The sequence below is a fragment of the Blastocystis hominis genome, assembly GCF_000151665.1.
Source record: "Blastocystis hominis, Singapore isolate B (sub-type 7) whole genome shotgun sequence assembly, scaffold_19".
Lineage (NCBI taxonomy): Eukaryota > Bigyra > Opalinata > Blastocystidae > Blastocystis > Blastocystis hominis.
Window position 1 is genome coordinate 81,890 of NW_013171826.1, and position 233,968 is coordinate 315,857.

The window sequence follows — 233,968 nt, forward strand, 5'->3', positions numbered from 1 at the left end:
AGCAAGGCCACAGACTGATCGAGATTCGATAATTGATCGTAGTTTATTGTGTACATCTATACTATAAAAACATGCATTTCTATATTACTTGATGTAGATATTGTTAAATTTGAAACATATTTTAGTGCTCCATGCAGTATAACATTATCACAATTTGGAATATCTATGAATTAAAGAGATAAATATATAAAATACTCTTCATAATAACATAACGAGGTGAAAACAACGAATATCCAAGAGATATAATTGATTCTAACTCAGGAAGATCTATTATTATACTTGTTTCAAAAACATTAATACCAGTTATAGATAAACTACAATTATCATTTCCCCATTGACCAAATAATGCAAATGATCCCATATTGATAGATTTCAATTTCGGTAAATCTAAGATAATCAAAAGTATACAATTTAATACTGTCAAATCGAGACAATATGAACAAGTGAAATGAATAAGCACCTAAATATACATATTCCAAATTGGGTAAATCTAGAATATTAACAATTTCAATATATCAATATAATACTTTCGATTTCAAATGATGATGATGAATAGAAATTATAGGAATTAGTCGAATTCGATCCAATTATCAATGATTGTAATTCGGGTAAACCATTCAATTCAAATTGACCTCCATAATCACTGAAACTATATTCTCCGATTTCAATTGATTCTAATTTAGCACAATTCAATATGTGGAATGATTTCGATTTATCAATATCATTGCCATAATTATTAGTATGTTGAGTAAATGAATTTGATCCGATTGATAATGTAGTCAATGATTGGAATCCATTAATTTCAAATATTGATGAATAACCGAAACATTCATTTCCGATTATCAATGATTGTAATGAATTCAAATTGGATAAATGGAATATTGTTGAATTTCCGAATGCTTCATTACCAATTGATAGTATTGATAATTTGGGTAAATCTAGAATATTAACAATTTCAATATATCAATATAATACTCTCGATTTCAAATGATGATGATGAATAGAAATTATAGGAATCAGTCGAATTTGATCCGATTATCAATGATTGTAATTCGGGTAAATTGTTCAATTCAAAGTCACCACCATAATCACTGAAACTATATTCTCCGATTTCAATTGATTCTAATTTAGTACAATTTAATATGTGGAATGATTTCGATTTATCAATATCATTGCCATAATCATTCTTTTTCTGAGTAAATGAATTTGATCCGATTGATAATGTAGTCAATGATTGAAATCCTTCAATCATAAATGTTGAGACTTGATTGAATTTGTTGTTTCCGATATTCAATGATTGTATTGAATTCAAATTGGATAAATGGAATATTGTTGAATTTCCGAATGCTTCATTACCAATTGATAGTATTGATAATTTGGGTAAATCTAGAATATTAACAATTTCAATATATCAATATAATACTTTCGATTTCAAATGATGATGATGAATAGAAATTATAGGAATTAGTCGAATTTGATCCGATTATCAATGATTGTAATTCGGGTAAACCATTCAATTCAAAGTCGCCACCAAAATCACTAAAACTATATTCTCCGATTTCAATTGATTCTAATTTAGCACAATTCAATATGTGGAATGATTTCGATTTATCAATATCATTGCCATAATCATTCTTTTTCTGAGTAAATGAATTTGATCCGATTGATAATGTAGTCAATGATTGTAACCCATTTATACTAAATGTTCTTGCTTTTGTAAAACAGTTATTCTTTATAATTATGGTTTTTAAATATGGTTTATTGTTAAGTTGAAAATGTCTTACTTCATTGTATTTATTTGATTCAACCACAAATGCAGTTTGAAACAGATGTGTATAGGGTGTTATATAGATATTTTGCACTATTGTACCAATTACACGAATTACCATTAATAATCCCAACACACAAATTAGTATTAAATGTATTCCATAAAGAGTCTTTCTATAGGACTGTCTTCTTTCGTTTTTACCCAGTTTATAATTTCCATTACGATGTAATGACCATGTATAAACCATAGCACTTACGAAATCCAAATCATGTCTTTTCCCTTTTGTATTATCACTTCTCTTGTAGTGTATCCATCGGATTACTATCAGTATTACCAATAATATCAGTAATGAAACTCCAATAGCAACATCAACTATATAACCAATAACCATTAGAAGTACATAAATTATTATGAAAGCTTCAATACACCAGAAAACAGGTGATCTTTTACCCAATGTCCACTTTCTTTCCTTAGTTGCCAAACCATTCTGGAATTTAGATCCTCTGCCATGACGTTTATCGAATTTGTAGTTTCCTTGAAAAATCCTTGTTTTTCCATCTTTTCCATATGCTGCTCCCTCTCCATTTCTTGGATATTGTAATTCCAGAGAATCTAAAAATCCGCCTTCATATACTTTGTTACCATTCTTATACTCCGTCATGATATCATCGCTGAATTGCTTCAGCAATTCTATTTCTTTCCCTTCTTTCCACAAACTTACACGACTTATCTTTTCTAAGTTAAATGAATAACAAATTCCATTATACTTTCCGAAATCATCTTTTTGACAAATTCGAATCAGTTTACCATTGTTATCATATTCTTTCCAATATCCCTTTCCGATTTCTTTCGATGGTTCTATATTTAGTTTCTTGCCTTTCGAATAATATCCATCTGATATTAGGTTTCCATTTCTGTCATATTCTTTTCCTCTCCCTTCGCGATAACCATTTTCAAAATTGCCTTTAAACCATTTCTTATTAACCTCATCATATAACTTGAAATAACCATTGTATGTACTTTCACATCCATTCTTCCAGTGACTCAATTGATCCAAATTGCCATTCTTATAAGTATAACAAAACCCATTATACTTTCCGAAATTATCTTTTTGACAAATTCGAATCAATACACCATTGTTATCATATTCTTTCCAATATTCTTTTCCCATTTCTTTCGATGGTTCACTATTCATTTTCTTGCCTTTCGAATAATATCCATCTGATATTAGGTTTCCATTTCTGTCATATTCTTTTCCTCTCCCTTCGCGATAACCATTTTCAAAATAGCCAGAAAAGAACAAATAACCATTATTATAAATAAAACACGGTCCTGTCGCTATTCCATCCACAAATGTTAGTTTCGCCATCAACACATTATCCTTAGAATAGATGCATGATTCTCCTTCCATTTTGGAATTCTTCAGCGTTGTTCTTATTAGACACCCTTCATGTGGTTTGTCCACCTCGATATTAACAGAACCATGCGTTTCATTGGCTGACTTGATAGGAAATTGTTCAGAAACATCATATTCCCACCATGTGTCAGCAATGTGGTTTCCAGAACCTTTCACACGAATCGTGGTTAGTTCAATGCCAGAGGCACAGTCTTCTCCCATTTTTAAGTTACTCATCATTATACTGATAATTTTCTTTGGATATAGAGTAATCATTATTCTATAATCATCAATGATTACTGTACATTGTACATTTCCTCTTTTTTGTTATTCTTTCGCGTCTTCTCGTGTAATAATCATTTTTTTCTGCATGTGTTTTCCAAGAATATTCAAGCGGTCACTCATATTTTTGTTCGATAGATGTAATTGTTCTTTGTTCAAACTATAAAAAGGCCATCTATTTACTGTACATATAGTGATAATATAGATTTGACACTGTTTAACCTTTGGTTTTCATTTGTTCTCTGTTTTCAAGGTTTTTAGTATTTCTTTTTGTAATTTCACTATAGTAGTAAGCATCCATATCGTATGTTGATCGAATTAAGCTGTTTCCTATGTGCTCACAATATTCCTCTTCTATTCTTATTGTCCATGTGTAATAGTGTAAAATCTGTCTATTCTAAGTGGAATTATAGTTTCCATACCTGTAGAACATAATGCAAGCTCCATTTGTTTTTATGTATCTCGAAATGTGTCTAATATATTATTGAATACGCTATGGCAATCGGTTAGAGAAGAATCGTGAATGACCATCATTTCTATTATGTCGTACAGGAATGTATTTTTTGCAATATAATCCACAATAATGAAATGAAACTGATAGAGTAGTGCATGGAACATTATGTCGATAGTCCATCATCGATTTCCTTGTTCTTTTTGAAAATGGAACAGATTCTAAAAGTGTTTATTCAACCTGCGAAATACTGCGTGATAACTCAATGTCCTCCTTATTTTTGCTGTTTTCTGGAAATAACATCCATATTCTTTGTAATTCTATTACTTCACAACATCCCACGCCATAAGAAGTCTATTTCCAAAAGAACTTCACACTCTCTTGGCAACTCAACCTCCAATCTCCTAAAATATTATGATGCTATCACTGCCCTAACCTTCTCCATTCTCATTAACGCAATTCAACATTTGTTTTCCCACAATCAAGTATTTTTACCCTTCTATCATCTATTCCTCTTTCCTTCCAAATCTCCTTTCAATTATGTGTTTGTCACACAATCACATTCTTCTTACTACTCCTATTACATTATCAATTCTTTTTCCTTTGTATGTCGAATCCACTCCAAATATTAAATCAGAGGAGACGAAAACGCGCGTATTGTAAAAGTTCGGTTCCTTGAACCATAGGGAACAATTACGTCTCCAAGAGGAATCCAAAAACCCAAGGAATAATAATCCAAGTTTTATTCACCGAACGAAAGAACCTCTACCAACTGTTGATGAACTCTCTCCAGTAAATACTGTTTGTCGTCTTTTCACACAGATTGATACGGGAATGTGGTCTTCCACCCTTCAGCACACCGAAACCATCAACAGTCCTTAAATTTCACTCTCTTTCATCTAGAATCTCCAGTTACATCGACTCGCATTCCAGTTATTCGGTCTTTCGGAGAAAAAACCATTTACTTCCATTCTTATACCTTTTGAAATACCACGCTCCTTCTCAACCCCAGTAGCTTTCCAGGAATCGAACAAGGCGATATTCTTTATTTCCAAACCTCCAAAAACCAAAAGCCCACGATCTATTTGGAAGTTGGTTCGCTCACTGCTGTTCAAAACAACGTCGCAATCAGTATTCAAGAAAAGCTGGGCCGCTCATTAAACCTCCTTCCTCAACAGGTAGTGCAGGTAGGTTCCTGTAGCCGAGAATCCGTCGCTCTCAGCTCCATCGAGATCATCATCATCGCTGGCTGTCTCCCGCGTCAGGAGATTTGGCAGAAGATTCTAAGCCTCCAGCAGCAGTTTGTGTACGTGCAACAACACTTAAACTCGATGAGTGCGAAATTGAGATCACTCGCTTGACCGCGGGAAATCGCACTGTTTTCGGAGGTGTGATAACCGCGGAAACGAATTGCTTTTTCTATCGAAATAACTGCCGAATGTATGTGGTGGTGCACATAACGAGGGAGGTTTTGTGTATGGATTCGAGCGGGTTTCTTCGAGGCGAAATCGTGGCGGATTCGTGTCTGCGAAAGATCCAAGAAATGTGGAAACAGGGAAACACGCATCATTTGGTAACAGTGATGCTGATGATGCGTTGGGTTTTTGAATGTTTGTTTCTAACGAAAAGATTTGGACATGTTTCATGGGGAGTCGATTATTGAGCAACAATCCAGAAAGCCGTTTGTGAAAGTACAAAAATCGGGGCTATTTTGCTCAGAATAATAGGTGTTGTGTAAAGATCGAACGGACGATTTGGAAGACGTGAAGATCAAGATCCGCAAGTTTATTAGTAATATTGGTTCGGATTTGTTTGTTTTTGTGTGGGAGATTGAGAAATAGCAAAGTCCCCATCGTTTGCAATCAATTCGGAGAGAGTTCTTCGGATAAATGTAACGATTTTGAATCGATGGAACCTAGTTGTTTTGTCTCCTTCGCACTATTCTTCTCCACTCATTGCTTTCAATGTCATTCTTAAGGATATCAAACAAAACAAACGAAATCCATTGTTTGACATGAATGGATCCCACATTATCGTTATCACACCTTCCGTTCCAATTTATATCGATGATCGAGTTTCCTATAACGTATCTTTTCTATCCGAATTCGAACGCAGATGACACAGGACAATCTTCACGAAGCTGCTGTGGGCGTGGATTTGGTTTCGGTTGCTCCCATTTCACCCTTTCAAGCTCCTCTTTTTCGGTTGGTGATTTGCCTGTCTGTAATTTTCAGATTTTCAGTAGAGAAGAGTGATTCGATCGTTCCTGGGTTTATGCAGGCGATTTTCTATCGAACCGAAACCAATGGTAATCAAAATGGTGCCGATTTCTGGAATAGATTTTGTTCAATCCGTGGATGTGAATAAATGCAAAGGCAGTATCGATCAGATTCAAAAGCAGCTTCAAGGTTTCTATAAGCAATGCGCTTTGCTTCGTCCCATCCTCGAAGTTGATTCTGTTTGTTTGCATTCCTTTCTCTCTTGTATTCAGTGCTTCCCAAACTCCCTTCCGCTCTGTCCAGTCGAGTTTACTTCGACGATTTGCCGCTTCAAGGCATTCTTTCGGGTGATGAAAACGATCCTTCCGCCTTTTCTCCCGACTTGGCCAACGTTTCTTGTTCTGAATCTTGAGAAGCGTAGGTTTCACACATTCAACGCTATCAGGATTTGCAGTCCCAAACGAGCGGAACGCCTGGAGCGCAATTCAGTTTGGATAGCAGCTTTGGACTGGATAAGAACGTTCGCGAAAGCGAGGAATCGACTCTGTTCGAATTGGATGCAAAGGAATAAATCGTAGACACGAACCGTTTGGATCGCTGCGAGGTGAATTCGATTCGAATTCGATGAAGAGTAGAAGCTGGAGATACTCATCCGAGTGATTCGCTGCTTCACATGGTGGTGAGCTCGCCGGACTTGACTTTCTTCACCCAGAGTGTGCGAAACCGACCTTATAACGTGTATATCGAGGACTATTCGAAGCAGAGGTAGATCACAAAGGCGTTCTATCATGCGTAGCATTCAGAATAACGACGATATTCTGTTCTGGATCAACCGAGAACACGACAATCAAGTGGGATTTTGCAGAGAAACGAAACGTGTAGTACACAAAGCTCTTCGTTCGATCGCTGGTTCGCCCTTCGATTTTTCCGCTGGTCGTTTCGGAAGAACTGGCGAAGTCCGATTTGGGAGAAGGAGTGAAAGGGAACAACATTATCAGCAGTCATCAGCCACGCGATCGGCTTCTCATCGACTTCATTCGACTCCGTTTGTCGTACAACTTTCAATTCAAAGGCGTTTCTTTTGTTGGGGTGCGTGTTCATTCAGTCGATTCCGTCGTATTTATCCCTCGACGCCGCCACAATGGTGCTATACCACCGAGAGGAACACAAATTATCAGTGGATGGAAACAATAATGTGGTCATCGATCTGCAAGTAAGCGATTTCCGCGGTTCCTAAGGCTCAGTCGCGCGGTCCGCGTGTGGAAGTCGCTTCGCAAGAAATTCTATTCGAACATCCGTCTTCTCCGATCGCGGTTTTTAAGCGAATCGATCTGAGTCAACTGAACATCGACTGGAACAAACTCGATAGCGTACGCCTCCCATTTGCTTCTCCCACGTGCAGTCGCTCGTGATCAGTTCGCTCAGCGTGAAAGCCGTGCAGAGCAGTCGTCATTTCCATCGAGCTCATTTTGTTCTGCTGAATTCGCACTCCAAACACGCTCTTTACGATCTGTTTTATTCCTCTCTTCACCATGCGTTTTGTAACCAACCAGGAGTAACAGCCGTTCTTTGAGTTCTTGATATCCATATATTTGTGATAACATATCCATTATCTCTACTCTTCGAATCACTTATGTGCAATAAAGAAATGATTGGTGACTAACAAGGTCATGAATACATGATTCCGCTTTTGTTATTGAAGTACCTTGCTTTTAACTAAACTGTGTTGTAATATACGTGTTGTAGGGAATGGTTTAGGAATAGAAATCGATCGTTTTTCGCATCCTTTTGTTTCGATTGTTTGGTAACAATAGTTTGGAGGTGAATTCATTTTTAATCGTTGTTGTTTGAAAATTATTTTTCTAGGAAAAGTATATATTCATCGTCTGAAATGTCTATGCTGGTTCTATTTTCTTAATATCTTTGTGAATAGTGTTATCGGCAAGAGTTTCGTTCATCAGTCACTTTGTCTTATCACTCTTTATTGGTGTTTTTTTGGTATATATTCCATATATCACATCCATCCATCTATCATCCTAGCCAAATCATATTCATATAGGAATCATTGGATTGAATAAAACAAAAACAACCATTGTGAATCAAATCGAAATTGGTTGTGTTCCAGTGTTTTTCTTACAGATACCTTTCTTCACAAATTAATAACAAATGATTTCATTTCTCTAAACCAAAGAATACACTTTAAATATACTATTCTATTCTATTCTTTCAACAATCAACTTACAAAACCTTATTATTATTCTGTTCATGTTTCTAAATCATTCCAACACCCTACACACTCTAAATCTACATTTTCCTTCCTTCCTAAACACATTTTCGATTCTCATTCAAATCCTACAACGCTTCAACCATTCCACATCTCTACAATTCCATCCATCCATCCATCCATCCATCTTCCAAACCAAACACCGCAACCATTTCTCTCTCTCAGCAACTGCCAAATCGGTCTGGATCGTGGAAACGTGGAAACATCGCGACCCACGGCGCACCAGGCGTGATCGACGAGGTGGGCGCGGATGAGCGCGCCGGTCACGTCGTAGGCGAAGAGGAAGCGGAGGCGGAGGCGGAGGGGCTGTGTGACGGAGACCACGGTGGCGTTCTGCGCCCAGTTGGACAGGAAGAGATCCAGAGAGCCCGGTCGACTCTGCACACCTTCGTAGGGAGCCACGGACCCCACCCCATCGCCCACCAGATTCCTGCTCACTCACACCCACACCCACACCCAGAGCGAACCGGTGAGCGAGGAGGTTGGCTCGCCGTCCACCACCAACACCCAACGAATTCCGACGTGGCCATCGTGGACACTCCGAATTGCCTGCCCATCCACTCGGCACTGCCCACTTCGCTCGGGACGCACTCCAGCGTGTAGGAAGTCGCGGGGATCCCACCCTCCAACACGTCCCACACATCGCATCCCGCGGGGAACCAGACGGTTCGGCGGAAGGAGGAAGTGGCGGGAGCGCGAAGCTCGCACGTGGCGGTGCAGAGATCATGGAAGGATCCGGTAATCGCCATCGCACAGTCCCACTCAATGCCCTCCGCCTGATTCCACACACACCGCATACAGAACCGCGGGGATCTTCTCTTGGCGGGAGAGATACCCGGTGAACGCGGCCACGCTCAGATAGATGGGCGCGTGCTGCACGCTCTGCACGCTCTGCACGCTCTGCACGCTCTGCACGCTCTGCACGCTCTGCACGCTCTGCACGCTCTGCAGGTCCAGGAAGCAGTTCGTGCTGGCGACCTCGCTCTCGCTCTCGCTCTCGCTCTGGATCACGGCCATCGACGCCATCCACGAGCGTCGCACCACGTAGTACCGAATGCTGGCGCCGCCCAGCTCCGCCGGCTCTGCCCACTGCACGCGCAGCGAGGTCGAGGAGAGCGCGGCCACCTCGAGGTTCTGCACCGCGCCGGGCGCGACGACATACGCGGCGAGGGTGATGGGAGAGGAGGCCTCGGAGAGGATGGAGCACGCGGCGGAGCACAGCGCCACGCGCACCCAGTAGGCCACGCACGCATCGAGAGAGAGAGAGAGAGAGAGAGAGCTCGGGTTGCTGGACGTCGCCCTCTTGGAGGAGCGCGTCGGCGGCGAAGAGCTGGGAGTGGGAGCCAACCAAGGCCTGCACGAAGAGCTCGCACCACCACCAGACCCAGCGCACCTGCGTGGCTTCGAAGGCGGCAGCAGCACGACGGGCGCGGAGGGAGGCAGGCAGGCAGCAGCACGACGGGGCGGTAGACGGAGAAGGACGCGAAGGCGGACCAGGAGGCGCCCTTGCGGACACGCCAGCTGATGGCCATCACGCTGTTCACAATGGCGCCCGCCACCAACACGGAGCGCGTCTCGAAGAACTGGCTCTGCACATTGCTGCCCATCAAGGCCATCCATCGGGGCTTCATCGGAGATGCCACTGCTCCAGGGAACCTCCATCTGCACAGACACGCTGCGCTGCGCTGCGTCTACTCCACTTCCCTCATACCAATCGCGCTCTCCACAATCCGAGCAGGCCACAACCGAACGCCAACCGAACGCCAACCGAACGCCAACCGAACGCCGGCGCGGGTCGAGAAGGTCGCGATGAGGGTTTCCGCGGGGAAGGGGAGGCCGTTTCGGGACACCAACCTGTTGGCATTGATGTAGAGCGTGCGTGCCTTCGCAGAACCGCGGGAAGGAGCCATCGAAGGCGAACCCAATGGTGTAGTCGGAGATGGAGATCGCGGTGGTGGGATAGGAGAACGTGGCCTCGGCCAATTCAAACACGATGTGGATGTTCATGGGCTCGAATGGGTCGTTCATCACCTCGCCCACGCCCACATTGCTCGTGCAGTACATCGTGGATTGCTTCCCATCTCCCATCGTCCACAGCGCCACGTCCCTCGCCCCATCGCCCGCCACGCAGCGCAGCGCAGCGCAGCATCGGCAGGATGGGCTGGCAGGAGCCCGTCCCCTATCGATCGATCGATCGATTCCCACTGCTGATAGGCGTTGCACCCATCCGTGATCATGCCCCACTAGTCCACATCGCACTTCGTATCCAACACTTGCCCCAAGTGCCCTTCCGGGTACCCCGCCGCTTCGTCCGCGGGGCACACCACCGCCACGCACCTCACCTCTCTTCCATTCCACCACTTCCCACACGCCCGCACCACGCACACCTCCACCTTCCCATGCTCCACAGACCCACAAATGCAGAACTGCACCGTCTTGGAACTCGCCTGCTCCCACTGCCCATTCCAGTTCACTCGGCTCCCATCAATCAGAGGCGAGGACCGTACCCACAGCAGTTCGCATACTCCGCCTTCTTGTCCCATTCTCCCAAGTTCCACACACGCTCCGCTTCTACCAACCTACAGGTCTTGCTCCCATAGTTTGCCCTTTCACTCATCGCAAATCCCTTCTCTCTACCACACTCTACCACCTCACAATATGAAAATGAAAATACGAGAAACAGAACAGCTATCCTAGGCAAGAACGTCGTGCCTGTACCAGATACCTCCCACGTTGCAAGTTATCTCCATGTATCCGCGGTCCCACATGCCATGAATGGGTTCGTCACGTTGCACAGTTTGAAGTACAGAAATTCCTCACTCGGAACACACTCCACACAGCAAAAATGGAACCAGGGTCCACCACCATTATGGTATTGAATGCGTTCACGATGCATATCTCACACACACAGTTTAGTCAAAGTAACGATAGCGCACACTACACTAGCTTCTTCAAACACACCAACTTGAGGACAGAACCCATCCCAGCTACAATACTTACACTCCCACAACACAACACACAAAAACACATAGAAGTCCGAAAACAAAACAAAAGACAGGACATACAAGTCCAATTCCAAATTTTGAATACATTCAAACCCAGTAAGACGAAGCTAATAGCTTTGATTGTAAAACAAATGATTTCAAAAATACACAGGAATTGTGCAATTGTGAAAATAGTGTTGAAATTGGGTATGAGTGGAAGAATAGATTTCGAATAGGGAGGGAGTTGTTTTTACTGCGAAGTGGAAGGAGATGAGTGGAAATGGGATATTGTGGAATGAATAGATCGAAGAGTGTTGTTTCCAGTGGAAGCGTTTTGTTTTTCGTTCTATTCATTTGGAATCTACTCTAGATGGTATAGAAAGAAATAGGGTATGTAGAAGATGATGATAGGAATGAAAATGGAAAAGCTAGTGATAATCAGTTTTTGGGTTATCATTTATATAAATAATTTGTGATATGTGTATAGTAGAATCGAATAGTAGAGTTTGTGAGAAAGGTGGGTGTGTCGTTGAAGAACTGAGCAAAATAAGGTAGAATACATAATATATTTTATACGAACAAATAGAGATATATTCATATTCCACTGTTTCTAGGTTTTTCGATAGTTGGTGTGCAGTTTTTGTCGTTTTGATGCACTCTGAACCTATCAGAGTTTGTTATATTGCCAGAGAATACTATCCCTTATAGTAACCCATATAGTATCCCCCACCTGCCAAATAATGCAGAATATCTTCTATTTAAAGGAAGGATCGAATTGTACACCACTTCAATAGGGATACAAAGTGATTCACAATGTTGTTCTATTACGAGCATGAATAACAATAGTATACATAATACTTGCTGTTTGAGTTGGTTGATGAAAGTGAAATGCTTTGGTTCCCAACTCATTAGGATGAATGGAATTACTCACTAATAGTGATATCAGTATTGTTGATGATAAAGCTGAAATCCATAAGAATGGACTCTATGGGAATGAGTAGTTGTCCAATATCAAGCTGTGAGACATATCTGGCTAATTTGTTGGAGGCAACAATCAAATTATTACTTTTCAGATATATGTATGTATATAGAAGACAGACATTGATATCTATCTATCTATCTATCTATCTTCTTGAATACCTTACTGAAGTTGTACTTACAAGATATCGTGAATGAACTGTAGACATTGGAATTCAAGGAGATTGGATTGTCATTTGCGTCTGTCAGTACCCAATCAATGGAATCCAGGTTCGATTGTTCAATCACATCGATCGATAGGTTGTCCCAGGTGATCATGTTGTTCAGTCCCATCGATACATGAATCAGGTTATCGATCAGCGGACTCTTCAGACCGAATGGTTGAGCATTGATACTACTGTAGACTAGGATCACACTCATGCCATTCGTGATGTCGTAGGCTCCTCTGGGTAATAACACCTCGTGTTGGGATGTCTCCTCATCGATTAATATCACTTGATCAGATGGTACGTTGTGCAACACGAAGTCGGTATAGAGTGACACAAATGAGATGTATCACTGATCGAATGACAGAGGATTGTCCAGCTTCACTTCCTTCTTCGTAGTATTACCGAACACTTCCATCATGGAGAACTAGTTCATCGGTAGAATTGAGGAAGGCACTTGATCATACACATCTTCTATTGTCAACTGGAGTTCGAATTCGCCGTTCAATCGCATGATATTACCATCCATATCGCGGAATAAAAACATCAATCCGGCTATCATCGGAATGCAGATGTTTTCCATGGTGCGGAGATAATTAACCTCGGGATCGTCAATGATCATTGTGGTGAGCAGGTTGTTGTTCTGGTTGGCAATCTTCAGATCGGAGGAACGCACGAGAGACGAGTACACTTGGATCACTTGACGATTTCGCATGATATCAATCACGTTCGATCCATAGAACGAAGCGGGTAGAATGACCATATACCCTTCCAAACCGAGGATTTCTCGAATATCCGGAGCATTGGTGAAATCGATGCTGTGTGTGGACTGGATATAAATACACCCATAACTCGAAGCCTTCGTAGATATCGAGAACGTAGTATCGGTCATGGTGTTGAGGATGGCAATGATTTGACCGATCGTGTAGTATCCAGGAGGAATCGTTAGCTCCTCGTCATTCGTGTTCGTGACCACATTCGTAGAATCCACGTTGTTGAACATGACTTGATTGGGTGTGAACAGGACAGTCATGGAAGTGATGTAGGGATTCCGATACTTGTAAGGGTTGATCCATTCGAACTTGCCTTGACTAGGTGAGCCTTAAATGAGCACGGAGTAGTGTATGGTTTGTCTCTCTTTACCATAGTAGTTGGTAATTGGCGTGGTTTTGCGCGAAAATTTGATCCTTGCCGACGTGTGGTGTCATGATTAGCCCGGATTCCATGGAAAAGAATGGCAGAAAAGCATATTAATACTGCCGACAAATGGCCTATAGTTTTATGGTAATTTTGGCGCGAAAAAGGCGGTCATGTTTTTTCGCGTAATACGCTCCAATTATTTAAGTAGTAGGGAAAAGACGGGAAACACGCGGAAATCCATTTTCTACCAAATAACCGCGGCAACCCATTTTCTGCCATTTTCGACCATTTTCTGCCATGGTCTTCCTGGTCACCTCGATGACCATGACGGGAAACACGCGGAAATCCATTTTCTACCAAATAACCGCGGCAACCCATTTTCGACCATTTTGACCATTGTCTACAGGACCACCTCGATGACCATGACGGGAAACACGCGGAAATCCATTTTCCACCATTTTCTGCCATTACCTGCCTGGCCACCTCGATGACCACGACGTGAAACGCGCGGAAACCCATGGCTGCCAATTTCGGCCATTGGGGGAGCAAAGCTCCCCCGGGGAAGCGAAGCTTCCCCCAATTCCTGCAATGTTAACCTGACTTCCATTGTTGGCCATGGTATGCATGGATGTCCAAAGTGAAAGATTGCTTCCTTTACTTCAGTCTATAATGCCCGAATGCAAGTGTGTGTATGTTGTCGTCCAAGATCCAACGTTTGTTATCTGTGCAAGTCATGAGGGTCTTGGTTTGCTCCTTCGTGCTGATATTGAAGGCCTGGTTGTTGATGCGCTTGAAGCTGCCTTCGATCACTGCATCTTCCTTCTTCTCGGCCTCAAGTACACGCTTGTACAAATCGATGTTCTTCACGCTCATTCTCTCACCATCGATCACCACGTTGCGAGGAACTCCCTTTGCTGCGTTGTGTATCACATGCTTCTCATCAACCAAACAGTACATCTTCGGTCTAAGTCCCACGAACTCCGTGATGCGATGTCCGTTGTGCTCGTCCTTGAAGATAGGACCAGGCAACTTCTTGTTGAAATTGAGGAACGAGTCCAATGAAGGGAACTTTCTCTTGTCCACTTCATGCTCGTAATACTTCACGAGTTCTCCATAGAAGTAGCTCGTATTATCCAACTCAGAAAAGTCGAATGATTTGTACATATCGCACATCTTGTGAACGATGTTAGCGCGATCGTGCAGTTGCACGATGAGCGAGTCCGTGTCCTGTCCCAACAGCTCCACGTTATCGAATGTGTTCTTGAGCACGTTGTAGTAGAAATCGTAGATGATGTGTTTGGACATGTCGAGAATGGCGAACCCGATGAAGAATGGCTTCTCCACCCTGCGCACCGGTGTGTTCAATTTGATGCCAATCAGATTTTCGGAGTACATGGTGGTTCCTGCGATCATGTCATATCCATGCTTCTGGATGATGGCCTCACGTTCATTCCATGTGCTAGCGAACTTCACCTTCATTCGTTTCAGTCCAGTCTCCACGAATTTTCCATAGGTGGAGTTTGCTAATAATTTGTACAGGTTCTTTTCTACGGTGGTCTTTGATTTGGCTCGTTTCTCACTGAGCATATTGACGTATTCGAAGATGAAGGGTGCTTGTTTGAAACGGATGATGCGGTGGATGTGCGTGACGTGATAACCCTGTTGAAGACCCAATTGCAACAGAGAGTAGTGCACGAGATACTTTTGACGAGGCACAAGATCGCAGATGAGTTTCGGTGTATTCACCTCTTTCACCTTGTCCACAATATCGTTCTTCGCTGCGTACTTCTTGATTCCGTCTGAGTACATACCTACCTTCTGTACGGGGAAGAATGGCAAGTCATTGAATTTATCGTGTAGTTCCACTGGTGCCTCGATGTCACATTCGATGAAGAATCCGTACTTGCCGAACGTCTTCAGTGATTGCACCCACCCATTCGGATCACGATTGATCCTTTCCATTATTTCTCGTCGCTCGGGTACACCCACCAATTCGTAAGGCATCATTCTGTGCATGGCTCCTCCATACAGGTTGTTGGCGTCGAGGTAGTAGATGGATGATTGTTCTCCGTTGTTGTCAATGTTATCAAGGTCGACTTTGGCGTGCCTTTTCACGATCTGTGTGATGCCTCCTCGAAGGTTCTTGAGTAGACGCATGAAGTCATCTATCTCATTTGTCTCCATCAATCGAATGCCCTTGCTCTCATAGAACTCGCCCATGCGATTCAAGAACACATTTACGAGTTGTTTCTCCTCAAGTCCCTCATTCGCGTTGATTCGCATGATGTACTGAGCCCATTTCCTTGCGAGGGTCATGAGGCTACTCTCGCTATGATCGCCCTCCATTGTCACCTTCAAGAAGAGCGAATAGGCCATTTGTGGTGCTGTGATATAGTGCATCGGATCAACACCGAATGCGTTCAGTGTGGTAATGCGGAAGTGTTCGAATGCATCAGCCATGAGAGTTACATCGAGTACATTGTACAATTCGTAGTATTCACCCCATGTCTTGATGTCGAAGGTCTTCCACAGCTTCACCATGTGATCATATTCGTCTTGGGGCATCATTTCTCCCTTCATATCATCAATGCATTGTTTGCGAGAAGGAATGGTGGTATTGTTCAATGACTCGTATGATTTGATGAGGCTGTAGAACATGGGTTCTTTCCGTGTCAACAGATCGATGTACTCGTCCTTCCATTGCTTACCTCGTGATTCACAGTATTTGCGTAGTTGTTGTTTGGTGTGCACATACAAATCAAGGTTCCCTCCGAGTGTCTGTGCCACAATGGAACGCAGTGGACTGCTGATGAGCTTCAACGAGTCCTTGAATTGTATGCCATTGTACTCAATCTGCATCTCCTTGTCTTCAGTGGTTGGAATGACTTCCAAGGAGTCACTAGTGGTTGAATGAGCTGCGATGAGTTTCATGATGAACGTGAAGTCGTAGTGTGACCCATTGTGGAAGTATACGGGTAGACGATAGTTCTTCTTGTTGAACGAGAGTTGGAGATTGCACTTGGTACAACAGGTGCAAATGTACTGCCCGGCTTCGAAGCTGCATATCCCTCCCTTTCCTGTTGTGTATTCACCTGTCACATGTGCGTGATGTCGTACTTTGTCGTTCTCCAGTTTCTTGCGACAGAAGGGACACACGGTTGTTGCACGAAAGTCCTTCTCGATGCTAGGAGAGTTCTCGAGGGGTAATTCATCGAATAGATATGTTTTCACACTCCCTTGCAATTGCACGAGATAGTCCATGAAAGGACGAAGCTCTTCTTCGCTCTCGTGTGGTGCATGGAAGACTCTCAGTTGAGTCTGGATGGCAGGGATACGAGACACGGCTAGACAGGATAACATGATTGGCTTGTGTCTGTTCTTGTCATCAATGGCTGACTCGAAGTCAGCGTACACGACAACCGGTGCTGGCATTTCATATCGCTGGTTGGTGAATCGCAACCGAGTCTCATTGGTTGACAAGTCGTACTGCTCGCTTTCATCAACGAGTTCTCGATGTACCTGTACTTCGTGAGCATGAACGTCTTTGCGAGACCCGAAGAAGTCGTCGCAGAATCTGCATTTCACATTTCTCGAAAGGTTTTTATTCTTCGCATCACTTCGTCGTGTCATACGATGCTTGAAATCATTCACATCCTTGATGTACAAGAAGTGTTTGGGCGTTCCCTCAGGTAGATTCAAGTCGTTCAAGATGCAGAGGGAGAGAGGGGAACGTGATTTCTCCTTACCTTTGTACACGACATCGCACGTGAATAAATCGAATTGTTCCTTCGACTTATCGATGTACCCAGGCAAGAGTGTGACCTCGAATACATTGAGCGATACTTTCAACAATGCCTCCAATGCGGCGAATTTCTCTTCACTTGCGTCGAATGGGACGTTGTCACGAATGCCCATCGCCTCCTCTACCTCGTGAATGGTCACTCCGAACACTTTGTACTTGTCGGGTTGTTTCCACCACTTGTTGTACACGGTTGCATCGCCAATCTTACAATTCGCGACGATCTTATGCCCGCCTTCACTGGCCAGAATGAGGCACCGTTGTAGGCACCGGTTGTCATCGAAATCCGGGTTGAGCGCTGTGCGTCCGATGACGTACGGTGTGTGCTGCTTGTAGCCAACGAATGTCCGTAGTGGGAACATCTCGATATGGAACCCGATCCAACCAGCGTACCTAAAACCGCTTCCCTCTGTCTCCTGTTCCTCTACGGCATTTTTGTACCACTTCCGATACTCCTCGATCCACTCATCGATACGTTCTCGACGAACGATGCGGAGGTGTCCCAATCGATCATCGGTGAGGTTGAGGATCTTGGAGTCTCCATCATGTGTCCACATGAGGTTGTATGCCATGATGGTGATGAAACATTGATTGTATTCACGCATACCATTGATGATGAACTTTTTCAAGACTTCATTGAATTCATTTGTCTCATCGAATATGAGATTGATCGGTTCCACTTCCTCATCGCTCTTCTCACCCGGTAGTCGAACCCACAGTCTGTTGTCAAAATCGTTGTTGAGACGGAAGTCCTTCTTGGTGCGCTTCTCCTTCACCCACTCCTTGTACATGTCTCCTTGCACGGTGTGATAGTACGTGAGTGCATATCCAAGTGACGAGTCGATCACATCACTCAATCGTCCCTGTGAGACCTTGCGATCGAAGCGTTCGTATGCCTTATTGCGTCTCATTTCACGTCTCTTCTCCACGGTGTTCAGGTAACCGGGTAAGTGACGTTGTCGCTTGTCACCGAATTCATGTCCATTCCACTCATACTCGAGGTACCGCTCGTTCCATGCCTTGCTTCCCACGACGAGATACTTGCGCTCGCCTTTGGGATCACTCACGCGTCTATGTGTCACTCGTCTTTTGGGTGTTACTTGTTTCACTCCGAGTACCTTGTTCGACAAATAGGCTCTCGTGTCAGGCATGGTCTGATCGGTGAACGTATCGCCGACCCTGTAGTACTTGGCGGCCAATCGCTTCCAGGTTGGCCCATCGATCTTGATTTGTTTTCCTGTTTCAGGGTTGATAGTATATCCTTCGCGTTGTGAACTCATTTATATAAGGGTCACAAAATCTTTAAGTGGTGATACACGTGTGACCAAAGTGAAATAGTTAGGAGCTTGGCTTACTCCTAGAAGAGGGGCAACGTACGTTGCCCCGGGATGCCTTCGGCATCCCTAGAATGGGAAGATAGCATGGCCATCCGCATCGTACTCGAATTCATCGATGTCGTAGAACTCGGATTCCGATGAATCAGAATCACTAGAATTGGGGTCAGCGAATGCAATGCTAATGTCTGGATCATTATCGTATGCCTCAGCTTCTTCTTTGGTCATTTTCACCCATTGTCCTTTTACGCGTCTATAGTTGTCATGGAGTAACTCGTAGTATGCTGTGCCACCAATAATCATGGAGCGATTGCTGGGAGAAAGTATTCTCGACTTGGGAACATATTTCGTCGTATCTGGTGGTAATGGTTTGTCGTACAAGCGATTCAATTTCTCGTCGTACTTGTATCCACGCTTGAGAAGATTCCAGAAGCGAACTCCGTTGATTTGGATTTCTCGGCCAGTATTGGGATTCAAAGTGTGAGTAGGTCTATTCATTTATATATTTATATATTTATATATTTATATTTTCTCTTTTAACCCTAGATGCTTCCCTAAATGAAGTACAAGAAAACAGAGAACAACACATGGTCTTCCCTGGTACGCACTTGTGAGGACGAGAATATCGAACTCGCCGACATCATCATTCACACCAAGTATCCGATCAATTCCGAGCGTCTATTCGGTTTCAGTGTTTGCACTCCGCAAGCAAATGTGAACTGTGGTTTGATCTTGCACGACTATGATTGCATGGAGATGACGTTGGACGAAACTCGCCCACCTTTGTTTACCGAGGATGAATGGGAGTATCTATTGCCTCAATTGAAATCCAACGGTCTGCTCGGTGTGCCTTTGAACGTTTTCTGTAGGACGTATGACGCTCAGCCCTATGTGGTGCCTGTGGTAACTGAGAATCGTGCTGTTTACTTCTTCTCCAACTACTATGTACGCGTGGTCTTCAAGGTGGTGGATGATGAAGTGCCGCCCGAGTTGTCCGATCTGTTCATCGATGATGGTGCGTGTCTGAAGGGTGTGTACGTTCGTGCATATCAACGAAATCATCCAAAGTAAAAAGTAAATGTCGTACATTTTCAGCAGCAATGGAAACAACTACACGTTCAAGAAGCTCGACAACATGCTCATCAATATGCCCGAGAAGGACGGTCATCATGTGCTAATTCGAGAGACAGTGGATGGCGTTCCTCAATACTCGTGGGGGAGTGCGGCTTGTATCGTGAAAGCGAATGAAGCATTTGTCTTCGAGTACACACCAGAAATTACCGAATCATTCAATGGCGAGTGGGGTGGTGATGGTATGCCGCCTATGCCGTCCGGATCATACCTGATAACCACGACTGTCATAACGTACCTTCCTGACGACATGTTCAACGATTGCACGTCAATCGAATCGGTGGTTGAAAAGGGTTATCGAGTGCTAGTCACGTTTGACAATACGCCTATCCTAGACAGACCATACATTGATACATTGAATAGTCTTGTATCTCATACTGGTTATGCTGTTGTTAATGTTGGGGACAACTCTCCTGTCCTTCGTACGTTTTCGAATCTCCCTCTCATGCTTCTAGGTGGTGTGAAGAGCATCACGATCGTTTTCGAACACCTTTCTTCTGACTCCTCGTAATGGGTCGATGTGACCTTGCTGCCTCTCGCAATGCATTCGGTTCCTTTCGACTCTTGGATCGCGTGACTGGTGGTGGTGGTTGTGGTTTACATTTGCTGGCCAGGAGTTCCCAATGATAGCACTTCTGCTTGCTACCGCTTTCCATATTCTTCACTTCGTACATCAATGGCATGAATCGATCGTCAATGTCAACAACTTCATACAAGTCCTGAGACCATTTGCTCGTCAATGATCGCTTTTCCAGAACGCGAGGTCTTCGTGTCACTCGAACATAATCACCTACATCGAATTGAGGTGTTGTGTCCTTCGCTGTCATGTTGGATGGTTCTGTCTTCTCCGTGTACAAGATGTTGTTGTTCCAAATGTCATTGGGTGTATATCCGGTGTCTCTGTTCTTCCTTGCATTGTGTCTACGAACCGCACCATCGATCAAGTCGAACCACACACCTTTCGATTGATTGAATGGAACCATGATGTCTTCCTTGATATCTCGAATTGCTCGTTCGGCTAGTACTGCCTTATTCGCTGAATCCATGTGATACATGGTGATGTCATACTTGTCCAAGATGTTGGTACGAAAGATGGCATTGGTGAACTCGGTGCCTCGATCAGAGCAAATATGCTTTGGTGCACCGTATGTTTGAATGATGTCCTTCATCGCATGCGTGACTTCTGTGGCACTCTTGCTTTTCAGTCGCCGAGCCATCAGGTATTTCGAATATCCATCAATACATACAAGGACATACTTGTATCCACGATTCTTGTGGAATCCTGTGGACTTCTGTGACCCCAACACTTCCTGAATCCATTTGTCTTGTTTGGAAGAGAAATCGATGAGATCGATGAAGTATATGTTTCTCTTGAATGAACTGATGATTACTCGAGTTGCACCTTTTCGCTTGGCTGGTTTCCTTAATTCCTTGATCTCGTTCATAAATGAACCGCTTTATTCAATGGCTGAAAAGTGTATGGAAATGGATGAGTGGAAGGAAGAACCACAAACTGGTGGTTGATTCGAAATGCAAGGACAGATGTCACTGCTTGTGCGTGTACAACGAGAAGAACGAGAGTAGTGATGATAGTGGGAGTGATATATCTGTACACTCGCCTACATTGGGTGAGACGGATATCAAGGTAAGGTAAAAAACATTTAAATAATGTAAACATAAATAGAAATAGAAATGAACTGTTGGATGAATGATGAACGTCTTGATATCACACGTAAATATGTGCATGATATGATTAATTCATTTGTTGAGGACCCTAAAGGTACAAATTATCATAATGAGTATAATCCTCCATATATGATGATAAATTCACCTGATCTTCAACATCTTCTTGTGAAATCATGTAATGATGATAAATACATAGTGAAGTATGGGGGAAGTTCGGAAGGCTTCCCACAAAGTCCCGCCGGGGAAGCGAAGCTTCCCCGAAACATTGCTGAACTCCGTGCTTTCAATGAGAATATCTATGATATCGAAGGTCATCGTGTGATGACATTAGGTGGTGATACAATTACCATTGATATCGATGGTGTTGCATTTGATCAACTCGAATGTGTATCGGGTAAACGATTACCGCCAAAGTAAAAGACTGGAAGCTATGGTTTCCAAGTCGCCCTTATTTCACTTTGGAGAGACCATCGGTCTCCCGGGAGAGAAATATAGTTTCGCCCCTCTTTGGCTTCCCTAAATTTCTACAATCGTGACTTGGAAGTTCGAGTATAAGTGCGAGATGGTTGTATCACCACTGCGTGACACAACGAGCTCTAATCCACCATCTTTTATCGGTGAAAATATAGATGTGCCAGAGACGTTCATTGTTGGGGTCGGGTTGTCAAGTGTTGTCTTCAGCAATGTTGCTCGAGTCGTAGTGATTACCAAGGTCGGCGTGCTTTTAAAGCCTACGAGTGCCTCTTCGTAGTTACCACACTTGAGACTCAAATCGATCGTGACCAGGTACTTGCTGTTCGAAGATAACGTGAGATCTTCCGTCAAGTTCGAATTGGCTGATCCGAGTGTCTCGGGTACGAGGCTATGACCACTACCAGACCAAGAGTACGTGAACGTCTTGGAGAACTTGGTAGGCGATGACGAAAAGGATACTCCACTGCTAGATACGTTCAACAAATAGGTTCCTGGATTTGATGGAATGGTCAATTTGCTCACACCTGTTTTATCATTAATGACGATACATTGTTCTTCACTCGTACATCCAAGAATATCTTTATAGATTACATCGGAGTCAAGGATGCTCGTCGTGGGTACTTCAGTATTCGCTTCGTTCTTGAAGACGAAGTAGCCAGAAGAAACACCCATCGCAGGTACGGTTACACCATATGCACTATTGCCCTTGTAAGCAATGAGACACAGGTTCGTCGACTGCACACCAAGAGCGCCGTTGAAGAGTGTTGAGGCGTTCAATGTGTCGAACGTGTACTGAATTCCGAAAGCACCAGCCTCCGTTCCTTTCAAGATGTACGTCCCGGACTGATCAGGTAGGATCAGATCTTTACGAGTGCTCGTTGTCGAATTCCAGTTGGCAATCGCGTACTTGTTCGACGTGTTGCCGAGACCTAATGCTGTGTTGATTGTGGTCGCATCGATTGTCGAGAATGAAGGCTCACCATCTTCCTCTATGTTCAGCAAGTACTTGCCGCTACCTGGCAGATCGAGCCCACCGAATGTGCTATTGTTGACAAAGTACGGAATCGTTCCTCTGGTGGCAATGGTGATTGCCTGGCTGTTGCTGTCTTTGAAGTACGAGTTATCGAGCGTGGTGAACTCTTCAGGCTGCTCAGGTAATACGACACCCGCATCAACCCAGGTGAAGTCGTTGTTGTAATTGCTGAGCACGAAGGTGCCATTCCCACTTGGTAGTGGGAAGGTCTTGAATGCTCCATTGTGGTAGTACTGGAGACCAGTCGCCATCTCCTTGCGTTTGAATACTCCATTTTGGAGATATACAAGTTTCTCTGATGAGGTTGACATTTATAGTAGGGTGTGGAGAAATTATTTTCTCCCCTATAGCAAGGGGAAGTCGAAGACTTCCCCGGGGAGAAAAACAAAGTTTTTCTCCCTATAGTAAATGGCAACTACAATTCCTCCTGTGCATAACTACGAATCGCAGATTGTGTTCAGCAATCAGACCAATAACATCAAGTCGACCGATGTGATCAATTGGACGATCGCACCATCCGGTGATGACGTGTACTTCAATCTGTACAAGTCTCGAATGACGTTCAAGCTCAAGATCACCGGGTTGGCAAATAATGCAGGCAGTTCGTCGAAGGATATCTATGTTCCGGTGAAGAAGAACATGTCGGGCATTGTGAACAACACGAAGGTCACGTACACCTATTGGAACGGTGAGAACTTGGCGTCCTTGCCTCTGAGTGCAGACAATGAGAACATCGGTCAGATCCGGTCACTCTTGAATGCACTCACGGACAACAAGCACAACAATGTGGTGAACGAAGGACTGAAGGAACTGTCCTACATCTACTACGATGACCGTGACTACGATACAACCGATAAAACCGCGAGAACTGCGGCCATCCTGGGTCGACCTTATGGCGGGAAGTTATTCTACAACATGCTCAAGTTCGTACAGCCACCTGGATCGACCACGGCGTACACGACGATCAATGTGAACTTTGCGGATATCTTCGAAGGTTGTTCTCAGGAACGATTCATCAATCTCACGCAGATGGATGCTCAGATCTATCCCACGAACGACGATGCATACTTCTACATCGATGCTGGCAAAATCAATACCGCTACAAGTCCGGACGCTGTTCCATCAGCCACGGCTTTCACCGGTGTATACTTCGATACATGCACGCTTTGGTATCACAGTTACAAGACGAGCGATGATTCGACCTTCGATCCTGAAGACACTCAGTTGGTGAAGAACCAGATCATGACCAAGACGTTCCGCATTCCAAGTGGACAGGGATTCATCGATGATCGTGTGCTGGTCAACTTCCCCGTCAAGATGATGTTCATGATGTTCACGGACGACAATGGCGATTTCTCGACTCTCAAGGACATTCGATTCAAGCGTATCTCATTGAACATCGCTGGTGAACAGAAGCGTATCATCAATGTGGACAACACGAACACACCTGATGGAATTGATCACACGTTCTTTGAATGGATGGACTATCTTTGCAATAGTCGTTCCGACGAGTACGACACGCTGTTGACGTACAAGACCTGGTTGAATCAGTTCCGCATCTTCGCCTTCCCGTTGGCCGAGTGGTTCCCGATGCGAGCATCGAATCAGATCCAGTTCGAAATCGAGTTGGAAGAGGATGTTGCAGCGACGATCCAGATGCACCTCATCATGATCCGTGCCAACACGGTGGGAGCGTAGGGGAGCCGCAGGTTTGTATGGTAACTAATATCACTTAAAGATTTCAATAAATAAATATAAATAGATATGAGCAACAAGATTCAGGTTTTCGATCTTTCCAATGCTTCCAATGTGTCTCTCACCTCGACTGGATTCAAGAAAGAAGGCGAATCGGCGAAGTATGTTTGCAAGATCACCGATGCTACCATTGTTTTCGTGGGTGACAACTCGAAGTTCGAAACAGACAAGAAGAAACTGTTCAACACTTTCTCCATCACACTGCCCAAGGAGCAATCGGAAGAGTTCAAAAGAATCCTCGATGAGACGAAGAGAGAGAATCAGCCGTACAGTGAATACGAAGGTGAGATCCAGTTCAAAGTGAAATTGAGTCCGAGCACGAAGATCGTGAATAACGACAAGAAACCGATCAAGATCGATCTACGAAATGTACCCTGTACTGATCTTCGTGAATACAAGGACGCAACGATCGATATCGTAGTAACTGGTACGAGCAATGAATTCGAGGGTAAGGATGGTAAGAAGTACTCGTACATATCTCTCACAGCAACTCAAATCAAGATCAAGAGTATGAATAGTGTCTTCGATTGCGATTTCTTGTAAGAGGTATGTGTGATAGATTCCTTTTTCACTTTGGGCATCGCGGATGTCGTGATAACCAAAGTAAATAGGGGCAACGAAGTTCCTCCCTAATAAATGGAAGATAGTCCATACATCCCCAACATAGACACTACACTACTCTCGATCAAGAATCGAATAAGACGATTTAACCATCGATGTCCATATAATAACAAACGATTGACGAGAAGAACAGAAAATACGCTCAATCAAGCCGAAATAATGCAGGATACCATCAAACAACGGATGGAGAATGAGACCGATGAAGAAAAGAGCAAGCAATATGCCAAAATACTGAGAGAACTAGCCGACTATATCCAGCCAGAGCAAACCATTGACGAGCAATTGCAGGATCTTCGACAAAACAAGGAAAGCATGGGCATTATGAAGTTCGACTGGGAACTTGATTGTCAGGACACATTCCTCAATCAATTCACGCTCATTATCGCTCCTTCCAAGTCGGGTAAGTCGTTCCTCATCAATCAGTTGTGCTACGAGATACCTCACTCGTTCGACAAGATCTGCTTCTTCATGGGAAAGGTGAGCTATGAAAACAAGTGTCCACAAGTGCTCAAACATGTCGCCAACAAAGCAGGCATCAAGACGCAATGGATCAACACGGACAACGAGGTACGTCCTGAATTCACGGATAGCGAGGACGTCGCGTACAAACAATTGAATGACGATGGATCAAGTGTGGCCATCTACAATGACACCACATACCCCTCCATCTACATCTTCGACGACTTGTACACGAAGCCGAACGATCACTGGGTGGTGAACTTCATGGACACCATGGCATGCATGAGTCGACATCGGAAGACCAGTTGCTTCATTGCCTTCCAAGGATTCTCTCGATTGAGCAACAAGATCATCGATAATGCCACTCGAATCTTCTTGTACTACGACATCCTTGGACGAGAGGATTTGTGGCGCAAAATGAAAATACCACCACCGAGTAATCTATCCGAGGTACTTCGTGATATCCAGATGGGCATGCACACACGATGGTACTACCTGGATGACGATTCGCTGGTCGAGTACGTCCCATACGAGCTGAGTAGCAAACAACAGGCGATCAACAAGATGCGATCGAAGTTACCGAAGGCATTGAGTGATGAACGAAAACGCAAAGAAGTGGAAGAGAAGCAACGACAAGTACAGCAACTCGAAGAAGAACTAGGACGCAGGGGGAGCGAAGCTCCCCGGGGAAGCTACGCTTCCCCATGCACGAAGCAGACCACGCAAACCAAAGTGAATAAGAGTCGCACGTACAATCTCTTGGACATCAAAGAAGCCGTTGAAATCAAACCACAGGACTACAGCAAAGCCATCAACACCAAGGAATTCCAGTTCGTACAGAAACCGAGAGATGGAACGCAGAACTGGGAGGTAGGGGGAGGCAAAGCATCCTCCCACTACACGAGCGAAGTGACCAAGCCGTCGAAGAAAGGCAAAGGACTACGATCGAGGTATGGACTGGCGTAAACAATGATGGCCAAAGTGAAAATAGGGACGATCATGTTTACTTTGTCTTTCCTTCATCCAAGTCACTTCTCCAACCAAGGTTAATACGCAGATGATTCAACTGATCTTGAATAGAATCCATTATTTGATCCTTTTTAGTATTCCAGATTAAAAGTGGAAACGTGTAATAATTCTTACGCTGTTTTGATCCGGTATACTTCTCGCAAATTGATTCAAGAACTTCGTGTGCATCATCACGAAATGTGTAACCGTTCGGTATATATTTGATGTTAAATAGAACCATGAGCTTTTCTTTTAATAATTCCCTCATTAAATCATTCTCAAACTTCATCGAACGAAATTTCGAAAAGATTTCTACGTCACTACTATTTTCATTGATCCTGTATGCAAGTACGTACATCCATTGCTGACTGTCTTCATCTGGAACGTGCCGATTCTGCAATTCCTTACACTTTGATTTCAAGGTTTCATTCTCTTCCTTGATAACCTTGATTACATCAGCAGCAAAAGCAGGATCTGCCCACATGAGGCAAGCATGGAGAAGTTCCTCGCAGACGATGTAGCCTTTGTTTGCACCATTGAAATTAGGGGTTGTGATGTATTGAATCACTCGAGGAATGTTCCACTTTCCGTTTTGTCCTTTTTGAAGCCTATCACCCCATTTTCGAAATAGATCTTTTGTTTGCTTGTTTCGTAGGTAATTCTTGAATAGTTTGTTTGTACCGTGCTTCTCGTTGTACTGTCTTAGCAGATCGGAGACCAGGTACATCTTAGTACCATCCATGGTTGTTATGCGAATCTTGTAGTAATCGCAGAAGTCAATATGGAAAAGAGTAGGAACGGAATTCATTTCTATTTGTATTTGTATTTGTGTATTAATGGCTTTTAATAAGTTATGATATTGGTATGGACAAAGTAAAAAAGATTAACCATACTCACTCATTACATACCCTTCGAAAATGAGAGAAAATGAAGCACCTTCCAGGTGAAGTCAGGATCGAGCCACATGAGGAACATATGAAGTAACTCCTCACAAATAATGAAACCCGTTTTTGTACTACCCGAATCAGAGAATGAAATATATTGAATCACATTAGAAATGTCATCTTGATTACCATCTTCTCTTTTTAGCAGGTGTTTGATCACTTCTTGGGTTTCTTCACTCTGTAGGTATTCACCAAATCGCTTGTTTGTACCGTGCTTCTCGTTGTACTGCCGAAGCAGATCAGAGACAAGGTACATTCGAATACCATTATCAAGGCACATACGAATCTTGTAGTCGTAGAAGTCAATCTCTTCGAATTTCATTTCTATTTGTATTTATGTATTGAACTCTTTTAAGTAGTTATCTCCTCACAACCTCTGGATCGCCGGGTCAACAGCGTCGTGCGTGTACAAGTGAAGGAGTGCCAGGTAGCCACAGTTGTTGGCAAAGATCGACTGGTATTTCACTTTGTTCACACGAAATACACGGTTCGTACCTGTCAATGGGAAGTCATTCATCTCGCCAAAGCTGTCCTGGTAGTTCAGCGTGCCATCGTCTTCACGGAAGCAAGAAACAAAGTGACCAAGTTTCCCTCCGTCTTCAAAGGGTATCCAGATGATGCAATTCGCTGGTTCTTTGTACTTCTTTGCCAAGGACTTGTACTTGTCCAATTCCATCACATCGAAGTCGGGTATCTCGAGTTGCTTGGCCAGTTTTCGAACTTCATCGAAAGTCATTGGTTCAGCATCCACATTCATGTAGCCGTGCTTATATAACCTCTTCAGTACACTCTCCTTCGAATCACTGACTCGTGCATCTTGTTCTCGTTCTGTGGAAGGGCTGTGAGGATGCGATTCTTTTTTTTCGTCGGGACTTCAATTGCTTGTGTCTCGTTGTCCAGGTCAGAAATATCGTAACCAGCACCAGATGCCTTCGCATCTTTGCCCTGAATCTGGTTTGCCACATCGCTTACCGTGTCTTTGGCCATGTCGCCTATCACATTCGCGATCTGTTTCACAGTGTCCGATCCGGTCTTCTGGGACACATAGTTCACACCCTTGTTGATCGCGTTATTCGCAGCATTCGTGCCAGCATTCACCAGGATATCGGTGATGGGTTTCAACTTCTCGGCATTGTTGTCGTACCAACCTTTGATCTTGTTCCAAGCATTCTTGAAGAACGTGCCAACACGACTTGAACCGGCGTACAAGGCACCACCTCGGACTTCGATGTTTTTACTTTGTCGTTCGATGGCTTTCATGGTCTTCAACACGTCGTCATAATCGCCAGGGTTGATTCCATTGAGGAACACAGCAGAAGCTCCTCCGAATTTCAGTGCACCTCCCTCCTTACCACTAATCAAACTCTTGAGACTCGAGATGATCTGTGGAGCCATCTGAATGAGCGCTGGGATGACCGTGGCAGCGAGAGTACCAAGTGCTCCGCCCTTCTTAAGTCCGGTCAGCTCGTTCATCAATTGCGCTTCATTGAATGCCAGTGCGCCACCTGTGTCCGAAGAGAAGCCAATGGCACCACCAGAAGCATTAGATTTACAACCTCCTCCTGAGTTAATGTCCTTGGTCGCCCCATTGAAAGCAATGGCTCCACCGGTGTCCTTGGTCGCCCCATTGAAAGCAATAGCACCAGCTGTTTTCGTCTTACTAGCTCGTTTTGGTGTTCGCTTTCGTGATCGCTTTGATTGCACTGGTGCTTCGAGTTCCTTGTGTAGATTCAATGTCTTGCGTCGATCCACAATCGTTCCACTATCCTGTTCTCGGAAATCGGGTTCGCCATAGAAAGCAGATATATCAACAGTGAATGGAATTGCCATTTATGAGATCAAAGTGAAAAGAAGATCAAAGATATATTCATTAGCCATTGAAACCTTGTGTAATGAACATATCCTTGATCGTGTTGTACGTATTTTGCAGATATTGCTCGAATTGTTGATCTACATTGACAGCAAACCGTTTGATCTTGTTTTTCATGTAGTCCAAATAATCAGGAGTTAGATCCTTACTATTAGCTACTCGTATGAAGAAACTCATCAGTTCGGTATCTTCATTTCGTTCACGATAAGCCCTGAAGAGACGTGAGAATCCAAGGTCATTTGCAAATTGAGCGAAAACAGAATTGTTGAAATTGCGAGCAAGCAAACTTGAGAAAGCAATGAAATCTTCGCGAGTATCATCGCTTTCCCAACTTTCCTTGGTGGAATTAGAATCTGTACTTTCATACGCGTCAATCAAGGCTGCAGCTCGATTCACTTGATCGATTGCTTGAGGTGTGAAACTAGCATTTACACTTTCAGATTGACGACCGTCCAGTACAATCACAGGTTGAATTTGTGGCTGATTCCGGAAATATTCATATGATTGCCAAATGGCATCCATTAAGTTCTGGATTCCTCTCATATTCTGCTGATACAATTGTTGATATAATTGTTCCCGGGACAGCTGAGTATCAGCAAAATGATTACTCATTGTAGTAATCAGCTGACCAGTTTGAGCATGTCCATCAACAACTGCATTACCAACATTTGTCAACAGGCTGTTAGTTTGAGTCTGATTGTCAGTGAGTTGATCAACAATTGCACCCGTAGAATCTTTGATTAACTTGGTTGTTTGAGCTTGTCCTTGTTCATATTGGTTGCCCAGAGCATTCGTACCATCCAATAGTTGTTTCCTAGTTGCCTTTCCCTCTTCTGCAACCGCATTACCAAGAGCTATCAGATTCTGATTCGTAGTCTGCAATTCATTGGACACGTTTTGAATCAGAGGTGTGAATGTATTGAATGATTCAACCAACCGTTTGTTGATTTCATCATATGCTTTTGCCAACTCACCAGATACAAATTGCTGAATGAAGCTGTTTCGCTCTAGCCACTGTTTCAAGAAATCATTGTACTGCGCCTTCATGAACTCTGTCAATCCATCAATTCGCATTTCACTTTGGGTTGGAATCAATGCTTGGATATCAGCAATTGCAGGAGGATCAGGTTTGTTTTCAATTCCTTGGAGACGAGCTTCGACTCCTTGCAGATATCTATTACTCTCCTCAATCACAGCCTTCTGTTGATTTACCAAGTCACCAATTTTCTGGATCAAATTGTCATCTCCTGTTGCAATGCTTGTTGCCACTTCAGCATACTTATCACTCAACGACTTGATTCCATCGTTCGTATTTGTCAATTTTGTTTGTACACCTTCCCAACAATTCTAACATCTTAGGATAACCCTTGTCCTTATCTTCCAGGAAATTGATTCGTTGTGCTACATAAGCTATTGCATTATAAATATTGCCAAGGTTCACCTGGATATCGAAGCTGTTCATCACAGTAATCACTTCATCCAACTTGTTGATAATGGACGACACATCCATCTGTTGTACGATTTCATTCGTCACATTCACAGGTTGTACTTCGGGTTTGACCATCCATCGACCACGTTCAACACGGCCTGCAGATACCAAATCCTCGTATGCCTGAGTATCTCGTTTCACTTTCTTTGTCACACCACGAACATATACCGTAGTATTATCATCATTCCACAACAGGAATGTTCGCTCTGGATCACCTTGTGCTGTCACATTATCTCGCAAGCCAGCAAAATCATTGATAATCGCTGCATTCTGTTGAGTAACTGTGTTGATACTATCTCCCATCTGTTGAGCTGCAACCGTTATGGCATCAGCAGCATTCTTCATTTCGTTGATGCTAGTTCCAAGATCACCAGTTATATTCACGATTTGTGCATCGCCAACCTGTGATCTCTGGTAGCGGATACGATAGGGTGATACTGGCTCATATCCAAATGGATTATCAAAGATAGCTCGTTTCTCCATGTCAGACAACTTGTGATTCACAGACTGGACAATGATCTTGTTGAATTGTTTGTCAATTTTAGCATTGTAGACCACGTTGTCCTCGAATGAGTACAACAGTACGTTCTCATCGTCAATTCGCTGCATTTGATATCCACGCATGTCAGAGACGGATACACGGCGACGTTCAGCGGGTGAGAGATTCATGTACGAATCAAACAAGGTTCGCTTCTGTCGCCATTGTTCGCTCCTCATGCGTTGTTGATTGAATTCACTTTCAACCACTTTATCGAAATATCGATTCAACATCTTGTCCATCATGTTTCTCGATTTCACTTTGTGTGGTTTGTATCGAATGATCGGAATTGTAGCAACGTATTCATCCATTTACTATGGGAGGAACAATGTGGGGCGACTTTGCCGTCTCCCCTTCTTTACTTTGTCTCTTTCGAATAACACGAAATCGTGAATGAGATGTACACATTCGAATTTAATGAGATCGGGCGGTCATTCGCGTCTGTCAATACCCAATCAATGTAGTCCAGGTTCGATTGTTCAATCACATCGATCGATAGGTTGTCCCAGGTGATCATGTTGTTCAGTCCCATCGATACATGAATCAGGTTATCGATCAGCGGACTCTTCAGACCAAATGTTTGAGCATTGATACTACTGTAGACTCGGATCACACTCATGCCATTCGTGATATCGTAGGGTTCAGTCGCTACCATACCTGCCTCTACAACACCTTCCAACTTGAGAATACTCGTGTAATCAGGTGCACCACTAAGGTCAACAGCGGTCGCCACATCACTGTTCAAGTATGCTCGGTTAACATCGTCTACCTGGATGGAATCGGCTATCGCACGGCATAACTCGGTAATCGAGTAGTAGCCAGGACCGACGTTGTAGACCATTTCATACCCTGACAGCATTTGAACCTTCACCACATTCATTGCACGAATGTTCCAGAGAGATGTCGTATCGATCTTGCACGTAATCGAAGTGATCTTGTACACAAGGTCACGAGGCATGATCACGGTGTTGAACGTTTCATGGTATCGTTCGTTGTTCTTCGGAATTACTGTATTGTGGTTAATCACACTCACCGGTAGTGCACGATTATGACTCATTTATTGTGTAGAACATGAAAGTGAATGCACACTGTAATCGGCATTGGCAGGGCAATCGTTGCACCGGTCTTATCGGTCAACGAGAATGACCATTTGCGACTTTTGGGTACCACGACGTTCATGTGTGCATTCTCCGTAAACTCCTCGTTCAATACAACCAACGGAGACTGTCGTCGTTCTTGCATGTTGTTCACTCGATCAAGGACAAGGCAGGTGCCAGGCGATTCTCCTTTCATAGTCACTCTGTCGATCACCATGTCGCTTTTGATGAGATTGTTACTTGTGAATTCATGTTCGTATGTTCGAGCAATGTTGAACACTAGATTCATTTATTATTTCCTCCTGAAACAGTGAAGCCGATCAGCAGGTACACGTTCCCAATGAACGATAGCGGGTCACCATTTTCGTCCTTCAATTCGTACACGATGCGATCAAGCAATTCAGAACATGGTACCAACATGCGTTTCTTGTAGAAGTAATTCTTGTACAAGCCGTCCATCGGGACATTCGCAAGCAGTGGTATCGTCTTGCTTTTCACGATGTTGCAATACAGTTGTATGTTCGATAGACCGTTCGTGATATCGACAGGATACTCGGCAACCAATGGACCATAGTTGGCATAGTACACACCATCGTCGAAAGGGATACGCCATGTATGCGATTGCGATCCTGAAGCGGGAATGATCGTGCCAAGGTTGCCACTCAACGAGAACACGTGGTCCGCGTGAATGTAGTACCCATCTGACTCAGCTTTCCATCGTATGTTCAGTGCAGCCGAGTCAAAACATTGGTTCATGTGCCATATCATGTCAGCCTGTGTCAATCGTGATGGTATGGTCCACTTGTGGTTCACCGTGTCATCCGTGTACGTAATGACTGTCTCAGCAGCACTATCGTCCAGTGTCATCATTCCGTACGGGAAGCGAATCGTCGTGTTAGCCGTGTACGACTCAGATTGTTCCCAGTCAACGAAGGTAGCCAATGATGGAACAACAACTTCATCATTCCTCACATACGTAACACGTGTTGGTTGTATGAATTCGATCGACACAGCACGATCGGAATACGTACTACCTTTGATCATATTCGTCACATTCAGACCATCGATGTTCGCCATCGCAAACTCGTAAGGTGATGTCAACTCGGGCATCCTGATGTAGTAATTGCGATGAAAGGTGAAATCGATTCCACGAGTCAATCCTGGTTTCAATGGCAAGTATGGGTTGTCATTGGATATGACTAGCATCGAAGGATGATCATTACTTCGAGGACCTAGGTATACCAGACCACCATTCACCACTCGTTCAAATATCCGATATCCATCGATTGCATTGAAACCATTAGCCACCATCTGCGCGATCTTCAAAGCACTGTATGATCCTCGTGCGATTGTTACATCCACTGTCTTGTCGTAACCTTCGAGTCCAAGGACGAAATGTGTGGTATCAACCCAGACACTATCGTTGTACACAGTGTCCTTGGAGTACAATGGTCCGAATGACCCACCTCGCTTATCCTCGTTAATCGTTATGGGCACATTCATGTTCTCAGCTGTCATGTCAAACTCGAGATCAGGCGCGTAAGCTTTCGCAGTCCATGTTACTCTATCGTCTGCTTTGCCACCAGTCCATGCAATGGCTTCCTGGTGCGATGATGTGATATCACGTGCCTGTTGATACTTCGCATTCAACTGTGATAAGCACGAGTTCCTGAGTGTTTCCAATGACATCAGTGTTTCCGTGTCTTCCGTTAAGTAGAATGTGCCAGAATCGAACAATGAACCGTCAGTATTCGTCATCGTGTACGTCACTTGTGGCTTCAGTATGAAGAAGGATGTATTCGTGCGCAATTGCCAGTCATACTCGACATAGCATGGATCGAGGTATGCATGACCACCAATACCTTGATCATTCGTCATATCAGGTGGTAAATCGCTTTCAGGGTTGAACGAAGTTTCCACAGGTCGTTCGATGCACAGGTTCTGCACAGATGGAGACAGTTTGAACCATGGAGTCCAACCAAAACCATTGATCGTCGTGTCAACACTGGATCGATCGAAATACCATCCGTCTGCTTGGACATTGAAGCGAACATGATCATCCTCGATCGTCATGGATATGAGTGGAATCACTTTCACCATTTCAGCACCGACAGCCTCGATGAACTCGCTGAACGTGTAGTAACCGACAGGCAATGTCAACATGTGCGAGACAGTGCCATCAGTAACAACCACTTGATTACACGAGGAAGACAGGTAGTAGCGCTTCGGGTTGTCCACTCCTTTCACCAAGATATCCGATTCGAATCCAAGGATCGACCTGATCTCTGATGCATTCGTGAAATCAATCATGTAGAAGTGATCTACCGTGATGTGGAACGCATTCTCACCGCTATACACCAATTCGAACAGGGCATCACTTGCATTCAGCTTTGCAATGATCGTTTCGATGTCGTATGCGCCGCGTGATATCGCGATCTCTTGAATCGTAGCGCCAGCATTGATTAGCACCACTTGATCAGTCGGCACGTTGTGCAACACGAAATCCGTATACAACGACACAGACGAGATGTAGCACTGGTCGAACGAGAGAGGATTGTCCAGCTTCACGTTCACTTCTTCGTAGTATTACCGAACACTTCGATCATTGAGAATTGATTAGCGGAAGTGACTCTATTTTCACTTTGATCATACACGTCATCAATCGTCAACTGGAGTTCGAATTCGCCGTTCAGTCGCATCATCTTGCCATCCATATCGCGGAAGACGAACATCAATTGATCAAACCGAGTGATCATTGGTATGCGCACGTCTTCCACAGTTCGCACGTAGTCAGCCGTTGGATCGTCAATGATCATCGTGGTGAGCAGATTGTTGTTCTGGTTGGCAATCTTCAGGTCCGATGATCGCACGATCGTCGAGTAGACTTGGATCACTTGGCGATTTCGCGTGATATCAATCACGTTCGATCCACTGAACGAAGCAGGTAGAATGACCGTTCGTCCATCGAAGCCAAGGATCTCACAAATGTCAGGTGCATCCGTGAAGTCAATGGTGTGTGGGGACTGAATCCAGATACAACCGAACGACGAGGCGTTAGTAGATATGGAGAATGTGGTATCGGTCATGGTATTGAGCAAGGCAATGATCTCACTGATCGTGTAATAACCAGCAGGGATTGTTACCTTCTCGTCATTGCTGTTAGTAATTACATTCGTCGTGTCCACATTGTTGAACATAGCCTGGGCATCCTTGGGTCGAAACAGGACAGTCATGGAAGTGATGTAAGGATTCTTGTACTTGTAGGGGTTGATCCAGGTAAATGAACCGTTGGTAGGTGAGCCTTGAATAAGCATGGAGTAGTGCATGGTCTTTCTCTCTTTACCATAGTCAACAAGACAATGGGGAGGAATCGAAGATTCCTCCCGGGGCAACGTAGTTGCCCCATCACATCCATGCATACCATGGCCAACAATGGAAGTCAGGTTAACATTGCAGGAATTGGGGGAAGCTTCGCTTCCCCGGGGGAGCTTTGCTCCCCCAATGGCCGAAATTGGCAGCCATGGGTTTCCGCGCGTTTCACGTCGTGGTCATCGAGGTGGCCAGGCAGGTAATGGCAGAAAATGGTGGAAAATGGATTTCCGCGTGTTTCCCGTCATGGTCATCGAGGTGGTCCTGTAGACAATGGTCAAAATGGTCGAAAATGGGTTGCCGCGGTTATTTGGTAGAAAATGGATTTCCGCGTGTTTCCCGTCATGGTCATCGAGGTGACCAGGAAGACCATGGCAGAAAATGGTCGAAAATGGCAGAAAATGGGTTGCCGCGGTTATTTGGTAGAAAATGGATTTCCGCGTGTTTCCCGTCTTTTCCCTACTACTTATTTACTACTTTATTATTACTATAGATGCTTGCCTCTCAAAGTAATAGAACCTATAGCATTCAAATAGTAGGCATAGAGATGAAACATGAACACTCTTTTAGTTTACCAGTTATAAGCGTAGTGATTGTGACAGCAATAAGCTCATTTACTGAACTGCAACAGCCATTTTCTATTTTTATACTGTGTTTTCTTGATCTTACAAAATACAGATATCATTTCTGATCATTGAGGAATAGACAAGGTAAATTACGACCATTTATACTATCTACACCACGATTCTATTAAACTTATACATACTCTAAAGATCGTAGTATCATTGCAATAAGTTATGATTGCCATTCTGTTTTTCTTTCATGATTGCTTTGTTCTGATTTGCTCAACCTTTAATTCAGTTGATGATTTGAATTCTTAAGAGTTCTATTCATAATAGATATTTTGGGAAAGCAAAAATGAAATCGTGAATTCAAAGCTATCAAAGAATCATTTCCATCAGAGTAAACAAAGATTGATTGCATCCGCTAATGATTTGCAGTTGAATTACCTTTTGATTACTACGAGACACTAAAGGTTTTGATCACTTTCAGTGGAGTTAGACCATGTACTGGTGATATCAGTAGTAATGCTATTTCACCATTATATCTCCTTATTGTTGTGTGGTATATTTGAGCAATAGTTCCTTATTCTATGAAGTAGATATTGGCAAGTATGGACTCATCATATATGACCAAATAAGTATTTGTCAATACATAATTAGTAACCAACAGTAAATATCTACACTGGACACTACTTAATGCACATTTCCACTGTAATAATACTACACTCATTTCAGCATTTTTCAAGTCCAAACCTTCCATTTCATACCACGAATAGATAGCACATTCTAGCTATATGTCTAGTCTCTGTTCACATATCATCACCCATTATTGGAGTATTCACTATTTCGTTCACAATTCCACTTGATATCGCTCATTAGGGTAATTCAATGCATTCACTGTTTTTTTCATCAATAATACTTGTGAATTATAAGTTGCAGGGAGAATGACCTCAACTTCTAAAAAGAAATACTACATAAGAATGAAATTGTTTCATTTAGATCTCATCACGACATTAAAAACAACAGAAAACGAACTATTCACTCCATTTTTCTTCAGCTACAAAGTATCCGATTCTGTGTTGCTAATCTATTCTACTATTCATTCTATTTTCGGTTTTCAACATAGTGATTCAAAAACTGTTCGATTGGTGTATATTCACAATCTTTGAGAAAAGAAGGGAGTTTCATTCATTTGTTCCCAACCTTTTCTTTGTTCAAAAATGAGCTATCTTTCTACATTAATATTCATTAATTATTTATTTATTTGTTTATCTATATTTACTCAAGTTAAGAAATGCCCGTCACGATTCGTCAAACTGCTCCCAACTTTTGTTTGAATGGAGCTCAAGGAACTGAAACCATTTCTAATATTTCGCTTGATAACTACAAGGGAAAGTGGGTAATTCTGTTGTTCTACCCCATGGATTGGACTTTCGTTTGTCCCACCGAAATATTCGCTTATAATGATGCTGCGGACAAGTTGGCTGCAGTGAACACTGTGGTGCTTGGAATTTCTGGAGATTCTCCTTATACTCATTTGAGTTGGTTGAAGGCATCCCGTTCTGAGGGTGGACTGGGTGGTCTTATCAATATTCCGTTGCTTTCGGATGTGACTCGTGAGACGATGAAGAACTATGGAGTATACAATGAAGATAAATCGGGTTTGGATTATGCTCAAGCTTTCCGAGGATTGTTCTTGATTGATCCGAATCAGAAAATCCGTCATATTTATATAAATGATAATGGAGTTGGTCGTAGTGTGGATGAAACGATCCGTGTGATCAAGGGACTTCAGTTCAGTGATGTACACGGAGAAGTCTGTCCTGCGAACTGGCACGAAGGTGATAAAACTTTCGTTCCTAACAATGCAGGAATCTCGAAGTTCTTGGTGAACTTGAAGAAGTAAAAATACTAAATGTGTATGTGTAGAATGTTTGCATTTTTGTTTGTTTGAAAACACAACATTGGCATTATTTGTTCTAGACTGCAGTTGGTGAAGAATCCGAAATGTAACTCTAAAAATGTGAGTGAATGAATGATGGTAAGAATGTGATGTTTAAATAGGTTAGTGAATAATAATAAAATGAGAACGGCCATATCTGATGGAAAGCGCCCTAACCCGTCCGATCTAGGAAGCTAAGTCATCACGAGTCGAGTTAGTACCAGTGTGGGTGACTCGCTGAGAAGTCTCGATGCTGTTCTTTTATTCCACTATTACATTCTATTCTACTCCTCTCCACTCACTCACTCATCCAGTATTTATATTAAACAAACCCATCCAATCTATTTTCTTACTCATTATTAATCCATTTCATTATTTGTTGTCAATCATGTTATTCTAATGTACGAATTACACTGCTTTGATGTTATTTAACATTTTCCTTTGCCTAAAATACAAAGTAAACAATGATATAACTATAATTCCATTTTCGCTTTTTAGTATTTGAACTTCATAAATGAAGGCAATGAGCTTTAGTCATTATGATGATACTGTGGATTTATTTCATTTTTCTCTTAAAATGTATCTTATCGACTGTTGATTTGTAATATCCTCAGCAGTTCATTCTATGATCACGGTCAAACTATCTATGCTTATTTCCTTCATTCCCTGCAACCAAATGATTTATAAAAATACAAAGAGAAAATAGATAAAATTGTCGGATTGTCGAGGAATCAAGCATCGCATTATCACATATTACACTTCTTCTGTTTGAACAATCTAACTTTATTTCTTAAAACATTATCGTAATCAATCACATTCCTGTACTATTCACACATATATACTTTCTCTTATATTATTAGTCATCTGCGTTCTGTCCCTATTGATTGTAAATCATTAAAGCAAGCTATTATTTCAAATTCATTTTGACCATTTCAAAAAGCATCATGCCAATTCAATGAGTTGTACTTGGGTAGTTGCTTTTTGTTGAACAAGTCACAAACAGAAGGTAGTTAAGTGAAAGAATGCTGAATATGATCATTTGTCTTGTATTCAGCACATCATTTTTTTGAGTTGTTATGGATGATGTTAAGCGATGTGTTTTTGCTATCAACTTTATGTACATTTGGTTGATAGTACATCACTCTTGAGAAAAATAATTGTATTGTAATAAATGCATTTATGTTCTTCTATTGACCTGCTGTATTCCAAGGAATCTACCGAAAAAGTTATTTAGTTAGATATGTTGCAATTGTATAATGTGTCTGAGTACTGATTTTATGCTTTATTTATCCCTAAAAGCAAAATAACAGATGCTGCCATGTGTTGACCTTTACTGGTGTTATACACTTATCATCGAATCGACAGTTGAAAAAGTGAACATTATTCTAAATGATCTATTCAATATTATCTCAGTAGAAATATACACATATTTTGTTTCTAATATCCCACCGTTCAATGATTTGTGATTATTCATGTATCAACGTGCTCAAGCTGTTCTTGTATTAATAGACGACTAATTACCCTATTGTGTGTCTGTACTATCGATTGATGAGATATGTGCTGGGAAAGGAATACCAAAAAAGCTAATACTGTATAGATTTGCCATACAATAAGGGTTATATATATATATCAGCCATTGATATACATCTTACAGCCAGTTTATCATCCTCTGTATTGTCTTCAGAAACAACCAAAATGTTCATCAGTCCCTTCTTCATAAGTAGCTCATCATTCTCTTCTATATAGGTCTATGATCTAGCATGTTTTCATTCCTTGCTCACCAAAATAAACCATCATGGAACTATACTGTTTTTTTCGATTCACCATTCTAGACTCCTGAAATAATAAATGCCTTTGGAAACATCATGCATAGAACACATACTTCGCCCTTCCTCTCCACTGCATTCCCAACGCTACCGAGCTTGAATAAAGAAACGAACCTTCATAATCTCTTTCATCATTCACCAAAAACGCGATCTCTAATATCGATAATTAATCACTTGGGCTATGAAACGATGGTAACACTGCCGAAATAATTCTCATTGATTATCGAAAAGCAGTACGTCAAAGACAATTCCATTTCCAGCTTCTTCATTATCCGATTGTGCCTGAATAACAGTCAATGCTTACTGGGATGAAGAATTTAATTGTATTCTGTTTGATGGGTTTAATGGCAACCAATGCACTTACTATCACATTGAAGAATGGAGTTGAACAGTGTATTTGGGAAGTGGGGAAAGCTGGAGATCAGCTATACGCTTCGTATGAAGTAACCAAGGGAGATGAGAAAAATATAATTGTTTCTGTACTTTTCTGAGAGTGTGCTAATGTTGCAGATTACTGATAAAAACAAAGCAAAAGTGTACCAGTCTGAGGGAAAGCCAAGCGATGATTTTAGTTACAACTTTGAAGGCGAGAATCGAATAACAATGTGCTTTTCCACTCGCCGTTCGGAGGAAACAAGTATTTCCTTCCGGTATCAAGTAGGAAATGAGCTCAAGCCGATCAACAAATCTCCTCGAACTGAATACGTGACTTCCAGTAGTCGTTATCATTCTCTTTACCTTGCAGATGATGTAAATAACCTGGCTGATAAACTGCAGTATGTCGCCACTGAGATTTACGCTATGCAGGACGAGCAGCGTTACACGCGTGAGAAACAGCATAACTATAAGCAAGGTATGATGAGGTGCTTTGTGGACGACATTTAGATCTGATAAAGCTGAAGAGAAAGGTGATAATCTCTTCTCTTTTCGAGGCTGTTGTGATGTTGGTGTGTGTGCTACTGCAGTTCTTCCAATACCGTAGTATGATTCGAGTGTGATTGTGAGGATTGTTTGTGACAATAAACTTGTATATGAAAATATCAAAGGAAAGACAGGTCTTCCATAGCTCAGTTGGTTAGAGCGTGCGGCTGTTAACCGCAAGGTCGACGGTTCAAGCCCGTCTGGGAGAGTTTCTATTTGCTTTTTGCTTTTTTGTTTTTTTGTTTTATTCACACTTCACTCATATTTCCTCTGTTTACGATTCTTCAATAGAATGGAGGTGGAGGGAGATCCACCAAAGTCTGTCCTATCTCCTACGTTGGAATCTTTTGAAGCATTTATCGGCGCTTATGTGAAATACATCCCAGAAAAAATCCAAGTGGAAAAGAGAATCAGAGAAATACAGGAGTATAGCAAAAATAAGCGCGTGAGAAAGGATATTCCCAAATCACCTGAAAAGGTATTACTTTTCGAAATGAAATAACTCTGCTTAGACACACTGGGATTACATGTTGGCAGAAATGAAATGGCTGGCAAACGACTTTCTGGAAGAGCGAAAACGCTTTATAAAGAAGAGGAAAGAAGTGTGCAAAGAAGTACTTGCCGTAGCTAAGCTAAAGAAGGAGGCAAAGGAGAGAAAGAGACAGGCACGCAAGTGTAAAGGCTATTTGATTTGTAGGAGATGGCAAAAGAACAGAGAGTAGTAGCGAAGCATATCAGTAAGCATATCACAATGTATTGGAACAAAATTGACAAGATTGTCGTCTACAAACACAAGGGGTTTGCAATCTGAGCGTTTCTCACATCCAGCCAACTCTACGAACGGCGCAGCGAGCTGATGGACCGTCATCTGCAGTTTATGCTGAAGCAGACGGAAGATTACACAGAACGCCTTTCCAGTCGCATCATTGATGGTACAGACCCGAACTGTATAACCTGTCCGCCCATTTTATTCTAGCCAAATCGAAAATCCGCCCTCCCTACCTGCTGAATCCCAAATACAAGCTTCGTCCCTATCAAGAAAAAGGTCTGGAATGGCTCGTTTCGCTCTATGAGCAGGGACTAAGCGGGATCTTAGCCGACGAAATGGGACTTGGGAAGACCCTGCAGACCATCTCTCTCTTAGCCTATCTAGCCGCAGTAAAGGGCATCTGGGGTCCTCATCTGATCGTTGTGCCGACGAGCACTATGTTGAATTGGGAGTGCGAGTTCAAGCGATTCTGTCCCGCCTTGAAGGTCTTGACGTACTACGGAACCGCCAAAGAGCGCCAAGTAATCGCGAACCGATTGTTCTTTTGTAGGAAAAGCGAAAAGGCTGGTCGCAAGGCGGCGGGTTTCAGGTGTGCATCACCTCGTATCAGCTCGCTGTGCGCGACGTGTCGGTGTTTCGTCGCAAGAAGTGGGTGTACATGGTGTTGGACGAGGCGCACAACATCAAGAATTTCCAGTCCGAACGCTGGCAAATCCTCCTTCATTTCAACACAAAGCGGCGGCTTCTGCTCACCGGAACGCCTCTGCAGAACAGTCTGATGGAGCTGTGGTCGCTGATGCATTTCCTGATGCCCGCGCTCTTCCGAAGCCGCGGGGAATTCGCGTTCTGGTTCAGCAACCCAATGAATCAGATGGTGGAAGGCGAGCGGAGCGTGAACGCGCGGCTGGTGCACCGTCTGCACGAGGTGTTGCGTCCGTTTATTCTCCGCCGACTGAAGAGCGAAGTGGAGAAGGAAGTGCGGCGTAGCGCGAGGCTTGAAGTCTAGATGCCCAAGAAATACTTCCACATCGTGACCTGTCCGCTGAGCAAGCGCCAGCGGTTCCTCTACGAGGACTACATCGGGCGGCGCAACACGCGCGAGCAGCTGGCTAGCGGGTCGTTTCTCTCGATGATGGGCGTGCTGATGCAGCTCCGAAAGGTCTGCAATCATCCCGACCTCTTCGAGACCCGCCCCATCCGCACGCCTTTCATTTGTGAGTGTATTGAGTTCCCAATTCCCCGGCTTGTGGAGCGAATGGCGCGAACCGAGCGCGGCGTGGTGTTTTCGCACACGCTGAATCGATGTATGTGGGAGCAGGACGCTCTGGAGAGATCCTCGTTGCAACAGAACGCTCTGGAGAGATCCTCGTTGCAGCAGGACGCGCTGACCGACGCCGCGTTGGACGCTGCGGACTGGCGACGCTCGCTGCGGATATTCCCTTCGTTCTGCCGCCGCGTTGCGCTGGTGAACGATTTCCGGCTGGTGGATCGCGAGACGGACAGCATGGGCGCTGCGCTGCTTCGCCGATCGCTCCAGCCGAATTCGAATGCGTTCCTCGACGAGATCGTGGAGCTCCAGGCCACGTTCAATCCCAATTCTGCGCTCATCCAGGAAGTCCACGCCGCCGCTTTTAGCTCCACCTTCTTCCCCGCTCCCTCCAGTCCCCTTTCCCTCCTCCCTCCATTCTAGAAGCCTGGTCCGCTTCCACAGTTTCCACGTTCCGCGGGATCCAGCAGCAGACCGTCGAGGAGACGCTGATTCGGCAGCGAATCCGCGCCGTTCGGCTCGCCGAACACAACCAGCGCGCGCTGCAGCGCGTTCCGCTGTGGGGGTCCGATCTTCGCGCGTTGGTTTCCGTCTATCGACGCCCCACCGCCGACGTGCGGGCGAATTCCCGCGGGTGGGAGGACTTCACGCGCGCGCTGAGCGCCCTGGTTCCCGATTTCCCCGCGGTGTGCGAGAGGGAAAAGGCGAACGTGGAGAACTACACGGTTCTGGTGGCGCGAACGCGTCCCATGCATCCAATCCGCTCGACGCTCGGCGATCTGGAGGCGAATTTCCGCGGGTGGGACGCAGAAAGTCGCGCGGCGGCGGTTTCCTTCCGTCGAGACTACGGCAAACTGTACGGTTCCCGCGGGGATGCGACGTAGACCGGCGATCCACGCGTGGGAAATGCTGCACAGCGTACAATTCCCCGAGAAGCGACTGCTGCAGTACGACTGCGGGAAGCTGGAGGTGCTGAGCGCCATGCTTCCGCGTCTGCGGCAGGAAGGCCATCGCTGCCTGCTGTTTACGCAGATGTCGCGCATGCTGGACATCTTCGAGACGTTTCTGAACATGCACCACTTCACGTACCTGCGGATGGACGGGTCCACGCCGCTGCCGCAGCGCCAGAAGATGATGGAGAAGTTCAACAACGACAACCAGGTGTTCGTGTTCATCCTCAGCACGCGCTCGGGCGGGCTGGGAATCAATCTGGTGGGCGCCGACACGGTGATTTTCTACGACTCGGACTGGAACCCGGCGATGGACGCGCAGGCGCAGGACCGCGCGCACCGCATCGGGCAGACGCGCGACGTGCACATCTACCGCCTGGTGAGCGAGAGCACCGTGGAGGAGAACATCCTCAAGAAGGCCAATCAGAAGCGGCATCTCTCTCAGCTCTCCCTCGAGGAGGGTCGCTTCACCACGCAGTCCTTCATCCAGGAGATGACCGTCCGCGACATTCTCGGCGCGCAGCCCGCGGAGAACCAGGCAGGTCGGCGAGGGGCGCAGCGATGAGGAGTAGAGGTCCTGAACGGCGCGTCGTTTCGCGGGCTGTCCGACGCGGAAGTGGCCAAGGCGCTGAGCGCCGTCGAGGATTCCAACGACGCGCTCGCGGCGCAGCGCGCGACCGCCGAAGCCTCCGCGCTGGAGACCGAGCTGGAGCGGATCGACGAGCCCGAAGGAGGGCAGGGAGCCGGTTCGGGAGCCGGTCTGGGTCCTGGAGATGCGTCGAACGCGGAGAAACAAGCGGCGGAGTTCGAGAAATCGATCCAGAAGGCGGACCAAGAGGCGAAAACGGAGCTGAAAGCGTGGGCAGGAAAGAACTCGGAGCATCTGATCGCGCTGGAGAAGGCGCTGCCGGCGATCCAGAGACGGTCGATTCGGTTCAAGGAGGTGTGCGAACCCATCCCGGAGGTTACGCCGGAGGCGCTGCGAGCCGAGTTGGAGGGATTGGAGGAGGAAGAGAAGGAATGGGAGGAAGAGCAGGTGGAAGCGATGAAGGAAGCGGAGGAAGAGATCAAACAGAAGGACCAGGATCCGACGCCGCTGGAAGCGACCGGGGTGGGGACGATTGCGGAGATGGCGAAGGTGTATGCGGGTTATCGGAAGGATATTAAGTTGAAAATCGAGAGAGCGATGCGGACCGGTAAAATTGTAATTTAAAAGGGTGTTTGTTATGAGAAAACAGGGTTTTTGTTTGCTGGGATATTTTTTACTATTTGTTCAGAGTAATGATATCAACTTGTAACTGGACTGTCGTAGGGAAGATCGCTGTGGATTCAGTGGTGTTCTATAACACGGAGAGGGAAATTAGGTATGGGTTTCTGTTTTTTCATCATCAGCGGAGATGTAACTAAATATATTGTCGCAAACAAAGGCAAATCACAAGATTCTTTTGAGCTCAAGAGTTGTGTTGTTGATTCTCTATTATCCTAGTTTCGTTTCTTTCTGCAATTAAAATTAATGACATCAAATGGGTAACTTCGGCGCGCATATGCGAGATTTACGTGATGGAGCATGGCAAAACAAATCCTACATATCTTGGAACCAAACGATACTCTGCAGTTGGTGAAACAGTTGAGATTGAAGGAACTCCCATCCAGTTGTACGCCGGGGAATACACACTTACTTCAAATGATATCGTGGATTCGATCATCATTCGCTGTCTGTCTATCAAAGAGAGAGTGCGGATTGTCCTGCACTCCATCATGTTCACAGGTGAAAGCACAGATCTTTCCGTTCCGCAGCCTTCTAAGGAATCGCGAGAAGAGCCGCCCGTTTCCGAGGCTCCGAAGCAATCGCAGCTCACGGGACTGATGGAAACGACTTTCGCCCAGCAGCTTCTCTTCGACAGCAAAATCAAAAGCGTGGAAGAACGACTTGGATTGACGGTGGAGCGGCTCTTCACCTCGCTGACCACGAATTTCAAGACGAAAACGGACGAGCTGCAAGAGCGAATCAACGTAGAAGCCGTAAGGAGGGATTGAATGATAGACGCTGGAGGATATCAACATCGTGCTGGTGGAGAAAGTGAAGGAATTGGAAAAGGAAGTTGCCGAGTTGCGTAAAACAAACAAGGAATGAATTGTTTTCTTTTCTTTTTTTCTCTTTTGTTTTGTGGTTTGTTTCTTTACGTTTGCATTCAATCACTCGAACTCGTAGCTTCTCTCTAGTCCCTCGCTTCTTCTTTGGTCTCTCCATTCGGAAGAGTCGACGCTTTCGCATTCTAGACTCGAATTCAATTCACTCCACGCACCAGAAGATCGACAATTTCTTCATTCTCGCAAATCGTCGCGTAGTCCATCGCCGTCATTCCTTCATGATCGCGGACCGATGTGTCTGCGCAGCGGTTCAGAAGCTCGGTAGCGATCGCAAGATCCCCACGATCGCACGCCCAATGCAGCATTCTATCGTTCAGTCCATCGCTTGATCGCACGTTCGGCCTTCCGCGTCTGTGTCGTTGATTTGGTCGGGATGCTGCTTGATAAACTCGATCACAAAGTCGGTTTCGCCGTCTGCGATTTTGCCAAAGATGTCGTCTGATGTATTCTCTTCTTCTTCATCCCCTCTATTTCATAACACCCTCTTCTATGTTTTCTACACAACTCTCATTGTGCTCACTTTTAATCCGAAGCTGCCTCCAGAAGCGTTTGATTCAGACTCTGCGCCTTCTTCATTCGTACTTGTTTGTTCACACCACTGAGGGGCCAATTTTGTCAAGAAATCTACATATTTCGCTTTTGCATCTCTACAAAGTACAAATCCCTCTTGACATACTCTTTTGATAATCCTTCGTAAGATTTCCACGAGCTCCACTTAGCCGACCCCACGAAATCAAGGGCTCCAGGATTATCAATATTAACATCACCAATCGTTGCTTGTTTGAAAAGTCCATAAAGGGCAAGCTTCTGAATGGTAAATAATATAAAAATTACAATTACGGAAGCATCTTGGAGGCGGAATTTTCCACATCGTACAAACTTCACAGCCCGTCCAAAATCAGAGTCATCCTCGACTCCCAAATCCTCACTGCTGTGCGGTTTTGATGCTACATTGTTCAAAACAGTCCAAACCCTACATTTGCGGGAAAGCAGGTGCTTTGTAATGAGGTAATACGCAAACAGAACAGCTAAGACCAATGCAAATAGATCCCCAATCATTGTTCAACAAACAAACTAATCTGAATGCAAATCCTTATCCGCCTCCACCGGCAAGTTCCATCTTCTCAACGTACTGTCGTCAATCTGTTTGTACCACGACGGCTGTGCCTTCGGCGGTAGCCGATAGTCCAAAAACAACTCCTCATCTTCGATTTCGGCTATGCTGATGATTCCCATCGTCTACCGCTCAGCCCTTCCTCCTTCTCTCACCCGCATAAACGAGTTCGGCAGCACATGATTATTCGCTACTTTATACATGAACTTCTCGGGAGCAACGTAATGATTCGGGATCAATGCGGCGTACTTCTGTCCCTGCGTCCGCGAGAATTCATACGGCACCACCATCACATTCGGCTTCAAATCAGGCCTCTCCGGGTCCGAGGGATGGTTGATCAGATGTCCCAACGCGAGCGGCGTGGAAGGTTCTAAAGAACATTCTGCGAATTTTGTTTACCGAAACCCGTGCTGTCGATAATGATCCCATCGTAGTTCCAGTACTTCGAATCCGACTTCACGCGTGTTAGCGGCACGAAATACTGCGGCTGGGGGTCAATCGGTGCGTCCAATCAAACGTCGACGATGTGCTGACGCAGGTAGACGGTGCCAGGGATGACGGTCTACTCAAAGGCAAGGAAGGACGGCCTACGAGGAGAGTACCGGGACGGATGCGACCTTTGAGAAAAACTCCCTGAATGGAAAGAAAAAAGAATTGAAAAATGTACTTGACCTGCAGAGGCGATGGAGGATGGCTGGACGGATAGGCCCCACTTCATGGATTGGAAGAGCTTTTCTGTGAAACGGTTCGGTGAAATCGAAGTGGAAGCGGAGGCTGCAAGCTCTACTGCATCTGCATCTGCAGAAGTCTTGGTGATTTCTTCCAGATAACGGTCCATCTACGCTGAATGTGATTTCGCCGTTGCAAACCTGAGACTCCAAGTAGTCTTGGATTGTGTGTTCCATTTGACCAACAGGCATGGAGACAACACTGTCGGCAAGGGCGTCGAATTCTTCCTTCTTTCTATTTATTACAGAGGGCAACCAACACTACCGATCTTCCCTGTAGAGATTGTCTCCTAGCGCTTTTACCAGCATCGTTGCCTTGATGAGGTCAAGTCGTTCCTATCACATAAAAACAAAAACGATCGAACACCTGTAATTGTGCTCCTGTGAGCTCACTAATCTTTCTGCCTGCTCTGCTGATCTTGCTGAGTACAGAGCGAAACATGGGAAATGAAACAAGGAAATGACCAGCAGATTAGTGTAAAGCATGGAAATCGGGTTGCTACGATGGAGTGTATGAAACAATTTCCGCCCATTTCTGTGTCTAACAAACATGCAACTGCAGCTGTAAACGGTCATTCCATAGGAATACAGAAAAGAGGTATAGTGTACAGGAAAACGAGTTCTAATAATGCCTTTGCTCATACATCATGATGGCATTGTCACGGCATGTCTCAGAACAGAATTTGTTATCAAGGAACCTATCACTTGAAACAAGAAGAACGAAACTACATGTACACATTACTATCCTCGCGAATAGGATTCTTGCAGTACTTGCACCTCAAAATATATTCATATTGCTCGTTTTCTCTACGAAGTTAGGCGAAGTCAGTACAAAAACAGGAACTCATTATTCCTAGGAGAGATTGCAGTGTTATCATTTGCTCCCCTGACATACATATAATGCTGCTGTGAATTCATGTTGATAAAGTTATTTGGTGGTGAGGGACATTACGAACCAGTTGTGGCCCATGCACAATTGGGCCATAAATCGAAAAAATATTTTCAAGAGTCGCTAAGCACTGCTATCGATTCACAAGATGAGCCTAGAGCTCAACATAACGTGTATGAACGGGAAGGTGAGCGTAACTTGCGTGTGTAATTCGCAGGAGATCAAAGATAATGAACCTGTTGAAATTATTCATAACCTTTATCTGGGATCAAAATACGCATCCTATAATAGTGAATTTTTGAACCGTTATCATGTGAAGTATATTGTGAATTGTAGCCGTCAGGATTGTATTTTCCGAGATGTACTCGTACTTGTTTTGCTATGATTCTGTAGGACTTCACCTACCTTAATGTGTATATTAAAGATAGTGAGGATTGTGAAATTCTCTCCAGTTTTTATTATTCCCTCGATTTTATTAGCGAAGGGCTCTCAAACGGATCTGTACTTGTGTATTGGTGTGTTTTTCCATGTTTTTTGAACCTTAGTACATGCGGAAGGTGCCGTTCTGCAGCAACAGTAGCGGGATTTCTAATGTCTCGCAAGCACTTCTCTTTTGAAGACACCATTAGTTTACTCAAGGAGAAGCGCCCTCAGATAACAATCAATAACGGTAAGATTGTCCGCTCTCTCTGACGCCCAGCATTTTTTGAGCAACTTCGTTGCTTCTACGAATGTAATTGCAACATTCGTCTCGCTTTTCAGTTGTATTTAGCCAACTTCTTCTCCGGCTTCCAAGCCATTCTCTCCACCAAACCTCATTCTCTAAGTCGAGCCCTCTCTCCCCTCTCATCTAGAAGTTCTGCCTCTCTACCAGTCCCCGATTCCTGCATCAATTCAGCTTTGCCGGCCTCGTAGGGAACGCTGCGTTTTGCCGCTTCCTCGTTTCTTCGCCACGCCCTTTCTCTGCAGGAACTGCCGTTCGCTCCTCTTCTTCTCTCGCAAGTTCCCTCTCGCCTCTTTCTCTCTCTCTAGCGTGCTCGATCACCGCCGCTTCGTCCCTTCCGATCTTTTCTCCCCCGCGCGGCCGCGACTCCTTCAATCCTCCTCCATTCACCCTCATCCCGACGATTTCTTCGCCTCGGGCGCGCGTTCTTTCGACCAGTTCCCGGACCCCCTGCCCGTTCACACCAAACGAGTTTCCACGGTTTCCACGGTTTCGAGGATGGGTCCGACCGGAGCGAAGGAAGCTTCCGCGCTCTCCGTGGGCGTTTCGCCAACCCCGCAGAACCCCTGTTTCCACGATTCGGATGTGGCAGTCCCGCGGGAATCCATCGGTCTGGATTTCCTCTCCCGCGGGGAATCATCAAGCGTGAACCAATCCGCTTGTGTCGATGAACTGAAAGGGACGAACGGAATCCGAGAAAAGAATTGGGACATCGGGGACATCGGGGACATTCGGGACATTCGGGACATTCGGGACATTCGGGACATCGAGGTCAGCGATGCCTTCCGGGACGTGGAGGCGGCGCAAAGCGACCAGATCGTCGGTGTGGCGGGGCAAACGTGGGGAAACGACGGATTGCGGCGAGGCAGCAGGGCAGGGAGGCGCAAAAAAGGGTCTATTTTTGACAATCCGGAGGAGAATGAGGAGGATCTGCAGGGAGAATTGTTCTTGTAGGCGTGAGGGAGGGCTGTGAGGATCAGCGCGGACCGGCTGGTCTCCGAATTCAGCGGAATGGGCACTCGGTCGCTGGGGAATTGCTCATCGCTAGTCAAGGATGATGATCTTTCCCCCGCGGGACGAGAAGGTGGGCTGCGCGCACCGCAGAAAGCCACGCGGAGAGAGCGAGCTCCAAGACCGAACTGCTCCGTGTATTTTATTGAGCCGCTTGCTTGGGTGATCCAGCAAGTAGTGGAAAGTCGGAGTGAGCAGTGGGAGTGGGGAGAGGCGGTGAGGCGTAGAGGAATTCTCCGATGTTGGAACCCGCTTTGCGGAGTGAAGATTGGGACATTCGGATTAAAGTCCACGTATCAATGTAGTTGTGGCTTTTTAACCTCCACGTACTTCGCCGTGGAGATAAAGCGATTATTTAGATGACTCTCCTTTATGGCGACATACACCACTGTTTGTTGGAAAAAACAACGGCAGACGATAAAAGAGGATTAGACAAGGCGTTGCGTTTGCACGAGGAGGGATGTTCTACGAAGGAGCTCTTCCTCCTCCTCCTCTTCAAGAGAGTGCATCATATCCTGGAAATCAATCAGAATTTCTCCCGCATTAGTGATAAGAAGGGAGAGAGCACAGAGCTGAATCTTTTGTAACTACACAGTCACATTCCCTTTACGATAGAATACTTGCAAACAGGCAAGACGTCTGGAATTTGTAGACAGCTTGCTCAACTGAGTCAACTTCAGATTCTTGGCGGCTAACTCAGGGAATAACGCGTTCATTGGACGGCTATTCACACGCATTTTCATAAACATGGGGTTTAGCCCTCTTCTGCAAAATCACCGTACAAAGCAAAGACGTACGTAGTACATTGACGAATTGACTGGAGGCGACTAACACCTCGAGCAAAAGAACTAAACGCAACGCGCGACATTCCCCTTTTGATTATTTGAAAAGTCAAAATTTATCATATTTCGTATAAGTTGCAATTCTGCAACAATATCAAAGCATTATTAGCATAATTCCAAAAGCATCACTTCAAAGATAAGCATGAATTCTTGTCTGATTCCATCTGTTCTATCAATTTTGTTGTGTTCATATTATCGTAGTTGGGTATTATCATAAATAATCAGTGATCATCGAATAAAGGGCTTGATCGTTCTCCCTGTATTTCGATCCAGTATAATTCTATTTGGATGGTACCCCCTTCCTCGTTTTTCTCGCCATTCTGGAAAGGTCACAAACTATCTCCACAGAAGTAGGTTCATTATCCTTTTGTTGCTTTTGTCCTTGTTGACTAATACAGCCAATGGGAGTTATATTCTCTGAACAATTCTAATTAGTCGTATAGAGATAAGAATGTCGAAGGCCGTACCTGTATTCTTCCATGTGAAGTCTCCTGTTGCTTCCGTCCCTAAGCCCTGCAAGCTGCGTGAGTCCATTAAGCAGGGAACTGTTCTGATTCTCCTGAGCGGACGCTACGCTGGTAAGCGCGTTGTGTTCTTGAAGCAGCTCGCTTCGGGACTTCTTCTGGTGTCTGGTTTGAGTTTGTTCGAAATGTTGAGTTTCTAGGACCTAAGAGCGTGAACAGAGTTCCTCTGATTCGTGTGCCCCAGTCCAGAGTGATTGCCACCAGCACCAAGCTGGACATCAGCTCTCTGGATCTCTCCATCAACGATACCTTCTTCTCTTCGAAGAACACTGAGAACAAGGAAGCGACCCAGAAGACTGTAGATGACAAGCTGGAGGCCTGCATCGAGAAAACTCCTCTGATGAAGGAATACCTGCACGCCAGATTTGTTATCGGAAAGGGAAGCCGCCCTCATGACATGAAGTTCTAAGTTGGAGGCTTTCTAGTGTTGTGGATGGTTTTCTATATTCTTTGGTGTTTGTTTCCATATGGACGTTTCTGTATCGTTTCGAGCCACTCCGAATATTGCCCTTGTAAAGTACTGGGGAAAGCGCAACAAGCAAGTGAATCTTCCTGTGAACTCCTCTCTGAGCGTTACTCTGCGGGATGTATGGAGGTGACGTCGTATTTGATTCTAGTATGGAATTAACACGACAACAACAGTTCGAGTCTCAGACAAGCTCCATTCAGATATTCTTATTTTCAACGGAGTGTAAAACTACACTAGATGGGAATGACGATATAGGCAACATGATTTAACGGATGATAAGAAGATTGCTAAAGTGGTGACTCAATTTCGAGAAATTGTGAGAAGCAGAGGGTATAAAACAGGAAATTATATGAGATTGTAGGAATACTCAACTTGCAGATTGCCCCATTTGCGTCACAACACAGAATTCCTTTCCTACGGCGGCAGGGATGGCTTCTTCTGCCTCGGGCCTCGCTTGTCTAACAAAATGTCTCTCTGCTGTCTACGGAGTCTTGACCTCTCCCGAAGAGGAAACGATCTTGAATTCGATAACTCGCCAAGCAAGTGGAAGTGCGTGTCGTAGTCTCTATGGTGGTCTCGTGAAGTGGGACAAGGGATCGCGTGAAGATGGACTGGACTCGATCGCTCACCAAGTTGATTGTTTTGTGCTGTTTTCATGATCACAGGTTTTACCGAGCGATTCTTGGCCTGAATTCCGAATTGCGGTGTGCATCGTATCGGAATCAAGGAAAAGCGTGGGCAGCACAGAAGGAATGAATCGATGTGTGGAGACTAGTCCGTTAATGCGCGTATGTGTGAATTTTCGATGCGATTGCAGGTTCGATACACAGATTTGGTGGAGAATCGAATCGCGGAAGCGATCAAAGCGTTCTCGATGCACGATTTCGGAGCGTTAGGCGAGATTATCATGCAAGAAAGCGATGATTTGCATGCGATTTGCGCGGCTGCTGAGCCTTCCATTGTTTACTTGTCGAATCAAAGCCAGTTTATAATCAAACTCGTTCGCGCGATCAATTCCTTCATGAATCAAACGATTGTCGAGTCAGCGAAGCATCTGTAAAGCGTAGATCGCCTATTCGTTTGATGCTGGATCGAACGCTTTTTTGTTCTTTGAAGAGAAGCATTCATCGTTCATTGCTTCTATTGTGCGAAGTCTTCTATCTCCAATTCATTTTGTTTCTTCTACAAAAGAGATTGAATCTTCTGCGCTGAGTGAAGCGTTTTTGAATCAGTGGAATGAGGGATCGATTTCCATCGCTTCTTTCCTCGTCACAGAGATCGGAATGGGTCCGGAACGACTCCAATCGCTTGTTTTTTCGAACAAACACGATAAGAAAACCATGAAAAGAGTTTGGGAGCACTGAAATTCTTGATCAGAGCCTCATTTTCTTCGGGACTATTCTCGTATTCCTTCCAAATCCACCTACTTCAGCTTCAAAAGCTCCGATACCGCAGGAAGAATCATCTGTCTCTCCGAAACTGAACTGTTACAAAGGAATTTTACAAGGGTGTGCCGCATAAACTTGAAACTCTCCGTGCTCTGCGCATTCCCCATCGACTTCAAATCGCCTTCCAGCTCTTCGATCACTTGGTCTTTCTTGCTGTTCTCGATCTGGAGAATGGAGAGCGTTCTACGCGTCATTCCCGATCGTTCAAAGCGACTTTTCCATGCTGGCCAAGTTCGATCGAAGTTCGATCACTTCGTTTCGAAGTTCTTTGATTTGTTTGTGTGGCATGGTGAACAAGCCTCTGCCGATTAGTCCCATTCCGATCGATTCTACAGCGATTCCTCCGAGGTGTCGCGCAGAACGTTCAGCAAAACGTTGTTCCCGATTTGGGAATCCACCCGGTTTTCTGGAATTCCAGTTTCCGGTCCTTCCACAGGCGTCGCTGCAGTCCCTGGAGTCGCTGGAGTTGCTGTTTCTTCGGGTTGATTCGCTTCATTCAATGACTGCTCGACGGGAGTTTCATCGACTGGCGTTTCACTCATAGGAGTTTCACTCATAGGAGTTTCGCTGACGGGAGTTTCAGTCACAGGAGTTTCAGCCACAGGAGTTTCAGTCTTTCGCGATTCGGCGAGTTGCTGCGTCAGCTGCTGAATCGTTTTTCTGGATTCTTCGACTTGGTCCCTCAGCGATTTCCTCTCGCTATCCGCGGTTTTCATCTGTTCCCTCAATTCCAAAATTTCCCCTTCGATCTGCTCCTTCTCCCTCCGCAATTCCCGCGCGTCTTCTTCGTTTTGTTCTGCGTCTCAGCCCCTCCGATCGCCTACCCGCCGCTTTCTTCGCCTTCTCCATCGACTCCACCTGCGATCGCAGCGCGTCATTGCAGCGCCGCAGCTCCTCCGTCTCGCCCTCCAGCGTCTTGACCTGCTCGCGCAGCGCGGCTTCCGCCTGCTGGTTCTTTCCCTGCGTCGCGATCTGCTGCAGCTTGAGCGTCGCCGCGCGGGTTTTCCGCTTGTACGTCTCGAAATCGGCGCGGAGCTGGTCGAGCTGCGTGGTGGTGGCGGTGAGCTGCGCGCTGAGTGATCGGGTTTCGGTGTAGATCATGTCGTGGAGTTCGATGGGGAGCTGGACGTTGGGGAAGTTCATGCGGACGGTGTCGAGAAGAAGCCATTTAAACATGGTGGTTTCTGTGGGTGAGGAGAGAAAGAAGGGGAGGAACCGAAGGATCCGACGGATTTGACTTGGAGTTGGCAGTAGCACATTTGTTGGTTGTTGAGAATGACGAAGGCGAGGACTTTGATGGCTGCATGGAATCGAGCGAGAGAAAGAATACACTTGACGGCCGTGGAGACGAAGGACATCGAGCACTCCAATTTGATCGCAGCGATCTGCTTCTCCAGCTCGGAGTTCTTCGAAGAAAGCGACATGTTCAGATCTAAAAGCTTGGTTTCGTTGCGACGTCTACATGAAATAAATGAAATGGTTTTACTTCAGCATGACTTCATCGCTTTTGGCTTGAAGAAGCTGCTCTTGCGTTTTCTGGAGGTAAAAAGCGAATGAATGAGTGAGAGTACTTGATAGCTTTCAAGCTGATCGATTCGCGTCTGGAGTGCGATCTATGGATGAGTTCCGAACTGTTTTCGTACCAATTGCGAATGCTGGTTTTCTAACGAAAGCGAATTTTGGTTCTATTCAACACCACCCTGAATCAACAAGTACGATATAGTCCGTTTTCTCTTTGAGTTCTTGCTGCATGTCGACCATTTCGCGCTCAGCTTTCTTTGCGTTCTCCGTAGCTGTGATCTAGATGGTTGCTTCATCCAATCAAATCGTACGACGGTGGATTTCAGTGTTGCCAGTTCGGATAAATAATCGTTCTATTCGTTACAAAACACAAAAACACAAACTCGCTCTTTCTCCAATTCGACGACTTTCTGCATCATTTCATTCTATGGAAATCAGACGCTAATAAAACAACTTACATCCGCGTTATGCTCCGCTACAGACTGATTGATAATCGCACGCAGTTCGCTTTCGCTATCTCGCAAAATCTGCTTTTCCTTTTCCAACATAGCCATGGACGATTCAGCGGTCTGCAATTGCTTCTGTACTGCAGCGAGTTCGTTTGATTTTGCATCGAGTTGCTGGTGAATGTCGAGCAATTCTTTCTGCTTCTTTTCCTAAATATTAGAGATGGAATACAAACGAACATTGTCCGATTGGAGGGATTCAATAATTGCGTTGAGTCTCGTCTAATGATGAGAATGGGAAAGAATTGTTACTTGGATATCTTCAGTTACTTGAAGTTGATAGGCACTGGCTTCTTCTTTGTCTTTTTGAATGTTTTGAAGTTGTGAAGTGAGATCAGATACTGATTGAGAAAGCGCTTCCTTTTCCTGAGCTGAAGTTTCAATAGCTGCTTCCAATTCTTTTTTCGTATTTTCTAATTCGTTCTTTTCGTTCTTCAATGATTCTATCGATTCATTCATTTCATTCAATTTAGATTCCATTTCATTCTTCTCATTTTCTAATGTTGTCTTCTCGTTCTCTAATTCGGAAATGCGATCATTCAGTTCAGCACTACGATCTGATGATTTCATTGATTCAATTTTATTCAGTAATTCATTCTTCTCGTTCTTCAATGATTCAATTGATTCATTCATTTCATTCAGTTTCGATTCCATTTCATTCTTCTCATTTTCTAATGCTTTCTTCTCATTCTCTAATTCGGAAATGCGATCATTCAGTTCAGCACTACGATCCGATGATTTCATTGATTCAATTCTGTTCAATAATTCATTCTTCTCGTTCTTCAATGATTCAATTGATTCATTCATTTCGTTCAGTTTAGATTCTAATGCTTTCTTCTCATTCTCTAATTCGGAAATGCGATCATTCAGTTCAGCACTACGATCCGATGATTTCATTGATTCAATTCTGTTCAATAATTCGTTCTTTTCATTCTTCAATGATTCAATTGATTCATTCATTTCGTTCAGCTTCGATTCCAATCCTGTCTTCTCATTCTCTAATTCGGAAATACGATCATTCAGTTCAGCACTACGATCCGATGATTTCATTGATTCAATTCTATTCAATAATTCATTCTTCTCGTTCTTCAATGATTCTATTGATTCATTCATTTCGTTCAATTTAGATTCCAATCCTGTCTTCTCATTCTCTAATTCGGAAATGCGATCATTCAGTTCAGCACTACGATCCGATGATTTCATTGATTCAATTCTATTCAATAATTCATTCTTCTCGTTCTTCAATGATTCTATCGATTCATTCATTTCATTCAGCTTCGATTCCATTTCATTCTTCTCATTTTCTAATGTTGTCTTCTCGTTCTCTAATTCGGAAATACGATCATTCAGTTCAGCACTACGATCCGATGATTTCATTGATTCAATTCTATTCAGTAATTCATTCTTCTCGTTCTTCAATGATTCAATTGATTCATTCATTTCATTCAGCTTCGATTCCATTTCATTCTTCTCATTTTCTAATGCTTTCTTCTCATTCTCTAATTCGGAAATGCGATCATTCAGTTCAGCACTACGATCTGATGATTTCATTGATTCAATTCTGTTCAATAATTCATTCTTCTCGTTCTTCAATGATTCTATCGATTCATTCATTTCGTTCAATTTAGATTCTAATGTTGTCTTCTCATTCTCTAATTCGGAAATGCGATCATTCAGTTCAGCACTACGATCCGATGATTTCATTGATTCAATTCTGTTCAATAATTCGTTCTTTTCATTCTTCAATGATTCAATTGATTCATTCATTTCATTCAGTTTCGATTTCACTTCGTTCTTCTCATTTTCTAATGTTGTCTTCTCGTTCTCTAATTCGGAAATACGATCATTCAGTTCAGCACTACGATCCGATGATTTCATTGATTCAATTCTGTTCAATAATTCGTTCTTTTCGTTCTTCAATGATTCAATTGATTCATTCATTTCGTTCAATTTAGATTCTAATGCTTTCTTCTCATTCTCTAATTTGGAAATGCGATCATTCAGTTCAGCACTACGATCTGATGATTTCATTGATTCAATTCTGTTCAATAATTCGTTCTTCTCGTTCTTCAATGATTCAATTGATTCATTCATTAATCTCTTCTCATTTTCCAATCCTTCCCGTTCCTTTTCTATTTCATCTCCTCTTTGTTTCAGTTCTTCAATTTCTTTCTCCATTTCACTTATTCTTTCCTCCAGTTCCTTCTTTTCTTCTACCACATTCATCATTTCTTCCACATTTCCCTCCTTTTCCTTCAAAGCTGCGATTTCTTCTTCTAATGCAGCTCGTACTCGCTTCAGTTCATCCATCGATTCATTCATCGCCTTTTTCTCTTCCGTCAAAACATTCACGGCATTCCTTTCATTCTCAATCTCTTGATGAAGCTTCGAAACTTTCTGTCCCAAAAACAAGATTCCCTGCGACACAGTTTCCAAATCAGATACATCGCTTTCCTCCACAGCAATCGCGTCGTTCGGAACCCATTCATGAATCAAACGAGTCTGCTGATCGACGATCGAGTCGATCGATGCGAGCCGAATATTCGCGGTTTCCACTGTCGATTGAAGAGAAATCTGAGATTCATTCGAGTTGAGTTTCGTTTTACCATTGCTTCCTTCTGTTTCCCAACGATTTCGGTGAGCTTCGCGTTTTTCTCTCGCTAGAATTAAGAAAAAGAACGGAAACGAACTTCGTCTTTGACCATTTTGTCCATTCGAGTGATCAGAATTTTCATTTTCCCACTTTGCTCCTTTCTATTCATCAGTGGAAAATGGTCAAATAACGCACAGCTGAGCGAGTTCGGATTCGTAGGAACTGAGCTTCTTCGTTTTTTCTTCCTATGAATAACCAAAATGCAGTAAAACTACCAAATCCGATTTGAGTTGATCACGCTCCATCCTAGCTTGTTCCTAGAAGGATCACATGGATAATATGTGAATACCAGCTCGCCAGCTGCTTGGCTACTTCCCTCTGAAGGTTGAGCCTACTCTATGAGGAGATGCACAAGACAAAACCAATTGCTTCAATTCCTAAAAATTAATTTTAAAATTTAAAATAGTACGTCGCGTTCTTTCGTAACACTATCCAGATTTGCCTGTAACGCTTCCTAAATATGAAGATCGATTTGTAAACATACAATTCGCTTATTCAATGCACTAACATCCTATATATCAGCGTATCAAATAAATAAAATACAATATTCTCGGTAGAACTACCTCCTTCCTGAGTATTAGTGGAAGGAGCATTCTGACCATTCCCTTCTTTCAGTGACTTGAGTTCTGCTTCAGCAACATCCTAGAATCTATTAACCCTTGGTTGATGGACATACCAACTTCTCTCTCAATTTCTTTGCTACCGCATGCAAATTCTTGAATTCTGCTTTTGTTTTTTTCTATTGTTTCAGGTTTCCCTATCAACCACATACAAGCTCTGTAGTTCGCTTTATGAGCTCTTCTTTTAGCGATTCCAGAGTAATTGTTCCAGACCCCTTGGCTTGTTCCATATGTGATCTGCCTTGAATCGTTTTCTGCGGTTTTTTATTTTGTTGCATCGATCTAATGCAGGCTCTTCTTGATTCATTTTCATTTCTTATCAATTATACAGCAGGTGATGTATTCTCAACAAACAATCATCTAACGAATAATTTATGTTTTCCCCCTTGTTCGTCCTGACTTTTTGGTCTGCTTTGTCTTTTTTGACACGACCTGCTTCTTTTCCCTACATCATCACTCTTCCCTCCTTCCCCCACTTTTTCTCCTCTTTTTCATCTTCTGAATCGATCAGGGATACGGCCAGCTTCGATCCAGACTTCTTCTCCTCATCCGAGAAATTCAGATTGATTCGCCTCCCCACATTGCTCAACCCCTTCGATAAAAACGACGTTCCCCACAGCTTGCTCGTCTCCGTCTGCAGCAACCCATCCAGTAGCTTCTTTCCGTCCGACGGCGGCCTGGTATCGATTTTGGGCGTCAAAATCTGCTGCGAAGCTTCCTGGATTTCCTTCTCTACGAGCATCGGATCCGCCACATACTGCGAAGTGCCCGCAGTGTCCTGCTTGAAGATCTCGTTGAAATTGGTGTACAGCACCTCCTTCTCCTTCTCCTTCTCTCCAAACAGCGAGTTCGACGTGTCTTCCTTCTCTTCGCTCGCCAGCGAGTTGCTTCGGCAGTCCACGACGAACATTCGCTCCGATCCCGACCGCAACGCCGGCTTGGTGGATGGGCCCCGACCCTCCGCAGGAGCTTCGATTGGAGCTTCGATTGGAGCTTCGATTGGAGCTTCGATTGGAGCTTCGATTGGAGCTTCGATTGGAGCTTCGATTGGAGCTTCGTTGAGTTGTAGTTTGACGGTCGGTGAGAGCTGCAGCTTGTTTTCGATCGAATTCGATGGAGCCTCGACGAAGTAGCCTTCAAACGGCGTCAGTTCCTTCTAGACATAAGTGGAAACGGGGAAACCCACATGGACGATGAGCCAATCGAGCCAGGTTCGCTTGACAATCGGCACGCCCAGCGTCTTCGCCTCCTGAATCTTCACGTTCGTCTTCACCAAGTCCTGGCAGATCAGCGCGTAGCTCTCCTTCTGCACGCGCGTTTCGATCATTCCTCCCAACGCCCTACGATCAGACGCCCTTCTTCCACCGGTACTCCACGTAGTCGGCCATGGTGAGCTGGTCTTCCCTGCGAAACCCGGTGAGACAGAGCGTTTTCCCTCCCAGCAATCGTGGAAACGGGCGGTAGAGAACCTTCTCGTTGCGAGGCACCAGCCGATTGGCTTTGGTGCAGGAGCGAAGCCACTTGGCGGAGACCGCGCGATCGTCCTTGTAGATGTCCGAATCGACGGTTTTGGCGCAGACGACGTACACGGCGTCGTCGAGAGTGGCGGCGACGCGGCCGTCGTTCGACTCGATGCACTGTTTGACCTTGTCATAATCGCGTTTGAACTCGTAGATGAAGAAGGAGAGGTTGGAGAAGATGCCTTTGCGCCAGCGATACGCGTCGTACTCCATGAGCTGGTACTTTCCGTGCGTGTCCAGCACCCAATCGACGTTTAAAACGGGGATGAGCGAGAGCTCGTTCGACTGGGGAGAGCTGTGGATCCACTGCATCGCGGTTTGGTAGTCGGTTTGGGTTTCGGCGATGATGAGATTCGTGGAAGAGAGAATCGTATCGATGCTACGCTTCAGAGAAAAAAGGTTCGTCGACCAGAACGCGCCATGACTGAGCAGAATCGAGAGAACTCGCTTCTTCGTGGAGGGATTGCTGATTGCGAGGTAGAAGATAAACCCGTCCAAAAGCAAATCCACTTCTATGCCTCATCCAACCCATTCGGTTCCACCTCGTGTATGCGCGATCGTTTTATTCGGCGTTAAATACTCTGCGGGTGAGCAGCCAATCCGTTGGTTCTACCGCTTTCCAGCGGCTGGACGAGCGATAAACAAGAGTCGGTGAAGGACGTGGGGGTTTGCTTATCCAGCTGCGATCGAACGTGCGGGTTCGATTGATTGGCCGCTTTGTCTTGAGCTTTTTCGAGGGTTTGCGTGAAGTTTTGGTAGTGGATCGGATTTTGAAGCTCTGATTGTGAGAAGGCGAAAGAAAGGAAGTAGAGTACTGTTGCAACGAACGCTGTCTTGAAACCAGTATTCGTTCACTAAGATGATGGTACCCCACTCGAGCGCGATTCGGTACTTTTCACTGTATATATTACGCACGATCAGATAATCTGTGTGGTCGTAGAGCATGTTTCCTTCAAACACACCACCATGCCGCTCCAGCTCCGCCTGCATCACATATCGTTCGTCTGATGAGCAGAAAAAGAATAAAAATACCGTTGTTGAAACCTGTCGTAGACACGACCATTCCTTCAAACAGACGAAGAGGGTATTCTGCAGGATCTTTGAGTTCTTTATCTTGAATAGAATCGTACACCCATGCAAGAGGCACGATTGGGATGTTCATTTGTTGAGCTTTCTACTCATGGAACGCAAAATTCAGCAGTACATAATAGTTGTACGATCCAACCTTTCGCACAATCAGATAGGACGTGTCGTCCTCCAAAATATCTCGATAACTCCCTCCCTCCTTTTCTATTGCTCTTCTTAATTTCTTCTAGTGCATCATTCAAATGGAAATGAAATTACGTTCTCTTCATCACCCAGTTTGTCAATACAAAAGTGAATGTCTCGAAACACTCCCATCCTTTTGCATACGACACGGGACGGGCGATTTGATATAGCTAGCTGTAGATGGCTTGTGTAGTGTAAGAATTTGAAATGTCTGTATAATCGCGGGACTTCTTCGGTTTTGTTTTTCTCAATAATAACCCTATGAATTGCTTGCTGACGAAGTCTCTGTGTCTACGAGGACTGCTTCCACGTACAATCAATGTATCAAGGAGGCTATTTTCTGTACCAAGTGTACAAGTTGCTAGTAACGAGATGCCCTTGGAGATTCGGAAAGTTGTAAAGGAGGCAGAAAAAGAAGCAATCTCATATAAGAAAATGAAGACCCAAAAGAGCACCTTTTCCCAAAGAATATCTCCATTCCTGTGGGGATTCATCCTGGCTTCATTCGCCGGCATGTACTTCCTAATCCAAGATCTGAACAAGTCCAATCTGCAGTTGCATGAAGCTATTGCCGCATTGAAGAACGATGTGAATAAAGATATAGAAGTTTTAGATGAGCATGTTGAAAAGCTGAGAGAAAAGCAATTTCCTGTTTGATAAAATAGCAATTCGTAAGACTCGAACTTTCGACCTCATACGATTCACACAGGATCCTTGCCATTAGACTACATAGGCAAAATAACGTGCATTCTCTATTTTTGTTGACCCAATTCCAAATCCAATAGGAAAGGGATCTGAACTTTTTCTATACATCATTCTTCGCTCCATGGGTCGAAATGGAAGATAGAGCAATAAATAGAATATGCTCCCAAACAAATTAATATAGGACAATTGTGCACTTTTCTCTTGTTTGAACAGAATATAAAATGAGAAGAGAATTCAAACATGTACGCAACTTCATCAGTAATATAATTAACATTATACTACTCTGGATTTTGCAGTATGTTTGGACCTTGCCTGGATTTGTTGTTATTCTGAGTTATTTATATTCAAACAATACATTTCGCGCTGTACGTTCTTTTCTGCTTCTCACTGAGTGATAGACAGCCGACTCTGTCATCAAGTGGTTTAATAAAAAACTGGAGCACTATGTCTATGTAAACGGTAACGAACGACGCACAGCGCTTGTCATGGGAGCGGATAATGCTGTGGGCTTTAACCTCGTTAGAAAGCTTGTGCGTAAGCATTACCATGTTGTTATTGGAGTTAAATCGACGAACGTGGGGATTAAGTGGGAGAGTAGCTCGGTTTCTGACGTCTTAGAATGAAAAGGAAAATCTTGAGAACTTTTCCATATGGGCGTATTACAGTACTTTCCGTGGATATGGATAATCCAATAAATGTGTTCCATTTTGCAAAGCGGATACGGCACATCTTGAAACGCCTTGACGTACTATATTTGAATAACAGTGTTGTAAACATTGAATCAATGGATTGGAACGTAATGTACGAGACATTGCGAGCTGGTAGCATCGGATACTTTTTCACCACTGGAAAGTCGCTTTCTCTGCATTCGATTCACCTTTAGAGCTCGTCCAGGAGGGAAGTACATGATCACCCCAGCCAATTTGGGCGTGGGCGACAATGGTTTTGGCATCGAGTTCTGTCAGCAGATTCTCTCCCCCTTCATTTTAGTATTTCTCCTTTTCTCTCACATCTAACTTCTAGATCGAAGAGCTCAAGCTACTGCTCACCAACGCGAATCTTCCAGGCCGCGTGGTGTGGTCGGGCTCATCCACCTGCAGTCGCGAAGCTTTCAGTTGGAACGATCCGCAGCACCTGAACGGACACAACTCGTTCTACTCGCACAAATGGTTCGTCCATCTGCTGCAGCCCGCCATCAACGAGCATCTTCAGTGTCTGGGCGTGCAGAGCTTCGAGGCCTGTCCGGGACTCATCATCACGGGAACTTCGCCCAAGTTCTTCCGAAACATGTCCGGGTTGATCTATCTTCTTGGGTAGGCGCGAGGGAACGCATGAAGTGTAGGTTCTTCTATCCGACGATCCAGCTGCATCCGCGCGTGGGAGCTCGCACGCTGCTGCATATCGGCACGCACCGCAGAGAATACAAGGATCTGGACCCGAACAATCTGTATTACATGCAGTGGAGATTCCAGGGATTGGTGAAAAGCCCGTTTGTGGAGGATGTGGGTCTGGGAGAGAGCCGAGCGGCCTTCGATTGGCTGTTCTCGCTGTATAAGAAACTGCGGAATGCCAGTATGGTGATTGGCGAGACGACAGAGATCGTGAGGGGAGAGGAAATGAATCAGATCGCCAGGAATCGAAGCCAGAGTCTCTGATTGTTTTGTAAAATGCTACTACTACTTCTACTACTTCGTCGGTGTTTGTGCAACAAACAAACAAATAAGCGAAGGGCCGCTGAGGGAGGCAGAGTCGATAGAATTCGCTCGCTTTGAACACTTCTTTGAGCGTCTTCCAGCTGCAGCCAAATCCGAAATACCCCTCCAATCTCTGCTTCTCGGATAGAATCGATTTGACTTCGTCCTTGCCCGTGTAATGCGGATCCTACGATCAGATTGCAACCATCGAAGAAGTACCAGAATGAGCAGCTTTGCGTCCTGCGTTTTCGGATGGATCGAAATGCCGATGCAAGTGAACGCCAACACGCCGCCTCCAATCATAACGGGCGTCGCTTGGTTCATAAAATGGTCGCGAAGTTGATTCATGTACTTCTTCGCCTCGCTTCCCTTCTCGATAATAATGTATTTACAATCAATATCCAAGAGAGATCCCAGCACATATCCCACTTCCTGACTCCCAATCCATTCGCGAGAGTTCACAAAGGAAGCAGGTTTGTCTCCGATATCCACCAGCACCTGCTGAATCTATTCTCGCACTCTCCATTCGATTAGTACTTCAGGAATCGAAGGAACGCGCATATCCACGTAATGGTTCAACGAAAAGAACGAGAGAAGGCATTGCAGAGAGCGATACGCGCAGCCCCAGCCTTTATCATTCAGTCCCTGATGTCCATAGTGGAAATAGAGAATGTTTCCACTGATTAGCCAGCTGGGTTCGACGATAGGCATGGCTTTGTGTGGATTGCAGAGAACGCTAGGAATGAAGAGAAGCGAATGAATCGACGAGGCGTCGCCTGCGATGTTTTGCGTGGGAGAAAACAGAGAATTGGAGTCTCGGAAATAGGGACAATTGGGTCGAAGTCCGAAGCGATGATTCCACGATTTTCGCCAATCCAATTCGGGATCGGATTTCCAGGCTTCGCGTTGAGAAGCGAGTTTTGTTAGGTCTGAAATGAATGGATGGGGTGTTAAAGAATGGAAGAATGTGATCGGCAGATAAGGCGAAACGCAGAAATGGACGGATTTTCCTTGGATTGATGAGAATGGATCAAGAATACCTGAGTGAAACAAGAAAGGAACTTGCTGCTTCAACTCTGGAATTCATTGAAAACAAATCAAACAAACTTTGTTTGAGTGCTGGAATCACCGAAGCGATGGAATCCGATCGGTGGAAGAGCAGCAAAACGTCAAACGGCAGGCTGAAAACTACGTTCAAGCAAGCAAACAAAACAAGAAACATCGATTTCGGTCATGCAAAGTGAGAATGGAAGGAGAATAGCTGCTCTCTAAACTATCCGCGGATTCCAATTCGATCACAGAATTCATCCAATTCGGGCAATTCTGATAATGTTTTGGAGAAACCGAGGAAACTGCATCCTCAATCGTTCCAGTAGAGGAAGAGTCGACAAGGATGTCTCCCACTAGAATAAATGTGTCTTTATCGATTGAGCTGATGAATGAATCAAGAATTTCTTGGTCTGGACAAACAAGTGGAGCAATTGCATAACAGATACAATTTGCTCTCATCAACGCATATTTTTCAAGCACCACCTCCATCGAATCGCACTTTTCCTCAATAACCTCCGATCCATCAGAGAGATGTATGCTGAAATCATATAGATACTCATCGAATGTAACCACAGCAATAGGTTTATCGAATAGAGACAAGTCTTCTTTTTCTAAACGATAGCCATCACGAGTTTGAGAATACGAGCATTAATTACGCCAACAACAATATATCCATAAGGTAACATAGCGTTTATCTCGATGAGTGTGTCTTGCCTAACTAATCACACATCCAAAACAATGTACATCGATTTTTCCACCAATACGCTGCCAAGAAAGTAGTACCGTGAATTATCAACAAATCCAAGTAGCAGATATTCATCTACAGTCAAAGGCACAGTTCTCTCCCACTCTTCGAATTTTCAAATATTTGGGATTTCAAACTATTATTGTCAAAACACCAAGAACAAACAAAAGTCATCTTTAAAGTGAATTTGCTTTTTTGAATGTCTGCAGCAGGGACGGACGAGTTAAAAGCGAAGCTGCAGTCACTCCTTGAGTTTTCAAAGGTACTGAGTGCATAGTTGTATTTATTCAGAGTTGCGAGAACAAGGTGCTCCTCATATTGAAAGAAGCAAAACTAACAGAGGAAGACTTGAATATTCCTGATGAGGATGAGTATATGGTTTGCCCTCTGGATAAAACACATCGCGTATATAAAAACACATATAGAGAACATATGGCATATTATTCTCTATTTTTGTTATGTCTAGTGGCATGTTCACAAATACAAAATTGATCAAGATTTAAACGAAGATATTGGGTTTTTCTACGAATCTGCACCCCACTTGAGGCGAATTCATCTTGATCCTGAGTCCGAGCTGCAATCTTCGAGTACATTCCACTAATTTCGTTGCTACTTTAGCTCACAATGAGGAGAAGAAGGCAGAGGAAGTGATCGATTATGAAAAACTTCCTATCATGAATCAACTGGTAGCTCTTTTTCAATCTTTATAAAGAGATGGTTGTTCCCCTCGAGTCTCTTTCCCGCATGGATCCATCGGATATGGAAGTATATGTGAATTCCTTGAAACAACTCCCTCCAACTTTCCTAAATGTACAGTTACCCTTGATAAGCATATCTCGTCTGGATGTCCAGATTTCCACGCTATTTGCAAGGCTCAGCATTCTGCAAGACCAGGATCTGGTGAATCTGGTCATCAGCTTGCTTTTGAACACAAGTACTTCCCATCCTGACATTTTGGTCTCGGAGCTGTACCAGTTTTTCGGATCAAAAACGCGCGTATTTTCTCAAGTTTCTATGTGATTTGCAGTCATTTGTGTTGAGTTTGTGGAAGTTTTTGGCCAAAACAGAAATTCGGCGGATTCGAAGCGAGCTGATCCGGATGGGCGATCCGTTTGTGGTGACAAAGCGAGTGCCAACGGCATCCGAGACCGCTCCTCTCTCGAAATGGGAAATTGAGCAAAGGGAAGCCACAACATCAAAGGGTATGGACTGATTCCTCTGCTTTTTTGTCTAGAAGCGTCGAACAAGCCCGCTGCGCTGCCTGAAGGCGATTATAAACGTCGTCGGCAGAGTTATCGAGCGAAGATGACCCATCTGACAAAGCGCACGACAATCCAGGAGCACCGCGATTTTATCAATATGAGGATGCAAATGCTTGCGGAGGAAGAGGGCTATCGACTGATCGGAACAGTGGATCGAGTTACGACAAAGACCACTCCGCAAGAAATCGAGAGAGAAATGCGAAGGAAGAGGTTTGAGAGGGAGAAATGGTTCATTGTAGAGTGACGCCCAAAGAATTGCAGTTCAGGAATCCTCTGGATGCTCGGAATGATATGCGTCGAAAGCTGCGGGAACGAAGACGAAAGTGAAATGTTTGTTGGAAAAGCGGAACGAAGACGACAGTGAAATGTTTGTTGGAGAAGCATCTTAAAAATAACCGCGGGATTTATCAAACCATACAAAATCAAAAAAGAGTTCGTCAAACTGTAACTTTATTAACAGTAGGTAGTCAGTGAGATGCTGTGATGCCTCCTATGAGAAATTAATGTTTGTGTTGAAGAGTAGATCTCTAACGAAGTCTAGACCATGCTGATTCCCCCAACCTTCCTTGAAATCGAAGGGATGCGGTTCCTTATCACCGGAGTATGATCTACCTGCTGAGATGTTAAGTAGATGCCCCGTGACTTTGAGTTGACTGAGTTTGAGAAGCTGTACAAGAGCTATAACGTCACAGACGTCGTTCGAACTTGTGAAGAATGTCATTACTCCGATGACTGGTTAAAGAGTCAAGGAATTCAGAGTCATGTACTCTCTTCAAATTTCCTAACATTCTCAGCAATTTGTGTTTGCAGATGGTTCCATTCCACCTGAAGATGTGGTGACACGATTTATTGGACTGTGCGAGTCGCGATTTGGGCCGGAATCAAAGAACCCGAAAGCCACGATATCCGTGTGAGTCGTTCTGGTGTCTCATGGGTAGATTCATTGCAAGGCTGGTCTTGGGCGGGCTCCTACCCTCGTGACCATTGCGTTAATCGAGAGTGGAATGAAGAATCTGGAGGCTATCCAAACTGTAAAGAACTATCGTAATGAGGCCTTCAATCAGAAGCAGTTGCTTGCATTGACCCGTTATAAGCCGTTGCGCAAGAACCGATCCAAACCTTGTAACTGTTGTATAGTCTTATGTATTGTTTAAAACAAACATACCCCAATCATCATCGTTGTGCAACAAAGGAAACGAACGAACGCTTACAGACGACCTCCCGATCCAGCCATGGGAGCAACAGTCTCCTCCACCTTCACGCCCTCTTCCTCCTTCTTCACGACATCGGCGTGCTGCTCCATCAGCTTCACCGTATCGATCTTGGGCGACTTGATCATCTTCACCTTGCGGATCAGCGTGTTCTCCAGAGGATAGATCTTGTTGCACTCCTTCTGAATGCGAGCACCGATCGACTCCATGCACAGCTTCGGAACCAGCGTCGCAAGATCGCACTTCGACACCTCGTCCGTGATGATCTCCACCATCTTCGCACGAATGCGGTGGATCTGAGAGGCCTGCGCGTAGCAAGTCTTCTTGTTCTGGTTGTCCTGCTTGCGGGTGAACGCGATGCAGAACAGACGCAGCTTGTAACCGTCGGTGGTAGACACCTCCACGTTGCACTCGATCAGAGTCTTCCACTTCTTGATCAGAGAACCCAGCTTGTCGCGGGTGATGTCCATTCCGTAGAAGAGGGTGATGCACTTATCTCCCTGCACGTCCTCCACTCGCAGCTTGATCTTGCGGTAACCCTGCTCCTCGTTCTTGCTCAGATCACCCAGATTGGCCTCGAAAATACGTCCCTTCAGACCCTCCGAAGCAATCTTCAATCCCGAAGTACGAGACACCAGCGTCTTGCACACATCACGCACCAGGAACTGGTTCGGGGCACGCACATCGTACCACTCCTTCTTAGCCATGGTATCAATCACCTTCTTTCCCTTTCCTTTCTTACTGACTTTCTTCTGAGATTTGCCTAGAAATCGGTAAGAACGTTGCTCATCACAGAAAACAGGTTATTCACGAAAGTATATGGTCCAACAGCACAAATACATACCAATAGCCATCTTGTTACACAACAATAATAAACTCCATTATACCAATGACTTAATCGGGTCAATTACCGAACGAAGCACCCTTATTCAATATGGAGTTAATACTGTTATAGGTACAATTATTAATATTACGAATTGATCGCACAAACAGACAAAATCTCTCTAAAACGAACAGAATATACTATAATGCGACTGTACATGTCATATGCACAGTTGAACTGAAGCATTATTGACTTGGTAGTTACCTGGCCTATATCCAGTATCTATTGATAACTAGACTGCTAGCACATTCCACCTGCTCACTGTTGACATCATCTAGATAATACACATCACCCAACGGCACAAGTTTGCCATCGTCGGAACCTAAATAGACTTGCACTTCCTATAATTTAGCTCCAGTACGCATAGTTACATCTCCAGCAAATCCCCCTTGAAACGTAATTCCAATTTGGTTAAATGATTCGGCATTATCAAATGTAAATGTCAATGTCTGAGGAAGCACCTAAAATAGAAAGGCAGGATTGGAAACACTTTATCACTGTACCAATACGCTAATTCATCGTCATTTAACACGTTCGACGCTTTTCTGAGACTTCCCGAGTGCATGCATTCAGCCGAAGCTCTAAAAGGTACAAGGGACATAAAGCACAAACACTACACTCTTTGGTATAATTGACCGCATTATTCTCGCTTGCTTCTCTTTTCCAAATTGTTTTGTCTCTTACCTCGCCTGATTTATTTTTCTTGGGAGGTAATGCGATGGTGCTAAAATTCATTAGTGTGTTATTGATATGCGCAGTTTGTGTGGTACGATCGTTTACTGAAACTGAATGTTAGTCTGTGAATTATTTTTTGATGAAATCGCATTTTAAAGATAATTTATTCGAGATTTTTCCCAGAGAGAGGGATGAAGTCGATATTATCTCCAAAACTGAAATTGGAAATGTAAAGTTGCTTGGTGTGGAGAGAAAAGGCGAAATGGAAGTTGAATTACCAGAAGAACAGATTGTTAATAAGAAAGGTATTTTTGTTATTCTTTTGGCATGGTAGGCGATATACCAGCGATCGTTAATGGTCCTGGTGTTGTTAGTTTGAGACCTACGCAATCACCAAGCAATAAGCTGACTATTGAAAGAAGTATTGAAGACAATGATGAAAAGAACGAAGAAGATGATTCTGCGATAAGTAATCAGGCAGAAGGAGTGGTAGAAACCAGTGAAGAGAGGGTAGAAAGGGAAAATAGTGAGAGTGGAGAGAGTGATGAAAATAGGGACGGTGCGGAGAATAAAGAGGGTGTGGAAAGCAATGAGAATAAGGAAGATGCTGAGAACAATGAAGATAAAGAAACAAAGAATGCAGGAAAAGAGGAACAACAAGAACAACAAGAACAACAAGAAGAAGAAGAAGAAAAGAAGCCTGAGACCGAAATAGAAACGAGCGAAAATGTCCAAACAGGTGGCGTCTCTGTGAAGAAGAAGAGAAAGAATGTGTATTTTGCTAGTGTCATAAACAATCATCGGAGAAGACGTAGGAGATCCGGGTCGAGCAATGAGTCGAAATCCACTTCTGAATCATCTGCCGACTCTGCTGACTCTAACGAAATTGAAAATGACAACTCCACGTCTTCTGCAAACTCCTTCTTCAAAATCCCAAAGAAAAACATGGGATTGAGGAAACTCTCGCGGTATCTGCATCTGTTAGAGCCAAACGAATACGTCTCATCCAATCATACTTACGACCTTGTTTTGTTCACCACTGCGGACTCGCAGGTAGAACATCATTCAGCGATAAACTAACCGATAGAAACTGAGAAAAACGTATGCCATTACCCAACATTTGGAAATGCTCAGTTTCTTCCAACGCAACTTTCGATTCAAGGGTATTATTTTCACTTCCTCCCCGTCGCTAATCAGTTTGGCTCAGTCCAAAAACGTGTTTTCGGCTCGTGGAATCAAGTAGCTCGTTCAATCGTTCTTGATTGGTAGGAAGAACCGATATGGCCTTCCGCTGATTCGGAGCATGTTTGTGCAGGCAAAACAACAGTTTGACAGTGCGTATTACGGATACATCAACAGCGACATCCTGCTTCCTGTTACCGTGTTCAATATCCTATCGATCCTCAATTACAACCGCATGATCGGCACTCTCTCTTCCAACGTACAGGTTTCGATCTGGTTCGACGTAGTTCGAAATTGCGGGTCGCGTTTCGCAGGTGAGTAAGCAGTTCAATCTGAACACGACTTCGATCGATGGATACATGCAGGTCTATCGGAAGTACACAAGCCGCGGAGGTCTGCGGAACTACAACTCAGCCGTGCGCGTCTGGCTCTCTCGTGAGGCATAGGACTACTTCATCTTCCCGCACGATTTCCCGTTTGAGAAGATGGCGGATGCGGTGATCGGTCGCTACAAAATCGACAACTATCTTATGTCTCTCCCGCATTTGCATCCGGACTACATAAAACAATACCCCAAGCAGCTGCGAGGCGGGTTGCTGGATGCAACGTTTGCTTGTTTGGTCGTTGTGGGCGTGTGAGAAATAGTGCATGGAATCCATCTGGGCGCTTCCGGATACAAGCAGACCGCTCGCAACTTCCACATCTCGGCAGACGATTTCAATTGGAACCTCAAATACATTCCGGTGGTGAACGAGATCGGCGCGTCGCTGGTCTACGCAGATTACTCCTTTTGTAGATTCTTTGTTGTCTTGCTTACCTCCAGCTAAATACATGTTTTGACCTTTTTCTCGTTTTTGTTCAACAAACAAACTCGCTATCCACACAAATAGCGCTGGATCGGGAGCACTCGGCCCTCCCGAATGCAATCCAGCACCCACGCAAACCGCACGCCCTTCTCCTTCCTCCCTTCCTCCCATTCTTTCTCCGTCAGCACGACCTCGAACCCTTCTCCCACCACCAAAATCCCCACACACCGCGCGATTCGCTCGCATTCCTCCTTCCGATCCGATTCGATCGTCGCTCGCACGCCCCGCAGCTCGCGCAGCCCGCACAGAGGAAGCGGCTCGTAAATAATTTCGAGCGAATCGCGCAGCGATCCGTCCACAGAATCGAAAACCCAGTCGGGAGAACGGAGCTCCAAGCGAGGCGCCAGCGCGTGGAGCTGCGAGACGAAGGCAGATCGCTCGGCTGTGATGAGGACGGAGCGTTTGGATGTGTGCTGGAGGAGGTGGAGAGCAGATGTGGCGAGAGAAAGAACGATTGTGTGGACTTCGCCGCCGTGCGTGGAGAGGACAGAGGAAAGCAGACGTTGCTCGTAGCTAGGAGTGAGGAAGGGAGGGCGAAGCGCTGCTACGGATGGGGGAGATAAAGGAGAAAAAGAAAGCCGGCGAAAAGCGGAGAGGGAGCAACAGGGCGATAGAGAACGGAGGGAATATGAAGAGGATGGCTTCGGTGTGGTTTGGAGGAAGGAAGGGGAGTGAGGTTGGAAATACAGCGCCATATCTCGTTTTCAGAGAGAACTTGAACGTGGGAAGATGTCTGAGAAAGTGTTGGGAACGGCAGCTCTTGTTCCTTCGTGGACAGGATTATATGTGTTATGCAGTCATTGAACGTAAAATAAACAGTCCCTCCGTAATGTTGCACGGTAGAGGATAGGTCTGAAAAGTTGCTTTCATCGGAGGCTAGGATATAAAAATAACACTCTGAAAATATGAAAAAGGGATCAGCACTGAAGCAATCCTACATCGAAAAGGGAGGGAAGCGAACTTACATATGGGAAAAGACAACGACGGGATATACATTCAAATACCCAATTCGGAGACACAACAGGTATGTCCGAACGGTAACGCGGACTTTCCACGACTTTTGAATATTCCTCTCTCGTTGCAATAATAAGAGTAACAAAATTATTTAGGAACGAATGGATAATTCCCTCTTCCTGACGAATTAGTGAACACAGAGTCTTTCCATTCTCCTCGCTCGTCAATTTGCTAGCCTCGTCCGTCACATAAAATTCTAATCTGGAAAACAGACATTTCAATTCCATCAAAAAGTGAATGAGATCGAAGTCAGTGATTTTGAGCATGCCAGTATGACCTTTGAGTACACTGATGCATTCTATTTTCAGATCAAGCAGAATTGCAAACAAACAGGAACATCTAATCTCTTCCTAAGTCTTCAGTGGAATGGATATTTCGTGTTAGTTGACAAGGTTTCATACTCCACCTCTTCATTTCTTGTCTCTTGGGTTGTTCTTGGGGAATTGCTTCTCTCTTTCGACTGGAAGCGTTCAGAGGGAGAGGAAAGGGTGACGAGCTCGCACCAAACATTGACGAACCCGAACTTTGGACTGTGTCTGATTCTGACAAATTAAACGATGGTAAAATGATTTTCTCTAGATTGTATTTCCGTTACCATAACTCCATACTCTTTTCAGTAGATTTGGAATCTGTACAAACAGCTGAATCCTTCATCTCACCTCCTCTCTCCTCCTGATTGCTAATAGAATCAAATATGCACGAATGGAACATACTTCTCTTCCGAACTTATGGATTGACTTTCTTCCTCACTCATGTCATCAGCATAGGAAAATAAATTGAGGGACATTACTATTTCCGATTGTCTTCCAATGAGGTTGGTATGATCAATATGAAGTCGATTATGATAGCAGCAACGTTGAAATCAGTGCAATCGAAGTGCACCCTAGTTGTAAGATGTTTCAAAAAAAGTGTATGCTCATAACAAATGTTTTATTCTTTCTGTTTTTCATGGATGTATACGCTTTAGAAGTCATTTTCCCTGTAAATGAGACACTAATTCACAGAAATATGGAATTCGGTCCGTACTACGGTAATAGCTGTAATTGATCGTTGATTTTTTTAATACTAGCTATTGTAGGACCTTTAGTTGTATCGGATCCACAAGTCGTTTGTGAGGATGTTAAGAAGAACTATTCTGAGCAGATCGTTTTGACAATGAAAAGTGATGACGATATTGGCTGTCCTTTTGAGTATCAAGTGTGGCTTGTACGGGAATGTGTTTCTGTCAATTTTAGTTGGAGAACGCGGGTGCCAAAGCAGTTGTCATTATGGATAATATCGCTCGAGATTATTATCTGGACACCTTACCAACAAACGATACCATTGCCTCTCTTGTAGCGAATGGATATGCTTTCCTAACTGTCTAGATCAATATTTCTTCAGTGTATATATCCATGAAAGACGGGGAGACCCTTATGAGCCTCGTTCAATCGAATGTAACAATTGTGTCTATTAGTGAAATTGGTGAATGTGATTTCTCTGATTTTTCGTTGATGCTTAGATAATATAATCACAGCAGATGGTGGCCGTGTGGTTTTAGCCATTTACATAGCTCTGATCATTATCTTGTATATCTGTTCCAAGTGTTATTTTTCCGACAGCAACATTGTCAAGCGAGTCATCAGCAGGCGTCGAACTCTCTACAACAGCATCAAAACGATGACCATCTCTCGCAAGTGCGTTTCGGTGTGCTGATTGAGCAGTAGAGGATCATCGATCCGGAGAGATATGTGTCACATCATCGGGTTTCATCAGAAAGAGAACGGCGTTCTGGATCTCGAGAAGGTCATCGAGTGCAATTCCACTTGCTCCATTTGTCTCTGCGAGTTCCAAGTGAAGGACCGCGTCAAGCGCCTCCCTTGCGGCCATTTGTTCCACAAAGCGTGTTTGGATCCCTGGTTTTTGGACGTCACAAGCTCCTGTCCGGTGTGCAAACAACACATCACGCGGCAAGGAATGGTTCCGAAGGAGGAAGACCGCACGGACTACGAGCTTATGAAAGCACTGCGTAGCGCTGAAGAGGAGGGCTGACGTGTAGAAACGCGTAAGAAGGTCTCCAAGTTTTGGTGCTGGTTTATCGGGATTAATCTGCTCATCATCATCCCTTGCTTATAGCGATTTTGTTTCGCCATATGTTTTGCCTTTTGTTCTCTGTTTGTTTATAAATGGGTCGACTGGTCTTTTGATAGATTTGTGTGGGAACCTTGTGGTATTCGTAGTGTTTTTCTTTGCGTGTGTTGATTGCTTCACCTTTTTGTTTCACCTTCTGTTTCGTCCTGTGTGTATTTCACAATCCTCTCACCGTTTGTCTCATGCTTTGATCCACCTTATTCGAACAAACACTCTACACGAGCAATCGCTTGACCGTCTCATACACGGTCCAACTCAGCGCGGCCGCGGGCGCCTGCTGCATAATTCGCGTCGATACGCCCATAAATAACGATCGAACGCCCTCCTCCTTCACCAGCAGCTTCAACGTCTGCCAAAACCCGGTGTATCGCCGGAGAACGCCATCCGCTCCCGTCGTCTGCGTCTGAATTCGCGTTTTAATCACATCTAAAGGACAAGTTACGAAGCCTGACAGCGAGCCAGCCACAAGCCCGCTTACCAAAAAGGCACTGAAGTTCTGCGTTTGAGAGAGCGCGGAACGCTTACCTGCTTGCCGGAGGGGTTCAAAATGCTCTTCATCCAGTCGTTCGTCACCACCAGCACCGCCGCGTTCGGAACGTTCATTAAAATCGTGGTGAAATAGGAGGAGTACAGCGCCCGGAAGCCCTCGTAGCGGATGATCGAGCGCAGAGCTGTCATGGGACTGGAGTAAAGACCCAGCTGCATGCGCTGTTTGACCACGTCCAAGGGAGTCATCACTGCGTCGTGGGCCACAGAAGCAAGAGCTCCACCGATTGCAGAGGCGTTGGCATGCAGTGAAGTAAAGGAAAAACTGTTTGAGAAAGAAGCGAAAAGGATATGTTTGTTGTCATTTCCGCCAAGCTTTCGCTTTGTATATTCATAAATTGAGAAATAGAGTGCGTGAGCAGGAATGCAAGCCGTAATGGTCATCGACATCCCTCTCCATAGCACTCGGAGCCCCTCACTCCGGATAGAGTGCTTTACCACACGGAATTTTTGGAGTTGGATGTAATGATGCTGGAAAATAAAAGCAGACCATTAAAGTTACTCTTTTAAAAACATGCGAATGATAATTCCCAAATTTATGAACATCTGTCATACTAGGATTACTCACTGCTTGTAGATTGGTCTACGACATGATCGAAAGTGGGTATCGCACATACTCTAACTGTATCTATGGGGAAGAAAACAATATGTTCAGAAACTCCGGCTACACACCCAGCTAACACATGCTGACGAAAAGTCGTTGCCGACTCATTCCATTCTTCCCAGTCATAATTATCACTCATCTGTGTATTCACACCCAAGTATTGAAACCAAAATTGAAAAAAAATGAGACTTCACATTCCTTTTGCCTCATTGTATGATAACAATGAAATCGATGAACAACTGTAAACCATTTTGAGGTCTTCCATGATTCCCCATTTCTTCATATCTATTCATTATTATGCCAAACAGATTCTTCCCTATCCAGCCCTGCTATCTTTTGATATCACAAACAAATCAATAGTTTTACAATTCAACCTCGTTTTGTTCATTCTCCCCTCGTCTCTTTCACCGCTTCTGTCTCCATTCCCTTCTCCTTCTCTGTAGTAATCCAATCAGCAGCGGCGGCAGCAGCATTAGCACCAGCATCAGTAGCGGCAGTAGCGGCAGCACCAGCGGCGGCCTTTTCCTTCTCTTCTCGTTCCTTTCTCTTCTCCTCCCAATAAATCTTCTCCGCAGCCATTCGCTGCTCATCCATCTTCCGCTCCTCCGCCAGCTCCTTCTCGCGATCCTCCTTCTCCAGCTGGTCCTTCATGCTCCACCACGTATGGATATTGCGAGGCATTCGCGGGTGTTTCTACGTTCCACACTCGCTTCGATCCTTACCACGATGATGTTGTCCCACATTCCAGCGGCTGCTTTCTTCATGCTCAGAACGATTCGGCCAACCGCAGCTTCATTCCAAGAGCAGTACTAGTGGAATAAGAGAGAGAGAGAAAAAGAAAGTACATCGGGATTGATTTGCTTCATCAGTTTCAGGTTCAGTACGTACTTCTTTTTCGTAGAAGGGCTTAGAAATGACATTCTCACAATCGATTATACCACTTGGCCTCAAAGTACACATTGCTAGGCTCAAACTTCACAGACTCCACGGTACAACCCAGGGTAGCTGGACTATCCCACTTGTGAGTCAGCTTGATGTTCATCTTCAACTAGACGTCTCAACCACTCCATGAAAAGTACATCACTCTGACCCTGAGCCCACTGGAAGGAAGGCGAGATGATATTGTAGTCCTCCTTGTTCTTGTTGATGATATTCTGCAATTTCTGGATGTTAGTTCTACGCGTTATCAAAAGCTTTTCACAGGAGTACCGTTGCTTGGATACTGCAGCAGAAAAGTCAGACGAGATATCAAATCCATACTGGAACGCAAGTAAGATCGTCTTTTCTCCCGCTTTCCACCAAGATAACTCAATGCACTACTCTTTACCTTTCCAATCTGCATTGTACCTTCCCAATTAGCGTGGGATCGAACTTCTCTTTCTCCTGCTCCACATTTGCCAAGTATGACAGAGCTTCTTCCTCTGTCTTCAAATCGGACACTGCACACTGGACAGTGAGTAATACAAGCGCGAATGCGATAATAAACTTGTTCATGTAGCAAAAATGAATTGAATAATGTGAGTGAAACTCCCCTGTAAAACTGCCATTTCGTGGAATGAGCGTTATTTCGCTAACTCAATTTCGAAGCAGTGCACAGAGAAAAATATGCCGTTCCCAAACTAGTTCAAAGCGAAAAATGGGCGAGGAGTCGATGGGTGCTGGGAAAGCGCAAGGAAATCATATTTCGAGCACATCTTGATGTATTTACATTTATCTAAAAAGCGGATTAATATTGTATTGTTTGTATAGTGATTATTCATAATAGTTTGAAATGCTCACCGTACGGAATTGCTCACAATAGGGTTGAGTTATTTAGAGACTAGACCATACCCACATAAATTTTTAAAAGTAATCTGCTGGGTAGGGATATGAGTTGCTTTTAATTGAGTAGTACAATGAGTGATATTGAGGAATTCTCTGACGTTGATGCTGGAGCTTCCAATACTGAGGCTCTTAAGGCCGGAAAGATCCGCAAGGGTGATTTCATTGTCATTAGCGGAAAGCCCTGCAAGGTCGCTGAGGTTTCTACCTCTAAGACTGGAAAGCATGGACATGCTAAGGCCACCATTGTGGGTATTGATATTTTCACTGGCAGAAAGTACGAAACTATTTGCCCCACCTCTCACTCTGTGGAGGCCCCTGTCATCAAGAGAGAGGAATGGCAGGTCACTGATATGGACGCTGAGGGTTTCTTGACTCTGATGAACGATGCTTGCGAGGAGAAGGTCGATTGCAAGGTTACCGATGAGGCCATGAAGGCTGGAATCCAGGAGGCTCTGGATAAGGGTACTGAGACCGTTCTGGTGACTGTTGTGTCTGCTATGGATACCGAAATGGTCATGGATTGGAAGACCATCAAGGAATAAGTTAAGGGGAGTTCTCAATATGGTTTGTTTGTTTCAGAAAACCGCTCTCTAAACAGATGATTAGATTAACAGCTTCTCGATCTCGATCTTCATATGGTTGATCGCATCCTTCAACTGAGAGTTCTCGTCGGAAATAATGGAGCAGGCAACCACGGGACGGGTGACTCCACAGGCGCGGCCCAGAGCAATCTTCGACGGGACAAACACATAAGGAACATTCTTGTCCTCGCAAAGCAGAGGAATGTGAAGAATGATCTCCAGAGGCTGAGCGTCCGCAGCCATCACAATGAAGGACGACTTTCCACGATTTAAAGTCTTGGTCGCTAGCAGTCACATGAATCACCAATCAATTTACCCTCGTTGGCTCCCTTCTTCAGCTGACGATAGTTCGAAGCCTGCTGGACTAAATCAAGAATAGAAGTAGTCAACTCGCTAGGAGCCAACGGATATGCCTTAGATGTATCGTTCTCCTACACGTAACCCAATCCAATACACCCATACGCTCATTCTCTTTGATTTTTAGTGGTTTATTGAATCTAATCAAGAACCGCGGTATTCTCCTCGAGGGTCAAAGCGAACGATATTTGTTTAATGGGGAGCGACTTTTGCTTGGATCCGCTGATTACTGTTATGTGCAGCATAAATTTTGGGTTGGTGAAGAGATAGGGTTTTCAAATGGGAACCGCTGCCAATCAGGTTATTGTCAAAGTGCTGGGGTCTCCGCACACTACGCTGAGTAAGATAGGATGTATCTGTTCAAATCCAAATAGGGTACCATATATAGAATAACGTACCAATTAATTCCTACACATAATACCCATACATTTAAAAGAGAATCGTAGTGGTTATTCAATGTTCACCTCCGTTTTATTCGACGATATCAACAAGGACGCGTTCGGTAGGGCAAATGGTTCTTCGCCAATGCGTAGATGTGTTGAAGGATGGTTACTGCTTTGACCAGAAGGCTACCTTGAAGTATTCTCGCTGCGGATGCGTCAGTCATTTTGTGCATATTACGATATGTAGAATATGTCTCTTGAGGGAAAGAACCTGACCTCTGCCCTGACTGGCAAGATCTCGGTCGATTTCAAGCCCCACAAGTACCTGAATATAAAGAAGATGTCTTTGGAGAACGATGGAAATGCTGTTTGTGATGTGGACATGCCCAACCTGGTTAAGGGCACGACCTTGATGCTCCGGTAGTTTCGTGCCGGTTTCGTGAAGTTTAGAACGCAGGCGGACGCCAGCACCTACGCATTGAAGAAGATGACTTGCGGCATGAAGTACCTGTCGAACAGCTTCGCGATGGACTTCAACTACGATCTTCTTGCGAAGAAGATGTCGACGAGCGGCGTGTTCGCGGTACATATTTATCATTCCGTGTAATGTCCAGCGAAGCAGCATGATGGCTGGAGCGAAGCTGACTCGCACCAAGGAGGGAGAGAACAATATAGATCTGGCGGCTGCCTGCATGTGCCGCAAGGTGGTGCTGTCGGTGGCGTCGTACAGCAACTTCAGTGGTGTGAACATGGCGCTGTACACGAAGTGCCGCAAGAACGTGAAGCTGGGAGCCACCTGCAAGCTGCCGCTCGACGTGATGAAGCCGCAGCTGGCGTTCGGAGTGTGGATCCAGCCCTCGGCGACGAGCGAGTTCCGCACGAAGGTGGATGCGGAGGGAAGACTGGCGGTGTTCTACAAGACGCAGCTGGCCAAGAACGTGGCCGTCTCCGCGACGGGATCTACGGACTTCCATGATATGGTCAAGGGAAACCACAAAGTCGGCATTGCGATGGAGGTTCGTCTGTAACGGTTTTTGGAGTGTTTGTTGGAAACGAGAGAGAGAAAGAGAGAGGGAGAGTGAATGAATGGAATGAGTGAGTGAATGAATGAATGAATGAATGAATGAATGAATGAATGAATGAATGGAATGAGTGAATGAATGAATGAATGAATGAATGAATGGAATGAGTGAATGAGTGAATGAATGAATGAATGAATGAATGGGAGTGAGGTAAAGGCTTGCGGATCGTTGAGGGAAGTGATTGTGATGGGATTCTAGTCCGAGTTCGCCTTTTTGGCACAAACAAGCGACAAGCTAGCATTATTACATTCAACGCGAGCAACGCAATCGATCGCTCAGCAAGCACTCCACGTTCCACTCCTCCATCCTTCTGTCCATCGTTAATTGGTGGGCAGAATCTTCCCTTCCTCGTCTGCAGAGATCGTCGGGATGAAGATCGGCCGATTTCCGTGAGTCGGCACCTGTGTTCCCACAGTTCCCACGGACCCCACGGTTCCCACAGTTCCCACGGACCCCATCGACCCTATGGTCCCCATCGTTCCGATCGTTCCGATGGTCCCCATGGTCCCCATGGTCCCCATGGTTCCCATTGCACCCATCGACCCCACAGTTCCGACGGTTCCGACGGTTCCGACGGTTCCCATCGCTCCCATGGCTCCTACAGTCCCCATGGCGCCCACGGCGCCCATCGCTCCGTTCTGCGTCGCAGCAGCGGCCGCCGCCGCGGTGGTCGTCGTTGCTGCTGCTGCGGCGGCGGCTTGCATGTTCTGCGGGACCACGCCCGCCTTGGCGACCTTCGTCGGCGCGCCCTGCACCGCCAGCTTCCCGTCGTTCTGCAGCGCCACCACGGGGCCCACGAACCCCGCGGGAGTCTGGTACAGCGCCGCGGGGAACTCCACGGCCTTCCCGTTCACCGGCTGCGAGAAATACCCGGGCACCAGCGAGACTTGCCGGCCCGGGAACAGCGGCGGCGGCACGCCGTAGGCGGAGCCCACCAAGGAGGGCAAGGCCGGTCCGCCGCGCGCCAGCTGCACGGGCGACGCGTACTCGAACCCCGGCTGGATGGGCACGTAGCTGGGGCACACGGAGGCCTCGCTCACGCCGGCGAAGGGCCGCTTCGCGCTCTGCGGCTTCAGCGGATACACCAGCGACTCCCCCGCGCCCAGCAGCGTGTTCGGCAGCAGCGGCTGCTGCGCCAGCGGCGGGAGCAGCGACGGGTTGTACACCACGTTCTGCACCACGCCCCGCGGGGCCGGGCCGCTCTTCGCAGACGCCTTCACCGCGGGTTTCGCGGGCTTCGACGCGGGGTACATCGCGGGGACGCGCACTTTCTTCGCCGGCGGCGCGGCCGGCAGCGGCTTGGGCGGGAGCTTGGGCGCGGCGGCGGGCGAGGCGGCGGGCTTGGGCGGCGCGCGCGCGATGGGGAGCTTGGGCGCGGCAGAATCCGGGCGAGGGAGGAAGGGGAGGTCGGAGGGCGCGAGAGAGAGCGGAGGAATGAGGTAGGCCATGTTGGGGAGCGGACGCGAGGACGCGGACTTGGGAGGCGCGTCGGAGAGCGGCTTGGGAGGGTCGCCCGAGGACGGACAGTTGGCCAGCAAGGGCTCCGCGCTGGGAATTTCCGGGAAGGGACGCGGGCTGGAGGGGGGCGACTTCTTGGGGGCGGGCTGGAGGGGAGGCGGGGCTGTGGGGGGCTTGGCGGGCTGGAGCTTGGCGGAGTTCTGCGGTTGAGGTAGGAGAAAAGGAGAAAAAATACTTTGAGGGAGTAGAGGAGAAGGGCGTCGAAATCTTCCTGCTTGGTTTTGGACCGCGACGCGGGGTTTGCGTTGTTTCCTTCTTGCTTTTTCGTTTTGGAGCGGGTTCGAATGCCCTCAGTACTGTCGACAGATTCCTGTACAAAGTTTTGAGACGAGCTTCGGGTAGTGGGTCGGTGGTACACTTCCTCCTTGGCCTCCGACCCTGAACTGTCCTTCTCGTCCAGCATTTCGAAATCGCTGTCTGACTTTTGGGAATCAATTATTTCTTCACTATCGCTCTCTGTTACTTCATATTCATCGGTATCCGATTCTTCTTGAGAAAACATCGAGTCAACAACCTCCATGAAATAGTCTCTTGTGTCGATCATATATTTATGCTGAACAAGGGAGATTGCATAGTCTATACGCAGCTATCGCTCAAACTCTCCAGGTAGTACTACTTTCTCAATCTCTTGTTCTAATTTTCTAATCTCTGCATTCAAATCTGCTTCACTACAAATACCATCTCACACAGAGAACCTACGTCAGTGAGCTGTCTTCTCCTTCTAGTTGTTTTCTTTCTTCATCCATGGCAAACGTATGTTATAAAACAGATCAGAAAAGACAATACTGCCCTGAAGAGAATAAACAAACAATCACTAGATTAATCTTATTTTGAAGATTGCACGATTATTAATGTGTGTAAGAAAATGGGTTTATAGTCATTTTTTGACATAACGTAAAAATGATCAGTGCTTCACGCTGAGTCCATCGATGGGATTACTTTTGGTCTCCTCCATAGATTTAACATTAGACAAAATACGGTCAATTTGGGCCCTATTATCATAACTAATTTTCTTTATTCATACCCCGCAATTACTAACTTTTATGCAAATATACACTATGGCGAGCTGACTATTTTTAAAAAATTATTTTCACACATATTTTTTACATCCCATTTTTGTCATCCCATTTCCCTGATTTTGATACACAGAACTCTATAGAATGCAGGAGAGTGGTAGAGATATCGATTATTGCTTCACGTTCCTAGAACAACTTCCTATGGAAGAACTAGCCTGCTGTGCTGTCTGCAATGACGGAGAGTGGATTGAAGGCGTAGCCGTTTTGCGGAAGGGCTTCATTCTAGGATCCTATCGTTTTTTGTGACGGTTGCGATATTGGAGTGCACACGTCCTGCTATGGAAATCCTCTGAGTAACTCTTTTCATTCTGCCTTCATTTGCAGTTAATCATATTCCGGAGGGAGATTGGTACTGTGAGAAATGCAAAGCGGGTGCAAAGGATGCTGTATGCTTTTCCCTTTCACTCGATTGATAGACTTGTATTTTGTGTGGAAAGAAGGGCGGTGCCATGAAGCGAACTACCGATTTCCAGTGGGCCCATATCAACTGCGCCCTCTGGATCCCCGAAGTGTTCTTTCATGATGCGGATGGGCGCGATTTTATCGACTATTACAGAATTCCGATAGAGCGATGGCACAAGGAGTGCTCCTATTGCAAGTCGACCGATGGCTGCTGCATGAGGTGCAGTAGCAATAAGTGTGAAACCACCTTTCACGTTAGTTGCGGCGTAGAGCATAACGTGACTGAGCGTGCGTAAAGTGATGTGTAGATGCTGCTAGAATACCGAGTTTCGACCACTCCAGACCAACCCGACTTAATCTGCGGATATTGCGAAGCGCACACAAAACTGTTCAATAAAAAGAGCCACTGGAGAGGAAAGATCGTCCGAAAGTGGGATTGTTTGTGGAGCAAACACGTTCGACACATGTTACATATTTTCAGAAACAAAGATTCTTCGTGATCGAATCTTTTGATAGTCTAGCACCTCGACCGAGTCGTCGTTCTTCAAACTCTTCTGCAGACACATCGCGGTAAAATCTTCAAAGAGTCTGCTTATCATCCTGAAGCACTTCGTGAAGCCATCAGAGATCGACAGGCACAGATGAAAAAAAAAGAGGCCAACCGAATTCATCGGAATAAGTCAATCTTCCGCCCAAGGGGGCATATGTGCAAAAGGGTCCCAACAAACAAAGTACAATTACAAACCAATACGGCGGGGAGTCCGGATCTGCCCTCCCCTCTGCAGCGTTCTCCCAGGCGTCGCGATGGCAATGCGCTTGCCCGTCGAGGGGGTCCTCACTTCCTCCTTAATCTCCTTCTTCCTTCGCTCCTCTTCCTCCATTTCCTGCCTCATCTCCTCGCGGTGCTGCTTCTCCAGCTTTTTCGACTTCAGTTGTGCCAGATGACTATCCTTGATCTGGAAAAACATCGGCGCCAGCTCCGCGAGCCACTCCGCATCCACGGCCGTCACGCAGTGCATATACTCCTTGGTCGTCATGACCAGCTCATGGTACACGACGTAATCGGGCGTGTAGCCGAGACTGTAGAGCGCGCTGGACGGATGGAGCTGGCAAGGCGTGCCGGTGAGCATGTTCACATAGGATCCGATGCCCTTGATCCTCGCCGCGTTGAAGAAATAGGCGGAGCAGATGCACTTCCGAACAATGTCCCAATTGTTGCCGCAGGACACGTGCTCCACCTTCTGCTGCTTCATCAGCTCCAGCAGCTGGTTGCGCACGCTGCGCACGCGCATCATGGACTTGCCGTGGATGTAGTTGCGCTCGCACCAAGCCATGCTGTACTTGGCGCGCTTCCACTGCAAGAAAACGTTGAGGTAGGTGAGATGGTCGCTCTCCGGGACCGCGAAGTTGGCGTGGATGTTGTCGGCTTCTTCCTCGTGCTCGGTGGGCCGATCGAAGATCTAGCGGTTAGTGTTTGTGCGTGGAAAGCTACGTTCGGAACCGACAGCATGGCGACGATCACGACGATCTCCGCAGTGCACCCCATTTTCTCGGCCATGACCATCATTTTCTGCAGGTAGGGGTCCAGCGGGTAGTTCACCATCTTGTCTCCCAGCTCGCTCAGCCCGCCCGTGTTGGTCAGCGCGCCCAGCACCCACAGCTGATACATGGAGTTGGTGATGTTGTCCTCGGGGGGCGGATCCATGAAGTCGAAGTCATACAGATTCTCCACGCCCAGCTTCTTCAGCAGCAGCACCACGTTCCCCAGATTGGTTCGCTGGATCTCGGGCACCTGGTTCCGCAGCGTCTCGTGCACGTACATGTACTCGGTGTACATTCGGAAGCACACGCCGGGACCCGTTCGGCCCGCTCGGCCCGCGCGCTGGTCCGCGTTGGCCTGGGAAACGGGGGTGACTTGCAGCGAATCCATTCCGATCGACGGGTTGAACACTTTCAGCTTGCAGAAGCCCGAGTCCACGACGTACTTGATGCCGTCGACGGTCAGCGAGGTCTCGGCGATGTTCGTGCACACCACGCACTTGCGGAACCCCTTGGGCGTTTCTTTGAACACCAAGGCCTGCTTGGATGCAGACTGCAGCGAGTACATGGGAAGCACGAGCAGAGGGTCCGCTTTCTTCTCCAGCTTGCTCAGCTTTTCGTTTACCAACTACACATTACTGCTCTTCTGCAAAATCGGTACGTCGCAGACACAATCAATATCGGCCTGGCCGGTCATGAACACCAAGATATCGCCCTCGTCGAAGGTCAGATGGATCGTGAGGATCTGGTTCACCACAGCCGTCACATAGTCGTCCGGCGGCGATTTCTGGTAGAAGGTCTGGACGGGGAACGTGCGGCCGGGAATCGTAAACACGGGAACGGAGCCGAAGAAGTCGCTGAATCGCTCCGAGTTCATGGTAGCGGACGTGACGATAAGTTTCAAATCGGTTCGTCGCTGCATGACCTTCTTCATGATTCCGAACAGCACATCGGTGTTCAAGGATCGCTCGTGCGCTTCATCCATGATGATCACGGAGTACTGCTCCAAGGCGGGATCGCTGATGCTTTCTCGCAGCAGAATACCATCCGTCATGTATTTGATTTTCGTGGCAGGCGACGTGCAGTCTTCGAATCGAATCGCGTAGCCCACCAAGTCTCCCACCTTCCCGCCTTTCTCGTTCGCCACTCGCTTCGCGACGCTGGACGCCGCGACACGACGCGGCTGCGTGCATCCGATCAGCCCGTCGTTCGCATAGCCCTCCTCGTACAAATACTGCGTGAGCTGCGTCGTTTTTCCCGAGCCGGTCTCTCCCACAATCACGACCACTTGGTTCTCGCGAATCACGTTGAGCAGTTCCTCGCGCACCGAGAAAATCGGAAGGAACTCGCGCTGCTCTTGGATCGTCTTCGTTCGCGAGAACTCGCTGCTCCCCTGCCCGCTGTCCTCCATGTTCTGTGCATAGCTGTTGTCCTTTCTACACGCCATCCACGCCTCCCTTCGCCCTCCTACTTCATCTCCTCATCGGTCTGCATATCCCCCGCCGCTGCGCGGTCCTTCACTTGACGCAGCCCGATCGCCTTGCCCATCTTCGATGAGTTCAGATCCCAGAACCGGTCCTTATTTCGAATTCGCTCGCGTTCTTTCTACGCCTCACTCCGCTCCACTGGCCCCACATCCGCCGTGACGGCTTTCAGCGTCGCGCTGCCCAGACGAGCGAGCTTGGCGAAGTCGTTGGTGGGGTCCTTCACGATGCTGACCATTTCCTTCTGCCGCGTGAACTGGATCGTTCCCGACAGGAACGGCGGCCGCGTGTTCAGCACGATCAGCATGACGCGCTGCTCGTCCTCCTCGTCCTCCTACATGACACGTCCTTCCCGATTCCACGATTTCTGGCAGCGGGCTTTGCACGCCGCTCGATCGGATCTGCAGGTTTTCCCACTTCTCCTGGTCCGCTTGCAGCGCGCTCTGCCGTGCAGACATGTGAGGCACTTTCCGCTCACCCATCTGCCGCTTGTAGCGCCGCTCCTTCGACTCGAACTGCGCGCGATCTCCCAAAAACACGTTGTCGCCCTCGGCCGCTTGGCCGTCGTCCTGCGATTCACATTAAAAAAATAGCAGCAGCAAACCTTCTCGTAGAACTCGTCTTCCGAGCTGTCGCTATCGCCAAGGGGCTGCATGAATTTGTCTTCCTCGAGGAGGAGACTGCGCGGCTTGTATTGCTGTGGAGTGTCTTCTGTGAGCTCGCCATGGAACTAGGATGAAGTCTGGTAACAAACCATACGCTCGGAGATCTCATGTCGCGAGATGGAGTGGCTCGACCCAACGTCTCTCCGCGATTTGGAGTGTCCGAAGAACGAGATGGCGTATTTTCTAAATAAGCACGCATTTCTAAAACCTACGAACAGATTGAAGGGGAGTGGCCGCTTCAAACTCATCTTCCAATCCGTCCAGGCTTGAAACGTCTTCCCAATCTCTTTTGTGATGTCTTTCCGAATTTTCGTGACTCCGGTGATAGCTGGAGTCATCCGAATGATATGAACTATGGTGATGGTGTCTTGAACTGTCCGAATGACGAGAGTAGTCGCTATTCAAATAACAACCATTTTATTCTCTTACTGGGTCGATTTCATCGTGATTCCGCTTCTTTCCTTGCGACGTTCTTCCCGGTGACGACGATCTTGCTCCTCCCAGTCTCGATTCACTCCAGGCGTTCTCGATGGAGTTTCGACATCTTTTCCTCGATACCGTCTTCCTTTCGATGGCGGAGGAAACATCCTTTTCCAAAAATCGCAAAATCGTCACAACTTTTGGACTTTGATTGTTGTGAAAGGTACAGTAATTTAATTTGAGGGTTGAGCCTTTATAATAAAATATATATATATCATTGCTTAGGTAATAACATGAAATAAACCATTCGTTCGACAAACAAAACAAAGCATTCCAAATTCTACAAGATGGGGGATTTCAACGGCAAGCCAGGGACCAAGCTACACTCAATCAACAATCGTTAACACTACACCAAGTGCCATTGCGTGTGCAATTCCATAGGTTGGGGCGTGCTTTGCCCAAAGTGGATTAAAGTGAATATCACAACAAATCTTTCCGCCACGATACATTTTCGGTGTCTTTCCATCAAGTTCTGGTAACTTTATCTCTGGTGGACTCATCGGGTATGTTGCAGGCAGCTACATAGCTATTCATTCCAAATAAAAACCTCAAATTCGACTTTAAACTCGTATCGAGCACGCTTATAGTAAAACCAGCAAATTCCACTCCATCTACATGTTACAGGTGTACTCCAAGCAACTACTTCGTTCCCGTCTTGTCACAAGACAATTTGAACCAATCAGAGTCATTTTGCTTATTCAGTTTCACATACTACAGTTAACAATGCAGTACTACACGATACAGTAATCAATGAGCGGAGTTCTTCCTTCAACCTCTCTTGAAACGCAACTCCGTCCACTGGAGTCGCTTTGGAGCTACACAGAGGAATTTGCTCAACTTCGGAATTCATCCAACTGGCAAAAAAGGTTTGACATTTTCCCTAGAGTTGCTTCTACCGGGATTTCATTGTCTGCCTTTCTATAGTCTCGCTAGGTTTGTTGTTGCCACCGGTTTTATGAATGCATCTCAATCTGCTGCGGAGAAAGAGGAACATGAGCGAAATTCGCTTATTCTTCCCCTCTCCTTAGAGGTTCCTAGCAATGGTTCGTTATGAGTGAGCGTTTCTGAGTGTGTAGAAGTCGAACCCTATAAACCGTCTTCAAATCAATATTCTCGTAATCTACTATTGGTCGCACTAACGCTAAGGTCTTTTACTGCCCACTGAACGAGGTCTTTCGAGTTCGACCAAGAGAAAGTCAAGAATCTGGAGAGGAGCGAAACGAAATGTTTCTCAGCAAACAAAAAAATGGGTCCGATTTGCCCAGGATGTTTTAGAGTCTCTTTCTTCTCTAGACGGCCGTTTGTCACTGACAGAATTGTAGGATTCTATTTCCTTCATCACAACCACTAGAGAGAGTGACGTTTTTGCCCCAACAGAAAAGGATGTCTCTTCTGTTTTGGAATCTGCCTATATCGTTTTGCACATTCAGGGTTTACTCCCTAGAAATCCCGCTCTCACTTCCACCCTCCGCCAATCACAAAGTCGACCACGACAAGTGACGAGCCTCCTTTATGTACATTACCCTTGTCCGAAGACGTGATTCTTCGCATTCTTTCTGGAGATCTCTCCCTCTCCTTCCCCCCTGAATCCGCAGACCAGGCAACGCAGCTTAAAGACGTCGTCGACAACTTCATCGTGAATCGCTTGCCCAAAGAATTCTGGCGAAGCCAGTTCTACCTCCCTTCCAGCTCTGTGCTCGATTCAGAAGGGAGTGTGGCGAAGGAGGAAGTGGAGCGAAGCGTGGCGAAGGGAATGGAGTTGATCGACCAACTCACATCCATTGCCAATCAGAAGAACGTCAATCTGCTCGCCTACTTCAATCAGCGGTTTAGTCAGAAGCGGACAGAACGATTTCTGGATAGTGTGCAGTCGGAAGCGAAGCGAATCGTTGACGAGTCGTAAGCTTGCCGATGATGATGTGTTGTAGAGTATTGGAAGCAGCTCGGAAGCGTGTAGATGAGTTTTTGATAGACCTGTGCAAGAAGCCGCCCCATCGATGTCGCTCTGTAGTTCATTGCCTTGTTTGTTTAAACAATATCGTTTTGGGATCTCTCGATCGAATTGGTCGGACCGATATGCTATCTTTGCTTGTCCTTCTAATAATAATCGTATTGTCGAATGCGGAAGATCTCACTGTCGGAGATCATCTGCATGTTTCTCTTCAATTTCTTCACCAAGATGTATTGTCTGAGCGTTTGGCTGAATGCTAGACACGAACCAAGTGGATATCGTTTCCTGCAAACCAATTACCTCTGTTTATGAAGCGAAGCACTTCCGTAATTCCAGTATCCCTTTCAGAGATGAAGATCAACACATTAAAACCCTTGAAAGTGTACTGATATCTCACGACCTTACATCAAGCTGCTTTGAGCTTACCGACATGCACATACAAACGTCTTGGATCACGGTGTATGATGGTCGCGGAGTGTTTGCGGAGAATGTGAATTTGCTTATTCTCGTTCGAGACAAAAACGTTGTGTGGGTAGACGTTGAAGTAGAATGTAGTAGATGGGGTGGCTGCGTAATGTTTCTAGACTACAAGTCCATTTTCCACACGGGCGACCCGCTCCCTGGGATGATCAATGTAAACTTTAAGTGGAACGTGGAGTACTCTTACAACAGTGATCGGGGATTTGTGGTGGTGATGTGGTGTTCTATGGTTATAACGACACTGACCGTGCTGGGCGTTATCTACGTCTCCGAGAAGCAATACGTAAACGAGATCCGAAAACAGCAATTTAGGCAGCCAATAAAAACGACAAAGTCAGATTAGTACGTGTTTGTTTTAATCCCACTATAATCTGGCACGAGCTACGGTCCATTTGGGTGGAAACACCTGCAAATGATTGATTGGGGGACTGAAGCAAAAATAACCGCGATTCAGGAAGCTCCCACACCACCAAGCAATGATCATTATTTTCCATATTTTTTCTTCGATATGTCCACCGGCAAAGAGAACACATCTGGTAATCCTTTCCTATGGTGGTGTTAAGTGTTAGTCTCATATAGAGTAATGAAGGGTGCGAAGCCTTTTATTTGCGGAGGATGCTCTGCTTGTTTTGCTTCTTTCTGCGTATGTTGTTGTGGGAGTGATTGAGGTTGTAGGTGCAACCTATCGATTTGATCAAGACCCGTATTCAGGTCGTGGGTAAGGCTCAGAACATTGGTGCCGTCACCATTGCCAAGAACCTCATTAAGAACGAGGGAGTGATGAAGCTCTATGCCGGTCTGTCTGCTTCTCTGATGAGACAGGCTATTTACGGAACGGCTCGTCTGGGTCTCCACCGTGTTTTCTCGAACTATCTGAAGGAGCGCAACAATGGCACTCTCACTTTCTGGATGTCCACTACCTCCTCTCTGACCTCTGGAGCTCTGGCTGGTATCATTGGTAACCCCTTCGATCTTTCGATGGTGCGTATGCAGGCTGATGGTCTTCTCCCTGTGGAGCAGAGACGTGGTTACAGCAACTGCTTCACTGCCCTGTACCGTATCACCAAGGAGGAGGGACTGATGACCCTGTGGCGTGGAAGTCTGCCCATGATCATGCGTGCCATGGCTATGAACTTCGGAATGTTGGCTTCGTACGATCTGTCCAGACAGTTCATCGTGAAACACAACGGCGAGGGTATGGTCACGAACCTGCTGGCTTCCGCCGTGTCTGGTTTCTGCTGTGCGTTCACTTCCCTGCCGTTCGATCTGATGAAGACCCGTCTGATGAACATGCGTCCCGATCCGGTGACCAACGAGATGCCTTACAAGAACCTGCTCGACTGCTTCGTGAAGGTGCTGAAGAACGAGGGCTTGTTCGCGTTCTGGAGAGGTTTCTTCACTTACTACTTCCGTTGTGCTCCGCATGCGATGATTATCCTGCTCGTCAACGAGGCCATTAATCCCGCCTACGATAAGCTTTTCCTCAAGGGAGGCAAGTAAACGTAAACGTTCTTTTCGTAGTTTTGTTTTAACCGTGGCGTGTTTGAGGAACAAACAAGGCAGTGGCACAAAAAACTAGAGGCGAGCGAGAGCAGCTTGCGAATGGAAAACAGAAACACTAGACGGTCACAAGTCGAACAAAAAAAGTTCTCTTACCCTGGGTTATGCGAGCACCTGCAGGGAACGATTCCAGTACGAAGAGAGCCAACATCGCCATCTACGTTGCAATTACATTTCGATTCTACTTGGAAGATAGAACACACCACCGTCCACACATAACTCTTCCATATCACTGCTGAGCAAATCGATAAAACTATATGTTGTCAAAGCGAAATCGTGAAATTTACGCAACGAAATAAGGTACAAGGACGACTGGACGACACGATTAGGTGCCAGGATCGATTTGATAAACGCAGTGAAACCCTTTAAACGAGCTAAGGCACCCAATGTCATAATACTGCCCATCGTGAAGCTGATGGTGAACTTTGCAGGTCTGAATAGGAGCTACCATTCAGGTTCAATCTTATGCATACTGTCGGCAGGCCCACAAAATAAGCAATCACAAAAAAGATAACAGCCACACCAAACAACATCAGCACTTCTTTCATCGTCTCTGATCTATATTTCATTTATACTCCACGAATAGCAACACTTCCGAAACTTTCGTTCCAACATTTCTTGCGCGCGAGAGAAGACTCGCCGATTCAAGATCTCCTCCGTTTTCCTCGGATCCCAAGAATGAACTCATCCACGAATTTCGGATCGACTGTGTGGTCTGTCATCGCTCAACCAAACTCAATCCTCCTACGGGTTCTTTCTTTCGGTCTTGATACCATTGTCCAAAACTCTTTGATTGCATTTTCTAAGATAGTTTGGTGATTTACACTAACCGGTTAATGCTTCAGAAACTAGGTGAATCGATACGTCTAACTGATTATTAGTGCTTATCGTGTGTGGTATTGGAAGACAAAGAGAGAGACTATGGCTGCTTCTTCGCATAATTGTTTTCGCATTTCTAATCACTCTAACCAGTGCTCTAGCTTGTACTGATTCATCCAAATCATCCTCCATTCGATCGCTTCTTTTCATTCGCTACGCACCACTATTTGGTGCGTCCAATAGTTTGAGGTGGCGATGAATGGAAATAATAAGCAATACAAATAGTATAAGCCGTAATTTGTTGTGGATGAGCTCTAATATATAGGAGGAAATGCATATTTTCGTCGAAACTTTGAATGGTACCTCTTTCTGCAGTTTGGCGATTATGGTTAGGAACAACTTCTTTCTCTCTGGAGCCTTCTTGCTCTGTTGAAGACCTGAAGGAAATGATTGAAACTGAGGAGAGTGTTTCTGTGGATGCTCAGCGTCTCATCTTTGCTGGAAAGCAACTGGAGAATGATCACACCCTGGCTGAGTACAACATTCAGGAGGAGTCTGTCCTCTCTATGACTCTGCGTCTGATTGGTGGAGGTAAGGTGCACGGTTCTCTGACCCGTGCCGGAAAGGTGAAGAACCAGACTCCCAAGGTGGACAAGCAGGAGAAGGCCAAGTCCCATGTGGGTCGTGCCAAGGTAAGGGAATGGTGGAAATGTGGGTGATGTGCAGAAGCGAGAGCAGTACAACCGCAGATACGTCAATGTTGTGCTCGCTCCTGGTGCTAAGAGAGTGGGTCCCAACAACTTCGCCGCTCGCCAGGCTCGTGCCGAGGCTGCTGCCAAGAAAGAATAGACGGGGTATACAGGGCTTATACTGTGCTTTGTTTGTTTTTAAACTTTTTTTGGAATGTCATCGTTAGCTGCTGTCCAGGCTGATGGCTACTACTATCCTCCCAATTGGAGCCCTTCCAAGGGAAACAAGGACAAGTTTCATCATGTACGCTCTCTCTTCTCTTTCTTAATTTTAGTCTCATCCTCTTGGGAATAGGGCGCGAAAACTCCACTTGGGAATCGTGATTGTCCGTTTTGAGATGCCCGTGAATGTTTGGTGCGACGGTTGCGGGGAGCATATTGCTCGCGGAGTTCGTTACAACGCGGAGAAGAAGAAATGCGGAACGTATTTCACTTCCGATGTGTTCGAGTTCCAAATGAACTGCCATCTCTGCGGACAGCGATTTATCATCAAGACGGACCCAGAGAATCGAGACTACGAGTTTGTAAGCGGTCTTCATCGAAAAGTGGAGACATTCGACGTCAAAGAGATCGGAACGCGCGAGTTCGACGACAAAGAGCAGGCGCTGATGCGGGCCGATGCGATCCGCTCCCTAGAAAACAAAGAGGAGGACAGCATGAAGTTCGAGAAAGCTGTTCCCACATTGGATCGATTGAAAGATCTCGAAGAAAAGCTGCACACGAACGAGGACTCGCTAAACCAGCGTGTTCGCAGCAAGCTCCGCGAGATCCGGAAGGCAGAGGAGCGTCGAGAAGCGCGCGCGAACGCCGCCGGGCTGTCGATTCGCCTGCTTCCGACGAGTCGAAGCGACATTCGAAAGAGTCGAAGCGTTGCGTTCCAACGGAAGTCGAAAGCGGAAGTGGCGGCGAAGCTGGAGGATGTGAAGGCGCGGTCGGGCGATATATTTGGGAGAGAAGACGCGCGGATGGAACACACGCTGAAGCGAGTCATCGCGAACGGAGTGGATTTGAAGGTGTTTAAAAAGACGGAAACAAAGGAGAGCGAGCCCATGATCAAAGTCATCGCGAAGCCAAAGAGCAAAGCCAAGCCAAAGAATGAAATGAAAGCGGGAATGGAACTCAAAGCTGAGGCCAAAGTAGAGGTGAAAACGGAGTCTGAAAAGGAGATAAAACCCCGATCAAAACCCATATCGGGGGTGAAAACGGAGTCTGAAAAGGAGATAAAACCCCGATCAGAACCCCAATCCGAAGCGAATTCCGAGACCGTGGCAAAACCATGCAAGGGAAAAGTAAAGAACACGTTGGGTTTGGTTCCGTTGACATATGGCGAAGAGGATGAATAGCGAGATGATTAGTTGCGTGTACAATGAATTGTTTGAACAAACAAACCAGCCAAAAGCGAGACGTTTGCGACCACGCGCTCGCACCTTCTTGAACGAACTCACATTCTGCTCTTTGCGAACCACGAGAGACTCATAACCACGCATCACCTCGTCAAACTACATCAAAACCCTACAGGATCACTACCAATTCCGCGGCATGATCATGAAGTGATAGGAAAGCTCGCTCCAGTACATACAGATCCACGCCCATGTCTTCAGCGCTCGAACTCACCGTCGTCAAGCCGAAATCGAGCAACACCAAATCACCTGTTCCCTCTTCGATCATGAAGTTGGAAGTTGTTAGATCACCGTGAATATAGTTGTGATTGTGAAGCTTGGCCACCACTTCGCCGATCTTGAAGCAGTAGGAATAAAGTTCGTCTTCTACAAAATTGAATGGGACCAGGAGGAAGTACGCGATTTGTACAACGACTTGTTTATGTAATCACGCACTGTATTGCCATTTATGTAGTCCATTATGATACAATAACGATTCACATCCACATAACGAATAATCGGTGTCTTGATACCGGCCTTGAGACATCGCTCCATACTTCGTGCTTCCTACACATTTACACACAGAAGAGCATAAATTACAAGAACCAGTCGCTTGTTACGAATAGAAGCATCCAACACAGGATGCCGATACGACTTTTTCACTCGTTCCTTTACCATCACCTCCTTTCCTAAAAAGGTTCCATGGTATAACTTCTACAAGTCATGTACAAGTCGAAAATCGTACTCCCTCTGCACCCTGTGCAACCAACTCGAACTTTGAAGAATCGAATTGGTATTTTGTGGGTAACTCTTCAGGAGTTAATTTCTCTTCTTCCATAAAAGAAAACCGCAAGCGAACAAATGATTTTTAAAAGTTTTCAAAAAAAACAAGTCATAGATCACACAATAAAAACGACTCCGTTCCCACCAACACGAGTTGTTTCCCCGACGAGCTCCACTCAATTCTTTGAAACGCCGCCAATCCTACACTTCACTCCTCCTCTCCCAGCCTCCACGATTTGGAATGATGGACCACGTTATTTCTCCGGGCTCCCACAGATACAACGTCAAATTCGACGTCACGATCGCCAGCCGACTTTGCTGCGGACTCCACGCAAACGCCAGAATGGGCGATTTAAAAACCACGTTGACCGCCAGACAATCGCGTTTGACGTCCCACACCCAGAGAATCGAAGCGCGGCTATTCTCCTTCAGCGCCACAAATCGATCGTCCTGCGAAAACTCCACGGAGTGAATCCCCAAGTCCTTCACACTCGATCTACCCGTCAGCCAGCGCAACGACACGCACAATCGAGCCATGGTCGGCGTGGGAATGGCGGCTGTGGGGATCCCCGTTTCCGTTTCGAAAAAATAGTTTCCTTCGGTGGAGTTCTTTGGTGAAAACAAAACAAATCGATCACGATCAGCTGCTCGAACGCATCGGGAAGATCGTTCGGCTGGCGCGCGTGTGTTTTCTGGTAGCGAGAGCGAACGTCCAGCTTCGGAAGTTCGGTGCAGATGAGCTTTTGTTATGGCTATAACAAGATTCGATACTGTTTCCTTCCCGCCCATGTCAGAGAATACGCAGAGTTCTCGCAGAATGACGAGCGATTCCGTGTCGAAGAGTTTGAAATTCCCCTCGAAACCGCCGAATGCTAAAAGGGGGAGACTGTGGGCGGTCTGTTGGACCACACTGCCGAGAGAAGGTGTGTTCTATTGAATAGGCGCAGAAAGGGGTACGGGGGCATATTTAAAACATTCTGTCCCGTCCAGCGAGTAGAGACAATACTGATTGTAAACGGGGTGATCTAAAATCGATAGGTAGTGATCTTGATTCGTCCATGATATCTACGATGAACGGAATGTATCGCGGTTACGTTTATCGCCTGAGTGGTGGAAATCGGAAAGGTGTTCACGCATTCCCAATTGACCGCACTGACGATGCTTACTGCATCTTGCTGATGCGTACCATTTGTGGAAAGTCGATGCAAAAACGCTAACCACTTACCATCTTGAGAAAACGAACAATAGCGCCGCAAATCGCGAAATCCAGGGAGCGTTATCAATCTCTTCGAGCGAATCGACCAAATGGATGTTTGGAGCGCACATTCATTTAAAACCAAAATATGCTCATTATCCGGAGCCCAACGAACACTCAGAATGGAAGAATCATCATTACGAAAAGCCACGTTCCAAGACAAGTTTTGCAGGGAAAACACCTAGAATCGATTTCAAATCAAATTCCCACCTCGACTGATCCATTTCGTCGGACCAAACACAAAATATGTGAAGAATCGGGGGACCATTCGGCATAGTCAACACGATCCGAGCAATACAATGTGAAACGAATCACTTGGTCTGTGACCGTCAAAATTTCGACCTCCTTTCCGTTCGAAAACAAAAGGTACTGACCATCTGGAGAATAGCAGCAAGACTTCCCTGAATATGTATACTCGGGAGAATAGATCACAATAGAGTGACGTGCTCCACTCTCTTCCTCTTCCATTCAACTTTATTGAGTATCAAACAAACAGACACATTAAATCAAAAACACGGTCATAATACAAATTATCTACTTTGGGTATTAACGAGAGAGTAGCCACTCATGAAATGTTTGTTTCTGTACAATAGGATCAAGATTGTGCTGGCAATCGCTAGTGCATAAAACACCGCCTATGGTTCATGAAAGATCGTTCCTAGTACAATAAAACTCATCAGAGAAGTTCCGTTTCCATGACTCTGAATCGGTTTTTTACATGCCACCGTCTATTGATTACATAACAAATATTCAAAAACGTAAAGAATGTCCGAATTATCGGTATCGTTTCGACTGCTACAATGTGATCCATATAGAATAATTAGGATACAAGTTTATACACGAGTATTGCATTATGTAGCCAGTATTCTTACATTCCTCCATTGTCTAAGAGATTCATAGCAAAACCTATTATCTACATTATTCACGGGACACTCATGACATGGAAGTGTGATATCACAATTCTTGTAAGAGAAAAACCAGTTCCCACGATTATCAGGAATGATTTGCTCATGTGCATTGCCTATTGTAAATAGGCACAACAGGATCAAGAACTGAAAGACGAGCATTCCAATCACACTTTTTTTATCGCGTTGTATTCATGAGCGGTTTACCCAATATATCAGATAAGGATGAACGAATGATTAATTTGGGTAAAAGCAATGTTTTAAGCTCTATAACCAATAACAACGTAAAGTTCTTATTGTTCTCTCAGTTTCAGCCCTTTTCTGATTCAGAAATAAATCAAAGAAATATTTTGGTGCTAGTTTGGGAGTTCGGTCATGTGTAGGCAAGCCAGACAGATTCAGGAATAAAATCGTGCGATAATGGAAGAGATAAGGCATTTGGAATCGAATATGCTTTAACCTTTTGCGATTACAGCGCCCAAGTCCTTGATGTCGTGTCCTCCATCTCGCTTTCCAGTTTCCTTCTTTTGATTCCCTTAGCTATAGACAAGTTAATCGGAGATATCGGTCTCCAGCTCATTTGTCAGTACTTATCCACCAATCGCTATCCTAATCTCTCTGAAATCAATTTCCAGGATAATCTCCTTACCGATTCTTCCCTCAACACGCTTTCTTCTCTCGTCGCAAGCAACAAATGTTACAAACTACGCCTCCTCAACCTCACTTGCAACTACATCAATCTTTCTGTGGGACAGCTTTTCGTGGAATTCTGTTCCCAGCACCACATTACCGTCCAACTGGGCGGTTGTCCCAATTTCCAACTCGCCACCGCGGTTTCTGCTTCATTTCCTCCCACTCTTTTCTATCGAGTTGTGGTGCAGAGCGATACAACTAGCTCTTCGAGCGATTCACTCCTTTATTCGAACTTCTGTAAGGCAGAGGAATGGTGTTCGATGGGGCAAAAGCCGATCGTGGGAGTTCAGCTGTTTTATTACGGTGTGGGAAGGATAGCGACGCAGGTCGTTGATATACAGGGAAATCGGACGTTTGGAAATGGAGAATGTGGGAATGTAGTGATTTCGGCTGGGATGGGGCCAATTGTTTCGGTTGAGTTCGGATGTAAGGACACCCCGTTCAGGATAATGAGCTATGGAAGAGCAGATAAGGAAATAATGGTTAGTCTGAAGTTAAGTTTAGTGGCAAACTCGTATGTTTGTTTGTTCAAAGATTGTTTTCACTTTTCTCGATTTTTATGTTCGGTGGGATTTACGAACAGCCGAGCATTCGGTCATTTTCAGATGAGTTTCGTCCAGTGTATATATAGCGTTTTTGTGTTCATGTTCAGAGAACATCCTAGAATCGAGGTTTCTGTACATGAGATCGATGGGACTCCCTATTTTCAGATTAGTGAGTATATAATAGGGATGTCCGATTTACGGAAGTATCGTAAGGCATGTGTAGCAAACTCTAAATTTATCTACTATGCAGAATTTGTTCTATTCCATATTGTTGTTGTTAATTTTTAGGGATGTGCGCTCCTTCAGTGTATATTGAGTTTTTTCGCCCAGTCAACCTTTATTGTCATCTGCAGTATAATGGCATTGCTTTCCAGTATCTTGTTGATTCTTTCTTTACGAAGTGTCTCAAAATGGTATAACATACTTGTAAGAACACTGGAAATCATTTATTTTAGGCTGGATCAGGCATTGTCTTAGGCATTTGTGCCTCCTCTGCAGTAATCTATAATTTCTTTGTTCCGAGCAACGTTTCCGTAATTATTCTCCTAATTGTGACTATTACATCTCTTCTTTATTTCTTTTTGCTTGTAAGGATTCTCTTTGTGTACAAGCTAGTTCTCTCTTACCTATTATGCGCAAAGAATGCAAACAATTCTGCATGTCGTTCCCGAAAAATGTGTAACTGGAGTGTTTCCATCATGCTTTAGATCGACAAGACTTACTATAATGTCTGTGTGTTATTTTCCCCTCGTCTTGCTAGTATGTTTTGGACGAGTTTGTTTTCTTTCCTGTGTTGTTTGTTTTCAAACTATTTATTAGTTTTATTTCTGTCTTCAACAATTTGATGAGCTTTCAGAGCGGTAATCAGATAGGATCCAATAGAAATCAATGGGGCAATAACAGTAACACTGGAGGTTTTGGTGGTAATTCGGGCGGAGGATTTGGAAACAATAACTCTGGTGGAGGCTTTGGATTTGGAAATAACAATTTTGGCTCTGGAAATAACAATAGTGGCTTTGGTGGCAATAATAACAGCGGCTTCGGAAATAATAATAATAGTGGTTTTGGAACAAATAACTTTATTTCGAAAGGCAATACCGGAGGATTTGGAAGCAACACTGGAGGATTTGGAAATAATGCCACTGGTGGCTTCGGAGCTAACAAGGGTGGCTTCGGAGGTAATTCAGGTGGCTTTGGTGGTAATTCGGGAGGTTTTGGTGGTAATTCGGGTGGTTTTGGTGGTAATTCGGGTGGTTTTGGTGGTAATTCGGGTGGCTTCGGAAGTGGTAATTCAGGTGGGTTTGGAGGTAACAAAGGAGGATTCGGGAGTAATTCGGGTGGCTTCGGAAGTGGTAACACAGGGGGCTTTGGAATGAACAATAACGGTGGCTTTGGAGGTAATAATTCAGGGGGCTTTGGGGCTAACAAAGGAGGATTTGGAGGTAATAGTTCTGGTGGCTTTGGAATGAACAATACAGGAGGATTTGGAGGTAATAATTCAGGTGGCTTTGGGATGAACAATAACGGTGGCTTTGGAGGTAATAATTCAGGTGGCTTTGGAGCTAACAAAGGAGGATTTGGCGGTAATAATGCAGGTGGATTTGGCGGTAATAATTCTGGTGGTTTTGGAGGTAATACTGGCGGCTTTGGAACAAACAACAGTGGAGGCTTTGGAGCCAATAAAGGTGGATTTGGAAATAGCAACACTGGTGGATTTGGAGCAAACAACACTGGTGGATTTGGAAGTAATAACACTGGTGGCTTCGGAAATAACAGCACTGGTGGATTTGGAACAAACAACACTGGTGGCTTCGGAAATAATAATACCGGTGGCTTTGGAAGTAATAACACTGGTGGCTTTGGAACAAACAAAGGAGGTTTTGGATTTAACACTGATGGCTTTGGAAGTAATAACACTGGTGGCTTTGGAACGAACAACACTGGTGGTTTTGGAACGAACAACACTGGTGGCTTTGGAAGTAATAATACTGGTGGCTTTGGAAGTAATAATACTGGTGGCTTTGGAAGTAATAATACTGGTGGCTTTGGAGCCAATAACACTGGTGGTTTTGGAACAAACAACACTGGTGGCTTTGGAACAAACAATACCGGTGGCTTTGGAGCAAACAAAGGAGGTTTTGGATTTAATACTGGAGGCTTCGGAGCCAACAATACTGGTGGATTCGGAGCCAATAATACAGGTGGCTTTGGTACAGGTACTGCCCCAGCAGCTCCAGCACACAATCCTGAAGAGGTCAAGAAACAGATTATCAGCACCCCCTATTCCACAGTGAACACACTCCTGGACAAGATCAACCAGTTCGATAAAAACGTCACGCAGCAAACGCCCTCCGCTATTCTCCCCAAGCAGGTCACCGAGTCTCTCCACACGTCTCCATCGACTGCCGCCTTCTTCAGCATCCCTTCGTTCATGCTCGGCAAGCCCGCCTCCGTTGTGAGCTATGCAGAGAAGGAAGTATTAAAGAACCAGGAGATCGAAGAGCAGATCCAGAAGGAGCTCGCAGCCACCTCCGAAACCGAGAAGAGCGATGAAGTCTCTGAGGAAGAGTCCGAGTCCGTTCCTTTCGAGAAGCCAGAACTCGAGATCCCGATCGAAGACGTAGAATTAAGGAGCGTGCTTGACTGTAGAAAATGGTGAAATTCGATATCGATGCCACAGTGGGCGACTTGAAAGAAAAGATCCGACGCATGGTAGGCTTCTCTCTCTCTCCCTTTACTCTCCTCTAGAAACCCACTCTCACGCATTTCATCGTCGTGAACGGCGGCCAAGTTCTTCTCGACGATTCTCGCAAGCTCTCTTCCATCCAGCCTCTCCACATTCTCCAAATCATCGAGAGCCAAACGCCTCTCTCCGCCCCTCCCCCCACTCTCCACACTCCCAACTCCCCTTCGCCTCCTCCTCTCCCTCCTTCTCTCCCCAGCACCGTTCTCGACCCCACCCGAATGCTTTCTCTCCCCGGCCCTTCTTCTTCTTCTTCCAAAGCCGGGCTCACGCCTCGATTAACCAAGCCCGGCTATATCTGCTCGCCCTCCATCGAGCAGCTCGCGCAGCTCCTCGACGAAGAGCTCCGCAGTGTGACGTTCTCCGTGAAAGTCCGCGGCGTGGCGAAGATTCGATGGCTGGAGCCCGTCGATCTGCGAGGCCTCGATTTGGATGCGATTTTGGAGATCGGAAAGGAGAACGACATTCCCTACGTGGAAGTGTGCTGCGATCATGGCTTGGGTGGAGTGATGGAGCCCAATACGGGGCTGAATAAGAAGGCGCAGATCACGTTTTATAAGGTTTTGAACAAGAACGAACCCACAGAAGACATGACGGAGTTTATCAGAGAACGCACGGAACAGATGGGAGCTGAGTTTGTTTCGTATGATCCAAAGAGTGGAAAGTGGGTTATCCGTGTGAGTCACTTTTAATTTACTTTGTTTGTGGTTGTACACTTTCTTGGAAGTACTTTTGGGAAACGTTTGTAAGGTATGATTCTCACCTTTCAAATGCACTTTCCCGCTGTGGAGGACACAAAGCACTACATTTCTGTTACGATTCCAAATAACGCCAAAGTGCGTGATGTAGCCTCTATGAAACGAATTGACTTTAGCTATATAAAGCGGCGTATGCAGAAACAGGTGTTTCCACCAAGTCACCGCTTTTCATTCGAGTAAATGGTGTTTTATTGTGTCCAGAAGATACTAGGACGTTGAACGATGTTGGAATTGTTGGATACGAAGTCGTTGAGATCGTGATCCAAACGAAAGCGGAAATCCAGCAAATACAAGCTTGTCATTCTGACCAAGCAAATGCAGATAAAATGGACGAAGTCGAAGCGCCCCCCACTGCTGTGCAACAACCTACACCACCTATAAAACAAGCTGAACCGAAAAAGCTCTCTTCACTAATCAATAAAATCGAACTCTTGTGTAGTGATTCCCATAAGCGGTACCTACCAGCCTGTTGCGAAGCCTATCTCAAACATAACAAATCCACTCACACGGATGAGTAACGTATTGCAAATCAATTGTTTCCACAAACACACCAGGTAAAGAGATCACGAATACGATCCCTCTGGACATAATCTTCAAGAGTTACATCAGGAAGCCCTTCAAGAATCACATCATAAAGCCTCAAAAACTGCTTCAGCGCTTCTATCACCTTCTCATCATTCTGTGCTGCTGCTGTTACTTCTTCTGTTTCTGCAACGATCGCATCTGGCAATGCGGAGGGCAATGAAGGTGATAATGATGAAAAAGGCGGAATAACTCGCATTCTCTGAAACAATCCATTTATTCCAGCTACGAGCAAGTCTTCCTCCAGCTCAAAATAGCTTTGCGCATCCTCTTTGATTGCGTTGAAATAGGCATCAAGCAAAGGACGAAGCTCCGGAGAAATTTCTTGAGGCGATAAATGAAACTTGTATGTGTGGAAGCGCGAATTGAAACCCCAAAAGTGGCGACAATCCACTTTTTCGAGCGCTTTCCACGTCTCTCTCAGCGCGCTTTCCACCGATTTTTGTAGTTTCAGTTGCGTTCTACGATCGAAAAGAGAGCAAAAACGCACTTCACGCACAGTCGAAAGAGCTGAGACAAGCCTCGATAGCTCGGTAGAACAGCGAATGCGTCATCACGACTCATCTCGTGGATACGCAGAAATCGAAAAGAAAACGTTGGAGGCACTGAATGTTGCTGCGACTCCTCTGCGCGAGGAAAAACAGAGGGATCGCCCGATTCTGTGGACTCTGTGGACTCTGTGGACCCTGTGGACCCTGTAGATGAAAGGGAAGCGAGAGAAGAGGGAGGGCAGAAGGTTACCTTTTGATAACCATTTTCAAGGATGATGGATTCAAAAATAGGTTCGATGCAGTGCAGAAAAACGATTGTTTCCCTTGTGACATTGCTATCTAAAAGCTGAAGTAGAGATGGGAGTGTTGTTGGTTCGGTAAAGTGGAACGGAAATGTCCCGTCTAGAGAAAACGCGTTCCACACGATATAGGAAGTGCAGAGGGTAGGCTCCGTAGAGAGGTGTGCTGAAACAGAGACGGTAGGTAGAAAAAAGAAGGAGTCAATGCAAAAAATGGATGATGGAGGGTAATCGTCAAAAAGAGGTAATATAGAGCTAAGATTACTGGAGAGTTTACTTGCTTTTAGAGCAGAACTCACTTGATTAGCAAGAAGCTTAATAGTATGATGGATTGGGTAAATTGTGACATCGCTTTCAGAATTCCCGGACACTTGGAAGATCCACTTTTGAATCTGGTACAACTCGGATTCACTGATAGCATATCGGTTTTCTTGACACACATGACAAACCAACTTCAGAGTAGATAGCAGTTCCTCAGGAACAGTAGTATCGTTAGAGTACCCACGAATTTTCCCATTTTCACGCCACTGCTTCACAAGATCGCCAATCCCGCGTTTACTGATATGGATTCCCCAGATTTTGCTGTATTTTTCTGCAATCCACGCATACGACAAATGAGTCCGCTTCCACTCCTTTATGAGCGTAATTTTCTGTTCTTTCGTTAATTTGTTGTATTTGGATGGTGTTGACCTCTTCCGTTTGCCAGGAACTTCCGTTTCACCTTCCTTCTCCATCTCAAAGACTTACAAACTTTTGTTTGTCTTTTAAAGTTTTGTATGCGCCCTATTGTAATAGTATGTGTGCTGTTCCTATCCCTATTAACACATGCTACAAAAGGTGTTTTGACAACCGTTTTGTTTGTTGAGGTCTTTTAAATAATAGTTATCGAAAAATGACGATGGGGACTATTCTTATTCAACACAAATGTGTGCACTGTCTACCGATGTTCGTGCTTACAACATGTTCAACTTTAGATGCTGAAGATGGCAATTTCTTTCCTTGTGTTGAAATTTCGCAGTACATGCCAGAAAGAACCGCGCGTTATGTTGTCCCTTGCGGAAATCCTTTATATGAGTATTCCTGCAATCCTAATCGCGATTGCTGATATCATTTTCTATTATCTCCAAACGACTTTACGAAATGAGCTGGTGATTCAAGCCTTTGGATCTTTGGAGATTGTAGTGATCGGTATTGCGTCCTTCATTCTTCTTGGGAGATCACTGAATGGAATTCAATGGGCATCGATCATGTTGCTTTGTACGTCCGTGATGTCGATCGAAATAGGCTCTTATGACAGCAGCAGCAGCCTCCTTGACCTTCCTATCTTCCCTTCCCTCTTAGCCTTGCTTTGTTCAGGTCTGGAAGGCACTGCAGGTGTGCTTTACGAGAAGATTTTGAAGAAACACAACGAAATGAATTTCTTTCACCAAACTATGTGGATTACTTTGTATGGGTGGTGAGAAAATCTGACGAGTAGTTGGGGATCGATCGTTCACCTCGTTTTTCTGCTGTTTCGCGGCTGGAATACGTTCGTTCAGAGCGTAACCTACTCGAATTTCAACATCTACGCGTTTTTATTCATTCTCTCGTTGCTATTCGTGAGTTTATTGATTGTAGAGAATCGCTGCGTGGAATTGTGATCATTTTTATCTTCAAATACACGGACTCCTTGACCGAATCCTTGGTGTCCTGTGCTTCTCTCATTCTTGCGTCGTTCGTATCCTCTGCCATTCTTCATCGGGTTCTTCCTATTTCTTTTTACATTTCTATTCTGAATTTGTCGATCGCAACGTATTTATACGAATCAGCTCCGGAAACACCAAATGTTCTCAAAAAGGCGGAGTCTGCTCCTGCTGAATCGATCGAGATTGAGAAGGAGTAGACAGAGAGAAAGAGAGCGGGGTTGTTCATTTTGGAATTGGATTGTTTGTTTGTTGAAACAAGGATCCTAGCGCTACACATAAACTAAAGATGGTTATCGTTGGGCGGGTAAGACGTATAATAATAGGGCAAATATGGATAAACATAAACAGGCTGAAACTTGGTTTCTTGGGTTTCTGTTGAAGTAAGAATAGGCTGTGAATTTTGGTTCGCAACTGGATGTGTCAGAAGCTTTGCTTGTGAAGAAGCAATTTCGCACAAAAGATCGAATGATGAAGAAACCTAAAGTGTTAAACCGAAAGTAAAAGTTCCACTTTTTGAGAAGTATGGCTCGTCTTCTTCTCATGTTGTTTTCCACTTGAAGGGACACTCTTCTTTCCTTCTTTACCCCTAGAGTCAAATTAAGAGAAAAAGACAACTTCCCCTCATTGCGTTTGGCAGCTTCTTCGCGTAATTTTACTTTCTCGCAAGAATTACAAACTAACCTTCGTTTATAGCTACATGGCATCAAAACTTCTTAGCACATCGTACCGATGTCGTGAACAGGGTTCACCGTTCTTGTGATCACATTTTGCATATCCGGGACATTGGCAGTGGTTGCATTGTACTTCATTACACCATATACAGCGGTTAGGCTTTGGTCCAGGCTTGCTAGATCTCGAAACTTGGACGCGCTGATAGTCCCTTTCCCGAGAATACATCGAACCTGGGACTATTGGATAACTCTGAAGAAGTGAGTAATTAGTGTTTTTCCGAAGACAATCCATATAAAACGAACTATTGACTTGATTCCTAATACCTACACTGGTATCCATATACTAAATAATCTAGATTGAAAAAAGCAGCTAGATATCACCTGAAACACAAAAAAAGTGGAAACGTAGAATAGGGTAATAAATATCAAAATAATGGAATAGAGTTATAGTGTTACTATTATGCTAATTATTGTTAACCCCTTTGACATCATCACGAAGAAGTCATTGTTTCTACTAATATTCCTTCTTTTTAATCAATTCTTAAGATCTTCTATTGATTTATTTTTTTATATCTTGCCTATATCAGTGTCTCTCTTTCTTTTTCATTTTAAGTATATACAATTTTACAACTCCCGCAATTCATATTTTAAATGTAGTCCTATTGATAGAGAAATGATTCAAACAAATTCCAAAATGAGACACACATGATACCTCATTATGGCGAGACGACATACTCCCACATTAATACTTTTATTGAAACCCAACAATGGCAGCCAATCAGACGAAATTGAATCTTATTATGAGTTATATTGCTGTCTTTATGGACGTTTTGGGTTATGCTTTGATAACTCCCATCCTTCCATTTCTTTGCAGTCAGATGAATGCGTCTGATATTGAAGAAGGGTTGATATTCTCTGGATACTCCGTAACTCAGGCTATGAGTACTTTCTGAGCAATGGTCTTAAGTTAGGTCTTGCTATTATGGGAATTGGGAGCGATTATTATGGACGGAAGGTATTTTTCATTTTGTCCTTGCTCGGTTCTTTCTTGGGTATCATTATGCTATTTTGATGAGCATAGGTGCCATCTTTCAAGGCATGTCAAAGCGTGTTTGGGATTTAATTTTGTGGAGGTGTATTACCGGTTTGTTTGCTGGAAGTCCTATTGTGACTCAAGCGTAAGATCCTCTAACCTTTTCATATATATATATAGATTGATCGCTGACTGTAGCTCGACTGAAAATCGGAATAAGTATCTCACCATTTTGGAAGCTGTGATTTCTGCCGCTTCAGTGCTGGGTCCTGCGCTGGGTGGTATTTTGGGCCAATATAGCTACTCCCTTCCTCTGTACTTTGCTGGTTGTGTTGCTGGAGTAGCAATGCTCTTTTCATTTTTCTTCTTGCAAGAGACAAACAAGGACGTGAGGGACATCAAAGTTCTGAAAAAGCGAATGAAGCATCAGAGCGAGGGTACTTGAGCGTATCTCTTCTTATCCGCAGAAGAAAAAGCCAAGACGCAAGTTACGATCCAGGAAAAGATCGACGAGATCAGCCAGCGTCGCAAAAGCATCCACGTTCGTCCGACCAAACTCATGATTCTCTGCTTCCTCGTCGAGTTCTGCAATCGCTGGGCGCTCAACGCGATCAATACTCGCTACGGAACGTATCTGCTTGACACTTTCCAAGTCAGCTCGACAACGTTCTCGTACATTCTGTGTGCTCAAAGTGCTTGGGTGTGCGTCCAACAAGCCTTCATTTATGGCCTGGTGGTTCGCACGATCGGTCTTCCCATTCCGGTTGTGGCTCTCGGCGGAATCTTGATCGAGATCGTCGGGTATTTGGTGATGGTGGGCGCCTCCACGCTGGTGTGGAGCGTGGTGGGTTCGACGTTGCTATGGATCGGCTATGCGTTCACAGCCCCCACTTCCACATCGATCATCAGCGTATTTGTAAAGCAGTTGTGTGATCTAGACGACGAATCGTCCCGAAGTGCAAGGGAAAGTGCTCTCTTGGAACAATCTCAGCTCCCAAGCGGCGTTCATTCTCTGCCCGCTCGTGCTTTCCTGGCTCTACTCCTTCTCTCACAAAGGAAGTTACTATTTCTGCCTCGTGTTCGCAGTGGTCGCGGTGGTTTCGCTGTGTCTGATCCTGCGGATGCCGAACGCGATGATGTTCGGAAAGGCCGGGGTGAAGGAATTGCCGGTGGTGAGCGAGGGAGTGACGAAGGGAAATAATCTGGATGAGGAGAAGGAGGAGAAGGGAAATGACGAGTCGTCGAAGGTTTCTCCGCAGTGTACCGAAGGAACCTCGAAGGATTCGTTGAAGGGGAGTGGCGTGGAGGCGCCGAAGGCACCGAAGGCACCGAAGGCGGAGGAAATGGTGGATGGAGTGGATGGAGTGGGTGCGGTGAGTGTGGAAATGGGAAAGGTGGAAAGCCACGATGAAGTGAAAGTCGCTTCTGAGAAAGCGTAAATGGAATCGTGCGGATTGTTTGTTTTAGACGATATGTGTGTGTAGGGGAATGAGGAGGGAAGGTTGGAATCAGAGTGGAAGTGATTTTGGATTGAATGATAGGATTATTATTCACTCATTCAATGATTCAATGATTGATTCAACGATCGCTTGACTCATTGCTTGACTCACTCAATGATTCACTTCCCTTTATTCCAACAAACACAAGAATAGAAACTGTCAAACGTACTATTCCGATCAAGCATGATCATCTCATTTTCTCCCTTCTCCGACGGCACCGGATCCACCGACTCTCTCGACGTCATCAAATCCTCATTGTCCGATTCATGCTGTCCCCACTGCATATTAATGCTCGACCGTCTCTGAATGCCTCGCAGCTGGCTCTTCAAATCCTTCAGTCGCTGCTTCTTCGCCAGCTCGTCCAGATTGTACGTCTGCGCCAGCCCCGCCCTCGACGTTTCGCGCAGCGTATCCTCGATGTCTTCGCCGGTCAAAATCATCGTCATCACCACCTCATCGAACGAGATGATGTGGAACACGTTCGTCATCAGCGCGTACTGCGCGCACTCCAGCGCTCGCGCCGCCGCCATCGCGTTCCGCTCGATGCACGGCACCTGCACCAGTCCCTTCACCGGATCGCACGTCAATCCCAGCATGTGCTCGATCGCCATCGTCGCCGCGTATTCGATCTGCTCCGTCGATCCGCCCAGCAAAAAGCACGCTGCTCCCGCGGCCATCGCGCACGCCACGCCCACCTCGGCCTGACAGCCCGCTTCGGCTCCCGAAATGGACGCGTTGACCTTGGCGATGTTGCCGATGACGCCAGCGACGGCGAGAGCGTCGATGCAGTCCTCGTCGGTGATGTTCTCGTGGTGTGTGTGGAGATAATAGAGCAGTCCAGGGACGATGCCGCACGCGCCGCACGTCGGAGCGGTGACGACGATCTCTCCGCCCGCGTTGTTCTCCGACACGGCGAGCGTGTACGCGAAGAGATACGCGTGTTCCTACAGAGAGAGGGAGCCAGGGACCGTACGCTCAGACTCGAATTGCTTCGCTGCGCCGCGCGGTACATGTCACGCGACTTGCGGGGCAGATTGAGCCCGCCGGGGAGCACGCCCTTGCCCTGCAGACCGATCTCCACGCAGCGCTTCATGGTGTCCCAGATCATTTTCAGGAAGTCGTGAATGCCCTCGCCTTCGCTCTGGTAGACGAAATCGTTCATTTTGAGACCAGTCTTGCGGCACCAGCGAATCAGAGCGTTCATCGTGGAGTAGTTGTACACTTTGTCGAACGTTTTCTTGTACGGGCCTTCGATCATGGACAGTTCCGAGTCCACGACGATCGCGCCGCCTCCAACGCTGTAGTACGTCTCTTGGGCACATTCCTCCTCACCCTTGCAGGCCTTGATCGTCATGCCGTTGACGTGGAACATTAAGGTTTCGTTCGCTTTCCAGATGAAGGTAACCTTCTTTGGCTTCAACTCGTTCTCGATCGCGACATCGGTCATATGGCCTTTTCCGGTTGCAGCGAGAGAGCCATAGAGAATAACCACGTAGTTGTCGATTCCGGCGTCGTATAAAGCGCGGAATCTTTTAGCTGCATTGGCAGGACCCATCGTATGTGAGCTAGAAGGTCCATGGCCAACTCTACGCTAGAGACTCTTTCCGATTACTACCTAAACAATTCTCGAAGAGAAGGCATTCCATCAGTTTCAGTTACAGACGAATAATATATATGAGAGTTTCCCTGCCCGTTAGTACTCGCTGAACAAAACGTACCTTCTTTGAAATAATGCGAATATGCGAGGCAGAGCGCTTCTACAGCAAATCAGTGGATCGTCGTCGAATCCTACCATTCCGGAGGCGTTCTGAGTGTCCTCCTCTTCTACAATAGCCGCGTCGTCAAGATCCATTTTCCTAAACCAACAATGTAAATTCTACATTTCCACTTTTTAACAAACAGAGCAGTATGAAACAGCAGTTTACTTCATTCCTTCCTGCTTCAACTTTCTCACTGCATCTCCGATTCTATGCTACCCATCAAAAAACGCACGAAATCCTACCTGAGCCGCATTTGCCATCGCGATCGTCGGATCAATCATCAGCACGTTACGAATATCCTCCAGAGCGGATCGGTAACGCTCCAAGTTCTCAAAAGCGAGTCCTCTTCGCAGAAGCGCCTTAATGTTTTTGGGCTGTCTGTCAACTCCCTCTCACACACCTACATCGTGCTCCAGAACCCACGTCGAGTCCTCCACCACAGCCTCGTAGTTACCGAGCTGCTGGTAGCAGGCAGCACGGTTGTTGTAACAAGCCAGAAGCACATCGCTCATGGGAGGATTTTCACCAACGCTCTCGATAGCCTTTGTGTACTACAGGTTAGATATAGAACGGAGACACACAGATTGAATGGCCTGAGTGAAACGAGAGGCCTTGAAGTGCTCATTACCCTCCGCCTTGTAACGATCGAGAGGGGGCATTCCACCGATCTTCTCCTTGCGCAACTCCTCAGCCTTGGGCTCGGCAATACGGAGCAACACCAAAAGATTCTTGTCGTCCGGGAATACTTTCAGACCGCGTTGCAGGAGTTCCTCGGCCTCAATGAACTCGTTCTACGGTCAAACCAAGCACCCTCTCCTACCAAGTTGATCATGGCAGTAGCCGCTCTGTGGTAACCCTTGACAAAGTCAGGCTTCATCTGGACACACTTTAAACCATCCTCCTTAGCCTTGGCCCACTCCTTCAGACCACAGTATGCCATGGCACGGTTCGAGTAAAGAATGTGGTTAGAAGGATCTAAATCAATGGCCTATTCCGAATAGTTGACAACAAATTCGGGTACGTCAGAATAGCATTTCGCGGCCTCTCTGTACATTTGCTTAGCATAAAAGGCATTTCCCTCGTTCTTTTTGGCAGCAGCAGCACCCGCTTGAGACATGGATAGAAATAGAGATTTTTTTTCTTGTAAACTGCAACCTATTTATTCTAGAAAGTTCTTTTCCTTATTTTAGTTTATCGGCTCCCATTCGATGTAAAATGAACGGTAGAACGCGGTTTGCGTGCGAAAACCTACATTCTCCAAATGTTGTCTCAACTGCCAAAATGGAGCAAAGTGTCAAGAGTGTTGCGCTCTATCCATTTTCGAAGCAAGGATGTGAAACCTGGAAAAGTGTTTCTCTGTAGCAAAGATATGGAGATTTTGACAAAATCACATTGATTCTGTATCCCTTTCAAACGAATGAACGCCAAGCAATCCCCATAAACAATAGAAGTCACATGATTAGGGTAGTTCACAACTTTAATTTCTCCTATTTGTTAACATGTTCCCAGCCTAATTAACATGGAATTTCGATCCAAACATGACCATTTTAGTAAATAACGTACCAGCGGATTTGATGCACAAATTGACACTCAGGTTGTCATTATCGTTGTGCATCAAATCCGCTGGTACGTTGTAGTTAATGAATCTTTCCATATTTCTTTTATTCATTTCGTTTAGTTGAATTAAACATGGCTCAGTGCGAAGAGGTCGCCAGATCTGAAGAATACAAGAGAATTCTTGACGATCATGATCTAACTAGCTGGTAGTTTTTATGCGATTTGTTGACATCTAGGATTGTTTGTGACATTGAGGGTTTCAGCAAGTTAGTTGTTAACTCTGCCGGTGAGGGTGGTTACGATGAGTGTATCAAGCACTTAGACCCTGCCAAGGTAAGGCTCGCATGCTGAATCGTGATTTGTAGTGCCAGTTTGCTCTTATTGAGGTGATTGGACTTGAGAACAAGTCTGCCGTTACGAGCAGACGTCCCAAGTTCGTGTTCATTGCCTGGATCGGTAGCGAGACTCCCATCATTGAGCGTGCGCGTGTGAGTACCATCAACTCCCAGGTCCGTGAGTTCTTCTGCGTATGTGCCTTTCCCCTCGGTCTTATTGCTAGAGAGCCCATATTGGTCTCCAGGTGAACACTCTGGAGGAGATGACGAAGGACATCATCATCCGTGAGCTGGACCGTGCTTCCGGCTGCCACGCCCCCGACGAATACATTTTCGACATCACCGCGGAGGATATCGACTTCACTGGCCACGAGGACGACGTGAAGCAGAGCGATGTGACGTTCGAGGACGTGTGGGAGGAGTTCAAGAAACAGGAGTCGAATGTGAACTGGATCCTGTTCCAGCTCGCCAAGGACGAGACCCTGCAGGTGTTCGGCTATGGCAACGACGGTCTGCAAGGACTGATGGACAAGCTGGACGACAGCGAGGTGCTGTACGGAATTTTCAAGGTGAACGCCTTCAACAAGGCCGGAACCTGCACGTCGGTGCGAGAGCGCTTCGTGTTCCTGATCTGGGTGCCCGAGAACGCTCCCGTGTTCACTCGCGCGCGTGTGGCCACGCACAAGCAGGTGCTGCTGAAGCGTCTGCAGACCTACCATGCGGAGATTCGCGCCGAAAGCATCGAGGATATCACGCGAGAGGATATCGTGAAGATTTTGGACAAGTCGTGCGGATCGCACAAGCCCCAGAAGTACATCTTCGGACCTGGAGACGAGGTGGTGTGCCAGGAGGAGGAATAAGAAAACAGCCGTTCGTTCGTTCATTCTTTCTTTCTTTCTGTTGTGATAGCATGTTCTATATCCTACTCTTTGTTTTACACACCCTCTCCAACGTGCTCTAGCGCGAGCAGTCGCACTATGAAGGATAATAACATTCGAATCATTGTGGTTGGCGATGGTCTGAGCCTTTGCATCGCGCTAATGTGTAGCTGCTGTAGGGAAAACGTCCATCATTTCGACCTTCGTGTCGGATCGATTTGCCGAAAATGTAGACCCCGTTCTGTGCGAAGTTGTGATTCCAGGTGAATGCACAACCAATCACTGTTCCTTAACGATAGTCGATTCTTCATGTTGGAATTTCGCAGATGGACTGATTGTATAGCAATTGAAGAAGATCATGATATTACTTGTGAACAAATTCGTCTGGTATTGATCACTGCTGCCTCTAAATGCTAGGCAGATGTTGTTATGATCGTCTATTCGCTGGACAAGCCCCATTCGTTAGAAAGTGTCACTACGAAGTGGATTCCCCTCGTGATCGATATTGGCGGTCCCCAGAAGCCTATCGTCGTTGTAGGAAACAAAATCGATTTGGAGAAGAATCCGTCCTCTATGAACTCCAACACGCATCTTCGAGAACACTCCGAATCGATTCTCTCCCAATATCCCGTATCTTCCCAGCATTTTTGAAGCCTATTCCCTAGAACGTGGATTGCTGTATGGAATGCAGTGCCAAGAGTCGTCAGAACCTCACTCAGGTGTTCTACGCGGCTCAACGCACCGTGGCCTTCCCGATCTCCCCCCTCTTCGACCGTTCCTCGCAATCCCTGACCCCCGCGTTCGTCCGCGTTCTCCGCCGCGTTTTCCGCTTCTTCGACCGCGACCAGGACGGTCTCTGGAGCTTCGCCGAGCTGAACCTCTTCCAGAAGACCGTCTACCTCACCGAGCTTTCTCGCCAGGAAGTGGTTCTCCTCCACTCCGTGCTTCGCGAGCAAGACCCCGCCAGCATCCGCGCCGACGGGCTCACCGAGGACGGCTTCTGCCTGCTTCTCCGGCTCTTTCTGCAGCGCGATCGCACCGAGGCCGCTTGGCTGCTGCTCCGCTCCCTCCGCTTCGATGCGCAGCTTCGCCCGCCGCCCGCGCCCGCGCCCGCGCAGCCCGGACCCGCTCCCGCGGTGCCCGAGTGGAGTTTCCCCGTTTCGCTGTTTCTGACGAGGGTAGGGCCGGGTTCCACGTTTCCACTAGACTGCGGAGCTGTTCGATTCGGACGGAGACGGGTCGCTGGACCCCGCGGATTTGGTGCGCCTGTTCGCCCCGCTGCCCCGCGGAATGGCGCCCTGGAAATTGGAGGAAGCGGGGGAGAGAGCGGAGAATGTGGAAAGAGAGGAGCCTTTAAATGAATCGAAGTTAATGAATGAAACGAATGTATCGGTGAATGAATCGAATTTGATGAATGAATCAAACGCATTGAATGAATCAAACGCATTGAATGAATCAAATCCATCAGTGAACTCATCCATAAACGCATTGAATGAATCGAACTCAATGCATGAATCCATGAATCCATCTATAAACCCATCAATGCATGAATCAATGAACCCATCAATGAATCCATCCATGAGCCCATTCACTTCATCCACTTCGCTCACCCACGCGGAGTTTTTGGCTTTGTGGGACGCGCTGCTCTGCGTCGATCCCGCGCTCGCCGTCCGAGCCGTTCTCCAGCTCGGATACTTCGCCGATCCCCGCGGGATGGTCGAGTGGAAACGCCCCGCCCAGAAGGAGCGACGCATCGCCTGGTGCCGCGGGGAAGGCCCGCTTTTCGCCGCGCTGGCGCAGCGAATTCGCACGCGAACCCTCGTGGAACCCGCGCGAGTGGCCATCGCCCTGCTCCCGCGGGGAGACCGCAGACGCACTCTCTGCTTCACCGACAGCGATGAATTCCCGCGGGACTTGGAAAGTGGGGAAACGGGGAAACCTGAAAGGTAGTCGGGACGTTCGACGTCGCCGACCTCTCGTCGTTTACCGCGTGCACCGAGTCGATTCCCGCGGGGATCCCTGTCATATTGGTGGGAATGCGCAGTGAAACGCCCGATAAAGTGGGGAAACGTGGAATTGTGGAACGTAGACGGGAGATGAAGCGAGTGTGAGAGAGGAAGTGCGTCGGTATTGCGAGAAATATTCGCTGATGGAACCGAAAATCGTGGGCGAAATGGCAGACGAAGAGGTGGAGGCGATGCGGGAGATGTTGTTCGAATGCGCGCTGAACCCGTAGGTGTGGCGGAATGAAATGAAAATAGAGCGATGTGCACTCCGGAGACGCAGGAGCAGAGGAAGAAGAGGATCATGCGGACGGTTGTGGGTGTTGGCTTGTTGGGCGCTGGTATGGAAGGGAAGAGGGGAGACTAACATGTAGTAGCTGCGTCGGCGGTGATTCTGTTCCGTGATCGGTTTAAATGGAAATAGTTTTGTTTGTTTCAAATGCGTTTGTACAAACGAGAATTCTGCCAATCCATCTTGAAGCGGTACATTGAGTACTATGGAATGAATCGCTCCATTTGTGGTAGGGAATTAACATCATGTCAGAAACCAATAGATTGCTGTCATACAAGTGATCGCACGATCTATTCATGCGAGGGGTGCTGCCATCGCTGTTGTTTTAACTGTTTTAAGAAGAAGGTTGTTCCTCTGTGAAATCTGCTTTATGGATAGTCCTCTGTGTGCCCGGTATGTAATAAAGAACGAGGGAATCTGATAAATGATGAAGTATTCGCTCCTTTCGTGCTTCCATTTAGAATATGAATACTATTCTTAGTGTTCTAGTGACTTCAAGACCTATTGTATTTCTTGAAAGCAGGAATCATGCATAGGACGTGATCATCAACAACAGCAACAAGTATTGCTTCCTATCGGATGTAATCTTTTTATGGCAGAACCCCAATGTATAGGTGATGCGCTACTTCATCATCCTAATGAACGCTGTAAATAATTGTTCCATTCGCGACTGTCTCTTGCTCTATTTCATCATTGACAAGATCGATTCGAGCGTACACCTCATCATCCGCCGTTTTTCTCTAGCTCTTTTCGAAATGCATCTGGCGAGTTCCCCAGAAAATCATTAACTCCAAGTACCGATTTCACGACATTATCGAAGTCCTCCGACCGGGAATCTCCATCGAGGAGGGCAACTCCTCGTTCGGTAAAGCGTTCTACAACGAACTCTATCAGCTCCCGGGTGTTTCCCTGCCTCACCAAGAGATCGAGCCGATCATCGACCTGTCGATGCTAGATACTCCCTCGAACGCGGATATAGATTCCTCACTGATCAGCGACTCCAATTCCTTCTCCTCTGCACAATCTCACAGTGATGACCAAAATCAGGACATCGACTCTGCTCCATCCAGTCCCATCGACCCAGCGCAAGCTCGCTTTCTCTTCACGCGAGGCACGCTCTTTTCTCGCTACGGCGCCCTGCGTGACGAGCGTGTGGTGATCTTTTCGAAGAGAACGGACCCATCAAGCGGTCAAATGCAGCTGTTTTCGATCGTTCGCGACGATCATTATTGCTATTTTGGATGGTTTGTGGACATCAAGGCGATCACAGGGATCGGGTATTTGTTCAATGGAGACGGCTCGTATTATCGCGGGGAGTTTGTGGGGGGAGAGAAGAATGGATACGGAGAGTTTTATTATGAAAATGGAAGTCATTATAATGGGTTTTGGAGGCGAAATATCAAGCAAGGAAATGGTCGGTTTTACTTTAATAAGGAGTTGTATTATATTGGGAAGTGGGATAACAATAAAATGATTGAATGTGAATTGCAATTCTTGTTGCAAATCAGCGATTCCGCGCATGTGTATCAATATATGAGGAGCAACAATGATCATATTTTCTTCAAACAATCACAATTCAGTACTCATCGATTTTATTGAATCATTGAAAGACATCAACAATTTGAATATGAACGAACTGCAAGCCATTCTCGATTCCCCCGCGGGAGAACTCTTCTCAAATCCGTATTTCAACGTGATTGAGGAGATGAACATCAATTCCGTGTTCGAACCGCGGGAAGATATCGATGGCGTGCTTGGGAGTTACCTTGATATATTCCCGCGGTTCCCAAACCTTCGCTATGTGTCGCTTTCGAGTAGGTTTGGAGGGAAAACGTAACAAGATTTGCAGATTCAGTCGCTGAAAATCAAGGAAGGCTCGCTGAACAATCTGCTGATCTTTTTCATCGTGGATTGTCCGCTCCTAAAAACCATCGAAATCGGTCGCGGATCGTTGACTCGATTGGACACACTTCGCATTGCATCTCTTCCGAAACTCACCACTCTTTTATTCGGCGATTATGCCTTTAATGATCATTCAGAAAGTACGAATCCCGATCCGAAAGAGAGCAGCGAGGAGCGGCTCGCGACGAGATATCTGGACTGCCAGTATAAAAACAAATCGCTGATTCTGAGCAGTTGTTGAATGAATCATCGAATCAATCGCAGAACTGCCCTGTTTGCTTTCCATTCGATTTGGAAAACACTCCTGTACATCCATTTACTCGTTTGTTCTCAGCGGTCTTTCGTCGCTTTCCGTTTTGTTCTTCGCAGATTCCGCTTTTGCAGAGTCGCGATGTCTCCAACTCGACAGTACCTCCGTTTCCCCTTTGATTGAATCAGATTTGCCCTCTCTGATTATGCTCGAATTCAAAAATGGATGTTTTGAAAACGGAGATTTGCACTGGAAAGGTACCCCGTTTCCCCTTTTTTTCTCTCTTGCAGATCTTCCAAAGCTCTCCACGTTCAAGTGCGGAGACAACTGCTTCAAAAAACGCCAATTGCTCATTCTCAAACGTACTCGCTTCTCATTTCGTTGAGTCAAAGCGTTCCAGTCGCTCGTCGATTTCTCCTGCGGACTCCAAAGCTTTGCGTTTTCCAATCTCCAAGCCGTGGCTAGTAAACCGCTGCTTCCATCGAATGAATGGCAGATTTGTCGAAGTTGGAATCGATTCGGTTCGGCGATGCCGCGTTTTACCACGCGCCTCAGCTTTATCTGGGCAATTTGATGAATCTGCGCAGTGTTTCGTTTGGAGATCGTGCGTTTTTCGAAGTCGTGACGATGCATTTTATAAGTCGAGACAGAGGAGAGATGGCATGTAGATTTGCCCAAGCTGGAGACGGTCAATTTCCAGCAGAATAGCGCGTATAGGGTAAAGACGTTTATTTTTACAAGTGGAGAAGGGAGAAGGCGTTACCTGTAGACTTGCCGAGTCTTCGTTTCATACGGGTTTATCCGCATAACGAGAATGAATCTCCGTTTAAAGCGTTGAGGAATATTATTGCACAAGGTTTGAATGGAGATGGTTGTGAATGAAAGATATCGATACCAATGTTCTGAGTATTTTTCGATGCTGTCACTGCAATATTTGTATTATCAGATCGATTGTTTGTTAAAATGTCTAATCTCTATTCTACAAAAGAGGGAGGAGACGCGGAAAAGTCTTCTACGCAGTCCTATAGTCGATACATCTATTTTTATTTGATTGTGCTCTTCATTGCGAAATGTCTGTATCTTTTCGTGATTACGCTCTAACACGATAGCAAACTCGCCGGGCTCAAAAGCTGGATATTGGCATACATTTTTTCGTACTGTACTTTGAAGTATGTCTTTTCTATTATTCGCCAAGTGGATAAACACTTCCACACCGACATAACAAAGGTTGTTGAAGACAGTCCCTTGTTTTACGAGGGTTCTTTCATATCTGATTTGAAAACGTTTTCTTTGGATCGGCTCATTACCCGTTAGAATGCAAAATATATTAACTTCGTTATTGTTACCTCATTTTCGCAGTATTGCTGGACTGTCCGTTTCTCAACTCTTATACGGATTCCTGCAAGCCGCACAGAATCAAGTACACATTGACAATGCTTTGTTCACTCTAGAAACCGATTCAATACAATGGGGAGTTGATTGACCTCGACTCCAAGATTGTTCACGAAATTGAACATTATAGCCGAATGGCTGTAGCCTCCTACGGTCGGAAAGTCACCATGAAATCCAACCTTTCCACTTTCAATCCAGAGAGTTTTCTCCCAACTGACGATTCTCCCTTTTATACCAACGACATCACTTCCATGCTCGAAATCCAACTAGGCGACGACGCCTATCTCGAGTTTCTCTTAGATCATTGCGGGTTGCAGGTCGAAGACTTGCTATATTACTGCTTCGAAGGCGCTTCGCTGAACACGTCGAACGGAACGGAGTTTCACTCCCCTCCCGTGTTTATCCTGCGCGATACGATGAGCCGAAGCATCGTCGTGCTCGTTCGCGGCACCCACGACTTCAACGACATCTTGATCGATATCTATGGGAAGGAAATGAAATGGGAAGAAGGCTTCGTCCACGAAGTGCTCATTCATATTTCTCATCACTCGCAGGGAATCGGAATGATCGCCAAGTCCATCGCCACCGACCCCCAGATTCTCTCCATCCTCGAGGAAGCTCTCACCCAACACACCGATTACACACTCAAAGTCGTGGGACACTCGCTCGGCGCCAGCATTGCAGCGCTCACCGCGATTTATTGGCACACGCATCACACGTTTCGCTCTTTTGAAAACAGGGGTGAAAATGAGTTGTTTTTGCGGTGCTTCGCGTTCGCGCCGCCGCCCGCCATTTCGAAGGAAGTGAAGGAAAAAGGCGTCGGTTTTGTGTATTCGGTGGTGAATGAGGATGATATCGTGCCTCGACTGAATACGGTTTGTATTTATGGCATGCTACGGGAGGTGTTCCCTTATTTGTTCTGTTAGAAATAGATTCGGCAGTATGTCGATCCCTCCATTGTAAATTCCTGTGCGGATAAAGATTCTGAGGATCGGGAAGAGCTTAGGAGGTCGTTTCGACAGATTTCACACCACTCGATAAGCGAGGAGAAGGAAGTCTATCCCATTTTGTCGAAATCGATATTCTCGAGTTCTTATGCGCCGGTTATGCCGAACGTTGGAAGTAGTGGGAATCTAGATGAAATTGATGCGTCGATCTATGGAAGTTATGTTCTTCCAGGTTCTATTTATCTGTTTCATCCTGCAATTGCCGATGGAAAGAAGTATTTGGAATATGAGGAGGAGAAGAACATGTATGTCAAAGTATTGTGTGCAATGTCCTGTCTTAAGGTTAGTCAATAAAGTCGCTCATATCGCTTTTCGTGGCGAGACAAGCTCCCAAAGCTCCGGGCGTGATGTATTTCTCTTCAGAGCAGCAATTTCCTCAGGTTGTCCGTCTTTCTCTGTACTTTACAATTCACCACAACTTTGCAATGTATGAGAACGCAATAAGAGAAATAGTGAATGGAAACACTCAAAAGTAATGGATGCGTGTTTGTTAATAAATATCACGATTGGATATTTCATTATTTACTTGATATTTTCTTCCTATTCACATGTTTCCCCCTTCTTCTTTTCGGGTGATCGGAGTAGTTGGCACCTATTGGATTATTTCATGGTCCGCAATATTCATAAATAAGTATGTACTGATGTGTGTTTTTTCCTTAGATTTGTCTATAGCCACTTAAATTCGACCTTCTCGGCTCCCTACTTTTTGACGCTGATCCAGTTTATCGCGCCCTCGCTTGTACTCTATGCATTCTTCCGACTCAATTCTTGGCTAAAGTTAGTAAAATCATTTCCAGACATATCGTATCTTGTAAATGCATGAATAAACATGAGATTTTCCTTCAGTACAGCAAAGAAGGTGTTTCCGTTATCTGCTCTATTTTGCCTAACGGTAACGATGAGCAATCTATGCCTGAAATATGTTGAAGTGTCATTTTATCAGATTTCGCGCTCTCTTGGCATTCCCATGATTCCTTTTATCAAGTAATGCTTTTCAAAGAGTGTGATATCCAGTTATATCCTATTCGGAGAGCACACAACCGTCCAGACCCTCCTCTCCTGCTTCACCATCGTTTTTGGGTAGGGTACTCGAAGTGAGCGTTAATCGCTAGCTACATTGCAGGAGTCGAAGGAGAAATCAATTTCTCTCTGAAGGGCACTCTGTTTGGCGTGGGTGCAAGTCTGGTCGGTGCGTTCTATACCATTTTCCTTCAACGTTACCTCAAAGATGTGATCAAGAACAGCTGGGAGCTCACCTTCTACAACAACCTCAATAGTTGCGCGATTCTCCCGCTTCTCTGCCTTGCGATGGGAGAAGTGGAGGTTGTCTGGGCGCACCGGGCTGAGCTCTCGCTCTCCTTTTTTGTTTGGACAGCCTTTGCGGGCATTGTCGGACTGTTTGTGGGTATTGCGACCCAAATGCAGATTAAATACACGAGTAGCCTGTCCCACAACATTTCTGGAGTGATGAAGAACTGCATTCAGTCGTTCATTGGAGCTGCAATCTACCAAACACCACTCACACTGAAGGGTATATGTGGCGTGTTGCTGGTGGTGGGAGGCTCGTTTTCCTATGCGTTTGAGAGGATTCAGCTCAGTACTCTTCCAAAACAAGAAGAGCAAACGCGATTAATCCAGAGAGATGTGGAGAAAGGCAGTACTTATAGAAGTAATAGTTGCTAAGCATTTCTTCTTCTTCTTGCTGTTTGTTTGTTTGTTTCAACAAACATACTGAGTGAGAAGTGAGTAGAAACAGCTCCCAGTCGAAACTGGTGGTAACTCCATTCCTTAGAAGTAGATCTGCTGGACAGGTCCCATGGTGGACTTGATGTACACCACCTTAATGTTCTGCCACTTCTTCTTCAGCAGAGACACCAGGAAGTTGATGGAGAGCACGATGTTGCTCTTCAGCTGGTCCTTGGTGAGCTCCACATGGCCCACAGGCACGGACAGGCACAGCACCTTCTTCATCTGGAACTTCACAGTGTGAAGGATGCCCTTCACCTTCTCAGCGGGATCCTCGCTGTTGGTGATCACAGAGGGGAACTTTCCAGCTCTGTTCAGACCAGGTCCTATCAGTCTGGGAAGCTTCTTGATCAGAGTATCCGAAGCGAGGAAGGCGTCGTACTTCTTGCAGAGCTTGCGGATCACCTTCTTGTTCTTGTTGATGGCGGTGATCTCATCCACGTTCATGCAGGGGATGTTCTCCTTCTTGCACAGCTGCTCGTGCTTATCGTTCACGAACACGCACACGTTGATCTTGGCACGAGTGGGGTTCGGGAGCTGGAAGGAACCAGCGAAACGCTTGTCCTTGGCAGGGTCAATCTGCTTCAGAGTGACCTGAAGCTCCACGGTCTCCACGAAACCTCTCTTCTTTCCCTTCAGAGTCTCACCGTCCATCTCAATCTCCTTTCCGGCAGAGTAGTCCAGAATGTTATCAAGAGCCTTGCTCAAAGTTTCGCTGTTAACCTTACTAGAAGAAGGTAAGGAAATGCATATACACAGACATTAGAAAACCTACCTCATCACAAAAAAAAATCACTGAAAATAAACCACAAAAAAGTTGTTCAACAGGTAATTATATTACTGGACGCACTATAAAGTCCAGCGGTTTCCCTGTATTTTATTCCTATATAACTTCCAAAACCGGTTTTCTGTAATTTCGATCGATTTGCTTTTATAAACGACGAAAGAGTGATAATATAGTATATAATTGATCAAAAATCACATTACGGTGTATGGCAACATCATCCGCATTCTTATCCATTTTGTGACATTATGTGATATAAACAGATTGCAATGTCATTGTCAGAATCAAACTCAGAATTGTTTGGCAGTGCGCCTTTTTCACTCTCTATCGAATAGCACTGCACTGTTCACATTGTTCAATGGAAAAGAAATAGAGCTACGATCCAGTCGAATCTGTTCCTCAGATGGCAGAAATCGGGACTATTTCCCAAATGCGTTTCCACGTTTCCTACATCATATTCGCATTGTATTGTTCTCTAAACCTCATACGTACCATGTTTGGACGTTCCTTCTCTGGAATTCGTAGTGTAGGGGTTTGGTGACGTTTTGTGAGAGTCTAGGTTTCTAAACTTGCCAGAAGTTTTGCGACTGAAGGTAGGCAATTTTGAGGTGGAGTGAGTGCGTAGGCGAGCTTCCGTTCAAGAAGATCCTGGTAGCTAACCGTGGAGAGATTGCTTGCCGTGTGTTCAAGACCGCTAAGCGCATGGGTATCAAGACGGTGGCTGTGTACTCGGACGCTGATCGCAACGCCAAGCACGTGAAGATGGCTGATGAGGCTGTTTACATTGGTCCTTCTCCGTCTGCCCAGAGTTACTTGGTGGCCGATAAGATCGTTGAGGCTTGCCGTAAGACTGGAGCTGACGCTGTGCACCCTGGTTATGGTTTCCTTTCTGAGAACTGGCGTTTCGCGGAGACTCTGGAGAAGGAGGGAATTATCTGGTGCGGTCCTGGCAAATATGCGATTGAGGCGATGGGAGATAAGATCGGTTCGAAGATCCTGGCCGTGAAGGCGAAGGTGAACACGATTCCTGGTTTCAACGGCGAAATCAACTCGGACGAGGAGGTTCTGCGCATTGCGAACGACATTGGTTACCCTGTGATGATCAAGGCGTCGGCTGGAGGCGGTGGCAAGGGAATGCGTATCGCTTGGAACGACAAGGAGGCGCTGTCTGGATTCCACCTGTCGAAGCAGGAGGCGAAGTCTGCGTTCGGCGATGACCGCATGTTCATCGAGAAGTACATCGAGGAGCCGCGCCACATCGAGATCCAGGTGCTGGGCGACAAGTTCGGTAACTACTGCGCGTTCCCCGAGCGCGAGTGCTCGATCCAGCGTCGCAACCAGAAGGTGATCGAGGAGTCTCCGTCGGTGCTGCTGGACGAGGAGACGCGCACGGCGATGGGCAAGCAGGCGTGCATGATGGCGAAGGCGGTGAACTACTGCTCCGCGGGAACGGTGGAGTTCCTGTGCGACAAGCACAAGAACTTCTACTTCCTGGAGATGAACACGCGTCTGCAGGTGGAGCACCCGATCACGGAGATGGTGACGCGCGAGGATATCGTGGAGCAGATGTTCTGGATCGCCGCGGGCCGCAAGCTGCCGGACCGTCTGATCAACTGGCCGCTGAAGCGGTACGCGCACGCGATCGAGGCGCGCGTGTACGCGGAGGACCCGCGCCGGAACTTCCTGCCGTCGCTGGGTCTGCTGACGAAGTACATCGAGCCGCGCGGCGAGTTCGTGCGATGCGATTCGGGCATCCTGGACGGATCGCAGATCTCGATGTACTACGACCCGATGATCTGCAAGCTGGTGACGTGGGGCGACGACCGCGCGATGGCGATCAAGCGCATGGACGAGGCGCTGAACACGTACATCATCCGCGGCCTGAACCACAACTCTGCGTTCCTGCAGGACGTGATCCGGTCGAAGCGCTTCGGCTCGGGGAAGATCACGACGAACTTCATCAAGGAGGAGTACCCCGACGGCTGGACGGGCTCGCACCTGACGGAGACGGAGGCGGAGCAGCTGATCGCGGCGACGATCGCGGTGCACCAGGAGCGTCTGGCGAAGGAGGCGACGAACGACCAGCAGATGGAGTCGTACGAGCCGGTGTGTGAGAAGGACCTGGTGGCGACGGTGGGCGAGAAGGAGTACAAGGTGCACATGGAGTTCGAGGGCGAGGCGATGACGCTGGAGATCGACGGAAAGAAGGTGAAGGTGGAGGACGCGGGTCTGGAGAGCGACCGTCCGATCGTGAGCGCGAAGGTGGACGGCGTGGACGTGAAGGTGCAGTACTTCGAGCCCACCACCGAGGGATACAGCATGCAGTACTGCGGAGGAAACTTCGACGTGGTGCTCCGCAGCGCGCGCGCCCAGGAGCTGAGCAAGTTCATGATCCCCAAGGTGCAGCCCGACACCAGCAAGTTCCTCGCCTCCCCCATGGCCGGATCCCTCGTCAAGGTCCACGTCAAGGAGGGCGATCGCGTCGAGGCCGGACAGCCTCTCGCCGTCGTCGAGGCCATGAAGATGCAGAACGAGCTCTACGCGCAGAAGGCCTGCGTCGTCAAGAAGGTCTACTTCAAGCCCGGACAGAACCTCGCGCTCGACGATGTCATCATGGACTTTGATGTGTCCGCTTAAGCGAACGAGCGAAGGAACAGGGAAGGAGGAATAAAGAAGGAAGGAAGGTGTAGTCGTAGTAATAATCATCGTATAACAACAATATGAATACTGAAGTGTTTGTTGGAAAGAAAACACACAGGAAATGAAAGGAAACGAAAGGTGTGTGTCGGAATGAGTTTAGTGTTAGAGAATTCTTGTTGATGGATGTATTGTGGTTAAATGTGATGATGGTATCGGTCACCAACAACCGTCATTACCCTTCTGACAATGTGGATAGAGGCTTTTCTTATCATGGGAGGACGTTGTAATCGATTCTAAGAGGAATTCAGCTGTTTTGCAGCTGTACAACAAAACGAAGAATATCAGTAGTAAGTAAATCAAACCAAACAGAGCAGAAAACAACACAAAATCAATGAAAGAATCGTTTTGAAGGAATAACCGACAAATCTACTGTGTTCCTTTTCCAAATAGATCTATTAATTCTGAAGATACATCTTATCATAAGGTGATAATGTAGAAATGATACTCGATACTATTTTCGATTGGACTCCCTGAAACGAACAAGGCAGTCTGACAGTACGAAGACTAGGAATATCTGATCCAATGAACGCTGACATTTCAACATACTTTCTAAAGTCAGTTGCTTCAGATTTTGCAAGCTATTCCCTTGTGACGTGAAGAATGCTAGGCTGGGAAGATCTGCGATCACTCATCTCATTTCACCTCAGTCATACTTCGCATTATCAAGGAACTGGAAGTATCCTTCTGCTGTCCGGAAAGTGCAGACTGGCCCAACTCGATTGATTGCAACGAAGGGAGATCTAACCAAATCATGCAAACGATTATGATGGATACTTTCAATGATTGCTGACAAGCTACTAAACGATTGATCACCTAAGGAAATTGATTTTAGTTTGGGAAGATCTATACACTCAAGAAAGCAAAGAAAAACAAACCTTGTACTATAAATGTCGAGTAATAAAAGTTTGCTGACTCGCTTCCCATAATACCAATCATGAGAGACTGTAATGAATCCAAATTCTTCAATTCGAAGTCTCCTCCATAATCACTGAAACTGAACTCGCCAATTTGTATTAATTCTAATGACTCACAATTCAATACATGGAATGATTTCGATTCATCATTCCCGTAGTCATTCGTCTTTTGAGTAAATGAGTTCTTGCCGATTTTGAAACTTTTCAGTTTCTTCAACCCATCGATTTTCACGTCTCTTACCGAACTGAAAGCATGATCTCCAATATCAATCGTCCGAACAGTACTGTCGGAGGCTGGAGTAAAATGAAGAATAGCAGCATCATTACATCTATTACTATAAACAGAAAAGTTCTGAACATCCTTTGCAATTGAGCATGACTCTTTATTCGCCGCTTTCTTTCTTACAGATAGAATAATAGCTAAGATTATGATCACGATAATTAAAATCGTTAAAAGAACAAGTGATATTATACAGCATTTGCGACGATATCCACACATATAGGAGGTTTCTCTTCCTCGTCTTCCTGGTTCATAAAAGGTTCCTGACCCATGTCGTTTTCCTTTTTTGTACAATCCATCATAAATGATAGTCTTTCCATCATTTTCGTATTCCGTCCCTCTTCCATTTCTGGGGAAATTTCTTTTTAAGTCATTTAAATATCCCCCTTCATACACTTTCTTTCCATCTTGGTATTCAGTCATCATATTTCTCTCAAACTTTTTCAACTGTTCAATCCAGACACCAGCTTTGTATACCCCGATTTCGCTGATCGTGTTGTTTTGATAAACATAGCAAATCCCATCATACTCCCCTTTTTTGTTTTTTCTACAGTACCGAATTATGTTGTGACTCGCGTCTCGTTCCTCCCAGTAATGTTTCAGCAGCCTACATCGTGTAATATTATATTGCTTATTCCCTTTATAATAAAATCCATCAAAGATAAGTTTCCCTTCCTGATTATATTCCTTCACTCTACCTTGGAGATACCCCTTCGTGAAATTTCCTTTGTATATCAAATTACCATCACTGTCACGTAATTCACAAGGCCCATTCGCTTCCATGTCGATCATTGTTAACAATGCTATGATTACCTTCTTTTCGGTTAGTACCTTTGCCGCACACTCTTCACCCTTCGACTTTGCCTCAACTTCGATTGTATAGCCAGCATGAGGGGCTTTCACGGTGTAAATTTCTTTATTCTCTTCTCGGACAATAGAATCAATAGGAAACTCCTCCGAAAATTTCTTAGTCCAACAAGTACCATCTTCACTATGTTCTTTCCTTGCAGAATCGCTATTCGGAATCAGTGCGATACCGCCTTTTCCGCTTTCTACCATACTGCTCACTTCTTACAAAATAGTTGTTTTTTACAATGTTAAATCGCTCAGTTTAATTTCAATTCTTGATGTACCACAAATCATTTGAGAATAGTAGAGTAAATGCGCATGTGTATCGAAAATGGGGATTGTCAAGGCGAATTGTATATGCAGGTTGCTTCTAAATGATTCCATTTTATTTTGTATATACAAATTGATCTCAAAAGAATTCTTGTAATGAAAAGTCATTTGAGAGGCATTAGTGTTACTAGAGCGTAGTGATATCAATTTTGCTTAATTTGTTACTCTTAGATACAGGAAATCTAAATTGCTTTGCTATCGGAAGGGGAGTGTGACAATGATCCATTTCATTCGACTTTTTATAGTCCAAAAGCACAATTGGAAATAATAGAGAGTAAATGGTAAAATTTGGATACTCAGAACACTGATATTTTTTGTGTTTGACACAGCAGTAATAATGAAGGCATTCAATGCATTCGTTTTATTTGTAAGTTCACTAGATTCCATTGTTAGTCTTTACAGCGTTATTTGAGATTCCTCTGAAGAGTATTATGGTTAAGTATGTTGTAGCTTCCTTCCATTCAAATCGTAATGCCGATTATTCAGCGAGTTGTACAAATAATCGTTACAATGAATCTTTCTGCCTGATTTTGAGTTTAGAATTGAATGTAGAGGATCTATTCAGCTAGACTTGTTTGAAACAAACATTCCATTTTCGTACATGCCTATCCATCCAACACATAGATATTTAAGATGTAAAAGATCTGGATAATTCTGAAGAAACATCTAGATAATAATATACTCAATCAAACTATACTTGAAATGGATCTTTGGGGGTTTCCGTAACAACTATGACAATACAGACAAACAGAATGAGCATTTGGAATATCTAAGTACTATTAACAATCTATTATCCTATTTACTCTCTAATGTCACTAAAGTTAGTTCTTGGAAATTATAACCTCCAGAATTGATGGTTGTTAGATTTGGAAGATCTGTATTCAATCATTATATAAAATGTCATTCATACTTCGCATTATCAATGAAGATGAATAATATCCTTTAAGGGCATATTCACCTAGTGTAATGGATTGTAATGATGGAAGATCTACATCAATCATTTCATTCGAATTCATTCAATACTTTCAATTATTGTTTTTAAGGATTCAGCGAATACATAATCACCTAATGTGATGGATTGTAGATTTGGAAGATCTATGCATTACCCAAATATTCAATATCATATCGATACCTCGAATCACAAAGGAACTATGATGAAAATTATGTGAATATCCTTTATATGTATCAATGGGACCAATTGTACCAATTTGAATGGATTGTAATTGTGGTAGATTCTTCAATTCAAATTCTCCAGCAAAATCACTGAAACTCATTTTTCCAATTTCAATGGATTCTAATGATTCACAATTCAATATATGGAATGATTTCGATTCATCTTTGCCATAACTCTCTACTCTATTGGTAAATGAATTTTTGCCAATTTTGATAGTTTTCAATCGATTCAATCCCTCTATTTTGAATGTCTTCACTGATTCAAAACAATTATCGTCTATTGAAATAGATTGTAGCAACTGAAAAGAAAACACATTTAACATCAATACATCATTACAGCAGTTCGATGAGATCACTAAATCTGTTACATCCAAATCCATTTCATTCAGTTCATTTCTATTATGTATATTAACTCTTTTAGCAGGTGCAATTACGACTGGCTGAGTATTCATCTCGTTCTTCAACACACTTCGAATACTTTTACCCATATCTTTCACATACCAACCATCATACAGATCCATTCCCCCTTCCTTTTCTATGCCATTTTCCCATTCACTTTCGCGAACTGCCATTCCACTTCCTTGATCAATCACATATCCCTTTCCATTTCGTACATATTTACCATTTTGTATACAGTATCCTCCTATATACAAGGGAATTCGATTCTTAATATCCACATTATCCTTTGCTGCATATTCGATCATCTCGTTTTTATCAGCATCAAATTCACGAATGATTTGACTCAATTTGTCCTTTACCCAGTATCCTTCAATTTTCTCTTTCCCATTTTCTGTATCATATTCGATTCCGTAACCATGCCGGTTCCTTTCTTCATCAAATCCACCTCGATAAATAACCCTGTCACCACCATTCTCTTCCCTTTCACATCGATGTTGAATAATCATTATTAATCCTTCTTTACAATTTTCGATGATTCTTCGATCATTAGTTCCGAGGATTGAATTCCAGCTTTCCTTTTGGGATGCTTTGCCGTTCTCATATTTTGTTATATCGCCTATTCGTTTCCCATTTTTCATCACCCATGCAAGACTTAAAATTCCTCGATTGAATAATTGACAATGACCTTCAACTTTACCATCTTTCATTTCACATAACAAATACTCCTTTGAATGATCTCCTTGATACATTGTTAATTCGTACTCCTTATTCTCAACAAATATCCTTTTCTTCTCCCGAGTAATGTACTCATTGAGTAAATACCTCGATTCAATAGTATTTTCCACTGAATCTTATTATTACACCAAATAATATTCACTCCTACTATTAAGGTTCCACACCATTCAATGATACTAAAAAAAATGACTATCATGTGCTCCATTATTCACTGGACTTGAGTAATCTCAGTGTTGATTATTTCACACAAATCAATTATGTATATAGCGGATATTGTGATAACGTTATCATGCAAACAAAATAGTATACCATTATTAATCGCACCCTAACGACTATAATCAACATCCATTATTCTTTCTCTCTGTATTTCATTTCTGCATCCCTCTATTAACAATTGTTTTATCCTTTTGTTGTTGTTATTCCTATATAGAATACTTATATATATTTTCTTTTGACATGAATCAGTCCGAGCTTAGCTCAGTTGGTAGAGCGTTAGACTGTAGTGGCTGCTTCGCAGCAATCTAAGGGTCGCTGGTTCGATTCCGGCAGCTCGGATATTTTTCTTATTCTTTTCTTGGAATGCTTATTAATGTTATCCTATTTGAAGAACCTATAAGCAATCCCATATTTATCTACTCTGCCTGTAACTTAATATTCATTTGTCTCCCTGAAACAAAAGAAAAATGCTCAATTTGGCTTCCCTTTCCTTTTCTCCATTGCTTCTTTTCAGAATGCTTCCTCTTTTCTTCAACCCAGCGCTTTTTCACTTCATCACTGACTTCTCTCCTCAACTTTCTCTCCTTCGGTGCTATACTGGCTTGATCGATTTTTTCTTGGATTTTACGAAATATGATATCTCTATTTTTGTTTTGTGAACGTTCTTCGCTGCAAGTAATTACGAGCTCTCCCTTTGTATTTATTAAGTTTTTCTCTTGGCTTAATAATCGGTTTTTCACATCTCTACGCTATTACCATACGGATTTGTATCTTGTACTCTGGCAACCAAGTAGCTGCTTGTACATTGAAGCGAGCTTCCACCTTTGTATTCACTTTGTTAACATTCTGCCCACCTAAGACTCATTTTGTTTTCTGCAGTGCTACCTGGACCTGGAGAACGCACAAATGATAGTTGAATGCATTCTGGTGGTACTTGAATGCGTTTGGAATACAACCGCATAAGTTGAACTGTAGTTCCCATATTCCTCGAGATGCGGGTTAGAAATGATGTTGACAGCATCTGTTGTTCACTTCAGGATCACTGTTAGTGAATCGTTCAAACGTTTTTTCCCATTGTTTTTGTGTGTTGTAAATATCTATTCCTTTTCATGCTTTTTGTTTTCACTTCTTGTAGACGTTGTTTCTGCCCGCTTCAATTACGTAATCCCAGAACCACACACAGCTGAGTTGAGTGAACAAATAGTTGCAAAAAGCAAAAAGAACATACTAATACTAATTCGATTCCTTCTCCTTTGGAGTTAACAAGAATTCCTTATCATCCGCATCCATAGTGAAGGATTTCGTGGCAATTGCATAATTATCTTCACCAGGCAACAAAACAATAAACTCATCCATTTCATCCACCGGGTCTCCCTTCTTCAACCGCTTTGTCAGTATCACCGAAACGAGAAGGACGAAATCGGAGTCATCCAAATCGGATGACAAAAAGAGCGTCGATTCAAGTCTGGGTCGATACGTAGAATTAAGAAACAACTACTCATTCACGAATCAAGCACTCATGCAAAGGATATAAAATCAAAAGCGGAATCAGAACGCCAAAGTCGGAAATGAACGTCAAAATCCCCATCACAAATCGATTGTTTCCAAGCATAAAAAGAGGCAACACGACATGTCGGAGGATCATGAACAAGCATTTCATCATCAAAATAAAATCGACAGCGCAGAACGTCCGGTATTTGTTGAATCTGCATTGAAAATCCCTTCTAAGCTTACGTGGGGTGAACGTAGGGGTTGAGTCCATCTCGATACATTCGCTCCATTTTGATCTTGGTTTTAAAGAGCGCGTCTATTCGATCATTTTCGATTCAGAAAGAATCAACAGCTCGACGAGAGGAACATTTCATACATCAAAATCGCAAAAACAATCAAACAGAGAAGGTGAAAGAAGAAGCCGTTCGTCTTTTCGATGTTGAACACCTGCATGGAACGCATCGACATTGCCGTACGATCAGAAGTCCTTCAAAACAGTAGAACATGATCGCTAGAATGTAGTAGCGAACCCATTCCGTGGTCAGAAGGGAGCTGAACAAAACACACCATCCTTTGCTCAGCAGCATCAGTCTGCTTATCAAACGATCCACAACTCGGAGCATACACAAAGTAGAACAGCGTGTCGTAGAGCAGCTGCAGGCAGAGAACAATGACCGTCTCGGTTCCGCTCGCAATGCCCATCGATTGCACGACGTGGTAGAACGAAATGCAGGTAGCCAAGTCCGAAGTCTAGTGGTTGGTGAGAAGGGAGTACAGTGTACGAGCTTTAGAAAGATGAGGACGGTGATGAAGAGATGAAGATTGGTGCTTTGCACTCGGTACTTCCAATAGCGATACACCCACCAAATGGTAAATCCCGCACTCAAAATGAATGATAGGATGTAAGTGTAGATCGCATATGTGTCTGTAGGGCTGAATGTCAGCTTAATCTCATCCTTGTGTTCAAAAGGAAAGCGGAATGAGGCCTACTTTCGTGGAAAGACGAAAGCAGTCATATTCGTTGAATCGGAAACCCGAGCAGTCCAAGTTGGGAAAGGGGCCACACTGGTTCTGCAGAGCTAAACAATCCAATTGACACACAGTCCAGTATGACGCATCTTTGTGTTATGAAGCAAGATCCAATTACAGGGAGAGACAAACACACACCTTGGATGCACTTCTGCGCACACAAACTCGGTTAGGAGTATTTGGCACGACTTTGATAATTCCACACCTTCCGAATAGAAGCTCAGCAGCTCCTTTGAGTCAGATTTTAAAACAAATGCTCTACTTCGACTCGATCATTCAAATAGCTGAAGGGGAGGAGTGCGGGTTCAAAGCTATCTTCATCCGTAAGATTTCTGTCTATTAAATTGGCAGATACCCAAGAAACAGAAAAGCATCGTTTCGTCTTCTGTGAGATGACTTCGGCCTCACTGCATGTATATTCGTTGCTTACCCCTGCATGAATAAGAAAACACAGCAGGAATAAACTAGTTCCTATCTTACCAAACATGTACTGATAGAAACAACAATTATGTTATCGAAGTGTCGAACCGTTTCTATTGTATTTTTTGTGTTTTATTCTGTTCTCCTTATATTTTTGTACGTTTGATACAATCCAACTCCCTCAAATGGGATGTACACAATCTAACATGATATCCTACGCGGAAATTACCGATGAGGATCGAAAGTTGATTCCCACTTTGTTTCGGGAAATCAGCTCAGCGCATCACTCTCGAGGAGTTTCATATTGGCTTGCATCCAGTTTTGTCAAAGAAGGTACTGTACCTTTTAAGATTGGAGTAAGTTACTTTTGTACGGATCAATGATAGGACGAGACGTACACTGCAGAATACGTGTGCGTTACAAAGAAAGGATACGATCCTGAAGAATTGGATAAACCCTGTCAGGATTCGTATCTTTTCAGTGAATCAACATTTATTATCAACGGAAAGGAAGAGAGGGGATTGTTCGCTGGTGTTTTTGATGGTCATGGTGCCTTTGGTAAGGAATGTTCCATCCTCTGTCGCGACTATGTATTCACTGAGTGATAAACTGCTGATATTTCAGATTGAAAAGTGTATTACGTCCCATTCTTCTGTCTCTTCCGTCGAGTCTTTCATTTCTGATAGCTTGAAAAAGTGCAACGACAACATGCACGAACAGCGTTTTTCTTGCGGTCCCGACGACGTACATTGTCCCCCTTTTCCTCTCCTCTAGACCTACAGCGGGACGACCGCAGTGTGCATCTCCCTTGTGAACGGCGTTCTCTCCTGCATCAACATCGGAGATAGTCGCTGCGTCGCGGGGTTCGTCGCTCCCGACGACCAAGTAATTCCCATCCCGCTTTCCCGTGACCAAACCCCCTCTCGTCCCGTTCTTTTTTCTTTCTGTTTTCTCACCCACAGGACGAGAAAGAGCGCCTCGAGCGCTGCGGCGCGGAGATTTCGACGCTGCGACAGCGCCGCAACTCGAACGACCAGCTGGTGCAAAGCGGCGAAGTGGACGCTTCGCTCTCCGATCCGCCGCGCATTTACATCCCGCACAAATCCTTCCCTGGAGCTGCATTCTCACGGTCCATCGGAGACTACATGGCGGGTAGGGTCTGGAGGGGCGTTTCATCGTAGAAACGGTGGGAGTGATCGCCGAGTCGGAAATCGAATCGAAGAAAGCCGTTTCGGGGCTGAATCACGTGATTCTGGGGAGTGATGGTCTGTGGAGCTACTATACACAAGAGGAAGTGGCGTGTGCGGTGAAGTACTCGACGGATCTGGGGAAGACGGCTGTGAGTATTGTGATGAACGGGTAAACATGGATGGATGGAATGAGGGAAGGTTTCTGCGGTGGATGAATAGCTGCGGAGGATCGGATGATATCACGATGGTTGTGATAAGATTCCCTTCGCTGCCGAAGGATGAGGCTGGCGAAGCGGACTGGAAGCCTAGTGAACATCTGAAGAAGAATACGATGGTTTTTACGAATAAGTGATTTGTTGTTTTTGTTGGAAACGTTGTCAGTACATTCTAATTCGTTTCGGAAGGAGAGGAAATGCATGTCATTTCCGCCTTTTTTAACTCGGTAGTCACCGACTGCGGAGATTGACTCTAGTTTTCGAAGGCGTATAACATCAGTATGCAGATTCTCCTGATCAATGCACCCACGTGGGTCCAATTCCTGTTTCGGAGTATGGTTGGTCTTGAACTAATTTGTACAGTGCTTAGTTGGTGTTTTTGAAAATGGTGACTGATAGTTGACATATTTATGATGCAAATCAATCTGCACGCCATATCGATAAAGATCCTTCAAGTGTCCATTCTCCTGAAGATCGTCTTCATGTTTTTGACTGTGAGACATTGTCCGGGCTATCTTCCTATGAATACAGAAAGCGAGGAGAATAAGAAATTAATCGACGAGGGGTCGCAACAACAACTTGCAGGCGTTGTTTGTAAGGAATGCTGTAGTCGGCGTCCTTTGCGCACATTCCACTGCTCTGCATGCTACCGATGTATTTTCCGTTACGATCACCACTCCTATCTCTTGAACACCTGCATTGGCTATGGGAACCAAGTCTATTACTTTGGCTATCTGCTTTCCTCTCTGCTGATGGACTATTTGTGCTTCTACATCTTCATCCGTCACGTCACCAGTCTCTTTGCGCTCTCATTCTGGCAATGGTTTTGCGTTGCTTGTGTTGTATTTTTGTTTGTCTCTCTGTAAGTCGGAGGTTTTGAACACTCTTTTCACGATTTCCCTCGCAAAACCTTTCAGCGATAACGTGTTTCAGAACCTTACCGCGTACGAAGCCGATCATTACCATCGCATCGGCTATTTGAAGTTTCTTGTTTAGAACAAACATTCCGAATAGAGACGAGTCATTCCGATTTCGTAATCCGTTTTATATCTCGCCTTTCCGCAATCTACTCGAGTTCCTTCACTTATCGGGCACGCGATGGAACGAAACGGATTTATTCTCGCTGGTGTATGTAAATAAACAGACAGAGAAAGGAGTGGAACCAAAGTCGGCATCGAATGTGGTGGTTGATACGATTCGATTGGTTTCGGGTCTCCCGACATCGCGACTGAATGACATTATGGAGGAGAGCATGGAGGAGACTCCGGTGGCGGATTTGGAAGTGGAAGAGCCGTTGTATCAATAGGTGTTTGAATTTGAAAGTGAATGGGAGTGGATGTGTGATGTATTGGTTTCACGTTGCTGGCGTTGTAGTAGTAGTAGTAGTAGTAGTTCTATTGTTCCTTCTTTTTTGTTACTTGTTTGTTACTTGTTTGTTTGTTGGAACTACGAGGAAAAGTGATTGCGATTTTCGCACCTCAATTCTGCTTAGTAATCAAGTATATGGAGTATAGAGTGGCGAATAAGCAATGAATTATCCCAAAACAATAGCTCTATAACAGGAACAGAGTGTAAAAACACTTATTGATTTGTTTGTACGGATGTTTTACTCCTTTTCTGTGAGCCACTCCAACAGATACATGGATTGTGATACAATGGTGTGAATAGAATGAAGAGTAAACACTTCTCATCGATTAACAATAATATACCTATCCATACTATTCGTACCATTCTTTTTGCTATCCCATCTACTTATTCATTCATTTCACGACTCGCCTTGCCTTTTGAGTCCTTTTCCTTGTTCAACTCTCTTTGCTTATTCACCAGTGTTTTCAACAATTTCCCACTCTGTAGTCGACTCCCAGTCTCTGTTGCTACAAATATTCCTGTTCAAAACACTCATCACAGATAAAAATGTCTTCAATCGTGATGGTTCAATGTGGAGAAGCAGCAAACGCTGTTGGAAGTCATTTTTGGAACGCACAGGTGATTTTAGTAACGAGTCATTATTTTATAGTTTGAGCATTTGTCTTGGTCTCAAAAGGCCGAAAATGATGCTCAGCTCGATCACTCGACCTTTCTCTCTGAAACAAGGCATGGATCGTTTTTCCCTCGCTGTGTAGTATGTGACAATACTGGTAAAGGCATCCTATTCATTTTTAAGACTAGCCGGCTTTGGCAAGATCAATCCCCAAACCGGATCGATTTCTCGGTCTCAAATTGTGTCTCCCCGCGAAGATGAAAGCAAAGTTCAAGTGATACGACAAGACCCTTATGTTGATGAAGTGCTGCTCGATCGATCTATTTGATTGTGTAGCATCATTGGTCTTCTTCCTATCTGTACAATTTCAATCCCCGATCGATCTTCGAAGTGCCATCGACCCATGCTGTTGTGAACCCTATTTCAAACATCGTCGGCTGTATCTCCGCCTTCAACGTATCCCACTCCTCCCCTACTTCCCACTAGCAACCCTCCGTGACCGAGCTCTTCCAAGAGAAGCTCCGTATCCAGCTGGAGCTCTGCGATGTGGTGAGCGGCGTTCTCCTCCTCGAGGACGTCTCCCTCGGCTGGGAGCTGGCCTCGCTCCTCCGCGCCTATCTTCAAGAGGAAGGCGTGAAAACGCTCTTCACAGTGGGTCTTCGGTCTTCATCTTCGCCATTCGACCAGGCACTTTCTACAATGGCAGCTCTCCGCTCCAGCAGTTTATTTACATCGAGTAGCACGTGCAGTTCCCTCACGGCGTGCTGCATCGATTCGGCGACCGCGATGTAACGCTTCAGATTGCTTGTAATGCAGATGTCGCTGCTATGGAGAGCAGAAAGCCTCGCTGAGCGATCTGGTCAGCCAGTTTTCATTAGGAGAAAGTCGATCCATTTTGCACTGCTCGTATGCTACGGAAATGCGAGAGGAGAAAGCGGTGGATGAGCGAGTGGGGAGAACAAGGAATTTGGAGCCGTCATTCGTTTGGAGGGATTTGGAAAGCGCGAAAACCGCGGTTATCCCAACAAACGAAAAGGAAGAGGAGTTGAAGAGCCGCAGCATTGTAAATCTGCAGTTCAGATATATTGATTCTAGAGTATTGTGTCACGAGAGCGCGATGCAAAGGTCAATGAAGAAGTGTTGCGCTGCAACTCCACTTTCTATTCAAACGCGTTCTATAAAAACGCAGTCATAGCGGATCCCTTGTTTTTACCGAGAAAATCGGTGATGGACTTGCGAGTGCACGAGCCCTCGATTTACTCCAAGATCGAGTGGTTTAGCCCCAAGACGAACCAATTCAGCAAGGTAGAAGCCAAAGATACGGTAACAATATCACACGTGTGTTAGCGATAGGACGTAGCGCGAGTGAATTTCTATCTCCGCTGCGCTAACGAGCGGAGCAGTTTAAACGTGATCGGGGACTCGTTGGATGTGCTGAATCATCAGGAAAGTGCGCTTCGCAGCTGGCTGAAGAGCAAGTGCAACGAAAACAACCGCGCGGACGAAGCGGACTTGATGGACTTGGTGGATGATTGCTTCGAGGCGGCAATGCTCGTTTCTCGTGATTATTTATCGATTTAGAGTTTTGTTTGTACTACTGGCGAGCGCCGTTTTCTCTTCGGTGCAAGTGCGCGGCTCTTTCTATGTACTTCGCTAGTTCGTGCAAGATATGACATAAGAAAAATGCTGTTTGTTTCGAGAATCAATTTTAATTGCCTGTTGATAATCATAGGATAACTGAACAACTGGACGGTTGTTTTCCAGTAAATGATATCAGTTTTGTCATATAATCTTTATTCAAAATGACCGATACAACTATGTGTAAGTGGATTTGGGGATTTGAATCTGATTCCTAGCCGAAGAAGCTCCATGGATTGAGATGCAGAAGAAGACGTTCACAAAGTGGGTAAACCAGCAGCTGGTCCCCGTGGGTAGCAACATTTCTGATATTTATTCGGATTTCACCAACGGAGTGAATCTGGTCACTCTGCTTCAAGTCCTTTTCAAGGATCCGATTGTGGAGTGGGTGTCTGGGAGCGCGGCTGATGCTGTAGGCGTGTGAATAAGAACGCGAAGTTCGCTTTTCAGGCTACAGAGAACTTGAAGCCGTGCTTTGACTATCTGCAGTTTAAGAAGAAGATGAAGTTGGTGAATATCGGTCCTATTGATATTTTCAACGGCAATCACAAGCTGACCTTGGGTTTGATTTTCCAGATCATTCTCTTCGTGCAGATCGACAACATTGAAGTGGACGGCCTGAAGGGAATGCACGGTTTGCTCCTGTGGGTGAACCGCCAGATCGAGCCCTACGGTCAGAAGGTGAGCGATTTCACCGACAGCTGGAGAGATGGAAAGGCTTTTGCTGCTCTGGCCGCTGCCTTGTGTGAGAACTATGACTTCGGAAAGGCGGAGGAGATGGGGCAGGACGATCGTCACCGCAGCGCTTACGACAAGATGGAGGACGATCTGAATGTAGTGCGCCTTTTGGACCCCGAGGACTTCCACAACGAGGAGATCGATGACAAGTCGGTGCTGACGTACGTGTCTTCGATCTTCAACGCGGTGGCGAACGACGACGAGTCGCGCCGCCATGTGCAGGCGATCGACCGCGTCGCGCGTCTGGCGATGAAGACGGGTTCGATGATTCTGAAGTACGAGAAGGAGGCTCGCGCGTACAACAAGCTCCTGGACGACAAGATCGAATACTTCCACGAGACGGAGCCGCGTGATTCGAAGGACTGCCGTCGTCTGAAGGAGGAGTTCGCCAACTACCAGAAGACGGAGAAGGAGGACATCAAGAACCGCAAGGTGGAGCTGGAGAGCATGCTGAGCGACATCCACGAGAGCGAGCGCGCGGAGAGCCGTCCGCTGTACATCCCGCCCGAGGGCCTGGGCCCGAACGAGATCTCGCAGAAGTACCGCGACTTCGAGGAGGCGGAGAACGAGTACGAGCAGCGCCTGCTGGAGAAGTTCAAGTACTTCCTGACCATCGAGCGCCTGATGAACCAGCTGGACCTGAAGTGCCAGCGCCTGAGCGACCGCCTGAAGGACAACATCAAGAAGACCGATCTGAACGACCTGGGCGACTCGGTGGCGGAGTGCAACCACAAGCTGGCGGAGCTGGACGACCTGGTGGAGGAGGACGACGACACGGAGAAGGAGATGAAGGAGCTGCACGACCTGCTGGACTCGTTCCCGAAGGACTGCTCGGAGTACTCCGAGGCGATGGACAAGGTGGAGGCCGTGGAGGACCTGCAGGACGAGTGGGAGGACCACAAGAAGGAGTACCGCGACCGTCTGGAGGAGAATCTGGAGCGCCAGCAGGAGCTGGAGCGTCTGGAGCGCGACATGGTGAAGGAAGCGGACAAGATCGAGGAGAATCTGGACCACGTGGAGATGCTGCTGAACACCTCCAACGGCGCGGACTCGTTCGAGACCGCGGAGGCGAACGCCAGCGCGGAGGAGGCGCACCGCGAGCTGGACCAGGTGAAGGACAGCGTGGAGGACCTGCGCGAGAAGCAGAAGCAGCTGCTGGACAACGGGAAGGAGGACGAGGTGCAGCGCCACCCGCTGAAGCCGATCGAAGACCGGATCCGGAACCTGGAGCGCGAGCTGAAGCAGAAGGAGGACACGCTGGACGAGATCAACCGCCACACGGAGCAGTGCAACCAGGCGCTGCAGGAGTACGACGAGCTGGCGAACGCGGTGCAGCAGTACGTGGAGGACAACTCGAACGACCTGCGCGCGAAGAAGAACGCGACGCCGGAGGAGCAGATGGAGCTGATCCGCCAGAAGAAGGAGGACTACAACCGCCCGCCGGAGTGCTACCGCGTGATGAAGGAGAAGGAGAAGGAGTGCCGCGACATCGGCACGAACACGGCGTCGTTCGGCCCGATCAACAGCGTGTGGACGGAGTACGGCAAGCACCTGGACCGCAAGGAGGCGAAGCTGAAGGACGACGAGGACCGCAAGAAGATGGAGTCGCTCTCGCCCGACGAGGAGAAGCTCTTGGAGCAGGTGTACAACGCGCTCAACACCGACGGAAAGGGACTCACCGCCGACCAGCTGCGCGAGGCCTTGCAGGCGATGGGAATCAACATGAGTCTCAATGACGTGATCGCCAAGCTGACGGCGATGGGCTACAAGGTGGGTCCGAACATGCGTCTGGGCCTGCCCGATCTGAAGCAGTTCCTCCTGGAGCTGAAGGCCACCAAGAACAACAAGGAGGACATCCAGCACTCGTGGAGATACCTGGCGAAGAACAAGGACAAGATTGCGGACACAGACGTGGATAAATACTTCAAGGATTACGAGAGCTATCCGTATCTGAAGGAGAGCATGCCTGCCGATGAAAATGGACTGTGTGACTATCAGGAGTGGACTGAAGCTGCTTTCAAGCATTAGTGGTAGTATGTATCTTGTTCTATAGTGTGCGATTTGTTTTTTGAAAATCACGATTCGAAGAACGTTCTTTAACGGGTTTCCATGATCGTCATGGAACCACTTTCCATTTTCATGTCAATCGAAGGTTGTCAGAAACCTTTCATTGTGAGATGTGGGCAGATAATTTTTGAAGCGCTTATTTCTAGATGAAGCTTACTGCTTTCCTCCTTATCTGTGCACTTGTTTTTGCCGAGTTTACTGAAAACGACGGCGTTCTTGTGTTGAACGACGATAACTTTGATCAGGCAATCGCGGAGCATGAGTCTCTGCTGGTTAAGTTCTATGCGCCCGTACTTTTTTTTGTGTGTGTGTGCGTTACGTTGTAGTGGTGCGGTCACTGCAAGAAGCTCGCTCCCGATTACAGTGCTGCTGCCCGTGAGCTCCGTGAGCTGGACCCTCCTCTCTATCTTGCTGAGGTCGATGCGACCGCTGCTCCGAAGCTCTCTCAGAGATTCGCCATCCGTGGCTACCCCACTCTGAAGTTCTTCAAGAACGGCAACGCTGTCGATTATGACTCGGGTCGTTCCAAGGCCGATATTGTGAACTACATGAAGCGCAAGGCTGGTCCCGTGGCTGTGACCTACACCACGCTGGACGACCTGAAGACCGCCATCGAGAGCGCGGACGTGTCCGTGGTGGGCTACTTCGCGAACACGGAGTGCAAGGAGTACAAGGACTGGTACGGCGTCATGGCGAACGTGGACGACGTCACCGCGATCTACATCACCGATGCTGCCATCATGGAGGCCATGGAGGTGTCCGCGCCCGCTGTGGCGATGTACAAGAAGAGCACGACCGGCGCGCTGGTGTACGAGGGCGACATGGAGGGTCTGAAGCGATGGATCATCCTGCACCAGCTGCCGCTGGTGGTTCCGTTCTCGCAGCAGTACTCGCGCAAGCTGTTCGCTCCGGAGCACGGCATCAAGGTGCAGCTGATGTTCTTCGCACCCGAGAAGAACCCCGGCGAGGCGAAGCCTGTGCTGGAGGAGGTGGCGCGCGCCTTCCAGGGCCGTCTGTTCATCGTGCACATCCCCTCGGAGAACGCGCGGCTGCTGGACTACTTCGGCCTCACGGCGGAGCAGATCCCCGCGCTGGCGATGGCGGACTTCTCCGGCGAGGGCATGGACAAGTACCTGTTCGAGGGCGAGATGACCGTGGCCGCCATCTCCGAGTTCATCGAGAAGTTCTTCGCGAAGAAGCTGACGCCGTTCCTGAAGTCGGAGGACGTGCCCGCGGAGCAGCCGGGCCCCGTGTACAAGGTGGTGGGCAAGTCCTTCGAGGAGGTCGTGCTCGATCCCAAGAAGAACGTCTTCGTCAAGTTCTACGCTCCCTGGTGCGGACACTGCAAGGCTCTCGCACCCACCTATGAGAAGCTCGCCGAGGCCTACAAGGACGACGCCGATGTGGTGATCGCGGAGATGGACGCGACGGCGAACGAGGTGGCGGGACTGAACATCCGCGGATTCCCCACGCTCAAGTTCTACAAGGCCGGCGAGCCCACCGCCCCCGTGGACTACGAGGGAGAGAGAACGCTCGAGGCTCTCACGGACTTCGTCGAGAAGAACCGTGTTGCGGTTAAGCACGAGGAGGAGGAGTTGTAATTACGGGATGGATCAACTGTTGTTGGGGTGTTTGTTTGAAACGGGAGAGCGGCTCGGGAAAGGGGTCTGGAAGAGAAGGGAGGGCGAGAGAGCCCGCGCGGGATGGCTTCGGCCGGTTAAACCGTTTTTGTTCCAGTGACGAAATCAACAATCTGATTGGCTCAATCACTTTTCGAAAAACTGCAAAAAAAGATATCAAAATGAGTGGAAATGATTCGTTGCCTATTAAGATGACGTCTGGAAGACGTCTTATCATTCAGCAAGTGACTGACACTGCATCCTTTTCGGCTCGTCGTTTGAGTTTTAACGCGAAAGAATTGAAGGTGGGCAGCGAGTGGGGAGTCTTAGCGATAGTTTATCAGCGACGAGCTAGCGAAGTGGTTGAGTGAGATGTACGGCGAGGAGGTGGATGCCGATCTGCCGGAGTCTCTGATCAGCGGCGTCGTCCTTTTGACCATCGTGGAAAAGCACCTTCCCTTCTTGCTTGTGGACAAGCGATGGCACAAAGAAGCTAGTAGTTCATTTTTCTTCCCCTTTACTCTGCAGAGCCCATGAGCTTCCAAGCCCGTGACAACATTACCCTATTTGCAGACTGCTGCGTAGCCCTGGGCATGCGCCGCTCTGATGTGTGTAACTATAGCAACTTTGAGCGTGGGGATCTGAAGCAGATCACGGCCACGCTCTGCGCCTTTGCCAAGTTGGGCATCCCGAAGGGTCTGCACCAGGTGTCGAAGGAGCTGGAGACCTACGTGGAGAAGGCGTACAGCCCCGCCGTGGCGCAGATGGACCTGGTGAACGAGGAGGAGGAGATCCAGCTGACCGCGGAGGAGCTGGAGGCGCTGGAGCGCGAGCGGCAGGCGGAGGAGGAGCGCCAGCAGCGCATCGCGGAGAGTTTGAAGGGGTTTGCGGAGCTGCGCGAGGCGTGCGAGGCGGCGTTCAACCGCGCGGTGGAGGGACTGTGCGCGGACGTGCTGAGCGGAATCGACATGAACGACCTGGAGCTCTCGGACAGCTCGGATAGCTCCAAGAGTTCGAAGAGCTCCAAGAGTTCGAAGAGTTCGAAGAGCTCCAAGAAGGCGAAGAAGTCGGAGGGCGCGCGGGAGCTGAGCGTGGAGGAGCTGCGAGCGAAGATCGAGAAGGCGGAGGAGGAGTGCGCGCTGGCGAAGCGGATGCTGGAGGAGATGAGGAAGAAGCGCGCGGAGCTGGAGGCGGAGGGCGCGGACACGAGCGAGGTGGACGCGGCGATCGCCGAGATGGAGCGGAAGATCGGGGAGCTGGAGGGAATGATCGCGAAGGAGCGCGAGGAACTGCAGAGAAAGGAGGAGGAGGAGAGAAGGCGGAAGGAGGAGGAGGAAGAGCGGAAGCGAAGAGAGGCCGAGGAGGAGGCGGAGCGACTGCGAAGGGAGGAGGAAGAACGGATCATGAGGGAAGAGGCGGAACGATTGCTGCGCGAAGAGGAGGAAGAGAAAAAGAGAAGGGAAGCGGAGGAGGCGGAAGCGGAAGCGGAGAGACTGCGAAAGGAGGAAGAGGAGAGACTGCGAAAGGAGGAAGAGGAGAGAAAGCAGAGAGAAGAGGAGGAGCGAAGACAGAAAGAGGAGGAGGAGCGAAAGCGAAAGGAGGAGGAGGAAAAGGAGCGATTGCGCAAGGAAGAAGAGGAACGCAAACGCAAAGAGGAGGAGGAAAAGGAGCGGAAGCGCAAAGAGGAGGAGGAGCGGAAGCAGAAGGAGGAGGCGGAGCGCGTGCAGCGCGAATTGGAGGAACAGCAGCGCGCGGAAGAGGAACGAGCCAGACTCGAGGAGGAGGAGCAGGCGAAGAAGTGCCGCGGATGCCGCAGCAAACGACCAAAACAAACCGAGGAAGGTGACGCCTAGACCATGGAAGAAGAAGAAGAAGGATACTAGTTGTTATGTAAATTATCATTGTGATTTTGTTTCCTTGAACAAATCGTTCGAAGTGGCATGAACCGAACTCATAACAAGAGTTTGCTGGTAAAAGCCGAACTGAGATACATCCTTCCTGAATTGTATCTCAGTTGGCAATCAGCTTCCCTTCCATCAGTACTCTATTTTTTCCAAGGTATCAGAGTAGAATAACGATGAAAATCTTTCAAACTGGTTACACAATCTGGAAACTCTGTTTTATGGGCTTTCCGAGAACGAAGATGGTAGAGAGAAGTTCGTCTTATTTTTGTGCAGATATCTCAATCGAAACATTGTCGAATCTCTTCGAAATCTACACCCATTTACTCACTCTTCCTGATATTTCTGCGCACGTCTTGTGCATCCTTTTAGATTCGATTTCGAGTCTCCTCGACTTGAAGTTGGCGGATAGTGATTTTGAACACATCACTCCTCTCTTGAGCGATTTTTTAGAGTGCCTCTTTTCTGTTCAGTGCAAGCGCTATCATCATTATGACGAAGAATCAGCATTGGCGAGTACTCTAACCTTCTATAATTCGCTCTCTGCCTCGCCGTGTTGGTCTCGTTTATCGAACGATCTCATTTGGTCGGTTCTCTATTCGCTGTACTCGATCTACTCTCAAGTGTTCCGTTGTGTTCCATGTTGACTCTAGGAGAAATACTCGGAGATGCTGCGAAAAGAAGCCAGCAAAACGCTGGAAAGCCTGCTTCTGCGTCTGATGGCGATCGTGGCGGAGTCGAGTCCGGTCGAGAGCGAGGACAGCGCGGAGGAGTCGAGCGATGGCTCTGTGGAGCGCGAGGCAGCGATGGAGGTGAGCACGGAGAAGTACTCGCCGTTCCACGAAGTGGAGGAAACGCAGAACGCGACGGTGCGGAAGTACATTCACTCCGAGGAGGAAAAGGAGGAGGAGCCCAGCGAAGTCGATGAAGTGGACCAGCCCAGCCGGGCCAACGAGGCCAACGAGGCCAACGAGGTTAACGAGGCTAACGAGGCCAACGAGGTTAAAGAGCCCATCGAGGCGAAAGAGCAAGCAAAATCTCCTGAGTCCACCGAATCTCCTGAGCCCCCTGAGCCCAGACCTCGCACGGACCCAGACCAACCCGCAGCGCCCTCCACTTCCACTTCCAATTCCAATTCCAATTCCAATTCCAATTCCAATCCCAATGCCCGCATCCCTTCTCCCGAGGCCTCGGTTCCTCTCTCCGCGTCGCTTCCGCAGTCCCCTCGCTCCCCCCTTCCCCTCTCCGCCTCGCTTCCTCGCCCCTCCGATTCCCGCGGGGACGCCTCTCCCTCCCCGTTCCTCCTCCAGCGCGCCCCCGCCTCGCCGAGCCCCGCCGCCTCGCCGGACCCCGCCGCGCGCTGGCTCCCCGTCGCGCTGTGCAGCGTGGAGCTGCTCTCCGGCGCCATCAGCGTAGCCCCGCTTCTCTCCTCTCTCTCAGCTCCCCATCTTCGAAGCCGCCACCGCCGAGGACCAGCGACGCATCCTCTTCAGCCTCCGGCCTCTCCGCAAGATCATCACCGCCTTCAGCGCGCTGTTCCGCGGCCGCAGCGCGCTGGCGCGCGTTCTCTCGCGCTCCACGCTGGCGGCGCTGGTGATGCTGCTGTACCACCAGCAGGCGGACGTGGCGATCTTCTCGGAGGCCATGACGATCTTCTCGTGCGTGGCGTCGAAGCTGTGGCGGTTCTACAAGAAGGAGCTGGAGCTCGTGTTCGAGAAGGTGGTGTTCCACATGCTGGGCAATATCGGCATGTACAAGCGGATGGATCGCTTCCTGATGGAGCGGACGCTGCTCGAAACGCTGCTCGGCATCCTGGAGAAGCCCAACGCCCTCGAGAACCTCTTTCGGAACTACGACTGCGACGTCTACTCCCTCAACATCACCTCCATCCTCTTCTCCATCGTCGGTTCCCCGTTTCCCCGTCACGGCTAGATCAGCGAGAAGATCAAGTTCTATTTCTCCGACATGCTTCCGCACTACCGTCATCTCCTCGCGCAGCAGCAGCAGCAGCAGCAGCAGCGCTCCCAGGCCCCCTCGACGCCCCTAAACAACACCGACCTGCTCTGCAAGATCCTTCTGCTGGTCGTGGACAGTCCGCTCAGCGACGTGACGGACTGCGGCCGCGGCAGCTCGGGGCTGGTGCTGCGCAGCCACCAGTTCCTGAAGGCCGTGGCGAAGTTCAACAGCAGCGACAAGACGGTGTTCTCCTTCCTCAGCAACTGCGGTAGGCGAGGGACGCCGAGGTAACGCGCAGGGCTGCTGTCGAAGGAGCCGACGCCGAGCGAAGTGGCGCGGTTTCTGCGGTCGTCGAGCCTGCTGGACAAGAAGCAGATCGGCGAGTTCCTGGGAAAGAACAAGGAGTTCAACAGAGCGGTGCTGGACGAGTACGTGGGGTCGTTCAACTTCTACGGCATCGATCTGCTGTCGTCGCTGCGCATGTTCCTGGAGAGCTTCCGCCTCCCCGGCGAGTCCCAGCAGATCGACCGCATCATGGAGGTGAGCGTGGCGAGGCGGCTCCATCGCAGGCGTTCTCGAAGCACGTGTACGTGCAGTGCGCGGAGCACGCGGAGCTGCACAGCGCGGACGTGACGTACTGCCTGTGCTTCTCGATCATCATGCTGAACACCGACCTGCACAACCAGAACATGAAGGACGAGGCGCGCATGACGCTCGACGACTACATCAAGTTCAACACCACCTACGGAGAGATGAACCGCGACTGCCCGCTCCCCGCCGCCCTCCTCACCTCCATCTACCGCAGCATTCTCGCCGAGCAGCTCCTCATCGTCGACGACGTGCGTTTCTTTTTCCCCGTTTCCACTCCAGCCGCAGAACGAAAACATCATCACGCCCCTCAAATGGGCCGATTTCGTCGCCCTCAACCGCGACTTCTTCCCGCGCAACGCCCACTACCACGTCCTCTCCCTCTCCGAGCTCCCTCTGTACCCCCGTTTCCCCGTTTCCACGATAGCATGCACGCGGAGCTGCTGAAAGCCACGTCGCCGCTCCTCCTGCAGACGCTCCAGACGCTTCTCCAGCGCTCCGCCAGCGCGCTCTGGGTCTCCACCGCGCTGCGCATGGCGCGCTCCCTCCTCCGCGCCGCCGCCCACGCGCAGAACAACCTCCTCGTGGACTCCGTCGTGCAGCTGCTCGTCGACCGCACCCGCCTCCCCGTCCGCCCCGCCCGCTTCCACGCGCTCATAACCGCGGAACCGGCCAGGCCCGTCGGAGACCTCTGCTTCGTGCGCGCGGAGGGAGCCGAGACCCGCGGGGGAGCGGGGAAACGCGTGGTGTGGCTGGAGTACTCGCCACTGCGGAATGTGCGTGAGTTCGGTCGTGGAGCGAGCGAGGACGCGGAGAAGGGCGGTGTATGCGTGGGAGTGGAGTGCTATAGAACGCTGCTGGAGATGATTCGGGAGAATGGAGGGTCGATTCAGAAGGGGTACAGCGATGTGGTAATGATGAGTGATCGGGGTTTGATTTTAGTTCTCGATGGTGTCGGCGGTGTATTTTATGGGAATGGTGAGCGCGGAGAAGGAGATCTTGGCTCGTTTCGTGGGGCGCGAGAACGAAATCTGGACGTCGCCCAACGAAATGAAAGCGATGTTCAACGCGCCCGACGCCGCGCCCGTGCTCCGCCAGGTCGTTCTGGCCGAGGCGAAGAGTCACGTCAATGTGGGGATGCAGACGAGATGCGAGGTAGATTCGGCCCGTCTGTCATGACCACTTGATGACCGCCATTAACGACATCACCGAGGAGAAGGCCTCCACGAGCTTCAGACGGTCCAGACCCGATCCTCGTGTCGATCCTGCCGCTGCGCAGCGCGATATGGAGAGAATATCCACAGGATGATGATTTGAAATTGCGTGATGATGATGACGAAAGGAAGAAGGTGATCTTAACGAGGCATGCGGTCCGAGCGATCGCAGAGAACGATTTCTTGCGCGCTGTCAACTCGGAAACCGTGTCCACGACGACCGTCGAGATTATGGTGTCTTCGTTGCTCCGCTTGATCAAACAACCTCTATGTAGGGAGAAGGCATCGTGTTTTGTGGTAATCGCATAGATTTGGAAGAAGACGGGGATGTGGCGGAATTCGATGGAGTGGCTGCATTCAGCGGATTTAAAAGTAGAGTTTGGAGCAGAGCGCGCAGATGCAGCGAATCATCCTCTTCGGGATCTTGGTGGAGATCGTGACATGGAACGAGGATCGTCTGCGTTTGTTGCTGCCCCAATTGTCCCTATTCTTTAAGAATTGGGCCACATCCGTTCCAATCCCTTCCTGCGAGTTCTCCGCGCTGCTATGGAGTGTGGGGTGTGTCGTGGAGAACGCGTTTGAGTTCGACTACAAATCGCTGCAGCTGCTAGAAAGCTTCGTCAATCTTCCCTCCACGAGCTTAGTGTCCGGCGAAATCTCCTCCGTGCTTCTAAACGTGGTGACGAACATCGCAGACTCGCTGGACGAGCGTCCTGAAGTGTGGTACATCCTCGAGAACATCATCAACTGCCTCATCATCTCCGGCGATCACAAAAACATCGATATTTTACAAACAATCGATTTTATCTTCAACAACCAGGAGATTAACAAGTTCATCCCGAACGACTTTACTTCGACGCTCTGCCTGCTTATTAACAATCTCTACCTCCATAACGAAGAGAATCGCGCGGCAGGGAAGCAAGGTACGAGTGCATGTCGCTCTGCATGGTAGAGCTCGAGAGCGCCGTGTTCAACTGCTATATTTCGATTATCAACTACTGCTACGTGATCAACAACAACATCTGGAAGAGCTACGAGCGTCGCATGGCCGATGATGATTTCGGTTCCCTATTTTATAAAATAAAAATTGACGCTGTAGACTTCGATCCAGCGGAGTTGCAATCCTTACTCCGCGTCGCTTCCCTCATCTGCAAAGATCGCTACGAGCCACCGATCCGCGAAGGTCTCACGTGTCTTCGCGTAAATCTCGTTAGATCTTGTTATAAAATAGACGCTTTTTGGGGACTCCAGAATGCAATGGATCGATCCCGCCGAGTGGGCCTCCCTCCTCCAGTTCCAGCTTTTCCCCGCGGTAAAGGACGCTCTCCACTCGCTCATGAGCACACAGTCCAAAAATTCCCCCGATTTCTGACATGCAGACATGTCGTCACGCTCCCGCGGGGACGCAAGTTTTCGCATTCGCCAATCATTCAGCAGATCATCGAGGTCGGTTTCCACGTTTCCACCAACCCATAGCTTCTAAAAGAAGTTCTGCTCTCCAGAATTCGGGACTTTTTTTCGGACTCCGTTTTCCCGCCCTTGTGGCTGGCGGTACCCGCGGTTATTTTACGCTTATGGCTAGTACTGCGGCGTGACCGAATTCATCCACACGATAACCGCGGTTAATTCGGAATTGCGTGAATTGAACCGATTGACGGTGCAGAGCGTGGTGCGTTCGCTGAACGCGCTGCAGTGTTTTTCCGTGGGAATGGTGCCGCGATTTGATTGGCAGGTTGAATACCGCGGGAAAAAGCTTCGCGATGCGACGGTGGAGATGATGCCGACGTTCGAGCAGGACGAGCGGATGAGCGCGTGGTTCGCGGAGGGCGACGAAATCGTGGTGGAGGACGACGCGGAGGAGCGAAGCGAAGCAGCGCGGGGAAATCATCAGATCTTCTTGGATCGGATGGGCGTCGGAAAGGAGGAATCGGAGGAAAAGAAGGCGGAATTGGGAGGAAAATTGCCGTTTTTGGTGGATCCGGAGCGGGCACACGGGATCATGTCGCCGCATGCGGACACGTTGGGGATCGGAGATTTGGAGGATATCGAGTCCGTGGCGAGTGAGCAAAGCACTTAAGTTTGTTTAGATTGAATCAGAATAAGAATAATAATAATTATTAATTAGTTTTGTTTGTTTGTTGTGGTTTAACATTGTCATACTTTTTTTATTATGAGCAATAATAGCATTGTGGCGATTGATCTGGGAACCTCCGAGACGAGAGTCATATACTCCACGTATAACGGTGGGCCCTACCCACAACTAAATAACCTGAATGGCAGAGCGTTCATTCGATCGATGCCGTAGTGGCTAGACAGGTGTATCTGACGCGTAGAACTGTTATGTCAGTCAGAAAAAACGAGCCCATGTACGGCTCTCAGGTTGGAGTGCGACTTCAATTTCGCTTTGAATTTTAGACAAATTGCTTCCTGAAGAACACATTATACTATATCAAAACTCTTTTGGGTGCTGATGAGATCAAACCGGAGTGGAGTTCGATTCCTGGTATGCAGTACATTATGGAAATGGGAGAAAACGCCGGTGAAGGAATTAAAATCAAAATTTCAGTGGATAACGGGAGACTGATATCTTTCTCCCCTGAGTATATCATCAGCCAAATCCTCGGCTATTTGAAAACGGAAATCAGCACATCCGTCGTCAACCCTGCTCGCGTTGTGGTCAATGTTTGTTTTTTCAGTTTTGTTAGCTTTACAGAATGTAGGTCCCCTCGGTCTGGACACAAAAACAAGTGGATGCTTTGCTCACTGCCGTCAAAATTGCCGACTTGAAGGACGTGCTCTACTTGCCTGATCATGTCGCCATCGTTTACGATTATATCTTCTCCAATTTTCACGACTTCGAGAATGCAGTCGGCGAATATCGCGTCTGCTTCCTCAACGTCGGTTATTCCTACTCCTCCTGCATCATCGCGCGATTCTCGAAGGTTCGCTTTTCTTCTTGTTTCAAAATGATCCACTAGTCCGAAGCCGTCATCGAAGATGTCCGCGCGCTCACCACTCTGGGCGGTCGCGAATTCGACGCGCGGTTCTACGATTACTTCATGGATGAGCTGGAAAAAGCAGAAGAAGGCGTCAAAAAGCGCGCCCAGACCGATAACCGGCTGCTCTACGCGCTGATCGCCTTCATGAAGAAAACAAAGCACAATCTGTGCGGCGATATCCACGATTTGCTCGTCGAGGTGGACAAACTCCCCGGCCTGGAGTGCGATCCCATCACGCTCGACTACCGCGAGTACGCCAAGAGAACCACCGATTTGGTCGCTCATCTCCGCGATTTGCTCTTCAAAACCGCGGGGAATCGCCCCATCACGAAGTTCTGCTTCTGCGGGTCGTCGAGCCGCGTGCCGGCAGTGCTGCGGATGTACAAAGAATTCGCGCAGAACCGCGGTCGGTTCTCGGAAGTGGTGCAGGCGGACGAAACGGTGGCGCGCGGGCTGTGCTACTGGGGATTCCTGCGAACGACGGAGAACCCGGGCGTGAAGGCGATCCCGGTGATGCGGAATCGATGGGTGGAGGTGGACGGCGTGGAGATGGCGGCGTGGGACACGTTCGATATGAGCGGAGAGGCGGAGAAGTTGAGAAAAGAGGGAGACAAGGAGTGGGTGGAGGTGAACGAGGAGACGGAGAAGCGGAAGGGACTGACGAGTTCGTATCAGGAGAGCGTGAAGCAGTGCAAGGAGTGGCTGGAGGAGTAGGAGAGAGGAGGAGTGTGGAGCGTAGAATGAAGAGGGAGGGCGAGGCCGACGCGGACTGGCTGGAGAGCATCAATCAGACGAACATTCGGTACGACGCGGTGTGGTCGATGGGGTCGAACAAGATCTTCAAGGACTCCGATTATTACAGCGCCTATTTGGCCGTGTTGGGGCAGAAAGGAACCGACTGTCCTACCGAGCGCTTTCAACCCGCCGGCCTGCCTAATATGGATCCTGCGAGAACGGAGGCGCCGCAGAGCGATCCCGATGCGTGGATACAGAGATCGGAGCTGCATCCGACGTATGCTTCCAGGAATTCAGCGGAGACAACGGGAGCAAAGAAGCCTCTTTCGCCTCCCACTTCGCCCCGCAAAGGCAGCACGTTGGCCAAGCCGACGAGCCCACGATTCGCTTCGATGGATTCCACGACGGTAACGTCGCCCCCTCCAAAGACGATCGGAGAGACTTACTTGGACATGCTGGAAGTCGCCAGGGATCTCCATTTCAAGCCTCCCGTGTATATGAGAATCCCCAAATTCAATTATTAATCGCTTCATTCATTCATCCATCCATTCATTCATTCATTCATTCAATCATTAGGTCACCATATCATCATTGGACGTGTTTGTTACAAACAGTGCATCTGAGTGCAGGTTATCACAAAGACTTTTATTCCTCAGCCTCCGCCTTATCGTTCTTGTGGTGCTTTCTGGCCACACGTCCCTACACATTAGCAATTCGCCCTCACACAAAGCTTCTTACAGGACGACCGCCTCCATAAGGAGAGTTCTCAGCGAACTGGATGTGCTTCTCCGAATCCACATGAACCATGAACGAAGGAGCGTTCACCACCTGCTGGCCAACACGGATGTGGCGCTGCTTGATCAGCACACGAGCGTGGTGGATCGACTTGGCAAGGCCCAGCTTGAACACACGGGTCTGCAGTCTGCGGTCCATCAGCTTGGAAGTCGACAGCTCCAGAATCATATCGAGCTTCATCTCCTCCTCAGAGACGAGTCCCAGACGAGCCATGCGGCGAATGATGGCAGCTCCCTGGAAGATTCTGCGAGGATCATCCTCAGGAAGAGTCAGCAATTCACGAGCAGCCTTCGCATTAGAAATATGCACGAAATAATACCTTGCGGATCTTGGCGAGCACCAGCTGCACACGCCAGATCTCACGCTTGCAGCGCAGACCGAACTCTCCGCAAATACGGAGCTCCTGGTCCAAACGCTCGCGCTCGAAGGGGCGACGAGGAGTGCTGAAAGTAAGACGGTCTAGAAATAGATTAGAATGGAATAATTCAAAAGCAACAAGACAGATTTTAGCCAAACATCCGCTCAGCTTAAAAACATTCAATACCGGTGATACTACATACAGTTTCTGTGATGTGCACAAGTAACCATTGTATAGACTCAGAATTGAAAACAAAACCAAAATACACCCCAGAATCGGAAATGAACAACAAACCTAGAATTTAAACCTGATCGATTCTATCGTGGATGAACGTAATTTGGAATTCCATATTTCGACAGCCTTGTTGTATTCTACAGGAATTTGATTCTGGCTTGTGTATTTTGTACGAAATGCTTCTTATTTCATAGATCACGACATTTGTAGAGATGGCAACAAACATCGATTTTCAGATAGAGAAAAGCCAAGATGAGACTATGCAATGGAAGTCACTACCATGCTCAGAGAAATTGGAGCGATTTCAGCACAGCAGTTGTCGAAGTGCTATTTTAGGGATTGCTTTTGATTGATAGTACCGGGTACAAACTATATTGCGATTTTTGGGGGCTATGGAACGATGCCAGATTCAAAGATGGCTTCCCGTTTGAACTCCTTATATTTATTGGATGCCTTGACGAATAATCTCGAGTTAGTCGCTTCTACGCAAGAAAACGGACCCTCGAGCCGAATTGCCTCTTCTGTATGCTGGATCGATAATGGAATCCTTCTTTTTGGAGGTCGAACGAACCCATCGACACCCTTAGGTGATTTGTGGTATTTTGATCTTGATAGTCGTACTTGGTACGATCTGACATCCAAAGCAGACAAATCTCTGTCTGCATGGCCGTCTCCTCGCTGGAGCACTAGCTTTCAAAGCATGGGCGACCGTGTAGCGGTTCTCTTTGGGGGTCGTGATTCCTCTTCGGAGTTTGGCGATTGCTGGAGCCTTCACTTCGCGAAAGAAACGCGCACCGCCACATGGTTTTGTCTCTACGACAACACGAATAGCATCTACAACGCAGAGCCCTCCCCAGGCCCCTTGTTCCGCGCCTGTTTGCTTCCGCTCTGTCCCCCAACTTCGCTCCCCCACTCCACCCACGATTCTTTTCTCGTTTTGGGCGGGACCTCTTCCCTCCCGCCCACCTCCTCTCTCTTTCATTTCAAACTCTCGAAACGGCAGTGGAGCACCGTCCCCTCCGTCCGCTTCGCCTTGCAAAACTGCCGCGTACTTTGCGCCTCTCCTTGCTCCCTAGAGCGAAAAACTCGCAGCCAATCAATTCCTTCTCCTCGGAATGGAGCCAGCTCGCCTCCAACCAGCATGGAAATTAATCGAAGTCGACCAACCCAACGAGCTCAGCGCAGGCTCCGGCCTGCAGGTCCGAATCACAGACATCACGTCTTGCTTCCCGCCCACTCCGTCCGTTCTCGCGGGATACACAATCCACGTCGTAGCCGAGCGAGTTGTGCTCATTGGAGGCGGCGGCGTGTTCTATTGGATGCCCCATTTCAACGCGTCCTGCTCCTGCAGAGCGCCGGCCTGCTTAGCATTCCCGCCCAGTGCGTGTATTCTTCGAAAGGGAGTTTCACACCCGCACCGGGAGTTACAGATGAAGAGAGAAACTCCGCAGGAGGCGAGTCAGTGGATGCTCCACGTGACGGATTCGAAACTGGTTTGCGTTGTGGGCGTTTTGTCAATCGAAGGTCAAACAGGTCAAAACGTTCTTGGAGGAGAAGCAACTCTACGACAAGACGCGAAGAATCACGCGCTTCGAAGATCAGTCCTTCGGCGTGCCCGTCAAAAATACCCCCGATTTCCGGCAACTGACAGAAAACGCCCCCGAATCGATCCAGCCCATTTTGTCCTCCGGTCCCGCGATTATTTCTTCCGTGAAGCCGTCGAATTCTCTGCCGGACCGAATTCGGGTTCTGATCGAATCGTTCTGTAAAAATCGTGGCGAAAATTGGAATTCCAAAAGCGTGGCGTATCGCCGCAGTGAAATCGTTGGAAACATTTTGGTGTTCAGCAGAGTCTCGTTTTCGGGCGAAAAATCGGCCGATTTTTGGAATGAATTGACGGAAATGCCCAGTGTGTTGTCGAAACGCCCGCTCTCTTCGGAGTGGAGTTCCTTCTTTCATCAATTACTTGAAATAACGAAGTGTGGTCGAGTTGGAATCCATCATGAAATTGATTGCGGTCCCAAGCGGCAGAGCCACTCTCGCATTATCTATAGCGAAGTGGAGGCGGAGGACGGTTGGGTAACGCTTCGCCAGGTGGGCATCATCATCATGATCATCATCATGTCTAGAACGGAATTCTGTATTCCTGGCCATTCGAGAAAGTGATGTTTGCTAGCGGGAACAACACGGAACGAAAGCGAATGGGGGAAATCCGTGGAAACGACGAATTTGTTGTTGATCTTTACGCCGTTTGCGTTGATTTTTTGCTTTTGATGTCCAGGGAATCGGGTACTTCACGATCCCGATCGCTGTGCGATCAGGAGCAAAGCACGTTCTTTGTTTTGAAATCAATTCGGACAGCGTGGAAGCATTGAAACGGAATATTGATCAGAACGGAGTTGCGGATCGATGTGAAGTAGGATTGCCTGTGTGCTGGTTGATTTGTAGGTTATATTGGGAGATAACAGAATAACAACGAGACAATACAAGGATTTAGCTGATCGAGTGTTGCTTGGGTTATTACCCTCTTCAAGAGAGGGATGGCCTCTTGCTATGCAGATTCTAAAGCCAACGGTATAATTGATGTTATTTATTGAGGAATAGGGAGGCATGTTGCATGTTCATGAAAATGTGCACGATAATGAGTTTGATTCTTTTGTTTCGAATCTAACTAAAGAATTGGAAATTATAGCACAGCAGAAAGGAAAGAATTTGCACTGCTCTGTTGCTCATGTTGAGAAGGTGAAATCCTATGCTCCCAAAGTCTTCCATTATGTATTCGATGTTCTGTGTTCAATATAGTCATTTATTAGTTGTTTGTTTGTTTGAAAATCCTATTTTTAGAATCTTTGAGAAAAGAAGGGAGTTTCATTCATTTGTTCCCAACCTTTTCTTTGAGCAAAAATGAGCTCACTTTCTACATTAATATTCATTATTTATTTATTTGTTTATCTATATTTACTTAAGTTAAGAAATGCCCGTCACGATTCGTCAAACTGCTCCCAACTTTTGTTTGAATGGAGCTCAAGGAACTGAAACAATTTCCAATATTTCGCTTGATAACTACAAGGGAAAGTGGGTAATTCTGTTGTTCTACCCCATGGATTGGACTTTCGTTTGTCCCACCGAAATATTCGCTTATAATGATGCTGCGGACAAGTTGGCTGCAGTGAACACTGTGGTGCTTGGAATTTCTGGAGATTCTCCTTATACTCATTTGAGTTGGTTGAAGGCATCCCGTTCTGAGGGTGGACTGGGTGGTCTTATCAATATTCCGTTGCTTTCGGATGTGACTCGTGAGACGATGAAGAACTATGGAGTATACAATGAAGATAAATCGGGTTTGGATTATGCTCAAGCTTTCCGAGGATTGTTCTTGATCGATCCGAATCAGAAAATCCGTCATATTTATATAAATGATAATGGAGTTGGTCGTAGTGTGGATGAAACGATCCGTGTGATCAAGGGACTTCAGTTCAGTGATGTACACGGAGAAGTCTGTCCTGCGAACTGGCACGAAGGTGATAAAACTTTCGTTCCTAACAATGCAGGAATCTCGAAGTTCTTGGTGAATTTGAAGAAGTAAATACTAAATGTGTAATATGATAGCATTTTTGTTTGTTTGAAAATTATTATCTTGTAACCCCACCCAACTTTTATACAAATAGATGTTTATCCAAAATGTTTCTCCCTTCCTGCTATTCATCGCAAGCATTAACAATCAATCAATCCATAAAGAAACAAACAAACTGCTATGGTAACAATTTCCACATTTGCAGGGTCTTGTCTCCCTCAATGAAAGAAAACAGCTTCAAACAAAAGGCATCCGTTTCAATTCGTAACCTCAGTAACCTTTTGTGTATTTGATAATTGGTAGGCTCCGTTTTCTACACGTTATCGCTGGGTCTCACAACGCAGTACGCAATTCTCCTCTTTTATAAGTCGTAACTCATTCAAAAGACATTCGCATATTGACTCAATCAATTCACACGTTTTCTGCAAGGGAAGGCGATCCACCAAAACAGAAGAGTGCGGATCGATCCTGCGAATCGTTTTTTCTAAAAGCAGCATCGTGTCAAAATCTGTGGAAACATGCGCACATTTCATCGAGGAAGTAACGAAGGAAAAGCGAACGCCCGGGATTTGCTTGAGGTAATGAATGACTTTTGAGCTTTCAAGATGTTCCTTATAAATCAAAGCGTAATCGGACGAATCTTGCGGCTTCAATGCAAAGCTATACTCGCCTAGGAAGCGATTCACCCCATCCCAGTTGACAAACAAATAAAAGGACGGGTCCTTTGATAGCAGTTTGACCCCTTCGACGAAGAAAACAGCGCGGAACCTTCCGTTTGCGATTTGATTTCTCTTTGAACGAATCGAGCAATTCTGACACAAAGCATAACACCAAAAAAACGCTTTGCAAGTCGATTCCTTCCAAACTCCTTCGAGTTCGACTCTGATCGATTTCCCGATTTTCCAGCTTTGAATTCGTTCCACGCCAATCGGAATCGCAGCCATCTCCATTGCCTTCGATCGAATCGCTGTTCTCCCCTCCACAAATCGGTTCCAACGCACATTCTGCTTCTCACGTCGCTCGATGGACACCAAAACCTCTTCCTGGATGCGAATCTTTTTCAGCTCTTTCTCCAAAACCTGCATCCGATTGCGAAGCCCAAAGAAAAACAAAGAACGCCCAGTTTCGTTTAGTTTTGACTGCCCTTCGCGTGGCTGAAGCGACGTCTGCGGCTCCATCCGACATTTGTCTCGCTTTTGGGAGTGAATGCGAAGAAACGAACGCACCAACACAGCGTGATCGGCCATCAGCAACGAATACTCCGTTGTTTTCTCGTTCTCCAGGCAGAAATAAGCCGGAAATCCGGAATTGCAGAAATCGTCCACAAAGACTTGCTCGCCTCGAAACCGCGATTCAATCCTTCCATTGCGCAGAATCACTGCTGAGGAGTTGAGCTGAACGATGACGGCTTGATTTCCAAAATATCGGACTTTTTCGATGGATCGGAACTCGGCTGTTTCGTTGAGGAGCGAAACGAAGAGAGACTCGACGAACACACCGATGAGGACCGTGGAGGGAGAGTGAAGAACGCAGTAGAAAAAGTTATCAGATGTGCTGACGATTTCTGTGGAAAACGGGGGAGAGAGAGGGCAGGAAGAAAGTGGAATGGAAAATGTATTGTTTGCATATACAACGGATAGAGTCGAATTGGAGGAACCACTGAAACATCAACATTCAAAAAATAAAAGAATGTACGAAGGGGAAGTGACAATAACTGCCGTAGGCTCCGATTGGACCATCTGTCTTTCACTAAACGCAGGATCGATCTGTAGAATAGAGATATCGCCGTCTTCAGAAGCAATTTGAGGACCATCAACAAGGAACAGCTCTAATCCATAGAATCCATTTATGTTCCTATACTTTCAACTGATCCGTTGAATGTGAATGAGAGCATAAACATAAACTTGCTTGTTTCAAACTCTAATTGATAGAGTTCATAGCGAGAAAGAGAATCAACATGGATAAGACAGAAAATGCACGTTCTATACAATCATTATAATAAAAAACGTCGATACTCTCCAAAAGGCTTCACTTCTAATTCTTTTATCGAAACGATAGAATATTCTGCTTCTATTCATAACGTGAAACACAGAATCAAATACGAAGTGGAGAAAAGCGTAGCTCATATCGTTTTTTGAAACGTTGCTTTCCTTTATTATATCGATATAGAAATAAGTTGGATTCACACGAGGCATGCGTCTGGTCACATTCAATAATGGAATTGTGAGTGTGAAAAAACATTTTGACAGAATAAGCAAATTACTACACCAACAGAGATGCTATCTCAACACAAAGGGAAAGCGATTAATCAAAGGAGTTAACGGTGGGGTCTAAGTACTTGGGACGAATTACCATTCCAAGGGAACCTGAGGACGGGACTCGCCCCCTACTCTTCAACCTACCCCATCTATCCCTACGTTCCACCGTCCGACATAGAGAATGCTCTTCGCAATTCATGATCTTCCTTCTTCTCCATTCGGATCTTCTCTCTCGTTTCCAAAATCGCAATTAAACATTGCAATAACTACATCACACCCCTACCAATTCGCCCCACTCTATACTCCACAAACTTCAAACCCAGCAAAAACAAAATCAAAACCACGGTTCTCCCAACAAAAGGCGTCCACGCCACGAAGAAAAGCATGGACAAAACCGCGGGAACCGACATCCACTGCAAGAACAGCGACAAACACGCTGCTTTGTAAAAGTTCGTGATCGAAGTGACAAAAGTGATGAGCGGAGCTAAAATAATCGAAAAGGGGAACCTAGACGTGAGTCAAACGGAGAAACGGAGAAACAGGAGCATCGAGACGACGACTGCGATGGGGGAACACGTGGATGTTCTTTGGAAATCGGTGCAGTACATGTTGATATCGAGCGTGAGAACGCCTGGAGTTGAGTGGATCGAAAAGTGGAAACAGAGAAGATCGATGATGGAGACGAGGATGAGGATGAATTTGATGTAAAGACGAGTGGTCATTCGGCGAGGAGCGATAGGCCGTCGCATGAAGAATCGATACGCGATGTTGGTGAAAGACTTGGCGATTTGGTATTGGTTTTCCGCGAACGGCTGGGTGATGTAAATCGCTCGGCACGGATTGGTGGTGTCGTAGAGTTGGCTGGACGCTCGCTTGGAGGACGTAGCCGAGAAGGACGACTCGAGAGCCTTGTCCGAATCGAATTTGGAGAGCGCTTCTTCGCGAATGGAGCTTTTCTCGGATATGGGTAGCGAGAACGTGCTGTCCGACGAGCTGTAAACCTCCTTGTTCATCGATTCTGCGCGTTACTCGCTCCTTTCGGATGCACCTTTTCGGTACGACGCGTAGAGCGCGCGCTCGCGAATGCCCTGCGCTGGCTGCTTCTTCAGAGAGAGATTGCGACGTCTCGAAACGACGACGGGCGAAGTCGAGTTGGCGGAGACCATCAGAGCGAACCTTCCGGGCACTGCCGACTGGCTGGACGCGAAGGAAGGCTGGTTGGGCCAGGCGATGGCGAGGTCGAGCTAGCAAAGAGAGAAGGAACAGAGGGATACTTTGACGCCAGCGGAGAGAAGGGACTGATAGCGATGATTGTTGGCGTGGAAGAGATTCATGATCTCTTTGTTCTGCTCCTACGACTCACGTTCACGTTTCATTCCCACTCGCACAGCGATCACGTCTTCTCGCTGCGACGCTTGGATCGGATCCACAGCGCGCAGCAGTCGATTCAGGTCGAGCAAGAACAGCTTAAACTCGCGATCGATAAACTTCTGGAGATCTTTGCAGTTCGGAATCGAGATCACCAGCACATCGCTCAGATCGATCGTGTACGGATTCAGCACCGTTCCGTCCCCGCTCAGCAGCAGCATCAGCGGTAAATGCGGTGATCCTGCCCGTCACCCGACTCTTCCTCTCTCTCCCTACCCACAGTCAGTCCTTCAGGAGGCGACGTCGTTTCCAGATAGAGCAGATCGATGTACGCGACCGAGTATTTATCGTCGTACCCGCATTTCACCGATTCCAGAAGCGCCTGCGCGCGAGGACCGCGCAGGAAGGAGTGATTGCCGCAGGCGATGTAGTTCTCGAAGGCCAACGCGCGGCTGCGGCGAAGCCGATAATGCACATAGAAAGCGATGGGAGGGAACACGAGGCAGACCAGAACGAGGCTAGACGGTCAGAGAGGAAGCGAAATCGAACAGAATCCAATTCCAGAACGCGTGGTATGCCAGTTGCTTGTTGACTTCATCGCGGAAGCTTTCGTATTCAGGGAGGAAAATGAGCGGGAAGAGCGAGTCTGGCGGCCGTTCCGGAAGTCTCCACGGACTGGAGAAGGTGTTTTTCCCGTCCAAATAGAGCCGCCCCACGTGCTCCGACAGCGTGCTCATCGTGAGATAATGCGAGTTCAGCTTTTCCTTCTGCCGAATTCGGTTGATGTCCTGCGAATACCACGCGGAAGGCACCGTCTGCTCGAGCTGCTTATACTGCCGCACCTGGATTTCTACCTGGCAGTTCCCGGCCGCTCCTACTGTTATACTGCACGATCACGAGCGTGATAATCGCCACCACCACCACCACCAGCAAGAACGCCACGATCAGCACCACCGGACCGCCCAGCTGCCGCAGAAACTCCTCGAACGGCGTCAGGCAGTCCTTCCCGCGGAAGCCCTCATTGCATTCGTAGGGGCAGTTCGCATCGACGTACCCGCGCTGCGTGTAGTTCGCGTGCTCCGGCGCGTTCTCGCACGGCACGCACAGCGACACGTCCGTCGTGTTCTTGTAGCTGCCCTGCGGACACTCCGTGCAGAACACCGAGCCCCAGCCCGGCCTGCACGGCGCCAGCGACGTCCAGACGGTTCCGTCCGCGCCGTCGTGCGTTCGGTTGTGCGCGCCGTCCATCTGCCCGCCTTGCTTCCCTCCCAGCGCGTGGTAGCGCCCGTCGAAGCGCTCCTGCGAGGTCGTGTGCGTCGACGCGTTGAATTGGAACATGATCCGCCCGCCGCCGCCTCCGCCGCCGCCCATTTCGCCGCCCTGCCCCTCAATCTCCCGCCCGTCGCCCACCTGCCCGCCGTCCGCGTGGACTTCCCCGTGGAAATCCATCTCGTCGCTGATGAAGAACACGCTGCCCCCCGAGCCGCCGCCACTGGTCTCCGCGGACGCCGTGCTGCCATCCGCCGACACCACTACGTCCCAGCCGCCCTCCAATCGCACCTCCTTCGTACAGAATCCGCGTCACGCCCGAGTAAATCACGATCACGCCACCGCCCGTCCCGCCGCTCTGGCTCATGCTCCCGCCTCCGCTCCCCATCAGCAGCGGGAAGCTCCGGTTCCCGTACGTCCCGCCGCCTTCGCCGCCCGTCTCGTCGAGTCCGCCCGAGCCGCCGCGGCCTCCGTAGCCCCCGCCGCCCGCGCAGCCGTGAGGAGACTTGGAGGCGTGGCCCGGAGAGAGCCCGCGGCCGCTGGGACAGCCCTGTGCGTGAGGAAGGGAGGAGGAGAAGCGAACGCTGCCGTTGGCGTCGATGCGGCCGTTGATGAGCGTGGAGCGACCGGCGAGGAAGACGCTGCCGCCCTCGATGGAGGCCTTGCTTTCGATGCCGAGAAGAGGAGCGATGCTGGAGATGAGGAGGAGAGGAGGAGGAGATACAGGAAGATGTAGTGTTGCTGGAGACGGGATTGGATGAGAGGCCAGTTCTGCGTGATGTAGTCGTACTGACGATCAAAACCCGATCAATCGCTGCGTACCGATTCGTAGAAGACTTCGTCGGCGATGCAGTCGATCCGCTGCGATTTCAAGCTCCCCACGACGTTGATCGACACGTTGGATCGCAGATGGATAAACTGCGAATTCACGCTTCCGATAATCGTGATTTCCTTGGCCGCCTGGATCGCCACGTGCGAGCTACCGTCCACACACCCGTCATTCTCTACTCCGAAGACGTGTATTCCTCCGCGATCGTCCCGTCCAGATTCACCATGCCGCTGCAGTTCAGCACCAAGTTCCCTCCGAACTTGATCGTCGACTGGCTCATTTTGAACTCGTTTGTGTCGAACGCCACCTTCGTCTTCGAGCTCAGCACCGAATTCTGAAGAATGCTGATGTCCGACGCGTGGATTTCGATCCCATTCCCGCTGTCAAACGGCTCCAGGTGGCTGTTTCGCAGCGTAAAACCGCGGTTCAGCACGCCGCCTCCCTCGTCGTCCCGGATGCTGATCGTTTTCGAGAACAAAACCGCGGTTCGCTGCACCGTCAGACCCGAAATCGTGTGCGGCGGCAAGTTCAGCGGCGTTCCCGCGGTCGACTTCAAATCCTGGTTATCCACGGTGATGAAAATGCTCTGCGATTCCCGCGGGGAATCGTCGCTCATTGTGGTGTTCTCCGTGTGCAGAAAATGCGTGATCGTCCCGCCTCCGCCGATCATTCCGCGCCGAAACCCGCTCGACGGACCGCCTCGGCTTCGCATTACCCCGTTTCCACGTTTCTACGCGACGATCACGTCGAGGTTTCCACATTCCAAAACGGAGTAACGGAGAAAAATCCGCCCGCCGCCGCCGCCGCCGAACTTCCAGCTGTTCTTGCCGAGCAAAACCGGGTTCCCCATGCCGCCGTTCGCCCAGATGGCTGCGTTTTCTGAGAGTAAGCAAACGGGAGAGAGAGAGAGGTACGATCAATGACGATCATGGGGGCGCGGAGAACGATCGTGCCGCCGCTTCCGCCGGCTCCGTAGGTGTTTCCGTCTTCGCCGTTCGCTTTGAGAGAGCCCATGACTTCGATCTTCTTTGACTCGAGCCAGATTCGGCCGCCTCCACGGCGACCGGTTCCGGAACCGAGAAGATAGCTATCCATTCTAAAGGAAGGAGGAAATGAAGATCCCATACTCATTGAGAGGATTACCGACGATTTGAGCAACGTCGTATGCGTAGGTGAAATAGTCATCCACGTCTCGACCGCCTGAACCTCCATAGCTAGCACCATTGATGTCACTTCCCTTTCCAGGACCGGAATCGCTTCCAGCATTGGACACATCAATCGAAGCGTGTTCCCGGATGGATATCTGGTATGCGAATATGTTGACAGTCGATGCCTACTTCAAACAGGTCCCAAATGTGTACATAGATTGTGGCATCATTTGCTATTACAAAGGAACCGTTCATTCGAAAAGCAAAGCTGCATTCAACACTCTTACACACCAACGATCCGCAACCCTTCTCGTTACATCCTATCATAATGCCTCCTTTCCCAGAAAACACAAAAGTATTATTCGCATGCTTCTACACGTCATTATCCTTTCCTAAAGATACTGTAAAATCATGGATTGTATATATTTCGCATGTTGTGTCTAAATTACCAACATCGCATAATTCTTCGGCTCGTGTATAACAGATGACAAGAAGAGTTGCCACATCTAGGTAAAAGTGCATCATAACGCATACAGAATAAAAGCATCCTCCTTCTTGAGATATAGCTCGTAAATACACCAAAAACTACACACACTCATTATTCCAAATTTCCTCCATTTTTCCTATCTCAATTGTTTTCCCTGTAAACTCCACTTACTATTTTCCAATTCAATGGCCGAGCAAACTCCCGAGCAGAGCGTTTATGGAATTCCCGATTTTGCTTTTAATTCGAATGGTTGGGGTCCATGTTCCATTCCGGAGCAATTTCAGGACTTGCCCCTTGAGTCTTTTAGTCGAGATGATAAGTTGGGAATGATTATCGATATTAATATGCTTTCCGGTATGCAGAGACTGCAAAGTAGTACTTGTGCTTTTTTGTGGCATGCTCACACATAGATGTGGAACAGAACGATGGCGACTTCGTCAAAGTGGACAAAATGCACACGCCCGTGTCTCACAAGAGCAAATGTGGGATTCTTGGTCTCTCTCTGAGGAATAGTGCTGCACACAAAGACAAAGGCCAGCTACAATGCGAACAACGCAAACCAGGCGGCGTCTGGAGGCAAGGGTCGCAGTTCGCAGAAGAAGGGCGCTTCGCAGTACCAGCGTCGTAACTATGACTTCCTGCATCTGCCCTCGATCACGGTAGCTGCATTTCGCGGTTGTAATCTAGATCAAAAGTACATGGCCGAGCCTGTTCCAAGTGGATTTCCGCGATCTCGCGCAACTCACTCTCAAAACCCTCCCCGCCGTCTCCGAATTGTTTCCCTACCCCTTCTCTCCCATCTAGTGCTTCGTGCGGTAGCTACAACACCTACAACCCGCTCTATGACTCGGTCAACCTCAAGAAAACCGCGGCTCTGGAGGACCACGCAGCGAGCGGCGATCTGAAGGTCACTTCCGTGATGAAGGACCCGTTCATCGCGCAGCTGGTGAACTCCAAGGCCGCGCAGATCTACACCACCGACGTGGCGCTGTCCCAGCTGATGGTGGCGATCCGCTCGCAGCTGAGCTGGTAGGGAACCGTGGAAACCGCGTAACGGGAAGGGATCTGGAGGTGATCAAGAACGAAAACGGCCTGTTCATCTCGCACCGCGACGGCGTGTTCGACCAGTACTCGGTGAACGAGACGTCCGCGGATCTGCCGACGGAGGAGGAGAACAAGAACAACTGCTTGTGGTAGGCGTGGAAGGGAGGGGTGATCGGCAGGAAGGAGGTGACCGACATCAACCGCGACTTCGCCAAGCAGATCATGACGTCCGAGGTGACGGCCTGCGAGTTCCCGTCGCCGTTCCCCGACGATGTTCGCTCGAATTCTGCGGGTGAGGCGTAGAACCCCGAGAAGATCAACCGCATGTATCGGTACCGGAAGTTCACGCTGTCGGACGGGCAGGTGCTGCTGGTGCGCACGGAGGTCCACGGCGTGCAGACGAACCGCGAGAAGCCGCAGCTGCTGAACGCGTACGCGGTGAACGAGTGGTGTAATCGGACGCCGCTGACGAATCGCTGGCGAAGCAAGCTGGCGGCGAGCGTAGGGATGAGCGAGGGGGTCGAGAGTAGCCGGGCTACGCGCTGACGGAGGACATGAAGAACAATAACTATCGGCTGTCGAAGTGGGGCGTGCAGGCGGTGCTGGCCGGCGTGGATTTGGTGAAGATCGGGTATGTGAGTCGTCGGAAGATGGACGATATGTAAGGGAGAGAGGGAGGGCGATGAGCGGTAGAAACAGCGGACATGTGATTCTGGGCGTGCAGAACTTCTCGCTGGAGACGTTTAAGAAGCAAATCATGCTGAACGAGCAGAACATGTGGGCCGTCGTGGAGTATTTCGTGAAGCTGCTGAGCAAGGAGGAGAACGGACACTACATTCTGATGAAGGATCCGCTGAAGGGATTCATTCGAGTGTATCGCGTGCCGGAGAGCGAAGTGGAGGCGATGGAGACGCAGACGCTGAGCAAGGAGGAATCGGAGTCGGAATCGGAATCGGAATCGGAGTATTCGGAGTATTCGGAGTATTCGGATTATTCGGGCTATTCGTATTCGGATGAAGAGTAGTAATGATGATGATGATGATGGGAGTGATGATTGGATTTTGGAGTGTTTGTGGAAAACAAGGAACTAAACAAACGAACAAACGAACGAACGAACGAATGAACCTGAAGAATTGGAAGAACTGAATTGCTGACTTAACCCCAAATACGTCTTGGAACACTACGAGGATCCGTGATACGCGTTGTAGGCATCGGCTTCTCTGTAATGTCGATTGTCTAGTGTCAGAACACCACTCACACACCCAACCTGCTTCTTGTTGAAAGGATTCCAAGTGAAATGCACATACCCCTCCGTCAGCGCATACAAAGTGTGATCACGACCCATGCCAACACCTTGCCCTACAAATAAGGCAAAAAGTCTGCGAAACTCACCAGGATGGAATTTGGTTCCCCGCTGACGCATAATAATGTTTCCCGGAATGACTTTCTCTCTAACTCATTATCGACACTCAAAAATACGCGTACCCTCCGAATTTCTTCAAACCCAGATATTTTGGATTGGAATCACGCCCGTTCAACGTCTTTCCTCCCGACTGATTATGCGCAAATCGACAAAACACTAGAAGGTCATGCGAAGGTCATTACAACTTGCCTTGGGGTACAACAGAACACGGAGCCGTGAAGCATCTCCCAACACGCAGTAGAAGCGACATTTTGCGAATTTGGAAAAAGCACAAGTAGCAGAATAGGGGATCCCACAGAATCGTATTCTTACAAATGTACGTCCCTCGCTGAAATGATCATTCAATGCACTACAAACACGCTGCCATAGCGATTTGTAAGATCAAGAAGAGTTTTCAGCTTTAAACCCATCACGAACTTAACAAAACCTGGCTTGGGTGAGGTACTACTTCGCAATATTTAAAAAGCGGACGTCCGCCAAAAGATACGCCCCTTCCAAACGTGAATTCCAAAAATCATTGTTTCACGGGAATCAAGACTTTCATATTTCTTGAGAATTACGAGCGCTTACTCTAGTCTAGTTGTAAAAGCGGACGATGGGAAATTCTCAAGGGAAGGAAATCAGTACATCCAAGTTGACTGTTCGTATCAAGGACATTCTCTATGAAGGTGAGATCGTTGACTGCATTTGTTTAATTGGATAGATAGCTACTGGAAAATCTATCTAGCTCATGATATTGAAACAAACCAAGTTTATGATGTGCGAGTAGCGACTTTTGATCAAGGAGATATGAAGAGCCTAAACCGGCTAAAACAAGAAATCTTTCAATGGGTTGAAATCCAGAGGCGTTGCTTACTTTGTAGAAACACATGCCAATCCATGGAAATCTTGTTCGCTACTACGACTCCGAGATATATAATGAAGAAAATTTGGTCCGAGGCGTCATAATCACGGAGCATTGTGATGGTGGTCTTCTCTCGGATGTCGTAACACAGACCTATCCGCAGACGTTTTCTGAAAAGATGCTACTCGCCATTTTGCGTGACGTAGCCTGCGCTCTGTTTGTTCTCCACACGGAAGACCCTCCCGTCAGCTATCGCAACGTCAATGTACGCGATCCACCCAATCGTTTTGACGACCTAGCCCAATTACATTTATGTCCATGCGAGTGGTCGTTGCAAACTGGAAGCTGCGCGTTCTATGACATCCAACATGATCGTATTTGCGTTTCCGACTCTGAATGTGCAGACTCCCCACACCATGGAAGAATCTCGCATCGTGGAGCAACAGCTCGAGTTGGTGGCGGATCCCGCCTATTTTCCCCCCGAATTTTGCGATCTGTATCGTAGCTTTATCTCCCGTAACGTGCAGCACCTCGAACTCGAAGCACCGCAAGATTTCGGAGAAGGTGGACGTGTGGGAACTGGGCATTCTCATGTACTATCTGGCCTTCTTCTCGACACCCTTCGAATCCGTCGACGGAAAGATCGATACGCGATCGCTCATCGCGGGCCGCTTCACCTTCCCCGCCAACGAGGCCAAGAAATACTCCGCGGAGTTTCTCGAGATCATCCGTCGCCTGCTCACCGCCGACGTGAACAAGTGAGTCTCCTCGCTTCGCCTCACTCGCAGACGGCCGTCGATTGTCGACGTGGTGGTGAAGGCCTCGGGGTTCACGCGCTGGCGGATGACGCAGGAGGCCTCGGCCGTGCTGGACTACGCGCAGCAGCAGCGTCGAAAGCCTGTGCAGCCGAAGCCTCAAAGCAAGAAAGCGACGCTGACGAGGCCGAAATCGACGTCGGTTCCGCGCGAGCGATCGAACAAACTGCAAGTCACGAAGCCGGCGCAGCGCGGCAGCTCCGGAAAGAGCACGTCTTCTGGGAAATACTCGACGTCGCTGGAGCTGAGCGACTCGGATCTGTCGTCGAGCAGCGACGTGGATGATTTGGTGCAGCAGAAGCGCGAGGCAGGCGAGATGACGGACCGGATCCGCACGTCGATGCTGCAGTACTTCGGAGGGAAGAAGAACCACACGCGGTGGGTGCTGAAGTGCACGTCGCGCGTTCCCGAGCCGCCGCCGCGCCGATCGATGAAGAAGATCGCGATCGCCGCGTACGAGAACCACTCGATCGACTTCTATTTCTCGCTCTTGTCGAAGTGGGCGCGCAGAGAGAGGGCTGACGGATAGACGGCCGCTGTTCGCGAGCGAAATCGTCGCCGTGAAGGCGCTGACCACGACGCTGTGCGTGTTCCAGCTGAGCACGCAGGAGGTCGTGTACCAATCGTTCAAGCACGTGTCGCTGCTCAAAGAGATCTCGACGCGCTGGAAAATCGTGGAAGTGGGGAAACGGCGAGGGCGCGAGGCGTAGGAGAGCGAGGACAAGCGGAAAGACATGAACTGGGCGCCGTTTATCTCGCGCTTCGCGAACATTCTGACGAACAAGGTGTACTTCCTGAACAAATACACGGAGTTCGGAATGAACTACGCGCTCGTCGAGGGCGCCGAGCTCGACGTCGAGGACCAAGTCAACGTCCCCGCGCGCCTCTCCACGCTCCTCGCCAATCTCAACCTGGCGCTGCGCTGGGCGCTCGCCAACACGGACCCGGTGATTAATGGAGCGATCCGCCCGATGATCGAAGAGGCTCACTCGATCTATCTCTCGCTCACCGTGGTGATGGCCGATCTGCTCAGCAAGAACGACGAGCCCGACATCGTGCAGTCCACGCTGGCGCGCTACGAGGAAGAGCGGCTGGCGCTCCGCGAGATCATCATGCGCGCGAAGAACATCCAGGAACTCAATCTCTTCGACGACGTGCGCGCGTGATCGGGGTTTGACGCGTAGATTCCGAGCATTCCCGCGAAGAGCCCGCTGGAGAAGCATCCGCGGCGCGCGCGTGCAGCGGCGCGGAAGATCCTGGACAGCTTTATGTCGGTGGGGGACAACGACATGCTGGAAGAAGCGGATCTGGACGATGAAGACAGCGGGTCGTCGGACAACGAGGAGAACGTGCACCTTCTGGGCTCGCTGTACAAGGTCACCGCGAAGGGAGCGATCGTCCCGCTCATCGGCACGGTGGGAACGCAGCGCGCGGAGGAGAACACGCGGCAGGCGATGAAGAAGGTGCTGATCCGGAAAGAGAACAAGGTGTGCGTGGAGTGCGGCCGCGCGCCGGTCAAGTATTTCTCGGTGAATCTGGGCGTGTTTCTCTGCGCGATCTGCCAGAAGATCCATCAGCAGCTGGGCGTAGGAGCGGTCGGGGCGCGTTCCGCGTAGGAAAGCATCAGCGAGGTGCACAGCACGACGGCGAAAGTGCTTCGGCCGGAGTGGGTGGCGGCGGCTGCGGAGATTGGGAACAAGAAAGCGAAGGCGTTCTGGGAGAATCGGCTGCCGGAGGAGAAGCGACCGGCGCTGGACGCGTCGCCGAGCGGTAGGGACGCGGGAGCGATGTGATGCGCAGCGTGGGCGTCGTTTTTGAAGCAGAAATACATCCAGCGACTGTGGATTCCGGTGGTGGTGAAGTAGGAGCGGGAGCAGGGATTGCGAGCGTAGGTCGAAGTCGAAGCAGGAGGAAGCCAAGCCCTCCGACGTGGAGGAGGATCTGCTGGATTTGGACTATTCGGGACTCGGTCCGGCGGCGGTGCAGCAGGATGTGGGGTGGAGCATGCGGCCGAGTCTGAATCATAACGAAGGGAACTATGTGTTCGATAAGCGAGGACCCATGCTGGCTCCGGTGCGTTTGAATCAGTCCATTACGCCGATCCCCGGAGGATTCGCCTCGCCTCCCCAGCCGCAGCAACCACTAATGCCGATGCAGGGAAGGCAGCCAACCATGCAGCCAACCATGCAGCCAACCATGCAGCCAACCATGCAGCCAACCATGCAGCCAACCATGCAGGCGTTGCAGCCAGTTTCATCAATTCACTCTCTTCAGAATGCTCCCCAACCCTTGCAGCCAGTTTCATCACTTCATCAAATCCAGCCCATGCAACCCATTCAAAACATGCAGCCCATGCAACCTCTTCAACCCATGCAACCAATGCAGCCAATCCAACCAATGCAGCCTCTCCAACTCATTCAACCCATGCAACCCATGCAGGCGCTTCAAGGCCAGTCCTCGCCTCCCTTCCATTCTCCGCAGCCTTCCCAACCCCTGCAACCCTTACAGCCCTCGCAGCCCTCCCAATCCTCCCAATTCAACGCGGGCTTCGCTTCCCCCGCTCCCGAAGCAGTGAGTCTCTTCAACGGTCCCTCCTACCGCGCGATGAATCCTGCCCGTCCCTCCTCCACCTTCTCCGTCGACTACATGTTCTCCCCCAACCCCCAAGAGCCCTTCTCTCCTCCCCAGCCTTCCGCTCAGCCCTTCGCACAGCCCTTTGCCCAGCCGACCGTTCCTCCTCCCGCGCCTTCTCTGCTGCCTTCCCGCCCCGCCCAGCTGCCCAGCCTCCTCGGAAAGCCCGCTGAAGCCTCGAAGACGACCATCGTTCCGCTGATGAATCCGGCGCGCGAGCCTCCAGCGCCAGCATGCGAGCCGCCGACGCCGACGCCGACGCCGACGCATCGTCGCGGCTTGTCGTCGGTGGTGCGGAACGCAGGCCTGGTGGAGGACGATTCGAGCGAAGACGAAGTGGACTACGAGTCGCGAATCGAGAAATCGGAGAGCCAGGCGGACGAAGCGCTGAAGCGGAAAGTGATGACGGCGCTGCAGTCGGCGTTGAGCGATTTGCAGCTGACGGGGATCCAGATTCGATGGTCGGAGATCGAAGTGGACGAGCGAATCGGCGTGGGAGGCTTCGCGATCGTGTACCATGGAATGTATCGCGGGTGCGAAGTGGCCGTGAAGAAGCTGCGCGTTAGCAGAATGTCTGCGAAGGCGATCCGCGATTTCCACTCGGAAGTGGTGCTGATGCGCGCGCTGCGGCACCCGAACATCGTGATTTTTATGGGGCTGGTGATGGATCCGGTGTGTTTGGTCACCGAATACTGCCACAACGGCAATCTGTTCGATCTGCTGCACGACACGGTCGACGAGAACGAGGAGCACTACGCGGTGCAGATTCCCTGGCAGCGTCGTGTTCGGATCGCGCTGGACGTGGCGCGCGGAATGAACTTCCTTCACACCTCCACGCCGATCATCATTCATCGCGATTTGAAATCGCTCAACATCCTCGTGGATGAGAAATGGACCGCGAAGGTCAGCGATTTCGGCCTTTCTCGCTTCAAGGTACTCGATGTTTTGCTCTTTTCATTCTTTTTAGTCGGCTGCAGCCCACGGAATGATGACTGGGCAGTGCGGAACGTATCAATGGATGGCTCCGGAAGTGATCGGCGGACACATTTACACAGAAAAGGCCGATGTGTACTCGTACGGAATCAATCTGTGGGAGTTGCTCACTCGGAAAATCCCGTACGATGGCATGCAGCCGATGCAGGTAAAGCAATCGAAAGAGGATGAAGGATAGGTCGCGATGATGGTGCATACACATAAGAAGCGATTGCCAATTCCAGATACGTGTCCTGAGTGGTATGCGACGCTCATTCGGGATTGTTGGGATCAGGATCCGGATGCAAGACCTTCGTTTGCAGAGATCATTAAGAGATTGAAGAGAGGAGGACCCGCTCCGACTGTACTGAATTGAATTGAATTGAATTGAATTGAATTGAATACGTTGCATTTTTATGAAGAGTTTTTCCATGTCTTGTTGTTTGTTGTATCAAGGAAGTTGAGAAATGGATTGGTTTGTGTGGGTGAATCAAAAGAGAAGGAAGCATTTTCTTTCAAGGAATGAAACAAACAAGCAAGAACATCGATAGCAACACAAAGCAGAGCAATTGGACCCTGACGGAACGATGTAAGGTTAATGTTTGTCCACAAGACGGACAAGTTGGGCAGTAATATCTACAAAATAACAAGCAACAGTAGCAATGAACTGTGCACGTTTCTAAGTCTGACTCTATTGAACGAATCTGGCAACATAATGTTCTCAAGTCTTGGAATATCTAAATCATCATCAATAACCAGAAAGAACGAACTTTCAAGATGCACATCACAAGCAAAATAGAAACTGCCCCAAACAGCGGTTATTGAAATTAGATTCCAGAGATCTACATTCAATCACTTCACACCATTTCTCCCATACTTCGCATTATCAACGAACAGGATTCATCCCTTTGTCCGCAAAGCGCCCATTTACCAAGTGCAATGAATCGCAATTTGGGAAGATCTATTTCAATTATCTCATCCCTTTCGATTCGATACTTTCTATGACCGTTGACAAAGATTCACGGAATGTTTGACCGCCTAGTTCAATCGATTCGAGATTTGGAAGATCTGCAGAGTCATCATTTCAACCCCTAAGCAAACCTCGGACAATAAAGGTGCTACCGTAGAAACAGTAAGAAAATGCATTTGCAAAGCCTATTTTAATGGATTGCAGCGACAAAAGACAACTCAACTGGAAATCCCCAGCAAAATCACTAAAACTGTTATCACCAATCTCTAGTGATTTTAGTTGTTTACAATTCAGAATGTGGAATGATTTCCATCTATTTTTCTGATTCCCATCTCGGCTTTGAGTGAACGAGTTACTGCCGATTTTGATCGTTTTCAATCGATTCAATCCATCGATCTTGAATCTTTGCACTGAACTACAACAATTGTTTCCAATGATAATAGTGGTCAGCGAGCCAAATCGATTCAAATCGAGTATGTCATTATTATTATACGTATTTGAAGAAATGGATAATGCAGTAATATTGTCTTGCAGTCTATCTAGTTGGCTCAGATCGGAGACAATGGCTTGTCGTGCAACAGAGAACAAATCAGTGAGAGTTCGAGAGACATCTATTTATAATACTGGAAACAAAACTACTGGAAATAGTCTGTGATTGAACATTCCAAAACGGATCATTATCATATGTATCTTTAGGAAGAGAAACCGATTCAAGACTTGGTATATCTAAGCTATATTACGATTTATGTATTGAGTACTTTCTAGGACTACTTTTTTGTAATGTATGAAACTACCTCCAAAAGAGAAAAGGCGAGTTAATTTGGGAAGATCTAATATCAATCTCTCTGTTCACTAATATCTACTTCGCATTGTCAGAGAGCAGTCTGGATCTCCAGATCTACCATTAAGAGCATGAACATAGAGTTCAATAGACTGTAGAGAAGGAAGATCTATTCCAATCATCGCATCGAGTTAATTCCATACTTTCGAATACATCTGACTTTGATGTACTAAACGAATTACGGCCTAAAACGATAGATACAAGGCTAGGAAGATCTGCATATTGAGCTTTAAAAGTACTATGTACCTCGGAGTACAAGGGAGCTATAAGCAAAATTCTTCGAATTGTTCTGCTTGCTACCAATCTGAATGGATTGCAGTTGTGGTAGATTCTTCAATTCAAAGTCTCCAGCAAAATCACTGAAACTATATTCACCAATTTGAATGGATTCCAATGATTCACAATTCAATAGGTGGAATGATTTCGATTCATCATTTCCATTTCCATTCCTTTTCTGAGTAAATGAATTCTTGCCGATTTTGATCGTTTTCAATCGATTCAGTCCATCGATTTTGAATCTTTGCACGGATTCAAAACAGTCATTGCCGATTTCGATCGATCGTAACCACGCGAATCGATTCAAATTTAGTTCATTCAGATCGTTACAGCAATGCGGTGAGATCTTCAAATCGGTCACTTGAATACTCAGATTCCTCAAATCCTCTGTTTCCTTGATTGTTATCGTATTATCAGGAACATAAAATAGCTCCTGCATTTCCTGCTGGCTATACCATCCACCGTACAGATTCACGCCACTCACTTCTTCTCCATCTTTCCATTCACATTCTCGAGTAGCGATTCCAGTCTCTTCATCAATCAGACATCCTTTCCCTTCACGAACAAATCGTTCATTGTCTTCATCATAACGAAAGCCACCCATATAGATCGGAATTCGTTTGGTTGGATCTAAACTGTCTGCTCCGTTTCGCTTCAATTCTGTCATCGTGTCTCCCTTAAAGAGTCGAATTACTTCTTTCAACAATCCTTTGCTCCAAATACCTTCTACGACCATGCTACCTTCATTTTCGTTATACTCTATGCCCCAACCTTCTCTTTGGAACTTATTATTGCATTCTCCGTGATACATCAAATGTCCTGTTGTGGCTGACCAGATTTCCATTCGAAGTCCTTTCCTGTGGTTAACAATCTTATAAAAGTTGGTTTGCTCGGTGATATCTCGAAATCGTTGACGGAACTCAACTCGTCCATTCTTATAAGCAATGAACTCATCCAATTTTACTCCTTGTTTAGTTTCTTTCCATTGTTGTTTCAATACGTTATTTTCATACAAATTAACAGAGCCTGTAACAGAACGCAAAAGATATTCATTTTTGTGTTCTCCCTGGAATCGCTGAACACTGTATTGTATTCCCCTCTTTACCAAGGTTTCTGGATCGCCAAGCGTAGTATATCTATCAAGTAAATACTCAGCTCCGTTAATTTCGGTCAACGTTGCTATTCATTAGCACGGGATCAAGATAGTACATTCTCCAACCATTATATTTGACCTAAAATAAAAAAATTATCTGAATAATAAGGATTCCCCTTATTGTGCTGTTTGTTGACAAATCCGTTGAGAATCGTATAAGATGTGGATGGGGAAGCGTTGCCAAGAAGTGTAGATGTGCCTGCGAGGCTTGAGCGTTCAGAAAAGAGAGCATGATTCTGAAAGGTAGATATGGATGATATTTTATCACAACCACTTGCAATTATCTGAAGGCACAATTCAATACCCTCTACGTGGTATTTCAGGCACTATACAAATCTAACTGAGACAAGGTTTTAATTTATGATTCAAGTATGAGTATCGATAGCTATATCGATTGTGTGTAGGAATTAGTGCGAATATCCATCAAAAGAGGAAATGCACTTTGTCATGCTCATAAGTAATTCTTGTTTATTTACACTATAAGCAATGGAATATCGTATTGTGGATAAGAGTAGAGTGTTTGGAAGTCAATCATAGACACCTTTATCTAAAAGCAGATTCAAAATGTTGTGGAATGCGATAATTCACAATAAAAATACATTTTTTCACGAATTGATAGTGAGAATAGATGCTTTTGGAGAAATCAGTCAGAAATACTCGAAAGGTCATTCATTTGTATGAGAATTTGAGAATATTCACATAGAGTTTTCATTTCACTCCTCAGTCTGTCAATTCAAGGATTGATATGAAAACCAAAAATACGGACAGAATAAATAATACATTGGCATGTATTTCATAGAAGAATCCCAAATACTGGAGATCGAAGGGACGATAATCACATGCTTTAATCAATGCTAAGATAATCTTGATAGGCTTGTAATCGATGTTAGTGGATAGTACTGTAATCATGAATATCATATGACTCTTGGTGGATTGAAGATAAATACAGTTTTCAAAGGTAGAATGAGAGTATACGATAGGATCCTACGAATATCGATATTAGAGGTAGAATGTGATTGTTCAAGGTAAATAATCAAGGATCATAGGAAAGGGAATGAGAACACTTCTACAAACAAATCATTCATTAGATATTGGCTATTATGGTAATGGACTATTTTCTAGAAAAATAGGGCAACTATTCCATTTATTAATTAACTTGCTGTGTGCGCAGTTTAGCAAGTATAGTATATGGTTTTCTGTGTTTTTTTGCGACTAAGTAACAGGATGATGACATTTTACTCTGTCAGCCATAGTAGTATTCACCCATATATCTGTTTTCGTAACACAATAGGTCACGTAATAAAGAAGCGTCACAGAGTATTCTATTGTAAAACACTAGGAAGACTGAATTGTGAATCACAAAAAAACCTTAATACTTTTTACAGAAATGGGTATGCATAGAAATAGATTCATAGTTATATAGATTGTAAGTATTATAGTTGTGTGTCAAAAGGGCAGAAATCAAGGATATTTGTGTAAAAAAGCAAATGATGATGAAAGGAATCAACTAATGGTGAGAATAACTGAAGGTATCATAATTTGTCAACATCTTTAAAATGCACTTAGATAAAGAATCATGAGGGATTTTTTGAACAAACCAATTGAAATCTGTTGAAGAAACCCTTCTGCTGTTATTTGGGGCAAGGGCACTGAAACGAACATGGAAATGACCATAATACTTTTCGACCATAAAATAAAACTAGTAAATACACATATATTCGGAGAACAATCAACTAGGCATTAAAGAAGATACTTAGCATTTGCTGATTGGTAGTCATAGGAAGTAAAAACTATGCCATAACGACACCACACTGTGTTGACAAATTGGCAGAATCCACATATCATTTCTCTAGAAATCAAATTGATTTGAAATTTGGACTTGCATACTTTGGAACAACAAACAATCATGAATCAGTTATTAAATAGAATATTCATTTGTTAAACAATTCATTTCACAACGATAGCCAGTACTTGAAGTGATATTGACAAATAAGAATCGATATTTGGTCATTATAGCGAAATACCAACCTTTTAATCGAGATAGTATGATAAAAGAGTGATAATGAATGCATTTTGAAATCAATGAACTGAGTTAATGTAAACAAATCTATGTTAGTAATAGAAAACTGATATCCTTGTGTGGATTTCTAAAAGGTGCAGGATAAAACGTTGAACAAAACATACTTTCACTTTGGCTGCGCTAATCATAGAGTACTTTGGTTAAGGTATTGCCTTGAATTATAAGAAGAGAAAAACACAAAATCGATGCTCATTCAAATCATTTGCTTCAGTATTTCACTGAAATACTCTACTCTTTGATTAATTTTTATTTCCATGTTACAACCCCATTCACTCATCTTCTTGATATCGAATCATCATTTATCATTATCGTATATCAAACATCATTGCAATACATTTTGAATGAGGATTTTCAGTTTGGTTCAGAGAAATGAACAATCAATTAAAAATACAAACTATTGCAGGAATTCTCAAATGACTTGTTATAAAGTATTGTTTTAGAGAACCAAAATATGAAATGGACTTTAATATCCAAAAATAAATAGATATAACAATGTCGATTACTACTTCATCATCATCATCATTAACTGTTATACGTTGAGTAATTCACACAATTATGTAAAAAATGATACTTATGATCATATTAACAACTACAGCACCAAGGCATCTGTGTGATGTATTTGATATTTGGAGTCGATTAAACTGTAATACAATTTCAAAACAAGAAACAACTTCTAACCTAGTCTTTTATTCAAATATCTATAAATTACACTCTTTTAAAAACATCTCTATCACAACATAGATTCAAAGATTACTGGGTATGTCATTTATTATCTATTATCTTTTTTGACTTGATAATCATTTACTGGATTAGAATGTCAGAGTTAGTAACACTGACAGAATGATATTAATAAACGATATTTATGTTTGAATTGTAGTCATCTTTTTTGTACCATTCCACAGCACAAAACAGCACAAATCTCTGTTCAATATTCCTATTTAGACGTATTTGATATATCAACAATCTATTATCATGATTTCTATTTTTCATATAAATGATTAATACACAGAATGATGTGTATATTAATTATTATTGTGTATGATAATTCAAGTCAGTGCTTGCTTAAGCATTTTCCTTGATAACGGACTACGTCACTACTGGATGCATAGGGTCCAATGTATATTATTCTTGAGTGGGATATAGAATAAACTACAGAACCGCATCACTATTTCTATGAAACACCCGATCTCTCCACTTTCACACAAAACATAAATACCTCGTTTCAGTCTATATCTGGGCAATGCATCCTAATGGAAGTGATTTCTACTCTTCTCTGTTTCTCGATAATCGGGGTGTTCACTGAGCTAGCCAATCCCCTTCAATACAAGCTTCAACAGCTGAGCTTTTCTATTGGATGCACTATTCAATACAAACAATTCACAATATAAAAATGACCCAGTTGCTTGTTGCTCTTTGTACATTATTTTGAATCTCTTCTACGAATAGGTTTATTTGTGGCGTCTCTTTCTTGCGATGCTGGCCACCTCTACTTAAAGGTGATAAAACAGAGTGAATATGCAGCATCCGATGAATCCTTTCAAATTATGATGGGAAGTGAGGTAGTTTACGATAGTCCCCCTTTTGTCAACTACGAACTTCGTGAGCTTGACATTTGCATTCCTGAATCGTCAACACGTCAATACTGGCTGCAATTGCGAGATACGTATGGTTGCTGATGATCTCTCAGGTAGGGAGGGAACAAGTTGGACCAGTGGATCCTGGATTGAGATTCAGGGCCAGTATAATAATACGATCTTCAAAGGTACAATGATCGCCAAAACAATGGAGCGTTATCCTCTTTCCTGTATGATTTTCTTTTTCATAATCACTAGTACTAATGCCAATTGAAAAAGGGTCGTCATGGAAGATTACCTTGAATTCTGTTTCTTCTGATTGGAAATCTATTCTTTATGATGACGATACTTGGGAGGAAATGTCTTCTGGTATGGTTAGTACCGGTACCCAATACTTCCGAAAGCATTTTGCTGGCATGTCCTCGTTAGCCGCCTATGAGCTTCGTGTTAACTACCAATACGGTGTTATCTTCTACATTAATGGCTTGGAAATCTACAGGGATAACATGCTACCGGGAGAAGTCAGCTTCATTACTCCCGCCTCTGCAAGCTACGAATCGCTTTCTTATCGCGGTGTCATTCGCAGTGCCTCCGAAATCGCATCCGTAGTCAACGTCTTGGCCATCGAAATACACCTTCCTTCAACCGTTTCGCAAGCAAATGTGACTTTTGACGCCTGGCTCGCGATCTACGCGTCTACCGTCCTGAGCTCCGGCGATTCGTGCTACGCAGTGTCGTTGGAGCCGCAGTCACTGGAGATTTCGACAGGAACGCATGGAGAATACGTGCTGGATTACAATAAAGGATCGTATTGGGGCGTCAGCGCATTAACGAGCCCGGAATGGCTGCGAATGAGTTACAGCAATGTGTAGAAGGCGGGAGAGGGGATTGAGAGAGTAGAGAAATCGCGTTCAACGGCGTGGAGCTGTTCCCCTCGGTGAATCCGTCGAAGTCGGCGAAGAGCTTCCAGCTGGAGGCCTGCCAGAGTGACTGGGAGGAGTGCACTTCGCTGTTGTTCGGAGAGAACGTGGAATACGGTTACGAAACCTACCTTGTGGCCTCGACTCCCTTCTCCAATACTGGCTACAAGGCCATTCGGTTCACTGCGAACGGTAGCAAAGCAGTTGATGTGTGAGTTATAGAAGCGGTCGCTGGGCAGTTGTGGGTGTACGAGCTCCATCCCTTGGTCTGCTCCATCGCCGTCCCCTCGCTCATGACCTTGTCCGCTACCGAAGTGACCGTCATTGCTACGGTGGATTCCGTATCGATCGCTCCGGTGGTCAATGGGTTCTCTGGATGCTCGGTGAGTCCCAGCTTGCCTGAAGGCCTCGAGCTGCACGCAGACACCTGCCAAATCACGGGAGTTATCACAGCTCCACAGTCGCGAACGGAGTACTCGCTGCACTCGACTTCGGGGGAAGGTTACTCGTCCGTCTTCGCGATCACCGCGTTGGCTTGCTCTGGAAATGTGATCGAAGTTACCCGGACATATAAAACGAGCGCGAGCGAAGAGGCGTGGAGCATTGTGGACGATGCCACGGGATTCGCTGAATACACGGAAGCGTTGGAGTCGACGCAGGTGGTCGGAATGGATGTGAGTCGACGTCTCTGTCTGCCATCGAGCCGCTACCGCTTGATGCTGTTCTCTTCCAACGCGTACTGGACGAAGGAGTCCTTCATCTACATCCGAACGATCACTGGAAGCCTCAAGGAAACCATTCTGCGCGCTCGAATGGACGACAAAATGGGCGCGGAGTCTGTGATCGTTTTCAATACGCATTACACAATTCCTGCCGAGTCAACGTGGTACTACAAGATGGGTTCGGTGCCCGAGAATTGGAACAGTGGCATGGTCCAGGGATGGGAATCGGCGTCGATGGGGTCCTTCCCTGATTCCACCAATCAGATTCAGCTGTACAAATCCACATTCACTATCGATTCGCTCGATGGCGTGGGTGGAATTTCTCTGAATATCCGCTATCAGTACGGCTGCATCCTCTATTTCAATTCATTTGAATCTTTCCGGAACGGAGTCGATGGCGCTCTTTCCACGGAGTCGACGAGCTCTCACACCTATTCGGAAGTGAAATACCGCGGAATTACGCTCCCAATTCGTTCCCTCACTCAAACTCCCCACGATTTCGTGTCGAAGGGATTGAATACGATCGCTGTTGCTTTGGTAGCCGCCAATGCAAACCAGAAATCGTCTGTCTTTGATCTCACTCTGCGTATGATCGACTCGACCTCCTCGGCGCGTGTGTTCGACTACACCGTCGAAGGAAGTGGGTTTAGCGGGACTGCCGACTCTGTATTTTTGGACTACTATGGAGCGTCGATCTACAAATCGACCTGCGTCGCGAACTACGTCCAGATCCAATTCAACGACGATCGCCGCGAGTCCATCACCTCCGTCGTATTCAATACCTACTACTACAATATGAATTATCTGCCCGGAGGCGTTACGATTATGGCCAAGAACGACGGGGACTGGGAGACGCTGTCTGTGCAGGAGGGATGGAAGTGGTGGCAGGCGCCGCAGGCGAAGACGGTGCGTTTGTCGGCCGAGAAGCCGTACAACATGTTCCGGTTTGTGAACTTTACCACGGGAAATCCTGACGATTGCTACTGGAAACTCAATCGAATCGGGCTCTATCTCGACAAGACGGACGTCCAGGTCCCTGATCTGACGTACCCCAACACGACCGTGTACCGCAACATCGAAATGGCGGAGCTCTATCCGTCGAGCAATCTCTACAAGGACTTCTCCTGCAGTATTCTTCCGGAAGGATTATACATGGATTCGGCGACTGGAGTAATTCTCGGAACGCCTACGCAGCCGTTCTCTTGGCAGATGATCACAGTCTCTGCGAAAACCATGTGGAATCTGGCCGTGCAGACCACGTTCTTCATGGAGGTCATCGTTTGCCACGATGGAAAGAGCCTCATCACCGCTAATATCCGCACGGATACCGTTCCCGCACAGATCAACACGCGTCTTTACCCGGGAAGCTCGACTGCGTATACGCCTCTCTACGAATTCGAGTCATTCCCGTCGAATACAATGGTCTACCAGGACTTCTGCCTGACCCACGGCTTGTACACCTTCGTAGCCATCGATTTGGCGGTGAACGGCTGGTATTTCCCTGCCGGATACCATCTCTCCGTGGATGTCGGAACGCTTCCGTTCGAGTTCTCGCATGTCCCCGCGGGAGAAGAGATGCCCATTCAGGTGAGCACGACGTTCTCGAGCTTGCTGCCGTTCCAGATCGAGTATGACTATTGGAAGTTGTGGAGACGCGCGGAGAGCGTCCCTGCGGATTGGAAATTGGCTTCGTATAATGACTCGGAATGGGAGAACTTGGTGAGTTCGAACATCACTGACTCGCAGTCGATCACGTTCTACACGCGAAGAACCGTAACGATCCCCGATCTGAGTGTGTATCACGTGCTGAATGTCCATACGCACTACTCTGGAGGTCTGATCGCTTATTTCAATGGCCGCATGGTGGCTCGATTTAATCTCCCCGATGCGTTCGATTCCGAAACGTACGCTCTGGAGCATCACGACGGCTCTCTCTTCTCTAAATTCCACGTCATCTTGCCGGTAGTGGGCGCCCAGAGCGGCAGCAACAACGTCATCGCGTTCGAGATCCATCGACACATCGACGACGCTTCCAGCGACGTCGCCTTCGACGCGACCGGCGTATTCGGCGTGATGGACTGTTCCGAAGTCGTGGATTCAGTGATCGACGTGGAAGCCACCGACGTGTCGAGCGGCGCGGAGGGGCTTTTCGACCTGGATCCGTCGTCTTTCGTCACGCTCTCGAAGCAGAAAGACGCTGTGGTTCGCTGGACCGTCGAGAATCGCATGGGAAGCGCGTTCAACGCTTGGGGATTCGTCGTGGGCGTCGCTGTCAACTCGATCAGCTGGGAGTTGGAGGGCCGTTCGGAGGGTCTGGACGACTTCGTGTCGATTGCCAGACGTGTGGAGTACAACCAAGTCGATCGTGTCAAGGACATGGTCGCCACGCCCGTGGGAATCGCGAGCTTCCGCGAGTTCCGCTGGACTTCGCTGGCCGATCTGCGATCAGCCCCGAAAGTCTCCGCGATCTTATTGCAGTACTGCGTGGCGCAGGGCGATATCTGCGAAGGCGTGGACGATTACCCGCCCGTTCAGGAAGGCCAGATCTCGCCGTCGCGCTGCCCTGAAGGCTACTCTGGCTTCACCTATCGCGAATGCCACGACGGAAAGCTCGGCGAAGTCCACACCGAGAACTGCACGATGAAACTCCCCGGACTCTTTCACTACTCCAAGTCGCTTTTTTCGCTCGCAATCGGACTGAAGAGCGAGATCCCCGCTCCGACGTACCAGAATATCGTGACTTCCTTCCTGATCGACAATCCGGAAACGATCCCCAATGGCCTGCAGTTTAACAACCAGACGGGAGAATTCTTCGGCGTGGCTTTGAACTACACAGAGCCTCGCAATGTTACGGTTTATGCGCTGAACGAGCGCGGAGCGGCGAGCATAACGATCCAAATCGAGGTTCGGGATGCGAGATGCGAAGCGGACGGCTATTTCCCGATGACTCCTGCTGGAGAGGAGTTCGTGTTTGTGTGTGAGACGCGAGGAAATTACATGGGGTCGCTTAAACGGAAGTGCATTGTGGGAGAGATGGACGGCGTGTGGGGAAAGACGCGGGGAGTTTGCATGGCTACACCACTGGCCATTGTGTTGATCGTGGTGGCGGTTGTGGTGGTGTTGGTGATTATTGGTTTAATAGTGAAGGTGGCGGTGAAGAGATACCAACGGAGTGTAAGATCTCGACCTCCACAAAAGAAAACAGTTTCTCTTTTATTGTCTGTTTGTTGTGATACATGCCTTATTTGAGCTGTCGTCTGTAGGGATATGGGAAATGATACTGATCGACTGTTTTCAGAGTGTTATTCAATGGTTTTTGTATGGGTTTGGGAGCACACAATTTTGAATTTGTTTTTGAAGGGACAGTCACTAGAATTATATTAAATAGTATTATCGCATAAAGTCACTATGGAAGAGTCAAGATTGAATGCCTATATTGATTCAATTCAGCAGCTTGGAGCCCATAATGGTGTGGTGAGTGGACTGAATAAATGGTTTATTGTAGGGAGGCCTCGGACTTGGTGATATTGGCGATTATGAAGTGGTAGAAGATGAGGAAAAGAAGAAAGATCCCAAATATGGTGGGTAAAGGTGGTTTATTTTATTATCAGAGTTGTATAAGCACTTTGTAAAGCCTGGTTATCAGCGAATTAGTAAGAATCTGACAATCTTTTCTGATGACGATGGAAAAGAGGGTAAATTGAATAGTGGTTTTGCTATTTTAGATAAGAAAGGTAAGAAGAGTGAGGACAAGAAGGAAAAGAAGGGCAAGAAGGAAAAAAAGGATAAAAAGAAAGAAAAGAAGGATAAAAAGAAGGATAAGAAGGACAAGAAGGATAAGAAGGATAAGAAAGAAAAGAAGGATAAGAAAGAAAAGAAGGACAAGAAGGACAAGAAGGACAAGAAGGACAAGAAAGAAAAGAAGGACAAGAAACACTCCAAGCATTAGTTATACCGTCTTTTATTCTATTATTTGTATAACCACACTCAATCCTGTAGCAAAATAAACCACCCAGTATTTCTTCAAACAAACACTTGAATGATGAGCTCGGTGATGCTTGACGTAGGATGATCGGAATGTATTCCGCATCGGACGCGGCTGAGCAATATTCACCGTCTGGCTCTACACTCAATCAAACGAACAACAACGCACCTTTTTCTTGAAAATTCCCACCACGACAGAGATAATCACAATGACCACAATCACAGCAACCACAATGCAAGCAATGAAAAAGATCCGCTTCCAGTCAATTCCTGAACACTTCCCGTTCATACACGATCCGCTTTCACAGTCTTCTTTCACAGAACACATCTGCGAAGACGGACATCTCGCTACGCATTCGGTACCTCCGCAATCCACATCCGTCTCTTTTCCACTGATCGTTCCATCATAGCATGTATATGGCTCCGATGAACTCTGAACCATCATCTTCGTTAGAGAAACATCCGTGACTCCCAATCCAAGCGATTTAAACAACGTCGTAAAAGCAGAACTCGAGAAGAACGTCTCGATGCGATCCATGATGGTTTGCGCTTCATCTTTTGGAATCACAGTCGTCATCTATGATGCATGTTAAACACAATACAGAACATGAATGCGCAGATTCGTGCTTTCTTCTGCCCAAATATAAGGCAGAATTCCAGGATGGCCTCGCCGGCGCTTTTCCAATCCTCGAATCATCTTGTTTTCCACTTCCACATCCACATCCTCTTCCTCTGTTTCTTTCATTTCCCATACGCGGATAGCCAGGCTGGAAGAGGACACATCTGCAGCAGCGGAAGCAGCCAACCGAATCGATGTTTTCAGATAGGCAATCAACTCATCATCGCTGTTTTCTCCCCAATCGACATACATGGTTAGTGTTGTGTGGAGAATGTGGTGTGTTGTATTTGCAGCAATCGAACTGTCGACCGCTAGGTCCTGGCAACTTTCGCCAGTGTAAGGAGAGTAGCAAATACACCCACTATCCAAGCACATTCCTTGATCGCTGCACTGCGCGTACAGCAACAATCCATCAGAGAGGTTCCATCCCTTCGGACATTGCTTTCCTTCAGAAGGTTTGTCTCCGTCCTTCACAGTAGTGAACGCAATTCGAGTATCCGCAACAGAGTTAGCGATCAGCGGACCGAAAGGTTCCCGACCTGCGATGTATGCAACGTAATCAGTGGTTGGAGTCAAATTGGTGATGTTTAAGGTGTACGAAGTCTCCGAAAGTGCCTGCATTTTCTGTCCCGTTGTAATAACGAGGGAAGATTCGGGCGTGAGAGCGACCGAACGCGAGTAATGAACCACGTAGAGCTCCACTTGCTTTGTCGTAGTCACAGAGAGAATCGCATAGCGAGAATAAGCCAAAATTGAGGGCGATGATATAGAAACTCCCTTGTAGACGATTGTGAGTGTTGGAGCATCCACGAGCTCGACTCCCGAGGACGAAAGCACCGAAGAAACCGTGACCGTCACATCTCCCGGAGCTTCTGGAGTCACAGACAGCTCCACCTCGGTGGTGGAGGATTGGGAAAAGGACGACACTTGTCCGTTTTCCACCTATCATAGAGAGGATTGAGAGCTAGTACAATCACGTTGCTTTGCGCAATACTCTGAACAGGCTGAGAAAAAGTTATGGTGACTGGTATTGGGAACTCCGTTGTGGACCCCTTGACATCAGATTCGATGACTGCGTTGAAGTCGTTCTCTATTTCTGAGATCGATGTCCGGACTCGCTACTCGACACAGTCGATAGATTCGTTCGTGTACTGCTAATAGTACTACTCATGGGGGTCGGAGGGGTAGACGATGTTTCAGCGAAGCAATAAACTGTATAGTCCGTATCAGAGATTACATTGGTCAAAATCACATCATTCACTCCCTTTTCGAGTTGATACTGAGCCATATTCTTGATGAGAGTCTCGTCCGGCTCCGGAGCACCGTAGGGCAATGGAATACACCAAATATAAGAACTTTCGGTGGGGTCGACGTAAATATGAATCAACGTACTTTCAGCGCGAGACCCGACGATTTGAATATCAAATGTTTGGACTGTAAAAAGCAAAGATAAAACAAAAAGAAGCGTTTGTATCTACCCATTACCTAGAAGGTCAAGTGGTACGTTTCTGCGTGTCATTCTGCACTTTGATATAATGATAACATCCACGGTTTGGGATTTGGATTCAGGGAAGGCGAAGATTTGGGGATATGCTTTCCAGAATGATAGGCTAGACAGCTACTTCCTTGATTCACCCGATAGGAAAGTATCATCTCAATTCCAGTGAAGAATCTGAACAGAATATCCGCACATATCTTTTTTCAAGAAAATGGAAAGTGAAGACTCCTTTGAAATGATGAAGCGACTGATGCTCGAAAGAAGAAGCGTCAGGAAATATCTCAACAAGGAAATCCCTATTGAGGAATTGAAGGAAGTGATCTCCCTGGCGCAGGTATCAGATGAGAGATGGCGAGCTATCCACTAGAGAGCCCCTTCCTCCATGAATACCCAACCCTTTAAGGTTATTGTCGTGCATACACCCGAAGACAAGGCAAAACTCGGAAAACTGTCTCTCCTGAATAACGAGCGTATTATTAACGCTGCTTCCGCTACTTTAATTGTGTGCTGTGATTTAGGTTTGGGAAGCTCCTCTCTTTAAGACTAGATCCCGCCCATAGTGCCCATGAGCTGACTGAGCTTTCCCTTGCCCATGGAGTGCCCAAAGAAGAAGCCGAGATGGCCGAGCGAATTCGTACCATTTTCTCTTTATTTGCAACTAGTTCCCGTCTTCCTGAAGAAGGAAACCTTTTTTACCCGCATGAAGGAAGCTTTCACTGGAACTGGCTACAAGGGTGAGCCGAACTCCATCGAGGGCTGGGCTTACAAGAACTCTGCGTTCTTTATGCAGCAGTTCGTGATGCTGGCTCAGAGCAAGGGTTGGGGTAGGATTAATCATGGGCGGTGAGAATAAGGAACGCTGTACATGGGCGGATTCGACGCTCCCAGCATAATGAAGGCCTTCGGAATCCCGAAAACTTACGACGTGTGCTGCCTGATTTCTGTAGGGTATCCGGACAATTCCGAGAAGTACCATGAGCATGCCCGCTATCCTCCTCGTAAGATTGAGAGCGCGTTGTGACGAGTAGAGCAAGTGATCTTTGAAAACGAATTTGGAAAGCCCATGGAGACGCCGATTCACCAAGTGGTTCCGGATCATTTTTGGATGAGCGCTTATGATTGTTTGTTGGACAGACTCTATGGGGTTGTATATTGCAGAAGAATTGGGTGGAGTGGAGTATTTGGCGGGTGAAGCATTGTTGTTTCTAACTCGGATACATTTTTGTAGTAATATCCTTTTGGGGTAGTCTTTTGTATGGAATATATAAATGACCTATCTGTTTGGTTTCGTTCGTTCGATTGACTTGCAGGTGGATGAAGACGTATTAACGGAAATTGAAAAGCAAGCAGCGGAGGAGAGGTGCAAGATCCCAAATCACTCATCCACGAATTCGAGTAGTCAAGTGAATTCAAAAGGAACGACAAATTGGCCGATTATCGGAAGTGGAGCGAAGAAGCCACTCTATTCTGGTCAAAAAGACACATGGGAATGTCCAAACTGTAAATGGTCAAATCGTGTGTCATCCTTACATTGTGAACTCTGCTCATTTGCTCGTCCTACCATTCCAGAAGCTGCTCCTGTGGCGAGTCCTGAAAAAACAGCGCGCGTGCCCCAACCAAATCGTAATTACAGTACACACCTCTCCTCGCGTAACTCTCCAGATTGGAAAGAAAGCCTGCAGCAACACAGCATGTCTAGCAACATCGCTCCCGCCTCCCTAATCTCCACTCCTTCCAAACCCTCCAGAACCATCCTCTCTTCCGATCCAATCATTTCCGCTTCTTTTTCTTTTTCTTCTGCTTCTGCTGCTCCTTCTCCTTCCACTCCCAGCACGCGACGTCGCAGCAGCATCTTCGCCTCCTCCCAAAACCTCATCTCCTCCTCCGGCTTTCCTCTTCTCGACCCCGAAACAATGAAGACCTACATGTTTCCACGTTTCCACGCACCCCTGATCGATAGCTATCCCACCAATTATCCCATTCGAGAGTATCAATACGCCATTGTGTCCACCGCTCTGCTTCGAAACACGCTCGTTTCGCTTCCCACCGGTCTGGGCAAGACGTTCATCGCTGCTGTCGTCATGTATAACTTCTATCGATGGTTCCCCGCGGGAAAGGTCGTGTTTATGGCGCCAACAAAGCCGCTGGTGACGCAGCAGATCGGTGCGTGCTATGATATCGTCGGCATTCCTCACGTTTGCGTTGCCAAAGAGCGGAATAAGCGATAGTCCGAATCGGCCGAGCTGCTTGGGAACCGTCCTGCGGAGGATCGTCGTCGTTTGTGGTCGACGAAACGCGTTTTCTACTGCACTCCGCAGATTTTGCAGAACGATTTGGCGAACGGCGTGGTGGATCCGAAGCTGATAACGTGTTTGGTCGTGGACGAATGCCACAAAGCGCAGAAACAGTACGCGTATGTGGTGGTGGTGCAGCGATTAATGCAGATTCATCATCATTTCCGAGTGTTGGGGTTGAGTGCGACGCCCGGGCAGGACATCGAATCGATCCAGAGCGTGATTAATAATCTGGACATCAACACGATTTGTCTGCGAACGCGCGAAGACCCTGACGTTCGGAAATACTTGAAGGAAGTGCTCGAAGAGGAGATTGTGGTCAAGCTCAACGCGCGTTATCAGAAAATGATCGATGAATGGATGGGGTTCGTGCTGAATCCGCTCATGCGATTGAATAATTTGGGGTTGTTGCCCGAACGAAACCCGCGAAAGGTCAACAAGATGATGCTTCTCGATCTCCAGAGCCGGATTATCAGCGGAAAAGTGTCCGGAGTGAGCGGGCCGCGCCGAATGGAAGCTCTCAACGACATCAAATTGCTGATGAGCATGACGCAGGCATCTGCGGTGCTGTCGACGTACGGAGTCGGCGCGTTCGTGGAGGTTTGGATTGCTCAAACACATCATTTCCAGACGCTAGGCGTGATGTTTCAAGAAACCGCCGTCGAGAAACCGAATCCTGCGAAGGTGCAGTTGGTCACGTCCTCCAAATTCAAAGAGTACTACAACCGAATCTTCCAGGGCGTGCAGAAAATGGAGTACGTCCACCCGAAGCTCGAGCGTCTTCGCGAGTTTCTGATCGATCATTTTCGACGAAACGCGGCGGCGGGACGCGAAACGCGCGTGATTGTGTTTGCTCAGTATCGCAGCTCGGTGCAGGAGATCCTCAACTTTCTGCGAGGCGAGAAGATGATTCGAGCCACTGCGTTTGTGGGACAGCAGAAGCGGAACACGGACGTGGCGATGGTGGGTGAAGACGGCGAGCCGACCGCAGAACACTTGTATCCCGACGAAATCGTTCCGAATACCGCGCATCGAACGATCTCGTCGTATTTTGGGGGTCGCGAGTCGCTGCCTGCGGTCACTTCGGTGCCGTTTATTCAAGTGAACGGACAGTCGCAGAAGCAGCAACAGGAGATTCTGCGTGACTTTAAAGCGGGGAAGTTTAACGTGCTGGTCGCGACGTGCATCGCGGAGGAAGGACTGGATATCGGAGAAGTGGATTTGTTGGTGTGTTATGAGGGAATTTCCTCCTCGACGCGCCTGCTGCAGCGGAAGGGAAGAACGGGAAGAAAGCGATCTGGACGCGTAGTGATGCTTCTCACGGAAGGAGCGGAGTATCAGAAGCATCGGCGAAGTCTCCAGAAGTACACGGCGATCACGAAAACGCTGAAGACGCGCGGAGATTTGCTTCGGTTCTGTCCTCACATGGACACGCTGTTTACGAGTGGGTTTCATCCGGAATGCGTGAAGGAATCGCTGCACATCTCAGAGTTTCATTACAGTCAGATCGGCGGACACACGCCGAAGAAGCGAAGCCGGACGGTGAATCATTACGTGATGAGTGATGAGAGAAAGCGAAGAGAGAATTCGTGGTGGGAGTCGGCGCAGGGAAAGGAGCTGACGTCGCTGTTATTGCGAGGAACGATCGATGTGTCGTTGGCGATGCGGAAAGCGGAGGGGAGCGGAGAAGAGAAGGAGAATCGATGGGGCGTGTGGCTTCGAATGAAATCGTTTATTGAAGGCGAGAAGTGGAAAGAGGCGTATCCGGAATCGCTGACCGGAACGTGGCTTTTGGATGAGAAATCGATTCATCGGAGCGTTTGGGTTGGTGAGTGGGTTCATGGAATAGTTGCCGAGTTATTCCGGAAATGCGGAGAATCGGCAGAGCCGCCGAACGATGGAATCGCTGCTGAATGAGATCATGAACACGTCGATTTCTTCGGGGAGCGATGACTTCGAATCGATGGACGAAAAGTGGGTTTCATTGTGGAGTGAATGAGGGGTAGAATGCCTCCGATCGAAAGTGTGTTGGATAGTGTGAAACGCAGAGCGGACGAAGCGTTGATGAATCGAAAGAATGGAGTGGAGGAAGAATCGAGACCCAGTGGGATGGAGGAGAAACGACGCAAAGTGGAGGAAAGGAAAGGAGAGGAAGTGAGTGAGATTATTGACATTTCGGAGGATGATGAATCGGCAGAGTTGAGTAGTTGTTCTGAAAATGTGAATCCATTGGTGAATGAAAATGGAAAAGAAAATGGAAATGAGACGAAATTGAATCATCAAAATGAAATGAGTGAAATAAGTGAAATGAGTGAAATGAGTGAAATAAGTGAGATTGAAAATGATTCCAGTGAATCAGAGAATGATTTTCTGGTGAGGGCAAAACCGATCGCAAATCAACTGAATCAACAGAATGAATCAGAGAATGAAATGAATGCGCCGAATTCATCAAGCGATTCAGACGATAAACCGCTCATTGAATTGAAGCCCTCCTCCATTCAATCCCATCCAATCCATCAACAAGCCAATCATGTATCGGATTCGGAATCCAGTGAATCGGATAACGAGCCGTTAGTGAAGCCGCCATCCACAACTCTCCAATCCAATCGTCCCCTCCAATCGAACAAAAACGATTCAAAGAACGAGCTTTTGCCCTCGAAACCCATTTCATCTCACCCAACACCCAGCGAAAGCGACAGTTCCGAAGACGAACCCATTCTAGCGCTCTCCTCTTCCATTCTTCCTCTTTCCTCTTCTGTCCCCTCCACTTCTCCTCCCCAACTCATTCCTCCTCCTCAACCCACAACCAAAAACCCGCTTCCAAATGAGCCAATCGTTCTCGGCGATGACAAGTCAACCTCCTCCGATTCCGATGATTTCCCGATCGTTCCTCCTTCAGCCAATCCTCCCAAAACGTCAATCAACCCAAGAGAAGCTTCTGCGAATCTTCCCAAGCCTTCCTTGCCTCCTTTGGAGAATTCCACGGTTTCCCCTTTGACCGTTTCGGCGGTTTCAGCGGTTTCAGCGGCTCCGAAGCCGGTTTGTCGAGATGGAACGAATACTTCAAGTTCGAATTCTTCGCTTCTGATTCCCGTGTTTCGCTCGACGTTGGAATCGCAGCAGCATCCACTGCCCGATCTCGCTGGAGAATTCGATTATCCCGCGGTGAAACCGCCTCCATTGAGTCGAGAAGTGATCAATGAGTTGTTTCCACGAAGCAAAATGGAGAAACAAGGCGTGGAGAATGCGGTTTCGAAGGTTGTGGAGAGGAGTAGCGTGGTGTGTCCGCTTTGTTTGGCGCTCTGCGAAGACGCGGAGAGTCTGCGAAGACATATTAACACGGCGTGTGCGATGTTACCAGCTCCGATTCAAACCATGGCAGTGAATTCAAAACTCAACGAATCGACTCGATTCGACTTCCACAGAAACCAAACGCCCATTCAATCGCCATTGCGAAATAGAAATCAAACGCCTATTCAATCTCCTTTGAGAAACAAGCAAATACCCGTTCAATCGCCATTCAAAGGCAATCAGACGCCGATTCAATCGCCTCTTCGCGCGGCCTTGGCGCCCATTCGATGTCCGCCATCCTCAGGAAACCATGCGATGCTTTCTCCTCGTGCAGAGCAAGCTCCCATCGTTCCCAATGCTGTTTCGACTTCGACTAAAGCAGCGAGTTCCAATTCCAATTCTAATTCTAATTTTAATTCCAATTCTAATTCTAATTCTAATTCCAATTCCAATTCTAATGCCGCCACAATTTCAGCTTCGGTTACTCCGATCAACGCCGTTTCGACTGTTCCTCCTCCTGCACAACCGACATTGACTTCGATTCCGCACTCTGCAGACGCGATCAAGCAAGAAGTGAAGGAATGCTCTTCGATCTCGCTGGTCACAAACTCCACGATCAACGGCAGCGATCTAGGCATCAACCTCGAGGACTTAGACCTCTTCGAAAAGGAACTCGCGGCGAACGCAGAGCCCTCCCCACCAGTCTGCTCGATCTGCAGAGATGCATCACAGGACGAAAACAACCCGCTTCTCTGCTGCCAGTCCTGCAAAGTCCTCGTTCACGCCAGCTGCTACGGTCTCTCGGTTCCTCCTTCGTCTGCCTGGAAGTGCGACGTAGCTTTCCTCTCTCTGAATCATCGTTAGAACTGCGCTGCCGGACTTCCTTCTGTGGTTTGTGGCTTGTGCGGGCGAGAAGGAGGCGGAATGAAGCTGAGCGTGGACGGAATCTGGGTGCACATCGCCTGTGTGACGTGGAATCCGAGCCTCCTCTTTCAGAACATCGACACCATGCAGCCCTGCGAGATTCGTCCCGTTCTGAACGCGAAGGGGAAGCAGAGCTGTGCGGTGTGCGGGAAGACGGTCGGCGTTCCGGTGAAGTGCTGCGAGCCTGCGTGCTCGAAGTATTATCACATAACGTGCGCGCAGGACGCCGGGTGTCTGCTGGACGCGATGGCGACGAACGAAGGCGTGGTTTTCACGCTTTCCTGCAAGACGCATGCGAGCGAAAAGGCGGAGGAAGGGACGGGGAAGGAAGCGATCGCGGAGCGAGAAATGGAGGAGCTGGAGGAAGAACTGAAGGATATTGATTGGGACGAAGTGCAGGCGTTCGGGGAGGAGTTTGACGCGAGTGCAACGAAGCGGAATGGGGAGAGGAACGAAAGTCCAGCGAAGCGAGTGAATCAAATGGGGAATCCACACTCCCGTGTTTGTTTGAATCCCTCGATGGCGCTTTGTCCGATTCACGATGCGTGTTTCTGATTCAACAAACAATCGAGTACGCAATTTATTCGTCATCCTCATCATATTCCTCTTCCTCCTCCTCGTCGTCATCCTCTTCCTCCTCTTCCTCGTCATCATCCTCATCGTCGTCATCGTCGTCATCGTCGTCATCATCGTCATCGTCATCGTCATCATCGTCATCATCATCATCGTCGTCGTCTTCATCCTCATCGTCATCGTCCTCCTCTCTATTCTCGTGGATCTCCGCCTTGCGTACGAACTGATCCGGGTTCTTCTGATAGATGACTGCCAGCGTGGACAGATTGGCAATCAGCAGATCCAGCAGCGACGACTCCACGCCCTCCGCCGTATCGCTGATCACCGGGTGCTCCGCCAGCACGATCTCCGCGGCCGTCTCCGGGTCCTGCGACAGCAATCGCCAGTAGATGTAGCCGCGATCGCGGAGATCGGGATCATCGCAGTTCTGCGTGACGGTGTTGAGGATGTCCTTGACGAGGTCCTTGGACTCGTTGGGCTTCTGCAGGAACAGCTTCACCGTGGCGGTGAGCAGCGAGAGCTGCACGTTGATCGGCTCGTCGTCGAAGCCGTCCAGGAAGGTCTCCAGCAGCTCTTCGGAGTTGTCGATGCGGTCCGCGTACTCTCCGATGATCCAGATCATCGCGGACTTGGCCTCGGGCTCGTCGAGCGTGTCCAGATTCTGGCAGAGCGTGCCGATGATCGACTCGTACTTGTTCGGATAGCGACGGAAGATATCGCGGATCACGATGATCGCCTCCTGCACCACGTAGTTCGTCTTCTCCTGGATCAGGCTCAGCAGCGCCTTCACGCAGCGCTCCGACACCTTCTCCAAGCGGATGGCCAGACGGCCGATCGAGCGCACCGCCTTGCGGATCACCTCCACATCGACTTCCTGGGCGTAGCCCTTGAACTCGGTGAGCACCTGCTCGATGTTCCGCTCGGTGGCCAGCTTCACCATGATGTCCATCTTCTCCTTCTTCACGTAGATCGGGTCGTTGTACTTGCAGAAGAACACGCGGATCTCCGTCTGCAGCACGTCCGGACGCTTCTGCACCACCAGGTTGATGTTGCGCAGCGACACGAACTGGATCTCGGGGTGCTCGCTGGACAGCAGAGTCACCAGTGGCGGGCCCATCTTGCGGACCAGCGATCGGATGCTGTCCTGTCTCGTGATGTGCTCCATGTACACCATGATCACTTTGATTGCGCTCAGCACCACCGCCGTGTTGCTGTGGTTCAGACGGGCCTGGATTCGCTCGATGATCGCCTCCGCCTCGCGCTCGTCGCGCGGCTCGTAGCGCGCCAAGCAGTCCAGAATGTACACCTGGCCCCACTCCGTGCATTCCGTCAGCGCCACCATCAGCTTCTGCAGCATCGACGTCGAGATCTTCAGCACCTCGCGCGGAGAGTTGTCCTGGATCTCGCACAGCGCGGCGATCGCGTTCGCAACCACAGCGGAGTTCTCATCGGAGATCATGTCGTGCAGAGACTCGATGAAGCCCTGCTCCTCCACCAGCGTGGGGCTCACATCGTACAGCTTGCAGATACACATGGCAGCGGTCTTGCGCACGTACGGATCCTACGCATTAGCAACCACACCCAAAACGAAAAACGTACAGGATCGGTGATGCTGGTACGCAGAGGCTCCGTCAGGTATTCAGAAATACGCTCGACGTGGATGCAACCCATGGTACGCACAGCCAGAGCACGAATCAAAGGATTCTGATCAGCAGCATCCTAAAAGTGAACTGGAACGACGAGACGTACACGAATGAAGGACTGCACGGCCAGAAGAGCCAGATCGGGCTGCTCATCGGCGTAGTTGATGAGGTACAGGTAGCAAAGCTTTCTCATCTCGATATCTCCCTGCTGCATACAGTTGATGACATCAATGAAAAGATCAGAGACGTTCTTATCGATAGTCATCAAGGCAATGACCTTCTTCAAAGCGTCCTTTTTCTCATCGACGCTGTTGGAGGCAAGCTGCTGCTTCAGCTCATTTACTTCTTCTACAAATTAGGCGACCCAAAAGGAATCGAACCTTTCTTGTTATCTCCAAAGAATTTGCTGGTAGTCTGAGTGACCTTCTTGATAATATCCATGATTTATATATAGAAGACCTCTTGATCCAAGAATAATGAACAGAATCCAGAAATGAAGTACGACATACAAATGATTATAGATATAACCCTGTGTTAGGGGGACGACACGCAAACGCAAAATGAATCTAATCCCTCCTAGACTCTTAGGGAGTATGGAGATATTGAATCGTGTACCCACTACACCCACAGCATTTTTCAACAATCATTTTACACTGTCTACCAATAGTGTCGTCAAATATCTGCCCTCCGTAGAGGACATTCTGGAGCACATTTTGGCTCGTAGATTTGGATAATGAGCGTGATGAAAAGATTCGGAAAATACGTTGAAAGATATTAGTCTAGTGATAGACAATGGATTGCTGCAACGAGCGGGAGTGATTATCGATAATAGGCAAATTCGGAAAGTCTTGACCTTTCCGGGGAATAAAGTGTTCTATGAGTTTACTGTAGTAGGAGTAGGAGTAGGAGTAGGAGTAGTTTTATCTTCATGTGATTGCTTAGAGGAAGGAGAGAGGCGAAGAAGTGCACTATTGTCTCCGACATCACTGTACGTGTCCTGAATTCAAGGCGAATCTAACGAAGAATAATTCAATACAAATGGTGAGGGATGGGAGTGGTATTTTGAAAGTTAGTGCGAGCATTTACTGGCAATTGCCCTGTGTGAAAATATGAATATCAGTATTCCGGAAAGAAAGGTTCATTTGGTGGATGTTGTTAACTCGTTCTGAAATGCATTTTCAGTGTTTACTCTATTTGTTTTTTAAAAATGGATGGGAATAGGAATCTTGTGCATGTCTAAATAACAATTCAAAATAGCAGAGCATGTTGTATTTTGATTATTCCTCTTACTAGTATTCTTTGGTGGGAACTGGAACATTGGCCAGGCATTCAGAGAAGTAAGACAACATGGATATCGATACATTAATGGTAACTCTGTCTCATTTACCACCTGTACTCATGGGTCGTGATTTCTGAGCAAATAGTCAATTAAGGATAAAATACCAAATCTAACAGACTTTACACGCGCAGTAGATAACGCAGTTTGTCTTTTGGAAGCTCGCGCCACCAAGCAATCCGCCAACACGAATCTGAGGACGTCCGAGTCGTTTTGCATCTGAATCGGTTATTTTTAGAGGCAATTTGTCGTCAAGCGGTCTTTCTTCCCCTGGACATTGCGCCAATGAACTATCCAAGGTAATTCGAAGTATTCGTCGGCTCTACCTGTGCTTTTGTGACCTATTCGATATGTTGGAGAACTGTGTGGACACGATCGATATTTCAAAGAAGAAGGCGATCTACCTCCAAATAGAACCATCCGTTGTTTTGATAAAGGCACTCTTTTTCAAAGTCGTCTAATGCGTAGAATTCTCTTGCAGACATAGAAAAGAACCACTCCGACCGCCTCTCCCAAGAAGGAATCCGCTTTGCCTACGACGAAGTCTACGCCGCTCTCGATGCGTTCGTCTCCTCGGTGAACAACGAGCGCCTTCTGCTCGAAGAGAAGAAAGCCCTTCCCCACCACCCCAACATCCTCCTCATCCTGACCTCGGGCCTCTCCAACAAGGAGGTCGAGGCCTCCATTCGCCGCTACATTCCATGCAGCGACATTTTCCCTTGCGACGACCATCCCCTTGTTATCCCCTCCTTCCCTGAGTCCGACCTCAGCGGCAGCTACATCCGACCCTCCTCTCCCGGCCTTCTCGACTGGGAGACCGACTCCCTCAACGGAGAAACCGTGGAACCGAGCTCTCCGGACCGCTCCAACCGCTCCAACCGCTCCGCGAGTCCGTCCATCGGGCAGCCGGTCCAGTTCCCGAACCTGGCGCACTTCGCTCGCTCCTCCACGATCTTCCACCACCACTACACCGCAGCCGGCGGCGAGTGTCCAGGCCGCGCCACGCTGCTCACGGGGCAGCTCCCGCCGATCCACGGCGTGCGGACGTCGCTGGAGAAGCAGGGAATCCGCGGCGAGCTGAAGATCGACGAGGTCCCGACGCTGGGCCACTACCTGAACGCAGTGGGGTACGACGTGGTGTACAAGGGGGAGTGGGGCCTCAGCGAGGTGCAGGCCATGCAGGAGCACCCGCTCTTGGAGCTGCTGGGCGTGGATCGGAGCGATGAGGACCTGCAGCCGTACGGGTTCACGGAGTGGGAGTCGCACGACGACGCGAGCTGGTACGAGCGATGCATCAAGATCACGACGGACGCGGTGGAGTGCATTCGCCGCCGCGAGAGCGTGATGAGCTCGGAGAGCATGCGGGGGAGCTGCCCGCCGCCGTGGGCGCTGGTGGTGAGCTATCCGGACATCATGCCGCGCGTGGAGAACGAGGGAAACTGGCAGATGGTGGTGCGAGAGAACGATTTATCTCCGATCCACGGGTCCTGGGCCGATTTCTCGATTCTGCAGAAGGAAAATCGGTCGTTGGGACTCACGGGGTCGCTCTCCTGCTCGAATTTGCATCGATTGGGCGCGGAGAATGACGACTCGTGCGCCTCGCCGCTCTATTCGTCTTCGCCTACATCCTTCAAGCCGTCCTTCGCATCGACCTCGTCTTCCGATCAAGACACGCCACGCGTGCAGAAACACTATCGCGATTATTGTTCCCAAGTGGCTTCTCCCGATTCCTCCTTCAGCAAAAACTACCACTCCCAAGTCGCCAAACTGGACAATCTTCTGGGCGAATTGCTCCAAGAAGTTCTGCGGAGCGATGCGTCCAACACGCTCATTCTCTTCACCTCCACCACCGGCAATCTCGTCGGCGACCACGGGCTCTGGGGCAGTTGCTACTGCGGCTACGAAGGCGCTATCCAGGTTCCCTTCATCCTCCACTTGCCTCAGCGATTCAACAGTCAGCGCGCGATGCTTCGCGACGAGCTCGCGCGGATGACGTCCTCGATCGACGTGCTTCCGACGCTCTTGTCCCTCGCGGGCGTGGATGTGATCGAGACGCAGAAACGGCTTCGGATCACACATAAGAAGGTCCTGCCGCTGCCTGGCCGGAATCTGTTCCACGACGACACGGCTGTCTCGATTTATTACCAGTCCGAAGACGTGGCGATGCCCATTCATCCTTCCTCGCCTTCGCCGCATTGCGTCCTCCCCATCTTCGAAGGACCCACAAACCACGTCGTGCTGCAGAGCCGATCGATCGCTGTTCTCATCGCGCAGCTTCATCGCCAAGGCCAGAAAGACGCGAATCGACGAATGAAGCTCTGCTATTACTCGAGTGATCCGCGCTCTGCGAGCAATTGCCGAGCTCTTACAGAGGAGAGAGAGAAGGAATGGGAGTGGGAGCTGTTCGATTTGGATCAGGACGAGGACGAGGTAGAAATGAGGGGGCCGTGCGATGTAGGCGTGTAATTTGATCAATGTGAAGGACGAACGCGAAACAGTGAAGGAAATGAAGAGGCTGCTCGCCGATCGGTACAATGAGCTGTGTGTGATGGTTTGGATGGGTCGGAGGAGTGAGGTGTAGAAGGAGGAGCTGGAGGGAGATGAGAAAACGAAGCGATTGTCGTTGTTTTCGTTCAAGTTTAAAAAGAACTCGCAGGAAGTGAAGTGGAAGCAGTTCTACTTCCTCGTTATTACGCTGGTTATTAGCATTATATCTATTCTTGTTCGCTATATTCTATCTTCTTAGTTTGCAGTGTTTGTTTGAAAGGCTCTTTCTTTCCCCGATGGACGCAAACGAAATTGATCTGGATGATCTGGACAAATCCGATATCAGTAGTGACTGGGATAGTTCGGTGGATGAAGCGCCTGTGATGGAAGTCGTCGAATCCCGTGGGGAACAAGAGGTTCAGGAAGAGCGGATGATTGCTGAAGAGCAGCTGAGAGAAATGCAGAGTGATGAGGAACCCGACAGTATTCCTCGTAGATTTTCACGATCTTGTGTAATAAACAGGCACAAAGCACGAGATTGGACAGGAAGAATTGAAAGTGGATGAGATTACAGAGGTATTGGATACAAGCGCGGTTCTGATCCACGCCGGATATGTTTCACACGTGCTGGAAGGCAGCTATGTCATCGATGCAGGCCTTAATGCAAAGTATCTCTCGTTTGGAAAGTGTCAATCCTAGGGCTGTTGAAGAGAATACAGTATTGTACAAGAAGACGCTAGAGCCCATTGGTCGTATCATGGAAGTGTTTGGTCAAGTGGAACATCCCTTTTACATTTTGCGCTGGCCAGAGAACATGGAAGATCCTCATTTGCAAGAAAACGACGAAGTTTACATGAACAACACAACGATCCAGTACATTTTGCCCGCTCAACTCAACCACATCGGAACTGATGCTTCCAATGTGTATGACGAGGAGCCCAACGAAAAAGAGATCGTTTCGATCGAGTGTACGGAGGATCTACGAGGCGGAGAAGTGGTCGACGAGTCCGAGATCGTTGACTACCAGCGAGATTATGTTATACCTTCGCTGCCAAACTCTAAGTCACGTCAAAACCCAATGCAGACAGTGATGGCGAATCCAATGCAGACAGCGATGCCGAATCCAATGCAATATCCTATGCAAACAGCGACATTCAACCCTTTCATGTCTGCAGTTGCTCCACAGCCAGCGCAGTCGGCGCAGTCCGCACAGCCAGCGAATGAATACACAGGATTGGATATTCTTAGGGACTCATATTTCTACATTGTTTGTAACAAACACTTCGACTGCAATCGGTCATCCATTGTTTACCAGTCGTCGTCGTCATCACCGAACAGACCGCCTCCGCTCATATCAATGTCTTCCTCTTCCTCCTCTTCCTCTTCCTTCGCCTCCTCCTTCTTCTCCTCAGCAGCAGGGGCAGCAGCTCCAGCAGCGGGGGCAGCAGCACCTCCGGTGGGAATGGACACCAGCTTGTCCAGACCCGAGGCGATCAGCTCCTCCACGTTCTTTCCCTCGAGGTCAGCAAGGAGCTTCTCGATCTTCTCGTCGTCGCTCTCAGCACCAACGGCCTCCAGCACGGACTTGATGTTCTCAGCCTAGGTATAATAAAATAGCAGCGGTAAAGCACGTACGGTGGGCTTCTCGTTTCCACCGAGGACCAGCATAAGGTAAGCAGCAAGATGTCTCATCTACACAAATATAAGCTTTCCAATTCCATGAATGCCGTCTCCATTGACGCAGCAATCAACTCGCACACTACGTACATTAAGCAGTCAAACAACAACGTTTCTTAGTCTGGAAGAAAAATGGAACAAAATAACGGTTATTTCTGGAAATGAAAAAGGAGATCAATATGCTCCGCTTTGTATTGTATTATGTTGCACAACGTACATACACACGAATACTCGATCATTAACCACATCTTTTCGAAAAAACAATGACTCAAGACCATTTCCTTTCTATTCCTCATTCGATGGATGATGTGAATCTAGTGAATCCTATTTCACGGTCGAATACGTTTAATAAGTTTCGAATCAAGGAGATTGAAAAATGTGTAGGGGGTAAATTGAAGAGTAGGTATAAAAACAGAATCAAGGGGTACCAATCGATTGACTACGCAATTGTATAAAGAATTGAATCTCCAAAATGGTAAGTTGAATTACTGTGAATAAGTACGGTCGTACTACCCATACGATGACCGATTTTGTGGAGAGCACGGTTTCTCACCGCAATCGTAGACTCGCGGTCCTAAGAAGCATTTGAAGCGTTTGAATGCACCCAAGCACTGGATGCTTAACAAGATGGGAGGAGTGTGGGCTCCTAAGCCTAGCTGTGGTCCCCACAAGCAGAGAGAGTGCCTTCCTCTGCTGTTGATCATCCGCAACCGTCTGAAGTACGCTCTGACCAATCACGAGGTCAAGATGATCTGCATGCAGCGTCTGGTCAAGGTGGACGGCAAGATCCGCACGGACTCTACCTTCCCCGCCGGTTTCATGGGTAATTAGCAAAGAATCGAATCTTAGTTTCAGATGTGGTGACTCTGGAGGGTTCTTCCGACCGTTTCCGTCTGTTGTACGACGTGAAGGGCCGCTTCGTCCTTCACCGCATCGACGAGAACGAGGCTCAGTACAAGCTGTGCAAGGTTGTGAAGCGCCAGCTGTCGAGCAAGAAGATCCCGTTCATCGTGACTCACGATGCTCGCACGATCCGCTTCCCTGACCCCACCGTGAAGGTGAACGACACCGTGAAGGTGGATCTGAAGACGAACAAGGTGATCGGCCATGTGAAGTTCGAGGTGGGCAACCTGTGCTTCATCACGAAGGGACACAACATTGGTCGTGTGGGAGTGATCGTCCATCGTGACAGACACTTCGGATCCTTCGATATTGTGCACGTTCGCGATGCGGCGGGTCACGAGTTCGCCACCCGTCTGAGCAACGTGTTCATCATCGGCGAGGGCAACCAGCCCATGGTGTCTCTGCCTAAGGGCAACGGAGTGAAGCTCAGCATCATCGAGGAGAAGGAGATGAGAGAGAAGAAGAACTAATCGCTGGGTTGTAGCGAGAATTTGGAGTGGGATGTTTGTTGACAGAATTTTGTTGGAACATGGAAGTAGAGAACAAGGAGGAGCAGACGGGGCGATTTAAGATCAAGGATTGGAACGCCGTCGTGATGTGGTCGTGGAATATGGATGTTGACACGTGTGCTATTTGTCGAAGCAAACTGATGACGTTGTGCATCGACTGCCAGGCCAAGGTGAATTCAGGAGAGAAGGGTGACTGTAAAGTAGGTTTGTTCAATTCGCGTAATCTTCAGGTTGCATGGGGTGTGTGTAACCACGCATTCCACGCCCATTGTATTGATCGCTGGTTGAAGACGAAGAAAGAGTGTCCGCTCGACATGAAGCCTTGGGAGCTGAAGAAGACCGATTCGCTGTAATTTATGACTCTACACCCTGTTTCCTATATCCATTTTCGTTTGTAAAGCAAACATCAGCACATAAAGGCACAGTTACATAATAATCATCTTCTGCTTCAAATAGCTTCGAATCGACCGGACCTGCACAATCGCCACGACCACCATCACCAACGCCTCCAACATACTCCACACAAAAATCATTCGGTTATCGCTATCGTCTTCGTCTCGCATTTCTTTTTCCTTCGCCTTTCGTTCAAATTCAATCAAAAAAGCTCACATTCTGATACTTCAGCTCCTGCGTCATCTCCTTCAGCACCGTGACCAGCGAGTTGATCGTTTTATCCACCTCGTTGATGTCTTCCACTTTCGCGAGTTTCGTCGTGTTCACTTGCTGGATGCCATGTTCCACGGTGAAGTAGAATCTCTGACAATGAATGGGCGCTTATTCGACTACCAGAGGGTTGCCATATTCCCAGAACTCGTCTGGAAGCTTGCGAGATAGCTCCACACAGATCTTGTACATTCCACTTTCGTAAGGGGTAAAAACAAGCTTTCCCTAACGGTGAGAAAGAGGAAGAGACCAAAAAACAGAGTCCTTGGCGTTCGTTTCCATGAACCTGGCTCCGAGGGGAGTCACGACATACATTTTGGCATTCTAGAATAATCACCAAGGACTTCCTGTGTTACCAAATCGTCACCGTCATCGAAGTCCGGCTTATACAAGAAGAGGTCGTAATTACGATATTTGAAGACAATAGGCTGGGCATCTACCTGCTTTTCAATGATACAAAAAGGTTGTTGCTAGTCGATCAAAACAAAAGACAAGAAGCAAACATATTCCAAGTTGATGTAATACGCTTGGGAGAAAGCTGTGAATGATTCCGAACAACGCACACCCTACCGACGAGAAATAGGAAAACAGCGAAAGCGCTCTTCATGCTGAAAATATGCACTTTCTCAGCAAATCGGAATTCCGCGGTTTTTCAACAAACAGAACAACAAAGCTGACTTTCCAAATACTCGAAGAAATCCACGCGCTCCAGCTCCTCCATTGTCGCAGTCACATACTCAAACGTCTTTTCCTTCAACTCCTTGAGGTTCGGGAATGATCCAGTTCGGTTAAAGAACGACAAAATCGAGTGAATATCGCGCCTGAGCATCTGCTCTGCCTGTTCGTCGTCCTTTTCCACCGCCTTCGCCAATCCGGTGAGATAGATCGTTCCGCCCCACATGCTACGGTTCAATCGATTCCGTGTCCAAACAGCAATTTTTTCTCGCTAATATTCCCGTGAACCAGTCCGGCTCGCATGTACAGATCGCGCAGCAGGCGCACGCACTGCACCAGCGTGTCTTCCCAGATCTCAGGGAACGCGCTGAGCGCTTCTTTGAGGGTGGGAGCAGGTCCATCGCCATCGCCGATCATCTCCATCAAAACCAGACAGTCTTTCTGATCGATCGGCTCCGGACAAGCGATTCCCAGCCTTGCCAATCGCTTCAAGTGTTCGAATTCGAGCTGCGCGAGACGGAATTCGCGCGGCAAGTCGGGATCGAGAGGCGGCAATTCGTCGGCGGCTTTGGAGGCGTAGGGCTTTCGGAACTTCTTCACGCACATCCATTTGTCGTTCACTCCGTCGTACTGCGAGGAATCAAGCGGAAAATGAGAAAAGTACGGTGGAGATGATGTCGGATTCATGTCCGTTCTGAATGATGTCCACGTAATTCCCGAAATAGCCCTTTACGATCCACTACGCGAAATCAACAACAAAAAAAGTGGATTGAAACCTGGTGGAGGCAAACCAGTTGCGCGTCGTTGAACACAAAGTCCACCCAATCCGGGTCTTTTTTCTCGTGGATTTCGCGGCTTCGCCGATGATTCACGTAGTTCCGCATTTTCACTAAGCTTTTGTCGTCGATGGAGAATTGTTCCAAGTTCCCTGCGTTGGTGATGACATGTTGGAGACGAGCACTCTGGGGTTAAGTGGCTAGGATTGTGGGAATGGATATGTTCACCTTGCCTACAAAGTATTTATCGTGTTTGGTGGTTTTCTAGGTGGCATGCAATCGGAATGGCTACTGTGGGGAGAACAACGTTCTTGTCGTTGGTTTTTCCGCCGTAGTGGCTGTTCACACCTACGTAGTGTCTTGTATCCTCGTCATCGAAATGGAGGGAGGGAGAAAGATCACTTAAGGGGATTACACCGTAGGTTTTTGGACTTTCGGTTTTGTCTTTGATGAATTGTCTTCTATAAAACTCACATCTTGAGCCGCTTCTATCCTTTGCATGGTCAATCTGGTATTGTCGTTCTTCTTCAAACTGTAATTGCATGGCGAGCGCGTAGTCTTCAGAGGTGTCCTCTAGATCAGCTGAAAAGCCTAAAACTACCTGGCTCTTGTTCCTTTGGAGTTTCCCTGAGTCGGTCGTGCTCTTCTTGAAGACTGAGAGCGGCTGCTAAACTTTCATCTAGTTACGACCCATCCTAAACTGCTACCCGCTTCATACTTTAAATACTCTTCTGCGCATAATATTAAGCTCTATCTCTTACGAGTTTTACGTTCCGCTTCTTTGTGCGCTTCCTCTTCTTTCATGATTTCAGCAAAAGAGATCGTGGGCTTTGGGACAGCTACCTTTGCCCAAGGACATGCTTTCTTAGGTTTCGTTTCAGAGTTTTCCATTTTCGAAAAAAAGTAACAAACGTTTCAAAAGATTCTTTGAAACTCTTAACGAATTCTTTCACTATTCTCCCGAGGATAATAGGAAATGGTGATTGCAGACGAGGGGGAGCTATGTCACGAATAGTAATGTATTATGTAAACAGCACGTTGCTTTGAACTTTGATGCAACTTTTTATAGGCTCTTTGAAAGTGTCCACTATTTGATTCGTTACGATTTCAACCATGTTTGCACAATCCCATAATTTCACTGTCGTGTAGCAAGCCAGTACCAAGTTGAGAAAGACCACTCAAACGCGCAATTCACAAATCTTTTCGAAATGATTTCTTTATTCGTTCAAAGAACGGAGGAGGAGGCAAATAGGGCGCTTGCTAAAAATCCCACCTCTTTGGACGTTCCTCGTGAGATTTACAAGAAAGCTTTGGAGGCAAAGATTCTTGACACAAAGCGCTGCAGTTCTGTGAGAGAACGAACTGGCTATGAAGAAGAGATACGCGAATTGTACATTTCCAGGGCGGCTATGGAAATCCAGATGGGGCAGAAGAAGCAAGCCAATTTGGTGTTTGAGGAAGCGATGAAGCTCGACTTTTGCCGTCGTGACCCTGTTTTCTGGAAAGCCTACATAAACTTCTTCATTCGCATAGGAAAATATGAAAGGGCTCGCAAGCTCTTCAAAAAGTCGTTAGAGCATGTGGATGTATGCTTTCGAACTGCAGAATAACGGTTAGCACAACTTGGAGCAACAAATCTGGGACTACTGGGTAAAGTTCGAGCGAAGCATGGGGAGAAACAGCCTAACCGTGGAAGAGCTGAAGCGAGAGGTGAAACACACCACTCCTCCCAGTAACGGGAATTCGTCGGTGTCAAACATTTTCCAAATCTTAACGTGTAACGGAACTGTAGATGTGAATGCAATGAGTGGTACTCGCTTGCTTTGTGAATTCACGACTAGAGGTGAGTGAGCGAGACATTAATCGTGAACATCGCCAGATGGCGTTGTTTCAAGAACCGCCTCCCGATATCCACAAAATTGACGCTCGAGAAGAGGCTCCCGAGATCGACAATCGCATTTTGTATTACTTAGCCGTGGTTCTCACCGATCCCCAAGTGATCGAAATGGTTGATTTAATGAGAGTATCGTTCGCTTTGTTTTGTTAAGAAAAGGACATGCAATACTCACTGATGGAGGAACTAGATCTTTCACAACAGCGTTGTTTCGGTGAGAGTGCGATCGATTTGTGATCGATAGACGAGCTTTATCGAAAGTACAAGCTTTACGATTTGAGCAAAGAGGAAATGATGGCGAAGTGCGAGCAGAAGATGCAAGGGCAGTATTCCAATGAAGAGCAGCGAATGAAAAAGGTGTGTGAGAGAGAGAAAGGTGTTGATGGGTAGCTGATTGAAGACTTCCAGGACTGGCTGCACGATGCCGGCGTTCCTGGATTTGCGAAAACGCAGGCGCGAGCCGAACTGAAGGCGCAGCGGCATTTGATTGTGTTGATGCAGATGATTAGTCAGTTCTACAAGGAGGAAAAGGAAAAGGGCACGTTGTAGATTGGTGTATCATGTGTTTTGTTTGTTGGAATGAGGTGTATTGCAATGGGGTGAATAGGTCTTTTTGTGGGTTCTGGGTTCTTTGACTCCTAGGTTCTGGATTCCTCGACTTTTAGGTTCTGGATTCCTCGACTCCTAGGTTCTGGGTTCCTCGACCCTTAGGTTCTGGATTCCTCGACTCCTAGGTTCTGGGTTCCTCGACCCTTAGGTTCTGGATTCCTCGACTCCTAGGTTCTGGGTTTGCAACAAACAATCGAATCGCTCTTTGTATTCGAAATAATGGGAATGATTAACAGAGAAATAATGATGACGATAATAATGACGATGAGCGCATAGAGCTTCCAACTTTCGAAGAGTGTGTGACGTTTGAGATGGGCTGCATCTCTTCGGAACAACTATCGTTGAGTGTGATTTCTAAGTAGCAGCTACTGTGGCAGCATCCGCGAGATCATTCGTCTTATCAATGACTAATTCTAGTTTTTCTCCACGCTGAAGAATCTTGTCGATATTACTGATCATCACGTCTTTGATGTCATCCATTTGGCTGAGTACCCGCTTTGAGTGATCAGATTCTATGTTGTTGTAACGGTTCTGGGAGTAAGAATTGCATTTTTCGTACCATCATCACGTTGAGGGAACTAGCAAACGCCGTAAAACAGAACGGCTGCGCAGTATAGGCCGCTTCTCCGTAGATCGAAATGAATTCGGTTGCAATGTCCTTCAGGAATCCCTACTATCAGAAAAGGCAAAATCACCTACAAAAACAGTCCGAATCGGCACTTGGCGGTGGGTAAGCGCAATGTAGGTAAGTTGCTCCCTGTGATAGACAGACACATCAAACTCCCTAAAGGTTGACTTGTAATGCACTTGCATACCTGTCATAGTGATAGTTGTAGTTACCTCCACGTGGTAATTTCGTCAAGAGAATATGAATGACTTGAACAAAGTTACCAGAGTGAGTAATTTGCGGCGATCTGTTGACTTGCTCTACCAAAACGACATTATTGCGAGCAACCACTGCGTAGATGATACCTTTGTTGTTCTTCATGAAAAATATGGTTGACTTGATAGGCGAAGATGATGGATAAGGATATAGTTGAACATACTTGAGCAACCATGAATGAAATGAAAGTTGTCGATAGTGGAATAGAAAACAAGTTAGTAAACAACTTGATAAAAGTAATAATAATAATAATAATAATAATATAATACTTTATTAATATTACACCTTTAATAATAATAAAACTGCAAAATTCGGGACCAAAAGATTTCACAACTTTTCATATCTTTTTTATTTGAACCGATTCATAATGTTTGTAAACCCTCCAGATGATATGAAGATGCAGTACGGAACTTGAGAAAGTTATCCCTTGTAGTTGGCCAGAATTGCAGGGAAAGGATGTGGAAGAAGCACGCAAAGTGATTCAGGAAGAATGCCCTGACGTTCATATCCAGGTTTTGGGCGCAGTTTGTTTTTTTGTTGCTTTCTGAAGTAGACCTCTCCTGCTACGATGGATTACCGCCTCGACCGCGTCCGTATTATAAAGGATGAGAACAACAAAGTAATGATGGCAAATCGTGGCTTTCCTGTTTGTTCTATACCACTCTCGAATTTTAATCTCTTAGTATGCAGTACGGTGACCACCGTCTCTATCTGTCTGATCCTCCCATCAAAAACATGAAGAACTCTAAACCCAGAACGGTAGAACTTGCCGTATATGTCATCATGATCACTGCCCTGCTCCTGGGTGCTTGGCGTTTGAATTCTGTCTACAACCGGTTTAAAGTATGCGATACCCGATATAGGTGATCCTTTTGTAGAAGATCGATTACAAAAAGCAGTTCCGTAAACTCGAAAGTACGCCCAAGCCCGAGGTTACGTATTACGAAGGTCCTGGACAATTAAAGAAAACTACATGTATGAATCATCTTAAAATGGCTTGTAATAACGTAGTATCGAGAGACCACAATATCTTCCTCGGCGATTTGGAGTTTGAAGGTGTGGATCCTTTGAGTCTATCTGAGTTTGAAAATGGTGAGTGGGATCATAGCCGTGTTTCGGGAGAGAAGGAATACTACAAAAACGGGAAGAAGCTCGAATCTTCCATTCCAACCGACATTGTGAACTATCTGGACAGCAACTACGATTACCTCGAGGCTGAAAAGCAATTCCGTGATTTGATAGCCGATGTGAGCAAACCCCTCGAATACAAGGATGACAAGAGCAAGGGTGGAAGCAACAAAAAGAAGAGCTTCTGGGGAAAGCGAAAGCGCAAGGAAGAGCCCAAGGGACCCAAGTCGATCGACACGGGAGCATCCACTCCCGATCCGAACGCTCCGCCTCCAGTGGTGACTCCTCCTCCTCTCAACGCCAAAAAAGCCGCCGACCTCCACACGCTTTCGGTCTCTCAGGCCGCCCAGGGAGCCGAGAACCGCGCGCGATCCAAGTTCGTTTCCCACACGCCGATTCAAAACGTCGGCATCGAAGCGCCGGTTCCGCAAGGCGACTGGATCGCCGCCGATAAGATCAAGCTCTACGTCGTGCCGGTCGGCGTTCATTACGAGGGGCAGTACGAAGTGGGAGTGAGCGAGGGGAGTGAGAAGCAGGCCACTTCGCAGCTGTTGGATTCGCTGATTTCGCTGTTGCAGCAGGACACGCAGCACATTTTCTCGTAGTTTCTTCCTCGCCTTTGCTATCCAGATGGAGCGAAGTCGCCTACTTCCGACGCTGGTACGCCAACAAGCCCCTCGAAACCCGCGCCTCGATCAAAGGCCTCGTGCAGGCCGGCCGTCTGGAGTTCGTTCTGGGCGGCTGGAGCGCGATCGCGCCGGAAATGTCCCACTTCGAAGATCTGCTCACGACGTTCGAGCAGTCGCAGCGCTGGCTCCTCGAAGAGTTTGGTTATCGCTGCGTGGTCGCGTACGTCGCGCCGCAGACCTTCATGTCGAAGCAGATGGCGTCGATGCTGCGAAGCGGAGGCGTGGAAATGCTGGTGATCGACGGAGCGTCGCCAGCGTGGTTCGAAGCGCTGCGGAAAAGCAACGCGGGGGAGTTTTTGTGGGAGACGGACCCGTATTTTGGCGAGGAGTCGCGAATCTTCACGCATTTGTGTAAGGAACGAAGCGGATTGTGGGGCGTGGTAAAGCGAATTTTAACGAAGTACGGGTCGGGGATGGAGTCAACCGAAGCGATATGGAGGGAGCCATGCCTGAACTGCGAGCCATCCTCGCTTCCGAGGTGGATCAAGTGAACGATAATCGCTATTTGCTTCTCTGGCCGCTGCTCGGCGCGAATCCAATGAGCCAAATCGACCTGTTTCTCACCACAATCGCGCCCGTGGCGGCGTCGCAGAACATCGTTCTCAGTCTCTCGTCGTTCTATCGCTATCTCCTCGACGTGAACGGAGCCAACAAAGAGCGATTGTGGCCCGTGTTCAACTGGGAGCGAATCCAAGTGCAAAGCGTCGCGGCGAACGGCCTGTACTCCGCGCAGCCGCTGCTTCACCGTCGCCACCAGTCGCTTTTCTCTGTGTGTTTTCGATTGTAGTTTGGGCTCGCGCTTTTTGAACATTTTCGACAAGTACTACGCGTATTGCTCGATTATGCAGACCTGCTCGCTGGTTCCGCCCTCCACTCCGGACACCGCCTTCTACTCCGGCTCGGTGTATTACCCGGTCGGAAAGCCCGAGGATCTGACGTTCTACTGGCTGAACCGAATGCGCCAGGAGCAAAGCGCGGCGCAGCGCGCGGACTTCTTGATCAATCTGCACGACGCGAACGGGAAAGTGGCGAGCACGACGTACCGAATCTATCACGACGCGGTGCTGAACAGCGAGAAACAGGCGGGTCGGATGTTTACGTCGCTGATTGGGATCGAGGAGCGCGTGTCTCCGAACGAAATCGACGAGGACAGCATCTTCTCGATCTATCATCGCACGGTGGAGTGGACGCGGAAGAAAGAGCTCGGCGTGATCGTGTACAACTCGTACCCCGTTTCCGTGAAAGAAATCATTAAGCTCTACGTGGCCACGCCGGATCTCTGCATTTACAACTACGCCAAAATGATTCAGCGACAGCAGCTGACGCAGATTAAAGACAAACTCTGGGAGCTGGTTCTCCCCACCAAGCTCAAAGCGAACAGCTACGCCACGTTCATCATCCACTACTGCGAAGGCCAGGAGAAAGAGGGCAGCGACACGCACTCCGTTAAGGGCAAATGGCTCGACGGCGACATTTATCGAATCGAATTCGACGAGACCGGGCGGTTCACGAACATCACAAGCAAGCAGGACAACGTGCTGTACACCTTCGAAGCCGACCTCGCAGTGCTCACGCCCTCGCCCTCCAACCCGCACCTCCACATCCCGCACGGCCTTCCGCCCAGCGATCCTTCCTATCTCTCTCCCGTCCCGCTCTCTCGTCTTCGCTGACCTGTAGTACCTCAAACGATTGGTTCCTCGCACTACCCCCATCGCGTATTCCGCCGTGCGAGGCTCCGTGGCGAACGTGATGGTGCAGTACTATCCGAACGACATCACCGTGGTCACTCGCATTCCGAAGTCCATCGGCACCAACAACCGCCTGGCTTCTTTCGGCCATCTGCTCGACATCACGTTCTTCATCCAGGGCAAGAGCGTCGAGGGCGATTTAGTCGCCGTGTACAGCCTGCCCGACATTGTAAACCAGAACGTTCTGCACTACAATCTCAACGGACTGGGCTCCAACGCGCAGGCGGTCGAGCCGATCCCCGCCGATCCCAGCCAGGACGGCACGTATCTGCTGCGCAACACGTTCCCCGCGGGATCCTACGCGTACATCCAGGACGAAGACGTGGATCGGACCAAGGCGGACATCGCGCGCGCCTCCTTCTTCTTCGAATATCCGCACGGAATCAGTCTGTACGCTCCTGGCAGCGTGATGATCCCGCTAACGGTGAGCGGAATTAAGGAGAATGCGCAGGCTGAGCAGGCTGAGCAGGGCGCGGAGGGGTCGAGCGAGGAGGGCAAGCATTACGACTTGGACCGAACGACGCAGAACATCGGAATCTACTTGGAGCGATCGGAGAACGGACTGTTCGCCGTGAATAACAAGATGTGAGTGTGGGGGAATCGACTAAAGCGCAGGCTGTCGCACATGCTGACTCGACCGCACCACATTTTCTATTTCAACAACACGAAGGAGAACAAGGGGAACACGAACTTGAAGTTGGTGGTGAATCTGATCGAGACCAAGCTGCCCACTCCGCTCACTCTGCTCTCGATCGAGCGCGTGGAGTCGCTCACAGCGCGGTACGTCGTCCGAATTCAGAACCAGGCCGAGTACGACGACGCGTACGCGATGAACGACAACGTGGTGGTGCACGACATGACCTCAATCGCCCGATTCTTACGGCTGAGCGTAGGCGATGTCCTTCTCTCTCCTGATTTCTCTGTAGAAGGTCGAGGAGCTCAATCTGTTCGGCGTGAACACGAAGGATTCCATCGAGTCCACGCGAATGATTTGGAAGGGAGCGGACGGCAAGGTCACTGGCGGCTTCCTTCACCCCATCACCAATCTGAAAGCGGTCGAATACGCTCCCTTGCAGATCCGAACATTCTTACTCACCAGTGCCTAATTCACTAACTAATTCACTAATACCAACCAACCGTGTGTATGTTCAATCAACCAACCAACGTGAATCCCTTTTGTTTCCGTGTGTTTCTTCCAACAAACACGCCATACAATTGAAGGACCACCCCTTCCTGCCACTTAGACCTTGTAACCCATGCTCGCACGGCGACCACGAGCTCTCTCGAACTTGCGACCAGTCGAACGCACGTAGGGGCGCGCCTTGCTTCCAGGAGTACCCGGAGTTCCGAAGTGTCTCACGGCCTCGCGAGCACTGCGGTGGCCCTGCAGCAGCACCGTGTTGGCTCCGGTGGGAGCACGCAGAGCCAGCTGGTCCAGAGTGATGCACTCGCCTCCAGCCTTCAGGATGCGGGCACGAGCGGTCTCAGTGAAGCGGAGAGCGCACACCTTCAGGGCAGGCACTTCGATCACGCGAATATCGTCAGTGACGGTTCCCACGATCACGGCGATCTTGTCCTCCTTTCCCTGCATGTGCTTCATCAGTCTGCTCAGACTCATGGGAGGGCGGTTGATGCGGCTCATGTAGAGACGCTTCAGGACCACCTCGGGGAATCTAGCGTTGGTGCGGCGAGCCAGGAAGCGGTACAGCTACGAGATCACCCATTTCTCCAGAAAGCGCTCACATTGACCAGCAGGGCCAAGTACACGTTCTCACTCTTGGGAGCTTGTCGTTTCTTATGTCCACAGTTACGTCCTCCAGCAACAAGATCAATACCCTACAAAGTGGTTACGAAAGGTCCTCCCGCTCAAATAGTCAACACAAGTGAACTAGAAACATACCATATTTATAGAGCTGTTCCTTCAAAAGAAATGTAGTCACAAAACAAAGGACAGAAAAATTGATCCCCAAAAGAGGCGGAATTATACTGGCTCAGAATACAGGCAATTTCACCCAGGGGTCCATTATTGTAGGAATATCACGTATTATTTGATAATAAGGTATGTTCGAAAACTGAATTGGCTCGGTCGGTTCTAGACCCCTGCAAAATGCATTCGCACATTTCTTACCTTTTGTGTGTAGATGAGACATCTTGCTGCTTACCTTATGCTGGTCCTCGGTGGAAACGAGAAGCCCACCGTACGTGCTTTACCGCTGCTATTTTATTATACCTAGGCTGAGAACATCAAGTCCGTGCTGGAGGCCGTTGGTGCTGAGAGCGACGACGAGAAGATCGAGAAGCTCCTTGCTGACCTCGAGGGAAAGAACGTGGAGGAGCTGATCGCCTCGGGTCTGGACAAGCTGGTGTCCATTCCCACCGGAGGTGCTGCTGCCCCCGCTGCTGGAGCTGCTGCCCCTGCTGCTGAGGAGAAGAAGGAGGAGGCGAAGGAAGAGGAAGAGGAGGAAGAGGAAGACATTGATATGAGCGGAGGCGGTCTGTTCGGTGATGACGACGACGACTGGTAAACTGCGAACTGAGATTTGTTTTCATCGTTATCAATTAATTGGTTGTTTGTTGTGAAAACAGGTTGTGAGAGTGTGCATTGTAAGAACAGGCTGTGAGAGTGTGCATTGTAAGAACGGGCTGTGAGATTATGCATTGTGAACAGGGATATGACGAGTTCGTAGCAAACAGCGATGCAGACGGAAAGAGAAATCCACAAGTCTCCTTGGCTCTACCCATCTTGCGTGTAACAACAAACAAACCATCAATCTAATGTCACTTTATATAGTATCTATTCTTTAAAATTCAATGAACTGCCGGTCATCTTCGTAAAACTCCGCCTGGCTTTGATTGCGCAGCAACACTCCGCGTTTCAGCGTCGACACTACGCGCTCCTTCACCTCTCCCGAAAGCGAGGACAACAGATCGAGCACTCCTTCCGCCACGGTGTACGGGTTTTCCTTTCCAAGTCGCACGATGTCCTCCTTCACTCGGTTCCGCTTCAGATTGTTGAGTCGCAGGAAGATCGAGTCCGCCTGCTCGCGCTCCATCCAGTGGAACGCCACCTCGTCGTTCTCCCACTGGCTTTCCTGGTTGAATCGGTGCTGGTTGCTCTGCTGGAACCACTCGCCCAACAGCGCCTTCGCCTCCTCCATCGGCTTCTTGGTCGACTTCGCGATCTCCTTGCAGATCTTCAGCTCGATCATCCGGCGGCGCAGTCTCCAATAGAAGAACTTGCGCGCCGATTCCAGCGGAACCACCTTGCGAATCACGTCCACCGCCTGCATTCGCTCGGCGCGATCGTGCAGGTCCGCGAACGTCTCGGCCACCTGCTGGTACGCGGTTTCCAACTCGCCCTCGCGCGCAGCTTGCTGTCTGAGCAGCTCGCTCTTCCGCTCCTTCTCCAGCGAGAGATCCGACAGCTCCATCTGGATCTGCTGCAGCTTGGCGTCCGTGCGGATCATCGCTTCCTTCTTGTCGTTTCCGCGGAACTTGATCGTCACCACGCCGGCGGGCTCCAACACGCCGGCTCGCGCTTCCGGCGCGGCGTACATCTCCATCACCTCGGGGTTGATGTGGCTGTCCACCACGACGAACGCGCCGCCGCGCATTTCGGCCATCGGCGGGATGTACACGAAGACAGGCTGCTTGAACGCCACGAGCTGGTCCACGATGTACGAGCCGAACTTGAGGATTTCCTGGAACATGTCGCGCGCTCCGCCGGAGAAGCCTCGCCAGTTCGCGATGATGAACAGCGGAAGGCCTTCCTGGTTGATGTCCTCGATCGCCTGCGCCGTCTTGTAGGCGGAATCGGGGTACCACACGCCGCCCGCTTGCTGCAGCACGCTCTCTTCGGATTGGGGCGCTGCGGGGTCCGCGGGGATCACCGCCTCCACCGTGCGGTTCTCCGTGGCCACGACGCCCACCGGAATGCCTCCCAGTCGCGCACGGCCGACCACCACGGTCTTTGCCCAGTCCGTGAGGACCTCCATGAAGGAGTTCTTGTCGAAGAGGCCGCTGACCCACTCGCCCTGCGCGTCGGTGGTTCCCGCGATCAGGTTGCGCACGTCGTACGCGGTCTTGGTCGGCTTGAAGGCCACAGGGCGATCCACGACATCCAGAGCGGCAGACAGCGGCTGAGGAAGCAGATCGGAGTGGTTGGTGCGGGGAATGTACGACAGCCACTGCAGCATCGCGTTCACTCCCTCGATGTCGTTCGCCACGCGGATGTGCGTCACTCCGTTGGGACACATGATTCCAGGTCCGCCCAGCTGGTCGTTCGAGGCGTAGACCGGCTTTCCCATCAGCTGGTTTAATGCCTCGTACCCGGTGAGAATGATGGGCGCTTCCGCTGCTTTCTGGATCGTTCGCTGTCCCAGACGCACCAAATACGCACCAATTCCAACCGATCGCCCGGTGACCACCGTGAGAGTGACGATATCCTTGTAGGCACGCGACGTTTCACCGGCAATCAAGCCAGATCCAGCGAGGTTCTCCACGCCCAGATCGGGCTCGGATCCGATAATCGCATCGATCGCGTAGACCATGCTTCCGTTATACATCACAGGATGCGCCACCACGCTTTTGCTGAGCGTCATGTAGTCCTGGGCGGTCAGGTAGAGATACTCCACGCCCGAATCGGGATCTCCGTCTCGCACCCACTTCACCTGGAAGGCTTGCTTGACTTCTTCGGCCAGTCCAATGCGGGCTCCGCTGTTTGCCGCGAAGAAAACGCGCGGAATGCCCTGAGAGCGCGCAGACTGCGACACGAGGTTGAAGAAGGCGTCTTCCTTCGTTCCGAAGGATCCCGCCTTGAACGTGATATCGTTCGCAATCACTATCACGTCTCTGCCCTCCTTCGGGTACGTCGGAGTGTACAGTGTGAGCTGCCACGCCACCATTCCGATCTTGTTCTTGCCCGGTCCGCGAACCACCTCCTTCAGTTTGTAGTTTCCTGGCGTGCCGGTGAGTTCCAGCTCGCGAGCCTTCATGATGGTGTTGGGCATGACCACAGAGGAAGCTTCGCTGGTGCGCAGGAACGACTTCCAGCGCTGTAGCATCACGCGCTGAATCAACTCCAGGAAGTCGTAGCAGTAGAGCGTGTTGCTCGACTTCTGGGCATACGCACGTTCGCGTTCTAAGAATTCGAGCACAGGGTACGGCAGACTCACGGAGTGTCCGTCCCATTCTCCAGCAGCATCGCTGATCGACTGGTTGATGCTCGTGAAGATCACGGAGCCCGTGAAATTGTCCTTTGTCTCCACGTACGTGTCGATTCGGAGCGCCATTCCCGTCGGATCGGCGCCTACCATGCGGACCGGAATGGGCTGCGCGCCGTGCGTCAGAATCGGCAGCAAGCGCATCTCCACTTGGGTCACATGGAGAGCCATCAATCGCCGCACATAGCGGAGATAGAGGTTCTTCATGATCTGCTCGATCAGATTCGGATCCAGTTCGGCAGGAGGCAGAATGTTCAAAAAGATGTGGTTGCCTGCAAACAGTTTGTCGTCGCCTCGCAAACGAGCTTCGCCCAGACCGACATCCAACGCATTCAACGCCTCGACCAATGTTTTCTCGGCGGAGGGATAGGTATCGGTGATGGTGTCCGTATCGAGAGGATCGAGCGTTGTGCAAACCGCGCGAACGAAGAACCGCTTGCGAATGGGAAGCTTGGACCCGCGAACCACGGCAGCCTCCTTCGGAGTGGCTTCGTACAAGTGGATGTTGCGGTTCGGGATGGGAACCAGTCGAATGGTAAAGTTTCGCAGACGATGCAGCTCCAAATGATACGCCAATGGCGGCTCGATGTGGCGCACCAGAGGATCCTCCTTGAATCCCAGTCGGTTTCGGAACGTAAAGGAAGTCGGGAGCTCCCATCGGTTTTCCATCGTCGAGCTGCACGGAGACTGCGTGATCGTCACGCGCGAAACTCCAGCTGTGATCAGCTCCGATCTGTACTGCTCGAGAATCTCCTCGAAGACTTTGATCTTGTCGTCTCGCTCCATACAGTCCGGAACGCGGCTCAGAACGATGTGGATCGCGTTGGTGGACGACTCGCCTCCCGAGATGATTCCAAACATTCGCAGCGCGCGAGGGAGAATCGAGCGGATGTGCTGCGTATCCTTCGCATGGAGAATGATTCCGTGGGCAAACGAGGACTTCGGGGAATCCGACATTGGGCTCTTGGGCGACATGAGCGGAGAGTTGTCGAGCGACGAGAAGGAGGCCGAGGGACGCAGACCGGTGGGGAGCTCGGGGGACTCGGAAGTGAAGTCGAAGCCGAACGCGGTGGCCACATCCTGAAGGCAAGGCTTCACGTTCGCCAGGATGTAGGGTCGGTAAATCTTTCGCAGATAGCACTCCAGAGCGGCGGAAGCAAGACTCGCGTTATCCGTGTCGTGCAGAACCTCCATGAGCGGCTGGCGGACATCATTGCTCTGATCCACGAGCTTCTGCAATTCACTCTCGCGCTCCTCCGCGGTTTTGCACGCCTCCAAGTTGAGCAGAGCGTTGCGCACAACCTCCAATTCCTCCTGGCGCGAAGGAAGCTTTCGCTGAAGCAGCAATTGGCGCGCCTCGAGCGAAATCGAGGTGGAAGAGTGGTCCGAATAGGACGAAATCTCCTGCAGCACCTTATTGAGGTGATTGCTCTCTTCGTGCATCGAGGGAATCAGAGAGCTGAGCAAGTTCATCACCCGGATGATGAGATCGCCCTTCTGCTTCATCTGGATGTGGCTGAACATGCAGCGCCAAACCTGCTCGCAATACGCCATATCCGTATTCTTGCGAGAGAAGTCCATCGTGTCTCCAGGCTTGCCCAGCGTCTCGTAGGACCGCTCATTCACGATGTACACGTCCAACAGATGGAACAGAATGGAGATCGCATATCCCTCAAGTCCGCTGCCATATTTGCCAACCACCTCGTACAGAGGACCCACGATTTGCTGCAGTTCTGCTCGATTCTTTGCAAGCATCACATGCTTGTTCAGAACCTGGCGAATCTGCTTCGCAGGGAACTCTTCTCGGAACGACTGCGTCACCTGTCTTTCTTCTTCCTGGCTGGTGCTGCGCGGAGAAGAGTCGGGAAGCGTCTGCTGGAAGAGCACGGCGTTGAGTTCTTCCTTCAGAGAGTCAGGGAGACACGCCTCCATCGTGGAAAGCACATCCAGATACTCATAGAACGGAAGGCTGGGATCGTGCACAGCCTCCAGGAAGGAATCCAAGCTGTTGTCGATCTGGTTGAGAGGAACCCAGTACCCGTTAATGAACGCCTCCATCAGACTGATCGCAATCTTGATCAAGTGGTGAGGTCGCTTCACCTGCACCGAGGAAGAAACCTCGAAGGTGGGCAGCTTGGCGGTGAACACTTGGGCGCGACGCACCTTGCTGGGGTCGTCCAGCTTCACATAGCCAAGAATATCTCCCGACTGGACAACCGAGCCCGCGGACTTCACCAAGGAAGTGATTGTGCAGCTTTCCTGCGCTGTCAGAGGCAGGTACATCTTCATCACCTCCATCTCGGCGAACGCCTGGCCCTGATCCAAGTGATCGCCGCAGCGCACGAGGAAGCGAGCCAGCTTTCCAGAATTGGGACATCGAAGAATGGTGGGATCGTATTCCTGAGAGAAAATGCAGGTGATTCCGTCCACGTTCAGGCGCAGTCCGGACGACGTTTCCATGACATAGGCGACGTGGGACTGGCCATTCGTGTTGAGCAAGAATCCTCCGTCCGCCAACTCTCGAATCTGCATTTGGACAAACGAGTTGTTCGCGGACAGAGTCAACAGCGAATCTGCGCTCAGATGGACATCGATCGCATACTTCATGTTGTCATAAATCAGATCTTCGTGGCAGCACGTGCTCAGCAACTCCGAGGGAGGAATCTGCCCTCGACGAACGAAGCTGAGATACTCGTTCTTTCGCTGCTTGAACTGAATGAAACTGCGGCAAGCAGCCGCAACCAGCACCACAAAGCAAGCATCGGGCTTGGTGGTTTGGAGGTTGCTTCGAATCAGGGTATCCAACCAATTCGTATCGATCTGATTCTTCACATAGCTCTCATTCTGCATGAGCTGGAGCAAATACTCGATCGTGGTTCGGATCTCTCCTCGAATACTGAACTCACGAAGCGCCTGGACCATGTTCTTTCGGGCAATGTTTCGGGTCGTGCCCCAGGAGAACAAATGGCCAAACTGCGAATCCGCGTATTCATGCACACGCCCAGAACCATCCACGGAGAAATAGCCCCACACGTTCGCGGTACTACGGAAATTCAGCTCGCGAATGGCGCCCGAAGTGGGCTGGAATCCCGCATCCGGATTCTCGGCCGTGATTCTGCAGGCAATCACATGGCCGCGAGGCTCGATGGGCGGCTCCGTATCGAAGTCGATGGGAGTCACGTCGTTCTCGTTCAGTCCGTACAGTCGGCGAATGTCGGGAATGCAGTACAGTGGAATTCCCATCGCAACCTGCAGCTGGGAGGCGGGGAGATTCACGTTTGTGATCATTTCAGTGACCGGGTGCTCCACTTGCAATCTACGATATTAGAACCATCCGGAACGCAGCGTACCTCGGGTTCAGCTCCAAGAAGGAATAAGTGTTGTCTTCCATGTACAGATACTCCACAGTACCTGCATTTGTGTACCCAACGAGTTTGGCCAGACGCACAGCCGCCAGCTGCATGTCCTGCCACACATCGGGAGAAGGACTCGTGGGAGGTCCCTCTTCGATGATCTTCTGGTGACGACGCTGCACAGAGCAGTCACGTCCCGACAGGGAAATCACGTTTCCGTACTCATCGGCAATCAGCTGCACTTCCAAGTGTCGGCAATGCTCAGCAAGACGCATGATGAAGATGGGTGAACCAGGAACTTCGCTCTGAACAGCACGGAAAGCCGATTCCAGCTGATCCATCGAGGTCAAGGTACGAATACCCTTGCCACCACCTCCCTCGCTGGCCTTAATCATGAGAGGGAAGCCGACAGATCGGCACGCTTCCTCTGCTTCCTCTAGATTGTGGATGTTGACTTGCTCATAGATCTCGTCGGGGATTGTCACGTAGCCTTGCTTGTTCAGCAGGGATTCAACGTCCACTTTCACATGGCTGCCGTTCCAGGGAAGAGTCGGCACGCGAGCGGACTGGGCAATGATGGTTGAGTCGATTTTATCTCCCAGTGACTTCATTGCTCCACTGTGAGGTCCCAAAAATAAGACGCCCATCTTGCTCAGACGCTCCGGGAGAGAGGGGTTCTCGGAGGCATGTCCCCATCCAGCCCACACGGCGTCTACTCCGGCAGTTTCAACAATCTCTAGAATTCTAGTTACATTTGCATAATTGTTGTTATTGGCACCTCCAGGCACCTCGAAATATTGGTCCGCCATGCGGATATACTCTGCATTGGCAGCGAGATCCTCTGGAGTAGCCATTACGACGATCGTAATGATTCGGTCTTTCTCGAATGTCTCGTACGACCATTTTCGAATGGATCGGATCGCTTTGACGGCGGCAATTCCATTGTTAGCAATTAACAATTTGCGAATTGCTTTCTTTCCACTAAATATTAGATTCTATTCATGGTGTTCACTGTTTTGCTTTAACATATTCTTCCATTGTCGAAAAGCTACTGCTAAATGTTTTTTCATCTGCTTCAGACATTGGAATTAATATATATTTCTTTAAAAGAGTATAAATATATTTTGATAGGAGTACGAAGAGATGATGTAAGATAGCACTGTAGTCACGTCATAGCGAATCGCTTGATGAGTGGGCGCACTATTCCTATCAAAGTAGGGCATCCTATCAAAATTGGAGTTTCATTTTCAGATCATCATCTTCTCTGATTACGTATTGTTTCTCCATTTTCTTTGAAATGTTAATTTGACAGACGCAATTGCAAGTCTTCAAACAAACAGCAACAAAAAATATGAAAAGATAAAAGTTACAAAAGGAAATCTTGATCATCTACAGAACCAAGAGATTCGTCTGCACAAAAATGCTGACACTCTCCAAATGTCATCGAATTCCGTCCCTGCTCGCGCCTGTTCGCCTCTTCCAAATCCGCATCAAACCCTTGCAGAGAACACACATGCACTCTCTTTGGCTGACTCTGACTCTCTTCGACCGCCTCGCTCAGGGATTCGTCTGAAGCAGATAGCACGCCATCACTCCTCTCCCCCTCGCTCTGTTCGTTCTCAATCGCATTCAGCATCGCTTCCTTCTCCGTTACCAGCGGAGACACCAAGATCGAGATCTCCGACTCGTTCTCCCACTCCCGGAATACTCGATTCACTCCCAGAACGGTCCTTCGTTCCTGCGCTCGCTGCTTCAACACGCCCGCAATGCGCTCCATGTCATCCAGAAACCGCTCGTAATCGCCTCGCCGCTTCACGACGACCGATGTCTCGTGTGTGTTCGCGATCTCCGCCGCATAATCGATCGGATTCATTCCGAATTTCCCCGACATGCCGATCCGCAGCAGCCGAGCGAGCATCGCTTCGTCCATCTCCGCAATATCGCGCACAGTGAGCTCCTCTTCCGCTAGCAGCTGCAGACAGGGAAAGGGAACGCGATCCTCTTCGTGCAGAAAGCACGCGAACGATTTGGGGATTCGCGACTTGAACCATCCGCGAAGCGAGTGCAGAAGTCGCTTCAGAACGGTCCAGTTGAGCGCCTCGCACATGGACGTGACGAGCTGGAGGTACATCTCCGAGGACTCCCAGAAGCGCTGCAGCTCGCCTCGATCAACTTTGTAGATGGCTTGGATGCGCGCCAGCATGGCTTCGTCGCCGCCCGCCATGCCGATATCGCGAAGCAGAAGCGCGCCGTAGAACCGGCAATGGGTGATGAATCGAAACTCTTCGGAGGAGGGATGGGAATGGGGGTGGGGGTAGAACGGCGCGGGAGGGAACTGAACGCAGTAGGAGATGAAGCTCTCTTCGATGTGGAGCCGCGCTGCGACTTCTTTGTCGGTGGAGGAGAGCGACTGGAAGAGCTGCGCGCTGAGAGAAAGAGAGCGAGAGGAGTACTTTCTCGAAGATGCTCCAGCGAGGATAGGGAACGACGAAGGTGGGAGTGATGAAGTAGACGAGAAAGAGGTGCGTGTTGAGCATGATGTGGGTCTGGTGGAGAAATAGATCGCGATAGAGGAGGATGGATTCCTCGATGGGCAGCAGCGACGAGCTGATCGCGCGGCCCAATCGCGAGGGGCGAAGCAGCACGCCGGAAGGCGAGGAAAACCCGTGGATGATCTGGAATTCCTGCAGATAGCCGACCGATTCGATCACGATGCGACGCAGTTCGGCTTCGCTCACGCACAAACTCAGCATGGAGATGTGCAGATAGCGCATCATGTCATCCAGCGTCGATACCACGCCCAGCGTGATGGCCTCCAGCAGCACGCGGTCGATGCCGCGCTGATCGCCGGTGAGAGCAGACTTCACAGGCGGGATCGTCGCGTTCATAAGCGAAATCGCGAACTGGAATCGGTCTTGCGATTCGATCACGAACACTTCGCCGGCACTTCGCCGGCCCGCTCGCCCCGCCATTTGCTTGTATTCGCTCGGAGAGAGGTCGCTCATGCCACTTTTCAGCCCATTCAGAATCACCACTTCCACAGGGAAATCCACGCCGACGGCCAGCGTGGTGGTGGCGATGATGACGCGCACAACGCCGCTCCGCACGGCGCTGTCGAGCACTTGGCGCTCATCGATGGTGAGTCCCGCGTGGTGGTAGCAAATCCCGCGGAGCAAGGACTGGCAGAGCAAGGACTCGGTCGAGTGAAGCTCCTGCATTTTCTAGACTCGACGGGCCGGGAGAGATGTACGTGAATGACCTCTCTTCGCTCGTTCATAACCTTCTCTGGAACCGACTCGCTGAGAATTCCCGGCTGCTCGGGAAACGACGAATCGATGTAGTGGATGAGATCGTCGACGGCTTTGCGACAACTCGATTTGGTCGGCATGAAAATGATGACCTGCTTGTTCTGGTTGGCCTGGCGATTGCAGAGGTCCAGGACGACGTTGCGATAAGGCAGCGAGGCTGGAGCAGGGGGCAAGAAGAAATCGATGGAAGTGAACGTGGAGTAGGAAGAGAGCAGCTTCCCACTTCGATCGAATAGTTTATTTCGACACTATGATTAACGGGCGAAACGGAGATGACAATGATGTATTCGGCTAAATGATTCGGACGATGTGTGCCCACAAACTTCACACTATTCGTATACCTCACAAAATCATCAATGTTCGGAAGGGTCGCCGAAATGGCGATGAGCTGCAGATCGATGTGCGCTGTACACTGCATGAACAGCAGCTTATTCATGAGGATTTCGAGCATATAGCCTCGTTTTGGGTCGCTCATCATGTGAACTTCATCAATGATGACAGTTCGGTAGTTCTCGAGCGACTTTGTTTTGATTAGATGGTTTATGATGTTGTTCGCCTTCTCAATGGTACATACAACGATGTGCTCTCGACGGTGATTCCCATTCTAGAGAGCAAAACAACCCTGTTTCTACTCGATTTCCATAATAACAACCGATTTTTATCTTCTCCCCAAAGATCACCTTGCCACGAAGGAAACCGCGCAGCTGGTCGTACTTTTCGACCACAAGACTGACGTAGGGGAGAACGATGATCGCACGGTTGCGTCGAGGATTGTGAAACACGCGACGACACATTAAGATCTCGGCTACAAGAGACTTGCCGCCCGACGTTGGTGCGGTGTAGGTGAGGTTCCTCCCCTCTAGCACTCCCTCAGAGAGTAGGCAGCGTCCCTGCCATTCATAGAGAGTTGTTATTCCTTTTTGCGCATAATAGTCCAACATGTATTTTGGCAGTTGGAAATAAGAGAGAGGTACAGAGCGTTGGGGAAAAGACTCGATTTTTCGCAGAGGAGGTAATGGTTGAGCTGCCTCCGACGCCTTGAACGTGGGGAACATCGTTAAACGATTGCAGTGGAACAAACGGTCATCTGCACTCAGAATTTGAGCAACCCAGACCTCATTTTTCTGAAGCTTTCGTTTCGGCTTCAAAAATTGAGTCTACCATATTACAATCACGTAGTAAATTAAACTTACATGCGAATCATCTTCATCCGAGAGAGAGCTCCTTTCCCGCGTAATCAAGGCAGTCTCACTCCCTAGAATGGATCATGCACGCGACTCTCTACCTCCCTCGGGCATTCAACTATTGTATGAATTTTGCAAACAAACAATCTATCAAACGGCTTAGCAAACATTCTCAAAATCAATATTAACCATTCCATTTGCACAAATGTTCTCCAGCACGGTCACATGCGACTCACGGAGAGGGAGCGTGTATCCGCACTTCGACATCAATGACAACAGAACGTCCTTCATGCAATCCTGGTTAGAGGAAGCGGGATGATTCTTCGTGGCAGCGTCAGCGAGCTTGTCGTCCTTGAAGTACTCACGAGCAGCACGCATCACCATGATCTCCTTGCGAGCCTCCTCTCGCACGACCTTCTCCAGCTCCGCCATGGCATCGCTGCGAGTATTGGGCTCAGCACGAATGGCCTTCCACATCGCAAGGTGCTTGGGCACATCCTCGTACTTGACCATCGACTTGGGCTCCACCGAAACCTTCTTCTTGGGGACGTAGTCGCCAATGAACTCTCGGAGAGGCATTTCTCCGATCGTGTCAATGTCTCCATACTGCGAGACGTTCTGAGCAGAGTGCTCGGCCGTCTTTTCGTGGACAATCTTGTACATCTCGTTGTGAGAAAGATCAGCGCCGTTGTCAGTGACCTCCTGCATCCAGTAGTTGTCGAAATAAGCGCCGAGGCAAACGCCAATGGGCTTTCCATTCACCACATCGTTGGGAGGGCAGTTGCTCATTAAGGCAGAATGAGGAGTATCAGAGCCAGTAAAGGCGTACACGTTCTTGCCCTTCTCGAGAGTACGGAACATCGAACCAGAATGGCAAGCCTCGAAATAGAACACAGCTGCTTGTACTGCTTGTTCTCATACATCTTGTTGATGGTCTTTATCAAAACCTCTTCATGCAGATCAGACTTTCCCACCTCGCAGAAGCCAATAGCTCCATGATCCATGTAATAGACAAACACAGTATCCTCCGGACCAGACTCAATCACTTTGGGGTTCTTGACACCGGTCAGTCTAGTCACCTCCTCCTTGTCTCCGCTCAGCGTCGCCATAAACAGTTCAGCACTCACCATATTGTTAGAGTAATCCATATGAGGCAGGCATCCAGGAGCGTAATCAATACCAGGACCTTCAGGATCCGGATCCGTGAAGATCTTACCAGGGAAAGGATTATCTGGGTCCTTCACAATATCAGTGAAACCCATATAAACCATATGATCTTCTGGTACACCGGCATCATGCAGAATAGTATACCCTCTGCAAACTGTGGAAGTGATACAATAGTTGAACCAACCATAGTTACCTGATACAAACAGTGCCCATTTGTCGCATACCACAACGCTTACCAAAATACTTAATAATAGAATCGATCTCATTCTATTAATACACTTATAATGAAGTAATAATAGATATGAAACTCCCTCTCTGTGACCCAATTTCAGCCATGGCCGTTCTTCTATTATTAAACAATTTTAACAGTAATTCAACTCTATTTAGTTATTTTCATGGTAATGAGTGTAATGGTGTTATAGGGGCTAATAATCAGTAACGGCCCAATAACACCAAAGGAAAGATTTTATAAAATCATACATATTTCGTAAGCTATGAAATTCATTCTATTTGGAGTTTGTAGGGTGAAAGGACGCTATTCTCATGCATAGTAGTACTGGCAGTTGTTTCAGCTGGCTGCCTTGATCCGAACGCGAAAGTGCCTGAACTTGTTAAAACTGCTCAGCCCTACACATTTTTAGGTGATGAGGTTCTTCCCAAGTCCTATGATCCGTAAGACTAGATAGAGTTATTAAAGATTAGTCGCGATATTGATGGTCGCAATTACGTAACGGTAACAAAGAACCAGCATATTCCCCAATATTGTGGTTCTTGCTGGTCTTTCGCTTCTGTGTCTTCTGTGTCGGATCGACTGAAGTTAATGACGAAGGGAAAGTGGCCTGTTCATGATTTGTCTCCTCAGGTGATTCTTAACTGTGATCACAACTCTAATGGTTGCCAGGGCGGTCATCCTCTTACGGCTTTCAAGTACATGCACGACCATGGTGTTCCTGAAGAAGGATGCATGCGTTACATGGCTAAAAACATGGAGTGTACTGACATCAACATTTGCCGTGACTGTGATCCTGATAAGGGATGTTTTGCAGTGAAGAACTACACAAAGTACTATGTGGATGAGTATGGAAGTGTTGCTGGCGAGAAGAATATGATGAAAGAGATTTATGCTCGTGGTCCTATTACTTGTACGATTGCTGACCCTGAGGAATTGATGGAGTACAAGGGCGGAATCTACAGAGATACTACAGGGGCAAAGAGTTTAGATCACTCGATTTCTGTGGTTGGATGGGGCGAAGAAGACGGTCAGAAATACTGGATCGCTCGTAATTCGTGGGGTACTTTCTGGGGCGAGAAGGGCTGGTTCCGCATTGTGCGTGGCGAGAACAATTTGGGCATTGAAGCGGATTGCCAGTGGGCTGTGCCGCGTGTACCGGAAGAAATGATTCTGAACGACCAAATGCGTTCGCAGCGAAATCGTGCTCGCTACTTCCCTCGCTCGTGTGCGCGACCGGATACGAAGGAAATGAAGGAGCACGTTGTGTCTCCGAGACCGCACACCTACATCAAGAGCGAGGATATCCCGAAGAACTACGATATTCGCAACATCGATGGCGTGAACTACGCGACGTGGGACAAGAACCAGCACATTCCTCAGTACTGCGGATCGTGCTGGGCGCAGGCTCCGACTTCGGCGCTGTCGGATCGTATCAACCTGATGCGTAAGGGCAAGTGGCCCACTGTGGAACTTTCAGTGCAGGAAATTATCAACTGCTCTGGCAAGGGATCGTGCGAAGGTGGCTGGCAATCGGGAGTCTACCAGTACGCCTATCATCAAGGTATTCCGGATCAGACTTGCCAGGTGTACGAGGCAATCGACAAGGAATGTAATGACATGGCTCGCTGCATGGACTGCCCTCCTGGAAAGGAGTGTGGCCCAGTGAAGGACTATAAGCGATACAAGGTATCGGAGTATGGTTATGCGAGCGGAGAAGCGGAAATTAAGGCAGAGATCTTCGCGCGTGGACCCGTGTCTTGCGATATTTGGGTCACACAAGAGTTTTTGGACTATCAGGGAGGCATCTTCAAGGAGAATGGAAGCGAGTATTTAGGCAGACATTCTGTGGAGGTTGCTGGCTGGGGCGAGACGGAGGATGGAACGAAGTACTGGATTGGTCGCAATTCCTGGGGTACCTACTGGGGAGAGCATGGCTGGTTCCGTATTATTATCGGAGAAAAGGGACTCGGCCTTGATTTCTGTACTTGGGGATTGCCCATAATTGACTTTTGATGTGTTTGTTCTACGAATGGTTGATAAACGGTGGTAGTCGTCGTCGTCGTCGTCGTCGTCGTCGTCGTCGTAGTAGTAGTAGTAGTAGTAGTAGTAGTAGTAGTAGTAGTAGTAGTAGTAGTAGTAGTCGTAATAATAATAATAATAATAATAATAATAATAATAATAATAATAATAATAATAATAATAATAATAATAATAATAATAATAATAATAATGTTGTTATCTCTGTCTGATAGAGTGAGGATAGACTGTGGCTATATTAGATTATTGTCTTCTCGCTATTTTGATCATACATGTGTTTCACTTATTCATGATCAAAATAATACACAATGGATCGATTAATTTGATCCCTATTCCATGTTCTATAGAAAAGAAAAAAAGGTCTCTTGACAGGCACGCGTGGATAGCAGAATGTACATAGAAGTAAATATGATCCCCCAGAATATTTGACACTTGTGTCACAATTGGCAGTTCCTGCCTATCGAACATTCGTTCTTGTCAAATAGTACAGAGTATAGAGTTTAAAGCACGATATCAAATCCATATTGCTGTGTTTTGTAAATCACTGTGATGATCAGTTTCTAATCCCTATTTCACATATCCTATTTCACTTTCTATTCTCATTAATACACTTAAATGCAAACAAATAATACAAAAACTAAGAATTTATTGAAATTAGATAACGATATGTTGTTTACCCATTCACGTGTTTCACCATTAATATCTCTTTTTATTAGTTACTTTCTTAATATCATGTATTGTTATTTCTATCGGTACAACCATAGACTTCGTTTCAGAACGATTCCAGTATTACTCTTCTACACAGTCTAATGAGAATTCTATGGTACCTATTACTTCTACTTCGCGGTCTTGCGTTTTTTATGGCATTGGTTGTCGTTTCTAATCCCACGAAAGTGAGTTGGGTTACGCTGATTAATGAACGTCATAACAACACTATCTATAAAAGTCAAAAAGTAAAAATTGGGCATACAGAGACCGAAATGAACAATGAGGTAATAAATGTTGCAAAAGGGTTAGAAAATAAGCAACCTGACACAAAAGAAGTAGAAGGCCCGAATTCTGTAACACCCACTCTCCTTTCTCCCATTTTCGCCAGTGATCGGCTTGCGCCATCTTCTGTGTCACCTCCGAGACTTACACCCCCTAATGGTTACTTTTCTACATTTATTCATAAGGTTGTTTTGCCGACTACCAAACCAGAAGCGGTATCGAGTAAGCAGCCTTTATCTTTGAATGGAGATAAAGGGAATAATAGTCGTAATAGTACTAAAACAACAAGTCGGTCGAAGCGAAAACCAAAAAAGAGCAAGCGGCGTAGTGCTACGACTGAAACGCGTCCAGTAGTTTCTTCGACGGCTCGTTACATACAACAGATACGCTATGATGAGTTCCTGCGGGCTTTAGATGCTCAGTTTTATATCCGCCCAGAGTTTACAGTGAACCACACTCCTCACAGGGCATCTGGACTCGGAAATGTTATTTACGGGATCATGTCTACTGCTTTTATCGCTTCTGTTACAGGCCGGTCTTTTCACAGTAAGTTGATTGTTTGTTTGTTTGTCTAATCGTCAGTCAACGCTGCCACGAACTTTTACGGGTCGTTGTTTGTCCCCTTCCATCAGATGGATCGCTTTTCCAGCGAGACTGATCCATCCCTTTGTTTAGAATTCAATCATATTCCTAGCTTTTATAGCTATTTCTTGAAAACTCAACTTGCGAGCCTTTCTCATAAACCCCAGCTCTGTTATATCTATTTCTTGGATATCACGCGTGGCAACTTCAACATCAATTTCTATCGAGCCACGCTCGAGAATCTCGGATTGATTCCAGTCGTTCCTGGGAAAGTTTCAAGCGAATGGGCAGGCTGGGAGTTTCGATCGTTAATGTATCGGCTGCTCATCAACCCGGACTACTCAATGTGCAGCGCGATTAACAATCATTTGAGGAAGCTGCACGAGCGTACGATGATCGGGATTCAGTTGCGACATGGCGGAACGACAGCGAACTATCACGAGCGAAGAATTCAAGGCGACTATGCGATGAACGTTGCTCTGAATGAAGCCGCGAAATATATGAATAGCCACGGATTGAATCGGGATAATACTTATTTGTACATATCAACCGATTCCAGTTTAATTTTGGAAAAGATCAAAAAAATCGTAAATGAAACGGGTGTGGATTTTATGTATCATATGGACGACTTTTCGATTGGTCATTCAGCCACTGGAAAGTCAGGTCTACTGGGGAAAAGTGTATGGAATAGCTTCTATCATCGTGCTCTGATGGATATGTTCATTTTGAAAGATAGCGACTATCTTATTGTTTCTCAGGGAAGTAGCTTTGGAAATATCGCAGTGGAGCTTCAAAAGACGTATAATAATGAAGTATCGAGCGAATCCTTTCTGAAGCAAAAGGGTTTTACCTGTTCTGTATACTCGCAAAGAACAAAAGCAGGGGAGTCATTTGTTATTTCGCAGAAGAGAGGGTATACAGAGAGGCAATTATTTTTTAATGTGTAAAAATAGGGTGTTTGTTTTCATTGGTGAGATAGTTTGCGTTGAATTGGGATGGGTGTTAGAGCAAAAAAAGTGAATAAAGTTTAATCGCAGAAATAAGGGATAAAAGAAGGTGAGAGATGAAGTGATGAATACAAGTGACTGCGACAAGAGAAATGAGGCTTTCTGTTGTCGTATACTTATTGCATTCTAACAGATGGGTGTAATAATAGAAATCATACTAGGTTTGAATTGTATTGATAGGTATTACAGCTAGAATCGAGGAGATTTGGCAATAGAACTATGTATAGATAATGTGATGCTATGTGTGTATGAACAAGTAAGCAATAAAGTAATGTGATTTTGGAAAGCAGTTGACTGAAGGTCTTCATACTCAGGATAATAGTGTTTGCAATTATCAGTCTTATAATATGGTAATTGTCCATTCAATCAATGGCATTACTAAAAAAACAACGAGTAATATTAACAAATCGTTTCAAAAATCAACTATAAAAGAGTTTTATTGTTTACAGTCCTATTATATTCTGACATAATGATTTCATATACTCGAATCGTAACTGGCATATCCAATAACAATCAATTTCGGTCTATATTAATAGTTAATTATCATTAAGGTCTTTCCAGTACTTTCGAAATATAACCCATGATAGTAGTATGTGAATGGCACAACGCGCGGAAATCCATGGCCATTTTTTCCACCCATTTCCGCCCGAAATTGTCGTTTCCGGCCATGGCTCCGCCCGTGGCAGCTTGTTTGTCCGCTTGTTTTTTGTGCACACATGCTGGTACGCGATTTCAAACAATGTCGTGCACCATTTACATACTACTCTCAAGGAATAGTACCTATTCTTTTATATACACTACATGGAAATGAAAACAAATGTTAACTGAGCACGCTACAGAAAATGTACTACTCCATTTTCATCCAAGGCTCACCTAGTAACGGCACGTTCTCATGGATCAACCCTATTTAGTATCGGAATCCCAACATCACTTCTATGACTGTCCTGTTCCGACCCCAAAAAAACATGTTCAGCAATGTGGATTTAACTAATGTGATCACGAACTCGAATGACAGTAGTAGGGGAATGACGGGAAACGCGCGGAACCCAAAGTCGCCCCTCCGACCTCATCTACGAGAGTGCGCGGCTCAAAGTCGCCCCTCTGACCCCATCTTTGTTTTCGCGTATTCCCGTCAGAACACAAAAAATCCCCCAAAGTCACCCCTCAGACCCCCTCAACTGGTACCTTGATTTTTGCGTTTCATAAGAATTTCAGCACTCATGAGTAAAACACGAGTGCTGAAATGTGCGATATCCATGACTATTATGGTTGTTATTGCTGGTCAATGTGATCATTTTCTGCCATTTCCACCATTTTCTGCCATTGCCTGCCTGGCTACCTTATTGTCCATAACAAGAAACGCGCGGAAACACATGGCTGCCATTTTCAGCCAATTTCTGCAATGTTAACCTGACTTCCATTGTAGGCCATGGTATCCATGGTTGTCCAAAGTGAAAGATTGCTTCCTTTACTTCAGTCTATAATGCCCGAATGCAAGTGTGTGTATGTTGTCGTCCAAGATCCAACGTTTGTTATCCGTGCAAGTCATGAGGGTCTTGGTTTGCTCCTTCGTGCTGATATCGAAGGCCTGGTTGTTGATACGCTTGAAAGTACCTTCGATCACTGCATCTTCCTTCTTCTCTGCCTCAAGGACGCGCTTGTACAGCTCGATGTTCTTCACGCTCATCCTCTCTCCATCAATCACCACATTGCGAGGAACTCCCTTCGCTGCGTTATGCACTACATGCTTCTCGTCAATCAAACAGTACATCTTTGGTCTAAGTCCCACGAATTCAGTGATGCGATGCCCGTTATGCTCATCCTTGAATATGGGTCCCGGCAACTTCTTGTTGAAGTTGAGGAATGATTCCAATGAAGGGAACTTTCTCTTGTCCACTTCATGCTCGTAGTAGTTCACGAGTTGTCCATAGAAGTAGCTCGTATTATCGAGTTCAGAGAAGTCAAACGACTTGTACATATCGCACATCTTGTGGACGATGTTACCACGGTCGTTCAACTGCACGATGAGCGAATCCGTGTCCTGTCCCAACAACTCCACGTTATCGAATGTCGTCTTGAGCACATTGTAGTAGAAATCGTAGATGATGTGCTTCGACATGTCGAGAATGGCAAACCCGATGAAGAACGGCTTCTCCACTCTGCGCACCGGTGTATTCAGCTTGATGCCGATCAGATTCTCGGAATACATGGTTGTTCCAGCAATCATGTCGTATCCGTGCTTCTGGATGATAGCCTCGCGTTCATTCCACGTGTTGGCGAACTTCACCTTCATTCGCTTCAGTCCAGTCTCAACGAATTTGCCATAGGTTGAGTTTGCTAACAGCTTATACAGGTTCTTCTCCACAGTAGTCTTGGACTTGGCTCGTTTCTCACTGAGCATATTGACGTATTCGAAGATGAAGGGTGCTTGTTTGAATCGAATGATGCGGTAGATGTGCGTGACGTGATAACCCTGTTGAAGACCCAATTGCAGCAGAGAGTAGTGTACGAGATATTTGCGCCGAGGCACAAGATCGCAGATGAGCTTCGGTGTATTCACCTCTTTCACTTTGTCCGCAATGTCGTTCTTCGCTGCGTACTTCTTGATTCCATCGGAGTACATGCCCGCCTTCTGTACGGGGAAGAATGGCAAGTCATTGAATTTATCATGGAGTTCCACTGGTGCCTCGATATCGCATTCGATGAAGAACCCATATTTACCGAATGTCTTGAGTGATTGTACCCACCCATTCGGATCACGGTTGATCCTTTCCATTACTTCTCGTCGCTCGGGTACACCCTCACGATTTCTTCTCGAGCGTCATTCGGCCTTGT

At 47.3% G+C, this 233,968-nt stretch overlaps 92 protein-coding genes; 56 read left to right on the plus strand and 36 right to left on the minus strand.

The window, feature by feature from the left end:
- Nucleotides 1-3,987: 3,987 nt before the first annotated feature.
- Nucleotides 3,988-4,529, plus strand: GSBLH_T00002295001 (uncharacterized protein; the record flags this gene model as incomplete). Its single annotated transcript, XM_013040834.1, has 2 exons — nt 3,988-4,011; nt 4,053-4,529. The coding sequence occupies 2 exons, from the start codon at nt 3,988-3,990 to the stop codon at nt 4,527-4,529; spliced, it is 501 nt and encodes a 166-aa protein (XP_012896288.1).
- A 33,643-nt stretch (nt 4,530-38,172) lies between these two features.
- On the plus strand, nt 38,173-39,158 carry GSBLH_T00002298001 (uncharacterized protein; the record flags this gene model as incomplete). XM_013040835.1 has 1 exon in its annotated part: nt 38,173-39,158. One exon carries the CDS (start codon nt 38,173-38,175, stop codon nt 38,782-38,784), a length of 612 nt encoding a protein of 203 aa, XP_012896289.1. The 3' UTR covers nt 38,785-39,158.
- A 1,796-nt stretch (nt 39,159-40,954) lies between these two features.
- GSBLH_T00002299001 (uncharacterized protein) lies at nt 40,955-41,644 on the plus strand (the record flags this gene model as incomplete). Its single annotated transcript, XM_013040836.1, has 4 exons — nt 40,955-41,125; nt 41,157-41,361; nt 41,392-41,499; nt 41,532-41,644. The coding sequence occupies 4 exons, from the start codon at nt 40,955-40,957 to the stop codon at nt 41,642-41,644; spliced, it is 597 nt and encodes a 198-aa protein (XP_012896290.1).
- A 1,027-nt stretch (nt 41,645-42,671) lies between these two features.
- On the plus strand, nt 42,672-45,766 carry GSBLH_T00002300001 (uncharacterized protein; the record flags this gene model as incomplete). The annotated part of the gene is made up of 5 exons (XM_013040837.1): nt 42,672-42,857; nt 42,887-43,312; nt 43,343-43,997; nt 44,265-45,095; nt 45,126-45,766. 5 exons carry the CDS (start codon nt 42,672-42,674, stop codon nt 45,764-45,766), a joined length of 2,739 nt encoding a protein of 912 aa, XP_012896291.1.
- A 1,562-nt stretch (nt 45,767-47,328) lies between these two features.
- On the minus strand, nt 47,329-47,763 carry GSBLH_T00002301001 (uncharacterized protein; the record flags this gene model as incomplete). The annotated part of the gene is made up of 1 exon (XM_013040838.1): nt 47,329-47,763. One exon carries the CDS (start codon nt 47,761-47,763, stop codon nt 47,329-47,331), a length of 435 nt encoding a protein of 144 aa, XP_012896292.1.
- A 15-nt stretch (nt 47,764-47,778) lies between these two features.
- GSBLH_T00002302001 (uncharacterized protein) lies at nt 47,779-47,940 on the minus strand (the record flags this gene model as incomplete). The annotated part of the gene is made up of 1 exon (XM_013040839.1): nt 47,779-47,940. One exon carries the CDS (start codon nt 47,938-47,940, stop codon nt 47,779-47,781), a length of 162 nt encoding a protein of 53 aa, XP_012896293.1.
- Nucleotides 47,941-49,101: 1,161 nt separating this feature from the next.
- GSBLH_T00002303001 (uncharacterized protein) lies at nt 49,102-49,464 on the minus strand (the record flags this gene model as incomplete). XM_013040840.1 has 3 exons in its annotated part: nt 49,102-49,244; nt 49,276-49,353; nt 49,385-49,464. The coding sequence occupies 3 exons, from the start codon at nt 49,462-49,464 to the stop codon at nt 49,169-49,171; spliced, it is 234 nt and encodes a 77-aa protein (XP_012896294.1). The 3' UTR covers nt 49,102-49,168.
- A 119-nt stretch (nt 49,465-49,583) lies between these two features.
- On the plus strand, nt 49,584-50,808 carry GSBLH_T00006424001 (uncharacterized protein; the record flags this gene model as incomplete). The annotated part of the gene is given in 8 exon segments (XM_013040841.1): nt 49,584-49,622; nt 49,653-49,753; nt 49,772-49,796; nt 49,829-49,944; nt 49,981-50,105; nt 50,136-50,346; nt 50,405-50,696; nt 50,752-50,808. The coding sequence occupies 8 exon segments, from the start codon at nt 49,584-49,586 to the stop codon at nt 50,806-50,808; spliced, it is 966 nt and encodes a 321-aa protein (XP_012896295.1).
- Nucleotides 50,809-51,170: 362 nt separating this feature from the next.
- Nucleotides 51,171-51,555, plus strand: GSBLH_T00002304001 (uncharacterized protein; the record flags this gene model as incomplete). XM_013040842.1 has 2 exons in its annotated part: nt 51,171-51,367; nt 51,398-51,555. The coding sequence occupies 2 exons, from the start codon at nt 51,171-51,173 to the stop codon at nt 51,531-51,533; spliced, it is 333 nt and encodes a 110-aa protein (XP_012896296.1). The 3' UTR covers nt 51,534-51,555.
- A 26-nt stretch (nt 51,556-51,581) lies between these two features.
- GSBLH_T00002305001 (uncharacterized protein) lies at nt 51,582-52,045 on the minus strand. XM_013040843.1 has 3 exons: nt 51,968-52,045; nt 51,791-51,935; nt 51,582-51,757 (listed from the first exon to the last, which is right to left on the minus strand). Exons 1-3 carry the CDS (start codon nt 52,036-52,038, stop codon nt 51,599-51,601), a joined length of 375 nt encoding a protein of 124 aa, XP_012896297.1. The 5' UTR covers nt 52,039-52,045; the 3' UTR covers nt 51,582-51,598.
- Nucleotides 52,046-52,355: 310 nt separating this feature from the next.
- GSBLH_T00002306001 (uncharacterized protein) lies at nt 52,356-52,986 on the plus strand. XM_013040844.1 has 2 exons: nt 52,356-52,644; nt 52,677-52,986. The coding sequence occupies exons 1-2, from the start codon at nt 52,464-52,466 to the stop codon at nt 52,943-52,945; spliced, it is 450 nt and encodes a 149-aa protein (XP_012896298.1). The 5' UTR covers nt 52,356-52,463; the 3' UTR covers nt 52,946-52,986.
- A 17-nt stretch (nt 52,987-53,003) lies between these two features.
- GSBLH_T00002307001 (uncharacterized protein) lies at nt 53,004-53,135 on the plus strand (the record flags this gene model as incomplete). The annotated part of the gene is made up of 1 exon (XM_013040845.1): nt 53,004-53,135. One exon carries the CDS (start codon nt 53,004-53,006, stop codon nt 53,133-53,135), a length of 132 nt encoding a protein of 43 aa, XP_012896299.1.
- A 298-nt stretch (nt 53,136-53,433) lies between these two features.
- On the plus strand, nt 53,434-54,369 carry GSBLH_T00002308001 (uncharacterized protein; the record flags this gene model as incomplete). Its single annotated transcript, XM_013040846.1, has 4 exons — nt 53,434-53,637; nt 53,671-53,793; nt 53,823-54,041; nt 54,073-54,369. The coding sequence occupies 4 exons, from the start codon at nt 53,434-53,436 to the stop codon at nt 54,367-54,369; spliced, it is 843 nt and encodes a 280-aa protein (XP_012896300.1).
- A 783-nt stretch (nt 54,370-55,152) lies between these two features.
- On the minus strand, nt 55,153-56,393 carry GSBLH_T00006425001 (uncharacterized protein; the record flags this gene model as incomplete). Its single annotated transcript, XM_013040847.1, has 8 exons — nt 55,153-55,637; nt 55,670-55,911; nt 55,940-55,989; nt 56,025-56,066; nt 56,097-56,138; nt 56,170-56,253; nt 56,286-56,327; nt 56,358-56,393. The coding sequence occupies 8 exons, from the start codon at nt 56,391-56,393 to the stop codon at nt 55,153-55,155; spliced, it is 1,023 nt and encodes a 340-aa protein (XP_012896301.1).
- Nucleotides 56,394-61,099: 4,706 nt separating this feature from the next.
- GSBLH_T00006426001 (uncharacterized protein) lies at nt 61,100-62,674 on the minus strand (the record flags this gene model as incomplete). Its single annotated transcript, XM_013040848.1, has 7 exons — nt 61,100-61,785; nt 61,816-61,854; nt 61,887-62,051; nt 62,089-62,277; nt 62,306-62,447; nt 62,478-62,585; nt 62,618-62,674. 7 exons carry the CDS (start codon nt 62,672-62,674, stop codon nt 61,100-61,102), a joined length of 1,386 nt encoding a protein of 461 aa, XP_012896302.1.
- A 794-nt stretch (nt 62,675-63,468) lies between these two features.
- GSBLH_T00002311001 (Short-chain dehydrogenase/reductase) lies at nt 63,469-64,564 on the plus strand (the record flags this gene model as incomplete). Its single annotated transcript, XM_013040849.1, has 5 exons — nt 63,469-63,612; nt 63,646-63,833; nt 63,866-64,099; nt 64,131-64,236; nt 64,271-64,564. 5 exons carry the CDS (start codon nt 63,469-63,471, stop codon nt 64,562-64,564), a joined length of 966 nt encoding a protein of 321 aa, XP_012896303.1.
- A 133-nt stretch (nt 64,565-64,697) lies between these two features.
- GSBLH_T00002312001 (uncharacterized protein) lies at nt 64,698-65,652 on the minus strand (the record flags this gene model as incomplete). Its single annotated transcript, XM_013040850.1, has 4 exons — nt 64,698-64,775; nt 64,808-65,128; nt 65,161-65,448; nt 65,479-65,652. 4 exons carry the CDS (start codon nt 65,650-65,652, stop codon nt 64,698-64,700), a joined length of 861 nt encoding a protein of 286 aa, XP_012896304.1.
- A 2,183-nt stretch (nt 65,653-67,835) lies between these two features.
- Nucleotides 67,836-68,325, plus strand: GSBLH_T00002313001 (uncharacterized protein; the record flags this gene model as incomplete). Its single annotated transcript, XM_013040851.1, has 3 exons — nt 67,836-67,938; nt 67,971-68,208; nt 68,238-68,325. The coding sequence occupies 3 exons, from the start codon at nt 67,836-67,838 to the stop codon at nt 68,323-68,325; spliced, it is 429 nt and encodes a 142-aa protein (XP_012896305.1).
- A 111-nt stretch (nt 68,326-68,436) lies between these two features.
- On the plus strand, nt 68,437-69,152 carry GSBLH_T00002314001 (uncharacterized protein; the record flags this gene model as incomplete). XM_013040852.1 has 4 exons in its annotated part: nt 68,437-68,599; nt 68,630-68,761; nt 68,793-68,906; nt 68,937-69,152. The coding sequence occupies exons 1-4, from the start codon at nt 68,543-68,545 to the stop codon at nt 69,150-69,152; spliced, it is 519 nt and encodes a 172-aa protein (XP_012896306.1). The 5' UTR covers nt 68,437-68,542.
- A 12-nt stretch (nt 69,153-69,164) lies between these two features.
- On the minus strand, nt 69,165-70,063 carry GSBLH_T00002315001 (uncharacterized protein; the record flags this gene model as incomplete). XM_013040853.1 has 2 exons in its annotated part: nt 69,165-69,972; nt 70,021-70,063. 2 exons carry the CDS (start codon nt 70,061-70,063, stop codon nt 69,206-69,208), a joined length of 810 nt encoding a protein of 269 aa, XP_012896307.1. The 3' UTR covers nt 69,165-69,205.
- A 1,240-nt stretch (nt 70,064-71,303) lies between these two features.
- GSBLH_T00002316001 (uncharacterized protein) lies at nt 71,304-72,271 on the plus strand (the record flags this gene model as incomplete). XM_013040854.1 has 3 exons in its annotated part: nt 71,304-71,820; nt 71,855-72,006; nt 72,037-72,271. The coding sequence occupies exons 1-3, from the start codon at nt 71,713-71,715 to the stop codon at nt 72,269-72,271; spliced, it is 495 nt and encodes a 164-aa protein (XP_012896308.1). The 5' UTR covers nt 71,304-71,712.
- A 2,506-nt stretch (nt 72,272-74,777) lies between these two features.
- GSBLH_T00006427001 (uncharacterized protein) lies at nt 74,778-75,944 on the plus strand (the record flags this gene model as incomplete). Its single annotated transcript, XM_013040855.1, has 7 exons — nt 74,778-74,859; nt 74,899-75,035; nt 75,065-75,163; nt 75,197-75,299; nt 75,331-75,505; nt 75,536-75,837; nt 75,868-75,944. 7 exons carry the CDS (start codon nt 74,778-74,780, stop codon nt 75,942-75,944), a joined length of 975 nt encoding a protein of 324 aa, XP_012896309.1.
- Nucleotides 75,945-76,173: 229 nt separating this feature from the next.
- On the minus strand, nt 76,174-77,248 carry GSBLH_T00002317001 (Mitoferrin (Mrs3/Mrs4); the record flags this gene model as incomplete). Its single annotated transcript, XM_013040856.1, has 3 exons — nt 76,174-76,455; nt 76,485-76,937; nt 77,096-77,248. The coding sequence occupies 3 exons, from the start codon at nt 77,246-77,248 to the stop codon at nt 76,174-76,176; spliced, it is 888 nt and encodes a 295-aa protein (XP_012896310.1).
- A 783-nt stretch (nt 77,249-78,031) lies between these two features.
- GSBLH_T00006428001 (uncharacterized protein) lies at nt 78,032-78,603 on the minus strand (the record flags this gene model as incomplete). The annotated part of the gene is made up of 4 exons (XM_013040857.1): nt 78,032-78,157; nt 78,189-78,285; nt 78,319-78,425; nt 78,457-78,603. 4 exons carry the CDS (start codon nt 78,601-78,603, stop codon nt 78,032-78,034), a joined length of 477 nt encoding a protein of 158 aa, XP_012896311.1.
- A 401-nt stretch (nt 78,604-79,004) lies between these two features.
- GSBLH_T00002318001 (uncharacterized protein) lies at nt 79,005-79,496 on the plus strand (the record flags this gene model as incomplete). XM_013040858.1 has 1 exon in its annotated part: nt 79,005-79,496. One exon carries the CDS (start codon nt 79,005-79,007, stop codon nt 79,473-79,475), a length of 471 nt encoding a protein of 156 aa, XP_012896312.1. The 3' UTR covers nt 79,476-79,496.
- A 26-nt stretch (nt 79,497-79,522) lies between these two features.
- On the minus strand, nt 79,523-79,982 carry GSBLH_T00002319001 (uncharacterized protein; the record flags this gene model as incomplete). XM_013040859.1 has 3 exons in its annotated part: nt 79,523-79,798; nt 79,831-79,945; nt 79,977-79,982. The coding sequence occupies 3 exons, from the start codon at nt 79,980-79,982 to the stop codon at nt 79,536-79,538; spliced, it is 384 nt and encodes a 127-aa protein (XP_012896313.1). The 3' UTR covers nt 79,523-79,535.
- A 333-nt stretch (nt 79,983-80,315) lies between these two features.
- GSBLH_T00002320001 (uncharacterized protein) lies at nt 80,316-81,290 on the plus strand. XM_013040860.1 has 5 exons: nt 80,316-80,373; nt 80,405-80,469; nt 80,502-80,674; nt 80,705-80,837; nt 80,869-81,290. Exons 1-5 carry the CDS (start codon nt 80,328-80,330, stop codon nt 81,280-81,282), a joined length of 831 nt encoding a protein of 276 aa, XP_012896314.1. The 5' UTR covers nt 80,316-80,327; the 3' UTR covers nt 81,283-81,290.
- Nucleotides 81,291-81,585: 295 nt separating this feature from the next.
- On the minus strand, nt 81,586-87,662 carry GSBLH_T00002321001 (uncharacterized protein; the record flags this gene model as incomplete). Its single annotated transcript, XM_013040861.1, has 6 exons — nt 81,586-82,508; nt 85,078-85,792; nt 85,825-86,499; nt 86,533-87,307; nt 87,343-87,476; nt 87,507-87,662. The coding sequence occupies 6 exons, from the start codon at nt 87,660-87,662 to the stop codon at nt 81,586-81,588; spliced, it is 3,378 nt and encodes a 1,125-aa protein (XP_012896315.1).
- Nucleotides 87,663-88,721: 1,059 nt separating this feature from the next.
- GSBLH_T00002322001 (uncharacterized protein) lies at nt 88,722-89,350 on the minus strand (the record flags this gene model as incomplete). Its single annotated transcript, XM_013040862.1, has 5 exons — nt 88,722-88,820; nt 88,851-89,018; nt 89,048-89,111; nt 89,144-89,211; nt 89,243-89,350. 5 exons carry the CDS (start codon nt 89,348-89,350, stop codon nt 88,722-88,724), a joined length of 507 nt encoding a protein of 168 aa, XP_012896316.1.
- Nucleotides 89,351-90,547: 1,197 nt separating this feature from the next.
- Nucleotides 90,548-91,274, plus strand: GSBLH_T00002323001 (uncharacterized protein; the record flags this gene model as incomplete). XM_013040863.1 has 4 exons in its annotated part: nt 90,548-90,681; nt 90,712-90,833; nt 90,863-91,002; nt 91,036-91,274. The coding sequence occupies exons 1-4, from the start codon at nt 90,577-90,579 to the stop codon at nt 91,272-91,274; spliced, it is 606 nt and encodes a 201-aa protein (XP_012896317.1). The 5' UTR covers nt 90,548-90,576.
- A 154-nt stretch (nt 91,275-91,428) lies between these two features.
- Nucleotides 91,429-92,391, plus strand: GSBLH_T00002324001 (uncharacterized protein; the record flags this gene model as incomplete). XM_013040864.1 has 4 exons in its annotated part: nt 91,429-91,467; nt 91,501-91,574; nt 91,607-92,171; nt 92,207-92,391. Exons 1-4 carry the CDS (start codon nt 91,440-91,442, stop codon nt 92,389-92,391), a joined length of 852 nt encoding a protein of 283 aa, XP_012896318.1. The 5' UTR covers nt 91,429-91,439.
- A 6-nt stretch (nt 92,392-92,397) lies between these two features.
- On the minus strand, nt 92,398-93,306 carry GSBLH_T00002325001 (uncharacterized protein; the record flags this gene model as incomplete). XM_013040865.1 has 7 exons in its annotated part: nt 93,240-93,306; nt 93,082-93,206; nt 92,965-93,049; nt 92,779-92,935; nt 92,677-92,744; nt 92,588-92,648; nt 92,398-92,549 (listed from the first exon to the last, which is right to left on the minus strand). Exons 1-7 carry the CDS (start codon nt 93,288-93,290, stop codon nt 92,398-92,400), a joined length of 699 nt encoding a protein of 232 aa, XP_012896319.1. The 5' UTR covers nt 93,291-93,306.
- Nucleotides 93,307-93,635: 329 nt separating this feature from the next.
- On the plus strand, nt 93,636-94,184 carry GSBLH_T00002326001 (uncharacterized protein). XM_013040866.1 has 3 exons: nt 93,636-93,669; nt 93,704-94,002; nt 94,037-94,184. The coding sequence occupies exons 1-3, from the start codon at nt 93,642-93,644 to the stop codon at nt 94,157-94,159; spliced, it is 450 nt and encodes a 149-aa protein (XP_012896320.1). The 5' UTR covers nt 93,636-93,641; the 3' UTR covers nt 94,160-94,184.
- A 29-nt stretch (nt 94,185-94,213) lies between these two features.
- On the plus strand, nt 94,214-94,354 carry GSBLH_T00002327001 (uncharacterized protein; the record flags this gene model as incomplete). Its single annotated transcript, XM_013040867.1, has 1 exon — nt 94,214-94,354. One exon carries the CDS (start codon nt 94,214-94,216, stop codon nt 94,352-94,354), a length of 141 nt encoding a protein of 46 aa, XP_012896321.1.
- Nucleotides 94,355-95,291: 937 nt separating this feature from the next.
- Nucleotides 95,292-96,150, minus strand: GSBLH_T00002329001 (uncharacterized protein; the record flags this gene model as incomplete). XM_013040868.1 has 4 exons in its annotated part: nt 96,039-96,150; nt 95,858-96,005; nt 95,587-95,825; nt 95,292-95,558 (listed from the first exon to the last, which is right to left on the minus strand). The coding sequence occupies exons 1-4, from the start codon at nt 96,114-96,116 to the stop codon at nt 95,292-95,294; spliced, it is 732 nt and encodes a 243-aa protein (XP_012896322.1). The 5' UTR covers nt 96,117-96,150.
- Nucleotides 96,151-96,422: 272 nt separating this feature from the next.
- GSBLH_T00006429001 (uncharacterized protein) lies at nt 96,423-98,287 on the minus strand (the record flags this gene model as incomplete). The annotated part of the gene is made up of 7 exons (XM_013040869.1): nt 96,423-97,151; nt 97,179-97,286; nt 97,316-97,657; nt 97,687-97,937; nt 98,015-98,111; nt 98,142-98,204; nt 98,276-98,287. The coding sequence occupies 7 exons, from the start codon at nt 98,285-98,287 to the stop codon at nt 96,423-96,425; spliced, it is 1,602 nt and encodes a 533-aa protein (XP_012896323.1).
- A 4,296-nt stretch (nt 98,288-102,583) lies between these two features.
- Nucleotides 102,584-103,118, plus strand: GSBLH_T00007069001 (uncharacterized protein; the record flags this gene model as incomplete). Its single annotated transcript, XM_013040870.1, has 2 exons — nt 102,584-103,037; nt 103,090-103,118. 2 exons carry the CDS (start codon nt 102,584-102,586, stop codon nt 103,116-103,118), a joined length of 483 nt encoding a protein of 160 aa, XP_012896324.1.
- Nucleotides 103,119-103,446: 328 nt separating this feature from the next.
- On the plus strand, nt 103,447-103,638 carry GSBLH_T00002330001 (uncharacterized protein; the record flags this gene model as incomplete). Its single annotated transcript, XM_013040871.1, has 1 exon — nt 103,447-103,638. One exon carries the CDS (start codon nt 103,447-103,449, stop codon nt 103,636-103,638), a length of 192 nt encoding a protein of 63 aa, XP_012896325.1.
- Nucleotides 103,639-103,649: 11 nt separating this feature from the next.
- GSBLH_T00002331001 (uncharacterized protein) lies at nt 103,650-103,901 on the minus strand (the record flags this gene model as incomplete). Its single annotated transcript, XM_013040872.1, has 1 exon — nt 103,650-103,901. The coding sequence occupies one exon, from the start codon at nt 103,899-103,901 to the stop codon at nt 103,650-103,652; it is 252 nt and encodes an 83-aa protein (XP_012896326.1).
- A 1,416-nt stretch (nt 103,902-105,317) lies between these two features.
- Nucleotides 105,318-106,349, plus strand: GSBLH_T00006430001 (uncharacterized protein; the record flags this gene model as incomplete). Its single annotated transcript, XM_013040873.1, has 5 exons — nt 105,318-105,329; nt 105,375-105,437; nt 105,467-105,939; nt 105,970-106,033; nt 106,110-106,349. 5 exons carry the CDS (start codon nt 105,318-105,320, stop codon nt 106,347-106,349), a joined length of 852 nt encoding a protein of 283 aa, XP_012896327.1.
- A 92-nt stretch (nt 106,350-106,441) lies between these two features.
- Nucleotides 106,442-107,228, minus strand: GSBLH_T00002332001 (uncharacterized protein). XM_013040874.1 has 4 exons: nt 106,905-107,228; nt 106,793-106,870; nt 106,688-106,763; nt 106,442-106,655 (listed from the first exon to the last, which is right to left on the minus strand). Exons 1-4 carry the CDS (start codon nt 107,186-107,188, stop codon nt 106,458-106,460), a joined length of 636 nt encoding a protein of 211 aa, XP_012896328.1. The 5' UTR covers nt 107,189-107,228; the 3' UTR covers nt 106,442-106,457.
- Nucleotides 107,229-109,499: 2,271 nt separating this feature from the next.
- Nucleotides 109,500-111,138, minus strand: GSBLH_T00002333001 (uncharacterized protein; the record flags this gene model as incomplete). XM_013040875.1 has 4 exons in its annotated part: nt 111,099-111,138; nt 110,996-111,066; nt 110,354-110,966; nt 109,500-110,324 (listed from the first exon to the last, which is right to left on the minus strand). Exons 2-4 carry the CDS (start codon nt 111,019-111,021, stop codon nt 109,500-109,502), a joined length of 1,464 nt encoding a protein of 487 aa, XP_012896329.1. The 5' UTR covers nt 111,022-111,066; nt 111,099-111,138.
- Nucleotides 111,139-111,285: 147 nt separating this feature from the next.
- Nucleotides 111,286-112,269, minus strand: GSBLH_T00002334001 (uncharacterized protein). XM_013040876.1 has 6 exons: nt 112,162-112,269; nt 111,961-112,128; nt 111,722-111,931; nt 111,545-111,691; nt 111,383-111,514; nt 111,286-111,352 (listed from the first exon to the last, which is right to left on the minus strand). Exons 1-6 carry the CDS (start codon nt 112,192-112,194, stop codon nt 111,302-111,304), a joined length of 741 nt encoding a protein of 246 aa, XP_012896330.1. The 5' UTR covers nt 112,195-112,269; the 3' UTR covers nt 111,286-111,301.
- A 548-nt stretch (nt 112,270-112,817) lies between these two features.
- On the plus strand, nt 112,818-113,954 carry GSBLH_T00002335001 (uncharacterized protein). XM_013040877.1 has 4 exons: nt 112,818-112,903; nt 112,934-113,030; nt 113,063-113,224; nt 113,257-113,954. The coding sequence occupies exons 1-4, from the start codon at nt 112,830-112,832 to the stop codon at nt 113,890-113,892; spliced, it is 969 nt and encodes a 322-aa protein (XP_012896331.1). The 5' UTR covers nt 112,818-112,829; the 3' UTR covers nt 113,893-113,954.
- A 55-nt stretch (nt 113,955-114,009) lies between these two features.
- Nucleotides 114,010-116,021, plus strand: GSBLH_T00002336001 (uncharacterized protein; the record flags this gene model as incomplete). The annotated part of the gene is made up of 7 exons (XM_013040878.1): nt 114,010-114,049; nt 114,081-114,221; nt 114,254-114,297; nt 114,328-114,540; nt 114,576-115,088; nt 115,117-115,831; nt 115,861-116,021. 7 exons carry the CDS (start codon nt 114,010-114,012, stop codon nt 116,019-116,021), a joined length of 1,827 nt encoding a protein of 608 aa, XP_012896332.1.
- Nucleotides 116,022-116,059: 38 nt separating this feature from the next.
- GSBLH_T00002337001 (uncharacterized protein) lies at nt 116,060-116,337 on the plus strand (the record flags this gene model as incomplete). The annotated part of the gene is made up of 3 exons (XM_013040879.1): nt 116,060-116,142; nt 116,172-116,254; nt 116,288-116,337. 3 exons carry the CDS (start codon nt 116,060-116,062, stop codon nt 116,335-116,337), a joined length of 216 nt encoding a protein of 71 aa, XP_012896333.1.
- A 15-nt stretch (nt 116,338-116,352) lies between these two features.
- Nucleotides 116,353-117,804, plus strand: GSBLH_T00006431001 (uncharacterized protein; the record flags this gene model as incomplete). Its single annotated transcript, XM_013040880.1, has 7 exons — nt 116,353-116,434; nt 116,468-116,550; nt 116,584-116,637; nt 116,667-116,711; nt 116,742-116,786; nt 116,820-116,918; nt 116,950-117,804. 7 exons carry the CDS (start codon nt 116,353-116,355, stop codon nt 117,802-117,804), a joined length of 1,263 nt encoding a protein of 420 aa, XP_012896334.1.
- A 1,868-nt stretch (nt 117,805-119,672) lies between these two features.
- Nucleotides 119,673-121,232, plus strand: GSBLH_T00006432001 (uncharacterized protein; the record flags this gene model as incomplete). Its single annotated transcript, XM_013040881.1, is given in 5 exon segments — nt 119,673-119,777; nt 119,809-120,624; nt 120,682-120,871; nt 120,887-121,011; nt 121,044-121,232. The coding sequence occupies 5 exon segments, from the start codon at nt 119,673-119,675 to the stop codon at nt 121,230-121,232; spliced, it is 1,425 nt and encodes a 474-aa protein (XP_012896335.1).
- A 353-nt stretch (nt 121,233-121,585) lies between these two features.
- On the plus strand, nt 121,586-122,439 carry GSBLH_T00002338001 (uncharacterized protein; the record flags this gene model as incomplete). The annotated part of the gene is made up of 3 exons (XM_013040882.1): nt 121,586-121,740; nt 121,771-121,836; nt 121,869-122,439. The coding sequence occupies 3 exons, from the start codon at nt 121,586-121,588 to the stop codon at nt 122,437-122,439; spliced, it is 792 nt and encodes a 263-aa protein (XP_012896336.1).
- A 49-nt stretch (nt 122,440-122,488) lies between these two features.
- On the minus strand, nt 122,489-123,265 carry GSBLH_T00002339001 (uncharacterized protein; the record flags this gene model as incomplete). XM_013040883.1 has 2 exons in its annotated part: nt 122,489-123,229; nt 123,258-123,265. The coding sequence occupies 2 exons, from the start codon at nt 123,263-123,265 to the stop codon at nt 122,545-122,547; spliced, it is 693 nt and encodes a 230-aa protein (XP_012896337.1). The 3' UTR covers nt 122,489-122,544.
- A 451-nt stretch (nt 123,266-123,716) lies between these two features.
- Nucleotides 123,717-126,015, plus strand: GSBLH_T00002340001 (Propionyl-CoA carboxylase subunit ?; the record flags this gene model as incomplete). XM_013040884.1 has 4 exons in its annotated part: nt 123,717-123,812; nt 123,846-123,879; nt 123,912-125,494; nt 125,570-126,015. The coding sequence occupies 4 exons, from the start codon at nt 123,717-123,719 to the stop codon at nt 125,921-125,923; spliced, it is 2,067 nt and encodes a 688-aa protein (XP_012896338.1). The 3' UTR covers nt 125,924-126,015.
- Nucleotides 126,016-126,310: 295 nt separating this feature from the next.
- GSBLH_T00002341001 (uncharacterized protein) lies at nt 126,311-126,739 on the minus strand (the record flags this gene model as incomplete). XM_013040885.1 has 4 exons in its annotated part: nt 126,311-126,399; nt 126,432-126,500; nt 126,533-126,604; nt 126,640-126,739. The coding sequence occupies 4 exons, from the start codon at nt 126,737-126,739 to the stop codon at nt 126,353-126,355; spliced, it is 288 nt and encodes a 95-aa protein (XP_012896339.1). The 3' UTR covers nt 126,311-126,352.
- A 4,559-nt stretch (nt 126,740-131,298) lies between these two features.
- Nucleotides 131,299-131,903, minus strand: GSBLH_T00002342001 (uncharacterized protein; the record flags this gene model as incomplete). The annotated part of the gene is made up of 3 exons (XM_013040886.1): nt 131,299-131,626; nt 131,661-131,742; nt 131,774-131,903. The coding sequence occupies 3 exons, from the start codon at nt 131,901-131,903 to the stop codon at nt 131,299-131,301; spliced, it is 540 nt and encodes a 179-aa protein (XP_012896340.1).
- A 1,253-nt stretch (nt 131,904-133,156) lies between these two features.
- On the minus strand, nt 133,157-133,889 carry GSBLH_T00002343001 (uncharacterized protein; the record flags this gene model as incomplete). XM_013040887.1 has 2 exons in its annotated part: nt 133,157-133,632; nt 133,665-133,889. The coding sequence occupies 2 exons, from the start codon at nt 133,887-133,889 to the stop codon at nt 133,453-133,455; spliced, it is 405 nt and encodes a 134-aa protein (XP_012896341.1). The 3' UTR covers nt 133,157-133,452.
- A 118-nt stretch (nt 133,890-134,007) lies between these two features.
- Nucleotides 134,008-135,367, plus strand: GSBLH_T00002344001 (uncharacterized protein; the record flags this gene model as incomplete). XM_013040888.1 has 3 exons in its annotated part: nt 134,008-134,974; nt 135,004-135,181; nt 135,211-135,367. One exon carries the CDS (start codon nt 134,008-134,010, stop codon nt 134,203-134,205), a length of 198 nt encoding a protein of 65 aa, XP_012896342.1. The 3' UTR covers nt 134,206-134,974; nt 135,004-135,181; nt 135,211-135,367.
- A 57-nt stretch (nt 135,368-135,424) lies between these two features.
- Nucleotides 135,425-136,533, plus strand: GSBLH_T00006433001 (uncharacterized protein; the record flags this gene model as incomplete). The annotated part of the gene is made up of 5 exons (XM_013040889.1): nt 135,425-135,454; nt 135,485-135,560; nt 135,627-136,089; nt 136,145-136,171; nt 136,224-136,533. 5 exons carry the CDS (start codon nt 135,425-135,427, stop codon nt 136,531-136,533), a joined length of 906 nt encoding a protein of 301 aa, XP_012896343.1.
- A 1,250-nt stretch (nt 136,534-137,783) lies between these two features.
- On the plus strand, nt 137,784-138,555 carry GSBLH_T00002345001 (uncharacterized protein; the record flags this gene model as incomplete). XM_013040890.1 has 3 exons in its annotated part: nt 137,784-137,996; nt 138,025-138,271; nt 138,304-138,555. The coding sequence occupies exons 1-3, from the start codon at nt 137,908-137,910 to the stop codon at nt 138,553-138,555; spliced, it is 588 nt and encodes a 195-aa protein (XP_012896344.1). The 5' UTR covers nt 137,784-137,907.
- A 532-nt stretch (nt 138,556-139,087) lies between these two features.
- GSBLH_T00002346001 (uncharacterized protein) lies at nt 139,088-141,642 on the plus strand (the record flags this gene model as incomplete). XM_013040891.1 has 2 exons in its annotated part: nt 139,088-139,264; nt 139,306-141,642. The coding sequence occupies 2 exons, from the start codon at nt 139,088-139,090 to the stop codon at nt 141,610-141,612; spliced, it is 2,484 nt and encodes an 827-aa protein (XP_012896345.1). The 3' UTR covers nt 141,613-141,642.
- Nucleotides 141,643-141,783: 141 nt separating this feature from the next.
- Nucleotides 141,784-143,276, plus strand: GSBLH_T00002347001 (uncharacterized protein). XM_013040892.1 has 2 exons: nt 141,784-141,941; nt 141,978-143,276. The coding sequence occupies exons 1-2, from the start codon at nt 141,798-141,800 to the stop codon at nt 143,250-143,252; spliced, it is 1,419 nt and encodes a 472-aa protein (XP_012896346.1). The 5' UTR covers nt 141,784-141,797; the 3' UTR covers nt 143,253-143,276.
- A 366-nt stretch (nt 143,277-143,642) lies between these two features.
- On the plus strand, nt 143,643-145,177 carry GSBLH_T00002348001 (uncharacterized protein; the record flags this gene model as incomplete). XM_013040893.1 has 2 exons in its annotated part: nt 143,643-143,766; nt 143,799-145,177. The coding sequence occupies 2 exons, from the start codon at nt 143,643-143,645 to the stop codon at nt 145,121-145,123; spliced, it is 1,449 nt and encodes a 482-aa protein (XP_012896347.1). The 3' UTR covers nt 145,124-145,177.
- A 1,590-nt stretch (nt 145,178-146,767) lies between these two features.
- Nucleotides 146,768-147,103, plus strand: GSBLH_T00006434001 (uncharacterized protein; the record flags this gene model as incomplete). The annotated part of the gene is made up of 1 exon (XM_013040894.1): nt 146,768-147,103. One exon carries the CDS (start codon nt 146,768-146,770, stop codon nt 147,101-147,103), a length of 336 nt encoding a protein of 111 aa, XP_012896348.1.
- Nucleotides 147,104-147,607: 504 nt separating this feature from the next.
- GSBLH_T00002349001 (uncharacterized protein) lies at nt 147,608-148,902 on the plus strand (the record flags this gene model as incomplete). The annotated part of the gene is made up of 2 exons (XM_013040895.1): nt 147,608-147,667; nt 147,697-148,902. 2 exons carry the CDS (start codon nt 147,608-147,610, stop codon nt 148,900-148,902), a joined length of 1,266 nt encoding a protein of 421 aa, XP_012896349.1.
- A 4,378-nt stretch (nt 148,903-153,280) lies between these two features.
- GSBLH_T00002350001 (uncharacterized protein) lies at nt 153,281-154,058 on the minus strand. XM_013040896.1 has 4 exons: nt 154,019-154,058; nt 153,778-153,917; nt 153,402-153,746; nt 153,281-153,362 (listed from the first exon to the last, which is right to left on the minus strand). Exons 1-4 carry the CDS (start codon nt 154,044-154,046, stop codon nt 153,309-153,311), a joined length of 567 nt encoding a protein of 188 aa, XP_012896350.1. The 5' UTR covers nt 154,047-154,058; the 3' UTR covers nt 153,281-153,308.
- A 1,894-nt stretch (nt 154,059-155,952) lies between these two features.
- On the plus strand, nt 155,953-156,852 carry GSBLH_T00002351001 (uncharacterized protein; the record flags this gene model as incomplete). Its single annotated transcript, XM_013040897.1, has 5 exons — nt 155,953-156,144; nt 156,180-156,299; nt 156,332-156,466; nt 156,499-156,624; nt 156,655-156,852. 5 exons carry the CDS (start codon nt 155,953-155,955, stop codon nt 156,850-156,852), a joined length of 771 nt encoding a protein of 256 aa, XP_012896351.1.
- Nucleotides 156,853-157,024: 172 nt separating this feature from the next.
- Nucleotides 157,025-157,661, plus strand: GSBLH_T00002352001 (uncharacterized protein; the record flags this gene model as incomplete). XM_013040898.1 has 1 exon in its annotated part: nt 157,025-157,661. The coding sequence occupies one exon, from the start codon at nt 157,025-157,027 to the stop codon at nt 157,634-157,636; it is 612 nt and encodes a 203-aa protein (XP_012896352.1). The 3' UTR covers nt 157,637-157,661.
- A 283-nt stretch (nt 157,662-157,944) lies between these two features.
- Nucleotides 157,945-159,865, minus strand: GSBLH_T00002353001 (uncharacterized protein; the record flags this gene model as incomplete). Its single annotated transcript, XM_013040899.1, has 5 exons — nt 157,945-159,283; nt 159,320-159,452; nt 159,485-159,606; nt 159,640-159,694; nt 159,727-159,865. 5 exons carry the CDS (start codon nt 159,863-159,865, stop codon nt 157,945-157,947), a joined length of 1,788 nt encoding a protein of 595 aa, XP_012896353.1.
- Nucleotides 159,865-161,987, minus strand: GSBLH_T00002354001 (uncharacterized protein; the record flags this gene model as incomplete). XM_013040900.1 has 10 exons in its annotated part: nt 159,865-160,010; nt 160,042-160,148; nt 160,179-160,389; nt 160,423-160,513; nt 160,544-160,900; nt 160,931-161,126; nt 161,157-161,234; nt 161,265-161,491; nt 161,527-161,768; nt 161,800-161,987. 10 exons carry the CDS (start codon nt 161,985-161,987, stop codon nt 159,929-159,931), a joined length of 1,779 nt encoding a protein of 592 aa, XP_012896354.1. The 3' UTR covers nt 159,865-159,928.
- Nucleotides 161,988-162,242: 255 nt separating this feature from the next.
- On the minus strand, nt 162,243-162,907 carry GSBLH_T00006435001 (uncharacterized protein; the record flags this gene model as incomplete). Its single annotated transcript, XM_013040901.1, has 3 exons — nt 162,243-162,252; nt 162,305-162,782; nt 162,811-162,907. 3 exons carry the CDS (start codon nt 162,905-162,907, stop codon nt 162,243-162,245), a joined length of 585 nt encoding a protein of 194 aa, XP_012896355.1.
- A 2,276-nt stretch (nt 162,908-165,183) lies between these two features.
- Nucleotides 165,184-167,090, plus strand: GSBLH_T00002355001 (uncharacterized protein). XM_013040902.1 has 9 exons: nt 165,184-165,358; nt 165,394-165,465; nt 165,497-165,642; nt 165,671-165,759; nt 165,788-166,012; nt 166,045-166,176; nt 166,207-166,300; nt 166,331-166,528; nt 166,558-167,090. Exons 1-9 carry the CDS (start codon nt 165,328-165,330, stop codon nt 166,690-166,692), a joined length of 1,122 nt encoding a protein of 373 aa, XP_012896356.1. The 5' UTR covers nt 165,184-165,327; the 3' UTR covers nt 166,693-167,090.
- Nucleotides 167,091-167,113: 23 nt separating this feature from the next.
- GSBLH_T00002356001 (uncharacterized protein) lies at nt 167,114-167,710 on the minus strand. XM_013040903.1 has 5 exons: nt 167,650-167,710; nt 167,513-167,606; nt 167,420-167,478; nt 167,295-167,386; nt 167,114-167,263 (listed from the first exon to the last, which is right to left on the minus strand). Exons 1-5 carry the CDS (start codon nt 167,672-167,674, stop codon nt 167,183-167,185), a joined length of 351 nt encoding a protein of 116 aa, XP_012896357.1. The 5' UTR covers nt 167,675-167,710; the 3' UTR covers nt 167,114-167,182.
- A 529-nt stretch (nt 167,711-168,239) lies between these two features.
- Nucleotides 168,240-170,974, plus strand: GSBLH_T00006436001 (uncharacterized protein; the record flags this gene model as incomplete). Its single annotated transcript, XM_013040904.1, has 10 exons — nt 168,240-168,281; nt 168,314-168,559; nt 168,594-168,790; nt 168,822-169,052; nt 169,083-169,607; nt 169,639-169,789; nt 169,820-170,263; nt 170,294-170,695; nt 170,726-170,879; nt 170,910-170,974. 10 exons carry the CDS (start codon nt 168,240-168,242, stop codon nt 170,972-170,974), a joined length of 2,457 nt encoding a protein of 818 aa, XP_012896358.1.
- A 559-nt stretch (nt 170,975-171,533) lies between these two features.
- Nucleotides 171,534-173,088, plus strand: GSBLH_T00002358001 (uncharacterized protein; the record flags this gene model as incomplete). Its single annotated transcript, XM_013040905.1, has 3 exons — nt 171,534-172,706; nt 172,741-172,881; nt 172,912-173,088. The coding sequence occupies 3 exons, from the start codon at nt 171,534-171,536 to the stop codon at nt 173,086-173,088; spliced, it is 1,491 nt and encodes a 496-aa protein (XP_012896359.1).
- A 2,655-nt stretch (nt 173,089-175,743) lies between these two features.
- Nucleotides 175,744-176,074, plus strand: GSBLH_T00002359001 (uncharacterized protein; the record flags this gene model as incomplete). XM_013040906.1 has 1 exon in its annotated part: nt 175,744-176,074. The coding sequence occupies one exon, from the start codon at nt 175,744-175,746 to the stop codon at nt 175,876-175,878; it is 135 nt and encodes a 44-aa protein (XP_012896360.1). The 3' UTR covers nt 175,879-176,074.
- An 11,486-nt stretch (nt 176,075-187,560) lies between these two features.
- GSBLH_T00002360001 (uncharacterized protein) lies at nt 187,561-188,541 on the plus strand (the record flags this gene model as incomplete). Its single annotated transcript, XM_013040907.1, has 6 exons — nt 187,561-187,683; nt 187,717-187,867; nt 187,897-187,983; nt 188,012-188,173; nt 188,204-188,347; nt 188,378-188,541. The coding sequence occupies 6 exons, from the start codon at nt 187,561-187,563 to the stop codon at nt 188,539-188,541; spliced, it is 831 nt and encodes a 276-aa protein (XP_012896361.1).
- A 721-nt stretch (nt 188,542-189,262) lies between these two features.
- Nucleotides 189,263-191,560, plus strand: GSBLH_T00002361001 (uncharacterized protein; the record flags this gene model as incomplete). The annotated part of the gene is made up of 2 exons (XM_013040908.1): nt 189,263-189,544; nt 189,578-191,560. The coding sequence occupies 2 exons, from the start codon at nt 189,263-189,265 to the stop codon at nt 191,558-191,560; spliced, it is 2,265 nt and encodes a 754-aa protein (XP_012896362.1).
- Nucleotides 191,561-192,073: 513 nt separating this feature from the next.
- Nucleotides 192,074-193,028, plus strand: GSBLH_T00006437001 (uncharacterized protein; the record flags this gene model as incomplete). Its single annotated transcript, XM_013040909.1, has 2 exons — nt 192,074-192,914; nt 192,973-193,028. 2 exons carry the CDS (start codon nt 192,074-192,076, stop codon nt 193,026-193,028), a joined length of 897 nt encoding a protein of 298 aa, XP_012896363.1.
- A 487-nt stretch (nt 193,029-193,515) lies between these two features.
- GSBLH_T00006438001 (uncharacterized protein) lies at nt 193,516-194,413 on the plus strand (the record flags this gene model as incomplete). Its single annotated transcript, XM_013040910.1, has 2 exons — nt 193,516-193,761; nt 193,799-194,413. The coding sequence occupies 2 exons, from the start codon at nt 193,516-193,518 to the stop codon at nt 194,411-194,413; spliced, it is 861 nt and encodes a 286-aa protein (XP_012896364.1).
- Nucleotides 194,414-194,438: 25 nt separating this feature from the next.
- GSBLH_T00002362001 (uncharacterized protein) lies at nt 194,439-196,515 on the minus strand (the record flags this gene model as incomplete). Its single annotated transcript, XM_013040911.1, has 4 exons — nt 194,439-195,992; nt 196,031-196,150; nt 196,181-196,422; nt 196,455-196,515. The coding sequence occupies 4 exons, from the start codon at nt 196,513-196,515 to the stop codon at nt 194,439-194,441; spliced, it is 1,977 nt and encodes a 658-aa protein (XP_012896365.1).
- A 3,662-nt stretch (nt 196,516-200,177) lies between these two features.
- On the plus strand, nt 200,178-201,121 carry GSBLH_T00002363001 (uncharacterized protein; the record flags this gene model as incomplete). XM_013040912.1 has 4 exons in its annotated part: nt 200,178-200,389; nt 200,421-200,565; nt 200,597-200,959; nt 200,986-201,121. Exons 1-4 carry the CDS (start codon nt 200,356-200,358, stop codon nt 201,119-201,121), a joined length of 678 nt encoding a protein of 225 aa, XP_012896366.1. The 5' UTR covers nt 200,178-200,355.
- Nucleotides 201,122-201,179: 58 nt separating this feature from the next.
- On the minus strand, nt 201,180-201,593 carry GSBLH_T00002364001 (uncharacterized protein). XM_013040913.1 has 2 exons: nt 201,533-201,593; nt 201,180-201,496 (listed from the first exon to the last, which is right to left on the minus strand). The coding sequence occupies exons 1-2, from the start codon at nt 201,563-201,565 to the stop codon at nt 201,206-201,208; spliced, it is 324 nt and encodes a 107-aa protein (XP_012896367.1). The 5' UTR covers nt 201,566-201,593; the 3' UTR covers nt 201,180-201,205.
- Nucleotides 201,594-202,041: 448 nt separating this feature from the next.
- GSBLH_T00002365001 (uncharacterized protein) lies at nt 202,042-202,975 on the plus strand. XM_013040914.1 has 2 exons: nt 202,042-202,397; nt 202,430-202,975. Exons 1-2 carry the CDS (start codon nt 202,331-202,333, stop codon nt 202,945-202,947), a joined length of 585 nt encoding a protein of 194 aa, XP_012896368.1. The 5' UTR covers nt 202,042-202,330; the 3' UTR covers nt 202,948-202,975.
- A 31-nt stretch (nt 202,976-203,006) lies between these two features.
- GSBLH_T00002366001 (uncharacterized protein) lies at nt 203,007-203,353 on the plus strand (the record flags this gene model as incomplete). XM_013040915.1 has 1 exon in its annotated part: nt 203,007-203,353. One exon carries the CDS (start codon nt 203,007-203,009, stop codon nt 203,337-203,339), a length of 333 nt encoding a protein of 110 aa, XP_012896369.1. The 3' UTR covers nt 203,340-203,353.
- Nucleotides 203,354-203,411: 58 nt separating this feature from the next.
- On the minus strand, nt 203,412-203,964 carry GSBLH_T00007070001 (uncharacterized protein; the record flags this gene model as incomplete). The annotated part of the gene is made up of 4 exons (XM_013040916.1): nt 203,412-203,564; nt 203,596-203,742; nt 203,773-203,874; nt 203,908-203,964. 4 exons carry the CDS (start codon nt 203,962-203,964, stop codon nt 203,412-203,414), a joined length of 459 nt encoding a protein of 152 aa, XP_012896370.1.
- Nucleotides 203,965-204,301: 337 nt separating this feature from the next.
- On the minus strand, nt 204,302-204,550 carry GSBLH_T00002367001 (uncharacterized protein; the record flags this gene model as incomplete). The annotated part of the gene is made up of 1 exon (XM_013040917.1): nt 204,302-204,550. The coding sequence occupies one exon, from the start codon at nt 204,548-204,550 to the stop codon at nt 204,302-204,304; it is 249 nt and encodes an 82-aa protein (XP_012896371.1).
- Nucleotides 204,551-206,310: 1,760 nt separating this feature from the next.
- Nucleotides 206,311-207,147, plus strand: GSBLH_T00002368001 (uncharacterized protein; the record flags this gene model as incomplete). XM_013040918.1 has 3 exons in its annotated part: nt 206,311-206,686; nt 206,718-206,910; nt 206,942-207,147. Exons 1-3 carry the CDS (start codon nt 206,564-206,566, stop codon nt 207,145-207,147), a joined length of 522 nt encoding a protein of 173 aa, XP_012896372.1. The 5' UTR covers nt 206,311-206,563.
- An 810-nt stretch (nt 207,148-207,957) lies between these two features.
- On the minus strand, nt 207,958-208,591 carry GSBLH_T00007071001 (uncharacterized protein; the record flags this gene model as incomplete). The annotated part of the gene is made up of 4 exons (XM_013040919.1): nt 207,958-208,134; nt 208,163-208,273; nt 208,303-208,360; nt 208,419-208,591. 4 exons carry the CDS (start codon nt 208,589-208,591, stop codon nt 207,958-207,960), a joined length of 519 nt encoding a protein of 172 aa, XP_012896373.1.
- Nucleotides 208,592-208,842: 251 nt separating this feature from the next.
- GSBLH_T00002369001 (uncharacterized protein) lies at nt 208,843-209,225 on the plus strand (the record flags this gene model as incomplete). XM_013040920.1 has 3 exons in its annotated part: nt 208,843-208,888; nt 208,920-209,010; nt 209,040-209,225. The coding sequence occupies exons 1-3, from the start codon at nt 208,854-208,856 to the stop codon at nt 209,223-209,225; spliced, it is 312 nt and encodes a 103-aa protein (XP_012896374.1). The 5' UTR covers nt 208,843-208,853.
- A 4,035-nt stretch (nt 209,226-213,260) lies between these two features.
- Nucleotides 213,261-214,075, minus strand: GSBLH_T00002370001 (uncharacterized protein; the record flags this gene model as incomplete). XM_013040921.1 has 3 exons in its annotated part: nt 213,261-213,759; nt 213,795-213,887; nt 214,052-214,075. 3 exons carry the CDS (start codon nt 214,073-214,075, stop codon nt 213,292-213,294), a joined length of 585 nt encoding a protein of 194 aa, XP_012896375.1. The 3' UTR covers nt 213,261-213,291.
- Nucleotides 214,076-214,107: 32 nt separating this feature from the next.
- On the plus strand, nt 214,108-214,615 carry GSBLH_T00002371001 (uncharacterized protein). XM_013040922.1 has 3 exons: nt 214,108-214,160; nt 214,193-214,249; nt 214,286-214,615. The coding sequence occupies exons 2-3, from the start codon at nt 214,217-214,219 to the stop codon at nt 214,574-214,576; spliced, it is 324 nt and encodes a 107-aa protein (XP_012896376.1). The 5' UTR covers nt 214,108-214,160; nt 214,193-214,216; the 3' UTR covers nt 214,577-214,615.
- Nucleotides 214,616-214,818: 203 nt separating this feature from the next.
- Nucleotides 214,819-226,551, minus strand: GSBLH_T00002372001 (Acetyl-CoA carboxylase; the record flags this gene model as incomplete). XM_013040923.1 has 5 exons in its annotated part: nt 214,819-219,016; nt 219,047-220,589; nt 220,624-221,120; nt 221,142-221,621; nt 225,973-226,551. 5 exons carry the CDS (start codon nt 226,549-226,551, stop codon nt 214,853-214,855), a joined length of 7,263 nt encoding a protein of 2,420 aa, XP_012896377.1. The 3' UTR covers nt 214,819-214,852.
- Nucleotides 226,552-226,779: 228 nt separating this feature from the next.
- GSBLH_T00002373001 (uncharacterized protein) lies at nt 226,780-228,530 on the plus strand (the record flags this gene model as incomplete). The annotated part of the gene is made up of 3 exons (XM_013040924.1): nt 226,780-226,804; nt 226,837-226,957; nt 226,988-228,530. 3 exons carry the CDS (start codon nt 226,780-226,782, stop codon nt 228,528-228,530), a joined length of 1,689 nt encoding a protein of 562 aa, XP_012896378.1.
- Nucleotides 228,531-229,329: 799 nt separating this feature from the next.
- On the plus strand, nt 229,330-231,073 carry GSBLH_T00002374001 (uncharacterized protein; the record flags this gene model as incomplete). XM_013040925.1 has 4 exons in its annotated part: nt 229,330-229,546; nt 229,580-229,766; nt 229,800-230,090; nt 230,127-231,073. Exons 1-4 carry the CDS (start codon nt 229,415-229,417, stop codon nt 231,071-231,073), a joined length of 1,557 nt encoding a protein of 518 aa, XP_012896379.1. The 5' UTR covers nt 229,330-229,414.
- Between the last annotated feature and the right edge of the window lie 2,895 nt (nt 231,074-233,968).

Coding starts and splice junctions, on each gene's coding strand:
- GSBLH_T00002332001 (XM_013040874.1), bottom strand. CDS start 107,188: ATGGATACCAGTGTAGGTATTAGGAATCAAGTCAATAGTTCGTTTTAT. Junction 106,764..106,792: donor GCCAAACGCAATGAGGGGAA/GTTGTCTTTTTC, acceptor ATTTGACTCTAG/GGGTAAAGAAGGAAAGAAGA. Junction 106,656..106,687: donor CGAGCCATACTTCTCAAAAA/GTGGAACTTTTA, acceptor TTAACACTTTAG/GTTTCTTCATCATTCGATCT.
- GSBLH_T00002306001 (XM_013040844.1), top strand. CDS start 52,464: ATGTCGAAGGCCGTACCTGTATTCTTCCATGTGAAGTCTCCTGTTGCT. Junction 52,645..52,676: donor GGGACTTCTTCTGGTGTCTG/GTTTGAGTTTGT, acceptor TTGAGTTTCTAG/GACCTAAGAGCGTGAACAGA.
- GSBLH_T00002334001 (XM_013040876.1), bottom strand. CDS start 112,194: ATGTACAGAGAGGCCGCGAAATGCTATTCTGAC. Junction 112,129..112,161: donor CCGCGAAATGCTATTCTGAC/GTACCCGAATTT, acceptor TATTCGGAATAG/GCCATTGATTTAGATCCTTC. Junction 111,932..111,960: donor CTACTGCCATGATCAACTTG/GTAGGAGAGGGT, acceptor GTTTGACCGTAG/AACGAGTTCATTGAGGCCGA.
- GSBLH_T00002355001 (XM_013040902.1), top strand. CDS start 165,328: ATGCTTTCCGGTATGCAGAGACTGCAAAGTA. Junction 165,466..165,496: donor CGTGTCTCACAAGAGCAAAT/GTGGGATTCTTG, acceptor TCTGAGGAATAG/TGCTGCACACAAAGACAAAG. Junction 166,529..166,557: donor GAAGCAAGCTGGCGGCGAGC/GTAGGGATGAGC, acceptor GGTCGAGAGTAG/CCGGGCTACGCGCTGACGGA.
- GSBLH_T00002326001 (XM_013040866.1), top strand. CDS start 93,642: ATGCATATTTTCGTCGAAACTTTGAATG. Junction 93,670..93,703: donor TTTCGTCGAAACTTTGAATG/GTACCTCTTTCT, acceptor GATTATGGTTAG/GAACAACTTCTTTCTCTCTG. Junction 94,003..94,036: donor CCCATGTGGGTCGTGCCAAG/GTAAGGGAATGG, acceptor GGTGATGTGCAG/AAGCGAGAGCAGTACAACCG.
- GSBLH_T00002305001 (XM_013040843.1), bottom strand. CDS start 52,038: ATGTCGCGCGTTGCGTTTAGTTCTTTTGCTCGAGGTGTTAGTCGCCTC. Junction 51,936..51,967: donor TCAATTCGTCAATGTACTAC/GTACGTCTTTGC, acceptor GTGATTTTGCAG/AAGAGGGCTAAACCCCATGT. Junction 51,758..51,790: donor GACGTCTTGCCTGTTTGCAA/GTATTCTATCGT, acceptor GTGACTGTGTAG/TTACAAAAGATTCAGCTCTG.
- GSBLH_T00002347001 (XM_013040892.1), top strand. CDS start 141,798: ATGAAGCTTACTGCTTTCCTCCTTATCTGTGCACTTGTTTTTGCCGAG. Junction 141,942..141,977: donor TGGTTAAGTTCTATGCGCCC/GTACTTTTTTTT, acceptor GTTACGTTGTAG/TGGTGCGGTCACTGCAAGAA.
- GSBLH_T00002350001 (XM_013040896.1), bottom strand. CDS start 154,046: ATGGTTACTTGTGCACATCACAGAAACT. Junction 153,747..153,777: donor TGCTCGCCAAGATCCGCAAG/GTATTATTTCGT, acceptor TCTAATGCGAAG/GCTGCTCGTGAATTGCTGAC. Junction 153,363..153,401: donor CTTATGGAGGCGGTCGTCCT/GTAAGAAGCTTT, acceptor GCTAATGTGTAG/GGACGTGTGGCCAGAAAGCA.
- GSBLH_T00002365001 (XM_013040914.1), top strand. CDS start 202,331: ATGCAGCGTCTGGTCAAGGTGGACGGCAAGATCCGCACGGACTCTACC. Junction 202,398..202,429: donor CTTCCCCGCCGGTTTCATGG/GTAATTAGCAAA, acceptor TCTTAGTTTCAG/ATGTGGTGACTCTGGAGGGT.
- GSBLH_T00002371001 (XM_013040922.1), top strand. CDS start 214,217: ATGCTGGTCCTCGGTGGAAACGAGAAGCCCACC. Junction 214,250..214,285: donor GTGGAAACGAGAAGCCCACC/GTACGTGCTTTA, acceptor TATTATACCTAG/GCTGAGAACATCAAGTCCGT.
- GSBLH_T00002335001 (XM_013040877.1), top strand. CDS start 112,830: ATGGCTCAGTGCGAAGAGGTCGCCAGATCTGAAGAATACAAGAGAATT. Junction 112,904..112,933: donor GATCATGATCTAACTAGCTG/GTAGTTTTTATG, acceptor GTTGACATCTAG/GATTGTTTGTGACATTGAGG. Junction 113,031..113,062: donor AGCACTTAGACCCTGCCAAG/GTAAGGCTCGCA, acceptor CGTGATTTGTAG/TGCCAGTTTGCTCTTATTGA.
- GSBLH_T00002320001 (XM_013040860.1), top strand. CDS start 80,328: ATGTTCACCTCCGTTTTATTCGACGATATCAACAAGGACGCGTTCG. Junction 80,374..80,404: donor TATCAACAAGGACGCGTTCG/GTAGGGCAAATG, acceptor GCCAATGCGTAG/ATGTGTTGAAGGATGGTTAC. Junction 80,675..80,704: donor GGCACGACCTTGATGCTCCG/GTAGTTTCGTGC, acceptor CGTGAAGTTTAG/AACGCAGGCGGACGCCAGCA.
- GSBLH_T00002356001 (XM_013040903.1), bottom strand. CDS start 167,674: ATGCTTCACGGCTCCGTGTTCTGTT. Junction 167,607..167,649: donor TCACGGCTCCGTGTTCTGTT/GTACCCCAAGGC, acceptor ATGACCTTCTAG/TGTTTTGTCGATTTGCGCAT. Junction 167,264..167,294: donor ATCCTTTCAACAAGAAGCAG/GTTGGGTGTGTG, acceptor TTCTGACACTAG/ACAATCGACATTACAGAGAA.
- GSBLH_T00002364001 (XM_013040913.1), bottom strand. CDS start 201,565: ATGCTGGTCCTCGGTGGAAACGAGAAGCCCACC. Junction 201,497..201,532: donor GTGGAAACGAGAAGCCCACC/GTACGTGCTTTA, acceptor TATTATACCTAG/GCTGAGAACATCAAGTCCGT.